Source organism: Schistocerca nitens, chromosome 3, assembly GCF_023898315.1.
Source record: "Schistocerca nitens isolate TAMUIC-IGC-003100 chromosome 3, iqSchNite1.1, whole genome shotgun sequence".
Classification (NCBI taxonomy): Eukaryota; Metazoa; Arthropoda; class Insecta; order Orthoptera; family Acrididae; genus Schistocerca; species Schistocerca nitens.
Window position 1 is genome coordinate 410,504,210 of NC_064616.1, and position 285,869 is coordinate 410,790,078.

Below are 285,869 nucleotides of genomic sequence, written 5' to 3' on the forward strand. Positions count from 1 at the left end.
AATATCAACGTGGTAAGCTGCAGTTCTATCCAACATCACAAGTGTTACTTCACGAGTGCATTGTAACTTGCCACTGGATTCATGAGGTTTATCCCTACTTGCGCTCATTTTAGAATCATTTTTAGAAACATATATGCCTTCTGATATTACATAAACTCTTGGGGGAAAAAATAATTCAAATATTTCGTAAATCACGCAGGAAAGGGATGCAAAAGAAACACTACTCTTACGACGTATCTGAAGTTCTCCTTTCTCACCACTTGGAGAGCTAGTGTCGGTCCAGCTGTCAAACGGTAACAACTTTTACAGCAGTGAGTGTCGCGACTGTTATGTTAGACTGTGACTTTAGGCTGGGTTTAAACATGTAATTGAAGTCACACCACAGCAAGTGGTATGGTGGCAGTGGTGCCATGTGCTCCTTGTTGCACATGGTCCTATCAAAATTCTAGTGGTACCGTTTTTAATATGGTGTCAACTGAGATTTATCAGATGAGCTTGCACATCGGCGACCAGATTTTTACCTGGTACTGTATTCAAGGTGGTACCATCTGAAATTTACATGTGTGTGTCAATGTTGTTGCTCAGATGGTGGCTCAAGACATCATAGAAATATTGCCAAAAAAAATGTTTTCAAACATACTGGATGTGGAAGTGGATTACACATAGATATCATTTGGGGGTCTCAAATAAGCTAACACAAGAGTTATCAATGAAGGATAAAGTGTCATTTGTAAAAAATTTGGATGAATAAATATGGTTTCAATTTCCTTTTAACCTTCATTTCCTTGTACATGTAGATGACAGATACATAAATGAGCAAAGCTGTTATATTTTCATTTATTTATTTAATTATGTCTGTGAACCATTCTGTACAATGTTATTGGACAAGTTTACATGATTTTTGAAAAATCACAAGTTTCAAAAATACATAACTACATGCATACATCAGTATCATCAAAAATAGCATCTACATCTACATGAATACTCTGGAAATCACATTTTAGTGCCTGGCACAGGATTCATCGAACCACCTCCACAATTCTCTATTATTCCAATCTTGTACAGAGTGTGGAAAGAATGAACATGTATATCTTTCTGTACTAGCTCTGATTTCCCTCATTTTATCGTGGTGATCGTTCCACCCTCTGTAGGTCGGTGTCAAGAAAATATTTTCGCATTCGGAGGAGAAAGTTGGTGATTGGAATTTCGTGAGAATATTCTGTCGCAACGAAAAACGACTTTCTTTTAATGTTTTACAGCCAAATCCTGTATCATTTCTGTGGAACTCTCTAACATATTTCGCGATAATACAAAACGTGCTGCCTTTCTTTGACCTTTTTCGATGTACTCTGTCAGTCCTACCTGGGTAAGGATCCCACACCATGCAGCAGTATTCTAAAAGAGGATGGACAAGCCTAGTGTATGCAGTCTCCTTAGTAGGTCTGTTAGATTTTCTAAGTGTCCTCCCAATGAAACGCAGCATATGGTTAGCCTTCCCCACAACATTTTCTACGTGTTCTTTCCACTTTAAGTTGTTCATAATTGTAATACCTAGATATTTAGTTGGTTTTGCGGCTTTTAGATTAGACTGATTTATCGTGTAACCGAAGATTAACGACTTCCTCTTCGCACTCATGTGGATGACCTCACACTTTTCGTTATTTAGGGTCAACTGCCACTTTTCGCACCATTCAGATATTTTTTTTAAATCGTTTTGCAGTTTGTTTTGATCTTCTGATGACTTTATTAGTCGATAAACAACGGCGTCATCTGCAAACAACCGAAGACGACAGCTCAGATTGTCTCCCAAATCGTTTATATAGATAAGGAACAGCAAAGGACCTATAACACTACCTTGGGGTACGCCTGAAATCACTTATGTTTTACTCGATGACTTACCATCAATTACTACGAACTGTGACCTCTCTGACAGGGAATCGCAAATCCAGTCACATAACTGAGACGATATTCCATAAGCAGGCAATTTTACTACGAGCCGCTTGTGTGGTACGGTGTCAAAAGCCTTCCGGAAATCTAGGAATATGGAATCGATCTGAAATCCCTTGTCAATAGAACTCAGCACTTCATGTGAATAAAGAGCTAGTTGTGTTTCACAGGAACGATGTTTTCTAAACCCATGTTGACTGTGTGTCAATAGACCGTTTCCTTAGAGGTAAATCATTATGTACAAGCATATATATATATATATATATATATATATATATATATATATATATATACACTCCTGGAAATTGAAATAAGAACACCGTGAATTCATTGTCCCAGGAAGGGGAAACTTTATTGACACATTCCTGGGGTCAGATACATCACATGATCACACTGACAGAACCACAGGCACATAGACACAGGCAACAGAGCATGCACAATGTCGGCACTAGTACAGTGTATATCCACCTTTCGCAGCAATGCAGGCTGCTATTCTCCCATGGAGACGATCGTAGAGATGCTGGATGTAGTCCTGTGGAACGGCTTGCCATGCCATTTCCACCTGGCGCCTCAGTTGGACCAGCGTTCGTGCTGGACGTGCAGACCGCGTGAGATGACGCTTCATCCAGTCCCAAACATGCTCAATGGGGGACAGATCCGGAGATCTTGCTGGCCAGGGTAGTTGACTTACACCTTCTAGAGCACGTTGGGTGGCACGGGATACATGCGGACGTGCATTGTCCTGTTGACACAGCAAGTTCCCTTGCCGGTCTAGGAATGGTAGAACGATGGGTTTGATGACGGTTTGGATGTTCCGTGCACTATTCAGTGTCCCCTCGACGATCACCAGTGGTGTACGGCCAGTGTAGGAGATCGCTCCCCACACCATGATGCCGGGTGTTGGCCCTGTGTGCCTCGGTCGTATGCAGTCCTGATTGTGGCACTCACCTGCACGGCGCCAAACACGCATACGACCATCATTGGCACCAAGGCAGAAGCGACTCTCATCGCTGAAGACGACACGTCTCCATTCGTCCCTCCATTCACGCCTGTCGCGACACCACTGGAGGCGGGCTGCACGATGTTGGGGCGTGAGCGGAAGACGGCCTAACGGTGTGTGGGACCGTAGCCCAGCTTCATGGAGACGGTTGCGAATGGTCCTCGCCGATACCCCAGGAGCAACAGTGTCCCTAATTTGCTGGGAAGTGGCGGTGCGGTCCCCTACGGCACTGTGTAGGATCCTACGGTCTTGGCGTGCATCCGTGCGTCGCTGCGGTCCGGTCCCAGGTCGACGGGCACGTGCACCTTCTGCCGACCACTGGCGACAACATCGATGTACTGTGGAGACCTCACGCCCCACGTGTTGAGCAATTCGGCGGTACGTCCACCCGGCCTCCCGCATTGCCACTATACGCCCTCACTCAAAGTCCGTCAACTGCACATACGGTTCACGTCCACGCTGTCGCGGCATGCTACCAGTGTTAAAGACTGCGATGGAGCTCCGTATGCCACGGCAAACTGGCTGACACTGACGGCGGCGGTGCACAAATGCTGCGCAGCTAGCGCCATTCGACGGCCAACACCGCGGTTCCTGGTGTGTCCGCTGTGCCGTGCGTGTGATCATTGCTTGTACAGCCCTCTCGCAGTGTCCGGAGCAAGTATGGTGGGTCTGACACACCGGTGTCAATGTGTTCTTTTTTCCATTTCCAGGAGTGTATATATATATATATATACAGGGTGTTTCAAAAATGACCGGTATATTTGAAACGGCAATAAAAACTAAACGGGCAGCGATAGAAATACTCCGTTTGTTGCAATATGCTTGGGACAACAGTACAATTTCAGGCGGACAAACTTTCGAAATTACAGTAGTTACAATTTTCAACAACAGATGGCGCTGCAAGTGATGTGAAAGATATAGAAGACAACGCAGTCTGTGGGTGCGCCATTCTGTACGTCGTCTTTCTGCTGTAAGCGTGTGCTGTTCACAACGTGCAAGTGTGCTGTAGACAACATGGTTTATTCCTTAGAACAGAGGGTTTTTCTGGTGTTGGAATTCCACCGCCTAGAACACAGTGTTGTTGCAACAAGACGAAGTTTTCAACGGAGGTTTAATGTAACCATAGGACCGAAAAGCGATACAATAACTGATCTGTTTGAAAAATTTCAACGGACTGGGAACGTGACGGATGAACGTTCTGGAACGGTAGGGCGACCGCGTACAGCAACCACAGAGGGCAACGCGCAGCTAGTGCAGCAGGTGATCCAACAGCGGCCTCGGGTTTCCGTTCGCCGTGTTGCAGCTGCGGTCCAAATGACGCCAACATCCACGTATCGTCTCATGCGCCAGAGTTTACACCTCTATGCATACAAAATTCAAACGCGGCAACCCCTCAGTGCCGCTACCATTGCTGCACGAGAGACATTCGCTAACGATATAGTGCACAGGATTGATGACGGCGATATGCATGTGGGCAGCATTTGGTTTACTGACGAAGCTTATTTTTACCTGGACAGCTTCGTCAATAAACAGAACTGGCGAATATGGGGAACCGAAAAGCCCCATGTTGCAGTCCCATCATCCCTGCATCCTCAAAAAGTACTGGTCTGGGCCGCCATTTCTTCCAAAGGAATCATTGGCCCATTTTTCAGATCCAAAACGATTACTGCATCATGCTATCTGGACATTCTTCGTGAATTTGTGGCGGTACAAACTGCCTTAGACGACACTGCGAACACCTCGTGGTTTATGCAAGATGGTGCCCGGCCACATCGCACGGCCGACGTCTTTAATTTCCTGAATGAATATTTCGATGATCGTGTGATTGCTTTGGGCTATCCGAAACATACAGGAGGCGGCGTGGTTTGGCCTCCCTATTCGCCAGACATGAACCCCTGTGACTTCTTTCTGTGGGGACACTTGAAAGACCAGGTGTACCGCCAGAATCCAGAAACAATTGAACAGCTGAAGCAGTACATCTCATCTGCATGTGAAGCCATTCCGCCAGACACGTTGTCAAAGGTTTCGGGTAATTTCATTCAGAGACTACGCCATATTATTGCTACGCATGGTGGATATGTGGAAAATATCGTACTATAGAGTTTCCCAGACCGCAGCGCCATCTGTTGTTGAAAATTGTAACTACTGTAATTTCGAAAGTTTGTCTGCCTGAAAATGTACTGTTGTCCCAAGCATATTGCAACAAACGGTGTATTTCTATCGCTGCTCGTTTAGTTTTTATTGCCATTTCAAATATACCGGTCATTTTTGAAACACCCTGTATATATACATATATATATATATATATATATATATATATATATATATATATATATATACAAAATTAATAGAGATTAAAATTAGTTTTTGCATGTTTTCAAAGTTACATATGAGACGTTACATTGGTTTTTTGCTTCGAGGAATTATTTAACACAGCATGGACAAGTTTAAATCAAGTGATATTTTAGTGTATTTTTGAAAATAGACCTGTTTTCAATTATCTTTATATAATTTGGTAAACTTTTGTAAATAAGACATCCTGCCTTTACAGGCTCTTTGTCAGTTAATTCGAAATGGCTCCCTTTAGTATGATAATCATTTTTATTTCTTGTTTTATACTTATGCATATCTCTGTTTAACATTGCAACATGGTTATTTTTTACACAAATAATTGTTTCATTCATGTATAGTAACTCTACTGTTAATACATCTAGTTCCCTGTATTTATTTCTGCAGGGATATCTAGGAGATAAATTTGTTATTCACCTTACAGCCTTCTTTTGTCACTTTACTACTGTTTGTATGTGTACATATGCAGAATTTCCCCAGGCCAGGATACAATATGAAACTTGCGAATGGACTATCCTATAGTACATTGTTTCCAGTGTTTGCATGTTTATTGACGTTAACAAATCGTTCAAATGGTTCTGAGCACTTGGGGACTTAACATCTGAGGTCATCAGTCCCCTAGAACTTAGAACTACTTAAACCTAACTAACCTAAGGACATTACACACAACCATGCACGAGGCAGGATTCGAACATGTGACTACTGCGGTCTCGCACTGCGGTCTCGCGGTTCCAGTCTGAATCGCCTAGAACTGCTCGGTCACAACGGCTGGCTATTAACGTTAACATTTTTCTCGTAATAAATACACTTAAAGTTCGACAAATATTATTTACATGCTTCTCCTATGTCAAGTACCTATCCACTGTCACACCCAGGAATTTATAAGTTTCTGTCTCTTTTAGATCCAAGTGGTTTTATTTGTGTCTGTAAAAACATTATTTCCTCTGAAACAGTTGTTTCCATTTTCCATATTTAGAGTAGCTTGCTTCTATAAGTTATCTGTTGAAACACTACTTATAACAAATAAAGTGTCATCTGCAGACATGACTGCATTTCCACCTACTATTTTGGGCATATCATTCACATGTAAAATAAAAAGTAGTGGGCCTAGCACTGGTCCTTGATACACTTCATATTTAACGAACTCAAAACCTGGGTAGACAGTTGTAATAGTATAGTTGACATTTTGTTTTATATCTACCCTCTGTTCTCTATTTTCAATGAATGATGTCGTGATATCAACTGCTTTCTGCTTTATATCATAACACTTATAACACTTAAACTTTTTTAATAATGTATTGTGGCACTCACAGTCAAAAGCTTTTGAAAGGCTGAGAAACCTATCACAAACGTTCATATATTTATACAGTGCCTTAGTTAGACATTCTACAAATTCAGCTATTGCTGTATTTGTGGATCGACCCCTTTCTATACCAATGCTGAGCATCATTCAAAGTATTGCATTTTTCTATAAAATTTACTATTCTGTCTTTAATTATACATTCTATTATTTTAGATCAGACAGGTGTAATAATTATTGCTTGGTAATTACCTGGATCTTCCTTGCTGCCTCCTTTGAGAACAGAGCTCACTTACTCTATTTTAAACACATTGGAAATTCCTTCTTCCATGGCTAAGTTTACGAGAGAGCCTTACAGAGCCTTTACCATCTACTGCAGGCAGCATTTATTAAGTCTAGTACATATAGCATCTAGTCCCTCAATATTTTTCGTATTTAATCGATGTACTGTTTTTACTAATTCCAGTTCATTTATTGGCAGAAGGAACAAACTTTTTATCTCATTAGCAGTTCATAGTTTGGATTTTGTCCACTACCACAGCATAATGGCGGTTTAAAAGATTACTAACTTCTTTAGGGTCCCTGATTTCTTTTCCATTTTTCTTTGTAGTTATGTTCCCACTGTTTTTCATACCTACGTCTTTATGTGCGACCATATTATCTTTGTGACGTTATTAGAAGTTTTTATTTTGCTTATGTAGTAATTAGATCAGGTGTCTTTATCAATTTCTTATATGTTCTTTTCTTGTCCATAAAGTATCACACTGTGCTTGCATTGGAGTCATCTAAGATTTTCATACATAGTTTTTAGCTCTTCCCTCTTTTTTTTACATTTGGTGTGACCCAATTTCTACTGCACTTAACATTTGTATTACTACATACCAATGGACATGCAAGATCTATGCAGTAGGATAATGTTTTGGAGAATCATTCCCATTCCTTATGTACGTTTGCTGTTTGGTATATATACCTTCAGTCATTACAGTGCATTAATCTTTGTAGCATCCATATATTTGCTTGCTTTGTTTATCACATTTTTTTAAAGATATTTTCTGACATTGCTATCTCATCGCCAAGGGGTCACGTGTTCGATTCCTGGCTACGTCGTAGATTTTATTCACTCAGGGACTGGCTGTTGTGTTGTCCTCATTATCATTTCATCATCATCAGTGTAAGGCAATGGGAGACCACCGCTGGAATCATTTCCCAAGACGCTCATGCAGTGGACCTCCCTGACGAGGCTTCCCCCATGCAAGACCTGCCGTAAGGCAGAACACAAAGCTTTTTTTGTCTCACCTGATATCACTATTAATACCTCAGGGTGTTCAGCAAATGCTGTGTTTGTGACCTGTACTTTTGTCTGTATTGAGGTATATTAGTAATTACATGATCTATTAATGTCTCTGTGTCTTTACTGCACCTTGTGGAGCTATTTAGTACTAGACTTAGATCGTAAGTATTGATTAAATTACTGTTGTGTAAATGTCGTGTGACTAGGGCCTCCCGTCAGGTAGACCATTCGCCGGGTGCAAGTCTTTCAATTTGACGCCGTTTCGGCGACTTGCGCGTCGATGGGGATGAAATGGTGATGATTAGGACAACACAACACCCAGTCCCCATACGGGGAAAATCTCCAACCCAGCCGGAAATCGAACCCGGGCCCTTAGGATTGACAGTCTGTTGCGATGACCACTCAGTTACTGGGGACAGATTAAATTACTGAAACTCCTTGAATAACAGCTTTATTTCAGTTTGTTAATATTTAGATCACTTGCAACTATTATGTTTACGAATTGCCTAACAGCCTTGTCTCACAGAACTTCTTGCTCTTTTAGAAAACCATATATATATATATATATATATATATATATATATATATATATATATATATATATCCCTAATATGAAACGCTTTTCCACCTTTGAATGTTGTACTGATACTGATTCAAATAGCATTTCTGTACAGTTGTCCACTGTCCATGGTATGCAATCCCTCCCTGCGTTGTAACATATACTGCAACTCCTACACCTTCATGTTGATATCTACAGAAGTACTACCCTTTTCATAGCCCTATCACAGCACTCTATGTTGCAAACAAAAATTTCATTTTCTTTTAACCGATGCTCTGCGACAATAAGTGTATATGGTGATTCTGTTGCTACTGGGACTTCAATCTCATCTTATTCACTTTATACATGCTGCACATTTTGATGTAAAATTCTTATAGTAGAAAAATTTATATTCGTTTCTAAATTTTTACTTCATATTTTTCCCAGCTGCAGGTACATCCAAACTACTTCCCAGAACACTATTCTGATGGTCATTTATCCTGTGTGGGAGCAGGGAGACAATTTGTTTCGTCATGTTGCTTGTAGAGCGGTTGGTTGTCTGCACATTTGTTGAAAGTAGCCCTACTATACTGCAAATTTTCCTGCTCTGGAGTAGAAAAAAATTGGTTCATTCTTGGAGGTCCTTTTGGCCTTAAGTGCACATTAAATTACAAATTACCCAAGGTATCAGCAACTGGGGAATTCATCATCACCATAGTATATCTACGGGTTCCGAAAAGATTTTCAAGATTTTATGGGAGATGCTGGAAACAAATTAAAGTGCCCAGAAAGTACATCTGAAAGTGAAGTCAGGCTCATACATGCAACAGATGCGACGCCACACCTTGTGGCTTACTGTGGTGGCACTTTCAGCTACCATCCACACAGTATGACACAAATTCTATGTAGTTGGACAACTTTCAACATGGCATCAACTGAAAATATACGAGTGGGTTTTAATGTTATAGTACAGGTTATGCCATTGGAGCTGTGACAAGAGTTAAATACAAGAAAGACGAAGCCAAACGCTATACCCGAAAATGTTGCATGAGTAAATCAGGAGCCACAAACACATGTACAAAAGAAATAACACTCAGAGACGAAAATGCTGTCTGGTATGGCAAACTAAACAACAGCTGGAATTAAAATATCATCTGCAGACATGCCAGTCTTCCAAGAATCTTAATATAGTTCTTAATGTAGGCACACCTAACAACTAATTTTCAGTTTAACAGTCATATCACACTCCTGGACTATTTCCCACACATAATTCACAATTTATATAGTGCTGGTCTCACAAATCGCGAATTTTACACGACTTGCTTTTTTGTAACATCTTAAGTTTATTTATTTATTCATCATAACATGTTTCAGGATTATGGCATAGGCCTACATCACTGGTTTGCAAACATATACACATACATACATACATACATACATACTCTCTCTCTCTCTCTCTCTCTCTCTCTCATACACACACACACACACACACACACACACACACACATACAGCTACAGAAAATTAAACACACAGGTTGTTCTTGTAATTTCAGAATCTGCGTAAGCATACCTGCCGACAACTGTTTTGACATTTTTCGGTAATAAAATGAAAACACACTGAAATCGAATGGAGCACAGCACTATTTACTCCATGATAACTGTGGCAGATTAGATTAGAGTGGATTAGATTAGTACTTGTTCCATAGATCATGAATACGAGACTTCATAATGATGTGGAACATGTCAGGTTAATAAAAGGTGCCTATACAAGATATTACATTACACAAAATATTACATGACACTTAATATTTTTAATTTTTTTGTGGGGTTGGGGAAATTAACCACTCACTATATCCAAAAATTCATCTAATGAGTAGATGGAGTTGCCATTAAGAAATTCTTTTAATTTCCTTTTAAATGCTATATGGCTATCTGTCAGACTTTTGATGCTATTACCTAAGTGACCAAAGATTTTTGTGGCAGCATAATTTACCCCCTTCTGAGCCAAAGTTAGATTCAACCTTGAGTAGTGAAGATCACAATTTCTCATATTGTTGTAGCTATGTACACTGATATTACTTTTGAATTCGTTTGGATTGCTAATAACAAATTTCATAAGTGAATATATATATATATATATATATATATATATATATATATATATATATATATATATATATATATATTGTGAGGCTACAGTGAAGATCTCTAACTCTCTAAATAAGTGTCTGCAGGAAGATCTTGAATGAGCTCCAGCAATTATTCTGATTACACGCTTTTGTGCAATGAACACTCTTTTACTCAATGATGAGTTACCCCAGAATATGATGTCATACGAAAGCAGAGAGTGAAAATAAGCGTGGTAAGCTAATTTACTCAGATGTATATCTCCAAAATTTGGAATGACCCTAACAGCATAAGTAGCTGAACTCAAACGTTTCAGCAGATCTTCAGTGTGTTTTTGCCAGTTCAGCCCCTCATCAAGGCATACACCTAGAAATTTTGAATATTCTACCTTAGCTACCGATTTCTGATCAAAGTCTATGTTTATTAATGGAGTCATTCCATTTGCTGTGTGGAACTGTGAGTACTGTGTTTTGTCAAAGTTTAATGAGAGCCCATTCGCAGAGAACCACTTAATGATTTTCTGGAAAACATCGTTTACAATTTCATCAGTTAATTCTTGTCTGTTGGGTGTTATAGCTATACTAGAATCACCGCCAAAAAGTACCAGCTTTGCATCATCGTAAATATAGAATGGCAAGTCATTAATATATGCTAAGAACAGCAGAGGACCAAAGACAGAACCTTGCAGCACCCCATTCTTGATTGTTCCCCAGTTTGAGAAATCATCAGTTTTTTGCATATTATGTGAACTGCTTATTTCAACTTTCTGCACTCTTCCAGTTAGGTATGATTTAAACCATTTGAGCACTGTCCCATTCATACCACAATACTTGAGCTTATCTAGAAGTACTCCATGATTTACACAATCAAACGCCTTTGAGAGATCACAGAAAATCCCAACAGGTGAGTTCTGGTTACTCAGAGCATTTAATATTACATTAGTGAAAGTATATATAGCATTTTCCGTTGAAAAACCTTTCTGGAAACCAAACTGACATTTTGTTAAAACTTTATTTTTACAAAGGTGTGAAACTACTCTACAATACATTAGTTTTTCAAGAATTTTGGATAAGGCAGTCAGAAGAGAGATTGGGCGGCAGTTGTTGACATCAGACGTATCCCCTTTTTTATACAGTGGTTTAACAATGGCATACTTCAGTCTATCTGGGAAAATACCCTGCTTCAGAGAGCTATTACATATGTGGCTAAGAATCCCACTTACCTCTTGGGAACAAACTTTTATTATCCTGCTGGAAATGCCATTAATTCCATGTGAGCTTTTATTCTTGAGAGAGTTTATTATCTTCCTAATTTCAGAAGGAGAGGTGGGTGGAATTTCAATTGTATCAAATGGTGTGGCTAAGGCCTCTTACATTAACTGCCTTGCTTCTTCTAATGAACATTTAGATCCTATTTTCTCTACAACATTTAAAAAAGGATTATTCAAAATGTTGTTTGCCAAGTTTTCATTCGCTTTGAGGTAATGCCATCGTCCTGTACTGTTGGTTGCTCTGTTTCTCTTGTAATAATATTCCAAATTGTTTTGATTTTGTTATCAGAGGTATTAATCTCAGACATGATGCACATGCTTCTGGACTTTTTAATAACCTTTCTTAATGTAGCACAGCAGTGTTTATAATATTTGGCAGTTTCTGGGTCATTACTCTTTCCTGTTGTTAGATACAGTTCCCTTTTGTGCTTACAAGACCTTTTTATTCTTTTAGTAAGCCACGGTTTTTGCATGGTTTCTTATGATTAGATTTAACTACATTCTTGGGGAAACAGTTTTCAAATTCTCTTACAAGTGTATCATGAAATAAGTTATTTTTTAAATTAGCATCGGATTCGTTGTACACCTCATCCCAGTCTAACTGATGAAGATTTTCTCTGAAATTTCTAATTGTTGAGTCATTAATTGAACATACAACTTTGGAGGGTAGTTTTGAATTACTGAATGGAGCTATGTCATATACTGTAACTAGCTGAGCACCATGATCAGAAAGGCCACTTTCAGCAGGACAAGAATTTGTGTTTTTAAACTTATCTTGGTCTATAAAAGTGTTATCTATCAATGTGCTGCTGCCCTTTACTACCTGAGTAGGAAAATTAATGACAGATGTCAAACTGAAAGAACAAAGCAAAACTTCCAGGTCATTGTTCCTATTACCCTCCTTCAGTGAATCAACATTGAAGTCCCCACAAATAATAGTTTGCTTTCCCCTATCTGACAGATAGCACAACATGGCATAAAGTTTTCCAGGAATAAATGAAAGTTTCCTGAAAGAGACCTATATACTGTTACAATTATAAGAGAGCCCTCCTTCAGTGTAAGTAGACAGGCACATGCTTCTATATGTTGCTCTAGACTAAACTTTTTTGTATCTAAGCTTTTTACACAGTGATAACTTTTGACATATATGGCAACTCCTCCTCTCACCTTATTCTCTCTCCTCATATGTGCAGCTAGTTTATAACCACTGATATTTACCTTTTCCATATGAGACACATTGTGATGCTCAGACACTCATAGTATATCTATTACATTATAAGATTCAATGTCATCCAAACAAACCAGGATCTCATCTAATTTACTCTTCAATCCCGGAATATTTTGGTGAAAAATGGTAACATTATTTTTTACTTTGTGAGAATCTACTTTTTTCTTTAATCCACCAATATTTTGGTTAAATATGGCAAAATTATTATTTGCTTCCCTGTTGTGAGAATGCTCGTGTTTCGAAATGGAGCCACCTGGAAGCAGTGGTGGATGGAAAGTGGCGTAAGAAAGTTGAATTAAGTTGAACTTTTTGTGGCATGAAAAAAGTTGAGTCTCTTAACTTGTGTCAGTGGCTTCCCTGTGTACTAAAATATCAAAGTGTTGTCTCTCCATTTCAATACCCGATGTGGGCCACAATATAGTGGTTGCATTGCTAATCTCATCGTATCATCATGTAACATGATGTGCTGACAGTCTACCAAAGCGTTGTGAACGAAAATTAGTATTATGCTGTGAGATTTGAGCGACAGTATTCGTAGTCTCTGGATTAGCGCTGGTAGCTCCATAAATGTTGGTAGTTGTACTGGGGAGACGCAATCGGCTTGTAGACAGCTTTCCATACAAAATCTCTACCAAAGAGGCATGGAGATCTTCTTTGAATGTGGAATGCACAACTGAAAGAATCCTGGGTAAGGCCTTTGCCCACTGAACCCCACGAAACGTAAGTGCTGCTTTGAATGTTCAGTGCCAGCGTTCCACCAAACCATTACTCTATCAATGGTAGCTTGTGGAAGCCCTGGACGCCGCAAATGTTACATAGTTCAGAGGATAATGTGGACTCAAATTCATGGCCTTGGTTGGCAGTGATAAATGCTGGGCAACCAAAACACAGGATCAACAGTTGTACAAATGCTCTCTCGCCGGTGTTTCCGCCATGATGTCTAGCAAGGATGTTGCTGCAACCCAGCCTGTGATGCGATTGATTGCAGATAGAATATACTGGAAACCTTTTGACTATGGTAGGGAGATGACCAAGTCAAAGTTGACAAGATGTACATATCCTTAGGGTATTTCATTTCGCCCACATTTTGGATGTGTATGTCGACCAGTCTTGCAACACTGGCAAGCCATGTAGTTTTGCATGCATGGCTTGTAGTCTCGCTTCCTGGTTTTGACCGCCTACGCAAACTATCGATATTATGATTCCTCATATTGAGTGGGACTAGTGGGTGGAGGCAATGTTTTTACACATCACACCAGACTTGTGTTAAGGATCAAGGGATAGTGTGCTGCTCAAACTTCAAACCAGTCGTGGTATCTGGTAGGAGATTGCAGATTTATGTATCCCGATTTTGAATCTTGGCGAAATCGTCACACTTGATGCCAACTTATAGCGCATTTATTCAAAATAGGTAATCAGCCACGGCATTACCTGTGCCCCTGAGATGCTGAAAGTCAGCAGTAAGTTGTGCAACATAATTAAGGAGGTGGAAAGTGTGGTGAACAGAATGTTGGTGGATTACGTATGGAATCTTTCAGTGGTGAGTGGTCCATGTAAGTAGTGAGTAGTCTACCCTTGATGTCATCCTTGAAGTGCAACACTACCTTAACACAGCTAGCAGTTGTCTATCATAAACTGACCACTTACGTTGAGACTCAGTTATCTTCTGTGAGAAGAAGCATAATCGTTGTTATTCACCTGCCACTATCTGTTAAAGCAGAACTCTGACTGCAGTGTCACTCATGTCAGATTAATTGAAAGGAAGCTTTAGTGGTTGGCTAAGCTAACGTTGTAGCATGTTATAAGCTAAGCTTAATTTGATCGAATCCTTGTCGCATTTCAGGGGTCCAAGTGAGAGCTTACTTGCTGCATGTGTTTTTGCTAGCCAAAACATGTCAGTATGCCTGTATGGATGCCGTTTTATGCAAGAGACATCTGTAGAAATTAATTTAATCATGCTAATAAATCGCCATATCTGTTGACAATTCCTTGACTGTGTAAGCTGATGGATAAGTTCTGTGCATTGTGTCACTGGTCAGATCCAATTTCGAGTAACAGAGTGTCCCAGAAACGTTACTTGGAATTGTAGAAGTTGGCACTTGTTGTCATATATCACTACACTGGTGATAAAAGTGAGGAAGATGTACTTTGTGTCCTTGCAGAGATGCCAAAATACTAAAATGTCTTTCAGGTCTGCATAACAGAAAGAAAATTTAAAGAGAATGTTTTCAGCGAAGTGTTGTCGCCTTTGGGCTGCGTTTTTCAAATTGTAAGGGATGAACGAAAATTCATAGAGCCTAAACGCTGTTTTTATCACTGTTGTTGATATGTTCATAGTAGCTATGAGAATTTGCAGGTAAGTTTTTTTACAATCTTCAATACTAAACACAGAAGCAAATGTTAAGGGTCAGTAAAGTCTTGTGTATTTAATGTCTGGTAACTATCAGCTACTGTGTGAGTGTTGAGGACCCAAAAATCATACAGAATCTATATGTTCAATCTTTCTTGGGAACTAAGTGTATGGGCGAACCCAGTGAGCTCTGTGACTGATTGACTTCGCCAAAAGCTTGGAGCAATTCGTCGATCGCAGTTTTAACACCCCATACTTTGTGACAGACTGGCAGACATGGTGTAGTATTAATTTTCTCCACAGTGTCCAGGTAAAGCCTTTCTCTTTAAGTACCACACATGTTGTCTCAGGTACATGGGAGAGGGGGGAAGACATGTCAGAGATGCATGCACACTGTTCACTGTTAGAAAACTTCACCATACTGACCTGTATTTGTGACAAGTCATGAGCTGAAGTATATGCCAACAGTACATCTGTGTCATTCACTGGTGTCATGGCAAGTACTGTCTCGTTCGCATTGGGTATTTAGATACAGTGATGCTGTTCCCAGTTTCAGAGCTGCAGGTGAGAATGCACAGCATACAGTTCACCTCCCAATGAAAGTATTTTGGTGTGCAGTTCACCTAAACTTAATCTATTTCGCTTCTTCCTAATTTGCAATCTACTTTAGTATTTCATATTCTAAAGCGTGATGGTCATTAAGTGGTTGAGGATGGGTGTTATGTGTAGAGACTGAGAGAAGTACTCTCATAATAGTCTCCTCTGGAACTACCTATGGATGTGGTGGTGTGCTGTCCATGATACATAGTACCAACTTTCTACTGCTAGATTGCTTGAGAATACCTCGTGTTAGACCTGGGGAGAGATTAAATCGGCGGAGAAAACCGCACCCAAGATCTGTTCTTGAACATCAGTGACCAGAAACTGCTATTGAAATTTTGTCATGTAGACCAAGGCCCACAGTGCACATGACAGCTCCAAAGAGTTTGAGTGTATCATGTGCTGTGCTTAGTTGGACTGTAGGTGTCATATACTCCATTGTTGGTGTCTCTCTGGAAATGCTCCCCACTACTGAGCCAGTTTTGACCAGGAAATATTGATTTGTTGAGTCGTCTAACACATACAGTTGTCACTCATAAATGGGGCAAAACCAATTTGGCTGACATGTTGTAGTTGTGGCGATACTTAAGTGAGAGCAGTAATGCGAAGCATCTGTTGCAGACCATGTCTTGTGTTTGTGTTCTTGTATGACATAGAGTAGTTGCCCAAGCGAGCGTGAAAGCAACATAACTGCAGTGATGTCGACTCGCCTATGTGAGGATTGCTATTGTCAGTCATGGGCAATGCTGCCACAGCTGGCCAAAGGTCAGCGCCCTCATGGTGGGGGCTAGAGATGTCTCTCTTGTAAGTCTACATAATCGCTCAGGTCGAGTTGGCTGCTCATGGCTGTGGGCAGCATGTCCCACGAGGAATGTACTGGTGGTGGCCATTGTTATCTGTCATATGCGAGTATTGCCATTGCTGTAGGATCGCAAAGTCTGTCAACCAGGACCAATCTGAATCTCATCATTTCATTTTCGTTCAAGATCATGTATCAGAGGAGGAAGTTTGAAGAGCCAAAGCGCCTGTAACGTGATGTCCGGCATAAGAGCAGAGTTGATTGATGTAGGGAGAGGTCTCCAAAACTCAGATTGTGTCCTGTTGTACGGTACTGTAAATTACTTATGACAGCTATAGTGTCTTGCTTGATCAGTAGAATGATGCTGCCTTCACAGCATCAAATTCATCATAGGTTGAAGGTGCTTGTATGACATCACTGCTGAAATGGGTATGCTCCCCGATGTTGCTTAATACAGCCATGAATTTAGAAGTATCATTGAATATGCTGCGACTGCATAGTATGAAGTTGATGATTGTGAACCATGTTGCTGGGTGTTCCGATTCGAAGGACAGTAATTTATGGTGAAAACTCAGTTGTATAGACGCTGCACAGAAATTTTCTCGTTGATGTGGAGAAGCATGTGGTCTGAAAGTGATGGCTGATTAGATCCGTGGGACCACACGCAATGTGGATGGCAACCCAAGAATCTTTGGTACAGCCCATCTGACTTTGTTGTGCCTGACACGGATGGACTGGTAAAACCACATGAAGTGATGCTGTCTAGACCTGATGTAGTTGACAGAATATTGTCCTGTTGGTGTGAGGAAAGATTGAACTCATCAGCGAAATTCCCAAGGAGGTCGAAAGTAGTTACATATTGTTCGTCCGCACATTGTTCATTGTAGTCGATGGTGTAACATGTTAGAACGTCAATTTAATGTTTCATGCGTAATGTATGCCATTATGGGTGGCAATTAACATTGTGAGAGTCACTGTGAGATTCACCGTTATATCCAAGTGTCCAAGTAAATGTGATCACCATGGGACAGCACCATTATCGAAGCAAACACAATACAATGAAGTACACTTATTACCTTAAAACATTTGCTGCTGTTTGTTACAGGACGCCAGTGTGGGAATTCCAGGTGGGAATGCTGGCAGGAAGAAGCAGAATGCCGGTAAATACAATTAACACACACTTTACTACTAAACATGGACATACAAAGAAATGTGTGTGCATGATGCAGTTCTTAACAACGAACTGAGCGAGTCACAGATATTCTCCCTGTCGGAGGCTAAAACTGCTGCCAAAGACTCTTGTTTTCTAATACACTGAAGCGCCAAAGAAACTAATATAGGCATGCGTATTCAAATGCGGAGAAATGTAAACAGACAGAATATGGCGCTGCGGTCGGCAACGCCTATAAAAGAAAATAAGTGTCTGGCGCAGTTGTTAGATCGGTAACTGCTGCAACACTAGCAGGTTATCATGATTTAAGTGCATTTGAACGTGGTGTTACAGTCAGTGCGTAAGCGATGGAACGCAGCATCTCCGAGGTAGCGATGAAGTGGGGATTTTCCCACATGAGCATTTCACGAGTGTACTGTGAATATCAAGAGTCTGATAAAACGTCAAATCTCAGAAATTGCTGCTGTCGGAAAAAATCCTGCGAGAACGGGACCAATGACGATTGAAGAGAATCGTTCAATCTGACAGAAGTGCAACCCTTCCGCAAATTGATGCAGATTTCAAAGCTGAGCCGTCAACAAGTGCCAGCATGCGAACAATTCAACGAAACATTATCGATATGGGCTTTCAGAGCTGAAGGCCCATCGTGTACATTTGATGACTGCATGACACAAAGCTTTATGCCTCGCCTGCGCTCATCAACACCGATATTGGACTGTTGATGACTGGAAACATGTTCCTTGATCAGACCACTCTCGTTTCAAATTGTGTCAAGCAGATGGACGTGTACAGGTATAGAGAAAATCTCATGAATCCATGGACTCTGAATATCAGCAGGGGACTGTTAAACTTGTTGAAAGCTCTGTAATGGTGTAGGGCATGTCCAGTTGGAGTGATATGGTACCCCTGATATGTCTGGATACGACTCTGACAGCTGACACGTATGGAAGGGTCTTGGCTGATCACAGGAATCCATTCATGTCCCTTGCGCATTCTGACCGACTTAAGCAATTCCAGCCAGACCATGCGGCACCCCACACATCCAGAATTGCTAAAGAGTGGCTCCAGGAACACTCTTCTGAGTTTAAACACTTACGTTGGCCACCAGATTCCGCAGACATGAACATTATCGAGAATATCTGGGATGCCTTACAATGTACTGTTGAGAAGCGATCTCCACACCTCATACTCTTACGGATGTATGGACAGCACTGCAGGATTCATGGTGTCAATTCCCTCCAGCAGTACTTTAGACAATAGTCGAGTCCTTGCCACGTTGTGTTGTGGCATTTCTGTGTGCTCGTGGGGACTCTACACGATATTAGGCAGATGCACTAGATTCTGTGGCTCTACAGTGTATTATACATCAGTAGTGATATCCCCACACACTTGAACTCACAGTTCATGAAGGAAAGGTGTCTGTGGGTGGGAATGATAGGAAACAGATTTCCAATTAGGGGACTAAATTTGTGCTTCAGGGTCTCCCAGCCAGTTACACTGTACTATTTGTTATCCCTAAAGAAGCTATACCTGTAAAACTGAGTGAAGTAAATACAATTACCCTTTTTTTAGCAAGTATAGATGAGAGGTTAGTACATTTGCATAGACGTTTATAGTACATTGTCAGAAGTGTCGAATTCACAGCAGCAAATAGTCTCAAAACCACCGCCAATTAGCTAGTACAATGTGAATGTGTGAGATTGATAGATAGTACCACATACTGTTGCATTATTTCAGTGAATGGAAAACTTCATTCAAAAACCTTTACCTGCACATAACTGACATACTTCTTTTCAATTTCCATTACCTGCACAACATATACTTGGGGAGTAAAATGATGGTGCACGATTATACAATTAAAACAATACAGGGACTACTTCCTCTAGTGGAAATTCAAAGAGATATGAGAATGAGATCTCATAATAAAACACACATTGTGCAAAAGTAGGAACAACTGAAGGTAAAAAGCAATATAAAAAGAGCACTTAACAGAGCAAGTGTAGTGGAACCCCTATTAGATTAGAGATTCCAAACTATCATGGATTATGTTTGAAATAATGTAAATTATACATGATTATCTGGTATTTTGATTTATAGCTGACATTGTCAATGTTTCTAGAGCGCTGTATTTCATTTTGTCATATGAATAATGTGTGAATATGTTATTTAAAGTTCTATAGCTGAAGAGTGTAAATGGAAAACGTTGTGTCACATGTGTTCTTAGTATTATTTTGTTCTCAGTGCTCTGCTGCATTTCTGTAGTATTGTTCCAAGAGTCAAACATTCATTACTAGATGGCGCTTGGACTTTGTGCTAAACAGCGGTTACAGATGAGTTCAAACTTCCATGCATCAAGGTCTCTTCCATTTAACCTTGGATCGTTTGAAGAGATAACACACATAAGTGGGTAAGTTGAGTGCACTGGGACATATTTCACTGAGCAAACTCAATCCACCCACAAAAAATAAATTTAAAAATTAAATTAATAAAAATAAACATTAAATGATAAAAATAAATATAAAAATTTACTGACATAATAATTCCTGACTGTGAAGTTCATTATCATTATTTCTAAGTATCTTCATTCCATTATATCTTAGCTTAACACTACCTTCTTAAAAAAATTGAAAAATGCAACCAGTAATTAATATATTATATCTGTTTGCTAATATAATTTTAAATTTACTATCGAGTTCCATACAAATTTTCTCCCCATATCCCGTCTTTAAATACTCACAGCCCATAATGTAATACAATTCATTTACTTTTAGCTCATTAATATTTTTAAACAAATTAGAATGGCTTGCATTATTAAGCTTTTCATCATAGCTTCCAATTATATAGGGTAAAATTACAATAAGATTAAAAGGTTTCACTCAAAAGTCTATGCTGAGAATTATATGTTAAATTTTTCTTGCCATACATGACTATGAAGGCAATTAATTCTTTGTGAATTTTGTTATTAAAAGAGGCAACTAATTTGATTGTAGTTTCCTGTGTGGCTAACACATTCATTCTTCTAGATATATTTATGAGATGTATAAGATAATTTTCAATAAAGCTGAAGGGATTTACATTAACATAACAATTCAATTGAACCACTCTCTTACAATCCAGCAAAGTATCATATGCTTTCAGAAAATTTTTTGTGGATCTAGATTCCACATTTCATCCATTCTTTATACAGATATTCCCGAATTTAATATGATCAAATAAAGAAGAATCAATTAGCTGAATATTTTTTCTATTATTTTGAAACACAACAAAAATAAAATAAGGGATATCAAATTCTGAGGAATTATAATAATTGATAATATCTAGTTCAATGTTTCTTGTTCCATCTAATCTGGCAATTTCGCCTGTGTGAGATTCAGAGGAAGAAATTGGAATTTTTGGGTTTTTATTTGTGTTTGATCTTCTAGCACCAGTGAATATGTTGCCTTCTTTTGGAGAAATATCTTTTATTTTAGCTCCAATATCGTTTTTATTAGCCCATGTAAGAATAACATGTCCAGTACTTTGACTCCAAGCAAAAATTACTGTTAAATATCCTTCCCACATCACTTCTTTGTAATCTCTGAAAAATCCTCCAAACAAATCTTGTGGAAAAAGTACTTCATTATTCTTACTGTTTAGCTTTCCACTATGAAGGAATTGACATTACGTGGTTAACTCATGAGTTACTGTCGAAGTCGGTCACTGTGATATCTGAGGAAATGAATGGATGTTCCATTCTAAATAAATTATTCTTTCCTTTCTTTATGGTGATGCTCTCAAAGAAAATTGCCACTTAGTTATCAATTTATTTTTTATTGGATTTTCTGTCATATGTTGGATAACCTGTACCATCAGTTCCAATAATTCTAAACCTCATGTATGACTGAGTATGATTAGGATTAACCCAACGGCTCCAATATTTACATTAATCTATGTGTTCCTGTTGGGGTGATTTGGAATTTTTTAGTCTTATCATTCATATATTGGTAAAGTTTTTTCTAAAAAGCAACTGTTACATAAGCATTATTAGTCTGTCAAATTGTCATTTTCATTGGTTATAGTTGTTTCTAAGTCTTGAATAGGATCAAAAATCGAAATATATACAGGATAACATGGTTTATAACTTATTGGTAAACCAAATTTTACTTTAGGCTTGAATGATGCAATTGTATTAGTTTCACTGTGAAAGTGATCATTATGCTTTAAGAACATTCCATCAGCTAGATTAATATTCATATTTATTAATTCAGATGGAATAATTTTAGGGATATTATTAGCAACAGTATTTCATTAGGTTCAAGAATCAGGTTACTAAATCCTAATATACTGTCAATACTATCTTTTATGACCATGTATAATTTTAAATTACTTTAGAACACAATTCTAATTAAAATTTCATCTGCTGTAATATGAATATTTGGATTTTTCGAATTAATAAACTTTTCTAAGATTTCAAAGCTGTTCTGACCTACACAAAACTCTATTGTTTCTCCATTAATTAAAGTTTATTATTTTTCGATGTAATATTTGGGGTTACAAAAGTGAATGAAAACCAACCTGTGCAAGATTAATAATGGTGGCTTTTATAGGTATAGTCTACGTTTTTTTGAGGACAGAACACTTACCACTCAATTGTAATAATCTACTCATTTATCAATAAATTTTTATGTTATTAAATAAAACCTGACAGGGAATGAAAAATTAGAATTCAAGAGAAGAAACCAAAAAATAAACATAGTAAGATTTTACAAAATTCTATTCGATGTCTAATAATAGGAACAAGTCGCTGTCAAGAAACTTGCAATAATTAGTGACAACTATTTTCTAGGTCGAGAATGGTTTAACTGGAAAACAATTAATCATTTGTACATTTGTTCTAAAGGTGTGTATCAGGTGAAATATCGAGAATTTATAAAAAGATGTGACAAAATAGAAGATAAGCATAAAGAAAAAATGGCTACTTTTATTGAAAATACTGATGAAATTATACCGGTAGACAAATGTAAATGTAATTCTGTTCTTGTTTTTGATGACTTCATACTTGAAAAGCAAGATATACTCAGCGAATATGTTACTAGAGGAAGATACAAAGGAATATTCAAAAATATTAAAACAATTAGTCAGAGATAATCTAAATTTTTAAAATATTTTCAGATGGGATTATATAAATTTAAATCACATCTATCATGAGTTTGTTTGTGGAGATTTAAAGTCTGACTATGTGTAGCAAATGTTGGAAAGATCAGTTCAGATCTTTTTATTGTAGACATTTCTTTGATAGATGTATAATCAGATGGGTTTTCTTTTAAAATTTTTAGATCTATTGAACAATGTCATAAACGTTAGACATAACGTAAACTTTAAAAAAACACAAAATGCTTAATGTCAAAAAGGTTTATTTAAAGTTTTTTTCATCTCTAATAAATGTTTGCGAAATACACACAGAAGTTGTTAAAAAAGCTAGACAAAATATAAAAGTAAAGAAACAATTAAAAGAGGAATTTAAAAAATGGAAAAACCAATCAAGAACGGAATATGAAAAATTTTAAAAACAAGATCAATCAGTGATTTATGCTATTGAACAAGTAAAACAAGGAATCGACAGTTACTTGCTAATGTTTCAAAAGCAAGTTGAGAAACAAATGGTTCATTATGCTCACCACCATTTAGAAGAATTTAATGATATTTATCAACACGAAAGTCTACAGCATGACTATACTTTAACCGAATCAGAAGTACAAGATTTATTAACGAAGTAATAAGAAGAGAGAAAAATTAATGGTGCTGTAAAGGGGAGTGATGCTGGAAAAATAAATATAAGTGAAAGAATCCTAGAATATATCAAGTGTGGTAAAGATGCAGTTTTTGGATTAAGACCTGCTGCCACATTTAAATTTGTTTGTAAATTGCCAGTTGACTTCATGGGGGATAAATTAGGAATTGGTGATAGGACATGTTAAGGTACAGTGACTGGTGAATCCTTTAGCTAGGAAACAGATTACTGTGAAAGATAAGGGTAAAAATTTCAATGCTGTCCATTTATCTAATTATGCAGGTATACTATACCATTTGGGAGCATTATATTCTGAAAAGAATCCAAAGAAAATAAAATCTAGTAGAGGTATTAAATATAATGGTTTGATAAAGGAAATTGTTGGGGTCTATTTTCCGAAATTAACGACAGATTTAAACTCAAGTATAAATGAGACAACAGATGATTGTTTAATTAAAAATATTCAGAAAAACCAATGAATATGTTTGGATGAATGATGTCCATCAATTAATTCACAGATTAGCAGTAATTCATAGATAATATTTAGCTGGAGATAAAAATTATCACAATGAAAAAGTGGTTATCATGCAAATGGTGACAAATAAATTTAGTTATTTCATCACCAACAGTACAAAAGGAATTACGCATTTGATCTAAATTCTGATTAATGTTCCACACTCATTTTGGAAAAGCGGTAAGTATAGTAAGGGTTTAGTCAATTGGGTTTTAAATAATTAACCAATCCCAAAGATGAATCAACCAGGATATTTGTACAGTGGACCTTTTACTCATCTAGAAGAAAGACTGGCATGTGGTGATAAAATGATGATTCCACTAGATGAAGGGTGTAAAAAATATGACATTACTTACAGAGATAGCAAAGATTCAGAAAAAAAGACTCGAAGTACATAAAGAAATTCAGTTAACTGCAAAAGAAAGAGTGCACATTTCTGATGCTTCTTTAGGAGAAAAATTGCTGCAACTGCGGTAAGAGAAATAATGTATGAATGAGAAAATTAGGAATTGGATTAGGCATGGATGACAATGGTTGGCGAGTGTAAAAGTATTAATCCTTATAATTTTTTATCTATATAAATGTATAATTTTAGTATTGTTTACACTTTGCTACCTAGTGGCAAAATTAAGACCAAATCAATAAAATTCAAGCTAATAATGTTAAACTACACAGTGTTGATCAGTTTTTAATTGATGTACAAAAAAAAAGATTGAGGGAAAAACTTGCCATAGTTTATTCATAGCTTTAGGTGTACCTGTTGTGATAAAAACTGTCGAAAATCTAACAAAAAGAGAGAAGGTAAAGGACTAACACAACACGAAGGTGGATTTCTTCCGATAGTATTGATTGCATTACCATATCTAACAACTATTGCTTCACTTGCTGGTGGTTCAGCACCATCCCAAATGAAAAAATAAACAAGAGAAAATCCGAGGCAGCATTGGAAGAACAGAAAAGACATAATCAAGCAATGGAGAAAAAAGGAAAAGGAATAAAAAATACCAAAAAATATTTAGGAAATACAATAAACTGTTATCAGATTTTGATATAGAGAAACTTGATGATCAATCAAAAATTAAGTACTTTCGTGGAGTATATATGATTGATGAATTATCAGGACTTAATCTACAGAATATGAATGTCCAATAGTAAATTTAGATACATCTGACATATTGGTACTCACTGGATTTGTTATTATAAGAAAATGATAAAAAATTGTATTTCATTTATTTTGTGGAAATATTCCGAAAGAATTGGTTAAAGTGTGAGTTAAACTATAGTATAATGGACAACGAATTCAGAATTTTAATGAAGTAATATGGGCCCATTTGTGTCAATTTGTGTTGAAATTGCTGTCAGATAAATACAAGTCTAATGATATTTTCACTTTAATAAATAGACATTTTTGGAAATAAATCGCAACCTAAATGCTGCTTCGATAGCTGCCAGATAAATAAACAAAATAATGAAGAATTAGCATCAATTAAAGGAATTAATGTAGAATCAAAAATAGGAAATTTAATTAAACAGTTTTATAGAGAATTATGTGCCATTTTTAAATTAACTGAAGTATATATTGGTTTTGAAGGTAGAAGAATAGTAGATGTAAAAGATCCAATAAGTGATTATGATGAAGTTACCAAACAGTACTTAGAAATGGAAATATCAGATCTTGTTGCAAAAGCTGAATATGCATGTATTTTAACACAATTCTATAGTTATGTAAATACAGAAGAACTAAAGGCCTTGTTTCAACAAACGAATATAGTAAGTTTCCCACAGATTTAAAGGAAAGAAATGGTATTTTTGGCAGTATCATGGAACATCATAATAAAAAAATAAATTACATGAAAACAAGTCGTCATCAAGCATTAAATAAGATAGGATCACTAGAAAGGAAACTTAAGGCACTAGATTCACAAATTGATAATAGTTTAGGCATGAGCATTGATAAAGGTCTAGAAGTACTGATATCTATGGGATGAACCCATTAAAATTAAAAATTTAAAATTTTTTAATCTTGGTTGGTTTGGGGGATTAAAGGGACCAGACTGCTACGGTCATCGGTCCCGTTTTTAATCTATATAAATGGATGAACATATCTACTGTTTGAAGTGTAATAAATTTACTGAAACACATACTACACACAGATTAACAACTGAGTATGGAAGACAGAATCGAAGGTCTTTGTAAAGTATACAAAAGTAAAAAGTTTCAATTCGTAAAAAAAATATAGGTGAAGTAGTGAGTGATTTGCTCACTTGTTCTAATATTCGTGAAGAAATTATTAATGAATTACATAAACCAATGATAAAATATTTAAGAGAAAAAATGTAATTTCTTTTGGAATAAATGATTTTTGGCAAGCTGATTTAGTCGAAATGGAATCTGTAAAGTCAAAAGGAATTTCAAAAATAAACAAGGGATGTAAATATTTATTAACTGTTATAGAGGTTTTTGCCAAATTTTCTTGGGATACTCCAGTTACAGATAAAACAAGTAAAAATATCGTTGATTCTTCAGAAAAAATATTTGAGTTAATTTGAGTTAAGATGAAGTCTCAAGACTGCACTCACCAAGAAAACCTAAAAACCTTTCAAACAGATAACTGTAAAGAGTTGTAAAACAAAGAATTTAAAGAACTAATCAAAAATATAATATTAAGCATTATTCAACTTTTACAGAATTAAAAGCATCCGTTGCTGAAAGATTTAACAGAACACTCAAAGAAAAGACGTGGAAGAAATTTTCTCTTCAAGGATATTATAAATGGGATGATTTAGTTTCGAAATTAGTTTATGAATACAGTAATACAACAATTCAACAATAAAAATGAAATCATTAAAAGTTACTGAAAAAATTATAAAACTTCAACTGTTGTGTCTAATGATAATCGAACTCACAGTCTGCTTTAGCTGACTCAAAATTGAAAAATGGAGAGAAAGTTAGAATCATTAAACTAAAAGGACTTTTTGAAAAGGCGTATAGATCCAACTGGTAAACAGAATTTTTCGAAACTGAATCTGTTATTCCTCCCAGTATAATCACATACAAATTTGAATATACTGAAGGATATTTTTGGTGAACAAGAACTGCAAAAAATGTCCTGATATATATCTTGTTGAAAAAGTATTGAGAAAGAGAGGAGATGATGTGTATGTTAAGTGGTTGGATTTTGATATTTCACATAATAGTTCAGTAGAAACAGAAAAAATTAACTTTCAAAAATTTTTCTAAATAAATGGCTGCACTAAGAATTAAAAGACTTGCACATTCACTGTTTCTAGCTAGATGTTATCCTTTACATAGATAAATCAATGAAAGTGTGAATTATTTGTACAATGTCAATGGAGACGAAACTTGAATTGTATGTGAACACTTTCAAAAACAGTTTATCGGCACTTAAATTCAGCAATCGATTTTTCCTGGTGAATTTTAGTAGACGGCTTTGAAACTGATGAAGATTTACACACATCAAAAAAAAATTTTCAATCACCCCAGTTCCCAGAACTCATGAAGATAGACGTTTACTGTGGATATGATATCACAGACACAGTCCCTTTGACTGTTAGAGATGTCACTAAATCCGCCCAAAGATGTAAAAAACCACGCATGAGCAGTGCCAATTAGATGCAGGGGGTCCGACAGCCTATCAGTTCCAGTCATTCCATCATGAAGGAGGTATATGGCTCGTGTTGTCTGTAGTTCAACCACGCTTAGGCGGTCAATACCGCGGTTTGATCGCGTTTGCATTTTTAGTTTGTGCCAGGAAGGGCTCTCAACAAGGGAAGTGCCCTGGCGCCTCAGAGTGAACCAAAGTGATGTTGTTCAGACATACAAGATACAGAGAGAGAGGAACTGTCGATGACATGCCTCGCTCAGGCCGCGCAAGGGCTACTACTGCAGTGGATGACTGCTACCTATGGATTATGGCTCAGAGGAACTCTGACAGCAACGCCACCATGTTAAATAATGCTTTTCGTGCAGCTACAAGACGTCGTGTTACGACTCAAACTGTGCACAATAGGCTGCATGATGCGCAACTTCACTCCCGACGTCCATGGCGAGGTCCATCTTTGCAACCATGACACAATGCAACGCGGTACAGATGGGCCCAACAACATACAGAATGGACCGCTCAGGATTGGCACCATGTTCTCTTCACCAATGAATGTCGAATATGCCTTCAACGAGACAATCGTAGGAGACGTGTTTGGAGGCAACCCTGTCAGGATGAACACTTTAGACACACTGTCCAGCGAGTGCCGCAAAGTGGAAGTTCCCTATTGTTTTGGTAAGGCATGATGTGGGGCCGACATACGCCGCTGGTGGTCGTGTGGTGGTCGTGGAAGGAGTCGTAACGACTGTGCAATACGTGAATGCCGTCCTCCAATTGATAGTGCAACCATATTGGCAGCATATTGCTGAGGCATTCGTCTTAATGGACGACATTTCGAGGCCCCATCTTGCACATCTTGTGAATGACTTCCTTCAGGATAACAACATTGCTCGACTAGATTGGGCAGCATTTTCTCCAGACATGAATCCTATCGAACATGCCTGGGATAGATTGAAAAGCGCTGTTTATGGACGACATGAACCATCAACCACTCTGAGGGATGTACGCCGAATCGCCGTTGAGGTGTGGGACAATCTGGACCAACAGTGGCTTGGTTACTTTGTGGATAATATGCCATGATGAATACAGGCAGACGTTAATGCAAGAGGACATGCTACTGGGTATTAGAGGTACCAGTTTGTACAACAATTTGGACCACCAGCTCTGAAGGTCTCGCTGTATGGTGGTACAACATGCAGTGTGTGGTTTTCATGAGAAATAAAAAGGCCGGAAATGATGTTTATGTTGATCTCTATTCCAATTTTCTGTACAGGTTCCAGAACTCTTTGAACTGAGGTGATGCAAAATTTTTTGTATGTTATATCATTAATAAATTCTTCTTGTGTACAGTCATCCAAAATATTAAAATAATTGTGTTGACAAGCAATTCTTAAAGTTTCTTTCATTCTTTGGTATAAATTAATTGAATTAGGTACATAATTCAGTCTTAACACATTTTCACAATTTTGATGTCTATTTTGAATAGTGTGCAAATTATTTTTGTAAATTTTTCCTTTGTGTTCTAATGACATAGTAAGTATAACCACATTCAATTATAGAATAATTTTAAAAAAATTGGTCTTAAGTTATGGTCTTCAGTTAGAGGAACAACATTAAATAACACGACATTTGTTTCTCTGTTTCTTCTGTTTCTCACATCTAATGCCATATTAGCTGTTTCTTCCAAATTTTATATTGGTTTTTTCACCCAGTCTACTTATTTCTTGTAAATAATTTATTTGATTTCTTTTCCAATCTTATATTCACCATGTTAACGAATTATTGGTAAAACTTAATGTGTAACCCATTTTCTGAATGCTTTTGCTTCTTGCTTTGCCATTTAAAAATTAAAGAATATAAACCAGTTCCATTGAGAAATATTGATGATTCTTCATTACCTCTTAGTGCCAAGAGGGCTTTGGGGTTTAAATTTTCAAATAATCTTCTTTATCAACATGTTGTCTAATCACATAGTCAGTGTCTTTATACTCTAATATTTCAGCAACACCATTAGCTTCAAACCAAGGACTATTATTTTCATCAATAATCACAAATGTTTGCTTACCATTATATGCAAGCTTATTATTGGCAAGACCTATGATTGACTCCATTTATATAGAATAAAAATATATTACATATATTCGAATTCTATAGTGGGCACGCTCATAAATATTTGTTTCTGCTCATTTTTTCATCAACAGTATCATTCTTATGTGATCTGAAGCTTTCCCAGCGAATGTGCTGTATCCAAGGTTCTCGGGTGTCCAGCCGGATCCGATTGGCGAATAACCGTTCCGCCATCATCAGGTGGTGCTGATGGAATGATCTGTCTGCGATGTGTCTGTGGTATTTATATCTGCGGGGTCCCAAGTCGAAATCCGGCGCGGCCGGCCGGCGGGGCGCTGCGTGGTGGGAGGTGTGGGGTAGCTGCAGCCACGTCCGATGGTAGGCGCAGTTCATCTCCGTCCGCCGTAGCTGAAGGATCTCGCGTCCGTTCGCGCCGTAGCTCCTTGATGGTGTTTAATAATGGTTTCCAGGCCTTGCTAAGTTGAAACCCGGTGTCCCTGTTGATGAGGTTATTTGTTACTCGAATTTCTGTGGCCTCCTTGTAGATATTGTCCCAGTAGCACTTGTGGCCGTCAGGATTTTTGTCTTTTCGAAATTCGCTGTGTGTCCGGTTTCAATGCAGTGTTCTGCTGGGGGCGAATGGCTGGGTTGGCGTAAGCAGGTGTGACGTTCGTGTTCCTTGCATCGGTCCTGGACCATGCGAACTGTTTGGCCAATGTAGGATTTGCCACAGCAGCATGGGATTTTGTATACGCCCACTTTCTTAAGCCCTACGTCATCTTTTGCTGTTCCTAGTAGGTCACGAATCTTTGCTGGTGGTCGGAAGACTGTGTCAATCTTGTGTCGCCTTAACAGTCTCGCTATTTTTTATGACACGTTGCCAGCAAACGGCAGAAAGGCCAGAGCCTGTTCTTCATCTCGGTTCTTGCTGCACTTCTGTTGTCGGAAGGCCCTTTGGATTTGGCGGTTCCCATGCCCATTCTTGCGGAACATGGACTCCAGATGTTTGAGTTCGGTTGGCAAGTTCTGTTCATCAGAGATCGAGTGTGCTCTATGTACCAAGGTGTTGAGCATTCCATTAAGCTGCGCCGGATGGTGGCAGCTGGAGGCATGTAGATACAGGTCAGTATGTGTAGGCTTCTGGTACACACTGTGACCCAGTGAGCCGTCAGACCTACCTTCCACTAGGACATCAAGAAAGAGTAGTTTTCCATCTTTCTCAGTCTCCATGGTGAACCCAATGTTACTGTGCACCGAATTCAGATGTTGTAGAAAAATCTGTAGCTGTTCCTGTCCATGTGGCCAGATGACGAACGTGTCGGCCACGTAGCGAAAGAAGCATACAGGTTTCAGTTCGGCAGCTTCCAGCGCTTCCTCTTCGAAACTCTCCATGAACAGGTTGGCCACCACTGGGGAGAGCGGGCTCCCCATGGCTACTCCGTCGGTCTGCTCATAGTATTGACCATTGAAGACAAAGTACATAGATGTTAACACATGCCTGAACAGTTGTGTCAGTTCAGGCCAGAATTTCTCACTGATTAAGTGGAGAGAATCTTCCAGCGGGACACGTGTGAATAATGAGACGACATCGAAGCTGATTATGCTGTCTGATTCTTGTACTGTCATCTCCTTCAGGCAGCCAATGAAGTCCGTCGAGTTCCCGATATGGTGCGCACATTTCCCCACATAAGGTCTTAGCACGGCCGCTAAGTGCTGTGCCAAAAGATACGTTGGTGCACCTATGTTGCTGACTATGGGTCGCATCCCTTCTTTGTGCATTTTTGGGATACCATATATCCTCGGAGCTACCGCTGAAACTATAAATAGACGTAATTTTGTACAAGGACCTCTTAGTAGTTTTCCAAAAACATTTGATTTTGAAATAATTGAAGGTAAGCTAATTCCCACATTTGTTCAATACACAGGAAAATGAAAATTACATACGAGCAATTCCAGATACTCTATATTATTGTGTTAATGCTATGATGCCGAAAGATAGAAAAATGTTTGCCAAATGGCATAGCTTCAGAGTTAAATATGAAGAAAGAAATTAATGAGTACTTTAATTCTGATGTAGATACTTTGAGAAGAGGTTGTTTGGAATTAAGAAAATACTTTCTAGAGATATTGATCCATTCAGTAATTTAACAATTGCTGGTATTTGTATGAATATTTATAGCTTTAAATATTTACCTTAAATACAATCACTGTATTGGATAAAGAAAAAAGTGTAGAATCCATAGCTTGGTTAAACAGTTTAAAATATAGTAAGATATCATGCTCTTAATGGTGGAGAATTAAAAACAGCTGTAGCAAAAGTTGATGGATTTCATAAAGAAACTAATACTGTTTTTTAATATCACGGTTGTTTTTGGCATAATTGTAAAAAATGTTTTAAAAGTGAGAGCACTGACAATAAAAATAAAGAAACAATGAATGACCTTTATCAAAAGACTTTAAAAAGAAGTGCTAAAATACGAAATGAAGGATATAATTTAGTGGAGATGTGGGAATGTGATTGATCTCCTCAGAGTATAAGAAGTCTAAAAAATTGAAAAAGTTACCATAAGTTTTCAAACCATTGAATCCAAGAGATGAAATTTATGATGGCCAAACAAATGCGATAAAATTAAGAGTTATAGCTGACAGTTTTAGCACAAAAATCAAATATATCGACGTTTGTTGTCTTTATCCTATTATGTAATTTTATGACTTCTATCCCGAACATCTTCTGAGGGAAATATGTAGATGTAAAGTAGTGTCACTTAAAGGATTGTATCATCCTTTTTTTCCTGTAAGAATAAACGAAAAACGCTTGTTTGCTTTGTGTGTCAAATGTACTCAAGAAAAAAAAATATATGCAGTCTCTGTGATGAGGAAAGAGGTTTTATTGAAACTTGGATGCTGGTGAAGTGAAGAAAGCTGTAGAGGGACGACATAAAATTTTAGATATCTATGAAATATGGGGTTTTGAAACAAAAACAACATGTTGTTTAAAAATTATACCGAAGATTTTATGAAAACAAAATTAGAAACCAGCCTAAATGATTTTGAAACTGATGAAAAGTATATCAAATAGTTAAAGAGAAATTAGATATTGACTTAGATTCTGATAGAATCTTTGAAAATGAGATGTTACAAAGATATGTCTTAATTCATTATGGGGGAAATTGGGGCAAAATCAAAATATGATTCAAGCAGAATATGTAACAGATTTACAGCGATTTTCTGAGGTACTAGTGGATGATTGATTGTATAATATAGATATCAATTTTATTAATGACAATATGGTTCATCTACATCTACATCTACATTTATACTCCGCAAGCCACCCAGATATTTTACAGAAGTAACTGCTACCAGTGTTTGATCTGCTATCATATAATCATACAATAAAGGATCCTTCTTTCTATGTATTCGCAATACATTACATTTGTCTATGTTAAGGGTCAGTTGCCACTCCATGCACCAAGTGCCTATCCGCTGCAGATCTTCCTGCATTTCGCTGCAATTTTCTAATGCTGCAACTTCTCGGTATACTACAGCATCATCCACGAAAAGCCGCATGGAACTTCCGACACTATCTACTAGGGGGTTTATATATATTGTGAAATTTGTTCAGATGAAGCTGAATTTCAAGGATTATTATATGGGAAATAATACAGCTACAAATATTTTTACAGCTGCATTCACTACATCAAATGCAAGGCTTACATTATATGATATGTTAGATAAGTTAGGAGAATCTGTTACACGTTTTGATACATATAGTATAGTATATATTGATAATTGTGAAAATACTATGGAAACAGATTCTCTGTTAGGCGAATGGACTGATGAATTAGGAAATAACTGGATTACAGATTGGGCTTCAACTGGCCCAAAACATTATTGTTAAGAGAAAAACCATAAACATACAGGGATGAAAATAAAGGGAATCACTTTAAATTATAAGAATATTCAAAAGCTGAATGACAAAAATATGATATGGTTAATCAACAGTTAAGTGAAAGAAAACATAAAATTAGAATACAATCTGATTGCTATAGTTATTGGTAGTAAAAATCTAGTCAACAAACAGGTTAGGAAAGAATTCTCACTTCAGTATGATAAAAGAGTAGTTCTAGAAAATTATGATATGTTGCCTTATGGATATTAAAATTACTTTTTCTATCTCTTGTAATATATACATAAAATCTATACCACATTTCTTATACAAATAATATATATTTATTAGTTGATTTTTATTGTATTCTCTATCTTCCATATCACTATTTATTAAGAGAGAAACTTTTAAAAATAATGAATAGGCCCTAATCTAATTTAGTAATATTTTTGCTAATTTATTTATTAGCAAATTAAATGCACTGTTTGTTTTACAGTCATAAAAAAGAGAGAATCTTAATTTTCTATTTCTTTCCATATTTCTATATCAGTTTCATCATAACTATAAAATATTCTTTTATATCCTTCATCTCCATAAATTTACTTTAATTCATTAATACTATCAGTATGGTCCTGACTTCTGAAATGTTCTATAATTAAAGATGATTTAAAGTATTCTTTGCAAATATTACATTCAATTTGTTTATCTCTTGATTTATTGTTTCTATCAACAAAAATGTGACATTTAAATTCATCCCACACGTTAGTCATATTTACATAGTGAAACCTTCCCGTCTCCTCTATATCTCCTTTGTTACTCGACCTTCCCTTCTACAATAACCTATGAAACTTTCCCTTAGGATTTCTATCTCTTGCTTAATAATAACAAATGAAATCTTCCCCTTGAAATTAATTCTCTTTTTCAATCTTCGCATACAAATTTAAATGCTGCTTATTAAAAGTGATTTGCTGATTATTTCAATGAAACATAGAATGTATCGTCATCGTGGCCCTCAGTTGTTACCTGCAATAACCCAAAACTGTTCATTACCTTTTCTACTGTTACTGGATCGCCATCTGACTGCTACATCGAACTGCGACATGAATATACTTACTCTGCTTTACTATACTCTATTAGCTGTTGGTGGGCTGTCATAATAAGTGGATGTATTTATTACCAAAACTGATGTTATTCTTTAATAGCAAAGCTGATGTTATTCTTTAATTAATTTAACTAAAGTTACGTAATTCATAGTTAAACTTTTTCTTGACAACAATAAAATTTTGCAAAGTTTTACGTTGATGGTTTTTGGGATGGATTATAATCAGTAATGCAATATTGCTGGCAAAAATTAATTATGATCTGATGAAATGATTTTTTAAACGTTCAAATGCGATTAACTTTTTACAATAATCTTACAACTAGCTTTGCACAAACATACCTTCAGTAGTCTGACTTTCTCAAAAAAAGTAATTCAATAATATTAGTTCCTCTTATGATGATAGTTAGCTGATGTCTCTGTACATCTGTTTATAATCTCTTGTAAATCATAGCTGGTGGCTGACAGGCACACTGCTTCTCTCAAAATCTCGCTTCAGACCTGCTACCGACTCACTTGACTTCTCGCTTACTACTGACTTCCTACGAACGCTAAAGTGCGGTCTCCCCTGCCGACAATGCTTTCTGGTGCAGATAATCCCCGCTACCATTACAAAATGTATCAATGCGTGGTCTTTCTCGCTCTTTTCTTAAAATGTATCCATACGCGGTCTCTCCCGCCCATTTCAAATTATATCAATGTGTGGTCTCTCTTGCAACAATACTTTGGTGCAGACATTACCTGCTACAATTATTTCCAACATGACAAATATTAAATATTCCTACTTAATCCTATTAATAAAATATAATCATCTTTCATACATTTTTGTTAGACAATAGACAGTAGAAATATACATGTCTTACAATAGATTAAAAATTTAATGAGGTTTTCAATTTTTTGAAGATGGTAATTATTAGGTAAGATATAAAGGAGTTCATTATGAGAGTAAATTTTTATACTTATTTTTATTTATTTAATCTTTATATTCATTGTCCGTGGGTGCATTGAGTTTTATCACTGAAGTATGTCCTAGTGCGCTCATCCTACCCACTTACTACTTATTGAGAAATGAAGAAAGATATGCAAGGCCTTTGTGCTGCAATATTTACACAAAATCATTGATTCAGTTGAAGCCATGAACCCAGTCCGTGTAAATGCTGCGTGTACAACTGACTCCTTTGATTTTAAAGAAGTAGCTGAATCATTGTTATCAATGCAGAAATGTAAGATCCCAAGGGCAGTGTGGGGCAGTCTCTCATACACATTCATCTCAGATAGCTGTATAAAAAAACTTGCACTCAAACAGAATAACGAAGAAATGTCAACGAAAACACCATGGAACATGTATGGGATGCCATTCTTCATCTGGAAGATCACTCATCTTTATCAGTTGCAAAACAGAAAGATCTGTTGACGATGTCGCCATTTCTTCCTCAATAGCACAGGGTGCTTTGCAGTAAACTTTGCAGCATCTGATTCATGAATTAAATTGTGTAATGTACAGAAATCAGTACTGAAAGTTTCTTTATCTTGAAATTAATTTTGTTATTCTCTTGCATAATGAGAAATGGTTTTCGTTGACTAGAATTCTACTAACTAAACTGATAGATTTCTGTAGTCATATAATCAAAAATATGTAATAAATTGGTGAAGAAGGGAGCGAACTATGAGTGGTCAGTACAGCAGGAAGTAGCCTTCCAGTAATTAAAAGACAAAATAGGAAACCCACCGATTTTACAGTATCCTGATTTCTAGAAGCAAATCATAATAACCACAGATGCGAGCAAGGAAGCGACTGGTACCCATCTGAGTCAAGAAGAACTAGGACATATTTACCAGTAGCCTTCGCATCTGGGACATTGAACCATACCAAGGTAGAACATAGTACGTTCATGTAAGAACTTCTAGCCATAGCGTGGGCAGAAAAGCACTAACGACCTTATTGTGTGTGGTGATCACCAGCCGTTGAAAAGGCAGGTGCATGTAAGCGATCCTTCATCAAAATTAACAAAATTCAGAATCAAACTGGCAGAATACGACTTAAAACATGGTAGCGAATTATAAAATTATTTATTTGTAATTTGTCTCAATAATATTTGCAGTAATGAGGTAGGCAGCATAATTCTGTGGTAACAGAAAACTTCCTCAATTTTTGGGATACCAGTAAGCTATGTACAAAAAGAAGATGTATTGATTTTTATTATCCAGATAAATGTGAGATTAGACATTTAGAACCTGTTGCATCTCCACTCGTCAGTTGTTCATTTCAAAGCAAAATCACCATGTAGCATTGTTGGCCGGGAGGCCCCATCTGAGGAAGTTCAGCCACCTAAAGCAAGTCTTATTTCAGTCGACGCCACAATGGGCGACTCGCATGCTAGTGATGAGGATGAAATGATAATGATGACAACACAACACCCAGTCCACTAGCGGAGAAAATCTCCAATCCAGCTGGGAATCGAACCTGGGCCTGCTGCATGGGAGGCAAGCACATTACCACTCAGGTAAGCAGGCGGACCTCATCGCCATCAATATGCGTTTGCTTATTGTTTACATTGTACTTTCACTGCATTGGTAATGAACCAGAGGTGCTGTTGAGATTGTTTGAAATAATGCTTACGACACTTATAAGTTTATCACATATTCCAAGGGCTACTGACGCTAATGTGTGTTAAATTGGTTGTTAGTATTACATAAGTACAGAAGACTAACTTCAAAATTTTTCTTGAGTGTAACTTCGGATCATACAACTTGCACGTTTACAAATTACCGTCACCTAGGTTAATGGCTCAGAGTTCAGCCTACAGTGAACATATTAATGTGGAATAACGTATTCTACATGCATGAATGCTCTCCTCAATGGAAGTATTTAGGAGCACAATATATGACTTAATTAATTAATTAGAACTGAGATAACTTCTGTCTGTAAAACTAGATTTTTATAAACCATCAAATGTTACTCTGATTCTTAGGCATCCACTTTAGCTCTTATAAATTCCACAACACAACACCTCTTCTTTTGTAATCGAGCTTCTTTTGCTTTGCATAACTGCAGTCACTCAGTCACATCTGTTAATGTACGGTATCTCTATTCTGTCTATTTCTGAATTAAATTGAGCACTTAGATTTCCAAGCACAATATTCACTTGCTCATTCTTGATTTACCATACGGTTTTTCTAATTGTCTTGACATAATAAATTTTCGTAACTTTATGGGACCATATCACAAATATCTAAAAATTCCAGTGTCAAGAGATGAAAAGAAGAATATAGCTACAAGAAAGGTACCTGTGGAGAAACATTGGCTAGCAAGAAATTTGTCAACTGATCAATGAAAGTAGGATGTACAAAAACGTTCAGCGAAAATCACGACTACAACAAAATAAGTCACTTCAGAATAAAATACACTATGTGATCAAAAGTATCCAGATCCCCCAAAAACATATGTTTTTCATATTAGGTGCATTGTGCTGCCACCTAATGCCAGGTGCTCCATATCAGCATTCTCAGTTGTCATTAGACATCATGAGAGAGCAGAATGGGACGCTCTGCGAAACTCAGGGACTTCAAACGTCGTCAGGTGATTGGGTGTCACTTGTGTCATACGTCCATATGCGAGAATTCCACACTCCCAAACAATCCTAGGTCCATTGTTTCCGATGTGAGAGTGAAGTGGAAACATGAAGGGACACGTACAGCACAAAACTGTGCAAGCCGACTTCGTCTGTTGACTGACAAAGACAACCGAAAGTTGAAGAGGGTCGTAATGTGTAATAGGCAGACATCTATCCAGACCATCACACTGCGTCAGGATCCACTGCAAGTACTATCACAGTTAGGCAGGAGGTGAGAAAACTTGGATTTCATGGTCGAGCGACTGCTCATAAGCCACACATCACGCCGGTCAATGTCAAACGACACCTCTCTTGGAGTAATTAGCATAAACACTGGACGATTGAACAGTGGAAAAACGTTGTATGGAGTGACGAATCACGGTACACAATGTGACGATCCGATTGCAGGGTGTGGTTGTGGCGAATGCCAGGTGAACGTCATCTGCCAGCGTGTGTAGAGCCAACAGTAAAATTCGGAGGCGGTTTTGTTATAGTGTTATCGTGTTTTTCATTGAGGGGGCTTGCACCCCTTGTTGTTTTGTGTGGCACTATCACAGCACAGGCCTACATTGATGTTTTAAGCACCTTCTTGCTTCGCACTGTTGAAGAGCAATTTGGGGATGGCGATTGCATCTTTCAATGCGATCGAGCACCAGATCATAATGCATGGCCTGTGGCGGACTGGTTTGCTGGCTTTCAAATTACTATGCACCCTCCGACTCAGAGTTGAAATATTAAAATTTTTGGCTGGTTTCATTGTCTAGGGGCTGGGATACGTAGTTCCGCATTAGAGGCCAATTATTGCTGAGTCTACAGTATATGATAAGAATACACTCATTAATCGAATGGTTGAAGGTTTCTATCACTTCGCAATTGCGAATTATGAAAGTAACATATAAATTTATAAACAAAAGATTGCAATTAAGTAAATTCTGCAGGTACTATCTTAATGACTTTAAATGATGTGTACGATAGTAGAAGTACTTGTGAGAATGTGGTATATTTCTGCAAAACACTTATTGGTTTCGATGGTCCAGCAATTAAATAAAATATGAGTTAAATAACAGGGAAACAATAGATTCCTACTACACATAATTAGATATGAACGACAACATAGTTCGCTAGATATTCACTTCTAAATGCACACTACGTCTCCACTATAGAAGCCACGGAAATCTCACAAATGCACAAGTCGGCACTCTATAGTTTTTCTATCTGCCGTGACCAACCGCAAACAGCTCCACACTCCAAGTCTCTCCTGCAACCGTGCGTCCGTCGCGTCCCGCACCGTACTCCCCTCAACTCTTGATCCAAACTCCTTTCCATCCAGTCTCCCCATTCACGAGCGCTGTGATTGGCTAGAGCGCTCGCGCCATATCTTCATGCCAACGCACCCACACAAAAGTAATGAAACATATTCGAAGTACTGGATTTACATTGAAACAACTTGAAATTATATAAATATTCCTACAGCTGGACCATAAACACGCTCTAACACACATTATTATATACATAAACAAATTAAATGAACATATATCAAAGGAATAGCAACGAAAGGTAGGCCAGTAGCCTAATGTCTCTGTGCTTTCTAACGCACAGTAAAGTTTTAACCAATTTCTTCATTAATAGTATATATCGGATATAAACAAAGACATAGATGAATAAATATATCTATAAGCAACTGCTACCGTTTTTTCGTGTGACTGTGGAGTACTTATGGCCAGACGCGATAGATAGTAATCAGCCACTTTGACCTCCAATAACTCATGTACTATTCAAGTTACATGCCTGTAATTTATACCAATTTAGGTTTACACTAATAGCTTTCTAAAGACACATCGATCGACGAAATCGGATAAAGCGTTTAAATTTTGGAAATTCGTTGCAGGGTGTTACTTGTATAATTTACCATCAGATACTAAACTTTAAACTAATAAAGATATTGAAAATCTGATTACACCATCAGAATCATTGTGCAAATAATAGTAATGTATATGTTTCCTTTTGAGATATCATGATTCATCTGGCTACTATTAATTTCTATGCGAACTGCGAAATGTTTGCCATTATGGTTTCACTAAGTCCGCCATCTTTGGCACTCCCGGCATAGACATCTCCTTCATCGACACAAAGCACCATCCTCATCACAGCGGAATTCCCAGCCACGCAGCTGGAGCATGCACTGGGACTACCCCTCTCATTCGGCTAGCGTTCGGCACCACATGTTTGCTGCTGGGTCGCGGCTTTGACATCCTGTGCCGCCACTCCAACTCTGAACATATAGTATTTCCAGGGTGCCACAACTGGCCCATTACCTCACAGGTTACACGACAATAACATTCCTGTAAAGGACTGGCCTGCACAGAGTCCTGACCTGAAGCTCGTGCCAGGCCTCACTGACCGACATTGATACCTCTACTCAGTGTAGCACTCCGTAAAGAATGGACTGCCATTTCCCAAGAAACCTTCCTGCATCTGATTGAATGCATGCCTGCAAGAACATAAGCTGTCATCAAGGCTATTGAATTCCAGTATTACCGATGGAGGGCGCCACGAACTTGTAAGTCATTTTCCACCAGGTGTCCGTATACTTTTGATGACATAGTGTGGGCAGGAAATGCAGGGAAACCTAGATGATGTGGCTGCAGGAAAAATATGAAAAAATTGAAGAAGAAATGGTCATTGGAAGGAATGATTCAGCCTACAGAAAAGTCAAAATAACCATTGGTGAAATTAAAAAGCGAAGGTGTCAACATTTAAAGTACAATGGGAATTCCCATGTGAAACGCTGATGAAGAAATGGTTTTGTGGAAAGAGTGCACTGAACGCCTCTATGAGGAATAAGACTTGTCTAATGATGTCATAGTAGCAGAAATGGGAGCTGGTTTGGAAAACGTGGGGGATCTATTATTAGGGTCAGAGCTTTGAAAGACTTATGATCAAATAAGGCTGAAAGGATAGATATCATTCCTGTGGATTTCTGAAATCATTGGGTAAGTGGTAACTAAACAACTGTTCCAGTTGGTGTATAGAATGTGTGAGACTGAAGACATACTATCAGGCTTTTGGACAAAATACCATTCACACAAACCCAAAAATAGCGAAAGCAGAAAAGGGCTACAGCTATCGCATTATCAGCTGAGAAGAGCATGCATCCAACTAGCTGACAAATATAATATACAGAAGAATGGGAAAGGAAATTTAGGGTCTGTTCTGTGACGATTAGTTTAGCTCTCAGAAAGGCGTAGGCATCTGGTGGAAAGCTCTGACATTGCAGTTGATAATGGAGTAAGACTTAAGAAAAAGCAAGACATCTTTATAGCATTTGTTGAACTAGAAAAAGCAATTGGCAGTTTCAAATGCTACAAGATGTTCGAAAATCTGCAAAAAATAGGAGTAAGATGAAGGGAGATCAGGTAACACACACAGTCTTTTCTTCTTCTTCCATTTGCACTACATCCCTGGGTGGAACTTGGCATTCTCAATAATTTTCTGTCATTCCTCTCTGGAATTCACCGTGGACCTCCAGTTATGGCAACCGACTTGGGCAGCATCCTCTCTAACCTCGTCGCTGCACCTCAACCTATGTCATCCTATTGCTCATCCTCCTCCAGGTTAACCGCAGCAGGCTTTCCTTTTCGGATCTGTCTCATCAACTCACATTACATGTCCAGCCCATCTAAGTCTACACAACTTTATGAACTTGATCACATCATCCTCTTTATAGCAGTCATAATGTTCGTCATTCCTTCGACTTCTCCAGCTCCCATTTTCATATACAGGTCCAAAACGCCCTCCTCAATATACTTCATTCATATTATCTCAGTTTGTTTTCACCCTGCTTTGTAATTGTCCATGTTTCTGAGCCATAAGTAAGTACTGGGGGTATCAGCGTTTTGCAAAGTCAGCACTTAGACCCTCGTGGTAGAAGCTTGGATTTAAAATGTCGCAACATTACAAAGCAGCACATGGTCCAGTCGCATTAATATAACTGCCTGTCAGAAGCGTGGATATTACACCACAGAATTCCAGGATAGTGTCAATGAGGTTCTAGAAGACACTGACAAGGATTTGGAACAATGGCGACTCGAGTACTGTGAAATAGAATTTCGTCCATTGCTGGATCATCATCATCATCATTATCACAGTCATCATCATCATCATCATCATCATCAGCCAGTTTGGTCACTCAGTGCTGTGGCCTCTTGGAGTTGGCGCATAATGTAGGATCCCTGTAGTTCTTCTATTTCTGGGATCTTGAACTTTCTGTTGCCAGTTCACTCCAGATGTCTTCTTTAAGTCTCTGTCCAATCTGTCTGGAGGTTTTCCTCTTAGTTTTTCTTTCTTGTTAAACTGGGTTACAATCTAGTACCTGTCTAGACCACCAGCCATCTATGCTTTGCCGACATGACCAGGCCACTGCCATTTCAAGGTATTCACTCTTTCCTTTATGTCACTGACGTTTGTTATCTGTCGGATATCAGATGCTTTCTTTCTGTCTTTCTCTGTGTACCCCAACATTCATGTTTCAATTCCTCTTTGGACTACTGTTCGTTTTCTGACAACTCATTTAATGTCCATATCTCACAATCATTAGTGGCAGTATGCATTCGTCAAAGACTGTCTTCTTCAGCTTGACCGACATCTTGGACTTCAAAACCGAGGAGTATCTACCATAAGCTTGCCAGTCTGATTTAATACGAAGAAATTTTTCTGGTTTTAGATCATCTTTCATATTTAGTAGCTGACTCAGATAGACATATTCTGTGATTCTTTGATGTTGCATACTTCCAACACATATACTGCCCTCGTGTGTCCATTTATTCATCATGAAATTGGTTCTATTATAATTCATTTTTAGGCCAGCTTCAGAGCAGACTTACGCAAGTTCACTAACCAGTTTTTGAAGTTCTTCTGTACTATCTGCAAATAGAACAAAATCATGAGCGATCCTCAAGTTGTTTAATCTCTTTCCTGGAATTTCGATTCCCTTTGTTTTTCGTCTCTTTTTCGAGGATTTCTGGAAGTACAGAACCTCCTTTTTCTACTGAAAAATCATTGGTTTCTTCAAGTAAATTTACAAACGCTGTTGACGTTTCGTATATGTTGTATAAAACTGTAATATAGATCTTTTCTATTCCTTGCTGTTAGAGTCTCAAACACAGCTGGGTGACTGATTGAATCGAATGCCTTTTCGAAATTCATGAAGGGAAGACAAAAAGGTAGATGGTGCTCATTTGTTCTACTAACAGTTTTGGTGTAGAGTGAGGATATGATCGGTTGTACTGAACCCAAGGTGGAAGCTAGCTTGCTCAATGGATTGGGCCAGATTAAGTGTAGTGCTCTATCTCGTAGTCAAAATTCTAGTAAAAAATTTGTACACTAGGGACAGGAGGCTGAGAGTTCTTTATATCTTTTGTTCTTCCTTTCTTGGGTACTATGATTACTATGTTTGACTTCCGAGGGAAGTATTTCTGGTATTTGAGAAACCGAGGCATCCAGTCATCTAGCATTAAGATATCAGTATGAACTTTATTGTGCAGGTTATTATAAAAATTTTCAATATATTCCAACATTTCTCTCTTATCTGTACGTCGCCCTTGGACTGTGTCTAACGCTATTAGCTGATTCATTCAGTGATAAGCTTCTGCTTGGCTGGCTTTAAACTAGACTCATGTTCGAGACTGGCTTTTAGCATATCATATAAATGAAATAAACTGTAATGCCACTGAATTTTTTTCTACACGGCAGATAGCGGGCGAACAGTATATTGGAACTTGTGTAGTGGGTACATACCAAATTGACAACATGCACCGACTTTTGCGTATATGTCTGCGCAGGAAGATCGTTATGAGTTTACGAATCGAGAGAGTCTGATGTCTTTGATAGTAAATGCCTTGCAACTAAGCTAACAACAATTTTGGCGGTAACTTGGATGTAGACGACGTCTTGCATACATATTTATGTACACATAGTAGAAAAAATGGAATGGCAGTACCTAAAAAACGCGGCAGTAAGCTCTTACATTAGATAAATATTTTATTTAAATCATCAGCATTCCAAATAGGGCAGCTTTTTTCGTTCATCGTAGTGACCTGAAGTGCTAGTTGGAAGAATTGTATTCATTTATTTTTATGATTTAGTATATTATGTATGTTGTGTGTATTGTTTCATGCCATATTACCTATGTAAGGTGCGACAATCCTATATCATTTTATGATACTGAGACACAAGGATGCTAAATAAATAAAAAATACCTGGCTCTGAATAAGAGGAGTGGTGAGCAGATTTGGCTATATCCGATAGTGAACATTATCTGTACGAGTTTTTATTTATCTTAATTATAGAGTATCGTTTCATTATGTTTTGGAAACAATTGCTTTTGTTTCTCTGTTGCTTCTGAAAGCGCAGTTCGAGAAATATGTGTAACAAAATAAATCACTGAATAGGCGATAGAAAATAAGAATTTTGGATGTATTACTTGTTAGCGTTGGAGCAATTTAACGTATGAGCGAAATCTTTCCGTATTATCAATGAAATTAAATTTTATGTAATTCAGTTGTAGTAAACGAGCATAGCGCGTCGTGCGTTTAACGTTATTGTTGTTCACTTGTTAACCTGTCAGAATTTCAGATTGTGATATGCCTACGTAAAGTTAAATTTAGGGGGGTCAAGGGAAGCGTCTCATACCACCGATCTGCTAACCACGGATCTGCTTTGACCCGTAAAGTAAATGCGTTGTTTGACGTCATTGTGGCGCGGTGTGTTTGAAACTGGTCGTATTTGTAGGTGGTGTGGTGTTGGGGTGGATGTTCGTGACTTTGGGGCACAAGGCTACAAGTCGTAAATGATACAATTTACATTTTTCAGACATGTCTGGCTCCATTTAAAAATTTACGTACGTAGCACAAAATAGCGTAATAACGTCAGTAATCTTTGAAATATAAGTTTGACTATATCGGAAGTGGTGACTCGAACATGGCACACAGTTCTGATTAGTAAAAGTTGCAATAAAATGCCAGAGGTGTTACGTTCATTGTATTGACAGTTTTTACTTTGCTGCTGAATTGATTGAAGTGGCTGCACATTGCTGATTATGTGAACGTGAACATCACTGACCACACGGCTGACAGAACGTACCTGTAGGACTGGAATTGTGTTTATATTGTCTTAGATGTACATACAAAGTCTTCAAGGAACTTAAGATACCGGTTTATAATGTCACATAAATAAATTTCTAGAATTTTCTCATACTATGGTATTGTTTTCTGCATAATTAACATTATAATTATTTAGTGTGATGATAATTTTTTTCTTTTGTCATTTGGCAAGGCTTTGAAAAAAAATAGAAAATTATATTTTGCAATCCATTACATATACACACTGAAAGGGCAACATCACTGCATTACAAGATATAAGATTATATGACAACACTGCTTCTTGTTGGGAGTTACAAGGTTCTTTTAATCAAAGTGTTTAGGCATCAAATCATTCACTCAGATAAAAGTAAGTTGCTTCTGCTAATGATATAAAACATGTAATTAGGTACGTAGCTCTTGCCACTCCTCCACCATTTGCAGACTTCATTGTTGACACATAATATATGTTTTATGATATACACCCAAATTCTATTGTGTGCACGCCTTTTTGGTATTTACCTTGCAGTTTGTTATTGACAACAAAAATGTGTTAAATATTTAAGTGGATGTAGGACCCATGCTAAGCCATATACGAAATTATTACCACAATTTTTTTTACTACTCGGCACCACGTTTTTTCCTTCCAACCTAACCTAGACCTTGAGCTATATCACAAGGAAGTTTGGGTCTAACATTCCGTTGATATCGAGGTTATTGGAGATGGAGAAAAAGCTCTGATTCTCTTGAAGATGGAGAAGGAAATCGGTGTGCCCTTTCTAAGGAAACATCCCGGCATTTACCTGGAGCAAATTAGGAAAATCACAGTAAACTTAAATCTGGCTGGCCGGATGTGATTTTGAACTGCTGTCCTCCCGAATGAGAGTCCAGTGTGCTAACCACTGCACTGCCTCACTTGGTGGCTATGCTACAGGTCATTTTGTCACTACAGGCAACGTTTTGAAGAGGAGGAGGATGTGGTGTGGGGAGGTGTGGGCAACATTATCACACACTAATACAAAATCTTGTTGGTGTAAATATCCATTTAGTTGACGCGTTACACTTAAAAGTGTTACTATAACTGAACACAATAAGGTGTGATGAACATCGGTGAATAAATTGCTGTTGCACACTCGTAAGTGCTGTGACAATCGTGTGACAGAATGATGTAGCTAAAAGTCAGACTTTTGTTTCTACATTTAATTCTTGAGAACAATTGTCAAAATAGTTAAATATGGGGGAAAATACTGTTTCTTAGTGGGTTTAGTTTCCCGAGCACTTTTTCTGGGTCAACTGAAGCTACACGTAGTGGATCTTGGCTTCGTCCTGTGCTGTAAGGATTATGTGGCATGTTACACCATACATATGCAAATGAGAAGAGAACAGAACACTGACAGTATTATTTTTGGGATGCACATTATGGTGACAGACTGATCTGTAGTGTAGCCCATTGTATAGATCAGGTTGAAAGGTGACAGTTTGGTTTGCGCGTTGGTGAAGCTAACAAAAGTGAGAACTAAATCTTAGTTGTGTTGATATGCTGATCTGCAGTGCAGTCTGAGACCAAGATTAGATTGAAAGGTGGCAGTTTGGATCAGAGTCAGTGAAACAGTGTTGAAGACTTCAGTTAATCCCTTTTTCTAATGTTCTACAGTATAGAGTGTACTAACAACCTATTACATTTTTCAGTTGTCAGTGATGCTTCATTGTTTGAAGATGACGCTACATTTCCTAAATGTATCATAGAAAGCACATGAAAGATTGGACACTAACCTCTCAATAGTGTCAGACAATTTTGGCATTCTTTTAGAATTGAGCTGAGTGAAGTGGTGCAGTGGTTAGCACACTGGACTCACATTTGGGAGGCCGATGGTTAGAACCTGCATGTGGCCATTTGGATTTAGGTTTTCTGTGATTTCCCTAAATCGCTTCAGGCAAATGCCGGGATGGTTCCTTTGAAAGGGTACAGCCGATTTCCTTCCCGATCCTTCCCTAATCCAAGCTTATGCTCTGTCTCTAATGACCTCATTTTCGACAGGACGCTAAACACTGATCTCCTCCTCCTCCTCCTCCTCCTCCTCCTCCTCCTCCTCCTCCTCCTTTCAGAATTGAACTTCCGAGCAGCTCTACAGTTAACATATTTGTCATTTTATGTATTCATCAGTTTCTGTCTGACTGAAGATTGTGGTGCACAGTGTAGTGCTCAGGAACTACATGCAAACACCTCTCCCATGGCAAGCCAACTTCTGGTGATGAAACTTCTGGGAATTGTTTGACTGGCAATAGTTTACCTTGAGGGTCTAGATTAAATTGAAAGGTTTGCTGTACTTTATTCTGTTCTTACAGCAATTTTTAATTCAAATACTCTAATCCGTTTTATACAGAATAAATAATTTTCAGTGCTACTGAAACACAAGTAACATTTACGACAGTTGACAACAGAACAGTGTGGCTAACACTTTACATATACTTTTTAGCCATGTTTACATATACAAGAACAAAAAATTGCTCAGACTGGACCAGTAAATTACACAGAATTACAAAATTCGGGTCGACAGAAGCGTCCGATCCCACGCGTCGGCTTTGACCCGTGACGTAAGGGTGTTGTCGTGTGTGACGTCATGACAGCGCGGAGTTTGGTTTGAGTGTGGCTGTCTCCAGTTCTGTTTTATCTTATTTTATTTACTTTTCTGATCTGTTCGTTCTATCTCGTAAGATTTTTTTTTTTTTTAAATTTAAAAACACTTATTACTTATTTTAATTATCTGTTTCCTCCAATTTGTGTTTTAGTTTATTATATTTATCTTTCTGATCTGTTCGTTCTATCCCGTGAGACTTTTTTTTTTTTTTAAAAGACAAAAAACACTAATCAGTTACTGAAGCATCTTTATCTTCTATGGGTTGCAGAGGTTACGACCCCTGGGGAGGTGGGTGGGTATTCATGCATGGCTGTCTTCACTTACACGTTGTAGCTACGCAAGGCATCTAAATTTGTTTACTTTTAGTTTGCCCCCCACCCAAAACACCCCATTTCCCGCGCTTGTCCCGTTAGTGTCATTAGGCTTCTTGTGGAAAGTGTGTGTGTGTGTGTTTTTGTTTCCGCCATATTTGTGACGTCATGGGTCAAAGCAGACGGGCGGGATCGGACGCTTCCGTATTTCCCAAAATTCCTGTTACATTTTGAACACACCATATATAACCTGATCCAAGTTCCATTGCGTCATTTTTATTGTTTCACATGTTTATGTTCAACTGAGGAATGCAACTGAACTTATTTAGCTGATGCGTTTGCTTTCTTCTTCTTCTTTTTCTCCCGCCAAAATCACATCCATTCTTCAGTTGACATTTCTCTGGTCCCACTTCTGAGTGTGTGTTTCTTGACAAATGTCTTGGATGCAGATCTGTTATGTTACATGTCATATGTGATGCCAGTTATTTTGGATGCAAATCTGTTGTGTTACATGTCATTTGTGATGCCAGTTATTTGACGAACTTTTTCAGTTTCAAGCAGCCAGTAGTTCTTAACTGTCACTGAGATGCCAAGATAGAAATATTTTGGTCAGCCTGTCATCATCCATTCAAAGGATGTGGCTATAGAACTTAAATTGTTCCTTCCTGAAAGTGTTGGAGACTGCCACAGTTTGTTGTCATAAAGATATCTTTCTCACCTCATATCCAGATATGCAGACTGAGGCATAAATTTTCCATGCAGTTGTTCTTTCGTGCATTTCTGTGTCTTGAGTTACTGAACTGCCTCTAATAATCAAGGTTTCCAATGTGTTTAATGCTTGTGGTCTGATTACTGTGTTGTTGCACCTTACAAGGGATGTGTACACCCACCCACAGATCACCAAGTCAATCTTTGTCTAGATATGTTGGGCAGTGTCTTTAATATGTCTGTCGATCATGTCACTTAGTTCTTTTCAGTTCTGAGTGCACAGTGAGCACAGAAAGGTGTATAGAATGATAGTGCCTCCCACCAAGTGAGACGTGCATGCTGTCATTATATTTCTTCATGCTGAGACATTCCTGTTTTCGTGCAGCTCATATGGTGTAACAGTCATGCATGACGGGAATATGTGACAATGGTGCATGACTTTGCAGTAGAATGTACAAACATTCATCATGAGGCCTGTCAGGGAAGGAAGTGAGTGTCAACCGATGAACTCCTTCAGCGAGGGGATGAGGCAATTCCAGAAAATCATCTGTGAAGAGCAATTCAGAACAAGTGAAGAGGAATGTTGTCATCAGGCATTGTTCTTTTTTTTTTCCTGGCAATGCTCAGCTGCACATTGCAGCTTCAACAAAGATGCTCCTGCAGCGTTTTCGATGGGAGGTGTTTGATAACCCACCATACACCCCAGAGTAGGATTCGTCCAATTTTCATCTGTTTGCTCACATGAACTGCTTGCTATGAGGACAACATTTTGGCACATATATAGAGCTACAGACCAGAACAGAGAATCAGTGACTCGATCGAGAAATAGCTGGAAGGTGTAGTTAAATGTTGCAAATAAAGTATTTTTTATTTTCTCTGTGGTTTCCATTTCACACCATTTAAACCTTAAAAGAAGTAGCTCTTGTAAAATAGTGCAAACTAACAGGACTTTCACAGAAATATAGGAATTTGGGACATGAATGTTCTTGTTATTAACAACTTAAAACATATTAAAAACTTGAAAATATCTTAGTGCTGCAGGAAAACAGTGGTTATGGTCAGTGATATAAGTGTAAGTATAGAACACACAGCGTGTATAAAAAAAGTGCCCTTCTGCATTCATTGGCTGCATCAACTCACAACTTAGCTATCAACTTCCAATTTAACTGAGAATTCAGGCTATGATACAGTTCAGTCTGTCACCACACCCTTGCACAAAAAATTTCTATACATGCATAGCATCATTCTTCTCAGTGGATTACCATCTCTGCCTGACCTACAGTGATGGACAAAGATACGTAAACACCACAAATACAATATATTACCATGCCTATTACAGTGTAGGAAAACCATTGACATTCAAAACTGCTTTCCATCATCTGAGAATGGATAAATACAGATCCTTTATGGGTTTCAAGGGACTCTTACACCATTCTCCTGCAAAATAGTGGCAAGTTCAAGTAACGATGGAGGTAGATGGTGATAACACACCCTTCTCTACAAAGTAGACCACAAAGGCTCAATAATTTGAGAGTTGGAGACGGTGGTGGCCAGGGGAGAAGCAACAATTCATCCTCATGCTTGCAAAACCAGTCTTGGATGATGTGAGCTGTTTGAACAGGGGTCATGTCGTTTTGGAGAACAAACATTGTAGAATGTGATGAACCTGATCTGCTAAAATGTTCACATAATCCTTTGCAGTAACCTGTATTCATAGGGCCCATGAAATATTGCAGTATGGCTATGGCAGCCAAAATCGTCACCATACTCCCCTCCCACCAATAACAATCTTTCACTCTTGGGATGTAAACTTGGCCAGAAGTTGGTAACAGTGTGAAATGAGTCGCATCAGTACAGGGTCATCATAGTAATTAATGGATTTGATATGGTTGATTCAAAGGGTGGCGGGTGCCTTTCCTGTCACAACATTGTTACTCCCTGGGATGGAGTGTGTGTACCCCAACTGTCTATTCATGTAACAGCATGTGAAAGTTTTCCGAATTTGTGAAATCATCTAACTGCAGTGGCACTTTGGTACTAGCCCCGTTTTCACATATCGTCTAAAAACCTCATCCAGGAGGACTGGTACATCAATCCTTGTCAATCCGCCAGGCCCGTTCGATCCAGAGTTAGCACATTACCCTGTCCCAGAAGCGGCGCTTTAACACACATGGCTATCTGAGCAAATGTTAACTCTTATTTGCACTGGTTTTGCAGTATCAATAGGAAGCAGTTGTCCCCTATTCATAGAGTTGACCAAATGACATTCTACATCTACATGACTACTCTGCAATTCACATTCAAGTGCTTGGCAGAGGGTTCATCGAACCACAATCATACTATCTCTCTACCATTCCATTCCCGAACAGCGTGTGGGAAAAACGAACACCTAAACCTTTCTGTTCGAGCTCTGATTTCTCTTATTTTATTTTGATGATCATTCCTACCTATGTAGGTTGGGCTCAACAAAATATTTTCGCATTCGGAAGAGAAAGTTGGTGACTGAAATTTTGTAAATAGATCTCGCCGCGACGAAAAACGTCTTTGCTGTAATGACTTCCATCCCAATTCGCGTATCATATCTGCCACACTCTCTCCCCTACTACGTGATAATACAAAACGAGCTGCCCTTTTTTGCAACCTTTCAATGTCCTCCGTCAATCCCACCTTGTAAGGATCCCACACCGTGCAGCAATATTCTAACAGAGGACTAACGAGTGTAGTGTAAGCTGTCTCTTTAGTGGACTTGTTGCATCTTCTAAGTGTCCTGCCAATGAAACGCAACCTTTGGCTCGCCTTCCCCAGAATATTATCTATGTGGTCTTTCCAACTGAAGTTTTTCGTAATTTTAACACCCAGGTACTTAGTTGAATTGACAGCCTTGAGAATTGTACTATTTATCGAGTAATCAAATTCCAACAGATTTCTTTTGGAACTCATGTGGATCACCTCACACTTTTTGTTATTTAGCGTCAACTGCCACCTGCCACACCATACAGCAATCTTTTCTAAATCTCTTTGCAACTGATACTGGTCTTCGGATGACCTTACTAGACGGTAAATTACAGCATCATCTGCGAACAACCTAAGAGAACTGCTCAGGTCATTTATATAGATCAGGAACAGCAGAGGTCCCAGGACGCTTCCCTCGGGAACACCTGATATCACTTCAGTTTAACTCGATGATTTGCCGTCTATTACTACGAACTGCGACCTTCCTGACAGGAAATCATGAATCCAGTCGCACAACTGAGACAATACCCCATAGGCCCGCAGCTTTATTAGAAGTCGCTTGTGAGGAACGGTGTCAAAAGCTTTCCGGAAACCTAGAAATACGGAATCAACTTGAGGTCCCCTGTCGATAGCGGCCATTACTTCGTGCAAATAAAGAGCTAGCTGTGTTGCACAAGAACGATGTTTTCTGAAACCATGCTGATTACAATTCCTATTCTGTATAGTTCGGGTTTTATGATCTCAGCACCGTGTTTTCCTGTTATGAGTATTTGCATCGCTGATGAGTGGTTTTATAATTCCAGCTCTCATTGCAGTTCCCTGCTTATGGAGCTCCCTTCATGTTGTTTTACTGCTGACAGGATTTATGAGTGCAACATTCAGTTCTGCTGTGACTTTTGCAGCTGTCACCTTGTTATTTTTTGGCAGAATCATCTTCAATTGTTGTCCATTATTATCACACAGCACACACGTTCGTCTGTGGTTTGACTTAGTGGATGACAAATTTCTTGGTTACTGAAGTACCCACCTTATGAGTATCAACAATTCATGTATGTTTAAATGCACTTAGCTCCAGCATCATGATCTGACAACTGTACAGAAGAGTGTTCTGACCATAACTGACACTGGCATTGTATTGAAGACATTCCACATATGTCATTCATGGTGAAATATGAGTGTGCCAGAAAGTAATGCCTACAGATTTTTTATGTGAAAACCCTTAAAAGTTTTTTTATATAAAACAAACTTTTTATTGATATTGAGAACAGAATAAAAAATGTGAAGGCTTTACTTTTTACCATGCTCTTGTACAACAGTTCAACCGCCAGGCTTGGCTAACATGTACATTTATGTTCAAGAATGCATTTCTTGCAGTGTTACCATATTTTTGTACAGCCACTGTAGTATAGTTAACAACATGATGAATACCACCATTCACAAATAATGAGCAGCATATTACAAAAAAAAACATGCAACATCTACAACTGGGACATACAAACGAAAACATACTGGCCACAGCTACACTATGTAATCAAAAGTATCCGGACACCCCAAAAACATAAGTTTTTCATATTAGGTGCATTGTGCTGCCACCTAATGCCAGGTACTCCATATCAGCGACCTGAGTAGTCATTAGAAATCATGAGAGAGCAGAATGGGGCGCTCCCCAGAGCTCAGGGACTTAGAACATGGTCAGGTGATTCGGTGTCACTTGTGTCATGCGTCTGTATGTGAGATTTCCACACTCCTAAACACCCCTAGGTCAACTGTTTCCAATGTGATAGTGAAGTGGAAACGTGAAGGGTACAGGCCGACCTCATCTGTTGACTGACAGAGACCGCCAACATTCTGAGGGAAGAAGATGGACCAGTATCCACCTGACAGGGGATTGAAACCAGCCACATGTAGCATTAATAACAATTCGACAGGTTTACCAGTTTATGGATGAGTCAGTATTTCTATACAGTACACTACTTTATGGAACATTGACGGGATCCATCAAAGGCGGAAATAGTAGAATGAGACCCCACATTCTGAGTATGCTACTGTGTGATGGGTAACTGATACCCACTATTAATGTGGCCTTTAATTCCACATGAAAAAAGTTGGCTGATCAATGTGGGCAGCGGGAGAGAGAGTGCCAGGCAAGCGAATAAATGACACTGATTGAAGTTCTGTTTCGATGGAGAACTCTGAAAATTCTTGGAAACTGAACTGTGAGAGAGAAAGAACGTTTGGAAATGCGCGAAATCTTGCTGCCCCGTTTGTATGCGCCTAGCCTGTTGTGCTGAGGAGAAGCACGGTGGTGCAGCATAGCATGTTTACATGAGTGGTCTGACGACACATTAGATTTCCTGTGCTTATGGGAAGTGTTTACTGCCATACCTGTGGTGACGGCAGACATTGCCGACTGAGCATCCCACTGGTTGTCTGTTCCCTGTGTAAATTCGAAAGCCTAGGCTTTTTTAAATACCTTGTAAAGGGAAGTATCTATAAGCCATAAAGCCTGTGCATGCACTTGCTTATTGGGTTAATCTTGGAGGAATCATTCAGTCAGCATAAGATGTGTGACATTTTCTTCTGAGCACACAAAAGCAGAACTAAGGCCCCAGAGGTCAGTGATAGTCTTTACAGGATTCTGACTGCTGTTTACAGTACCTGTAAAATTCCTGTCTAGCATACACTACATGGAATTGACACCCACAATGATCTGACAAAGGTTACTAAGCTCAGCAAAAGATAATCAATCGGGAGTTTTCATGTGTGTGTGTGTGTGTGTGTGTGTGGGGGGGGGGGGGGGGCAACTAATGGTGAAACCCCAACACACTATGTGAAGACCATGAAAAAAAAAATGGTCATTTTCAATCTGAATTGGTTAACTTAACCAGTGAAGTGATAGTTGAGATGCTGTAATTATATTTCCCAGTCATCAACGCTATCCAGAAATGAAGGATGCAGTGTCTCTGGTGAGGGCAACCTTGTTACTTGCTGGTGTAGTAAGGTCAACTGCTGTTGCTGTTGGTAGGTGTTTCATAAATTCCAGGTCCATATTGCCTAATATATCAATGCACTGCTGTTGAGATCTGCAGTTATTAGCACAATTTATTGGGTGAAATTCCCTGATATGGTGGAGACACACAGTTAATACAATCACATGTAAGTTCAGAACTACGTAAATAGAAAGTAACAGGCCATGCATAATCCGGAGTCAAAGCCAATATAGTCTGCTGACCGTAACCAGTCAAGTGAAAGTTTCATCAAGTGAGCACACGAGAGAATGAGTTCTCAGAGCTCTGGGGCACGGTTATAGCTGGTTGGAGGTCGCAGGGCTCCACTGGATGATGCAGTGTGCGCTCCAGTGCGGCTTCTTCCCATAGCATCGCTTGTGGTGACAGCTTGCATTTTGCGGTGCCACTGGTGGTGAGGGTTGCAAATAAAGGTTGATATGCAACAGCTCTGATTGCTCCATGTTGCTGTGGGAACCAGTTAAAACATTTATGCTATGAGGCAGACAGCTAGGACACTACTAACCAGACCCTCTGAAGTTTCTACTGGGATTTCATACTTATGACTTCACATAACCCCATAGGAATGAAACCCAATGATCTTGTTGTCTGTGACACAGAATCCTCCATTATAATCAAACAATGAGAGCATCATAAACTTCTTGTCAGATTAAAATTGTGTGCCAGACTGGGACTCGAACCCTGAACCTGGAACCTTTGCCTTTCACGGCAAACCTCTGAGGGTGGGTTGTGAGTTGTGCTTCGGTATCTCAGTCGGTCGAGTACTTAATGTGAAAGACAAAGGTCCCACATTTGAGACCCAGCCCAACACGCCAGTTTAATCTGTCTCGAGTTTCAAATAAGCTGCACCACAGCGTTAAATGCATGTTGGCAAGTTCCTGTAATGAGTAATGCACTTAGCTTGTCAATCAGTCATGAACTGTGAATACTGTTAAACTTCACTATATACATATCAAAAACTTATTTTTCCTCCCTTTCCTGAAGTATCGTGACCAACATTGCTGTAGCAGGCACATGTTTGTTATGACACATACATTTTTAAATTGTGCCTCACATTCAGTGCTCATTGAAGACCTTGTAACGTCTGAAATATTAATTTCCAACCATTGTTTCTTTATTTCAAAGTATTTGTGTTTAAGGTGCTATACCATGCATAACATTTTGAATCTACAGGTTCTACTATGGACCCATCATGTTAAGAATACTTAACATATGGTGGCAAAAACATGCCCACAACATTGCAGTACAAGCATGTAACAAGTTCACTTGTTATTTAGATCAAAAACTGAGTGGGAACTCCATTGCTTTCTATTGACATGACCAGCTATCTGTTCATATCAAACTGTTCACTCTGTATTGTACTGGAAAGTCTTAGATGGAATACAGATGGAAGGAAAGACGATAACCATTCATCCTTTAGCATATGCATTGAGTGGTAGACAGGGAGTTGAATGTATGTGGCAGCAATTCTTGTGAAATAATGGGCCTTCTTGATTCAACTATTGACATTGTGAAAGAGGGGGTAGTGGCTCACCTGATATACAGTTATCTTTAACTCTTTTTTATAGTCCATTCACAGTGTTCCCATTTGTACTGTGTTCTTAAATGATTCCCATTGGTCAGCATGGGAGCATATATATTAGGTGTTTTCTGTAGACCCTTATTTGTATCAATGTCCAATATAGGCTGTGCCTGACTACCACAGAAATATATTATACTGTCAGTAGTACCATTAGCAACTAGCAATGTTCCTTAACAGTGAGATGTGGGTGTGACATGCCTTCTTGCATGTGGATACTTTCACAGTCTTCTATCAGCTGATATTAATAATGATTGAGTGATCGCGTGGTCATTGCCATTTTGAAAGTATGTTTCTAGCTGCTGTGTCATATCAATCAGAACTGTGTCAGAATCACTTTATCACTAGCCGTCCTCATTTTCATACAATATCTGTTCACTTTGCAGTGACACACATACTCATGTGCAAAAGTTGAATCAGAAGCTTGTATCTAATATCCTGTTGTCCATGTGAAAATGAATTGAAAAACTTACATAATACAAAATGATATCTTTTGGTTATTTTATATAAAATGTATGGGAACTGCACACCTCTCTCTCTCTCTCTCTCTCTCTCTCTCTCTCTCTCTCTCTCTCTCTCTCTCTCTCTCTCCCCCCCCCCCCCCTCCCAACCCTAATGCCATTTCCATTATTAGTAAATGCTATCATTAAGTGCTACAGTCATTAAATATACCCGTTTCTTTGTTCCAGCATGAAAACTTTGAGAGAAATGAGGAAGTAACTATAGTTCTGGGCAATGAAACTTGTGATGTTGATTCTGCAGTGTGCTCACTAGTGTATGCATATATAAGACAGGGCCTTAGCGCTGTGTTGCAAGAAACCAAACACTATATACCTGTGCTTAATATAAATGAAGAAGATAAAGTACTCAAAGCTGAAGTATTCTATTTTCTTGAAAAATGTGGTGTACCAGCTGACTGCTTGCAATTTAGGTAAGTACTAAATATTTAAAAAAATGGCACAGTTGTGTCTTTTTGTGTGATCTCTTTGTATTATCTCTTTGTATTATCTCTTTGTATTATCTCTTTGTATTATCTCTTTGTATTAGCTACCTTCCACGGCCTATTTTTCTGGCCACATTATGATGGGTCTTTTAAAAGAGCATGTTTCATGGAGTGTCATGCCTTGTGGTACTGATATGTTGTTAATATGACGTATCTCAGCTATGCATTATTGGGAAAAATCTAAATATTTCACCTAAACACACCTGAAGTTATCTTCTGAAACATGTAGTGTGGGGAAAATTCAGTTCACTGGCAAAGGTCAAACATTTTGTTAATACATATTTAACGTATGTTGTCAAAAATGTACATACAGTGTTGTAATACAAGAAGATAACAAGTTCTGTGATGGAGAAGTATTTTTTTATGTTTTGGAATTAAAGTAAACGCGCGATTATCCGCAGTAATTGGGGACCTAAAGACCATGGATAATCAAATTCAACAGATAATGCGCAGTTAAAGTACACCATAATATGTTAAGGTTGTTTGAAAATAAAAATTAATTACATTATCATAATTAAATTCGTTAATGTTTATAATGATTTCTACTTTAATCATTATAGTATATGTGAAAATTCGGTACTTACAATGAATACTGTACAATCCTATTTCACATTGCCTTACACTACTTTGAAACAAAATATAGTCCAGGTCTTGCAGTGTTGAAGCAGCACATTGTTTACTACACTCTTGTAGTAATGTGAGATTACCGTTCACTCACAACAACTCCTGGGTTAAAGGAAAATTTTCAGCAGCAAAATAGTGGGAGAAATAGGCGAGGATAATCTGCAAAGTGTATAATCCACCCACGGATAATTGAGGGTTTACTGTAATAGGTGTTCAATTGCATAGTCAGTATTTTTGTTTTATATTCTAGTACCCTGCAATAATGGCAAGTCATGCTTGGAAAACAGAGTGAAGATGATACTGTTAATGTTTGCGGCCGTTTCTCCTCAGCTGTTACTTCAATTATGCTTTATCATATAGATAAGAAAAATTCCATGTTTTGGAAATAAATATTTTATTTAATAGGAAGGTCAGCTTTGGCTGTAATATTGATAAAACATCAATATTATGGCCAACGCTGACCTCCCTTTTAGTGTAACATATATGGTCGTTGTGCACACAGCACTCCATGGAGTCGCCAATCAATGTTTTATTTGTGTCCCAATGCACATATCCATTGTACACTGCACAAGCTGACCGACAACTAACCGACCAACTAACCGACCGGTGACTGACCGACCTAGTCAAGCTAGTAGTTGAAATGCTGTTTCTTGTGACTCAGTATAGCTGAATATCGAGATGACTACTTCAGCAAGAATGTAAGTAATTGCATTCCGATCTTATCCATGTTAATCTGTTCCTCCTATTGCAGTTGTATTCCTGTTGACAAAAGTGGGAAGAAAAGTGGTGATGCTTATACTTGTGACTACGTTTGTTACATCTAGTGTGTGGTAATTAGCATACATCAGAAGTAATAAGGGGCATCATCATTATCATCATCATCATCATTATCATCATCATCATCATCATCTATTTGCCCCATTAAATGATTTGCCCACTCTAAGTACTGAGCTCAGGTATGTCTGTAACTTCTTCCTTAATGAGCAACAGTCTTGGGCAAATTTCAGCCACTTAACTCTAACAATCTTCCACAGGTCTGGGTCCATTGGTGATCATTTCTTCTGGCAACATGGCTGGCCCATTGCCATTTCTCCCCCATTGCCATTTCTTAATGGCTGTTCTCTTCAGTATGTCTTTGACATCAGTAACTGAGCTGATGCCATTTTTTGGGTCAATCCCAACATAGAGCTTTTCATGCTTCACTGTGCAGTTATCATTTTCATCCTGTATATTCACAAAGTGTCCAGCTCTCACAGCTGGGAGTCAACAAGGAGAGAGCACATTGAACAAAAACTATCAGTTTTACTGCCATATTTGACCTTAAAGGTAAATGAATGTCACCTAAATGCTTGACAGAGCAGCTTCTTGTATACACAGATTCCTGATCTTATGTCTGTGAGCATATTTACAAGCTGTCCAAGGTAAATGTATTCTGTGGCAGTCTCCACTTATGAAACTATATTTCATATTTACTCCTGCTCTTTTTTAAATGGAGAGACATGCTTTTTCACTGGATCCTATATACACACACTTTGTCTTTTATGTTATATTTTACTCAGCATGTAATGTGCATTGTACAAAATATTATTTACACCTTTAGCACAGTGTATCAATATGAAATTTTATGGTACTTCCTGTTGCGGGTGTCGATGGTCGAACCCGGGACTCCAGATGGCAGAGCTGAAGCCGGGGCCCGTCGTGCCGTTTCTTCTCAGGAGGCTGAGCAAGTTCAATAGCGTCAAGGGGCAGTGCAGAGTGATATAGTGGTATTCGGAAGCATTGCTTTATTCACATAGTTTACAGTACTTCGATGGGTGCAGCGTAGTGTCAGCGTGTTGCCCGCAGCACTTTTCCTCGAGTCCAGCCGGCTCAGCAACTCTTGGTATGCTGACGCCGCTGCTCCGTCATCAAGGCCGCTCAGCTGGGAGTCTGCCACGTTCTGCCTGGTCGCTGCCCGCCGAGGCGTCGCGTCTTGCATCACATAGCTGCCCACGATTCCGGAGACTATTACAATCCCTGGTCCCCAGTGCCCTCCACCCCGTTTAGCCTGCTCTGTCCGTTCGTGGGTCGAAGGTGGTTGTACTGGTCACCCGGTCACCCGTGGCCTTCGGGCTGCTGCTGCTCCCAGGACAGGTCTGGACTCGAACCTGTGGCCTCGTGGATGCTGTGCTGCAACTTGCCGCTAGTGGTGCTTGCCGGATGGCAACATATGCCGCCGTCTCTGGTGCCGCTGCAGCGCTGCTGCCCCCCCCCCCCCCCCCTCCCCCCGCAGTGTATGCCTCACCCGGACTCTGGTACGCCAGGAGGGAAGAGAACTTGGCCTGTCCTGGACCCGCTGCAGACTGCTGTCACTGCCCTCCTTTAGGCAGATCATGCTGTCTCCCAGTACCCGGCTGCCATTCCGTCCTGCGCCGGTGTTGTGTCCCTGGAGGCTGACCCTCGAATCATGAAACGACGCGACGCAGTCATGTTTCGATTCATGAGGGTCAGCAACTGATAAAAAAAATGGGGCCCCGCGGGGTCCCAAGGTCGCCATGGTGGCGGTCCCTGTCCCGCTGAGATAATTTGTCCTTTTAGGACAATTATCTGAGCAAGCACCCACGCCAGCAAAAGGTTGGCACGTGTGAAAGTTGTCTTTTTGGAGTGACAGACATGTGAGTATTGATAACTGAAATTGCTTAGCAACCAATCCAGTATATAAGGGGCATGAAATTGTTGTCTTCACATTATGTCCTCTGAATCCACTGCGAGAACTTCTGTTGTTTCTGACGAGCTGCCAGAAATAGTAAGTACATTTCTATTATAATGGACACTTTGTACAAACTTGCACGAATTGCCGTTTGTGGAAGACTCCAAAATGCCTTGGATGTTTATCAATTGGAGTTACCACAAACTATACGGGAAGATATTTTATTGGAATTTCGTTTTTCAAAATTTAATTTCATGTTAAATTCGTATAGACTGCCAGAATGTTATATATTTGATAAAAGTGAAAATGTTCCCATGATTTCTGAAATAGTAAATGGTGCAGTAGAAGCTTGTGCAAAAATAAGAGCGGGAATTCCAGTTCCGTGGGAAACACTTGGTTTGATTACAATGTCTTTTTTTGATATTAGTACATTCTGGCAAAGTAGATTCAAAATTAAAGTATTTTTTTTTACGAAGTTACTTACAAGCATTTCGTATATACTATTTGTGAGAATTGTTTATACAAATTATCCGATTCATGGCGAAACCCGCTACTGCAACAACTTCTCATTGGAATGAGAATTAATATGGTAACCAAGACACCATCATTTTCATATGGTGTAACTTGTCCGCCACATATTAAACAATATAGTCATTGGTGCATGTTTTGTGCAAATAGTCCATTGTTCAGAAGTGTACGTTGTGGTGGCTCGTTAAGCAGTGTATCGGATTCAGAGGAAGACGATGCTGATTTGGCTGATATGTTTCTTGCAGAATTGTAATGGAGAATCTCTTGGAAGCCGTCCAGACAATCTTCACTCTTTTGGAAGCAGAAATACCAACACCGTCCTTGAAGGCAATGATATACTTAATGACGAGATTGAATTGCAAGCTGGCACAGGGAGATGGACTCTTAGGCGAATACATCTTTACCATTTTGAACTATTTGACGCAATTCGAAAGTTCTTCATTAGTCTCGTCCTTTGGTTTCCAGAGCTTATCCGATTATCTGAGATCTCTGAAAGATGGTATTACACTGACGTTATTGTCCTCAGAGGAGAGAACGAAGTTGATGAATTCTGTAGACGAATTAATATCATTGCACAAACCTACCCTGGCCAGATTATCATGTGGAAACATGATGGGGACCACATCCACCTCATACACGACTGTATCTACTCATCAAGACGATGCCGTTGTAGGTTTCGAACTGACGGATTTATTGCCAGTCGAATTAAGAAAACAAGAAGACGCACTAGAGCAATCGCAGCCATGTCAGACATCGACTGGCTCAATGTTCTTTTATATCTCTACTTGCAAAAACGGCCAAGTAGGGGACAAGTTTGGCTTAGAGGACCCGATAAGCGATTGCCTGGTGAGCTTGAAATTGTACAATGGAGCAGTTTCGTCGAGCAATCCCTCACAGTATTGGAGGGGCAAGACACTGGAAATGTTAATCAATGTGGAAGCGAACTTGCCAGTGATGCAGCATGTAAATGGGCTCATAGCAAGCGCCAGCCAATCGTTACAGGGAAAGGGTGCAATGCTGAAAAAACAGCGAAAAAGGTACTATCCCTTTTATTAAGTTATAATTGTATCCCTCCGGAAAATATAGTCAATGTAATACCATCTGCTCATCCATATTTTATTAATTTGATTGATCCTAAATTCAAACGATTTTTTGGTATGGGCTTAGAATTGTATAAAAAAAACAATAAATGAATTGGATTTACATGGTATAGAAAATTTATTGTGTTCTGGTTCTGAAGATAATATTTTTTATTCTCATTCAACAAATGTTTGGGAATATTATTATACTCTTCAAGATTCTCTTTTTTGGCTAAATAAAATTTTATTATTTCAATGTGAAGATGATACTGACGAGGCTACGAAATTTTTAACAAATCTTGTATCTTGGATGGATTAATAAGAAAGGATTGTATCAATGGCAAGAATTTGAAGGTAAAAATATATATGTGCCAAATAAAAAGTTAAACACATTATGTATTATTGGTCCACCAAATAGTGGCAAAAATTGGTTTTTTGATTGTATAATTTCACTTGGTTTAAATGTTGGCCACATTGGACATTGTAATAATAAAACAAATCAGTTTGCATTGCAAGATGCTGTTAATAGACGTGTCATTGTTGGTAATGAAATTTCTTTAGAGGAGGGTGCAATTGAGGATTTCAAAAAAGTGTGTGAAGGAATTGCATGTAACATCAGAGTGAAGTACAAAGGAGACGCTATATTAAGACGTACTCCATTACTGTTAATTTCAAATTCACAACCAGTTATTTGTTCTCACCCAGATTTTAAAGATATTCGTGTACGTACAATTAGGTGGAGAAAATTTGATGAATTAAAAAATGCTTGTAAAAAGCCGTATCCTTTAGCTTTCTTTCAGTTACTTCAAGTGTATAATATTGATTATTAAATAAAAGACAAGAATTTGTACAATGTATATTTTATTGTCAATTATTACAACAAATAAAAATAAAGTGTAATTGTTACATTTCAAATTACAATTGTTTAATTTCATATTGACCCTTATAAACAGATGATTCCTCATTCCTTTTTACATTAGACATATAAATCATATCTGATACTTGAACATTTGATACAGTTGCTCTAGGGTAATGTGTCTCTAGACCATCTGCATAAACTGAACATTCTGCAATAACTTCAAACAACATTTGAGTATCAGTATATTTTGTAACATCACTATTTAAACTGCTTGTGCTTAAAGCATATGTAGGATTAATGCCTACATGAAGGCTCGGTTGAACATTTGTATCATGAAGTCTAATATTATACCCCGGAGAAGCAATATCAGCTTTTTCTATTAAATTATTATATCCCGATGCTTCTGCATTTGTGACTGGACTAACAGCTCCGACTAATTGTTATTCCATTCTTGCTGGTTCAAAGGGGGTTAAAGAAAAACTATCACATGACATAAAAGGATTATAGTGCTTATCAGCATTAATATTATACCTTTGAATTACATTTTGAGCAGTACTTGTAATAGGAAAAATATCAACATTGGCTACTTTTGGAATTTTGAGGAAACCCAATGTTGGTGTATAAGTATAGTCAACAATAACACTTCCTGTTCGTGCATCGGCATCTACTTCAGAAACACAAGACTGTACACATTTCCAACCCCAATTATGTAAACCCTTATCTTTTGAGCTAGAAACACACGCATAATAATATTTCAAATTAATGGGTTGTCCAAATTGATGTGCAGGCACTTTAGTAAGAAAGTCTGCTTCATCATTTCTATAACCATACCATGACTTCCAAATGGAATCAAACTGCCGTTTATGATCTATGGCAGTTGTTTCCATAGGTGCATTTGCAGTAAATGCTGTAGGCTTTACATTAATACCCGGTATTTTCAAATTAATCCCCACACTTGTAATCATATTCTTATTTTGATTTAATGTTGCAAGTTCGGTATCACTTGAATTAGTCGGAAAAGCAATTCTAGGATTTCGTGCAATTACTTTTACAGAACAATGAACAATTCTACTACCATCAGGTAATAAATCGAATTCAGAAGGTGTCATATACAAAAATGGCCTATCAATGGGAATTTCTGCCAAAGGAGTAACCATGCATACTACCTTTTCATGTTCAATCACTTTATATGCTAAACCATATGTGAAAAATCTATGTACTTTGCGATATCTTGTAATATTACCGGTATCTAATATAGAAGGAGCAGGTAACGGATCAACACGAGTATTAGGAGAATCACCCAGTACGTTAGCAGATGGTGCTCCAGTCCCTGGTAACGTTTTTTTTTCTTCTTAGATCCACCAGATTGAGCTGCTGCAGCCTGACGTTTACCTGAATCTACCTGCATTGGCGAACTCATACCTTCGTCACTATCAGAATAAGGTACTAAACGTTGTGGTTCAAAATGTTGTTGTGTTTCTTCTGGTCCTTGTTCGTCTTCGTCTTCTTCGCTGTCTGATACCTCGTGGTCTACGTGATGTTCGTTTACAGAACTTGTTCCAGTGGCTGAACCAGATGTTGATGGGCGGTCGTGATCTATAGGCAAACCACAGCGAGCACGAGACATTAGCCATTGTTCATAGGCATAGCGTTTCTGGCCTTCATGCATGAACTCCCAATTAGACCGTTCCCACGGTGGAATATCATAATTCTGAAGGCAAGAAACGTTAAAATTAAACAATGAAAACCAAAAATATATGATACACAACAAAAGTTATATTTACATACCTGTTTTTTCGGCATTTGGTTGTTTCGGATACAAAGTTTTTCCAATACGTTGTTCAACAGCTGTCTTCAATTTCAAGCCGTATTTTCCCACGAATGAATGCCAATTTCGTGTATGACTCTAGTCAATAACGAAATCAATTATAGCTTTTGCATCCAACTGTTGAACTCGTTGTCTAAACTCTTCTTCTGTAAATGGTCGTTCTCTTGCTTCCTTTAACAGATTATCGTATCCTACGTCGTGCTCTTTAGCAATGGCATCTGCACCACTGCGCGGTGCGTCTATATTTATAGGATGTCCCGGTCCTACGTAATCACTGCCAGGTAAAGTATATCCTTTGTTCTGTACACGTTCAACTACTTTTTTAACGCCGTAAGCAGCACCTGCGGCTGCAGCAGTTGTCACGCCAGCCGCTATCGCTATCTGCCCTGAACTTGTAACACCAGCTGTGCTAATTGCGGCCCCGTCCGTGACACTTTCAGATAACAAGGGCACTGTTTCGCTAGCAGTTGCTATATCTGCACTCTGGTGACCTCGGCCACGATTTCGTGGTCTATTTGGGCGGCGCCGTCGCACTCCAAGATTACTTTCTTCTGGCCTTGTTTCAGGCACCCGTTCAAATTCAACTGTTTCGCCACTCGTATCCAAATCGTCGAATGCTGGATTATCTCCATACCGTATACGAGTAGCAGCATCCTCTCTTTGAACTGTTCGAATATCATTACTGCTACGAGAACGATTAACATTTGTTAATGGAATTCTTTCTGCCATTTCAATGTCTTCCTCAGGTCCCGGATATAAAACACCTCCGTCGTATTGTATAGAGCCATGGTTGCCCGTGCTTAAATACTGATTTACCCAAGACATTTTGCTGACTACACTAAATAAATTATTACCACCTTTTATATACATTACGTTATCAAACAGCACGTGTCGGGCAACCTTTTGCTGGCGTGGGTGCTTGCTCAGATAATTGTCCTAAAAGGACAAATTATCTCAGCGGGACAGGGACCGCCGCCATCGCGACCTTGGGACCCTGCGGGGCCCCATTTTTTTTTTTTTTTTCAGTTGCTGACCCTCGAATCATGAAACGACACGACACAGTCATGTTTCGATTCATTTCGATTCATACAGCCCGAACAAGTACGTAGAAACAAAGTACAGGTTTACACAGAATATTTACAACATCTTTGCCAGACTGGCCCCTAAAAGCGTAGACCAGCACGGGTCTGAACCGACTCTCGACTGACCTGGCACACATCCTCTCAAGCTAAAAGTGCCTGACTATTTATCCTCCTCCTCCCCTCACTTCTGACGTAGTGTCAGAGAGAGACAGAAACTATGGCAGGAGTAAATTCCTGTACATCAGCCACTTACACATCACCACTCCCGGCTCTGGCCTACTGCCTCGCCTCATAAATCACAATAACTTAAAGCAATGCTGCAGTTCACTGCCTATTACCACACAGTGCCGGCAGCCCCAGACCTTATTGCCCAATGGCGCCTTTACTGAATTTTAACAATATTCCCCTTTCCTACAACTAAGACTAATACTAGTGCAGCATTACTGCTGTAACAAATTATGTTCATGTTATCTTGGTTATAGAACCTTTAACTGATTACATCCTTGTTATGTTGCACCACCATATTGATAGTGGCTTACCGGGGTGCTAGTTTAGTTTTTTACTGCGTTTCATGGATCATGTTCACATCAACTCACCAAGATGTGAAACATATCAGTTGTTTCACAAATACGATACATTTACCCTGTGAAAATATGGATACATGCTGTCCATTTATATAACTATTTTTGTTATTACTCTTAATTTACAACAAAATTTGATAAATGCAACCCAAATACATACATACAGCTTAGCTCAGAAATTTATCTACAATAGGTTTTTCCAGTTCGTGTGCTAGCTGGGGAGTAGCCGGATACTCATAGGCACAGATGGGCTAATAGTTGACGCTCTGGCAGAAGGCTGTTGGGCCATAGCTTGCGTAACATTTCTGCACCAGCTGAAGCCTGCATGCTGTGTTGGCCAAATGGTTTATGTTTACTCAGAAAGTGTGCAATAGGATCTCTTAGTGGGTAGCCTATGCCAGCTGCACCTGCCGATGACCGAGCTGAGGGGTGGCTCGTGGTGCCTGTGCCCTATGGGGCAACTTTGAGACAACTTGATCCATGGAATAGGAGTTGTGAAGTAATAAGGATTTAAATTTGTTCTTAAAACTTTCATTATCTGCCAGCATTTTTAATTCTCGAGAGAGGTGATAAAATATTTTTTTGGCTGCATTCTTTGCAAACGGAGTAAGATTTGCTGTAAGTTTTTTCCTGGCTCACATGATGGTTGCCAAGTAAGCTCTGTTGTCTGCTAGGCTGCTATCTTGCTAGGAACTCTGCATGTTTTCTATGATAGACCCAATGCTATTTTGCTCGTAAAATGCTTTGAGTGCTGCCTGCCGTGGGCAATTGTGAGATGTTACCACTTCTGACACCACGCCTTGAAACCCTGACCAGGATGCTTTCGTCACTATTCACTTTCATCCTGTTGTCTTTCATTGTGTACACATTGTATACAAAACAATGGCACCACAGTGGACCGAGGAAGCAACTGATGCTTTGATATGTTTGTACAGGAAGGAACTGTGTCTATACGTAGTAAATAGAACAAAATAATATAATAAACACTATTGCACAGAACCACTCACAAGGACTGCAAATTGTGTGTGCCTTATTCTTCCAAACGCTACAAGCAAGGATTGCTACACAAAAATGCATGGTTTGTGGTGTCAGTACAGTGTTGAACACACGAAAGTGAGGTCATCAAAGATGAGTGCCAGTGGGCTGAACGATGTAAGAACAAAATCATATATTTTCTAATATGTTATTTTTCAAAATTATAGCACAGCCTTGTGATAATGTTGCACTTAATAGTACTGTGATGCATATATAGAAAATAGGTAATATTATAGTGGATTTTCACTTCTGATTATTTTTGAAAATACATAATCTTCAGAGACCAATGGATTGAAATGTAGTTTCCCCACCAGAATTTTATTGTAGTGAATATGAACTTACAATTTTGTAGATGTACAAACTAGCTCTGATACTATGATAAATTACTGATCTTGGCAGTCCATTTTCTACCAGTGCCTAGGTGGACAGTCCTTAGCAGTGAACAATGATGAAAGTAAATAGGTAAGTTACCCAACTATTTACTTAAGGCAAAAACTGAATTTTATAGGCCTTATACTCTGTGCATGTCCAATTAAAATTCTGTGACAAAAAGTTTGAATTAAATTTTAGAAATTGTCATAAAAGCTACCCCTGATTGGGGAACTACTGCTTACATTCTTTACAAAACTTCAGTATACTTAGCTGTTTTATTGCGATGTTAAGCATTTCATTCAGTTATAGTACTGCAATAAATTTCAGTATGTTCTGCAATTTGCACGCAAGCAGTGAGTCTTTGCATTCACAAAGTAGAAAAATGCAGCAGTCTCCACAACACTTTGTGGAGGAGTGCTGTAGACTGGATTTACATATACTGAATCCAGTGTGCATTGTTAAACAAATTGCAGAACCAGCAACAGTACTACTACCACCACCACCTCCACCTCCACCTCCTACCCAGCAGACTCCTGAGTAGAAGGAGAAACAGGAAGAGGTTTTGTGATAGTTACATGGCTGTAGTGAGACTGATTGCACAAAAAATATATTTGAAACAGGCTCACCAACTAGCTGCTGCCAAATCTGTCATTGACAACCACGTGGATTTCATTGGCTCGATAGCCAGAGAAATAACTGAAACAATAAGATTTCAATTAATGATTGCCATGGTTGAAAAGACAAAAGACATGAGGATAACTTATAAATATATCATTTGACTTTCCTGTTTTCAATATTGAAGTAGTTCAACAAACTATGCATTTTTGTGTAGCGGTCATTAGTGAATAGTGTTTTATTTGTCTCATAACATACAGTTTCTAGCCGGCCGGAGTGGCCGTGCAGTTCTAGACGCTACAGTCTGGAACCAAGCGACCGCTACGGTCGCAGGTTCGAATCCTATCTCAGGCATGGATGTGTGTGATGTCCTTAGGTTAGTTAGGTTTAATTAGTTCTAAGTTCTAGGCGACTGATGACCTCAGAAGTTAAGTCGCATAGTGCTCAGATCCATTTGAACCATACAATTTCTAATCATATGATTAGTGTACAGGAGACATGTAAAAAAAATGGATAACACAACTTAGCTCTAATTGATACAAATAATTTTAACATTAATATAAACTTTTATTTTTCTTTTCTCCCTTTTGTGAAGGACAGCTACATTTACACACAAGACTATATGTAAATTTATCCTGCTCAAATGTTCAGTTCATTCTTCATGAACTCCTCAACAGTGTAGTAGCAGCGTTTGACAAGTAGATCATAAAGCTTTGTTTTCAGTGTCTCTAGGTTCATACTCAGAACATTCTTTCCTTTTAGCTTGTTATGAATTTTCATTGCCATATACTGAGGAGACTGCACATGTAGGTTTAAGCAATGAGTGGGAAGCATAAAATTGTCTTTGTTTATCGTGTTATACATGTGATTGGAACAGTTTTTCTCAAATAACTCTAAATTGCTATGTAGAAAGATGATAATATCATAGATGTATAAGGAGGGAACTGTTAATAACTGTTGTTTTTCAAATAGTGGGCGACATGATGTCCATGGATGGGTAGTAGACATGTTCCTTATTATTCTTTTCTGTAACTTTAGTATGCGCAATATATTGCTTGAATTTACCCCAAAAATAATACCATACCTTACAACTGATTGATAGTAGCTGTGGTATGCATTTTTCCTTGTATTCATGTCTGTTGCACCAGCTAATATTGGCATAGCAAATGCAAAGCTACATAATTTGTTTAACAGGTAGTCAACATGTTTATTCAAATGGTTCAAATGGCTCTGAGCACTATGGGACTTAACAGCTATGGTCATCAGTCCCCTAGAACTTAGAACTACTTAAACCTAACTAACCTAAGGACATCACACAACACCCAGTCATCACGAGGCAGAGAAAATCCCTGACCCCGCCGGGAATCGAACCCGGGCGCCGGAAGCGAGAACGCTACCGCACGACCGCGAGCTGCGGACCATGTTTATTCCAATTTAAATTTTTATCTAGGTTTAACCCTAAAAACTCCACAGAATCCACTTCTTCTATATCCTGATTTTTATGAGTTATTTTAATTTATTGGGGCTTTGAGTGTTTTGTTCTGAATTGGACCATGTGGGTTTTGGGGATGTTCAATCTTAATCCATTCAGTTGTAACCATGTTTCTAGTTTGTTCATTGTGTTTGTTATGTAGAGAGGGATGTTTTCTGGCTCCTGGTTTTCAATTAATACAGATGTGTCATCTGCAAATAAAATCGATGGAGCATTTATATTGTTCGGTAAATCATTAACATTGAACAAAAACAAAATAGGTCCTAGAATCAAGCCTTGAGGGACGCCTTGGGCTACTGTTTTCCATTTTGAATAGTAATTTGCTGCATTTGATGAGACAATAACTCTTTGTTTCCTATTTGATAAGTATGAAGTAAGCCAATTTAGAACATTACCCTTGATCCCATACTTGTCAAGCTTATAGATGAGCAGTGCATGATTTACAGAGTCAAAGGCTTTTGTGAGATCACAAAACATTCTTGCAACTTTGCTTGTCTAATGATGCACTGATCTTGTCAATAAACTTGTTAATTGCATCAATAGTACTTTTGCCACGCTGGAAACCAAATTGGTTTTCCGTAATAATATCATATTTCTCCATAAAATTTCGAAACTGCATAGCAGCAGCATTTTCAAAGATTTTTGATAGGACTGGAAGGAGGGAGATGGAACGATAATTCCCCATATCTTCTCTTGACCCTTTATTGAGCAACGGTTTTACTTCTGCATACTTCAGCACCTCTGGGAAGCTTCCTTGTTCAAAGGATTGGTTTATTATTTTAGATAGTGGGTATCCTATTATTTTACACACAAATTTAAGGAATTTTGCTGGTATTCCATCCCAACCTGCAGAATTTTTGTTTTTTAGTTTTGATATAATTTTTTCTACCTCTATTGTTGAAACTGTTTTGAATTTTGTGAGGCATTCAGAATTATGATTTAGTCCAAAGGGACATACATTGTTCTCATAATCTGCAACATTAACCTCTGGTTTCACTACATTAATGAAGAACTCATTGAGAAGCATTCTGAAATTTGAGCTTGTGGTGTGTGGACCCATGAGGCACACTGCATTTGCAATCCTCATGAATAGTTCTGCATGAAAGTGATTGTTATAATAATTCGTGATTTCTTAATGAACAGATATGGCTACTCTGTATATTCTCATATCAAAGCATCAAAATGTAATTTACAATAAATGAAATTTCCAATAGTTTCCTCATTATATACGACTTTTTGTACTCCTTTCTTAAATAGTGTAACCAAAATGCAGTCATTGCATGATAGTTTATATATAATTAATCCATATCATATCAGGTGTCTGTTGTGGAAAAGTGCACATTTTACAAGATGCAGTAATGCAGCAACTATTTTATATTCCATACTGTGCACTAATTGAGTATTTGGTGGTTTAAGGGTCTACAGGTTCTGGAAATGTGTATAAATTATGTTTGTGGTTGTTCAGTGGTATTCAAGATAAATTTATGTTGTACCACATCATATTGCATGTACATGGACAGAGGCTAAAGGTCAGGACAGTGTGGATATTAAATAAGTTTTCATCTTTTGTTTTCTGTGTATATTTCTATGTAGAAGTGTGACACATTTCTTCCACAGAAAGGGGACAGAAGAAACAATGCTTTGGCTGTGTTGTTTGTGCTCTGTATTGGGAAGTCAATAGTACTCAACAGATTTCAGTGGTAATTGATGTGATAGGCAGATCTGTGTTTATAGATTGTGTTTATAGATTCCCAAGAGATTACGAAAATTTGTTAAGACTCAACCTTCTTGAGTGGGTGTTGCCTCTGGTTAAAATTTTGTAGTGGCATTACATTGTACATATAATATACTGGTATGTATGATGTGTTGACTGGAATACTCTCTTTCAAATTCTGAAGGTGACAGGGGTCAAATACAGGAAGTGAAAGGCTATTTACAATTTGTACAGAAACCAGGTGGCTGTTACAAGAGTCGAGGGGCATGAAAGGGAAGCAGTGGTTGGGAAGGGAGTGAGACAGGGTTGTAGCCTATCCCCGATGTTATCCAATCTATATATTGAGCAAGCAGTAAAGGAAACACAAGAAAAATTTGGAGTGGGAATTAAAATCCATGGAGAAGAAATAAAATCTTTGAGATTTGCCAATGACATTGTAATTCTGTCAGAGACAGCAAAGGACCTGGAAGAGCAGTTGAATGGAATGGACTATGTCTTGAAAGGAGGATATAAGATGAACATCAACAAAAGCAAAACACGGATAATGGAATGTAGTTGAATTAAATCAGGTGATGCTTAGGGAATCAGGTTAGGAAATGAGACACTTAAAGTAGGAGATGAATTTTGCTAGTTGGGGAGCAAAATAACTGATGATGGTTGAAGTAGAGAGGGTATAAAATGTAGATTGGCAAGGAAAGTGCTTGTGAAGAAGAGAAATTTGTTAACATCAAGTTTAGGTATAAGTGTCAGGAAGTCTTCTGAAAGTATTTGTATGGAGTGTAGCCATGTATGGAAGTGAAACATGGCCAATAAATAGTTTAGACAAGAAGAGAACAGAAGCTTTCGAAATGTGGTGTGACAGAAGAATGCTGAAGATTAGATGGGTAGATCATATGACTAATGAGGAGGTAATGAATAGAATTAGAGTAAACAGGAATTTGTGGCACAACTTGACTAGAAGAAGGGATCGGTTGGTAGGACATGTTCTGAGGCATCAAGGGATCACCAATTTAGTATTGGAGGGCAGCATGTAGGGTAAAAATCATTGAGGGGGACCAAGAGATGAATACACTAAACAGATTCAGCAGGATGTAGGGTGCAGTAGGTACTTGGAAATGAAGAAGTTTGCATAGGATAGAGTGGCATGGAGAGCTACATCAAACCAGTCTCTGGACTGAAGACCACAACAACGACATGTATGATGTAGCAAATTCAGCTCGTAATCACTTAAAAATTTTCACATTAAGTGAGAGACTGCAGTACTTCATTTCATTTACATGGGTGGCATCTTAAATCCTGTTTTAGTAGACATGTAAAATTTTAACAAATAACCAGTACTAATTAAACAACGTTAGGCTTCAGGTAATTCAATGTTGCTATTCTGTCTGACTGACTAGTTGACAGTATGGCAGTATAAAAATACAGGTTACTGTTGGGAATGCAGCAGGACAGCATAGGTTATCTTCAATCACAAAGATTCCCAACAATTAGTTATAAAATGATATTTATTGAAGGTGAAGAAATACTCATCTTAAATGACACTGATTCTTGTGAAATGTCCAGTGCAATTACACATTTGAAATTATTACAAGTCCTCTAAAATATTAAAATCCTGTCACTGTGCCTCTGAGTGATGCCTACGTAGAGTTCAGAGCTGGACTAAGATGCCTACGGAGCCAAAGTCTCGAAGATGTTGGATGAACACTGCAGCTTGTAGATTCTGTGGTAACTGGAGGTTGTACATGACTTGGGGCACTAAACACAACTGTCTGCCATAGCATGGTGCAGTATCCTTTGTTGTCACCACAGTTATTTCTTATAAGAAAGTAGAAATAGTATTCAGTCGATCCTGTAGGTAGCAGTACACTGACAACATTGTAAAATAACACCAGGAAATATTGTTAAAGTAAAATAAAGAACTACAAGCTATGAAAGGAAACTTCACTGCCAGCAACTCACCTAACAGCCTAGAATTGGGTCATGATAGTTATTAACACCAATTTTTTTTAAAGATAATTAAATGCAAGAGTCTGTCGGGCGCAACAGCACCGAAATCCAGTCTCTCAAAAAGTCCCTGGCCGCACAAGAGAAAAAAGCCGCCGACCTAGAAGCTAAACTGTCTGCGGCCACCGATGAACTCGAGCAGTATCAGCGAAGGAACAGCTTGCGCTTGTTCGGGGTAGCTGAAAACGATCGCGAAAACACCGACGACCTGGTCATTAGCCTCGTGCGTGAAAAACTTGGCGTGCGAATCGACGTGACCGATATTGACAGAAGCCACCGTGTTGGGCGCAGGGTACCAGGTGTCATGAAACCCAGGCCCATAATAATTAAATTTGTGTCATATCGGAAAAGAGCTGAAGTGTTTGCTCAGAAAAGAAAACTCGCCAAGAGTGGGGTTACCCTGAGGGAAGATCTGACGCGCGAAAGACTAAAAATTTTGAACACTGCGATCACACAGTTCGGCCTTCAAAATGTATGGACCCAGGATGGCAGGATCGTAGTCAAGATGGAAGGAGGGAGGAAAACGGTGACGAACATGTCCGAACTGAAAGACTGAGCGAAATCTCGCGAGACACAAAGTCTCATATTGTACTCTGTCTAATATAAGTTAATTAGTATTCTTTCTTTTCATTTTTTTACGTAAATATTGCTTCGTTAATTCTATAAGTACCATAAGTACTCTATTTAAAATCAGTCAATTGTTTCACATAGATATTGCTTCTTTATTTGTGTATCATAAGTCCTCATGTATATTCATATTGTCAGTCAAACGGGAATTAACATTCACCATTAACAGGAATCTCCTTAAAACCGCCTTTCTATATCTGTTATTTTCATCCTCGTCGCTACCACTACTACTACTATTATCTTTTTCGTAAGCACCACTGCCACTTTCCATCTTTCTTTTCGCTCCCCTCTCCGATACCTCCAGCTTGTCTTTCACCTTTAGCCCACAGACGCTTGAGTCAGTCACGACCTTGGACACACCTGTAAATATGTCTTCCCCCGCGAAATCCAGCTTTTGTCCCTCTTCCGGCCAGCAGGTAGACGGAGCGCGCTCGGTCCTACAGGCGGCCACAATGGGACGGACCGGTTCCGGCGGCGGGCTCTTTGTGGCCCACGCGAACGCTCAGTCGCTAACGGCTCACTTCGACGAGTTCTGTAACCTGTTCTGCCAATCGCTGTTCCATATTATCCTCGTCTCTGAAACTTGGTTGAAACCAAACATCTCTTCCGACGCTATCCGAATCACTGGTTACACTCTCCTAAGGGCAGATCGTGAAACACGACGCGGGGGTGGTGTGGGTGCCTATGTTCGCTCTGATCTGAGACCTACTATACTATGCACATCGGATGCAAAGTGCGAAGGAGAAGCAGAGTTCTTGTTTTTCGAAATAAATACATCAAATCAGAAACTGCTAATTGGAGTAATCTATAAACCTCCAAACGTCGGTGCTATGTCCTCCTTTCAGTCTGCCCTGTCCTCGCTCGTGACACTGTATGAACACACAATCATTATGGGCGACACAAACATCGACTTACAGTTAAAATCTCCCTCTGCAGAAAAACTAAGGAGACTGTTCCACTCCAATGATATGAGTTTAACACCGCTGGACCCAACTCATCACACGCCACATAGCCATACACTCATAGATATAATGGCAACAAAGCGACCAGATAAAATAATTCGCGCCAATCAGACATCCGCTCCAGGACTCTCTGCTCATGACGTGATATTCTTAAATTACTCAGTGCATACTACCAAAGAAAAATCTCACCTGGTAACCTACAGAAACCTAAAAAATGTTAACCATGACGCTCTTCAAAAGGATTGCTCAGACATCCCTTGGTATGATATAAGCAATGAACCGACTTTAGACGGAAAAATTCGGGAATTATGTCGCAAAATCATTGCACTGTATGATAAACATGCTCCTCAACGCACTGTCAAGGTAAAGAGAGCTCCCGCTCCGTGGCTCACCACTGCATTACGCCAGTTAATGAATAAACGTGATGCTGCACATAGGGCCTTCAAGCGTAACCCAACTCCCGAAGCGTACGAAGCTTATAGGAAACTCCGAAATAGAACCAAGCAGAGCGTGAGGAATGCCAAAATCAGACATGCCCGCTCTGTCGTATGCGGCATATCAAAGCCTGCTGCACTGTGGAAAAAGCTGCGCAGTTTCGGTATAGGGAAGCGAAGATCTGACGCTGTTTATCAAGCGTCTGCAGAAGAATTAAACGATTTCTTCTCAACAGCTGTAAATTGCCACGCAGCGACAAATTACCAGCCCCAAGATATCAATCTCTCGAGAGACAAGTTTTTCCTAAAACATGTCACTACCGGCACAGTACACAAGGCAATTACGAGAATCTCTTCCGAGGCAGTAGGAAATGATGGAGTGAGCATTGGCATGATCAAGAACGTCGTAGACACTATTACTCCAGTTATCACAGACATCTTCAACCTGTCTCTTGTCAGTAGTACATATCCTACTGAGTGGAAGCAAAGTTTAGTTCAACCTATACCCAAGACTGACAACCCTAAGTCGCCAGGTGACTACAGGCCGATCAGCATACTACCTGCAATATCTAAAGCCCTAGAATACATCGTCCATGAACAGCTGACGGATTACCTCAAAACTCATAACATCCATGACAAATATCAGTCAGGCTTTCGAAAGCACCATAGTACAGCAACTGCACTAATCAAAGTAATTGATGACATTAAACATGCTATGGACAGACGTGAAGCTACCATCCTAACACTGCTTGACTTTAGCAAGGCTTTTGATACAGTTGACTTTGATATATTACTAATTAAAATGAAGCAGCTGAATTTCTCAAACAGCGCAATACACTGGTTCGACAGCTACCTCAAAAACAGAAGTCAACAAGTCATTTGTGGGTCGGAAAAGTCATCATGGAAAAACGTGCGCTCTGGAGTTCCCCAAGGCTCCGTCCTTGGTCCATTACTCTTCTCACTGTACATTAATGATATTTCTTCAGTGATTCACTCCTGCAACTACCATCTATATGCCGACGACATCCAACTGTACATAAGTGCAAGCCCCAAGAACATTGCTGACGCAGTAGCGAGTATGAACGCGGATCTTTGCTCAGTTTCTCGATGGGCACAGAACCTAGGTCTGAAACTTAACCCCAAGAAATCCCAGGTCATACTTATATCTCATCCAAAGTTAATCAGTCGGCACTTTCACGAAACAGTCCCTCAAATACACCTCAATGGTACCCAACTACCATACCAAAAAACAGTAAAAGACCTTGGAATAATCTTGGATGAACACCTAAACTGGGAAGAACAAACAGTTACAGCTTGCCGGAAATCGCTCTCCTCCCTACATGCAATTCAGAAATTTAGAAAAATATTTCCAACCCATGTTAAACAAAAATTAGTCCAAACACTAGTCTTGCCTAATCTTTACTACTGTGATGTAGTTCAACACGGCACAAATAGTGAAAATTCGAGACGCCTCGAGCTAGTGATGAACGCTTGCGTTAGATACGTATGCAATGTACGGTTGTATGATCATATCAGTCCTTCATACTCCCAGCTAGGTTGGATACGCCCACATAAGGCACGCGATCTCCACACGATGTGCTTACTTCATCGATTTCTTAGCCACTGGTGCCCCCAATACTTATCTTCTCACATTAAACACCTATCATCATTCCACAACCGCAATACCAGATCGGATACGTCTAGCATCTTGGCTGTACCTTTACATAACACAAAATCTTTCTCCATGTCATTCTCCATCTCAGCCATACGACTATGGAACGCGCTCCCCTGTGATCTGCGTCTTATCCGGAACCACTCAACATTCAAGAGTGAACTCAAGACTTACATATTAGGGACGGTATAGCCACCATTGATGGGCCCCTCTCATCTCTTTCTTCCTCCTCTCCATCATAGCTTCGAATTTTACCATTCTATTTCTCTTCCTCTAACCTATCTACCTCTTCTATATCTCTTTCACCCCATTCTATCGTCTTATGTCTCTGCTTGATGAGAATAACTCACAAGCTGCAAGAATATAACGAGAAAATTCCCAACCAGCAATAGGACTGACATTCATAAAAGAAAAATATGTTTACTTTCATATACATAGTCATTATTATTATTATTATTATTATTATTACTATTATTATTATTCTTGATTGTTATAATTAATTTTTGATTGTTATAATTATCATTGTACTACGTTTATAATCTCTATTTTTTCTTAACATTAATACTGTATAACATGTAATATGTCCTTAATGTTCTGTAGAAACTGAAATTTGTTGAATCTGAGTATGCCTGGTTAGGTGTAAGAGAGGGCCTGAAGGCCCTAATCTTGCCAGGTAAAATAAATGCATAAATAAATAAATAAATAAATAAATAAATAAATAAATGCAGGAAGTTATCAAAGAAACCTTGGTTCACAACAGGTATCAGAATCTTCACAAAGGAAAAGTGATGCGTACAAAATAGTCAGACCAAGAACTGATCCAGAAAAACTTTACTGTTTAATATGGAATATTTTTAACATCTCGGCTGCCACAAATCCACCATTGGCCACATGGCAGTCAGTGTGTTGACAAAGAGAATTGGAAAGAAAGTGAAGATATTATTCAGTTTAGAGAGAATGAGAATATTGTAAAAAAACAATCCATGTGTGACACACATTTTTAATAATTGCCTTTTAAGAATAGTGTAGAAAATTGGCACAAATACCATATTTACCCAAGTATATGACAACCTTGAATATAAGACGACCCCCTTTTCTTAAGAGACTCTTTCAGAAAAACTATTTTTAATGTATTTGTGACTGATCAAAACTACAAACTGTGTTAATGACAAACTATCTGTGTAAAAAGTTAACATTCTTAACTTATGCCATTTATTGATTGTCTATATTTTGTTAATACAAGGAGAAATAAAATAAACAAAAAGAAATGGTAACATTAATTTTTATCTTTGCTACCTTTTTGCTTACTTACCTGTCATCTCTGGTATCATTTTTAATACTCCTCAGCATAATAGTGTAGCTGCAAAATTTATATCTTCGTTGTCACAAATATTTGGCTGTTTCTTCCGAATACAATATATTGCAAATTTTGAGGTTGTTGTTACAGTGGGACCTGAGGACACATCTGCTTTATCTCTACATCTACATCTACATCCATACTCCGCAAGCCACCTGACGGTGTGTGGCGGAGGGTACCCCGAGTACCTCTATCGGTTCTCCCTTCTATTCCAGTCTCGTATTGTTTGTGGAAAGAAGGATTGTCGATATGCTTCTATGTGGGCTGTAATCTCTCTGATTTTATCCTCATGGTCTCTTCGCGAGATATACATAGGAGGGAGCAATATACTGCTTGACTCTTCGGTGAAGGTATGTTCTCGAAACTTTAACAAAAGCCCATACCAAGCTACTGAGTGTCTCTCCTGCAGAGTCTTCCACTGGAGTTTATCTATCATCTCCGTAACACTTTCGAGATTACTAAATGATCCTGTAACGAAGCGCGCTGCTCTCTGTTGGATCTTCTCTATCTCTTCTATCAACCCTATCTGGTACGGATCCCACACTGCTGAGCAGTATTCAAGCAGTGGGCGAACAAGCGTACTGTAACCTACTTCCTTTGTTTTCGGATTGCATTTCCTTAGGATTCTTCCAATGAATCTCAGTCTGGCATCTGCTTTACCCATGATCAACTTTATATGATCATTCCATTTTAAATCACTCCTAATGCATACTCCCAGATAATTTATGGAATTAACTGCTTCCAGTTGCTGACCTGCTATTTTGTAGCTAAATGATAGGTGATCTATCTTTCTATGTATTTGCAGCACATTACACTTGTCTACATTGAGATTCAATTGCCATTCCCTGCACCATGCGTCAATTCGCTGCAGAGCCTCCTGCATTTCAGTACAATTTTCCATTGTTACAACGTCTCGATACACCACAGCATCATCTGCAAAAAGCCTCAGTGAACTTCTGATGTCATCCACCAGGTCATTTATGTATATTGTGAATAGCAACAGTCCTATGACACTCCCCTGCGGCACACCTGAAATCACTCTTACTTCGGAAGACTTCTCTCCATTGAGAATGACATGCTGCGTTCTGTTATCTAGGAACTCCTCAATCCAATCACACAATTGGTCTGATAGTCCATATGCTCTTACTTTGTTCATTAAACGACTGTGGGGAACTGTATCAAACGCCTTGCGGAAGTCAAGAAACATGGCATCTACCTGTGAACCCGTGTCTATGGCCCTCTGAGTCTCATGGACAAATAGCGCGAGCTGGGTTTCACATGACCGTCTTTTTCGAAACCCATGCTGATGCCTACAGAGTAGATTTCTAGTCTCCAGAAAAGTCATTATACTCTAACATAATATGTGTTCCAAAATTCTACAACTGAGTGACGTTAGAGATATAGGTCTATAGTTCTGCACATCTGTTCGACGTCCCTTCTTGAAAACGGTGATGACCTGTGCCCTTTTCCAATTCTTTGGAACGCTACGCTCTTCTAGAGACCTGCGGTACACCGCTGCAAGAAGGGGGGCAAGTTCCTTCGCGTACTCTGTGTAAAATCGAACTGGTATCCCATCAGGTCCAGCGGCCTTTCCTCTTTTGTGCGATTTTAATTGTTTCTCTATCCCTCTGTCGTCTATTTCGATATTTACCATTTTGTCATCTGTGCGACAATCTAGAGAAGGAACTACAGTGCAGTCTTCCTCTGTGAAACAGCTTTGGAAAAAGACATTTAGTATTTCGACCTTTAGTCTGTCATCCTCTGTTTCAGTACCATTTTGGTCACAGAGTGTCTGGACATTTTGTTTTGATCCACCTACCGCTTTGACATAAGACCAAAATTTCTTAGGATTTTCTGCCAAGTCAGTACACAGAACTTTACTTTTGAATTCATTGAACACCTCTCGCATAGCCCTCCTCACACTACATTTCGCTTCACGTAATTTTTGTTTGTCTGCAAGGCTTTGGCTATGTTTATGTTTGCTGTGAAGTTCCCTTTGCTTCCGCAGCAGTTTTCTAACTCGGTTGTTGTACCACGGTGGCTCTTTTCCATCTCTTACGATCTGGCTTGGCACATACTCATCTAACGCATATTGTACGATGGTTTTGAACTTTGTCAACTGATCCTCAACACTATCTGTACTTGAGACAAAACTTTTGTGTTGAGCCGTCAGGTACTCTGTAATCTGCTTCTTGTCACTTTTGCTAAACAGAAAAATCTTCCTACCTTTTTCAATATTTCTATTTACGGCTGAAATCATCGATGCCGTAACCGCTTTATGATCGCTGATTCCCTGTTCTGCGTTAACTGTTTCAACTAGTTCGGGTCTGTTTGTCACCAGAAGGTCTAATATGTTATCGCCACAAGTCGGTTCCCTGTTTAACTGGTCAAGGTAGTTTTCAGATAAAGCACTTAAAAAAATTTCACTGGATTCTTTGTCCCTGCCACCCGTTATGAACATTGAGTCTCCCAGTCTATATCCGGGAAATTAAAATCTCCACCCAGAACTATAACATGGTGGGGAAATCTGCTCGAAATATTTTCCAAATTATCCTTCAGGTGCTCAGCCACAACAGCTGCTGAGCCAGGGGGCCTATAGAGACATCCAATTACCATGTCTGATCCTGCTTTAACCGTGACCTTCACCCAAATCATTTCACATTTCGGATCTCCGTCAATTTCCTTCAATACTATTGCACTTCTTATCGCTATAAACACGCCTCCCCCTTCACTGTCCAGCCTCTCTCTGCGGTATCAGAATACATAGCGTATTTCACTTTTATACTGATGTGAGTATGTCAGATCTCTCATTGGCTGTGTACAACCAGCTGTTGACAGACACCGTTTCATTCCCACCACGCCTTATGGTGAGCAATGACAGCATTGTGGCATGAAACTTGTAAGTATGCTATGGCCCCGTCTGGACTTTAACTGTCTTCAGCTGAAATGTATACTATTGTTGAGTATTTGTCCAATTTTAGTCATTTTAATTCTGACCACATATTGATTCAGGAAAACTGCATTTTAAACGTGGTAGATGTTCATAAAAACCAAATCACACAGCATGGATTACCATGGTTGGCAGCATGATGAAATCTGTTTCCCACTCACCACTCCCCTCCCTGCACTCGTCCTAGTTCTCAGCCAAGCATGTATCACTGTTCCATTTCCAACACATTCGTAGTGCTGGGCTTGAGCAACTGTGAAACACAGACTGCAATATCTTCTAGGATTCATTTCATATGTAACAACTGCAACTAATATAAATAAAAATGTAAATGTCCATTAGTTCAAAATTTTAAATCTCCCAAATTTCAACAACTGTTTTAGAATTTTGACAAAGCATTGCATTCAAATACGTGTTAGTTTTTATATACCTACTGGACCACCATCTTATATAAATACATATTTAATATAGGAAGGGGAAACATTGCCAAAAAATCTTGAAAAGTACTTGCCTGTTGTATGAGGATCATTCAATAAGTAATGCCCCACATTTTTTAAAAAAGGCATTGATATACACAGACAAAGTTCCTTGTTGGTACTTCACATTTGATGTTTGTTCTTTGTGCAAGTGAAGTTTCGAACCGTTCTGTGAGATGGCAGAGCCATAGTGCAGCGTCAAAATGGCGTCTACATGTAACTCACATTATAAGCAGCGTGCTGTTATTGAATTCTTGTGTGCAGAAAAAGAAACCATGGTGAACATCCATAAATGTTTGTGTGCGGTGTATGGTGATGCTGCAGGTGATACGAGTACAGTTGGGCAATGGATAAAGGAAGTTACAGCCTCAGGAAATGCAGAAACAGAGCTCCATGTTCAGCTATGCTCCGGACGTCCTGTCCCAGCCACTGCTCCAGACATGCTGAATCATGCGGATGCCATTGTTCATGCTGACTGCCACATCACAACTCGACAATTGCCTCTACAGTTGTCAGTCGGCTTTGGAAGTGTATCTGCAATTATCGAGACTCTTGGATATTCTAAAAGGTGCTCACGATGGGTTCCACGAATGCTCACAGCAGACCACAAGATTCAAAGAAAGGCCATTTCATCTGAATTGTTGGTGCTTAAAGATTCTCTTTGGGGAACACACTTTGAAGATGATGAGAGTGTCAGTCATGCAGTGAAAACATGGCTATACCTACAGGACAACAGCCTTAACCTGCAGGGAATGGATGCTCTTCCACAAAGTTTGTTTATGGTCGTAGAACGTGATGGAGACTACATAGAAAAATAGGACATGGACAAGACATGTCGACGAATATTGTCACCAAATTCTGACTCTTAACAATAAATATATTCTGAGAAAAAGAATACGGGGCATTACTTATTGAACGAGTTGTTTGTGCCAAAATGTTGTCTTTGTAGCCAGAGAGGTTCATGTGAGCAGTGATGAACATTGGAGGGAGCCAATTATGGGCTGTATTGTGGGTGATCAAACACTTCCCATTGTATACGCTGCAGGAGCATCTTCATTAATGCAGAATGTGGCTGAGAATTGTCTTGGAAGGAAGAAGCACATGGCGGTTATGTTATGTGGGCAGCATAGCTTCAGACAGTCTCTCACCAGATCCACATACTTTGCAGGAGAAACTATTGTTTTAGGCATATTTACGTGATCACTTTGTGCTCTGAACTGAAAAGAGCAATGTGAAGCAATCGGCATGCACACTAAAGACACTGTGTAAAGCTACATTGCATTTTCACTGTGGTTTCCATTCTGCGCCAAATCGGACCTTACTTTCTGAATACCCCTCGTAGTATACATAAAGGGGAAACATTACCAAAAATATTGAAAATTTCTTGACCAATTTACTTGATATTTTTACATGATAGTCAAATGAACATTCAGATGGACATAGGCTATATATTTTTTTAAACAACAAGTAACATGTCTTCTGTTAAACCAACTAAGAGGAAGAAAACGCTTCGCTTTGCTCTGCCGTGAATATGTGGCGGTTTTCTTTCCTTTCTCACACTGTTTCATCTACCACAGTAGAACATTTAAACTATTAGCATAATTGTTTCTACCATACATGTTCTTTCTCATTATATATATTTTTAAACAAAAATTGTATACACAACAGTGTGCTGTTTTGTTTTCTTCCTCGCAGGCAGTTTTCACAGAAAACAGAAAAATTGTATTTTTGGCTTATCAACTTATGTTCACAATGCTACTACAGAATCCAAATATTTAATAGCAACAAAGAAGGCTCAATATCAGAGAAGGAATGGAGGAAAGAGACAGAGAAAGAGTGAGGGGAGAGGGGACAGGACAGAGAATGGAGGGGTGATGGACAGGAGGAGGAGGGAAGACTAGGAGGAGGAGGAGATTATGTCATATATCCCATTCCCATACATAGTTAGTAATTGCAACGCATTTTGGGTTTGCTAGTACATAAATTAAAAGAGCAGTCACGATTCAGTTCAATTTTCAAACTTTCACTCATCCTGTGATCTAATGACGTCTGTTTGTACTATCTCCACAATGATTTTTGCTGCTGTAATTTATTCTCGTGATAACAGTTACAGTCAGTTTAATGTGCTCAAATTCATTTGTTAGACATTTAATTCTGTATTAATTTTATTTCTTGCTTCACCTGAATGTCACCATCTTCTAAAGTATATTAAAAGCTAGTAACATTTTTACCATGTTTTTTGCTTTGTCAACAGTGCCCGAATTTTTCATTTGCAACCCACTTGGTAAATCATTACAGTCTCTCATAACCAAATAAAATATTGAGTTGGGTTCAGACTCGAGTAATGGTTTTTTAAGCTAACTTTTTTCCTGTGAATGTTACCTTTACTTAGAAAGAAGCATACATGTTTGTATGCGGTATCCATGCATGTATGAGAACTCTTTATTTCAAACCTGTTCAGATACAAGAGTTTGTAAGACAACAGAATTTAACACTGTTTCCTCCTGTGTATCACAAAATTGTCAACATTTAAGCAGAGCAATAGATTGTTGTAGTAGTTACTTCACAGTTTCTTGCATATCCCTTTCACATGTGACACACGTGTCAAATGTTTTGCTATTGTTCTAGCAAGGCAAATATTGTATTGAGCAGAATGAGATTTTCACTTTGCAGCGGAGTGTGCGCTGATATGAAACTTCCTGGCAGATTAAAACTGTGTGCCCGACCGAGACTCGAACTCGGGACCTTTGCCTTTCGCGGGCAAGTGCTCTACCAACTGAGCTACCGAAGCACGACTCACGCCCGGTACTCACAGCTTTACTTCTGCCAGTACCTCGTCTCCTACCTTCCAAACTTTACAGAAGCTCTCCTGCAAACCTTGCAGAACTAGCACTCCTGAAAGAAAGGATATTGCGGAGACATGGCTTAGCCACAGCCTGGGGGATGTTTCCAGAGCAGGAGAGCTTCTGTAAAGTTTGGAAGGTAGGAGACGAGGTACTGGCAGAAGTAAAGCTGTGAGTACCGGGCGTGAGTCGTGCTTCGGTAGCTCAGTTGGTAGAGCACTTGCCCGCGAAAGGCAAAGGTCCCGAGTTCGAGTCACGGTTGGGCACACAGTTTTAATCTGCCAGGAACTTTCATTGTATTGAGCACTTTGGTGTATCGAGAAGTCTCTAGCCTGTTCAAATGCGAGTATCTTTTGCCCAGCCCTACCCTTCTACATTCTTCAAAATAAATCTGCACATGACCTTCATCTGTAAATGTATGGCGACCCCTACATTTATCTATTAAGTAATGTGAAAATGTTGACCCCAGCAGCAATAGTTTAATCTACGAATGTACGATGACCTCATATTTTTTGAATGATGAATTTCGGAAAAAAAGTCCTATAATTGGGTAAATATATTAGTTCAAAAGAGAAAGTAAACAGTACACTGTGGAAACAGGACAGAGGACATGTAGTGAAAGGCCCTCTAATATTATATAGATATTGCATAAAAGCTTCACTCTCTAATATGCCATGTTCTTGGTTACTTCTGTGAAGCATTATTAAATCAGGGTATTTTACCAGAAAAAGTAAAATACGCCATTGTTAAGCCTCTGTATAAGATGAGTGACTACACAACTAACAATAACAACCATCCAGTGCCACTTTTTACATAATTTTCCAAAATTTGTGAGAAGGTAGTGTTGTTCAGGGATGACACCCACAAGTGTAGGAGTGGGATATTTATCCAATCATAGTTTGGGTTCCAAAAGGGCCACTGCTGAGATAGATAATATATACATTTACCAAGCACAAAAAATCCCTAAGTGATAAAATGATACTAGTTGGAATCTTCTGTGACTTATTGGCCTGTCATAATACTTCATTAGAGAAGTTAGGTTTTTATGGAATATGTAGTTCAGCACATGCATGGTTAATTTTGTGTTTGTTTGTTTGGGAAATGAAACACCGGAGGGCAGTAAGGTAATCTAGGCTGTTCGAGTGATACACAGAGGTACACCACATCATCAGCATCATTACAATGGGAATCCAACATGAGAGGAGAGGGTAAATATCAAAAAGTAAAATTTACAAAATGTTACACACACATATATAAGAAACAGTACTGGACTAGTCAGGAGTGGCATGTTGCCTGTGACCTTTTCAATGGAATCACCCTAGTATTCATTGTACCAACAAGTGGGAACCACAGAAAACCCAAGTAGGTATGACTTGGTATTTACTTCATAAACAGACAGTAAATAACATAACTAGAGGCTACAGTTAGCTCAGTACATTTACAAGAAGTGAGAAAATCAGTATTTTAACATGAACACTTCGTTTATACACTTCTTAGATGGACTCCAACTAACAGTACTTTCTTCATAACTCTTAACACCTGTTCTTGAGTGTGATTCCCATCATATAATTGGTGTACTTGTAGATTCATCTGGAAAAGAGAGAACTAACAGCAGAAACATTCTTGTACACGCACACACACAGAGAGAGAGAGAGAGAGAGAGGGGGGGGGGGGGTTCGGGGGGAGTGAAATGTACATCTCATTCGGAAATTAGGAGACAAATGAAGCTGCCAGATTAATTCCAATCAATGTGGCAAAGGACTGAAACAAAATGAAAGAATGAATGAATTAGAAAATGCTTCAGAAACATACTAAACCACTATCTGTTACCTTCCTGAACACACCTTGTCTGCCAAGGAACTCTACATTTTGGGGAATATACAATTGATTGCTTCTCACAAGAAGAAAATTATGTTGCAAGGAACATACTTTTATAATGAGCTCAGCTTTGGAAAACAGTTAGTGAGATGTTCTGCAGCAAAATTCTGAATTTGTTTGACAATATGCCAGATGCATGTTCTTGAGTGCTCTTCAAATTCTGGAGTTATTTTTTCAGGTGTCATCTCCCATGCACGATATGGTTCCAATACATTCTCTTTTAATGCCAAAGCATTTTCTGCCACAAGCATTTAGGGACACATTGTTCACTACCTGGGAGTGGAGACGTTTTTGGCAAATTTAGTGAGCTACCCATAGCTTCTTGGAAGAGAAACTATCTGGATATTGTACCATCATACATTCTGCTATTTCTGCCAATGTTCATAAACAAAAATTTATAACTATCATCTACTAATGCTAAAAGAACAATGCTGTCATTGTCTTTGTAGTTTCTGAATGATGAACACTCAGAATGCATGGGCCTGAACTTGACATGTTTCTCATCAAGTCCTCCAATGCGATTTTGGAATTGCCAGAGTCTGTGGAACACATCTTTAAATATTTTCCATTCAGTGGGATCATGTGGACACAATATCACATTTTATTCCACTGTTGTACCATAACAATTAGAAACTCTAAGCAAAAACGTATTAGCAGTTATCTTGGACTTACGTTTATAGCCAAATCTTCTATCACACTTGTTACATCCATCAAAGTCTGTAGTGTCATCCATGAAAATGTACTGTTTGCTATTTGTGTAGAATGAACTAGATCTTTGTGTTTCTCATTGCTCAAAAAGCAGTATGACAGCAGGCTTAGAGATGCTTATTAAACATGTCTCAGAATTACACTCTAATAGAACTAAATTAGATGATAAGTGAAAATTAAGTTTGTATTTTGAATATGTGTGTTACCAATAATGCACTTACCTTCTTGAGAATCATAATTGCCTGACATGTCACTATATCTTTCTTTTGAATTAGAGGCAAAACCATAAGAAGCAATTCTTCAACTATTGGGAAATCCGTTTCTATAACATTTGCGAAGGATGAAGGACCTTCTACCCTATTAAGATGAAATCATGTGTAACACTCATTATTGGTATACTTTTAATGTCAAATTGTAATAAAACCATGATACTTTACAAATTGAAATAAGGTTTAAGCAAATTAACCCCAATTCTCTATGAAGCATAGAGAGCCCACCTGCTCCTATATTTCTCCTTGTAATCCAAGTTTCTGTCCTTTCTTTCTTCTTTCTTTGCTCATTATCATGGGCTTAACACCAAAACAGCTAATAACTCTAGTTTGCACTGAGTATGTGCACTTGAAGTGGAAATGTTTGTTCTGTACACCAGCAGCAAATCATGATACAATTTGCAGCAGACCTTACACTGTGTGAGAGGTTTAGCATCGGAGGTAACTGTCACCCCTGTCTGCTAACTGGCAGCCAAGTGCACCATCTAGCAAACTTATGGTGAATCTTAAATCCCAGTGAGATGGGCTTAAGGTTGAGTTGTTCATAGTGCAGGCTATTTCTGTTGTTGATGTTATATTTATGAATGCCGATACCATTTTCAAATAATGCTTGATTATTCGCAACATACAAGCTGTTGCTAGTAGGCTTGGTTTTTGAAACATTTGCCTACTGGAAGTTTGTTGATAGACACCTGATATAATCCATTTTCTAATTTTTCCATCACCAAAGTCAGAAATTAGAGAAAACAATGCTGTGTGTGCCAGCACTGTCATGTACGCTTAGTGTATCAGCAGTGTCACTTGCCCTCACTGAGTGTGCCAGCAGTGTCACCTGCCTCCGCCGAGTGTGCCAGCAGTGTCGCGTGCCTCCGCCGAGTTTGCCAGCAGTGTCGCGCGCCTCAGCTGTGAGTGCTAGGACCACGTTGAGGGCAGTAACACTGTCGCTCGCACGAGTATTGTTGCCCATGCCGAGCATGTCAATACTGTCACCTGTACCGTGTACTAAAACGTGTTTACTGGGTCAAGCACACCAAAATTGACGATTGTGCTAAAAATGTCACCTGTGCTGGGTGTGCTGCGCAGTCATCCGAGCCATTGCAGTCACCCATGCCAAGTGCACCACTGCAGTCATGTGCACTGCACTCGCCAACAGACTCGTTCGCACCGAGCACGCCAACAGACTCGCCCGCACCGAGCATGCCAACGGAGTCGCCCACGCCGAGCACGCCAACGGAGTCGCCCACACCGAGCACGCCAACGGAGTCGCCCGCGCAGAGCATGCCAACGGAGTCGCCCGCGCCGATCACGCCAACGGAGTCGCCCGCGCCGAGCACGCCAATGGAGTCGCCCGCGCCGAGCACGCCAACGGAGTCACCCGCGCCGAGCACGCCAACGCTGTCGCCCTCGCCAACAACGTTACCCCATGCCAAGTGCAACAAAGCTGTCACCAATGCCAACGCTGTTACCAGTGCCAACGCTGTCACCAGTGCCAACGCTGTCACCAGTGCCAATGCTGTCACCAGTGCCAATGCCGTCTCCAGTGCCAACGCTGTCGGCTGCGCCATCACTGTCGCTTGTGCTGAGCGTGCCAGCACTATTGCCCGCACCAAGTACGCCAGCACTGTCACCCAAGCCGAGTGCGTCAACGCTGTCACCCGTGCCACATGCGTCAATGTTGTCACCTGTTCCAGGTGCATCACCACTGTTGCCTGCTCCAAGCACGCCAACAGTGTCGCACGCGCCGAGTGCACCAACAGTATCATGCATGCCGAGTGCACGAATACTACCCACAGATTGTTGAATTGCAGAATGTTCTTCTTTCTGCTGCTCCTCCTCAGTCTTCTCTCTTTCTCATTCTGCTTCTTCTACTTTTTTGCAGTGACCAGTGCTGACTCTTTGTTGACGAGCATACAAACAGTATATGGGAAGATTCCCAAGAAATGTAATCCGCCACTCTTGGACTTCATGCCATGCCATTTGGATGCTGGCAGTAACCAAGATGAGTGCTTCAGCTCATACTGAATCCACAAAGCCACATCGTGTGCAGCTCCTTACGTAAATCTAATCGTTTGTATTGGTGTGTACGTAATATGTGACATTAAATTCATGTCAGTTGCATTTGCCCTTCTTGGTGCTGTGATTTTCACATATATAAGTGTATCTTTCTTCAGATGTGGGGCAACGGCCTTGCCGCAGTGGCTACACCGGTTCCCGTGAGATCACCGAAGTTAAGCGCTGTCGGGCGTGGCCGGCGCTTGGATGGGTCACCATCCCGCCGCCATGTGCTGTTGCCATTTTTCGGGGTGCACTCAGCCTCGTGATGCCAATTGAGGAGCTACTCGACCGATTAGTAGCGGCTTCGGTCAAAGAATACCGTCCTAATGGTCGGGAGTGCGGTGTGCTGACCACACGCCCCTCCTTATCCGCATCCTCCTTGGAAGATGACACGGCGGCCGGACGGTCCCGGAAGGGCCACTTGTGGCCTAAAGACGGAGCTTTTTTTTTTTTTTTTTCTTCAGATGTGATGGCTGTAAATTATTAATTTGTATTTTCTGTTCTGAATTGTCCATGGAAATATGTGTTGGTACTTGTTATGAAAGATCTCACAGATGATTAATCGTTTTACTTGTAAATGGTGTAGGATGGAGAAAACCAGTGTGTTACATGGTACATTAGAAGTTTGATCCAAATAAGATTAATTATTTTAAATAGTTTGTTGCAGAACTTTTTCTGGATTTAATTGATTACCGACTTCACTTTTATTTTTATGTGTGTTTTCGTTCATGTTTACAAAGGGTGGTCAGAAACAGTACGAAAAGCTTGTAAGGGTGTTGCAAGGTAGGTCGTTCTGAGAAGTAATTGTTAAAGTAAAAGTTCTATACCTTGCACCATTTCTGAGTGAGTTAGCATTGAAGTTTGGGAATCAGGCTGTTGCATGCATAAATTCAAGTGGCTCGCCAGATACAATTGTATCAGTTGTCCTCGTAGTGCGGATGATTGCATGTGAGACTACCGTTCCACGTCCAATTTTTGTTTCACTCTCTTGTTCACTTTTAGGAAACCAAACAAAGAACACATTTGGTGACACCATCTGTGGCGAGCTGTTTAAGTTTGCATGTGCAATGGCCTGATTGGCTAATTTCAGTGCTATTTAACTCAGAAATGGCACCGTTTTTCTTAACTATTATTTCCCAGTACAACCTACACTGCAACATTTACAAGTTTTTCAGACTGTTTTTGACCATCCTGTACAATGATTTTGTTTCATACATATATTCTTTGCATTATTTTCTGTGAAGAAAATCTTAAGTGTCATGATATTTACGAAACTTTATTATAAAAATAATTTTCCTGCATATTGTTATGAGTTGTCTGATAGTTGGTAGTTTTAATTAAATATTTTCCTTCAATAATGTTGATTTTTCATTTATCAATCATAGTTGTATGTACTTAATTACTTGTCAGTTTGTGTTTGTTCATGTGTGGCATCCAACAATGATTTTATTACCAGAGGTCAAGGTATTTTTGTTCAATCTTTTCACCTCCACTTATCCTCTCGCGTTGCTTGTGATTTTATGTTTGTATTCATTTTTCTGTGGTAATTTGTAATTTATGCTATCATGATGATGTATTTGAAAATACTCTTCTTCAGAGTGAACTAACAGAAAGGTCTGACCTCATGTTAAAACCATAGTTAAAATTTTAATTAATTAATTAATTAATTTTATTTAGTAGCAGAGAAACTTGCTGTTGCCCAGGTATTTATTTATTGCTGTGTGTGCATACGTCGAATTCTCTCATCAGTGAAGCTACACTTTTTTTGTCATTGCTTACAGTGTTTTGCAATGCAAAGCACTAGATTGGTAATTATTTTATGCATAACATGTCAACATTTATGCCTTGCTCCTGCCGCTCTGGACTCCGATCATGTAAGATTTTAAAGGTCAAACAGACATTCCTGCACTGAAAGTTGTTTTCAATCCAACACTCAGTTTGCAGTCAGCTTTGCTGATATGAGCTCTCCAAAACAATTACATTGTTTTCCCTAAGATAACTAAATACTGTGATCATAAATTATGGATCATGATAAATTATCCTTCATGTCACCCAAACAAAACATTATCATCAAATATTGAGAGACCAACTAAAAACTACATAAAAAGTAAAATGTCAAGCTCTATAGGATCTTGCCCAAAAGAAAAAAATTAAGCTTTCGAGTTAACAGATAAATTCCTAAATTAATTAGGTTCATTTCCTGTCAAGTCTTTCATTTCAACCACTAATTAAGAGATTAATGAATATGCTGCCTTTGCACAGTCAAAATACAGCTCTTTAAAATTTTCTCCGTGGGTAGGCCAGACCTCCTAATATTCTCAAGATGACATGTTTCTGATAAACAGGCAGAAATCAAATTTGCCTTTAACAAATTAACAATGACAAATACTACAAACAAAATAAATATACTAATTTCATCACAATTACAAAAATTTTAATCTAACATCTGGATGAAGCCAATTAAGTATAAAAATAATTTTTTCTTAAGAAATGAGGTATCTCAGGAAACAATTAACTCATTAATAATTGTGATACATTAACTATAAATTTATCGTCAGTCTACCTAAGTTGAGAAAGTAAATAAATACTAAAATTTTGATAAACTGTGAAACAAAAGGAACAATAAACCAAATTCACTTAAATAAATTTAACCTAATATTTCATAACCCACCTCCATTACAATTAAACTATAATATGCAAAATCAGTTCTGCAAAATATACTCAGACAAAAAATTGAATAAAATTATTTCTGTTAAATAATATCCTGATTTGCACTGAAAAAATTTTCAGTTTTTACAACATACACACTTAATCTAGTATGACATAAAAAATAACTATCCATAGAAAAAAACATATGTAAGTTAAATAAGGAAAAATTACCCAAATAGCTAAAGAAGTTATTAAAGCAAAACAGGAGAAAAATAATAAAGCAAATAATTTGACATAACTGGAATATGCAGCCCCCTTACAAGCAGATTTAATTGCTTCAAAATAACGTTGAGGAATACCAACAAGACCCACCTCATTAGGATATTTTTGAATTCTAACATATCCTAAAATCTTTTCATTGTAATAAAGTTTAAAAAAAGGCTACATTAATTAAAACACAAATAACTAGAAGATGCAAATTCAAAATAAAAATGAATAAATCATGAAGTATGAATGTGACTTGTAGATGATAAACTTTCTTGTCATTTGTTTCAGTGGTTTGCAAGGCAGAGTACTAGATCACTTATTATTTTATGCATAGTATTATTTCTAAATATGTAAGGAATGCACACAATAAATACAAGAGGTGTAACATCTCAACATTTATATGCCTTCAATCTATTGAAACAAACACTAAAATATTTTGATACAGTATTCCAAACATGTACATTTTGTGCATCATTATCATGCAAATAGGTCAACATTTGACACTGTTATATATTGTGGACTGACCTCAACTAGGCCAGAGTTAGAAATACACTGTCCTAATATCCGTATATTTCGACAAATGTTCCACATAAAAATTAGAATTTTTAAACTTGCAATAGAAAACCTGAAAGTTTACTAGTGACTGCAATGTAAAAAAGAATGTACAAATCATTTTTGTGATTTGTCAGTAATAATTTCCTCTGCCAATGATCTGCAAAATGCCACAGCTGAAGTACATTTGTTGTACTAAGTGCAATCTGAATTGCCTGTACTTCTTGGTCAGTGTGAATTTAAACTGTGGCTGTACTGTAAGTGATACAAGATTTTTATGACATGACCAAGAATCTAGAAGGCAGAGTGCTTTGCACAAACTGGAAGAAAATTGTCAAGTATTAAAAGGTAACATTTTCCTTTTCCATTTTTACAGATTTTGATGAATCTGCCACAACATGTTTCTGCACAGAACATAGACTTCTGAACACATGGTCCAATTTTTATGGCTGATTCTTAAAGCAAACCATATCAAATAGTTAAAAATATACCACCAGACTTATCATAGAGTATGAATGTATGCAGCAGGGTTCCCAAGCTTTTTTCTGAACATAATCAGGATTTTTTTATGAGGACTAGATAAAACACACACAGGCATACAAATCAGAATACAGTGTAAGAAAGCACTGCACTTTCCCTTATTGATAATTCTGCTTGCTATTCAACCTCCTTAGTAGGATTTTCCCTTCTTCCCCATGAAGAAAACGCTGAAACTGTAGGCACATAAATGAGTAAATCATCTTCACCATTAATTCAGCTTCTAATGTAGCCATTGACAAACGATTTTTCTTTCTGGAGCAGCATTGGAATGAAGTATAGAAAATACAAATCAGACAGCTTTGAATGGGTTTTCACTGTTTTCATAATGATGAAAGAATTTCACCCACTCCTCAGAATTCATCTTAAAAAAGTTCTCCCCTCTTCTTTGAGAAAGGTGTTTAATTGCACGTATCATTCGAACATCAAATCCTCTTCTATATGAAGTTCTGATCGAGAAATTGCTTCTATGACTTCTGAAAGTGAACACCGTGTCCCTGTTAATGAAAATGGTTTGAAACCTTTGTAAACACTCTCTTCAAAGTTAAATCGTTTGACAAGACAGTGTGTACCATGCTGCAAGTAATCAGCCACTTCTCTTCTGAATGTTTTGACATGATCATCATTTGCAGACTTCAAGATGACTGAGGGTGTGACAGAGCCAAAAATGATCTACCTTTCTTTGTTTCAGAGAAGTTACAAAGTGGGTCATAGAGTCAAATTTGTTTGTCATACGTGCGTCATCAGATTGAAGTTTTGCATTTAATGATGCAAAATAACCACCGATGTTCATTATAAATCCCAGATATGCCAAAAATAATGTGAGGCCTGAGTTTCTCCTGGCATATACAATGTTCAAATAACTTATGGGAAATGCAGCATTGTGACATCGTCGACAACTGCTGATTTCAACAGGAGCACACCCTACCATTTTCAAGGCAAAACTTCAGCAAGTAAGTGTTTTGCAAGGGAATTTAAAACCTCTGTTCTCAGAGAAACTCTGGAAAGATAACACACACACACTGTAAACACTAGTGGCATCACAAACCAAAGATGTCAAACTGTAAGAAAATGAAACACTTGCAGCCGTCCTTAGGATGTCATTTATTGTGTATCGGCCATTTTTGGCATTTCAGTTCACCATCTTCAGGCATTAGTTGATGTTGAAGGGTTTATACAGTTGATGGTTGGAGAGACGACATTACAGTTGTATGTAGTCTGCATAAACCGGTTACATTGGCCACTGGTGCATCGTATATATGGATCATGATAACCCCTTCAGCATCAACTAAGGCCTGAAGATGGCACATTGAAGTGCCGAAACCGGTAGCTACACAATAAATGGCACCTTAAGGACAGCTGTGTGTGTTTCATTTTCTTACAATAGTGAATGGCCGTAGTCCTCCAGACCTCCACCCACAAGGATGGACATACAAGAAGATGACTGATGTCAGAAGTTGTCAATAGTAAAATTAATTATGAACAGGTGAGGTAGCATAAACTCTGTCCCTCTGTTTTTTGACAAGGGATAGAGAGGACGATTTCATGCAGAATTTAAACAAAACTACCATCTCTATTTATAAGGTTATTTGCGAGTTCAATTTCAACAGCTTACTTAATAACAATGTCCCAATAAAACTTCCTGGCAGATTAAAACTGTGTGCCCGACCGAGACTCGAACTCGGGACCTTTGCCTTTCGCGGGCAAGTGCTCTACCAACTGAGCTACCGAAGCACGACTCACGCCCGGTACTCACAGCTTTACTTCTGGCAGTACCTCGTCTCCTACAATAGGTACTGGCAGAAGTAAAGCTGTGAGTACCGGGCGTGAGTCGTGCTTCGGTAGCTCAGTTGGTAGAGCACTTGCCCACGAAAGGCAAAGGTCCCGAGTTCGAGTCTCGGTCGGGCACACAGTTTTAATCTGCCAGGAAGTTTCATATCAGCGCACACTCCGCTGCAGAGTGAAAATCTCATTCTAATGTCCCAATAGTTGGACATGCATGCAAGAATCTCCATGTCGTTATATGCCATGGGATGGCCAGTGCCAAGACAAGGTTCTGCAATGACAGATTTCCTTGGCTGTTGTATGCATGTGTGCTGCTTAAGATCAGTGCACTGGCCCTCCACAGTCCTGATAATGCGCTGATCTTAGATGGTGGTTGAAAAACGTACTTCACATATTTCCCCAAAATGTGACACATACTGTCTGACATGCTTCATGAAGGCAAGAAGACTATCAGGACTGATGTACAGAGCATAAGCAGCACACCTACTTACAACAGCCGAGGAAATCTGTCATTGCAGAACCTTATCTTGGCACTGGTCATCCCCTGAATATAACAAAATGGGGATTCTGGTATGCACATCCAACTACTGGGATATTGTTATTAAGGAAGCTGTTGAAATTAAATTGGCAAGTAACCTTGTAATTAGAAATGGTGGTCTTGTTTAAATTCTGTATAGAACCCTCCTCTCTCCCTTGTCAAAAAACAGAGGGACAGCGTTTATGTTAACGTATCTGTGTGTTATTAATTTCACTACTGATAACTTCAGACTTGGGTCATCTCTGGTTTGTAATGATGCGCACACACACACACACACACACACACACACAGAGAGAGAGAGAGAGGGAGAGGGAGAGAGAGAGAGAGAGAGAGAGAGAGAGAGAGTGTCTATCTCGCCAGATTTGCTCTGAGAACTGTGGTTTTAAATTCCCTTGCACAGCACTTACTTGCTGCAGTTTTTACTTGAAAATGACAGGGTGTGCGCCTGTTGAAATATCAGTGTCGATGAAGTCATCCTGCATGCCAAAAATAATTCATCTTCGAAAAAAAAAAAAAATCTCTGAGTACCTTTAGTGTATACTCTTGCGAGAGGAAGTAAGATTTGATTGATTTAAAGATTTTCACTATTCACTGTAGGGCCAGACTGAGAGATAGCCAGCTGTGCTACGTGGTTTAAAATCTCCTACCATTCAATGTCCAGCCAAGCAAAAAAATTCCGTTTTCACTGAGTCCTTTAGTAGATCAGTGGAATCCATTATATATCTTAATAACAGTGTGTTCTACATCAATTCAAAAGTGTAATTGCTGCGACAGTTACATGCCACTGCAGTCGAGTTTGGATTTACTCCGTGTAGCTCGACTTATAGACTTTTATTCTTTTCAAAATCATCATGGGCATTATCAGCGGAAAAACTGCTGACATTCTTCAGTGGTTAAGATGCTTTGGTAAGCTCAATTTTATTCCTGCTGCAACTGAGTCAGATGTACAGGCGTGTTCTTCACAAGAAAAATAACATACCACAAGTGCAAAGGTTTTATTGTGTTATTTGTTGAATGCATCCAAAGAAACAGAATAATAAACAGAATTGTCCAACTGCTTAATTTTTAGCTCTTTTTGAATATGGTTCCAGTACTGACGAAAGCATTTTCATTGCCTCCGTGTTTCCACTTGTATATTTCTCAGATATTTTTCAATTTAGAAACAAATGTGGAAGAAAACTGTTGCAGCAGCCCCAGAAACATAACCATGCCTATGTTGAACTGGGTGCAACACAAAGGATGTTTCTGCTGCTATTACTTTTTCTTTTTCTGGGCTTCTGGTTACCATGGGAGGTAGAAAGAGAACTTACCTTCATATGCATTTTCAAGGCTGACTAGTGAACAGAAGCTCTGTGTGTTGCAGTGTTTGCATGTTTTTTTACGTCATTTTCGCCTCCATGAGAAACACAGAAATATGAGGAGCACACAGTACAGTGAACATTATGATCATCTTAACCTCTTCAAAACCATAAGTAAACTTTTCACCCTGCACTAGGGAAGTAAGTTTTCAATTTTTGTTTCTTTTTCAGCACTGACACTTCTTTTATTTTGCTGTCTAATGTTGAATCTGTATTTGTAAAAATGGTTCACAAAGGAAACTGCACAACACTACTTAGTTGTTTTTGCAGAGAATGAATAAGCACTGTTATGATCATATTCTGAATTGCTACTCAAAAACATTGGCTGTTGAGTCCAGTTTGCAAACGTTGCTCGCTGACTAAAACTAAAAGCAGAATTTTAAGTTCCAGTAATGTTTACGAGATTGCATCTCAGTTTTAAATCCATGGTGAACAATTTAAAGTGGAGACCATAATATATGGAATATTGTCCATTTTTGTGTGATAGTGATTTTTTACCTTTCCTGAAAAGGTTTAATCAGGTGTTGGGTTTGCAACTGGAAATTCGGGACAATCCTGCCTAATGCAGGATACCGGGCAGCCCTTATATGCAGGGGGATGTACGTATATTGAACAATTCATTCTGTACCTGTTCACCCTTGCAGGACATTGTATTGGTGCACATTTATTTTTCAAAGTTAGTCCGATGTGCATTGTCTACATAAGATTCAGAAAAACCATTGATCACCTCGGTTTCAATAATTTATTTTTTGAATACTTTTCCCTATAAATATTTTATTTTCCTAGATACAGACTTATGTGATATCTTAAAGTGTGTTATCAGACCTGGAGAAGGTGGAAAATCTCTTGCATCTAGAGCCCAATCATGCAGGAAACATCAGTAACACTAAATGATTTTTGTATGGCTGTAGAAAAAATGTCACATATCTCAAATTTAACATTGCAACTTTGTTTTTCTGGGAACACTGTTCACATTTACACTGCCCAAAATGAAATCGTTTTGAAGAATACTGACATGTGAACATTTGTCACCTTTGTTTAACCAATATGCAGTCATTTTTTTCAACTGATAGGACATCATTAGTTTCTAACTTTTCTTTTGGCTATAACTGATTATTGGATGTAGCATATCACTTGCAGTTCCTTCAGGAATATAATTCCCTTCTGTTGCTTTTTTGTTGAAAGATTTGCACTAAGAGAGTTAAATTGTATTCTCACATAAGTGTTAATTATTTAAAATTTCACCCATTGTTTCACAGATCAGGTAATCTGTGCATGTATTTCCATTGACTGTTTCAGTTGGTAATTGTTGTAGCCCTCTGCAGTAAGCATCTAAACATTTTCGTAGTTCTCCATCCCCTGCAGTGGGAGATTCAAAATACAAAATATTTTTAAGCTTTATCTTTTGTGGAAAATGATGTATTACAGCAATTAAAAGAAACTTGCAAAAAGTGTTAGCTTCTGTTTATAACACAGCCTTGAATAATTTTCTTTTTAATTGTCCAGTAAGAATGCAGCATATTTTCATTCATGCTTGTCACGCTATCTGAGGTATCAGCTGCCTATCGTCATCTAAAGCTATCATCTGCATCTACCGATTTCTTACTTTTACTTACTCCACAAGGAGGGGGGTGGGAATTATCCCCAACCTCCGTATGCTGGTCCTTTCTGGTATGAATTGGTAGTTAAAAATTTGGGATGTTAGTTTTATATTATGTTAATTGCAAGAGACAAGAAAGTAGAACAGGTCTGGAAATGGCACATCAGACAGTTACCTTGTTTGATTAGTGTTACTGTAGAAATTCTTGCCTTTTTTCTTTTTTTCTTCTGAGTACTTAGCAAGTTGTTGTTTTCATTTGGTGAGTAATGATCTTGCCTCATATACATAAATTTTTCCATACTATTCACACAAAATTTCCTAGAACAATTTTCTCCTATCAGCCATGTAGTCCTATTGCAGAGCAAAAGAACACTGTGCAAGTACCATTTAATATTAATTATTAATTTTAAATAAAGTCTCTGGTGCGAATATCATGGCATCAGCTGTGTTAGTTATAGATATACTATGTATTAGCGAATTTTGAAAATTTTTGCATGACTGGGACTCAAACTAGGGTTTCCCACTTATTCCAAGCGGTCACCTTAACCATTTCATCTATCTGTGCATGCCTTTCAGACTGACCCAAACTTCCATATTTCACACTGCCTACATCCCTATACCATGTCCCCTACCTTCATCACAGCACAGCTTTACTGCGTATTCCAGCACCAGTGAAAACGAGACTATGAGGGATCGAGACCAATAAATTTTAATGTAGATGTATATAATGTGACATGTTGAAGTTTGGGTCAGTCTGGGAGATGTGCATGGATAGTGGAAGTGGTTAGGGCTATCGATCGCTCTAAGTGGGAAATCTGGATGCAAGTCATGGTGCGACACAAATTTTCACCTGTCATTGATAAGTAGTATATCCATATCTAACACAGCTGATACCAAGATATTTTCAGTCAGCGAATTTATTTAGAATTAATTTTGGATGGCCGCCAATCATCATTAATGTCTGATCAACCAGATATGCAAGTATATATTAGTTATACTTTAAACCAGAAGTTTTTGGCATCACACTATAAACGAGAAAAGTATCAAATTTAAGTATCAAGAAAGATCAAGAGGAAACTAATGAAAACAACCAGAAGTCCTCATTTTTATGAAAGCCTTAAATAGGATCCGGAAGACAAATGTGACAAGTTGTTGTTGTTGTTGTGGTCTTCAGTCCTGAGACTGGTTTGATGCAGCTCTCCATGCTACTCTATCCTGTGCAAGCTTCTTCATCTCCTAGTACCTACTGCAACCTACATCCTTCTGAATCTGCTTAGTGTATTGATCTCTTGGTCTCCCTCTACGATTTTTACCCTCCACGCTGCCCTCCAATGCTAAATTTGTGATCCCTTGATGCCTCAAAACATGTCCTACCAACCGATCCCTTCTTCTAGTCAAGTTGTGCCACAAACTTCTCTTCTCCCCAATCCTACTCAATACCTCCTCATTAGTTACGTGATCTACCCACCTTATCTTCAGCATTCTTCTGTAGCACCACATTTCGAAAGCTTCTATTCTCTTCTTGTCCAAACTGGTTATCGTCCATGTTTCACTTCCATACATGGCTACACTCAATACAAATACTTTCAGAAACGACTTCCTGACACTTAAATCTATACTAGATGTTAACAAATTTCTCTTCTTCAGAAACGATTTCCTTGCCATTGCCAGTCTACATTTTATATCCTCTCTACTTCGACCATCATCAGTTATTTTACTCCCTAAATAGCAAAACTCCTTTACTACTTTAAGTGTCTCATTTCCTAATCTAATCCCCTCAGCATCACCCGATTTAATTTGACTACATTCCATTATCTTCGTTTTGCTTTTGTTGATGTTCATCTTGTATCCTCCTTTCAAGACACTGTCCATTCCATTCAACTGCTCTTCCAAGTCCTTTGCTGTCTCTGACAGAATTACAATGTCATCGGCGAACCTCAAACTTTTTACTTCTTCTCCATGAATTTTAATACCTACTCCGAATTTTTCTTTTGTTTCCTTTACTGCTTGCTCAATATACAGATTGAATAACATCGGGGAGAGGCTACAACCCTGTCTCACTCCTTTCCCAACCACTGCTTCCCTTTCATGCCCCTCGACTCTTACAACTGCCACTTGGTTTCTGTACAAATTGTAAATAGCCTTTCGCTCCCTGTATTTTACCCCTGCCACCTTCAGAATTTGAAAGTGAGTATTCCAGTTAACATTGTCAAAAGCTTTCTCTAAGTCTACAAATGCTAGAAACGTAGGTTTGCCTTTTCTTAATCTTTCTTCTAAGATAAGTCGTAAGGTTAGTATTGCCTCACGTGTTCCAACATTTCTACGGAATCCAAACTGATCTTCCCCGAGGTCCGCTTCTACCAGTTTTTCCATTCGTCTGTAAAGAATTCGCGTTAGTATTTTGCAGCTGTGACTTATTAAACTGATAGTTCGGTAATTTTCACATCTGTCAACACCTGCTTTCTTTGGGATTGGAATTATTATATTCTTCTTGAAGTCTGAGGGTATTTTGCCTGTCTCATACATCTTGCTCACCAGATGGTACAGTTTTGTCATGACTGGCTCTCCCAAGGCCATCAGTAGTTCTAATGGAATGTTGTCTACTCCCTGGGCCTTGTTTCGACTCAGGTCTTTCAGTGCTCTGTCAAACTCTTCACGCAGTATCTTATCTCCCATTTCATCTTCATCTACATCCTCTTCCATTTCCATAATATTGTCCTCAAGTACATCGCCCTTGTATAAACCCTCTATATACTCCTTCCACCTTTCTGCCTTCCCTTCTTTGCTTAGAACTGGGTTGCTATCTGAGCTCTTGATATTCATACAAGTGGTTCTCTTCTCTCCAAAGGTCTCTTTAATTTTCCTGTAGGCAGTATCTATCTTACCCCTAGTGAGACAAGCCTCTACATCCTTACATTTGTCCTCTAGCCATCCCTGCTTAGCCATTTTGCACTTCCTGTTGATCTCATTTTTGAGACGCTTGTATTCCTTTTTGCCTGCTTCATTTACTGCATTTTTATATTTTCTCCTTTCATCAATTAAATTCAATATTTCTTCTGTTACCCAAGGATTTCTATTAGCCCTCGTCTTTTTACCTACTTGATCCTCTGCTGCCTTCACTACTTCATCCCTCAGAGCTACCCATTCTTCTTCTACTGTATTTCTTTCCCCCATTCCTGTCAATTGTTCCCTTATGCTCTCTCTGAAACTCTCTACAACCTCTGGTTCTTTCAGTTTATCCAGGTCCCATCTCCTTAAATTCCCACCTTTTTGCAGTTTCTTCAGTTTCAATCTGCAGTTCATAACCAATAGATTGTGATCAGAATCCACATCTGCCCCTGGAAATGTCTTACAATTTAAAACCTGGTTCCTAAATCTCTGTCTTACCATTATATAATCTATCTGATACCTTTTAGTATCTCCAGGATTCTTCCAGGTATACAACCTTCTTTTATGATTCTTGAACCAAGTGTTAGCTATGATTAAGTTATGCTCTGTGCAAAATTCTACAAGGCGGCTTCCTCTTTCAGTTCTTCCCCCCAATCCATATTCACCTACTATGTTTCCTTCTCTCCCTTTTCCTACTGACGAATTCCAGTCACCCATGACTATTAATTTTTCGTCTCCCTTCACTACCTGAATAATTTCTTTTATCTCGTCATTCATTTCATCAATTTCTTCATCATCTGCAGAGCTAGTTGGCATATAAACTTGTACTACTGTAGTAGGCATGGGCTTTGTGTTTATCTTGGCCACAATAATGCGTTCACTATGCTGTTTGTAGTAGCTAACCCCACTCCTATTTTTTTATTCGTTATGAAACCTACTCCTGCATTACCCCTATTTGATTTTGTATTTATAACCCTGTAATCACCTGAGCAAAAGTCTTGTTCCTCCTGCCACCGAACTTCACTAATTCCCACTATATCTAACTTTAACCTATCCATTTCCCTTTTTAAATTTTCTAACCTACCTGCCCGATTAAGGGAGCTGACATTCCATGCTCCGATCCGTAGAATGCCAGTTTTCTTTCTCTTGATAACGACGTCCTCTTGAGTAGTCCCCGCCCGGAGATCCGAATGGGGGACTATTTTACCTCCGGAATATTTTACCCAAGAGGACGCCATCATCATTTAATCATACAGTAAAGCTGGATGTCCTCGGGAAAAATTACGGCTGTAGTTTCCCCTTGCTTTCAGCCGTTCGCAGTACCAGCACAGCAAGGCCGTTTTGGTTAATGTTACAAGGCCAGATCAGTCAATCATCCAGACTGTTGCCCCTGCAACTACTGAAAAGGCTGCTGCCCCTCTTCAGGAACCACATGTTTGTCTGGCCTCTCAACAGATACCCCTCTGTTGTGGTTGCACCTACGGTACGGCCATCTGTATCGCTGAGGCACGCAAGCCTCCCCACCAACGGCTAGGTCCATGGTTCATGGGGGAAGATGTGACAAGTAATAAATCCATATTTGTACTGCTTCTGGGCTTGTAGTTACAGGGTGACCCAAATGTCTTTTAACATTCCAAACTTCAATACATCACAGAAAAATGTAAGTAATGAGGCAAAAATTAACACACACATGCTCTAAATGACATGAGGTTTTATTGGGGGAAAAAAAAACCACAGAATGACCAACAGATGGCGCTTCATATGGTACAAAAGCAATAATTAGCATAACAATTCATGCTTAGCAAAGATGATGTTCTTTATAACAAATAACAAATATTCAACATGTAGGCCATCGGTCATCAACAGTACCTGAAGTCAAGGAACAATGTTGTGAATAGCACTGTGCAGCATATTGGTAGGTATAGTGAGAGATTTCAGTTGGATATTGTTTTTATCATCCCTAATGAAGTTGGATGAGTGCAGTAGACTTGGGGTATCAGGTAAACCCATAACTAATAATCAAACGGATTGAGGTCTGGGGTCCTTGGAAGCTAAGCGTGATGGATGTAGTGGCTCAGCGCGCAGTCCTCACCAAATTATGTGTGCAAGAGATCTTTCAAATATGTAGCAATATTGGGTGGAGCACCACCCTGCATAAAAGCTGTACCTTCCAGCAGGTGTTTCATCAGCCAGGATAGGGATGCTCTGACTTCCTCTCTAATTAAAGTTCATTTTATACACAATTCTTATGTGGTGTCACTGATGTGTTGCTGTCCAGCACTATCTGTTTTCAGTTTTTGCAATTTTTTTCTTTGGTTTCAATGAGACCCCACATCATTTCAGGCATGTGTGTCAATTTCTGCCTCTCTACCTAGATTATTCTATGAAGTAGTGCATTTGAAAATGTTGACGGACTTTTGGGTTACCCTAAAATTGAATGTTTGGTTGGAGCCTAATGGATTTACAACAAAAAATTGTGCATAATCTTTGCAGATGGTTGCTATATGACAAATTCTGGTGTTAAATGTTCGCATTCTGCTTCAGTAAGGGCAAATCTGTTCAACAGAATAACAAACAGACCAGGCAAACAGACTGACTTTAGCACAAAAGGTGGCTTAAAGATTCTTCCTAAAGGAAGATTTTCAAGTGAATTGTCAAATTAAATTAAAAGCAAAATACTTTTTGTTCTGCTTTGTGAGTATTATTGTCAAATGGATTTTTTTATATTAAAACAGTTGTATTACATGGATACCAGTGAGAATGATCTCTGATATATGGTAAGAAGTTGAGGATGTACATTTCATTTAAGTGTACTACAGTGAAATGACTTTACGTTACTGTATTTCAGTGCTATTTCTAATTATACAGTAACCTAAAACATTGAATTAAAATTCTGCCTTTGAAGATACCAATGGAGTAGGAGGACCAGCACAAAAAAAATTTCTGTAATACAATCATAAACTCTACTACAATGTCTAAATGACATTTAATGTGCTCTGGTAGGTTGTGTACCCGTGTATATGGTTCCTTTCTGTACTAATGTTAAACCTTTGACTTCTTTGTAGAGATTGTTTTTGGTCCTAGTGTTATGTTCACTGCGTTTCACAGCTAGAGAGATATGGCGAATGACAAAGGAGCATAACACTTTAGAGATGAGTGACATAGCTCCTATGTCCCATGGATTTACTCCAAAAAGATGAGCAATGTAGGGCCCACATGGACCTTTTGTCAGCTTTGTAAATGTATCCCATTTATTTTATGTCTGTCGTCTGTATAAGGGTAGTTTATGATGCTTGTAATACCATGGAAAAAATACAGTTGGCAGCACCTGTCACTCGTACTGGCGGGAAAGGAATGTTACCTACTTTGCAGCATTCCGATTCATCTTGTTACCAAGTGGAACACCTCATTAGGTCTCACGCAGAGTACAGGATCTTGATTGTTGTCTATGTTGTCAATTTCACACTTTGTATTTGTCTTCAAGATGGTCTTATTTAATGATGAGATAGAGTTTTTGTTGAACGATAGTGACTCATAGCTTGATGAACAAATTTCTAGTTTGGAAAGCAGTGATGGTAAGTTATTGGTTTGTCGTATTGTTTCTATAAGTTTATTCTACACCTGGAAGCTAATTTGTATGATTTATGCTGTAGAAGAAGACATTTGTAATGATGAAGTGTCAGGGAGACCTCAAGATGAAACTGCTGCTGCTGATAATATGTCAGAGATACCTCTTTCTCAACCTATCAATCTGCTTCCTTCAGATGGTCAGTGGACGGATTATGGCATTACTGCTTCACAGCTTCTAGTTTTTGGAGAATCGTGTGGAATTCAAATTTAGATTGACCAGAACTCTTCTATGTTTGATTGTTTAGCCTACTTTTCTGATGAACTGCTGAAGATGGAAAAATGAGAGACAAACTGGTATGCTAGAACAACTACTGAAAAGCTAAATGCAACAGGGGACCTGAAGCAGCTCTTAGTTTGGCATAAGTGGAGTACAGTGAAACTCAGTGAACTGTATAAGTTTTTGGTGTAGTTTTACATGTGTGCCTTGTTAGAAAATGGAAATTGACCAACCATTCTTCTACGAATTCTGTTGTGCAGACTTCCCTTGTAGGAAAGTATTTACCAAGAGATTGTTTTCTGCCAATTCTGTGAATGTTATGTCTTGTAGATACTGCGACTTTTATTTCAGAAAATCGAAAAGGACACAATCCTATTCACAGGGTGAGACTGACCTTTGATATATTAATGACAAAAGGTGAAAGAATGTACAAACCAGGTGAAAATCTTACTATAGATGAAGTAATTTGCCCCTTTCATGGCAGACTTAGTTTCAAGGTCTACATGAAAAATAAACCTAACAAATATGGCATAAACTTTCAATGTCATGTGAAAGTGGATATATTTTGAAATATGAAATATATCCTGGTAGTCAGGCAAATGCCAATAACAGCATTTTTCATGTAGTAAACAGACTGTGTGAAAGTTTCTATGGAAAGGCCATACTCTATGCAAATGATCATTTTTACATTAGCCCTGATCTACTCGATCAATTATGGAAAGAAACTAAGGCACAGTGGGTACAGTAATGGAAAAGGACTACCTAAAGATCTGGTAGCCCAAAGACTTGAGAAAAAGTTAAGTTTCATTTTGCATAAGAGACCATTTGCTATTTGTCAAATGGAGATACACTAGGGATGTGTTTATTTTGACAACAAAACAAAATGACATTGTATCTAATGTGAGTGTCAGAACAAGCTTTGCAATTATAGAGAAAATGAAACCTGATTGTGTTTTGGAATGCAATAAAAACAAGGTAGATGTCGACCGCAGCGACTAGCTAATTAGCCACTACACTTTTGAGAGGAAACAAAAGGAAGAAATAATTTTTTTCCCGTCTTTTCATGATGATGGTCATAAATTTGTATGTTTAATATAAAAAGTCAAGGCCTACCAATAAACATCTTCTTGAGTTCATTACTGATCTGGCTGAGGTAATGGTGAACAAAGGTGGCCTTGTTGAATCAACTTCCACCAAAAAACAGTATACTTGTAAATAGACTCTTTGGAAGACATTTCCCTAAAGTAATTCCAGCTTCGCAAAAGTCAAAATGGCCTCAGAACAGATGTGAAGTTTGTGCTGAAAGAAGCAAGGCAAGATGTGGAAAAGTGGGAAGGAGAGATACAAGGTACTATTGTGAAGAGTGTTTGTTTTCCAGAATGCCTTGAAATTTTTCACACCAAAGCAAATGTAAATAAGTAATTTTCAATAAAGAAAACCACACTTTAAAACAGTTTTAATACCACCAAATTGTATTCTTACCCCATTCGGAAAATTAAAGAAAGAAATTGTTGTGAAAAGAACACATTTTTATTTCACTTTAAAAAAATTGTTATTGATATAAGTGTATGTTTCTTTGCAGCATTTCATAGAAGAAAAGTCTGTTTTTGAAGTGCAATAAACTGCTCTAAGTTCTGTACGGTAGAATCTGCTACACAACATTCAGAAAAAAACTGTGAAAATGTGCAGTATCAACCTGTTAAACAACACCCTAGTTACTCAGTCATCAAAGTGTTAATGAACACGTGTATGTAAAAAAGTTGTCAAATTACCTAGCTTTTGAAAATGTCTCTGTAGGATGTTCTTGAATTAACATCAGATATAATTCTCATAAAAAACTTCTGTATTCAGAAAATACTATCTCTGTTACTGATTTCTCAAGAAAATGATTCCATAACTCATTAGCAACTGGAAATATACAGAATAAGCTGGTTTCTTCATTTTTTAAATTACCTGTAGCAGTAATCATGCATGCCACTTACATAACTGAACCAGGCTACATTATTAATTATAAATAGTTGGGTTTGTTCAATTGAGGTTGCAATCTGTCTGTACTCCCAAAACGTTTGACACTTTCTACTTCTTACTGAGAAAGGTGGTGCAGTGGTTAGCACACTGGACTCATGTTCGAGGGGTAACAGTTCAAATCCCTGCCTGACCATCCAGATTTATGTTTCCTGAGATTACCTTAAATTGCCCAGGCAAATGTTGAGACGGTACCTTTGAAAAGGGCATGACCAATTTCCTTCCCCATCCTTTCATATTCCAAGCTTGTGCTCCATCTCTAATGACTTTTGTTGATGGAATGTTAAACTCTAAATTTTCTTTTTTCTTTTTCCTTTCTACTACTTGCATTTCATTGTTTGAGGACTTATTTTTATAGCTTGTGGAGTCCTATGAGAAGTTCTGAACTGTATGTATTGTGTCTTTGTAAATTTCTGCGACAATATATTTGCTTTATCCATTTGTAGATGTTTTTGAATGCTTCATTAACCAGCTTTTTAGTTAGAAGACTGCTACAGCTTTTTATTCATATACTTGTATCACCTGAAAAAACAAAAGTTAAACCACCGCTTCAGAGTTATTGACACACTTATAACAGAATGAAAGTACTTCACGAAGAATCCAAGAGAATGTAAACAGAATGAAAGTACTGTGGCTAGAACAAAAGAGCATGTAAATAACATCTTACAATAAACTCCACTGTTCTTTAACAGACCAAGAGAAATCATTATATCTCCCATGTGTGTTATAGAAAAGGCCATGTGATAATGTATTACACAATTTGTTATTGGGGCTGTCAGATACTTATGGAGCCCACACAAAGATAAAAATTACTATCTACAGATACCTTCAGTTATTTGCAGAACAAAAATATACGTATTGATGGAATCCTGAATTGACACAACACGAGAGTTCAGAGATGATTCCAAGGAGACTGTATCGATCTTAATGAGCAATGGTATAAAACTCAGCTAGTACAAATGCTGTAAATGATAATTTTTCTCTTTGTGGACAACTTAAAACTGTAGACTACTTCCAGAGATTGTGGAGCTGGGAATGACAGATGTTTGAACAGGTACAAAAAGATTTCTAGTACTGTACAGATCCCATTGCAGAGAAAAGTCTGATAACTGTTACTAATACATTTGCTGTCCAGTATTTTTAGATTTCTGAGGCATCAGGGGATCACCAATTTAGTATTGGAAGGCGATGTGGAGGGTAAAAATCATAGAGGGAGACCAAGAGATGAATACACTATACAGAGTCAGAAGGATGTAGGTTGCAGTAGGTACTGGGAGATGAAGAAGCTTGCACAGGATAGAGTAGAATGGAGAGCTGCATCAAACCAGTCTCTGGACTGAAGAAAACAACAACAACAACAACAACAACAACAACAACAACATATTGTTAGATTGTACCCTAATCTTGGGAAGTAGAATTTGCAGTTTCTCAAAAGAGCAACTCTGATAAAAAAAGGGCGTATCATTCCATATCCTAAATAGTAAGAATAATTTTGCAAATAAATAGTAATGGCAGTCATCAAACACCTTCTTTGTTTACATCTAATTCAATTACTTTGGAATTGCTTTGTGTGAAAGACCCAATCATCAAAATTACAAAATAAAGATCCAGTCGTATATTCATTCATGTAAACATCGCTTCCAGAACATCACTGTGTGGTGAAAATGGTTGGAAATTTAATGATAGGCTTTGAAACAACTAAATGGGAAATTTTATCATATGCTTCATGAACCCCATGTTGACAGATGATTGATTAAACATGTGAGACTATGATTGTGATTTACAGGCAGAATTTTTAAATTAGCAATGTTATGGAGCATCACTGATAGTCACTTATTACAAAACAACTTTATGTTGTGTCCGTTGTAAACAACTTTTACAACTATTACTTATTCTGACACAATCTTTAGATAGCCCTACTGTGGTTTTTAATCCATTTTGGGGACCTTGACTTCAGTGATAGTCCATTTCTCATCATGAGTTGCATGTTCAGATGTGCAAGTTTATTGGACACTACTTCTCAAGATGGATCAAGAGCCACAATGGCACAACCAGCAGAACTGGTAATAACTGTAAAAGTGTTTATTTTTAATTGTGACTGTTAATAAATTTATTTCAGTATGTGCAGTAACTCTACGATACATTTTGCCAATTCCAGATGTACCCAGCCTGAAACCAAAAAGTTGTGAATTTTCAAAATGAAACCGTATAAGGTGTCGAATGTCACCTGAAATACTAGACATCACCACTAATGGATGAATTTTATTTGTCTAAGCTGACTATCTTGATGCACACACATTGTGAACTCATCATACCAGTAAATTATGAAAAATGCATTGTAACAAGAAAACTGCATTATTATGAATCAGTGCTTAATGTTGAAAGTCACAAATTTCAAATCGTATAGTTCCTAAGTGTAAGGCAATTGAACTGGTTGATGATAAATCACAGTTGTTAAGAGAAACAAACACTGTTATTTACGCTTCCTTTATAAGTTGTAATGGTGTACATGACTCGAAGATGGTCCAAATAACTGAAACTAATTGTCAGTAAATAAATAAATAAATAAATATTACAGTAGCTATCGGTGGTTCTGAGATGCCATTCTGGAAGTACATAAAGATTTAGTTTGAACTGTATTTTGTTGGAATCCTCCCATATACCATTCCAGACACTGTAATTGTCCACAGCAATATTTCAAAATTTGCAGTGATGATCCTCAAAAAAGTCATAAGGCTTTAATTATCCAAAATTGACAGATTGTCTGTAAGTCCTTTCTCTACAACAGTGCAGACTTTCAAGTGTATACTGAAGTAGTTTCAAAGACACTTTATTTTAATCTTTGATAGTGTATGCCCAGCTGGGTCAGTCGCTAAATACTTATATACAGAACTACATATCTACACTCCTGGAAATGGAAAAAAGAACACATTGACACCGGTGTGTCAGACCCACCATACTTGCTCCGGACACTGCGAGAGGGCTGTACAAGCAATGATCACACGCATGGCACAGCGGACACACCAGGAACCGCGGTGTTGGCTGTCGAATGGCGCTAGCTGCGCAGCATTTGTGCACCGCCGCCGTCAGTGTCAGCCAGTTTGCCGTGGCATACGGAGCTCCATCGCAGTCTTTAACACTGGTAGCATGCCGCGACAGCGTGGACGTGAACCATATGTGCAGTTGACGGACTTTGAGCGAGGGCGTATAGTGGGCATGCAGGAGGCCGGGTGGACGTACCGCCGAATTGCTCAACACGTGGGGCGTGAGGTCTCCACAGTACATCGATGTTGTCGCCAGTGGTCGGCGGAAGGTGCACGTGCCCGTCGACCTGGGACCGGACCGCAGCGACGCACGGATGCACGCCAAGACCGTAGGATCCTACGCAGTGCCGTAGGGGACCGCACCGCCACTTCCCAGCAAATTAGGGACACTGTTGCTCCTGGGGTATCGGCGAGGACCATTCGCAACCGTCTCCATGAAGCTGGGCTACGGTCCCGCACACCGTTAGGCCGTCTTCCGCTCATGCCCCAACATCGTCCAGCCCGCCTCCAGTGGTGTCGCGACAGGCGTGAATGGAGGGACGAATGGAGACGTGTCGTCTTCAGCGATGAGAGTCGCTTCTGCCTTGGTGCCAATGATGGTCGTATGCGTGTTTGGCGCCGTGCAGGTGAGCGCCACAATCAGGACTGCATACGACCGAGGCACACAGGGCCAACACCCGGCATCATGGTGTGGGGAGCGATCTCCTACACTGGCCGTACACCACTGGTGATCGTCGAGGGGACACTGAATAGTGCACGGTACATCCAAACCGTCATCGAACCCATCGTTCTACCATTCCTAGACCGGCAAGGGAACTTGCTGTTCCAACAGGACAATGCACGTCCGCATGTATCCCGTGCCACCCAACGTGCTCTAGAAGGTGTAAGTCAACTACCCTGGCCAGCAAGATCTCCGGATCTGTCCCCCATTGAGCATGTTTGGGACTGGATGAAGCGTCGTCTCACCCGGTCTGCACGTCCAGCACGAACGCTGGTCCAACTGAGGCGCCAGGTGGAAATGGCATGGCAAGCCGTTCCACAGGACTACATCCAGCATCTCTACGATCGTCTCCATGGGAGAATAGCAGCCTGCATTGCTGCAAAAGGTGGATATACACTGTACTAGTGCCGCCATTGTGCATGCTCTGTTGCCTGTGTCTATGTGCCTGTGGTTCTGTCAGTGTGATCATGTGATGTATCTGACCCCAGGAATGTGTCAATAAAGTTTCCCCTTCCTGGGACAATAAATTCACGGTGTTCTTATTTCAATTTCCAGGAGTGTAGGTACAGCCAGTGCAGCAGGGAAGTGGCTAGATTAGTATCTTTCAAACGGAAAACAGCAAGTTGTACTGGATAGTTGAGATGGTGGCGGTGATGATGTTTGGTTTGTGGGGATGAGAATAATGAAATGATGGGGATAACACAAACACCCAGTCCCCTGGCAGAGAAAATCCCCAACCCAGCCAGGAATCCAACCCAGGACCCTGTGATCCAGCGGTAGCAATGCTAGCCACTAGTGTTGAGAAGCTGTTCAACATCATCAGAATTAGGTACCATTACATGTGTAGTGCCTCAGGGCTCATTTATGGTCCCTCTGTTTTTCATTATTTTTATTAATGAAATGACATTTTTGTAAAGAATATTTTAAATTAACTATTTTTGCTGATGATGCTACACTACTTACTGATTATTCATTTCACAGACTAGAGGTGTCAGCTAATGAGATTTTTAGTGATATTGTGAACTGGTTACTGTTTAATTATAGTAAAAAAATTATATTCAATTTCATACAATCTCTAAAGATGAAGAAATAGGAGAAAAGCTAGGTGACCAGCAAATAGCTATCGTGGATGGTTCAAAATACCTGGGCTTACATATTGATAGCAAATTAACCTGGTCAACTCACATCTTTGATCTGTGCAAAAGACTGAATTCTGCAGCTGATGCGTTATGCAGTGTTTGCTCTAATAGAAATATGAAAGCCATTGAATCTGCTTATTATGTTTTTTTTTCGTGCTGTTACGGCATATGGAATCAAATTTTGTGGAAATCAGCCAGTAGCTAGAAAAGTGCTGTATGAACAGAATACAGCCATAAGAATCATGTGTGGAGTCCACCCTAGAGTCACACACAGAAATCTTTTTGAGGCACTGAAATTCTCCCATCCACTGCACAATATGTATTCTACCTAATGTTTTTCATAAGGGAAAATAGCTCAATTTCAAACCTAATAGTGTATATCTTGGTCATGATATTAGAAGAAAAGAAGACATCCAGTATGAAACCTGAGCATGATACAGAAGGGCTGTACATTAGTAGAAAAGAAGACATTCCGTATGATACCTGAGCATGATACAGAAGGGCTGTAAGAGTTTTTAATGTCCTCCCTTCACAAATTAAGTATTTAGTAGATGATGAGGTCTTGTTAAAAAGCCACTTAAGGTCCTATTGCAAGTGTATGTTACACTACAGAAGAGTTCCTGAACCATAATGTATAGCAGCCATGTACCTGTAACTTTCAGATACATTCCCAGATCCTTATTTGTGATCCGGTCTATTTATTGTTGGAAACATTACTTTTCTATAATAAATTTTCTTTAATATTTATTTGTGTGCAAAATTTATTTTTCCCTAATAGAATCTAAGCTGCAGATACTTTAATATGAAACTCATTAGTACTATTTATATAATCCCATAGCATGTAACCACAACGAACTTTTAAAACTGACATGTTTCGTGTGCTGTGATATATTTACAACAAGGATCAACAGTACATGAAATAAGTAATGGTCTCTTTGTTCCTTGAAATTGAAATTGCCATAATAGTCAGAAGGTGAAATAACAATAATGGCTACTGTAAGTGCTATTTAAAGTGAAATCCGAAAATTTTTGTAGCAGAATATCATTTTATGTTAGCTTTATGACAGTCCCTTTTCATACATTGGGAACATCACTTGAAATGGAAGTTTGGTGCTGAATATACTCATGCTGACAGACTGACAGAACAAAAATCATTAGATTCCTAGAATGAAGACTTTGCTTTTGATATTTTTTCAGTGAAGGAAACCATACTACTCTTCCTGTGAGCAAGGTGCATCCATAAAGTAACTTTCCCAGTTGTCCCATAGCTAGTAAACCATATGTTGCTTGAAGCAACTGTGTGTACATGATAAGAGTAATGATGCGTATAGTGTATGCTGATGGAACTGCCAAACACCTCACAGGCTTGTATTCCAGCTCCTGCTATGTGTAAAGTGTGGTCATTAATAAAGTTTTTAATACAAGAGAATCGGTAATTGTAAAAACAACACATGTCCACTTTTTGGCAAAAATTAGATATATGCAGAGAAGCCTTCAGGATACTTAGATGCAACATCTATGCAAAAATCACACTTGTCCTACACATAGTAATGCTTTTACAGGCATACAGTTTTTCGTGTTCTATGCAGTGACAACATGAGTCCAGGACTTATGTTGTTATTGCAAGAAATGGCAGATGGCTGCACCAAACAAACGTACTCTGATCTTGTTTCATGTAGTGAATAGAACGCGTGCCAGATGGCAGCACATCTGACGCCTGTGATCTTGTTACCTGTGTGCATTGTTGTAGCAGCTGCGTATAGATTGTCGTTTAGTTTTGTTTATAGAACACGTTTCTTTGGATTATCTATGCACAATGTCGAAGAAGAGAGGTGCGCAACCGGAACTATATAAAAGAAATGTCATAAAAGCTACCAGAACGAAGGGAATTGGTTACGTGAATCATGGTAGAAGAGAAATTAATGCTGTAAAAATAGGACCTGACTGTGGTTAAGTTCAAAGGCTATGTGAATTAATCTCTTGTCTGTGTATTTTTTACTTCTTTGAGGTTCCCATCTGTTCTAAGTTTTATGATACGTAAATGTCATATGGATAATTTATCAATAAAAAATAATTGATTTTTTTGCAACTCTTTTATATTTATATAATCCCATAGCATGTAACCACATCGAACTTTTAAAACTGACATGTTTCGTGTGCTGTGATATATTTACAACAAGGATCAACAGTACATGAAATAAGTAATGGTCTCTTTGTTCCTTGAAATTGCAACTCTTTTATATTTCCTGACATTGGTATTTGTGTATTAATATGTTTCAGATGTAAGAAACTGTGTTTCAAGAGGATCTCTGAACATGAACAGATAGATATATTCACTAAATTTCACGATTTTCAGAGTAAGAACACACAAGATGGTTACCTTGCAGGGCTGATCGAAAAAGAAGATGTGGTACACAGAAGACCCGGGAAAAGTGATGGCCAGCCTAAGCCAAGAGCACTAAATTGTCGATATCACGTGGTAACTGGAGATGCTGGGAGGGTCGAAGTGTGCAAAAAGGCATTTTTTAGCCTTTTTGGCACTACAAATGAACGTGTGCGACGAATTTGTAACTGTGTGAAAAATAATGTTCCCCCATGTGACAGTAGAGGATGTAGTGCTTCAACCAGTGCAACACCACAGGAAGTCCTATCGATAATTGAGGAGCATATTGAAACATTCCCTACGAAAATCTCCCATTATTCAAAGAAAGAAATGTATTACTTAAATCCTGAATTATCTGTAAAAAGTATGTACGAACTGTTCATGAAGTTATATCCTCATACCAAAGTGTCATATGGAATTTATTTAAGGGTTTTCAATAAGCATTTTAACTTAGGCTTTGGGCGGCCGGAAATCGATGCTTGCTGCTCTTGTGAGTCACTTTCAGTGAAGATTAAGAGTCCATCATTGAACGATACTGCAAAGTGTGTGGCTGTAGAGGCACTCATAGTACATAAAAGAAGAAGCAAAAAATTATATTTAAAGATGGATGCTGTTAAGGAGAAGTGTGCAGAAAATGAACATGTGGTAGCATTGTGTTTCGATTATATGCAAAATCTGCAGTTGCCTAAGCTCCCAGTACAGGAAGCTTTTTATTTACGGCAAATTAACGTTAATGCATTCTGTATTACAGACCTAAAAAGCAACAAATCCAAGGTATATCTGTACCACGAAGGTACTGCCCACAAAAGAGCCAACGAAATATGCTTGTTTTTGGTTGATTACATCAACACAGAGATACATGATAGTGTTACTGAATTACACCAGTTCTCGGATGGGTGCCCTGTGCAAAATAAGAACAACACAGTGGTTAGGGTAATGAACTGCCTTGTAAGTTCAGGCAGATTCAAAGATGTATTCCAGCATTTTCCTGTGGGTGGCCATTGATTTTTACCATGTGATCGTACATTTGCTTCCATAAAGCGGGTGATAAGAAGAAAAGCCAGACTATATTCTTTGTATGAGTATGTTCAATATATGGTGACATCATCCAAAAAACACAATATTAATGTAAAGCTTGTTACCACGGAAGAGATTTTGGGTTACAAGATATGGTGGCCCAAATTTTATAAGTGATCCTGTTTGTCTGACAACAGTTATGGGACGAATGTGGCCAAAAGCAGTAAAGTGAAATTCACAGTGTCTTCATTTATGAGCTTCCATCACAGTAGAATGTTTCCAGGTAAAGTTGACTGTTACTATCATATTGATGGTATTGTAAAACACCGCTTTTCATTGCGACATTCATTACAGACAGAACGAAAGTTGCCTGCAGAAATTGCATATAATAACAAATTTTCAATCAATGTCAAAAACTGAAAGATGTGGGACAATTAATGCAATATATTCCAGATGAGCACACAGCCTTTTATCTGGATTTGACTGAGTGGCCTTCTGTGGACACTCCTGAAGATGATTCATAATACATTTTTGGTGTAAAATAACCTGTATAGTGTAGTGTTAATCCTTCATTGTGCTGTTAGGTGAAATAAGAAATTTAATTCCTAATGTCACGATTTACATTGTCATATCTTTAGTCTTTCCATACAGGGTGTGCATAGATTAACAATATTTTTCAATTTCTCTGTAAAACAATATTAGACAATGTACAAGTACTATTGCATATTAAATTTATAGAATAAAGTAATTTTTGATAACATAAACAAATGTTGATGTTAAAACGTCAGTCCAAAATGTTCATCCTGCAATAACAACATAAGTCCGTACAATTAAAAAAATCGTTCATGCAAAGTTATTACATTTAAAGTACTTTGTTTTATTGTTACAGCTTACCTAACATACACAGTCAATATTAAAATTAATAGATTTATCCAACTGCCCATTATTTAGCCTGTAAACAGTTTTTTGCTTCTCCTGAAAAATTTACTTTTTTGGACTAATGTTGTTTTTACAATTACTGATTCAAGAGAACAAAGCGCTGATTGAAATTCGTCAGGTGTATGGGCCTAATCTCATGTGCAAGTGGATGGCATGTTGCTGGTGCAGAGACTTTGCAGCAGGTTGACAAAATTTTCATGACCATCATTACAGGTGACCATGAAGCTTGTGCATCAAACCATTATGGAGAATCATCACTTCACAACCACAGAACTCTTCAGTCTGTTCCCATGGATGCAGAACTCCTTGTGGCATGAAATTATCATGGGACACATCTTGTTCTTGTAATCGTGTGCTAGGTGGATGCCAAAGCAACTGTCTCCAGAACACAAAGCAAAGCACATGGGGGCAGCTTTGACTTTCTGCAGCAATTTTGTGATGACAGTGATGAGTTTCTGGACATGATTATCACAGGTGATGAGACATGGGTTGCACACAGTACCCCAGAAAAAAGCAGTAGTTAGTTCATTGGTGTCACAGTGGTTTTATTTCAAAAGAAAATTCAAGAAGACTGTGTCAGCAGGGAAAAATGCTGTCTTCAGTGTTCTGGGACAGACGGGGAGTTCTCATCGAATTCTTGACCAAAGATGAAATGGTGGACACTGAGCATTACTGTGAAACAATGTGGCAATTAAGAGAGGCTGTTCAGAACAAGCAGTGCAGGATGCTTAGTGTTGGTGTTGTCTTGCTGCATGGTAACACTTGGCCACACATGGCTTGATGGATAACAGAGAGCCTGCGAATGTTTGGCAGTTAGGTGTCTGAGCATCCACACTACAGTCCGGACCTAGCTCCAAGTGGTTTCCATCTGTTCCGGGGCCTCAAGAAATTCCTGTCTGATCAGAGTCAGTGTGTCCAGACCGACAGGGAGTTGGAGATGGGTGTCACAATGGGGCTCCAGTCCCAGGCAGGCAGGCTCCTGAGAAACAGGGATGCAGAAGTTGGTCCCACTATATGCCCCACCCAGTCTCTTTCTACTTCAACAATAACTTAGACTGTAAATGTTAAAAAATAGTAAAATTTACTTTTATACCACAATAGATAATTGTGTTGATGTGAAGAACCTCAAACCAGTAAAGTCTTAGAAAATCATCTATTTTATAAATCCACACAATCATTCCCTAATTCAACATTAGGAAATGCATGTGAAAACTAAGTACCAGTTCTTGTATATAAAATAAATGACTTATTAACAAAAAGCAGTTGGGTTTTGGAAAAAAAAAATACCTTGTACAGTAAGGATATATCTTTGTTCACATCAAATGACCCCTCTATGAGCTAATGGCGTCATTACACCACTACAATAAGCAGTTCTTTAAGGGGAACAAAACATGTTGACATTTTGGAAACCGAGAGTCTGAAGTGTAAATGTAATTCAGCAGCGATCAAACATTCTGTTGAAGTCTGGAGTTATGAGTACAATTTATTGGGCAAAATACACAGACAAACTGTAGAGGCACAAAGTTAATACAAGCACTTGCAAGTTCTGCATAACACAAATATAATGCAGCCAGCCTGAAACAGAGTCCATACAGTGTCCAGAATCAAAGCTTAAGTTGTCACAAATAATGGCTGGCTAGCTGAATGTTCCATATGAGCAATCATAGGAGAGAATGCTCACTGAGACCTGTGGGAGGACAGTTATAAACAGTTGGTGGTCATGGGATCCCACCGAGTTACCCAACTTGTGCTGCGGGTTGGTGTCTTCTTCTGAGAGTGCCACTTGCAGTGACTGCTTGCAAATTGTGACACCACTTGTGGTGAGGACTGGAGGTAGAGGCTGATACTCGACAGCCGTGATAGCTCAATGTCACTGTTGGAGCCGGTTACATCACATTTGTCACTTCGACAAAGTACTAATTGTTTCAGTTTTATCTCACTGATACCTTCCAACTCTGTTTGCAGCAGTAATAGCTCCACTGTAATTATTTAGTGATTGAACAGTTCCTGTCTAGGCTCGCCGCACATTTCTCTCTCTCTCTCTCTCTCTCTCTCTCTCTCTCTCTCTCTCTCACACACTCTCTCTCTCTCTCTCTCTCTCTCTCTCTCTCTCTCTCTCTCTCTTCCTGTGCTTTCTGACTGAATAGTTAATGTATGTAAATAGCATCTCTTACTATGTGTGAATCAGCAGGTAAGCTGAAAATGGCCTATTTTATTAGGTCAGTGCATAAGTTTGTGGCAGCTTTCTATAAGTTTAATAAACACAACAGATACCAATAACAGAGAATTTAGTCCTCAATAATATATTCTTGTTCTCTATTTACAACTGTCTGCCGATGATGAGGTAACTTTTAGATTCTGCAAATGTAGAAATCACATAGTTTTGAGGCAAAGAACTCATTGAGCCATGGTCAGAGCTCGTTTTTGGCTTGAAACGAAGTTCTTTGAAGGCTCTTTGACAAGGAATGGAAATGGTGAAAATCTGACGGTGCAAGGTTAGATGAATAAGATGGGTGTGGGAAGAGTTTCCAACCCAACTCTCCTGTAAAGCATTTTTTTTTCTTTTTCTTTTCACTTCGACAGAATGCAGGAGGGCATTATCGTGAAGTAGCATCACTTTATGCAGTCTTGCTGGTTGTCGTTCTTTTATTGCACCTGTAAGATGTCTCAGATGTTAATAAATGTCAGCAGTGATGGTTACACTTTGGGGAAGCAGTTTGTAGTATACCACACCATTGCTGTTGAACCAGATGCATAACATGCTTTTTGGGGATACACACAGGCCTTTGTACGGGGAGTTGCTGCTTGTTTTTAGAGTCAACCATTACATTCTTTTTCTTGTGTTTGTATACAGACAGAATTTCACGTCGCCAGTAGTGATACAGGATAGGGACGGTCAGTGTTGTTCACGAGCCGATTGATGACGAGCAAGAGAGATACATATATGACCACTCACTGATGTTTGTCATTTTGGCTTAGAGCATGCGGTACCCGTGCACCCAGTTTTTAACCTTTCCCATTGCATGCAAATGTCACATGATGGTGGAATGATCACAGTTCACATTTGCCAGTTCTTGAGTGCACTGACATGTATAATTGTGGATTAGTGTATTTAAATGATCGTTATGAAAACCTGAAGGTCTTCCTGAACATGGAGAGTCACTAATGTCAAAATTATCCTCCTTAAAATGAAAAAAAACATTTCTTGCCATGCTCTGTCCGGTGGCATTATCCCCATACAAGGCACAAGTGTTTCTGTCTACCTTCGCTGCTGTCATTCCTCCAACAGAAAACAGAAGAATATGTCAGATATGTTCATAATTCTCCACTTATCTCTTCATTTTCTAGCAGTCACAGCTCCACTCACACTCTCCAACTGACAATATGTAATCTCAAGTAGGAACAGTGAACCACAAATAAATAAATGTAATCAATAAATCACCCCGTAGCAACTGGAATACTAACACACAAATAAAAAATGCTACAAACTTATGAACCAATGTAATAGTTTGTGACAATAAAAGAATACTGCCTAAATGCAATGTCAAATAGCTATTACTCAGTTCTTAAGCACTGTTGAATGGGGGTTGCAATGAATATATTACACAGTACTGAGTCATGTTTACCAAAAAGTATGCAACTGGTTTATATCTATTTCAATAATAAATGTACAATGCATGCCGTTACATTTTTGGTGTTGGAAGCAACTTTGTTTTACAAGTGGTTAAGATGCTTGGATTGTGCTGTTTTAATCAGGTTCTTTGTCTCCAGTGGCAATTTATTAATTCCTGACCACTAACTTCATTTCAGGTTCATCTGTTATTTATCCATCAAAACCACTATGCCAGTAGAAATATTCTTCGTGCCATTTATTCATTACACACACCACTCAACAATGCATATGCACCAACACATCCAAAATATGTGAGTCGAGATATGCATGGTACCAATTGCCACCAGTGAAAAGATGAATAATACGCATTTGTTTAAACATATTGTCCACAAAGCAATGATTATTTCTTACAAAATAATGGAACGAAAATACACTCCTGGAAATTGAAATAAGAACACCGTGAATTCATTGTCCCAGGAAGGGGAAACTTTATTGACACATTCCTGGGGTCAGATACATCACATGATCACACTGACAGAACCACAGGCACATAGACACAGGCAACAGAGCATGCACAATGGCGGCACTAGTACAGTGTATATCCACCTTTTGCAGCAATGCAGGCTGCTATTCTCCCATGGAGACGATCGTAGAGATGCTGGATGTAGTCCTGTGGAACGGCTTGCCATGCCATTTCCACCTGGCGCCTCAGTTGGACCAGCGTTCGTGCTGGACGTGCAGACCGCTTGAGACGACGCTTCATCCAGTCCCAAACATGCTCAATGGGGGACAGATCCGGAGATCTTGCTGGCCAGGGTAGTTGACTTACACCTTCTAGAGCACGTTGGGTGGCACGGGATACATGCGGACGTGCATTGTCCTATTGGAACAGCAAGTTCCCTTGCCGGTCTAGGAATGGTAGAACGATGGGTTCGATGACGGTTTGGATGTACCGTGCACTATTCAGTGTCCCCTCGACGATCACCAGTGGTGTACGGCCAGTGTTGGAGATCGCTCCCCACACCATGATGCCGGGTGTTGGCCCTGTGTGCCTCGGTCGTATGCAGTCCTGATTGTGGCGCTCACCTGCACGGCGCCAAACACGCATACGACCATCATTGGCACCAAGGCAGAAGCGACTCTCATCGCTGAAGACGACACGTCTCCATTCGTCCCTCCATTCACGCCTGTCGCGACACCACTGGAGGCGGGCTGCACGATGTTGGGGCGTGAGCGGAAGATGGCCTAACGGTGTGCGGGACCGTAGCCCAGCTTCATGGAGATGGTTGCGAATGGTCCTCGCCGATACCCCAGGAGCAACAGTGTCCCTAATTTGCTGGGAAGTGGCGGTGCGGTCCCCTACGGCACTGCGTAGGATCCTACGGTCTTGGCGTGCATCCGTGCGTCGCTGCGGTCCGGTCCCAGGTCGACGGGCACGTGCACCTTCCGCCGACCACTGGCGACAACATCGATGTACTGTGGAGACCTCACGCCCCACGTGTTGAGCAATTCGGCGGTACGTCCACCCGGCCTCCCGCATGCCCACTATATGCCCTCGCTCAAAGTCCGTCAACTGCACGTACGGTTCACGTCCACGCTGTCGCGGCATGCTACCAGTGTTAAAGACTGCGATGGAGCTCCGTATGCCACGGCAAACTGGCTGACACTGACGGCGGCGGTGCACAAATGCTGCGCAGCTAGCGCCATTCGACGGCCAACACCGCGGTTCCTGGTGTGTCCGCTGTGCCGTGCGTGTGATCATTGCTTGTACAGCCCTCTCGCAGTGTCCGGAGCAAGTATGGTGGGTCTGACACACCGGTGTCAATGTGTTCTTTTTTCCATTTCCAGGAGTGTACTTTCACCTCTGAATATCATTGAGATACCTCGCCTTTATAAAATACAAGTAGATCAATCTATCACAGTTTACCACAGTTTCAGTACTACTCTAACTCCCAGCCACTACAATTCTCATTCAGGTATTTGATATCCCATTATGTCATATGTGCCGGTAATTTATTATGTGTTCCTCCATATGGCAAAACATTTAATGAATTGATTAATCTATGTCATTTATATCGAGAAACAAATGTTTGTACTACAAATCTAAACAAACTTCTCATCCCCTCACACCCTACAACAGGAACAGAGTTATTACACAGTCAAACATCAAAGGGATAGAAGAGAATTTAAAAAAAAAAATACATATAGAAATTATGAAACATAGAAGTACAACATTATTCTTACAAGCACCCTAAAATGTCTCATTAGCACATCAGTTTTTTTTTCAATTTTAGATTAACTTCAAGTTTTTTTATTTTATTTTGTAAATACAAAGAACAAGTAGAACCTCTACCGGCTATCCATACTATTAATACCATATGCCTAATTGGGTATGGACACCATTTAAACTTTTTCATAATGTTTTAAGTACAAATAATATCCTTTACACAGTAATGGAAAACATTAATCAAAATTTACCAAAAAAATGCAATAGTCAGTTCTAAACTAATACACAATACCAGTATTTTTCAAAGAAAATTTTATGACCTTAACTTTGGATTATCTTCTGCTACCAAAAATTAAAAGAAATTATGTCTTTAACTCATCTTTAACTCAACAGGCACATACTGCTTTATTGTTCAAGAGAAGGTACAATGCACTTACAAGTTGATTGCAATAAAAATAATTCTACTGTTTACAATAGTATCACAATAGAACACATCTGCTCGTTCAACTCATCTTTGTGTTCTAAGAACTAAATTATTTACATTTTCCTGTGTCCCACTTCATATTTTCATGTTTTACAGCCCTCAGAGGATGTCCTGTGTCACTGAAGCTTGAAATGCATAATTTAATAACTTACAATGTGTCTTCCACTTCTCAGTGGTAAGAAGTAGATCACTTACATATACAATTACTTTAGTGCTCAGTTCTGCCCCCTGTATATCTAAAGCTCATATGAACACTGAGACTGAAACATTCAACCCAAAGGGTACTCCTTTGTACTGGTTTCATTTGCCTTGAAAAAGAAAACCTGTGTATTTAACATACTCCTTAGCGAATGGAGCCTCTCAGTAACTCATAGTTGAATCAAGGCTGGCTATATATTTAACATGATGAAATCTGAGTAGTTTGTCTATATTTTCATGTCTATCAGTTTGCTCTTTGACTATGCTGTTCAACATCTGAGCATCTATGACCCCCTCGCTCCGTCATCTTTCTTCTTCACTGTTATGAGAGTGTTTTTGTAATGACTCTCATTCCTTACTGTAACATCCCATTGTTTCATCCCTTGAAGTTCCATTGTTACTGCCTCTCTACAGGCAATTGGTATTGGGTAGGGTGTGATGAAAAATGTTTCATGTGGCTTGCCTGCCAATTTGCATTCAAAATTCAAAACCCTTCCAGGTTTTTCTAAAAATACCGTACTCTTCTGTTTGTCTACAACACTTGCGTCAACTGATGTTGTTGCTGCTCTGCTACCGCTTGTACTTACTTTGTTCTATTTAAGACCCCAATCATACCCTATTGTAGATTATTTGACATTACTTCTCCACCAAGAATGACTGTTCTCAGGTGACTTACTAAAGGCTCTTCTTGAAGCAAAAGTTCTTGAAATTTTACTATTATACTTGTCTCTTCAATCTTCAGTTTTAAAGAACATCCTTCAAAATTTATTTTTTGTTCATATTCAACTAGCCAGTCCAAATCAAGGACAATTTCCATGCACAGGCTAGGGATCATCAGCAACCAGTGTTCCAGTGGTATTCCTTCCAAAGTAAACTGTGCTGTCACTCGCTTCGTAATGGGCTTACTCAGTGTCCTAATAGTTCCAACTATCTTCAAGCCTGACACTAGTACTTGAGCCATACCCTCAATATCCTTCAACAGTTCAATTGAATGTTCGTGAATTGCACTGATCTCAGACAAATGATCTATTAAAGCTTTTAATTTTATCCTGCACATGTCCACCCATCTAATGGTTGCCCTACAGTCTCATTTTCTTCACCATCCTTCTTCTGCAGTAAATGCTCTTCTATATCTTCTTGGGTAACCATTCACCTTCCCAACCTTGTACAAGTGAATCTTCAGCCCTTTTCTCATAGCATTCAGTTCTTTTATTTCTACTTTACAGCATTCTACTTCTATCCCTGTTTATCTCATCCTTCCTTGTACAAACCATGAAAACACAAACTTCCTCTTCTCATCTTCAGAATTATTTTTTTAGGGACTGAATAGTTCTGCAACACCCAAGCTCTCATCTGCGACTTCATTACCTATCCACCCTTCAGCCACAACCTGTTGCATCATAGACTCATCCCAAACATATAATTTAGGCTCTCCTTCAGAACTTTCATCACTACTTTCTTCATCGTTATCAATGTTGTTGTTACTACTATCTCCCCTACTCCCTTCATTATCTACTATATTCTCGTTTTCTTCTTCTCTACTCCAGTGGAATATGATTGAATTTTAAACAGACTGACCTGCTTGTACTTGGTGGCTATCAGCACCATGGAAAAGGTGACTTTAGTTGTGTCAGGGTGAAAGGTGGTGTAGCAATGTTCATCACTGACGCATTCCACTTCTCACCTGTGCCTGTAACCACAATGCTACAAGTGGTTGCTGTTCAGATAGTGGCCCATATTGCTGTCACAATGTGATCTGTGTACCTACTGCCCCATGAGCCCATTGCCAGTGATGTCCTAACACATCATCTTGATGTCCATTGCCGCTTTTAGGGGACTTTAATGGACATTGTGTGCTGTGGTGTTCCTCTATTATTGGATAGTATATAAAACCTCTTGCTCACAGGTAAGTGTTCCATCAAATTGTCTATCAAATCAGTGTTATCCAATGATTGCTCTGAATACTTCAACCCTTTAGTCAAATGTTCACAATATTCTTTCATAGATTTAACAGTGCCTTTGTAAATGTCCTCTTTACATCCTTATACTTCTGATGACTACTTTTCAAGGAACCCTTTTGTAAATTTGTGAAAATTTTCGTAACTTTCTGGTAAGTCTCAACCCCACTTAAAACTATCTGCCTTTAATGAAGCCCTTCATAGGAAAAGCTTATCTTTTTCTGACCATTCTACCATTCTTTGCCCACGTATAAATGCCACAGGTATAAACTCCCCTTACGATCAAAGACTAGGTTGGAAAGATAAGTTTCTCGTACAGCTACAACTTTTGGCTTCATTACTGTACCATTTCCTTCTGCTTTCCTCTCTAAACTATCCACATGTCCCAGCACTTCTAAAGTGGCATCCCCAACTAAAGATTTGTACCAGTTAGTTCAGTAAAAGAATTTAAATTAATTCAGTTATACTACTTACTGACCACACCCTGTAGTGTTGCCATCTGATGGCTTATTCACCTAATACTTCGATGTGTACAGTGAATCAGTTTGCACCTATATGTCACCAACTATTGTAGACCAGAAACTTTGTATCCATGTTTGACAAGTTCAGTTTCGTTTTATCTAAAAATATGTTTTAGATATTTGGTGGGTTCTAACTCTCTTTTTTACAATGTGCATTTCTTGTGTATTATCAATGTTTTTTACTGAGTGCTTACATCTTTCGATTGTGTGAAGTACAATATTATGTTATTGTACGAACATATTTTTGCTGATACCCATCCATGTATTTCTCCAGCACACCCTCTGAGAATGGAATAAGGACGAAATATGTAAGGCAATATAAAATTAATAAACATAGTGGTCAAGACTAATATCTGGTTTTGAGTGCATTAAAAAGTGGCTGCGACATCTCACAAAGCATTTATGCATCTTGTTGCTGATAATACAATGAAAATACTTTTATCTCGGAGTATCGTTTAGATAACTCAACCTTACAAAATGCGAGTACATCCATCTAGCAGACTTTTACTATAGTTGTAGTACTTCTCTAGACCATGGGTTGCCACTCTGCATTTGCCCACCTTAGTGCAAAATATTAGTTGAATAAACATCTCACAGGTGGACCTTGCAAGATTCCCAGGCATTAAAATTGTCATTCAAGTGTTTGGTATCCCATTATGTCACAACACAGTATGACAAATGTCTGAATTGTGGTGGTGAATATGCTGAAAAATTGCTCAATACTTCTTGTATCTGTTTTATTAAATCTTTCAGTTCAGTTGTGTTTTGAGTTTCGTTCACAATCCCAGGGAAGCTTACTTTATGGATACACCTTGCATAATTGCCAATATACCTGATTGTGGAATTGGAAAGCAACTAAAATAGTAAATAAAGCCAGGCATTGGAAAGACCAGGATGGTACAACATAATGTGGAAAGGCTTGACTGCTAGTCACCACATAACACAAGTACAACTCTCTCTCTCTCTCTCTCCCCCCCCCCCCCCATATATATATATATATATATATATATATATATATATATATATATATATATATATATATATATATTTTCCCATGTGGAATGTTTCCCTCTATATATATATATATATATATATATATATATATATATATATATATATATATATATATATAGGGAAACATTCCACATGGGAAAAAATATATCTAAAAACAAAGATGATGTGACTTACCAAACGAAAGCGCTGGCACGTCGATAGACACACAAACATACACACAAAATTCTAGCTTTCTCAACCAACGGTTGCCTCGTCAGGAAAGGGGGGGCCTCTTTCCTGACGAGGCAACCGTTGGTTGCGAAAGCTAGAATTTTGTGTGTATGTTTGTGTTTGTTTGTGTGTCTATCGACGTGCCAGCGCTTTCGTTTGGTAAGTCACATCATCTTTGTTTTTATATATATATATATATATATATATATATATATATATATATATATATATATATATGACTTACCGAAAGAGAAAGTGCTGGCAGGTCGATAGACACACAAACAAACACAAACATACGCACGAAATTCAAGCTTTCGCAACAAACGGTTGCTTCATCAGGAAAGAGGGAAGGAGAGGGAAACACGAAAGGATGTGGGTTTTAAGGGAGAGGGTAAGGAGTCATTCCAATCCCAGGAGCAGAAAGACTTACCTTAGGGGGAAAAAAGGACAGGTATACACTCACACACACACATATCCATCCGCACATACACAGATACAAGCAGACATTTCATATATATATATATATATATATATATATATATATATATATATATATATATATATATATATATGGTCTTTAAATAAATATATAAAATATGGTCTTTAAATATGTCTGCTTGTGTCTGTATATGTGTGGATGGATATGTGTGTGTGTGCGCGAGTGTATACCCATCCTTTTTTCCCCCTAAGGTAAGTCTGCCAGCAGTTTCATTTGGAAAGTCACATCATCTTTGTATATATATATATATATATATATATATATATATATATATATATATATATATATACAAGCAGACATGCTTGTGTCTGTATATGTGTGGATGGATATATGTGTGTGTGTGCGAGTGTATACACGTCCTTTTTCCCCCTAAGGTAAGTCTTTCCGCTCCCGGGACTGGAATGACTCCTTACCCTCTCCCTTAAAACCCACATCCTTTCGTCTTTCCCTCTCCTTCCCTCTTTCCTGATGAGGCAACAGTTTGTTGCGAAAGCTTGAATTTTGTGTGTATGTTTGTGTTTGTGTGTCTGTCAACCTGCCGGCACCTATATATATCTGTGTGTGTGTTTAATGAAGTATCATAATAGATTATTAAGTCAACACAAATTCACCTACAATCTTGATCAATTTAGAAATTTATCATTCTCTAGGTCTTCTGACTTCCTCACACTTGCTAGTGGTACAAAGAAACAAATGCATTCTGGATTTATGACAAAACCATAACAAAAAACATTGTAACACAGTGAAGTTTGCTGCTCTTTATATTGCTGATGTACTAAATGAGTAACAAGCTTATTTTTTCTCCGTGTCTGAATTCACAATGAAGAAATGCAACCTCAAACTGTCAGACACCATTCCCTCTCATGCTGCTATGGCACTTGCCAAATGTGTCACTGGGCTTCAGTGGTGAAGTGCCATATTTCAGATCCAAAGGTCTCAGATTTCATCCCCTGTCAATTCTAGAATTGTAGCATACAATCTCCAGTAGGTTGGTCCATGCTAATTAAAACACTATGACGTTCAAACCAGCCTTCAGGTTGATGCCAGCTTCTGGTATTTGCCAAGTGTTCACAGTTGTCTTTCATTTGAACTTGACTGTGCCAATAATTTCCAAGGACTTACTACAGTGAAGTTGATGGCAGTTCCAAAGTTTTGTTAAGCTCAGCTTAATCTCTCTGTATGAAGGCATGCCAAAAAGTACTACCTCCGAATTCTTATGTGAAAACAAATGTTATTAACAATGTCCACTATTTCCAGCCCTCTGCCACTAGCATGGTAGTGTGTAAGGTAACCATCTCAGCGCATGAGAAATATATAATTGAGTTGTTTGTACATACACGGAGCACCTCATTCAGTGTGACAATGCTAGACCACATACAAGTGAAGAGATATGTGTAACAATCCAGTGCCTTGAGTTCACTGTCATCATTCATCCTTCATACAGTCCCGACTTGGCCCCATCCTATTTTTGTCTGTTTCCAAAATTTAAGGAAGCACTGCAAGCAGAGGTAAGGTTGTGGCTCCATCAAGAAAGTCAAACACTCATTAGTGATTGTATCAACATATTGGTCTCTTGTTCGAGAAATGTGTTTTTCACTTGGGTGACTGTTGTGAAACAAATATGTAGATGTGAAGAATAAAGATGTAGAATGTGAACAGTGTTTGTTTTATTTAAAAAGCTTTAAGAGTTTTCTCACTTTTCAGCATGCCCTCATATTAAAGGGCTAGTTAAAAATTAACTAGACTGTTATCAATGAGTAACTGAAAAAATGTCTTTAAGTTCAAGGACAATGCCTCTTCCAGTAAAAGAAGATCTAAATGACAAGCTCTGTCTGTATGGTGATCTCAAGGCTATGATGTGGATGCAATCTGTTGTTGACATCTTCCCTGTTCCATGGATCAAAGAACTCTTATCAAAGCTGACTCTCTCTCTCTCTCTCTCTCTCTCTCTCTCTGAAGTGTATCTGCAATTGAAATTAGTCACATTAACAATGATTGATGATTATCAATACAACCTTTTGCTTTTGGCCGTACAGGTAGTTTCCATTTACTGTGGCCAGTGCCACAACTATATTTCTGTGCTGCATTGAGCCACTTATGCAAGTCATTCTGGCATTAGTAAACTACTGGAATGGCAATTTTGTTGCTAGTTCAGCATAACAGGAAAACTTAAAAACAACTGTACATCTTGGTCCAAATTGTTATGTGAAGTTCGTTGCAAGTGCAACAACAGTTTCACCACTCTTTATCAACTTGTCTATCAATGCTAACAGTGTCTGGACTTACAAACTTTACCAGACTGCATACAAACAAACAACACTTACACTAGTATGCAGCGATTATATTCTAGCCAGTGAAATACAAACAGCAAACACAAACACTTATTTGAAAGCAGCTGAAAGAATCAAAATGGAAGGCCCTTTGTTGTGAACCATTCTCTGTTACTCCTTTCAACCCCTACCCTTTACACTTTATATCTCTTGGCCAGGGGTTCTAAGTGACTTATCCTTTTGTCTATTGGTTATAGCACTTTCTTACACCTTTGACATTGCTCCTAATGAAAGGACTCATTGTTTATGAAACCTCACAATACACAAACTTACACAGTATTTGGTAAGTAAATGCTATTTATCTTCCTCCATACAACTTATAGCCTTCATTACTTGACTTTCACATTGATACAAAAGCCAATTAATATATATTTCTTAATTTACCATTTAACTGACACAAGCAGTGCATTTTTGTAACGCCTACTCAATCACTAATTGCATTAGGAACATCATAGGTATTTCATGTACCCATCTACCAAAATTATTTTGAGTATAAACAAACATTCTGTTCACCATGTCATGATTTTGATTACCTGTTAAAAAAAACGTTCTTAATTAACTTGAATGTCTGTCTACTTTTGTATCTTGTGGATTGAAAGTTACTTGTGCCTTTGTTCTTCTGTGAGTGAAATTTTCGTTTCATTGCAGGGATACAATAGACCTCAAACATATCAAGTCATCTTCACATTTGGAAGTCATATTAGTTGACCAGCATACTTTATCAGAGAGGGATCTATGGCTGAAGTCACATGTGGCAGAAGTTATTGACCATAGACCTTTAGACCCAGACTGGGATTGGAAGAATACTTCGAAAACAGTTGAATCTGTTGCATCCTGTGCAACTTTGATAGCAGAGAAAGTTATAAATCAAGATGCACTTCCAGTTCCTCGCAGTATGCTCATACTGTTATATGGTAATAATTCTTGTTTTCACTTAAGCAAGTACTCCTATGCAATCAGTTAAATTGTACATGCTCCATAGTTTAAATTTTATTAGATTTTGATTGTTTAGAGAGTAGAGACATTGGTAAGACATGGAATTTGAAGGAGGAATTCCTTGAGGATTTTTGTACTAATGAGAGATTTCTAAGTATTATTTTAGGAGCTGATTATAAATCAAATAATAAATAATCGTGCAGTAAAAAAGAAAGTTTACATTGGTGGTATTTCGAGTTACACTGTATAAAGAAGAAAAAAAGCATAGATTTATTACTTGGCTTTGTAAGTCATAAAGTGGGCCTCTGCAGCAATGACAACTAGTTTAAATGTGACCTGTATATTTGTATTTAGTACTAAAAAAGTTGATAGCAAGCCAATAGCTGTGAAAAATGTGTTGAATTCTGTTCAAGTTAGTATAAGCCATGCCAGGGTTATAAGAGAAAGTCAAAAGAAAAAAAAAAAAAATTGTAATGCGTTAACATGACTCGATATTAAACTTTGGTATTAAAGAGTGCACTTCAGTTGTAACAACTGAATTTAGTACTTCTGCATATATCAAGATCATAACATTTTATGTGCTGTTAGGGAGGTGGCTCACACAAAAGTGACCCATCTCTGATCAACTGTTCTGTATACTGTAGCAGACGATTCTTTTTTACTGTCAGCTCAGTAGTGCTGTTTCATTGCTTAGCGACCACAGGAAGCTGGCCAGTGATGCACAGCATTTGAGCAGGTAACAAGAGCCAAGCTGCAAAACAAACATGCATATGTGTTTGGTATAAGAGCGAGTCTCTTGCCTGTAATCAGTACTACAGTTTTGCTTTGTCTTACACAGTTTATTTTATTTCTGGTGTTTTTAGTGTTTATTCACATCTACTTGATTTTAAACCATGTCCAGTATGGTGCAAGCCCAATGCCTAAAATGAAAGAGAGGGAAAAAAGTGTGCTGTTCAACCAAACCCACAATTTTGTGTTCTCATTGTGAGGGAGTAATTTGAGACAAAGAAGATGGAACCTCATTTCCTGTTGCTCAGGTTGTAAAGACGACCACAGAGCTTTGAAAATAAACAAAAACACGGTCATAATGATAGGGAAAGAACTCTACAGTATAGATTGTGATCAGAGTGACACAAGGCTGCAGACACCAGAAAAAAATCTGCTAAGGAAGAAGCACACTTTTGGGAAAATCCTGTTCTTTGTGTAGCTTTTGAAAGCTGATCTCTTTAAAATCAGCACATTTACATTGCATACAGTGATCAAAGATATGGCCTGCAGCTATTCACTTATTAATGGACATAAAATATTAATTTCAAGGACATATGTTGTTGCATGGTGGTTGTAGGTTGCTGTGGGGGATCGTGGTATGATATTCAAAAGTTTTCTGTGGCTAGATGAAACCTAGGTTAATGCTAGCAAAGCTCAGACAGTACAGAAAAAACTTTTAAAATCAGATTATGATGGCAATGTGAATTGAGGTTTTCCATTGCTGTACGTGCAACACACTCTGTAATTTAAGACAAGAGCACAGCCCACGAGGCCAAAGCTCACTCAAATTGATAAAATTAGTGGGTGTGGGGTAATGAATATCATTTTTAGGCTACTGGAACTTCTTGGGAGTGCTAAACATTGGTCACATGTCAAAATTGATTGCAGATTTGGGGAATCTGTGATTTCAAATTTGGTTGATGGGAAACACTGTAAGTCTGCACTGTGTGCTGTGTGAAGTAAGAACTTTGGCTGAACTGCTCAACTTCTATATTACAAGTCTCTGTTTGCTACCCAGTATTATACAGTTCATCAGAATGAAAATCTGATGAACTGGATGTGAGCTTTACTGTAAGGTACCATTAGTCTCATGAGCAAAGCAAGTCATTAATTTTCAAAATTTTGTATGTTTTAGAATATCATTGTAATCTGTTGTTGATTTGTCAGGTTCCTTTTGATTTTTCCATTCAGTCTGTTTGAATATACCCACACAAATTTTCCGAAGTAAATTATCACCTGAAGTCATTAATACAGCAACATACACTGAAGAGCCAAAGAAACTGGCACACCCGCCCAACATTGTGTAGGGCCCCCACGAGCATGCAGAAGTGCCCCAACATGACATGGCACGGACTCGACTAATGTCTGAAGTAGTGCTGGAGGGAACTGATACCGTGAATCCTACAGTGCTGTCCATAAATCCGTAAGAGTACGAGTGGGTGGAGATCTCTTCTGAACAGCACATTGCAAGGGATCCAAGATATGCTCAATAATGTTCATGTCTGGGCAGTTTGGTGGCCAGCAGAAGTGTTTAAACTCAGAACAGTGTTCCTGGAGCCACTCCGTAGCAATTCTGGATGTGTAGGGTGTCACATTGTCCTACTGGAATTGCCCAATTCCATTGGAATGCACAATGGACATGAATGGATGCAGGTGGTCAGACAGCTTGTACAGTCCCCTGCTAACATGCAGGGTCCATGGATCATGAGGTTGTCTCCATATCGATACACGTACATCCGCTTGATACAATTTGAAATGAGACTTGTCCGGCCAGGCAACATGTTTCCAGTCATCAACACTCCAGTGTCGGTGTTGATGGGCCCATGTGAGGCGTAAAGCTTTGTGTTGTGTAGTCATCAAGGGTATACGAATGGGCCTTTGGCTCCGAAAATCCATATCGATGATGTTTCATTGAATGGTTTGCATGTTGGCACTTGTTGATGGCCCAGCATTGAAAGTTTCAACAATTTGTGGAAGGGTTGCAATTCTGTCACATTGAACAATTATCTTCAGTTTTCATTGGTCCATGAGCTTGCAGAATCTTTTTATGGCTGCAGTGATGTAGGTGATTTTGATGTTTTACCAGATTCCTGATACTCACAGTACACTCATGAAATGATCATATGGGAAAATCCCCACTGCATCGCTACCTCAAAGTTGCTGTGTCCCATCACTCATGAGCTGACTATAACACCATGTTCAAACTCACTTAAATGTTGATAACCTGCCATTGTCACAGCAGTAACCTATCTAACAACTGTGCAAGTCACTTATTGTCTTATATGTCCATTGACAAACACAGCACCATATTCTGCATGTTTACATATCTCTGTATTTGAATATGCTTGCCTATACCAGTTTCTTTGGCACTTCGGTGGAAATATGTAATGACATTAAAAAGGAGATGAGCACAATATTATTTTGATAGAGCACTGACAACATTGTAAATATTATTAACTGTGTATTTCATTTAATTTGCATTTTTAACAATTTTATTTAATCATTCAACTTTTCACTACATTCCTAAACATATGAGAGTATTTACACCTGAGATAATTTTTAAAGGAACGTTTTACCATCATCACTGTTCATTTACTACCAAAAACTGTGTGTTTACAGAAATATTTATCACATTTTCAAATTACTGTTATGCCATTTATACTTTTACTGTTTTCTTCATATCTTTGCTTACTAGTTGTTAAGCACATTCACGAAAATTGCCTATTACAAAGACAGTGACTCAAACTTAATTCCTAACAATAAATGAAAAGGAAATTAACAACACTCTTCGTATGCCATGATTGCAGTATAGAAACTTCTATTGTTCCAGGATGACTGGTTTCAACATTCTTATGCTGCCCTCATCTAACCTAAGGGGAGAACATAATGTTAGTGGGAAATTTCATATATTATATGAAATACAAAATTTCACTTACCTTATGGATCTTGTTATAAAAGTGCCATGTTACATTACATTAATTCACAGCACAAAAGACACTTCACACACACACACACACACACACACACACACACACACACACACATCTTGATAAAAACACATAGTTAATAAAATGAATACAGTTGATAACATCCTTGTACCATCCATGCACATCAGCGTTGGACATGACTCTCTCAGGCTTACTGCACTGTGCTGCAGGTGAAGTGTTAACATACAGCCAGCATGTCAGCTACAAAGTTACCTACCTTATTGTTGGATGCCATGAGTAATACACATTAAATGATCACATGCTGTGGCCATCCAACAGTGAGATAGATAACTTTGTAGTGGATATGCTGCCTCTATGTTAACACACTGCTCGTAGCTCAGTACCGTGTGGCAAGCTTGGGAGAGTCATCTCCAACGCTGATCTTCATGAATGATATGAGAATGTGATTAACTTTATGTGTTTATCAACTGTGTGTTTCTTCAAGATATGTATATGTGTTGCGTATCTTTTTGTGCTTTGACATAATGTAATGTAATATGGCACTTTTTTACAAGTTGCATAAGGTATGTAAGATTTTATATTTTATATAATAGGTGAAATTAATTGTAATCTCCACCCACTCTTTATCTTCATGTTCTCCTCTTAGATCAGATGACAGTGTTAAGACTGGTCATCATCAAAAAATAAAAGTTTCTATACTGCAGTCATGGCCTATGAAGTGTGTTCCATTTGTGCCTTACAAAATAAAATAGAAGCAGAGTATTGTGTATATTCTACAGGATTAGTTTATGTAGTTAACCAGTTTTTTGTCTACTAGGCCATCATCACACGTTAACTGATTATTGTCATCAAAAAACTTCCAATATTTGCAAACAATGTTGGAAAACATGTTACTCATCTAGACCGAGGCACAAACGCATAGTAAATGTAATCTTTGACAGGGCAGTGGTAATGCAATGAAAAAGGTGAAAATTGAACAATAAATAAAATATAAAGAGAATGAACCACTGAAATCATTAACACTAAACTCAAAAAACAGCACCTATGTCACAATTTACATTCAAGTAACCGTCCTAAGGAAGTAAAATTGGTGCTTTACAAGAATACTAATGAATAGCTTGTAAACAGGTATTACATATGTAAAGTGACGCAGAGACAGTCTAAAAGATAGAATTGACAATTATAACAACAGAAAAACATATATATCAAATAATTGAGCTTTTATTATGGCAGTATACCGAGCGAGGTGGCGCAGTGGTTAGACACTGGACTCGCATTCGGGAGGACGACGGTTCAATCCCGCGTCCGGCCATCATGATTTAGGTTTTCCGTGATTTCCCTAAATCGCTTGAGGCAAATGCCGGGATGGTTCCTTTCAAAAGGGCACGGCCGACTTCCTTCCCCATCCTTCCCTCATCTGATGAGACCGATGACCTCGCTGTCTGGTCTCTTTCCCCCAACAAACCAACCAACCAACCTATTATGGCAGTATATATACTCACCAGTATAGATACTCATCTAACTGACATTATTAATACTTCTTTCAGGACAGGGGAGTTCCCATCAAAACTAAAACTCTCCATAATAAAGCCACTCCACAAAAAGGATAGTACAGCTGACATAAATAATTATAGGCCAGTGTCATTATTGTCAGGTTTCTCTAAAGTAATTGAAAGAGTAATGTATGAAAGGCTAGCTGACTTCCTGAATAAAAATAAAATACTGACAGATGCTCAAAATGGGTTTAGAAAGAACAGATCCACAGAGACGGCAGTCTTCCAGTTCATGAAAATGGTTCTAAATGCCTTGGACAAGAACGAATTAAGCTGTGGAATATTCTTAGATTTATCTAAAGCATTTGATTTAACCAGCCATGACTTATTGCTTATGAAACTAGAATGTTATGGGGTTCATGGACTTTCCTTTAAATGGTTCACGTCTTATCTCTCTGATAGACAACAGAAAGTACAAATATGTCATGAAGGCAAGCAGAGTGTCTCTAGGACAATAAATGAGACAGGAAAATGGTTTAGTGATAATGCTTTGATCATAAATAAGGATAAAATGGTATTTATGAATTTCAGTAATATTAAAAGTAAAGCTAGAAGGAGAGTAAAGGCTGGGTTAGGGAACTATGGTATTGCACAAGCTCCATACACAAAATTCCTTGGTATATGGGTGGATGAGCACTTGAGATGGGAAAAGCATCTAGAAGTTTTGAGTAAAAAATAAAGTAAATGCTGCTATGTGCTTAGAATGCTTCGGGAATGCTGCAACACTGAATCATTGTTGTGTGCCTATTATGCTTACATGAACAGTTTGCTTAGATATGGTGTGATCTTCTGGTGAAATACAGGTACGGCAAAACAAGCTTTCAAACTTCAAAAAAGAGCTATTAGAATAATGAAAGGGGTTCCCTGCAAAATGTCATGCAGGGAAATATTTAAAGAATTTAAAATAATGACTCTTCATAGCTTATACATCTATGAATGTGCATGCTTTCTGAAAACTCGCCAGGAATTTTCAACATTAAATAATCAGGTTCATAACCATGAAACAAGAAACAGGGATGATTTTCACAGAGACACCCACAAAGCACTCTACCAAAAATGTGTAAACCACCAGCCCAAAATACTTTTAGTGCATTGCCTTCTACAATAAAGAAAATTAAAGAATTTCATAAATTCAAGGTAGATCTTAAACAATTTTACTAACACATAGTTTTTATAGCATTGAAGAATATCTGAATATGGAAAAGTAATATTATTTATATATACTGATATAAAATATTTGTATTGATTATCCAAGTTTTTGAAACAAATTAAAGATAAGAAACTATCTTGTAATTGACTACATCCATACAATTTATATTGATAACGGATGAATAAAGAGATTGATTGATTGATTGATTGATCAGTTTGCAACATGTGGCCCGCTCAGTGGTGGTTTACGTAAGCACTATTGCCAGATGCTACGCATTTAGTTCCTTGTCTGCCTTTGTTCAACAACCATGCATGTCTCACCCTTACAGTTTCAATGGACATTAGTTGTAATTACTGGATGTGGCTTCAGCTGGTTAGCTCATAATTCATGTAACATGTTTTAATTAATGTAACCAAGTAAGTAATGGTTTCACATTCCATTTTGAATTTTAATTATTTTACTGCATAATTGGCAGGTACAAATTATTGTTTGTCTTGTCATAATTTTTTAGGTAACGCCATGTACTTATGAAGAAGACACTCATAATAATATCAAAATGTGGCTCAAGTTTAAATAAATAAACTTCTGGCAACTGTTTGGCTGTTTACTTTATTAATTAAAACACCAGAATATATGGAATACATAGCAATCACAGTAAAATTAAAATAAGTAAATACAGGCTAAGAAAGGAATAGCATGGAACAAATGATGTGGGAAGTAAAGGAAAAAAAAGACTAAGTGAAGTTTAGAAGAGGGGAAATACTGAGCATGAGGGCATGCCGAAAGGTAATTCCTCTGATTTTTTTATATGAAAATTCTTAAAGTTTTTTGAATAAAACAAACCATATTCTACATCTGTATTCATCATGCCTACATATTTATTTCTCAGCATAGTCACTCTGGCAACAAACACATTTCTCCCAACAAGAGACCAGTTTGTTGATGCACTTGAGTGCCATAACTTTTGGCTTTATTGATGGAGCCACAACTTCACCTCTGCTTGCACTCTTTAAGTTTAGGAAACAGATGAAAATCCGATGCGGCCAAATCAGAACTGTGTGGAGGATGATCAGGTACAGTGAACTCAAGGTGTTGGATTGTAGCAGATGTCACAGTGCTCGTTTATGGTCTGGCATTGTCATACTGAAGGAGAGGATGCTTCATATGTGGACAATCTCTTTGAATTCATGCTTTCAGATTTCTGAGGGTCTTACCGTACCTTGCAGAGTTTGTGATGGTGCTCTTAGGCATTAATTCCAGATGCTCTACACCTTGAACATCCAAGAACAATGTGAGTGTGACTTTGCCTACTGATGGCATGATCTTGAATTTTTTTGCCATCAGTGATCCCTTGTTACGGAACTCCATTGATGCTCTTTTGTTTTCAGGTTCAAAATAGTGAACCGGGCTTTTATCACCTGTCACAGTCATGTTCAGAAACCCATAACTCTCGTGCTCAAAATACAAAATAAATTGTTGACAAATGTCCAATCTCTGCAGTTTGAAATTTGATTACAGCATGTTCTTTCTGAAGCATCGACATACTTATGATGCACACTGCCATGTTACATGCTACAGTTCAGAGCCCTCTAGCAGCAGAGGGTTGCAACTTGTGTCAGCAAAGCAGGAAAACTGACTGAGTAATTTGCATGACATGTAATACCTTAACCAATATTGAGAACAGAGTAAAAAATTCGGAGGCATTACTTTTCAGCACACCCTCATAATATTAAACCAGGGCTTTGTTGTGATAGATATTTGTTGATTTCAGGGCTTCCAACAGGTTGAGTTTTTGGCCTTTGTTTGCTAAGTGAAGGACATGGGACTGTGGCTGGTAGCAGCTGCTCTCACTCATTACATGCTCAGCAAATGTGGAGTCATAATTCTGCAATCTGCAGCTGTCTTCATCTTCATCCAGCCTAATTTCTGTGCTTTTGTTTGACCAGTATAAAACTTATCATAATCAGGACAAGTAATTTGTATTTCATTTTTATTTTATTGTGATTGCCTATGTACTCCATTTATTCATTGTTAAAGTTGTTGGTTGTATCTCTTACTCTGTTTCTTTATCAGTTCCTATATGTAATGCTTCTTCAAGCTATTCTTTAGTAGTCTTGTCAAGTGCTAAATTTTATTTTATTAGAACTGGTAATTTAAAGTAAATTGTTATATATGAACTATTTTGTGGGTTTAGTGTTTATGTTTTCCCTGTTCGATCCCTTTATGTTTTATTTATTGTTCAACTTTTAACTTTTTAATTGCATTACCACTGCACTATCGAAGATGACTTTTACTATATGTTTGTGTCTTGGTCTAGATGAGTAACATCTTTCCAAGATATTTACAAATATTGCAACATATTTTATGGTAATAATCAGTTAAAATCTAATGATGGTTGTGTAAGCTGAAAACCAGTTAATTAAGTAGATTAATCCTGTAGTACATACACAATATTGTGATTTTCATTTATTATTATTTTGTTCTACAAAGAAGTGATGGCAGAATCAATAAACATTATGTCATAACCACCTCTTTCATATACAAGCATATAATTATAACTGGTGACACTAACATAAATTTTCCGTGTACTAGTTCTTCCAGTGTGAAATTTAAACAGATGCTTTCTTCTTCAAATGTGTCAGTATTTCAGCTGGATCCTGCTCCTCATACAAACAGTTGTCATCCTGTCATAGATATATTGGCAATGAAATCCTCAAACAGAATAATGAGTATAACTCAAAAATCTGCATCTGGCATGTCCCCCTATGACATAATTTTCATGACATACTCACTAGAATGTTCCAGAAAGAAACCACAACTGACTGCATAACAAGACTTCAAATGCATTAATTTATCTGAACTTGCAGCTGAAACACAAGCAATATTTGGGGAATGTCTTCTATTCCCTTCATGGACATAAACAAAAAGCTACATGGATTTATTAAAAAAATGTTCTCAGCTGTATGACAAATATGCTCCCCTAAAGACTGTAAAAGTAAGAAGGAAACCTGTCCTTTGGATAACTGAAGAACTAAAACAGCTCATAAATTCCAGCAGTGCTACACATCGGGCATACAAACTGTGCCCCACTCTTGAAAATCATATTGTGTACAAGCAGAAGAGGAACAGAGTCAGTCAAACTGCGAGAAATGCAAAAATCAGGCATGCCCATACATTAGCCGACAACAGAACTAGATCAGCTGTCCTATGGGAAAACCTGCTTGTTCGTGGTACAGGCAAAGTAAAAGCTGCAGCAGATCCCATTGTCCCAGCTGAAGAACTAAACCAATGCTTCACATTACCTACAACCACAGCTGAACTACAAATGAAACAGACTCATTGAATACTTCATAGGCATAAACAAATGTAGCTATGAAACATCTAAAGCATGTTCCTTAAGAAAAGTTATCACGCATATCAGATCAGCATCTACTGGGCACGATGGCATCGCAGTCCAAATGACGAAGCTTGTTATTGACCCACTACTGCCCACTATAACAGATATCTTCAACCACTCTTTCACTTTATAGTGCATTCTCTGTGGCCTGGAATGGAGTAGTTAAGCCACTACCATGAAGGACTTTGTGACAGCACCCTCTGATTACTAATTTATTTGCAGTCTTTGTGCACTGTCCATTGCCTTAGAATATGTAGTCCACAATCAGCTAACAAACTACCAGACTACAAACAACTTAGTTGACAGATACCAATCAGGTTTCTGTAACCATTACAGCACAACATCTGGTTTAATAAAGGTTACAGATGACCTGAAATCTCATGTTTTTCTTCAACTTCAGCAAAGCCTTTGACACTTTCAACTTTGACATTTTTACTTGCCAAACTTACCAGCCTAAATTTCTTGCCAAGTGCAATGTAGTGGTCTCACTCACACCTGACAGAACGCCATGTCCATGACAGTGGAGGCAGGTAGCATCAGGTGCCCCACCCCCCCCCCCCCCCCCCAGTGTTTGGTATTAGTTCATATACTCTTTTCATTGCATGTGGGTGATGTGTTATCAGTTTTATCCTGCTGCAAATACCACATGATCTGCAGTTGTATAGTGCAAAACCAATGAACCTGAAGACAGCTATCGAGAATCTCAGTACTGAGCTGTGTGCACTATCAAAATGGATGCAGGATATAGGGTTAAAGCTCAACCCATCCAAAACCCAAGGAGTACTGGTTGGTCATTATAGGCTTATTGTTCTGAAATCCTGGGAATCCCTACCATCTTTAACCTTAAATGGGACAAATATAAACTTCTTTCCTTCTGCAAAGAGTCTAGGAGTACTAATAGATGAAAATCAAAATTGGACTGAGCACATAACCGCAAAATGTAAGAAGGCATCAGCATCTCTCCATGCTCTACAAAAATATGAAAAGCTCTTCTGTCTTGACCTGCAAAAGAAACTTGTACAAACTCTTATAGTTCCAATTATTGATTACAGCAATGTTATTCTGTAAAGCTTTTCTCAGGAAAGCTCATGGTGCTTGGAACTGGTTGTGAATGCCTGTGTTCATAATATCTGTGATGTTTGACTCTTTGATCATTTTCCACAATCATATACACAGCTATTCTTGCTATGTGCAGGCAAGTGCAGAGATTTCCATACTTTCTGTCTTCTCTATTGTCTTGTCAATGTAGTCTCTCCCTTATATCCGTCCTTGACCATAAAAATCTTCTCTGAACAACACGGCAGAAACACCTGTTCCCCATCAGAGCAAAATCCTTTCTGCCCACTCCATCATTCAGCCACAGCCTCGAAGTCCTTCTCAGTAGCAGGAACGCAGCTCTGGAATAAACTCCCACATTATATTAGAGAACTGAAAACTTCTCCAGCTTCAAAAGATAGTTAATGACATCTACTAGAGTAACAATAATGATTAACATTGCCCTATACGCTCTCATTACCCTTGTTCATCCTGCTTTCCAACCATATCTTCCTCATTTCCCAGTATTATTAGCTGGTGCAGTCTCCTTAAAGTTCCTTTCCCCAGAACTCATTATATCAGAAAACATCTAATCTATAGTGTTAAAAAGTTGCTGTATGTGTGAAACCATGGTCCGAAGTAAGAGAGGTTAAATAAAGATCAGGTTAAATAAATAAATAAATAAAATCTCCACACCACTTAGTACTCAATATTCTTTACTACTCATTTCATCATTACCTCATAAAACTCATCATTACCACATTATAATTATTTCTTAAATCTCACCATTTTTCCAGTAAATGCTCTTTCATTACTTCAGTCTTACATTATTAAACATAATATTACCTGCTTTGCCCTTATTAACAAAACTTATCTTAAAGAATAAAACTTCACAGTTACAAATATTATTAACTGATTCTGACAATCATTAATCTACTTTGCATAATAGACAATATCAAATTAATCATAATATTACTCTTTCTAATTATGAGAGGTGTTCAGTAAGTAATGTAACACATTTTTTTTCTCAGTCAATTCTGATTGAAAAAAATGTGGAATTTGTTGTGGGCCATTGTGGACTATTCCTGCTTCAGTCCCTATAGTTTCAAGAAGTTCCAGTAGGTGATGACACTATACATAGACTTCAAAATGGCTTCTATAATGGAGGCATGTTCCAAGCAGATAGATATCTTTGAGTTTCTTTTGGCAGAAAACCAGAACATTGCAGATATTCATGGATGCTTGCAGAATGTCTATGAAGACCTGGCACTGAACAAAAGCACAGTGAGTTGTTGGGCAAGGTGTCCATTGTCATCACAACAAGGTTGCGCAAACCTGTCCAATCTCCTGCATGCTGGCCAGCTGCCCACTCTCAGGAAATTGAAGAAACAACTTCACCATGTTCGTCGTCACAGTAATGCAAACAAACTTTTCCTTCTCCATGACAACACAAAGCCTCAGACACAATTGTGTGAACCTGACAGGAGCTCACAAAACTTTATTGGACTGTTCTTCCTCATCTACACTATAGCCCGGATCTTACACCTTTTGATGTCCATCTGTTTGGCCCAATGCAGGATGCACTCCGTGGGAAGCAGTATGTTGGTAATGGAGGGTTTATTGATTCAACAAGACATTGCCTCTGATTTCAGCCAGTAGAGTGGTACCAGGTAAGGTGGCATAAGGCTGTTGCTTGAATGTAAATTACATTGAAAAACAGGGTTTTATTGTCAAAAGAGTTGGGAATAATATGGTGTATTGGAATCTTGAATAAAACGAACCTGGTGTCAGAAAAAAGTTTTGTATTATTTATTGAATGCCCGCTGTAATATAAGCAAAAATCTTTAAAAACATTCCCAGAACACTTGCACAACTTGCTCAGAACTCAGTATTTGAAATCTGCCAGGTCATGCAATTCTCCTTAAATAATGGGCCAGTAATTTCTGGCATGGAGCTGGTGCTTAGTTGCATCCCGTTTGTATTCCACTGGATTCAGATTAGGCAAATTTGGTAACAGAGACATCAATTAATTCACTCTCTTGCTTCTGGAACCACTGTAGCACAGTTCTGGCCTTGAGACACAAACAGTTATCTGAGAGGACATAAAGCACTGCAATGAAGTTCATGTCACAGCATTTTTCTTTTTTCATGTGCGCGCGCGCGCGTGTGTGTGTGTGTGTGTGTGTGTGTGTGTGTTGTGTGTGTGTGTGTGTGTGTGTGTGTGTGTGTGTGTGTGTAACGTTTTCCCAGTTAATCCAAATTAACTTGACTGAAATTCCAATAGCTTCCATATTTTGAATTTCACATTTGCAAAGTCCAAAATTCAATTACATCTTAAATGCTGACACTGATAATTGATTCAGGATAGTAGAAGAAAATTAGTTTCCCTTACATTTACAGACTGGAGTGTGGAAAACGGAGAGCAACCCATGAAGTTAAGAATATGTTCTCCCAGCTGGAAAAGTAATATTCGTCATATAATGTATTCACTGAAGAACAGTGAATGCTTAACTTCTATTATTATTATTTTATTATTATTATTATTACTCAGTAATGTCTCCACTCTCCTTGCAAGTGAAATTTTTTCCAATCACTGAACTAGATTTCTTTTTATTGCTATTGTACCTGTCCATTCTTAAACATTTCACATAGAATATTTCTCATTTCAGATCAATGGTATTTCTTAGAACCTGTAACTTATTAGATTTTGAGTATTGTATGGTATTGTATTGTACTGAACTGGGAAACAAGAAGCGACGGAGAGGCTTTGTCCCCCCCTGTAGCCCTCAGTGGTACACAACCCCACAACAGGCTACAGCAGTCCACTGACCCCACCATAGCCCCACACCAAGCAACCCAGGGTTATTGTGCGGTTTGGTGCCTTTGAACCTCAAAATGATTTATGTGGTTCACCGCAAGGGTATTAGGCTGTCAACAGTGGCTTATTGTGTGGGTTCAGTTGCTAGCCTGTGTGCAGAGGCTGGTGAGTATCCACTATCTATTCGACATCTTCTCCTCATGATACACCAAGGATATATGGCTTTGTCCATTCCTAAATCACCAGCATTCAGCTATGTTGTGCAACTGCCCCTAGAATGACTCCTCATGATACACCAAGGCTACTTTTGTCCATTCCTAAATCACTAGCATTCAGCTATGTTGTGCAACTGCCCCTAGAATGACTCGCTGTTCAGCCACCATCCATGGGCATTGAGGCCATTTGTGACCATTTGAGGGAGAGCCTTGAGTTATTACAGGTTGTGGGCATTAAGGCCCAAAGCTAGGGCTGGAGTAGGGCATTCCCTTGGCTACTAAAGACACCCAGATTACTTTTCTGATTGACTATTTACAGGAAGAGCTGTACCCCAGATTACATTTTTAAAATTAAATTTAATGAGATTTTACGTAGCTAACCAGATTTTATCACTTCTTACGTGGACAGGTCTAAGCAGGGAGAGTTTATTGGCTTCTCTCTCATGTTCTGCAACATTGTCCTCAGAATAGTGCTCCAGGAGCTATTTTCAATTTATTATGTCGAATTGTTTGCTATCCTGAGGACAGTGGAGCAGATGACAAAATGTTACGGCAGGAAATTCCTCATCTGCTCAAATTATCAAACCAGCTTCTCACTATTGATCAGATGTAAGCAGCAGATCAGATGGTGCAAGAAGTGCAGGATGCTCTCCTTGTTTTGCAAAGGCAGGAAAAGGAAATAATTTTCTCTCGGGTTCCAGGGCACATTTGGGGAAACTGATCTCACTGATGTGGCTGCCCAGAAGGTTTGCTCCCTTCTGTTTCCAGCTCACTGCTTAGGCCCCCTGCAGGCTGTCACATCACTTGTGACCAAGAATACCATGTGTTGATGAGAGGCTCATTGGCTGGAAGTGAGGAATAATAAACTACATTTTATAAAATCTTCAGAATGGCTATGGCTTACCTCCTTCCAACCATGACAAGCTGAAGAAGTAGTCTTTATTTGGCTGTGAGTGGAACATGGCCCATTGACACATGGCTTTCTCTTACATCATGAGGAGCCCCCATTGTTCACAGATGTGACATGTAGCTGTCAGTAAAACATATTTTAATTGTATGTGTTTTATATGAGGCGTGATTTGAAAGTTTTAAGAATGGGCTTGTAATTGTACAATGGTGGTGCTTACATGCTACTGTGATGCATCTCCTTCAAAATAGTCCCCTTCTGACTGAACATACCAACTCCAATGGTGATTCCACTTTTGGAAACATTCCTGGAAATTTTTTTCCTGAAGTGCGTTAAGGACGTTCTCCGCATTTGCCTGGATGTCTTCAATCGAGTCAAAACTGCTTCCCTTTCAGTGAAAATTTCAGTTTCGGAAACAGGTAGGAATCCACAGGACCAAATCAGGGGAATATGGTGGTTGTGGAAGCACAGGAATGTTGAGTTTGATCAAAAATTCAATGATGGAAAAGGCACGTTGATTCGGAGCATTGTCATGGTGTAGCACCCAACTCCTGTCTTTCCACAATCCAGGCCTTTTCTTCCACACCTTTTCACGCAACCTCTCAAGGACACATTTGTAGTATTCCTGGTTAATTGTCTGTCCGCCAGTGGTAAATTCATGATGCACAATACTGGTAGAATCGAAAAAAGTCACCAACATTGTCTTCACCTTCGACTGACTTTGTAGTGCTTTATTTGGTTGTGGTGAACCTGGAGTATTCCACTGCAAAGACTGCACTTCGGTTTCAGGATCATATCCATATACCCATGATTTGTCACCTGTAATTACCCTGTTTAACAAATCTGGGCCATTTTTAGTCCAATTAATCAGTTCTTGGCACACTTCGAGTCGGTATTGTCTCTGGTCACTTGACAACACTTGGAATGAATTTTGTGGACACTCGATGCATGTTCAGATCTTCAGTTAAAATTGGCTGAACTGCATAGAAACTGAAATTAAATTCATCAGCCATCTCCCTAATTGTAAATCTACAATCAGAGCACACTAAGTCGTGAATTTTCACAATATTTTCATTTGTTTTTGAGGTAGAAGGACAGTCGGACCGTGGTTCATCTTCAAATGATTTGTGGCCATTTTTAAATCTGTTGAACCAGACAAAAACATTTGACTGGTTCATACAGTTGTCTCCAAAAGCTGTTTGTAATAGTTTGTAAGTCTCAGAAGCTTATTTCCCGGTTTTAAAACAAAATTTCACACAATCTCGTTGCCCCGTTTTTACATCCATATTCATGTTGACAGAATCCGGCAACAAGCCCTAACAGACCTGCACTCGACCAGCTGCCACAATGAACTGAATAAAGGAAACACAGTTTCCTGTCATAGGGCGTTCAAGGACAAGGCAATGTCTCACTCCCCACCCTCGTGTACCCGCCAGCCAAACTAGTAAGCTGTAGCGGATCCATTCTTGAAACTTTCCAATCACAGCTCGTAAGATGGCCCAAGGGCAGATCTGGGTCTCCCACAGAAGATGCCACCTATTTTAACTGATAATGAGACTAGTGTGGTTCACATTTGGAGCTTTTGGGTGATGTCAGGAATTCTTCCAAAAATGTTGGGTGTGGGATTTTAATGTCACAGAGTGACTTGATCACTCATTATTTCTAAACATTTGTCCAGTCAGTCATCTGTCCCCTTTGTAACCACATTTGTTCTGATATTTTATCCGTGATTTTATCTAGTTATTTTGCTGTGTTTTGTCAGAATTTTATTGAGGACTTTTCTGATGCTCACTTTATCAGGATTTCCTCTCAATTCTTGTTCGAGATGGCAACTTGGTTTTCTGATTTTTTGTTAGTTTTTAACAGATTTTTGCTATTCTCATCTGTATATCATTCATGCAAGTGCACTGATGATGTTGCTGTTTAGCACCCTCACCCCCAAATTATCACCACCACCACCACCACCACCACCACCATCATCTGAAAAATGAAGAACAAGCAGGCAATTCCCCATTGTACCACACTTCATCACAAAAAGCAACTACGGGGTGTTTCACAAAGTTATATCAACACTTCCACAGCTTGCTTTATGAATCACTGGTTGTGTGGTGTGCTGGCATGGCTGGGAGTGTTTATTTTCCACAAAGTGTGTTACCACTACATGGAATACAGATATGAATTACTAATAATCCCAATGTAAGAAATGGATATGGACAGACCCAATGTAAATCTCTGTGCACTGTTATACAGCACTACATGGGAAATCGATTCTTAGTCACCCTCTACCGTAGCTATAGTATTATTCCAAGAAAGGCAACTTCCCTCACCATGAGTGCTGCTTGCTTTTCTGTTTGCAGACAGACTTCCCAAGCATTTCTTGTCCAGTTCTCTCATGCAAGTAGACAAGATAACTAGAATGAGCTAGTGTTTTCAGATCACTGAAGTTAAGTACTGTCGGGCTTGACTTTGATGGGTAACCATCTTAGTATGCCGAGTGCTGTTAGCAAATGGGATGCATTCAACCCTTGTGAGCTCAATTAAGGAGCTACCTGATTGAGAAGTAGTGACACCTGTCATGAAAACTGACAATGACTGGGAGAGTGGTGTGCTATTAACCACATGTCCGTCCGTATATGCATCTGGTGATGCCTAAGGGCTTGGATGACATGGGAGCTGGTCAGTACTGTTGGGCCTTCAAGGCCTGTTTGGGCAGTGCTTGTTCTTTTTTCATTTTTATTTTTTTGTGAACAAGTGTTTATATAGTGGTGTTATATTCAGGTTATTAAACGAGTATTTATTTTGCAGCTTATAAATGAGCTGTTATGTAAAGAAAAATTCATTTGTCTACCACACTGAAGAGTGTTGTGACAGTGCCATGACATTTACAGTGCCGCCACGACAGTACGCGCAAACGGCGATAGAGGCGCTCCGCAACTCGGCTGAGCGCGGGAGTGCCACCTAGCTACGAATGGTGCCGGCCGCACGTCACGGCACGGCAGTCGAATAAGAGATACTGAGTTGTTATCATGTAACCAGCTGTTGTTTCTAAGTGAGTGTGTTTGAATATCCACGCAATTATTGGTGATTAAAGGTTATAACAAAGAGCGTGCCCCAAGTGTAACATGCTGTCAGTATGTATTTGACAGTGTTCATTTCATTGTCTCATTTATCAATGGCTGGAATATTTTTCTCTGGTTGATAGTACGAAATGTATCACCCCTGCCTCAACTCATCTAACATCTGAAGAGGCCCAGAGGCTTGAATTGACTCCCACTGTGACAGAAGTAGGTCACCTAGGTGCTATGGAACTAAGACATTTCAACACAAATCAAGTATTACATTACAGCAGATTACTGTTCTACACTTGAATATGATGAGGCCTGTTTCATCAGAAATACCAATACTCATCATTCAGGATATACTGTGAATGTGTGGTAAGCGGCTCCATTCAGCACAACCCAGTCTAAAAGTGTCAGAAATTCCAGAGTGGAAGAGTTTATGTAGTCTACCAGTAATACAGTTAATGGTGCAAGAAGTGCAGTAACTTTCTGGTCATTCATTAATTCACCACCAAGTGACTACAACATGGTTACACAGCTCTGCAAAATGTTTTGGATGACAGACAGTATCAAGATTCTACATTTACCAGTCCAATCCCATTCCCGCCAACACTACATAGGTCACTGACAACATCATACTTGCAAATTAAGCACTTCTCAGCCATTGTTTATAGGAGCAAGTTTAACTTAAAAGCTCACTTAACAGCTGCAAGTAAGTACTCACTTCATAAACTGAAAATAATTCTACTATATAAACATGGGCTCAGTAAGTTATTTGTCTACTTACATTAGGGAACTGGACTGGAAATGTTGGGGAGGTATAGTCTGTCTGTAAATTGAAAAGTGAGCAGTGCTTGTGGTGGAGGAAGTCTACTTTCCCAGAAGAACACTGCAGGATGTAACAGTGCAGAACGGCCTGCAGAGATGCTTTTCTTGTGTTTGTGTTATTAGCAACTCATATTTGCATTCCATGTATTGTTAACACACTTCAAAAAAAAATAAAATAAATAAATAAATAAATACCACCATCAGGAGTGTCTCCTCATTATATCACCAATAATTCATAGGGTGTGCTGTGTAAAGGTTGGTATAACTTTGTGAAATACGAGGTGCGACAATAAAGTAATGAGACTGATGTGAAAAAAAATGTTGTTTACTGTTTTAGTCCAGTTTAGTGTTGTCTCCTTCAAAGTTGTTCTCGTCTGATTGTACACCCTTCTTCCAGCGCTTCTGCCATTGATGGTAACATTTCTGGAACTCATCTTCTGTAATATCCTCCAAGACCCTCGTCGCAGCTTTTTGGTCATCTTCTGTTGTTTGGAAATGCTGTCCCTTGACCGCTGTTTTGATTCTTGGAAATAGAAAAAAGTCACACAGAGCAATATCTGGTGAATAAGGTGGCTGTGGTAGTACTGAAATTTGTTTTGAGGTTAAAAATTGCTGTAGTGACAGAGCAGTATGGGATGACACATTATTGTGATGCAGAATCCAATTATCAGCAATGTTGGCATGGACACGAAGAACTCTTTTACAAAGTCTTTCTAAAATTTCTTTGTAGTAATATTGGTTAACTGTTTGTCCAGGAGACACCCACTCTTTATGAACAATTCCTTTGGAATCAAAGAAGCACATAAGCATGCATTTCACTTTTGACTTTGACATGCGAGCTTTTTTTGGTCTGGGTGATCCCTTTGAGCACCATTGCAAGCTTTGGCATTTTGTCTCTGGATCTTACTGAAAAAACCAACTTTCATCACCAGTGATAATACGGCTCAACAAGTCTGGATTGAATTCTGTTTGCTGTAACAGATCGGCTGCCACATTTTTCTGTGTTTCTTGCTGTTCTGGTGTGAGATTTTTGGGGACCATTATTCCACAAGTCTTTCTCATACCAAGATCTTCAGTTATTATTAGACGAACCATTTCTTGATTGATGTTCAGTTCTTCTGCAATCATTTTCATGGATAATCTTCGATCAGATTGTACGAGTTCAGGCATCCTGGCCAAGTTGACATCTGTCCGTGAGGTTGATGGTCATTCACTGCGGCCTTCATCTTCAATATTCGTTCTGCCTTCACTAAACATTTCATGCCAATGAAAAACTTGTGCTCTTGACATAAACTCCTCTCCAAAAGGCTTCTGAAGCTTACCGTAACTTGTTGTAGCGTTTTCATCTAATTTAATGCAAAAAGAAATGGCATACCATTGCACAATATTATGCAGTTCCATTTCCATGACGAGAGACACAAACACGTGTTAACTTATTACAGCACGACTCACGACTGAGCAGTTGCATCGATGTGCCACTTGGACTAGAAGCAGCTTATAGACCAAGGTCAAGGATATTGTGCTTATGCAAGCCTGCAGGGTTGCCACATCTTGCAAAGAAAATCAGTCTCATTACTTTATTGTCACACCTCATACACTGTGGTTGTTTTTTGTGAAATAGTGTGGTAGAGAGAATGGGGAATTACCTGCTCGCTCTTCATATTGCAGACCTATGAAGGAGGGAAATGCACCACAAAAATCAGTGGCCTACCTTCTCTCATGCTTCTGACCTCTACCTGGCTTTCAACCCAGTTACACCCTCAGAATACAATTTATCCCTTAATATAGCTCTACTGCACTTAGATGTGGTAAGCAAATTCAATATTTGTTCTTAACGCACTGCATTTAACTAAAACATCAGTTTTATATTTACAAAGCACTATTTTTAATACTATGCAGTATTTCCATCCCCTGCATTGCAGAAACTATTAGTCCTAGAGAAAAAATGAATAGGATGCTTTTTGTAGGAATTTTTGTACAGGGAAAATTTTTACTAGATGCAGCAGTTTTTGAGATATTCAAGAAAAAACATAAAAAAGTGACATTTAAATGCCCTCCTACACCCGAACCCAAACCAACACCAACACCCACACCCACACCCAAACCCAAACCACCACCCACACCTCCACCCACACTCACACGCTGACCCTACTGGTCAGGATTTTTAGTATGTTGTTCATGATACTGCCCCCCACTGCTGTACAAAAATTTGCGGCTTCACAATTTTTTTCCCTTGGCTGACATTTTTTGGTCTTCATTGATGTAAATGTGGTTCATGGTGTGGGTTCCTGTTGTCATGTCCTAGTTCATGAACCATGGGCAATGTATGAGTGGACAAGTAAGTGGTCCTGACAGTCGGGATACCAGTTACTTTGGAATAAGGCCGGGCATCTCGGACATATTCTGAGTCGTGGTCACCTTTGTGCTCAGACCCCAAAGACTACCAAATCCACCAGTTAGTCCCTCAACTGTTTGGGGTAAAACTCAATGGGACCCGGGGCAAGTAAGGCTAGCAACCTGCTTCCCTGGTACTTTAAATATGTTGCTGGCAACAGTCAGAGCAAAATGCCTTGGACCTTTGGAGGTGACAGAGTCCAACCTCTAATTGACAAACCAGGGACTCCTAAGATACAGCTTGGCAAACGAATGGTAACGAGATGGGGAGCTATTAATATCAATGGGGGCTACTCTGGGAAGAAGGTAGAGCTGGCAGAGGCTGCAAGTGAGATGGGGTTGGACGTTTTAGCTGTTAGTGACATTCGGGTAAGGGGTGAGAAAGAAGAGGAAGTGGGAGAATACAAGGTCTACCTGTCAGGAGTCGAAGCAGGAATAGCACAATGGGGTATAGGACTTTACATCAGGAAAGAACTGGAACCCAGGGTATTTACAATAAGGTATGTGAACGAATGACTAATGTGGATAGATTTGACAGTGTCTAGCAAGAAAATTAGGATTGTGGCAGTATATTCGCATTGTGAATGGGCAGATCAAGATAAGATGGATAGTTTTTATGACGCACTCAGTGACATAGTTGTTAGAGTAAAGGGCGAGGACAGTGTTCTGCTCATGGGTGATTTTAATGCCAGGATTGGAAATCGAACAGAAGGGTATGAAAAGGCTATGGGTAAATTTGGAGAGGATATGGAGGCCAACAGGAATGGGAAACAACTCTTGGATTTCTGCGCCAGTATGGGCTTAGTAATCACAAACTCCTTTTTTAAACATCAGAACATTCACCAGTATACTTGGAAAGGCAGGGGAACAAGATCTGTCATTGACTGTATAATAACAGATCAGGAATTCAGGAAGGCTGTGAGGGACACACGTGTATTCAGGGGATTCTTTGATGACACTGACCACTATTTAATCTGCTGTGAAATTGGTATAGTGAGGCCGAAAGTACAGGAGGTCAGGTCCATATGTAGGAGGATAAGAGTGGAGAAACTTCAGGATAAGGAAATCAGACAAAAGTACATAACAGTGATCTCAGAAAGGTACCAGTTAGTTGAATGTAGTCAGTGTAAAGGTAGGATGAAGCAAACAGCTTGGTGGAATGACACAGTCAAGGCAGCCTGTAAAAGAAAAAAGAAGACGTATCAAAAATGGCTACATACTAGAACTCAGGTAGACAGAGAAAGTTATGTTGAAGAAAGAAACAAAGCCAAACAGATAATTGCAGCATCCAAGAAGAAATCCTTGGAAGACTGGAAACAGGTTGGAGACTTTGGGTCAAGCTGCTGGAAAACCATTCTGGAGTGTAATTAGCAGTCTTCTAAAGGGAGGTAAGAAGGAAATGACAAGTATTTTGGACAGGTCAGGAAAACTGCTGGTGAATCCTGTTGATGCCTTGGGCAGATGGAGGGAATATTTTGAAGAGTTGCTCAATGTAGGTGAAAATACGATCAGTAATGTTTCAGATTTCGATGTACAATGGGATAGGAATGATGATCGAAATAGGATCACATTTGAGGAAGTGGAGAAAATGGTCAATAGATTGCAGTGCAATAAAGCGGCTGGGGTGGATGAAATTAAGTCGGAACTCATCAAATACAGTGGTATGTCAGGTCTTAAATGGCTGCACAGGATAATTGAAATGGCGTGGGAGTCAGGACAAGTTCCATCAGACTGGACAAAAGCAGTAATCACATAATCTTTAAACATGGAAACAGAAAAGATTGTAACAACTACAGAGGTATCTCTTTAATCAGTGTTGTGGGTAAAATCTTCTCAGGTATTGTTGAAAGGAAAGTGCGAGTATTAGTTGAGGACAAATTGGATGAAAATCAGTGTGGGTTTAGGCCTATTAGAGGTTGTCAGGACCAGATCTTTAGCTTACGGCAAGTAAAGGAGAAGTGTTATGAGTGGAACAGGGAATTGTATCTATGCTTTATAGATCTAGAAAAGGCATATGACCGGGTTCCTAGGAGGAAGTTATTGTCTGTTCTATGAGATTATGGAATAGGAGGCAAACTTTTGCAAGCAATTAAAGTTCTTTACATAGATAGTCAGGCAGCAGTAAGAGTTGACGGTAAATTGAGTTCATGGTTCAGAGGAGTTTCAGGGGTAAGACATAGGTGCAACCTGTCTCCACTGTTGTTCATATTATTTATGGATCATATGTTGAAAACAATAGACTGGCTGGGTGAGATTAAGATATGTGAACACAAAATAAGCAATCTCGCATATGCGGATGACTTAGTTGTAATGGCAGATTCGATTGAAAGTTTGCAAAGTAATATTTCAGAGCTAGATCGGAAATGAAAGGACTATGGTATCAAGATTAGCATCTCCAAAACGAAAGTAATTTCAGTGGGAAAGAGATATAAATGGATTGAGTGCCAAATAGGAGGAACAAAGTTAGAACAGATGGACGGTTTCAAGTACTTAGGATGCATATTCTCACAGGATGGCAACATAGTGAAAGAACTGGAAGCGAGGTGTAGCAAAGCTAATGCAGTGAGCACTCAGCTATGATCTACTCTCTTCTGCAAGAAGGAAGTCAGTACCAAGACTAAGTTATCTGTGCACCGTTCAATCTTTCGACCAACTTTGTTGTATGGGAGCGAAAGCTGGGTCGATTCAGGTTACCTTATCGATAAGGTTGAGGTTACAGATATGAAAGTAGCTAGGATGACTGCAGGTACTAGTAGATGGGAACAATGGCAGGAGGGTGTCCACAATGAGGAAATCAAAGAAAAACTGGGAATGAACTCTATAGATGTAGCAGTCAGGGCGAACAGGCTTAGATGGTGGGGTCATGTTACACGCATGGGAGAAGCAAGGTTACCCAAGAGACTCATGGGTTCAGCAGTAGAGGGTAGGAGGAGGCAGGGTAGACCAAGGAGAATGTACCTGGATTCGGTTAAGAATGATTTTGAAGTAATAGGCTTAACATCAGAAGAGGCACCAATGTTAGCACTGAATAGGGGATCATGGAGGAATTTTATAAGGGGGACTATGCTCCAGACTGAACGCTGAAAGGCATTATCAGTCTTAAATGATGATGATGATGATGACGATGATAATGGTGGTGATGATTGATGTAAATTGCATCCATCACTGTTGAAAAACAAGGATCTGCAAGTTTGCGATTCACATAGTCATGTGGACAATACAATGCTAATTTTACAGTAATTGTGATTTATGAAGCAGAGGCCACAAACATCTTTGCAGCAGGAAGAAAATTTGGTATAAGAGAAGCAAATGTTCATAGGTGGCTTCATATTACAGATAGATTAAATAATGACAAATGTTCATGGAGCTTGTATTTATCACAGATCTCTCAGCCATCACAAAGTCCCAAGTGACTGGAAAAAAGTGCAGGTGACTCCTGTTTATAAGAAGGGGAAAAGAACAGACCCACAAAATTACAGACCAATATCCCTCACATTAGTTTACTGCAGAATCCTTGAACATATTTGCACTTCAAATGTAATAAATTTTCTTGAGACTGAGAAGCTTATGCGCCCAAATTGGCATGGTTTTAGAAAACATTGCATGTGCGAAACTCAGCCTTCCCTTTTCTTGTGGGATACACTGTGAACTATGGATGAAGGGCAGCTGGTGGATTTCATATTCCTAGATTTCCAGAAAGCATTTGACATGGTGCCCAACTGCAGACAGTGGATGGAGATATGAGCATATGAAATAAGTTTCCAGATATGTGAGTGGCCCAAAAACTTCTTATGTAATGGAACACAGTACGCTATCCTTGATGGTGACTGTTAATAAGAGACAAAGGTATCACTAGGAGTGCCCCAGGGAAATATGATAGGACTGCTATTATTTTCTGTATACATAAATGATTTGGTGGATATGGTAGGCAACAATCTGTGGTTGTTTGCTGATGATGCTGTGGTGTACAGTAGGGTGTGGAAGTTGAGTGGCTGGGAGGATATGAAATTTCTAGTTGTTGTGATGAACGACAGCTAGCTATAAATGTAGAAAAATGTAAGTTAATGCAGATGAGTAGGAAATACATACCTACAATGTTTGGATACAGCATTAGTAGTGTCCTGCTTGACACAGTCACATTGTTTAAATATCTGGAAGTAACATTGCAAAGTAATATGAAATGGAATTAGCATGTGAAGATAGTGGTAGTGAATGTAAATGGTCGACTTCAGTTTATTGGGATAATTTTAGGAAAGGAGACCACATATAGGACACTAGTGCAACCCATTCTTGAGTACTGCTCAGGTGTTTGGGATTCATACGAGGTTGTATTATAGGAAGACATCAAAGCAATTCAAACGTGTGCTACTAGATTTGTCACCAGCAGGTTCAAGCAACGTGCAAGTGTTACAGAGATGTTCTTTTTGAGTAGCATTATTGAGAAAATGTAGAGAACTGGCATTTGAAGGTGACTGCAGAATGATTCTACTGTCACCAACATGTTTCATGTAAGGACCAGTTTGTGGTACTGGTATGGTTGTTTGGACCATTTGGTCTGGATATTTAATGATTACTTCCTGTTTTTAATGTTTGTGAGTATGATGGTTGTTCCATTTATTATTTCACTCTTTTACTACTTTGTGTGTGCTTTTGCATTGCTCAGTTGTAACTTTGTTGCAATTGATGTTATGCCACCCAAGGAATGGCTTCAACTGCCACCTTTGTTTTTGTTTTAAATGTATGGTTTTGAGTCTGGTTCATTAGTGACTGGGAGCGGTTCAGTGTTGAGCGTCTGTGTACAAAGTGCCTTTTGGAAACACAATTTGGTTAGAATGGTGTGCCACTATCACAGTGTAGTTTAGGTGTGCAGAGTTTTGATATATTAATTATGCATTTTGTGTAATATTACTTTATGTGGATTATGATTGGGTATGGGATGGATGGCACCACCTTTTTCTATGTTAGTGAGGACATGAAACGATGTGCTTGGTGCTTTTAATGTTTGTGTAAGTTATTGTCTGGTTTCCTCTTCTTAAGGACTCATTGGACTTCATTGTCTTGTTCTTGTATGTTAATATGTATGTGCCTCTTGGTTTATGCCATTGGATTTCCATATGGACATTTCTAAGTTCATGATTCTGTATGTGAATATTACACATATGTAGCTATTGGTTTTACTGATTGGCTTCTACTAGGTTATTTTATAGGCCATTGTTACATAGAATTAGAGGATTTGCCATGTGAGATATTCTCCAGCAATTGTTCACAATATTTGTTGTATATGCTACTTTTAATTCTGTGGGTACACATTGATGGTGGATGTTACTAATGTTGGCAACATTGTTTTGTCCAGTACATTTCATGGAATTAGAAATGTTGCTGACTTGTTTCTTTGGAGAAATTACATATTTATGGGCTTTTACTTACACAAATTACACATTTGCTATGTCAATGTGCTCTTGGACCTTAGAGATATAACTGAGTTGCTGTGTAGTAATAACAATGGAACATGTGTTTGTACTTTCTGTGACTTCAACATAATTTGTAGACTACATTTTAGACCATGACTTACATTGTTTAAGTACTGGGGTTCATTAGAGTATATTTGATATTGTTTTGGTGTGTTTGCATTATCCAGTGAATGTTTGTTCATTAGTTTTTTTGTTGCATTTGTTTACTCAAATCAGGAAATAACTAGTAGTGGTACAGGGTACCTTCTGCCACATATCGTATGGTGGCCTGTGGAGTATGTATGTAGATGTAGATGAACTGAAGCAGGGAATGTTTCATGAATTAGAATAGCTGGTGATTCAGTATGGGCAAAATAAATACAATGAAGGCTTTTTGATTACTCAAGAAATTGTCCAAATAAAGACCCTGAAGATAAAGAGGAGTTTTCCAACTCCATGTGTTGTGGAATTCAAAACAAGCACTGGCTGGTGCATGAGGATGATATAGAAGGTGACACAGAACAACAGTAGCTCAACAACCTCCCAAGATGTTTGATGAAAATCTATTTGTGTAGCAGAGTCATAAAATCAGTCAACCTAAGAAAATGGCATGACTGTTTGCTAGGCCATATAAGAAATGCTGTTTATCTTGATATGCTGTAAAATGTTATTGTCAGTGTGAAGAGTGTTTCTATGATAAGTTCTAGCAATGAAAAGGTCAGAATAATAATAATGCTGGATGCACTAGCAGGTGGAAGGAAGCTGCCCCCATATGTGATTCTTCATAGGAAAACCATACCATAAGAGAAACCGCCTGCAGGACTTATCTATAAATATCAATAAAAGGTGTGGTTGACTAATGACTCTATGTTAGATTAGTTGAAGGTTGTTTGGAACAGAATTCCTGACTTTTTGCTTAACAAAAGGAAAATGTTGGTGCAAGATTTTTTTTTTTTTTTTTTTGGGGGGGGGGGGGCGATATCTCACCCAGGAAATTAAAGATTTGATTTCAGAGAACAATACTTGGATCTCACAACTTCATTTAATGGAAGTTGTTGTGAATCTACCCTTTAAGGCTCGGGTCTGACAGCTTTACAGTGAGTTTCTTCTTCAAGGAGACCATGTCCTCACTCCATGAGGAATGTTAAAGAAACCCTCAATATCCATGCTGGGCCAGTGTCTCCTTATTTCCGAGGCTGAATCCCAAGTGAATGTGTAATGAGTGGAATAAAAAAGTGCTGCATATCAAATGCCATGGACAGCTCAGAAAATGGCATTGTATGGGAAGAGTGCCAGGAAGGAAGAAATGGCAGTAGACTTGTAAATGAAGCTGATGATACCAGTGGTGATGTTTATAAATAGTGGTACCATAGACTGCTGATGTAAATAGTAAACAAAAAAGGGAGTGAAGATAAAAATTATTGCAAAGCATTTATTTATATGAAATGTATTCACAGATTGTGAATATGATATTAAATCAGCTGTGTGGTTAACTATAGAAACATGGAAATTAATATCAGACTGGGACTTGAACCCAGGTTTCCTGCTTATTGTGAGCAGTCGCCTTAACCACATCAGCTTTCTGTGCATGACTCCAGGACCGACCAAACTTCAGTATGTCATACTGACCATGTCCCATAGTCTGTATAGTTTGATGAAAATGTCCTTCAGACATGTCTGAATGACATTTACATCAAACTATGCAGACACGGCACTAACTGCATTTCTTTTTTTTTATTTTATTTCTCCTTGTATTTCCAAAATATGGACCGTCAATAAATGGCATAAGTTTAGGCGTAATGTTAATTTGTTTAGGTAGGTACATAACATCAGTAAAATAGTTTGTAATTGTTATTAGTAGGAATATGTTTAAGATTTCTCAAGGAGTCTCTTAATAAGGTCTTGTAGTTGGGTAAATATGGTATGTTTTTTATCATTTGGAAAGCATATGATACCATCCGTAGGCACAATATTCTCAAAAAATTATGTCTAAAATGAGAAGTCAAGTGCAGTACTTCTTATTTGTCAATGATTTTTCAAATTTTTATAACTCCTACAGTACTCCAACAGCAAGTTATCAATAGCAAATCACAGTAAGGGGGTTGAACTAATGAGTTAAACATATGTGTTTCAGAATTTTGATAAACAAATACCAGTGCTTATTTAGGGTTGCAGTCAACTTCTGCTCTGGTAACTGAAGATACCAAGTATTACTATAGAGTTAATGGTGTACAGGTTGACAGTACCTTTGGATGTGTTATCAACTCAATTTTATGACATTTCAAATGTTCTCTACCATCTCATTGGAATATTACCAGTTTCTCTAATCATGGAGACTCCTAATGGCAGCTCTATTATTTTCCCTTGTTGTGTCCTCACACTTGATTTATCAAGCACATTTATTGTGGTCAGTTCAGAGTTACATTTTATTTTAGGGGCACAATACAATTGAACTGTGAAATTCTTCATCTGCCCAGAATCCCTGAGTAACTTTCAAGTGGTACAGCTCATGTATTGAGAAAATAAACACGCACAGACTATTCAGGACAATCTCCTCTGTCTACTAATGGTGGTGGAGGGTTTCCCATTCTGCTGGTTGCCGTAGTGCACAGGAATTCTGAGCAAAGGCTTAGCAAATGTGGAAACCAAGAAAGCACATACTGAAGTTCCACTGGGCAGTTTTGCAGTCTACCTACATGCTATCACTTCACCACTGAGGTACAGATTCCTCTGTCAGTGGGAATAATAGTAGCTGGAAGTGATGGACAATAAGCTGCAGTTAAGTCAGCTTTTCAGCGGTGAATGGGACATGGTTTTCTGTTTTGACAAGAGAATCTTCCAGTGTGTGACTCTTGTGGCTTACATATTACAGTACACAGTGTTTTAACTGATTGTAGTTGAGGCTAATGGTTGATTTACTAGCTAAAATGCTGTCTATTTCAACAGACGAAGAGAAATAATAATAATAATAGTAATTTTATTGTCATTCGGCCATTACAGCAGTGGGCAACGTCAGGCATATAATACAATATAACTGTTAATTCAAAGAAAACAAGAGGCATGTCATTAATACTACAAAATTATAATACATTTGAAACAATCATTTATGTCATAGAATGGGTGAACAACTATTCATTTTTACAGTTTTTATTTGAATGATTGTTCAGTTGTTCTTGTACATATTGTGGAATCTTATTAAATAATTTGTGCTCCACCAGTTCATAGCTGTTAAGTGACTTTGACAGTCTGGTAAGGAGTATAAATACATCTGCTCCTTCTCGTGTTGTAGAAATGTATATTTTCTCTACGTTTTGCTTCCAGTAGCTTCTTTTTTGTGTGGAGTAAAACATAGTAAATATATAGGTTTATTACAGTCATTATTTTTTGTTCACAGAACAATAGTTTGAAGTGTGCTGTATATGGAGAACCAGTAATTATCGTAATGATTTTCTTTTTTAGTATCAGGATGTCACACACTGAACTTGAGTTCCCCTATAAAATAATACCATGTGTTCGGATGCTTTGGAAAAAATGCAAAATACAACATTCAGACATAATTTTGAGGTACACAGTCCACAAGTCACTGTAGCAAATACATCACTCTAGACAGTTTACTACATGTTGACCCCATTATAATTTTTCATCTATATATACCCCTAAAAACTTAACACAACTAGGATCATCTGATGGCGGGTTGTCTTTTAGACTAAAAACCATCTTCTACATTTTGTTATCATTCAGTAGGAAGCCATTTTCTTTAAACCAATAGGATGCTTGAGCCATTGTCTGTGCAACACAAGCTTTGAGACTACTGAAATCATTACTACAATGAAGGAAAGTTGTATCATCTGAATATAGTACTGTCATGGACTTGATGAATGATGGCAGATCATTAATCATTATTAGGAACATAAAAGTCCCCAGTACAGATCCCTGTGGTCCACCTGTTTTGACTAATTCATTACTGGACATTTCTTTACCTACACAAACAGCTTGCTTGCAATCCTGTAGGTATGATTTTAATAGTTGAAGGCTTTTACCTCCAGTGCCATAGTACTCCATTTTTTCTAGGAGTATTTTTTGCTCTACACAGTCAAAAGCCTTACTTAGATCACAGAAGGTGACCCGAACAAATTATTTATCTTCAAACACTTGATGGATGTGTTTGACTACTGAGTCTATAGCATCAACAGTTGACAAGTTTTTCCTAAAAGCATACTGTGATTCGCAAATTAGTCCTGCATTAAATTGTGTCAAAAATGCTTTGAAAAACCTTTCTGATATTAGTTTTGCTGACAGATCTGTTCACAGACTATAATTTGTGTCACCATACCATTGGCCAAACAAGTCTCTGTTAGTAAGGGACTTACAAAACCTGTCTATTTTATCATTTGCGACCAATCTAGTGGTTACCATTTTTTGGACAGACTTATCAATGTTACTATTATCAGATAAATATTGGTATGTTACACATTCAAACACTTTAGAGAGAGCTGGGACTATGGAAATTGGTCTGTAACTTGAAGGTGAGTCAGTATCTCCTTTTTTGTATATTGGGTCTACCCCAGACACTTTTAGCTCATCAGGAAAATATCCCTCAGATATACACTTATTTATGCAGTATGTTAAAGGATACACAATACAATCTATTACTTTTTTTTAGAATGTTACAGGAAACGTCATATATGTCTACACTCTCAGATGATTTTAGATGTTTAACTATTTTTAGGACGAGACTAGGTGGGACCTCAGAGAAGCTAAACATACTTTTATTTACTAGTGGTTAACAGACATTTTCTGAAAGAACCTCAGAAGAGCTAATGACAGGTTTGGTGATAGCAATTCCTACTTCTTATACTGATTTAATAAAGAAATCATTGAATTTCTGAGGGCATATACTGTTTTTTTTTATTTCTTTCATCTTCAGTAACACTGTTTATTAGTTTTCATGCATCTTTGCACTTATTTGTGGAATTCACAATACAGATGAAGTTCTGTGTTCTTTTGGTTTCCATAATGGCCTTTTGTACTTATTCCTACTTTGAACATGTGGCATGGATGGTCTTCAGATTTTTATGTATACCGTGCAACAACATAACTTGATTTTTGAGATTTGTTAGTTGTGCAACATACCATGGGTTTTGTTTGTTTATGCCCTTGCCTTTGGAGCCTTTGTTGATTATTTTGCATTTCTTTATCAGAATGCAGTCATTAAATTGTGTCAAAAATGCTTTGAAAAACCTTTCTGATATTAGTTTTGCTGACAGATCTGTACATAGACTATAATTTGTGTCACCATACCATTGGCCAAACAAGTCTCTGTTAGTAAGGGACTTACAAAGCCTGTCTATTTTATCATTTGCGACCGATCTAGTGATTACCATTTTTGGGACAGACTTATCAATGTTACTCTTATCTGCTCAGAACCTACTTATGTAATTTAATGATACAGAATGATCATCTGAGAATGGGAATACTGCCACATCACATGAATCTTCTGTAGTATTGAAACTGACAAAGATATTGTCAAGACATGCTTCATCTCTTGTGGGTCTTCATCTCTTGTGGATCTATTATTGATAAAGTGCAGATTGTACTGTCTTACAAGATTTTTGAGCTCAGTGACACTATGTTTGGCTGTTATTACATCAAAATCTGCATTCAAATCTCCACCTATTACAATGTCATAATGTAACCATTTTGTCTGTCTAAATACATCTAACACCATGTCCAGTTTTTTTCTAAAAATACACTAATGTTACCATTAGGTGGTCTGTATAAGGCTATTATCACTAACTTAAAATTGTCACTAACTATGTCAGTGGCTTAAAAATTCTGTTCATCTCACAAATAGTCTAGATCCAACATATTAAGAAAGTGGCTGAGTGACTCGTTAGTATACAATGCCACCCCACCCCTTTTATGCACTTTTCTACAGTAACCATTTGCTATTTTATGGTATGTATGATATGGTATGTATTTGAAGACTGGGAAATGTTCTATCAGCTGCCCAATTATTAAGGAAGATATCTCAACATGTTATCAGGTGTTTCACTTATCGTTTTTGGTATGTGAATCACCACAAATTTCTAAGTTTTTATTTTATCCTTGTCCCAGTAATTCTAACAGTTGCATATGCAGTATAAATGTAGACATAGAAACCTGTTGAAACCAAATCTCTGAAAAAAAACTGAATGTTAAGAACTACCACTCAAGATGATTCAAATGTGAAATTATGGTTTGTTGTCTTGGATTTTAACATGGGTATTTCCTTCATATTTGGACAATCATATAATTTATTTGTATAAAGTGTTTCTTCTCTTCAAATGAACACTTAGTTTTTCCTCTGAGTATGTCATATGCAACTTTTTGAAAAGAGTTTTGTTATTCATGTGCATCATATTTTTGGCACCAGTGTAATTAGCAGTTAAGCCATCATTATGGCAGTGAATATACGAGGTGGAATCCAAAATTATCGGGACTGGTGCTGCCATCTGGAAAGTAGGAGTAGTAGATCTTTGCACAGCTAGGTGGCGAGATCTGCATATCTGATGAGTCAGTAGGGAGGACGTGATGCATGTCCACAGTGATTTCCGCAATACTCTGTGTTTGGTGTGTAGCGATTTTACGATGGATCCGCAAACAGAACAGCGCGTGTGTATCAAATTCTGTGCGAATCTCAGGAAAAGTGCTATGGAGACCCTATGATTCAACAAGTGTTTGGGGGGCAGAGCATGAGCCATACGCGTGTGTTTGAGTGGCATGCTTGGTTCAGGGCTGGCCGTACAGATGTCGAAGATGATGCTCACACTGGAAGGCCCATTAGCCGCACAACGCAAGATATCGCAAACTTCAACAATTGGTTCGTGCGTATTGATGTTGAACCATTGAAGACCTTGCAGATGAAGTGGTTATTGGTTATGGGACATGCCAACAAATGTTGACTCTGATGAATTGGGCATGCATTGTGTTGCCACAAAATTTGTGCCAAGGATCTTGACTGCCGATCAGAAGGCACAGCGTGTTGAAGTGTGCACGGACCTTCATCAGACCGCATATGATGTTCCAACCTTCTTGTCACGGGTTATCACCAGCGATGATAGCTGGATTTATGGTTATGACCCAGAGACAAAGCCACAATTGTCCCACTGGAAGAGCCCGAGCTCTCCAATACCCAAAAAAGCGAGACAGGTGAAGACCAAATTGAAGAGCATGATCATCATTTTCTTTGATACCAAGGGAATTGTGCACAAAGAATTCATCCCACCCAACCAAACAGTGAATTATGCATACCACTGTGATGTTTTGTGATGGCTCTGTGAAAACGTGTGGCGACAATGGCCCGAAGTTTGGCGTCAAGCGAACTGGCTGCTGCATCACGATAACGCACCCTGTCACACGTCCTTGCTCACCAGGACCTTTTTGGCAAAAAACAACATGGCAGTTGTACCCCACCCACCATACTCACCAGACTTGGCACATTGCGACTTCGTGCTATTCCCAAAACTGAAACTCAAGTTGAAAGGCCATCAGTTCGACACTCTAGAGAGGATTCAAGAAGTATCACTGGTGGTGATAAACACCCTCAAAGAACAGGACTTCCATAAAACATCTGACCAGTGGCAGAAGTGCTGGGACCAGTGTGTACGTGTGGACAGGAACTACTTCGAGGGTGATGGTGACCTTTAGTCCAAAGGTAAGGTTTTCAACAGATGGGAGCACCAGTCCCAAAAATTTTGGATAGCACCTTGTATACCTGTTATGAGTAAAACTAAAAGGACTAAACATTTAACATTTTCTGTTACTTCTCAATTATTTTCAGGTGCAATACTTTTAGACACATGGTGTTTTGCAGAAAATCCCAAATTATATACTGAGAAGGATAAAATAATTGTGGAGGAGCTATACAGAAAAATCAACAACCCAACTTTTGTGGGTCTTTTGAAGGATGAAGAGTTAATTGATGGTGACCATTTATTTGAAGACCTTTTGTCTGTTCGTTGCAATTTAACACAATTGACAGTACCGCAGATACTGAAGAAAGACTTAAAAATTTCATGTGGAATACCAATTCCTGTGCTTCCTGTTCTAGTTCAGGTTAGTCTCCTGTAACTTACACAATACTGAATTTTACTTTAAATATGGTAGAACCATGAAATGTAATTTCTGCTTGTGTATGACACTTAATTTGTCATTTTAATAAAATTTGTGGTCTACAGCCTTCTGCCAGACATCACATCTTGTCTACCTTAATAAATGTAACTGGCTGAAGGTGACCCACTTAATGGGACATGTGTAATATGGCAACTGTTCATGTAAATAATCAGCTAATATGACATTTAGAAGTGTTCAGAGATGTGACAATCATATATCAGACTGGTCTACTGGAATATGATAGTCTAGTGAGTGGGGGTAGCGTTGTAGGCTCTACTATTATATTAAAGCTGCTAAGATACCACTGCTACAGTATCCTGATAGACAGAAAGTAGTCAGTATTTGAAAGAAATTGGACTGAAGTGAACACATGTCATGTGTTTAAAAAAAGAAGTCTGGTATGGAGAGATTTTTGTGCACCCTCACACTTCCTGCACAGTGTTTATGTAAAGCAAAATACTATGGATTGCAAAGATCTAAAAAGTTCTTCTAAGATGTATGTAAGTACTGTAGACTGTAGAATGGTAAGGACCAAACTAAAACAAACAGAAAGAAATGGTACATAATTGGATATATGGCCAAAGTAAGAAATAAGCTCAAATAACGTAATAGTCAAGACAGGTACAGAACAAGGATAATCTGTAGCATTTTTTATGTGATCAAGTAAAACTGTTCTCAGCATGAAGATTTGTTTGAATACCACTCTGGTCTATGAGGCATAGTCCTGTTGGAGGTGGGATGCCTTTGCCTTGCTTTCATCTGTGAACCGATTTACTTCGCTAGTCACCACAGTGCAAGTTCATACTTTTGTCATACTCAAACAATTTCCAGAAGTGAAAGAATGGTTGAGTGACACAAAAATAGTCCCACATCTGACTGACGATTGAACCTCAAATTCTTGGATTTGTAATGACTCACTTAGTCACACAGGTTTTAGTTACAACATGAAAACTAAAAATCAAATAAGTGATACTGAAGGTTTCTCAGGTGGAACAGCAATAATTTCATTAAAAGTACATAGAAGAAACTAATATGAAATAACAGAACAATGGGTGCTGTTGGCAAATGGGGTGCACTCAGCCCTTGTGAGGCAAACAGAGGAGCTACTTGATTGAGAAGTAGCAGATCCGGTCTCGGAAACTGACATATGACCGAGAGAGCGATGTGCTGACCACATGCCTCTCCATATCCGTATCCAGTGATGCCTGTTGGCTGACGATGACACAGCTGGTCGGTACGGTTGGGCCTTCATAGCCTGTTTGGCAGGAGATTAGTTTTTTTTTTTTTTTTTTTTTTTTTTTTTTTTTTTTTTTTTTTTTTTTTTTTTTAAGAAGCCCATACAAATATAAAGGATTATGTATGGTCTGGAAAAATATGTTAATTGTGTTTGCATTGTAACTATTTGTATGTTGTACTCTTTCAGAGTCACATCATCAACAGACAGGTTCCCGTGGGAAGGGGGTTCATGATGTTCCCCAACTCTGAAACATTTGGTCGAAGTGCTTCTATTTTTACATACATCAGTTACCAAATTTCTCAGCTCACTTCTGGAGAATAAAGTGGCGTGCTACTCATGTCTGCTTCCAGTGACAAGTCTGATACTGTTCCAGAGACCACAGGTAGGACTGGCAAACGACAGGAAGTTGTGTAAGGATGTAGGGGAAATTGGCCACTGTCCTTAAAGAGCTGGAAGCTGTATTGGCCACAGTGGACAGGCTTCAGGCTGCTGCCCAGCACTGTGCTGGTTTTGTGGCACCTGAGATGAATGCTTTGGCTTGGCTAAAGACTATAGTGTCACCTGGCATCCCTGATGTTGCAGCACCTTTTGATTTGCACATCCTGGCTGGTTAATACTTACTTTACAGTGACTGGTGAATAGTGGAAAGGTCATGAGTATCTCAGCAGAAGGCAAAAGAGGATACTGGCTACACGGTTGTCACCCTATGCATTCAAAACAGTTTTGACAGTTTTGAGGTATTGGCCACTGCTAAAAGTACCTATGAACTAATATAGGAGACCTTGTTTTGTGGGACAGAGGCTAATCTTCCAGAAAGGTCCAAAGAGGATGGGATTGGTTATCATTGGGAACTTCATTGTTAGACAGGTTGTGGAGTCCCATAGGAAATAGCAGGCACATCAGGAAAGAAGGCCAGTGCATTCTCTGTTTTCTTGCTGGGGGTCACATCAAAGAAGTGGATGTGTCTTTGGTGGCAGTGATTGAGGACATAGGATGCATCCATCTGAAAACTTTGGCTCATGTTGGCACAAACGATGCCTGCCATCTCAGTTGAGAGGTCTTCCATGATTCCTACAGATGGAGACAACTAGCCTTGCTCGTGGGGTGGAAGCAGAGCTAGCATTTTGCAGCATCGTTCCCAGAACCAATCATGGGTCTCTGGTTTGGAGCCAAGTGGAAGGCCTAAACCAGGGGCTTAGACAGTTCAGTGAGGATCTTGGATGGAAATTTCTTGACATCTGCTATTGGGTGGGGAATTATAGAGCCCCTCCCACCTTAATATGTCAGGCATGTACTGCATGCAGAAAGCTACTAGTAGGGTAATGGACTACGTGTTGCATGAACTTGTCAGATTTTTAGACAGAGAAATCTCTCAAAGGCCCAGTAAGATACGTTATGATTTCAGACGAGGAAGAACACTGTCCTCATTTATTAAAGAGAATAGCATTTATCATGGCAGATTGGAGAACATAAATGTTAATTTAGTATCGATTAACTGTAGAATTGTCTGTGCCAAGATCCCATAATTAGTCTTACTTATAATAGTAATAATGCCAACAAACTACTGGGGACAGATACCTGGCCGAAACCGGATGTTAATAACAATGAAATTCTAAATTGAGATTGGACTGTATATTGCAAAGATAAGCTGAACACCAGTGGTGGAGCCATGTTTATAGCCGACTGAAATGTATACTGCAAATATATGTTGAATTCTGGTGGCGCAGGCATGTTTATAGTCATGAAAAATATGATAATATCTAGTGAGATTAGTACTGATTCAGAATGATAAATAATTTGGCAGAAGATAGGTATTAAAGGTGGGTCAAACATGGTCATCAGATACTTTTATAGACCCCCCTCAGTAGCAGTAGTGGCGGAACATTTGAGGGGAAATGTGGATAATATTTCATGTAAATTTTGTGGTCATGTATAGTTTTAGGTGGAGATTTGAACTTACCAGCTATAGACTGGCAGACTCAGATGATTAGGGCAAGTTGTAAGGACAAGGAATCATGTGACACTGTTCTATGTGCTTTATCTGAAAATTACCTTGAGCATTTAATTAGAGAACCAATTCATAAAGGGAACATTGTCGATCTGCTGGTACATCTACATCTACATCTACATGACTACTCTGCAATTCACATTTAAGTGCTTGGCAGAGGGTTCGTCAAACCACAATCATACTATCTCTCTACCATTCCACTCCCGAACAGCGCGCAGGAAAAACGAACACCTAAACCCTTCTGTTCGAGCTCTGATTTCTCTTATTTTATTTTGATGATCATTCCTACCTATGTAGGTTTGGCTCAACAAAATATTTTCGCATTCGGAAGAGAAAGTTGGTGACTGAAATTTCGTAAATAGATCTCGCTGTGGTGAAACACGTCTTTGCTTTAATGACTTCCATCCCAACTCGCGTATCATATCTGCCACACTCTCTCCCATATTACGTGATAATACAAAACGAGCTGCCCTTTTTTTGCACCCTTTCGATGTCCTCTGTCAATCCCACCTGGTAAGGATCTCTCACCGCGCAGCAATATTCTAACAGAGGACGAACAAGTGTAGTGTAAGCTGTCTCTTTAGTGGACTTGTTGCATCTTCTAAGTGTCCTGCCAATGAAACGCAACCTTTGGCTCGCCTTCCCCAGAATATTATCTATGTGGTCTTTCCAACTGAAGTTTTTCGTAATTTTAACACCCAGGTACTTAGTTGAATTGACAGCCTTGAGAATTGTACTATTTATCGAGTAATCGAATTCCAACGGATTTCTTTTGGAACTCATGTGGATCACCTCACACTTTTCGTTATTTAGCGTACAGCAATCTTTTCTAAATCGCTTTGCAACTGATACTGGTCTTCGGATGACCTTACTAGATGGTAAATTACAGCATCATCTGTGAACAACCTAAGAGAACTGCTCAGATTGTCACCCAGGTCATTTATATAGATCAGGAACAGCAGAGGTCCCAGGACGCTTCCCTGGGGAACACCTGATATCACTTCAGTTTTACTCGATGATTTGCCGTCTATTACTACGAACTGCAACCTTCCTGACAGGAAATCATGAATCCAGTTGCACAACTGAGACGATACCCCCATAGGCCCGCAGCTTGATTAGAAGTCGCTTATGAGGAACGGTGTCAAAAGCTTTCCGAAAATCTAGAAATACGGAATCAACTTGAGATCCCCTGTCGATAGCGGCCATTACTTCGTGCGAATAAAGAGCTAGCTGCGTTGCACAAGAACGATGTTTTCTGAAACCATGCTGATTACGTATCAATAGATCATTCCCTTCGAGGTGATTCATAATGTTTGAATACAGTATATGCTCCAAAACCCTACTGCAAACCGACGTCAATGATACAGGTCTGTAGTTAGATGGATTACTCCTACTACCCTTCTTAAACACTGGTGCGACCTGTGCAATTTTCCAATCTGTAGGTACAGATCTATCGGTGAGCGAGCGGTTGTATATGAGTGCTAATTAGGGAGCTATTGTATCATCGTAATCTGAAAGGAACCTAATCGGTATACAATCTGGACCTGAAGACTTGCCCGTATCGACCGTTTGAGTTGCTTCGCAACCCCTAAGGTATTTACTTCTAAGAAACTCATGCTAGCAGCTGTTCGTATTTCAAATTCTGGAATATTCCATTCATCTTCCCTGGTGAAGGAATTTCAGAAAACTGCATTCAATAACTCCGCTTTAGCGGCATAGTCGTCGGTAACAGTACCATCAGCACTGCGCAGCGAAGGTATTGACTGCGTCTTGCCGCTTGTGTACTTTACATACGACCAGAATTTCTTCGGATTTTCTACCAAATTTCGAGACAATGTTTCGTTGTGGAACCTATTAAAGGCATCTCACATTGAAGTCTGTGCCAAATTTCGCGCGTCTGTAAATTTTAGCCAATCTTCGGGATTTCGCGTTCTTCTGAACTTCGCATGCTTTTTCCGTTGCCTCTGCAACAGAGTTCGGACCTGTTTTGTGTACCACGGGGGATCAGTTCCACCTCTTACCAATTTATGAGGTATGAATCTCTCAATTGCTGTTGCTACTATATCTTGGAATTTGAGCCACATCTCATCTACATTTGCATAGTCAGTTCGGGAGGAATGGAGATTGTCTCTTAGGAAGGCTTCTAGTGAAACTTTATCCACTTTTTTAAATAAAATTATTTTGCGTTTGTTTCTGGTGGATTTGGAAGAAACGGTATTGAGCCTAGCTACAACGACCTTGTGATCACTAATCTCTGTATCAGTCATGATGCTCTCTATCAGCTCTGGATTGTTTGTGGCTAAGAGGTCAAGTGTGTTTTCGCAACCATTTACAATTCGCGTGGGTTCGTGGACTAACTGCTCGAAATAATTTTCGGAGACCCGAACTTTTCAATTAAGTTAGGGAATCTGTGATCATAAGGCTGTTGCAGTATCACTGAATATGGCTGAAAATAGGAATACAAAGCAAGGTAGGAAGATCTTCCTGTTTAGGTAGAGTTACAAGAAACAAGTTTCAGGTAACCTGACAGATCAACATGAAAATTTCATCTCCTGCACTGACGAAGTTGAACATTAATGGACAAAGTTGAAGAGCATTGTACTATATGGTTTTGGCAGGTATGTGCTGAGCAAAGTTGTGAGGAATGGGAAAGACCCACTGCAGTTTTACCGCCATCTTAAAAAGCTGCTACAAAAGCAAAGAGAGCTTCACTGCAAATTTAAATTCAGGCAAAGCCTCACAGACAAACAAAAACTAAAGGAAGCCAAAATTAATGTAAGGAGAGCAAGGTGTGAAGTGTTTAACAAATTTGAGAGTAAAATTCTAGTGACTTGAAAGAAAATCCTAAGATGTTTTGGTCTTACATTAAATCATTAAACAGATTGAAGCCATCTTTCCAGACACTCTATGACTCTGATGGCACTAAAATGGAAGATGACACAGAAAAGGCTGAAATACTAAACATCTTTTCTCAAAACTGTTTCACAGAGGGAAGTCTAACTTTAGGTCCTCCTTTAGATTGTTATACAAGTTACAGAATGGCATATGGAAATAAATGACCATGAGGTAGAAAAGCAACAGAAATCACTCAACAGAGGAAAGGCCACTATACCTGATGGAATACCAATGTGATTCTAAATGCAGTATGCAAAAGACCTTGCCCCTCGTATAGAAGCAATGTACTGAAGGTCCCTGTAGGATTAAATCATTCCTAATGACTGGAAAAAAGCATAGGTCATTCCTGTTTTCAGGAAAGGTCATTGTACAAATGTACAAAACTATGCACCTATATCTTTGATGTAGGATTATGGAATGTTTTATGCTCACGTATTATGATATTTTTGGAGACAGAAAATCTTCTTTGTAGAAATCAACAATTGTGTGAAACCTGTCTTGCTCTGTTTGTCCATGAGACCCAGAAACCAATAGATACAGGTGCCTAAGTAAAGGGTTTGTGTTCTTTGACTTCCGGGATACATACAGTACAGTTCCGCACTGCCAATTAACTAACAAAATATGAGATACGGGACATCACACACACACACACACACACACACACACACACACACACACACACACACACACACACACACAAATCCAGTAGAAAATGTCGGAAGTTCCATGGTGCTTTTTGCGAATGATAGTGTTGTACACAGAGAACTCACAACATCAGAAAATTATAGTGACATTCAGAAAGACATGCAGGGGATCGACACTTGGTACAGGGAGTGGCAGTTGACCCAAAACTTGAACAAGTGTAATGTATTGCGTATACAGAAACATAAAAACCAATTATTTTATGATTACACAATTGCAGAACAGTCACTGGATGCAGTTAAGTACATAAAACATCTAGGAGCATGCGTGCAGGGTGATTTGAAGTAGAACTACCACAGAAAATTAATTGTGTGTAAGACAGATGACAGACAGATTCATTGGAAGAATGATCATACAATGTAAGCTTTCACAGTCGGTATTGTCTTCACTTAAAACTTCCAGGCTGATAGCCTGTGGTTGAAGTATAAAACTCTCCCCTGACATTTCGTCTTCTACTGCTGGAGACATCCTCGGAGGTACAGCTGTACCTCCGAGGATGTCTCCCGCAGTCGGAGACGAATCGTCAGGGGAGAGTTTTATACTTCGACCACGACCTATCAGCCCGGAAGTTTTAAGTGAACACATTGGAAGAATCCTCATAAAATGTCCATCAACAAAGGAAGTAGCTTACAAAATCCTTGTCTGACCAATATTTGAACATTGCTCGTCAGTCTGAGATTTGCACCAGATAGAACTGGTAGAGGAAATAGAGAAGATTGAAAGAATAGCAGCAGCTTTCATTATATGTTTATTTATTAAGTGTGAAAGCATTATGGAGATGCTCAACCAGTTGCAGTGGTAGTTAGTTAGTTTGTTGGTTGCATGTTCCATTGATCAAGCACACAGTATGGTAGCCGTTATGATGTGGAACGTGTCAAGTGCACAAGAAATGCACATATGAAACTATGAAACAAGATTTTTTTAGTGTGTGTGTGTATATATCAGTACAGTGTTAAAGATTAATATTTTTATTATTTACCCCATTCCCTTAAATGGCACAACGTGCATATATTATATTTATAGATTTATTTATTCCTATTCAAGAATTCATCTATGGTATAGAAGGAGTTGTCAAGGAGATATGATTTCAATTTCTTTTTGAAGCTATTACTGCTGTCTGTCAGACATTTTATTTCATGAGGTAATTTCTCAAAAAATTTTATAGCAGCATATTTTACCCCTTTCTGTGCCAAAGATGGGTTGATTAAAGGATAGTGTATGTCTTTCTTTTTTCTGGTATTATAATCATGAATGTCACTGTTGTTTTTAAACTGGTCCATGTTGTTGATAACAAATTTCATTAGTGAGCAAATGTACTGTGAGGCTGTTGTAAGAATTCCCAATCTTTTAAAAAGGTGCTTACAAGATGTGTGACTATGAAACCCACACTTTATTCTAACCGCTTTCTTTTGAGCAATGAATACTTTTTGTCTAAGTGTTGAGTTACCCCAAAATATCATTCCGTATGACATCAGAGAGTGAAAGTATGTTTCTATATAGTCACTGCAAGAGGGCATTCTGCATAACGCTATGGTTCACTGTTAAAATTGTGAGAGCATACATTCCTAGAAGAGTCAACTAATATATTGCTGCCTCTTACATATCTCTCGTGAAAAGACTATGAAGATAAAATTAGAGAGGTTAGATTAGAGATCCACGGACCATTTGCAACTGGAACAGGAAAAGTGGAAAGTGACAATGGTACACAAATTGCCCTCCACCACACATAATAAGGTGGCTTGTGAAGTACAGATGTATGTAAAAAGTACAATAATATCTAGTGAGCTTAGTACAGATTCTGAATGCAAAATAATTTTGGTGAAGATAAATAATAAAGCTGGCTAAAACATGGTTGTTAGAAGCTTTTATAGACCCCCTGCCTCAAGGGCAGTAGTGATGGAACATTCAAGCAGAATCTTGGAGAATAATTCATGCAAATTTTGCAGTCATGTTATAGTTTTAGATGGAGATTTCGACTCACCCGCTTTACACTGGGAGACTCGAGTGATATATCAGTGAGGGCAGTAGGGACAGGGAATTATGCGAAATTGTTCTAAATTATTTTGAGCAGCTAATCAAAAAAGGCATGAATTAGATCTCCTGGTAACCAGCAGGTCCAAATTTTTTGACTCATCTGGCATAGAGCAAGGAATCAGTGATATAAGGCTGTTACAGCATCATTTAGAACAGCTGCAAATAGGAATATATAAATGGTAAGTTGGTGTTTCTGCTTAACAAGAACGATACAAAAAGCAGATCTTAAATTACCTGAGTGGTCAACATGAAAATTTCATCTCCAGGACTGACAGTGTTTAGCATCAATCGACAAAGTTCAAGAATATTATACAATACATTGCAGACAGTATAATTCTCTGTGTAAAATTTTCAGATCTACTTAAATATACCAAGTTCAGAGATACAAGGATTTGACTTCACTTCCATTTCAAACATTTATCTACATTTTCATTGAAATTGAAACTTTTACAGCTGGGGTCACATTATCCACATACTTAAATGTGAATATATAACAACAAAGAGATATACTCAAAGCATTCATTTTGTTTCCCAACATATTAATAAAAACCAAAATTACATCTATTTTGATAACTATTGTACTGAGCGTGACAGAAATTGAAATACTGCTGGACAAGGACTGCACTCAAACTGAAAAAAATTACATGCATTGTGAGCTTCTGCTAATTGTACAGAAGCTTTTACAACAAATACAATTTCTAGTCTCTAGGGACCTGAAAAATTCACACTTTGCGATAAATGCGAATTGCATCCAGATGAACCACTTCATCAAAGTTAGTTTGAAATACGTTCATCTTCTGCATATAAACATCAAAAATTTAACTAAGTTTCAGTTTCTGGTATTGCACATCAGTTGCAAAACCGAATTTGGAAAGATAAAGTGCATAAGAACATGTTTGCAAAATACAGGGTGCATGAAGGCCATAACATATCAGTGAGCTAGATGCTCCCATGGTACGCCAATTGAGGACTCGAATGGTCTGTATAAGATACATGCCATGAAATATTGCATCATAGGACTGTACTGTGTGACTTAGCATCTTAGAACAAAGAAACATGTAAGTATTTCTGTTAGCTAAAGTTCAGAAGATGGTATAATGTGGACATTTTAATGTGACTGTTTTAGGCACTGGGTGTTTCAAACATGGTTACATCAAATATCAGTCGAGGTCAGGCCACAACTTCCTTGATTATGACACTGCTTGCCTAAGGAAGCAATTGCAAAATAGCCATTACTGAATGCTTTGTGGTGTGCATTTCTTGTTGTCATATTTTCTTATTTAAAAAAAAGTGAAGTGCTTAATCCTGGACCATCACAAAGTTTGATTATGACTCAAACAACACCAGAAAGGATTGGTGGTCCCTGCGTCCCTACCGAGCAATGTGGCACGATGATTAGCACACTGGACTCACATTTGGGAGTACAACAGTTCAGATCCATGTTTGGCCATCCAGATTTAGGTTTTCTGTCATTTCCCTAAATTGCTCCATGCAAATGCCAGGATGGTTCCTTTGAAAAGGCATGACCCATTTTCTTCCCTATCCTTGTAACATTCCAAGTTTATACTCCATCTCTAATGACCTTGATGTTTTTGTTAAAGCGTAGTCATACTTCCTTTTTCCTGTGACCATATGTCAGTTCAGATTTCACAGAAACACACAACATGCATGTAGGCTAGTGGCCCTGCAAGAGGGAGGCAGAGCTTGTTTCACTGCACTGCCACCCTTCTAGCAGTCAAAATTCTATATGTTAATATGTTAGTGGCCGACTCCTGTTTACTGTGTCCACATTCTGGACTATAAGGACTGGAAAATGAAATCAGTCAACTTATTTTGACCACACTGAAAGTCTTCTCTTAATGTGGAAATAGAGATATTTTCGGTTCTACTTTTACACTAAGTACCTTGTTAATTCTATCTGTAGCATTGCCAAGTATGAATCGCATGCCTGTGAATGTCCATGAAAGACCAAAATCAATATTCTGCAGATTTTGTAATTATCAAATCAGTTGGAAAAAGAAAAATAATGTGGAGGAATAGTTTAAACCAGAGAAGCCATCTGTTCAAAGGTGGTAAAATGCTTCTGGTTCTCTAAGGAACAATCATTTGTTGAAAACTTAAGTAGAGCCGACATAACAAACAACCAAAAAACATTCTGTAAAAAAACAGTTAAAGTTTTTGCAAAAGCAAATATTCCAGTTAAAAAGCTCCCTGATCACCACTTAAAATAGTCAGTTTCAAAGTAATAAGGCTTCATGTTCAGGTACATAGCATGACAACCTTTTAAATTTATATGTTTGATCATAAAAAAAAAAGTAAAATTAGATTTCAATTTTGCCAAAAACAGATGATGCATATTTTTCTAACTTTTTTTATGAAAACAGATCACCTGTTATTTCTTAATAATGGTTATACTTGATTTTTCAATTGGAAGGTTCTTACTTAAAGTATTTCTTTGGTAACAGGATTTCAGCATTTGTGTATAAAGTGTGTTCTTTTACACATACACTGTCCAGTCACATTAATGTGACCACCTGTCAAAAGCCTGGATAACCACCTTTTGCAGCACGGACTTCTTTGAGACTTACAGAAAGAGTGTCAGTGATGTTCTGGAAGTTACTGACAGGGATGTGAAGCTATGCTAACTCAGGTCCCATGGCAAGCTGAACTAGGTTTCTTGGCTGAGGATCCATGGCACGAATAGGCTGACTGAAGTGGTCCCACAGATTTTTGATTGGGTTTAAATCCATGGCATTTAGTGGTTGGGGGAGTACAGTATACTCATCCTAGTGCTCTCTGAATCACTGATGCACACTGTGAGCTGTATGTCATGTCACATTGTCCTGCTGGTATATGCCATTGTCCTGAGGAAAAATAAAGTGCATGTGGGGATGGACATGGTCCCCAAGGATAGATACATACTTGTGTTCATCAACTGCACCTTTCAGAATGATGAGATCAGCCAGTAAATCTCATGAAAAAATTCCCCGGACCATAATGCTCCCTCCTCTATCCTGGATCCTTCCAATGATTGTTGCAGGGTGTTTGCTTTCAGATGTTTCATGCTGTACACGCCAGTAGCCATCTGCTGATATAGAAAAAAGTGTGTTTCATCTGAAAAGGCCACATGTTGCCACTCGGTGGCATTCCAATTGCTGTATTGGCATGCAAATTCCAGCCTTCGTCATGATGAACAGCAGTCAGCTTAGCTGCATGAACCAGTGGTCTTCCAGTTGCTGTATTGGCGTGCAAATTCCAGCCTTTGTCACTGATGAACAGCAGTCAGCATAGCTGCATGAACCAGGCACCTCCTGCGGAGGCCCATATGCAGCAGCAATCATTGGGCAGACACTGTTGGTAGCCCCTTGGTTCATCTGGGTGGTGACTTTCTCAACGGTTGCACATCTGTTCACTCATAAACATCCCTGCAGCCATTGTTCACCACAGTCATGTATGGCCCGTGGTGCACCACAGCTGCTTCGGTGCCAGTTTTGGATAGTGCCATTCTGCCATGCATGGTATACTTGAACCATGGTGGCATGCAAACAGTTTACAAACTTAGCCATTTCGGAAATGCTTTCACCTTTGTCTCGAAATCCAGTGATCATGGCTTTTTATACAAAATATATCAACATGAACTTCCCCCATGAACCATGGACCTTGCCGTTGGTGGGGAGGCTTGCGTGCCTCAGCGATACAGATGGCCGTACCGTAGGTGCAACCACAACGGAGGGGTATCTGTTGAGAGGCCAGACAAACGTGTGGTTCCTGAAGAGCCTTTTCAGTAGTTGCAGGGGCAACAGTCTGGATGATTGATCTGGCCTTGCAACACTAACCAAAACGGCCTTGCTGTGCTGGTACTGTGAACAGCTGAAAGCAAGGGGAAACTACAGCTGTAATTTTTTCCGAGGGCATGCAGCTTTACTGTATGGTTAAATGATGATGGTGTCCTCTTGGGTAAAATATTCCGGAGGTAAAATAGTCCACCATTCAGATCTCCAGGCGGGGACTACTCAAGAGGAGGTCGTTATCAGGAGAAAGAAAACTGGCATTCTACGGATCGGAGCGTGGAATGTCAGATCCCATAATCGGGCAGGTAGGTTAGAAAATTTAAAAAGGGAAATGGATAGTTTAAAGTTAGATATAGTGGGAATTAGTGAAGTTTGGTGGCAGGAGGAACAAGACTTTTGGTCAGGTGATTACAGATTTATAAATACAAAATCAAATAGGGGTAATGCAGGAGTAGGTTTAATAATGAATAAAAAAATAGGAGTGCGGGTTAGCTACTACAAACAGCATAGTGAACGCATTATTGTGGCCAAGATAGACACAAAGCCCATGCCTACTACAGTAGTACAAGTTTATATGCCAACTAGCTCTGCAGATGATGAAGAAACTGATGAAATGTATGACGAGATAAAAGAAATTATTCAGGTAGTCAAGGGAGACGAAAATTTAATAGTCATGGGTGACTGGAATTCGTCAGTAGGAAAAGGGAGAGAAGGAAACATAGTAGGTGAATATGGATTGGGGGGAAGAAATGAAAGAGGAAGCTGCCTTGTAGAATTTTGCACAGAGCATAACTTAATCATAGCTAACACTTGGTTCAAGAATCATAAAAGAAGGTTGTATACCTGGAAGAATCCTGGAGATACTAAAAGGTATCAGATAGATTATATAATGGTAAGACAGATTTAGGAACCAGGTTTTAAATTGTAAGACATTTCCAGGGGTAGATGTGGATTCTGACCACAATCTATTGGTTATGAACTGCAGATTGAAACTGAAGAAACTGCAAAAAGGTGGGAATTTAAGGAGATGGTACCTGGATAAACTGAAAGAACCAGAGGTTGTAGAGAGTTTCAGAGAGAGCATAAGGGAACAATTGACAGGAATGGGGGAAAGACATACAGTAGAAGAAGAATGGGTAGCTCTGGGGGATGAAGTAGTGAAGGCAGCAGAGGATCAAGTAGGTAAAAAGACGAGGGCTAATAGAAATCCTTGGGTAACAGAAGAAATATTGAATTTAATTGATGAAAGGAGAAAATATAAAAATGCAGTAAATGAAGCAGGCAAAAAGGAATACAAACGTCTCAAAAATGAGATCGACAGGAAGTGCAAAATGGCTAAGCAGGGATGGCTAGAGGACAAATGTAAGGATGTAGAGGCTGATCTCACTAGGGGTAAGATAGATACTGCCTACAGGAAAATTAGAGAGACCTTTGGAGAGAAGAGAACCACTTGTATGAATATCAAGAGCTCAGATGGCAACCCAGTTCTAAGCAAAGAAGGGAAGGCAGAAAGGTGGAAGGAGTATATAGAGGGTTTATACAAGGGCGATGTACTTGAGGACAATATTATGGAAATGGAAGAGGATGTAGATGAAGATGAAATGGGAGATAAGATACTGCGTGAAGAGTTTGACAGAGCACTGAAAGACCTGAGTCGAAACAAGGCCTCGGGAGTAGACAACATTCCATTAGAACTACTGATGGCCTTGGGAGAGCCAGTCATGACAAAACTCTACCATCTGGTGAGCAATATGTATGAGACAGGCGAAATACCCACAGACTTCAAGAAGAGTATAATAATTCCAATCCCAAAGAAAGCAGGTGTTGACAGATGTGAAAATTACCGAACTATCAGTTTAATAAGTCACAGCTGCTAAATACTAACGCGAATTCTTTACAGACGAATGGAAAAACTGGTAGAAGCGGACCTCGGGGAAGATCAGTTTGGATTCCGTAGAAATGTTGGAACACGTGAGGCAATACTAACCTTACGACTTATCTTAGAAGAAAGATTAAGAAAAGGCAAACCTACGTTTCTAGCATTTGTAGACTTAGAGAAGGCTTTTGACAACATTAACTGGAATACTCTCTTTCAAATTCTGAAGGTGGCAGGGTTAAAATACAAGGAGCGAAAGGCTATTTACAATTTTTACAGAAACCAGATGGCAGTTATAAGAGTCGAGGAGCATGAAAGGGAAGCAGTGGTTGGGAAAGGAGTGAGACAGGGTTGTAGCCTCTCCCCGATGTTATTCAATCTGTATATTGAGCAAGCAGTGAAGGAAACAAAAGAAAAATTCAGAGTAGGTATTAAAATTCATGGAGAAGAAGTAAAAACTTTGAGGTTCGCCGATGACATTGTAATTCTGTCAGAGACAGCAAAGGACTTGGAAGAGCAGTTGAACGGAATGGACAGTGTCTTGAAAGGAGGATATAAGGTGAACATCAACAAAAGCAAAATGAGGATAATGGAATGTAGTCAAATTAAATCGGGTGATGCTGAGGGGATTAGATTAGGAAATGAGACACTTAAAGTAGTAAAGGAGTTTTGCTATTTAGGGAGTAAAATAACTGATGATGGTCGAAGTAGAGAGGATATAAAATGTAGACTGGCAATGGCAAGGAAATTGTTTCTGAAGAAGAGAAATTTGTTAACATCGAGTATAGATTTAAGTGTCAGGAAGTCGTTTCTGAAAGTATTTGTATGGAGTGTAGCCATGTATGGAAGTGAAACATGGACGATAAATAGTTTGGACAAGAAGAGAATAGAAGCTTTCGAAATGTGGTGCTACAGAAGGATGCTGAAGATAAGGTGGGTAGATCACGTAACTAATGAGGAGGTATTGAATAGAATTGGGGAGAAGAGAAGTTTGTGGCACAACTTGACTAGAAGAAGGGATCGGTTGGTAGGACATGTTTTGAGGCATCAAGGGATCACAAATTTAGCATTGGAGGGCAGCGTGGAGGGTAAAAATCGTAGTGGGAGACCAAGAGATCAATACACTAAGCAGATTCAGAAGGATGTAGGTTGCAGTAGGTACTGGGAGATGAAGAAGCTTGCACAGGATAGAGTAGCATGGAGAGCTGCATCAAATCAGTCTCCGGACTGAAGACCACAACAACAACAACATCAACATGAAGATAAGTGTGAAAAAATATAAGGGACAGGCAAAAGCAAACGAGACTGATAGAAGACAGTATGGTGAGTGCCGTCATGGAAAAATGTATGCAGTTGCCTATGGAATAATAATTGTACCTAGGTGTGCACCTCTTCATCCAAAGCAAATTGACAGCAATTAATGTCTTTCTTTAAGACTCCAGAAATATGTAAATAATATGGGAGAGTCAGGGACTGTATGGAGGATGTGCAAGTGCTTCCCTGCAAAACTTGTGCAGCGTACTCCAAGCAACCCTAGAAACTTGTGGATGGGCATTATCCTGCAACAGGATGATGCCATCCGTCAGTGTTCTTAGGTGTTTGGACCTGATGGTGTGCTTCAATTTTTGCAAAGTGGCCACGGCACACTGTGCATTAATTATAATGCAATGTTTGTCACACAGTGTTGGATTTTTTTCAGTTGGAATGAATCCATGTGCTTCCATTGTGGTCCTGACACTAGCTTTGTGGCTGAAAATGAAAACACTGTGTTTCATCTCCCATGACAGTAAGGGACAGGAAACGATATTCCTCATTGTGATACCACTCCAGGTACTGCAGCGAAGGCTACATTCTGTTCAACTTCTGTTCTTCCATCAGGCTATGGGGAAATCACTGCACATAGATTTTCCAGCACTTCATTCAGTTGCTCTGTCATGCTGGCATATGTGCCACCATGACTGATCCCAACATGAGCCAAATGTCTTCCAGCATATGCTGTTGGTCATTTCTGAAGGCAATATCCATTGCAACAATAACAGGAGGGTTAATAACACAACAAGACTGTCCTGGCTGACTGCTGTACTTCAATGACACCTGTCCTTCCCCGAATGTTTATTTAATATAAACACACACACACATGTGGCATATTGTGTTTGCCATACAAAGAAGACATTTGGGTATAAATTCCAATTCCTGACACTCCCTCCACAGTCAAAAACTGCACTACACCTCGCTCTTCCTCTTTCCAAATCTCCATAGTGAAGTCGGATGCACACACAACTCATTGAACTCATGTTGAGCATGTCCAACAGACAAATGGCATAGCAGTGAACATTTATGCTGTTCCTTCGTGATTCCCAGTAGAAGGAATTTCTGTACATACACCTATCCTGTGTTATCAATCTGTACTACATGCTCTCTTGTTTTCATTTTCATTTAGGAGACAAACGAAGTAGCCCTCTTCGATTGTTTGTGGATGATGCAGTCATTTACTTCATAGTAAAGTCATAAGAAGATTAAAACCAATTGGAAAATTATTTGGGCAAGATATCTGTGTGTTGCAAAAAGTGGCATTTGATTCTAAATAATGAAAAGTATGAGCTCATCCACACGAGTAATAAAAGGAGTCCATTAAATTTTGGATACACAATAAATCACACAAATCTAAAGGCTGTCACTTCAACTAAATATCTATGGATTGCATTTATGAAAGACATAAATTTGAATGATCACGTAGATAATGTTGTGAGGAAGACAAACCAAAGAGAGTGTTTTATTGGGAAAATGATGCAACGGATGTGCTGAAGAGACTGCCTACACTACACTTGTCTGTCCTGTTCTGGAGTTCTGCTGCACAGAATGGGATCCTGTTTTTCAAATGAAAAATGTAATTCAGGCAATGATACATACAAAAAAGAGATTGATATTAAAGCTAAACAACTTATTTACTGTTCATTTGTAAATTTGTGTGAGAGAACACAAAAATTATTTTTCAAGTCTACAAATATATCCACATTGTAGTAGTATTAACTGGTTGAACATTTTAATGTTGAATTTCATTTATTTTCGTTCTATGTCTAACTTATTACAAAAATTGCTATGTACAGGCATATTTAATCAAAGAATCATAGTCAATGTACTAAGTTTGTATCTTTGAAGTATGTTTTCATTTTACCTACATTTCTTTACTGACAGTATTATTTTTCACAGCTGAGTTTCTCCTCTAACCTACATAGTTAATATGACGTACAAAATAAAGGCTAAAAAAATCAACTAAACATGAAAGTCAAAGTGTTATTGCAAAGTTTTGGACAAAGCCCTTGACATGGAACATTGCTTTCTATCTCTCGATCTCTACAGATAAGTGGAAAACAGTGACGGAAGAAGACATCATTCAGAAAGTAAAATCTCAAAAAAACAGTGATACTGAATAGCAACAAAACAATGTGCGCATATCGAATGTAACAAATTATGGAAGAAAACCATCTAACAAAAATATGGTGCAAAAAAATATAACTAAACAAAAAGGGGTGTGCACAAACAGTTATAGTGTGTTAGTGAAAAATAACGGCCAAAAGCATGCAAACAAATCCAACTTGCCTCACAATAATCTCAAAGTGTCACACTCTCAAAGAAAACATGAACCTAACATGATATGCAAGAACAGATTCAGTGTGCTAGCAGAAACAACAAACGGACTAAGTGATGCAAATATTCAACCAAAAGTTTCAAAACCAAAACAACAAACAACAGTCAGTGTGTAAAACAAGATGCTGGCATTATTTATCTGTTTGCTGATAGTCATAGAAAAGGACTGACAGAAATTATGAATGAAAAAATAATAAATCAAAGTGTTGTTGGATTCGTGAAACCAGGTGCTCCACTAAGAGAAGTTACTCAATACATCGACACATGCATCAAGCAAGGAAGTTGTAACTCTTGCATTATTATAGTTGGAGCAAATGATGTCTACAAAAACGAGGCAAAGTTTGCCTTGAGATCTTCGAGGGAAGCATTGGAAAAGGTTACAGACATGAAAGTGTTTGTAACAAGCATACGTATGAGACATGACCTCATGAAAACATCGTGTGTGAATGCGGAAATTGAAGCAACTAACCGAAAGATCAAAAAAATTTGTAAGTTTCTCAGCAATGCAAAATATATTAACACAGACAGCCAAATAAGGGAAGACTTCACTACCCATGGAATGCATACAAACATGAAAGGCAAAGAAGCACTATGCGCTGTAATACTGAAACAATTGAATCAAAATCAGCCTGGCTTAATGCGACCTACAATTATAGCAGCAGCAACGGAATCGTTAGCTTCAGCTGAAGAACCAGATACTCCAATGATTCGAGACAAAGGTGAAGAAATAAGAAGAGGACCTCCAACAAGTTTAGCTATAGTGCCCCAAGTTAGAACTTCAAAAATCACATGTGAAACGCCAACTCACTACGCATCAACCCACACCAATCATAAAAGGAAAGAACCACAACATTTTTTATGGTGAATGGTTCCTTAGAAATGTTACATCAATCGTGTAAAACATCGCTCTGGAAAGAAAACTTAAACAGTAAAAGTGAAGGGAGCTATTCAAGGGAAGATGTGTTGGAAACTATAAGTAAGTGTAAATCTTCATTCCTAATGCACTGGAACATAAACGGCCTAAATGCAACATATCCTCACGATAAAACCACAAAAATTGACAAGCTGCAAATTATTCTTTCACAAGGAAGAAATATCAAAGTCTTTTGCCTAAACGAACACTGGGTCACGAAAGATTCAATCACAGTTTTAAATAAGTTAGAAAACTTTAGGATAGCTAGTGGTTTCTGTAGGCAAAACAGTACTCGTGGAGGCTCCTGTATATTGATCAACAATTCGTTGGAATATAAAGAAAGAGACAATTTTAAATTTCTAAATGAAGAGCATGTATTTGAAAGTTGTTGTGTATAGCTAGAACAACAGAATATCATCATCATCTCTATATACAGAAATCCAGGTAGTGATGTAAATACATTATTCTTAGATAAATCCAGTGTTTCCTATATAAACTCACTAAAGAAAATAGGAAAAAATTGTAATTGCTGCTGATTTTAACATAGATACAGCAAGCAAAACAAGCATGTCAACTAAGTTCATTGATGTAATTTAAGAATATGGCTTTAGACTAAATTTCACTGACTTCACCAGAGTAAATGAGTGAACAGCAATATGCATAGACAATATTTTAACAAATTATACGGTTGAGGACACTGCCAAATTCTCTTTAAACCTATATATCTCAGATCACTCTGCTCTGCTTATAGAAGTTAAAAAAAAGATGGGGGGGGGGGGGAGGCGAGGCTTCATGGAAAGACAGTTCATTGAAGAAAACATAAACTTGTTCTGTTATAGATTAAATGAGTTAGATTGGTCATTACAACAAGAAAACTCATGTTCAGAAAATTGTGATAAGTTTTTAAACAGCTTTTTACATGTCTTCAGTGAAACATTTCCTCCCATAGCCTGTCCAAGAGGGGCAACAAATAAACTAAAGTGGATTACCACTGGCATAAAACTATCTAATAATAGAAAGAGAGAGCTACATGCTGAGCTGAAATCAAATAAGAGTCCTGAGTTCATAAATGAGGTTAAAAAAAAGGCTATTTAAGAAGGTTGCAAAAGCAGTAAAGGAAATGGCAAACACTAAATTCATTGATAAACACACAAATAAATCCAAGGCAGTATGGACAGTAGTCAAATCTGAACTTGGAATCAAACGTAGCAACCAGGAAATCTATAAAATAAAGGTACAAGAGAAAAAGTGTACATCCTGCTCAGATATCAAGAAAAATTTAATAAATCCTTCATTAATGTAGCAAAATCTGATGTTGATGTAGTCTCCTATCAAGGTAATGTACATTTGTTTGGCTGAAGTCAGAGCAAGAAAGAGAGCCTGATAAAAGTTAACAAAGTAACAGTAAATGATGTAGAAAAAATTATACTAAACCTAAACAACAAAAATTCGTGGGATGGGATGAAATACCTGCCAAAGTCATTAAAACAGCTAAAAATATAATAGCACATCCACTATACAAAATAATTAATCAATCACTTGAAGGATACTTTCCAGAATTTCTAAAATATGCAAAAGTCAAACCAGTATTTAAGAAAGACTCCAAAGATGATGTGGGAAATTACCGTCCAATTTCCCTTCTTCCTGTGTTTTGTAAGATATTTTAAATAACCGTTGCTATTCAAATTCAAAATTTCTGCTACAAATACAATGTAATCTCAAAAAAATCAATTTGGATTCCAGAAAGGCAATTCATGCAATCAATGAATTTGTGACTAAAGTTAGTTCCACTTTGGACAAGTCACAAAAAGCTGCAGGAATCTTCTGTGACTTATCCAAAGCATTCAACTGTGTGAATCACTCCTTACTATTTTATAAAATGAAAAAAAATGGAATTATGGGTAGCACCTTACAGTGGTGTAAGTCATATCTAATGGAGAGAAAGCAAATGGTTGTCATAACATCAAGAACAGGAAAATACTCTTCGAAGTGGAGAATCATCTCACAGGGAGTACTACAAGGCTCAGTTCTGGGCCCAACCCTCTTTCTTTTTTATGTAAATGACTTACCGATAAATATAAATTATCATTCAGTTTTATTTGCTGATGACACATCAGTACTGGTAGAAAATAAAAACACAGAAGAAATTCCTGAAAATGTCATAGAAACTCTAGAAAACCTAGATGTTTGGTTCCCTCTAAATGGCCTAAAGCTAAATATTTCAAAAACACAGCTGATGCAATTTAAGACAAAACAATCTCAAATAAATGATATTCACATTATGCACAGAAGCCAGGAGCTAAATGAAGCTGAGCATGTTAAATTCTTAGGAATGCAATTAGACAGAATCCTATCATGGTCCTCACACACAGATTATCTAAAAAATAAACTAAACAGCTTGGTGTTTGCTACGACAATCTTAGCCAGTGTCACTAGTATAGACACAAAAAAGTAGTATACCATAGTTACTTTGAGTCAGTAGTGAGATACAGTATTGTCTTCTGTGGGAATGCTAGCAACATGACAAAAATATTAACTTTGCAGAAAAAAATTATCAGAAACATATGCTGTGCAAAGCCAAGATAATCTTGTTGGCCATTATTAAGCATTCCCTCATTGTATCTGTATGAAATAATTCTTTTCACAAGTAATAACCCTAAACTGTTTTTGTCAAATAATTTCCAGCATAGTTATGAAACTAGAAACAAAGAACGCTTCATGCTGCCTACACACAGGCCTAATCGTTTTGCACAGACTCCACAATGTATGGGAATGAAAGTATACAATAAACTGAAAGACACAAATTTTAGAAAGGTCCAAACGAGGCAGTAAAGAGAGAATTGTATAGCACCCTGGTGCAGAAATGTTATTACTCTGTTGATGAATTTGTTACGCTTCATGCTGCCTACACACAGGCCTAATCGTTTTGCACAGACTCCACAATGTATGGGAATGAAAGTATACAACGCTTCATGCTGCCTACACACAGGCCTAATCGTTTTGCACAGACTCCACAATGTATGGGAATGAAAGTATACAATAAACTGAAAGACACAAATTTTAGAAAGGTCCAAACGAGGCAGTAAAGAGAGAATTGTATAGCACCCTGGTGCAGAAATGTTATTACTCTGTTGATGAATTTTTTAGTGATCTGACCATCTGAGCAGGATAAAAACAATAATAATAAATAATATTCAGATTTTATATTGTATTCCATGTATAATTTATCATAGTTATAAGCTGACGAGTCTCCTGTACATAAAATCAATGATTTAACTTGTACATTATGAGACAATAAAATTCCGATTCTGATTCTTATCCATAATTTTGGTATGCATCTTGCTATTAGCAAATAATGACGTTATGTAATATTGCTAAACCTGTTCTCCACAAAATATGTTTGCTAAAATTTGAAAATACAATGACAACTAATTTACATTTCTTGTTACTAATGGTACACAAAGTTTAACTTAATCCCACAGCTGTTTCAAATCCTCATGATGAAATATATTCTTGCATAGTAATGTTTCACTAAAATTATGAGCTTTTCATAAAATTATTTTGTAACAGTAAAACTTTTAGCATTGCATGAGACACTGCAGCTGTCCTCCCCCCCCCCCTCCCCCCCTTTCCTCCTGCTCCTTCAAAAACAATTCCTGACTTCATTTCAGTTCATTTTTTACTGCAAAATTCTTTTCAATAGCCTAGCTTTGTTTCAAGAAACACTTAGGTGGTACTTCATAGTATTCAGAAATATTATTTTATTACCACATTTTTCACATTCAGTTGTTGTACTATTTCTGTTATCGCAAGTTATGTTCTGTTACAGACACTGTCAGATGTAAACCCCCAGTGAATACATTAGAAAACTTCATCATCTTGCTTGACACAGATATAGACTACATGACACAACTGAAGATGACACATCCCAATTCAACATAATACTCAAAGTCAACTGGAACATTGACCATGGTGTGTCTATACTCAAACTATAGTAATGCAGTACATTTTCAGCACTTTTAACTCCCCCCAAATATTATCATCATTAATCAAGTTTATTCACAGAATTACTCATGTATAACATAGCTCTCATCTATGACAGTTTTCAAAAATTACACACATGGTTTGAAAAATATCTCCTCTCTCTAAACATTACCCATTGCAGTATGTAATTGGGAGAATGGACAAATATTACGAAGGTACGAAATTTCAGCTTAAAGTCCTCCACTCACAACAAAATTCTTATCAGTGCTTCAGTCTTTTTTATAATTATTATATTCAAATGCAGATTGCAAATGTAGAATATCACAATAGTGAACCAAACAAGTCTCACTACCCAGCTTTCCTTTATTATAGATACGAAGTACAACACAGTAATTTCCTAAGCATATCAAATATTTATGTAGATATACCGACAGCACAGAAACCCAAGGTTCATCTTGTGTCATTGCTTTTCAAATTATTTGCAACTGAGAGACAGTATGATGCAAACCCTGTTCCAAAACACCATTATATTTCTCAAATTAACGAAAGTATTCATTAGACAGCATAATAATTTCCCATAAACAATCAGCAATCAACCACATTTCATTTGGAGCAAAACTTTTACACAGTAAGTTATTTTTTTGAAAGAGGTAATAAATGCTAACTAATTTCTTAATTACTGATCACCTAAGCTTGATTATAGTGCATGTTTCTTTCAGGTATGAACAAGTGAAAGTACAATGTGATGTCTATTACCTTCTTGTAACACTGAACAGACTTTCGTGAAACAATTAAAATTGTAACAATATAATTCTAAAAATTACTTGTAAAATGTATGCCGAATTGTCCAATATCATATGTGCAAATTGAACACTATTATGATTACTTGGATCACTAAAATACAGTACAATACAATACAATACACAAACTTCTCTTATCCCGAAGAGTACATAAACATAATGCACCATCAAATTACATTTTATGCTAAATATTTGCAGTTTGTCACAGTAATTGGCAAATTCCATTTTCAAAATCACATAACAGATTCCAAAAAGAGTTAAAATTTTACCCACATAAATTTCTTTGAACTAAGCAGGATAAGAGTGTAGCACCTCTCATATCACTTCATGAAAAAATTATTTCCATTGAAATAGTGAAATTATTTTTGTAACCATAATTAGAAAATCAGCAATCTATAAACAATATTTAATAAAAATTAAAAATCAGTCTTGATTGCATAAACACAGTTATTTAAAAATAGTCATTGGTTTCAGTTAGTTATAGAAGACCATGATCAAACCATAATCTGCAATAAGAGTAAATTTAGAGACTTAGAGGGATGCCTACACAAGAATTGCAATGTAAATCTAAAAGTAACAACAGTAATTAATTGTTGATAGATACCATTATACAGAAACAATAAAAGATATATTCCCTTTCAAAACACAAGAAGAATTCTTCACTACACAAGCATCATTAGATTTTCCATTAGAGCAGTGTAAAACACTTCGAAAGTAACCTTGTTGATAAAAAAATTTCTTAGATAGATCCAATAGAACACAAATTTCATTTAAAAAACATAAAAATTTCAATTCTCTGGCAAAACAGTAAATATCCTTTTCATTAACACACTGTAAGACTACACCTAAGTTTTCTGTATTTGTGCAGTCACTACCTAAGGAAGAGAGGTTAACATCACAGAAGAAGATAACTTGAAAGGTTTACAGATAAGTCAGAGAAGCAGTTTAGAAAAGGAGAATGAAAATTTGGAAAAAATGCTTCATATCTCAGGTCCTATGATCACCAGTTACATACCATGAATAGAGTTCATGATCCCCTGGGTGCACAAAAACTATGGTGCACCTGAATCATGGCTGTTTTCAGTGTCACTTTTAACATGCATTTGTTTAAATGTTCTTGTTTCGATGTGATTTTGTACATATGCCTACACTGAAAAATGGGAAAATCGTATAGAGAAGACTTTTAACTTTATGCATCTCTTAATATAACTGTACTCTAGACAACTACTTTTTAGATTGGCATTCCATGTACTCAAAATAATGTGACTTCCCCATGACAACATTGCTAGTTTTCTTAATCTTTTAGGAAAACAGACATTTCCAAAATGGCATACATTTGAATCAAAATTTTGATTAACTGTTTGAATCAAAGTAATGAATTTTACAATATCTTTGTTGGCAAAATCCTTTATGCGCACATTAGCCAGCAATTGACACTTGATTAAATACCCTTTCTTTACTACAGTTTTTTTGACATTTTATTACCTATACAGAACATTCAATACTACTTTTATTAATATTCTCACAAATTAGTGGTACAACATTGGTAAAATTTAGAATTCTGTTCATGACATCTGAAACATTATCTTTACATAGACTTTCAGCTATTGCCAACCCTTCAACATTGAACATAATGCTTGTGATTTCATCCAACCAAAGTTCAACTTGTTAATTGATTCCTCAGTCACTTCTTACTGAAATGATATAATAGTAAATGAAACGCATTATATTGCTTATGTCCTCCAGGATTAGAAGATAAGTACCATAGCACCTTTAATATAGTAAAACTTCAGCTTTTATGATGGAAACATTTTCAGCTTCCATTAAATCATTATTTTTAGTCAAAGTTTCAATACATTTATCTAGTCTGTTCATTATTCTATTCATCTGAGTGTTAAATTGCTTATGCCCTGCTTCAACTGTGGATTTCAGTTGGTTAAGTACCTCTTTTGTTTTCAGGATCTGAATACTTTTGTTTAAGAGGTCAGTTTTTAATTCAATGATCAAAGTATCAATTCTACCATCCAGATCATTACTTAGCTCATTTTTTAACTTTTCATGTAAGAAAAGAAAATGTACAGATTCAAGTTCAGGACTATTCACATGATGACAATACACAAATATATCATGAAGTACAAATTTTCATAATAAAGTTGAATAACTAGCTGAAATTTATGGGAAAATGAAATAAAAGTGAAAATAAAGTTGTCACGCAAGTAAACATATAAATAAATGAAGCAGCAAATGCACACAACATGAAAGTGGAATACATGACTGTGGTATCAAATATGCCAGCTGATCTGGTAGTACAGTATATATTACCCCAGTCTGCCATGTTACAATATGTATGTGCAGAGCAACATTGTGGGAGATGTGAAGGACCTGCTGTGGTTTGACAACCATGTTAGAATGCTGCTGTGAAGGCAAAGAGAGCTTCACTGCATATTTACATAGGCCAAAGCCTCACAGACAAGCAAAAAGTAAAGGAATCCAGATTAGTGTAAAGAGAGCCATATGTGATGTGTTCAGTGAATTCGAAAGTAAAATTCTGTTTACCAGCCTGACAGAAAATCCTAAGAAGTTGAACGGTTCTAACCAAATGATGCAGACACACTGTGACCCTAATGGCACTGAAACAGAGGATGACACAGAAACGGCTGAAATACTTAAGGTCTTTTTCCAAAACTGTATCACTGAGATAGATCGCTCTGTAGTTCCACCTTCAAATCATCATATGAATGACAAAATCAGTTATCAAAATAAGTGAGTGTGGGATAGAAAAGCAACTGGAATCCCTCAACAGAGAAAAGGCCATTAGACCTGATAGTATACCAGTATGATTCTAAATACAGTATGCAAAAGAACTTGCTCCTGTTCTTTCAACAGTGTACCATAAGTCTCTGGAGGAACAAAGCATTCATAATTATTGAAAAAAAAGAAAAAGAAAGAAGCACAGATCATTCCCATTTTCATGAAGGCTCATAGAAAAGATATACAAAATTTTAGGCTTGTATCTATAATGCTGGTCTTTTGTAGAATTTGGGGATATGCTTTGTGTGTCATGTATTACGACATTCCTGGAGACTAAAAATCTCATGTGTTGGAATCAACATGAGTTCTGTTAACAATGATCATCTACATCTACATCTACATTTATACTCCGCAAGCCACCCAACGGTGTGTGGCGGAGGGCACTTTACGTGCCACTGTCATTACCTCCCTTTTCTGTTCCAGTCGCATATGGTTCGCGGGAAGAACGACTGTCTGAAAGCCTCTGTGCACGCTCGAATCTCTCTAATTTTACATTCGTAATCTCCTTGGGAGGTATAAGTAGGGGGAAGCAATATATTTGATACCTCATCCAGAAACGCACCCTCTCGAAACCTGGCGAGCAAGCTACACCGCGTTGCAGGGCGCCTCTCTTGCAGAGTCTGCTACTTGAGTTTGCTAAACATCTCCGTAACGCTATCATGGTTACCAAATAACCCTGTGATGAAATGCGCCGCTCTTCTTTGGATCTTCTCTATCTCCTCTGTCAACCCGACCAAGTACGGATCCCACACTGATGAGCAATACTCAAGTATAGGTCGAACGAGTGTTTTGTAAGCCACCTCCTTTGTTGATGGACTACATTTTCTAAGGACTCTCCCAATGAATCTCAACCTGGTACCCACCTTACCAACAATTAATTTTATATGATTATTCCACTTCAAATCATTCCGCACGCATACTCCCAGATATTTTACAGAAGTAACTGCTACCAGTGTTTGTTCCGCTATCATATAATCATACAATAAAGGATCCTTCTTTCTATGTATTCGCAATACATTACATTTGTCTATGTTAAGGGTCAGTTGCCACTCCCTGCACCAAGTGCCTATCCGCTGCAGATCTTCCTACATTTCGCTACAATTTTCTAATGCTGCAAACTTCTCTGTATACTACAGCATCATCCGCAAAAAGCCGCATGGAACTTCCGACACTACCTACTAGGTCATTTATATATATTGTGAAAAGCAATGGTCCCATAACACTCCCCTGTGACATGCCAGAGGTTACTTTAACGTCTGTAGACGTCTCTTTTCATGTGAAACCCAGCTCACTCTGTTTGTCCATGAAATCTAGAAAGCAGTAGATACTGGTGCCCAGGTTGATGCCTTGTCTCTTGACTTCTACAAAGCATTTGATACAATTCTGCACTGACACCTAATGAACAAAACATGAGCATATGTTCTGTCATATCAGCCTTTTGGCTGGATTGAAGAGTTTCTAGCAAACAGAACACAAAGTGTGATTCTCAACTAAGAGAAATCCTCAGATGCAAAATTTACTTTGGGTTTACCACAAGCAAGCGTTATTGGACCATTTCTTTTCTCTGTGTACACAAATGGCAATGTGTATGACCAGAAGTTGCGTGATGCTTTTTGCAGCTGATGCTGTTGTATACAGTAAACTCACAGCACTAGAAATGTGTAATAAAATGCATGAAGATCTCCAGAGGATCAACACATGATGCAGGGATTAACAATTGATTCTCAGCTTGAACAAATGTAACTTACTGCACATAAATCGGGAGAATGACCTATAATTGTATGCCTACATGATTGCAGAACAATCACTGGAAGCAGACAAACTCATAAAATGTCTAGAAGTATGTTTATGGAGTGATTTAAAGTGTGAACCACCACATGAAACTAATTGTATGTAAGGTAGATAATAGACTGAGATTCATTGAAAGAATCCTCAGGAAATGTAGTCCACCCCCACGGAAGGTAGTTTACAAAATTCTCATTTGACCAATACTTGAATATTTTTCATTAATGTGGGATCTGTACTAGATAGGATTCATATAGTAAATAGAGAAGATCTGAAGAAAATCTGTGTTCTAGTACGTGCAAAAGCATCAGATAGATGCTTTGCCAACTCCAGTGGTAGACACTACAAGAGAGGCATTCTGTATCATGTTGTCATTTACTGTTAAATTTCTGAGAGAGTACATTTCTAGAAGAGTCAACCAATACATGGCTCCCTCCTATGTATATCTAACTAAAAGACAATTAAAGTGAAATTAGAGAGATTCAAGCTCAGATGGAGACTTACCGGCAATCGTTGTTCCTGTGAACCATTCTCGACTGGAAAAGGAATATGAGGAAGTAACAGTGGTATACAAAACATCCTCCACCACACACCATAAGTTGCTTTGCAGAATATAAATATAGATGTAATGCTATGGAGGGAAACATAATCTTTTAAAATATAATATCTACCATTATACAAGATGAATATTTGGAGTGATGGTAAGAAATACCATTGGGCTCAAGGGCAACACCAAGTGCTCTAAATGGTTATACTGAACAGTTCAGTTGTGGATCAAATGTGTGACTTTGGTGATGTGGACTATGTCAAGAATTTCAAAGTCAGTATGTTCAGTTAAAAAGTTTAACTATCAAACACTCCTTCAGTCACAACAGTGATTACCATATCAGATCGGTTGTAGCTTTCCTGTAATGCATTTTTGTTCATTTACATCAGCATTAGAGTTACAAGTAGTGCTAGGAATTCTCTCAGATAATCGTTTGTTCCTGGATCTGCAGCTTTACTGAATATGTTGTCTAGTAAACATATCTAGAACTTCATCTGCAGGTACCTTGTTCATAATGCTTGACTGGCTAGCCAGCACTATGAACTTAGAAATTGGATAGAAACTATTTGAAATCCTGCTCCTCAGGTGTCTTCAAATCCATTTTGATTCAATATCAAGAATGTAGAGGCTGCTATTGCAATACAAGTCCTTTTCTCCAAATATTGATTTTTGAAATACAACAATGTTTCAGTACTCATGTTGATCACATCACAACTCAGTCTGTGACATTCTCATTGAGCATTGTTGTATTGGAATGGGGGTTGAAGGGGTGGGGGGATTCTTAAATAAACCTTGCAGTGCCATGTGAGGGTAAAGTTTTATTTTGGTGGTTTGTCACTGCCTTCCTTGGAACTATTAAGAAATGGTGAGTGTGTGTTTGTAGTAGATGGACTAACATAATGAATGCTAGTTCAGTGCTTCCATGATATTGTGTTTTTATTGTGGATGGATGTGATATTAAAAATGGAGAGAATGAAACCCAGTACCAGTATACGACTTAGTCATCTCAAATAGTGCCAAGGGGGACTGCTCAGCTTAACATCCCCCATCTTGTAGACACATCACAAACAAGATAACATGAACTCACTCCTGGCGATACTACAGAATGGTTTAGAGTTTAATATAGGACACTGATACACAGTGTAGTCATTTAAGACTTGATGCTACTTACTTTCCTTCTTTTGCCCACCAAGTGCTGGCATTGAAAATGAATTTCACCATCAGGATCAGAAAGTTAAATCTTGATCAAATACTCCATTCTACTCTGTATTAACAATCATGGCTTTAGGGAGCAATGTTGGTTAATTTTCACTTATTTCTTATGATTACTTCATTATACAGGGTGCCTCAGGAGGAAATGGTCAATATTTAGGGATATGAGAGGAATGATCACTCTAAGCAAAAAAGTCAAGTAAATCTGGCTCTAAAATGCGTATCGTAAGAGCTGTGAATACTCATTTTTCTTCACTACTGTGAAACATATCTCTTCTACTGACCAGGGGCTTATAGCTCTTAAGGTATGCATTTTGGAGTGCATGTTTACTTGAAAATTTTTTCTTGTTTAGGTCCATACTACCTCCTCCCAAAATGTGGAAAGCAAAGAGCTAGCAGTAGAAGAGATTTGTTTCACATTATCAAAGATGAATTAGTGCTCATAGCTCTTAAGGTATGCTGTTTAGAGCCAATGTTTGCTGGACTTTTTTGCTTTGAATTGTTCTTCCTGTCACATCCTTGAATATTGACAATTCCTCTTGGGACACACTGTATCTTTATAGTTCCACATTATAAGGCTCCATTCTTCCAGAGTTAGTTTTAGCCCTATATTCTCACAATTAATATTAATAAGAGACCTCCAAAACTGTAGTGACATACCTTTATCATGTCATGACTGGTGTCTTTTGAAGGAAAATGATCAGGTTACCTGCAGCTGACCAAAATATAAACTATGCTTACAGCTACAGTAACTTTTACATCCACATCTACATCAGGGCCTGCTCCAAAGATTTTGTTGCTCTGTGCAAAAATTTTAATCCCCTGTCCACTGCACTATCTTGTATTTTCAGACATATTCAACCTTTTTCAATGTCATTTATCCATGACATCTTATTTTCACATATCACCTCTACTTGTATGTCTTTTTGATGTGAGTGCATCTTGAAAAACCAGAGCCAGGTATTGGACACCAGTCAGCAAAACAAAAGTGAAACGTTTACAGTGTATTACATTTTGAGTTATAACGTTAAATTAATTGTCAAACAAAGTTAAGTTATGTCACTCACAGAGAACATAACTAAAATCTGTTCAGTTTTTGTCATTCCCTGTCTAGAGAGGAGCATGTAGTGCACTGAATATTGCATTGTCGGCTGTATCATCGAGGTGGAAGGTCATAGGACAGTGAGTGACTTACAGATGCATGCTTTATTTACCAGAAAAAGAAAACAGTGGATAACTTGCCAGTGCCTATTTAGTGTGTACACAGTACTTAAAGGATAAATGGCTTTGACTGGATATCGAGAAGGTGTGCTTTCTGACATGTCACAACCAGTTTTGAAAGCACTTTTATTTATTGTTGTGAATGGTAACAGCTAAATCCTAAATAAAGTTGTTGAAATTCAAGCAGTGTGAAATATGACAATACTGGAGAAACAGTTCGTGCAATGCAGTTTTGTTGCTTCAGTTCCAGAATAAGGTTTGACAGTTTTTTTCCATTTGATCTTAACATTACTACCTATTGACAACAGTTTCAACATTGAGAAGGAAAAGAGAACGAGGGAAAACTTTAAAAAAGTTACATACAAAGCAGAAAAAAATTAATTTAGAGGTGTGTGGCAAGAAGATGATGATCGTAAATGGTGTTAATGACAAATTAAAAGGAGAGGGAGTTGTGGGGGAATGATACCATACACCTTTCCACATGTAAATGCTACTTAATCACAATTTCTGGATTCAAAAGTCTATGGTATGTGACTCACAGTGCTTGTTTTACTTATTCCTCATTTGTTTATTACGAAGTGTTATTGTCAGTGATACTGCTATAGGTTAAAGGCTGCTGTGTAGGAACTTTCAGGCCATTATATGGTGACATTTTTCTTAGTTTCCTTATTATAAAGTTTGTCGCTTCTGTAGGGGCTCCCAAGCTGACACTGATACTTTTCAAGTGTTGTGCAGGCAAATGGTAGAAACTGAGTTCGCAACACTGCTAGTTTTGCTATTTTGAAAGATGCATCCAAGATGACCAACTCCAATACTTCATTTGTCATCTGTCTGACAGTACTGAAGACAATTTCCAGTAATACCATAGCTTTTATTAATATTTGTAATTCTAACTTATTCACACACTTGTTCATTTATACAAAACTTTCATTGCCATGTTAATTTAATCCTGTTGGAAGTATATTAAAATTTAAGATTTTGCTGCCCCCAAAAAACTCTGCCGTGAATTGTGGCATAGTTGTTCCCCTCCCCTCCCGTGATCCATACATGCTCTGCAAGAAGGTACTGTGTGCCACTACTGTTCATTTCCTTTCCTGCTCTACTCGCAGAGAGAGTGAGGGGAAAACCACTGTCTATATGCCTCCATATGCGCCCTAATTTCTCTTATCTTTGTGGTCCTTACGTGAAATGTGCAATTGTGGCCGCACAATCACCCTGCAGTCAGCTTCAAATGCCAGTTCTCTAAATTTTCTCAAAAGGCTTTCTTGAAAAGACAGTTGCCTTCCCTCGAGGGATTCTAATTTAAATTCTTGAAGCATCTCTGTAATATTTGCATGTTGATTGAACGTACTGGTAAAAAATCTAGCAGCCCACCCCTTAATTTCTTCAACCACTTTCTTCAATCCAAGCATCTGGGGATCCCAAACAAACAAGCAGTTCTCAAGAATGGGTTACACTAGTTTTTTATATGTGATCATCTCCTTAACAGACAAACTACACTTTTTTAAAATTCTCTCAATAAACCTAAGTTGATGTTTTGTCCTCCATGTTTGGGCAGTCACTGTGGTGTAGTCCTTACATGCTCATTACATTCCAGTTTTTTTTTGCAACATTATGCCTAGATATCTAATTGACATGACTGCATCAGGCAGGGCACAACTAATGCTGCACTCAAGCATTATGAGATTGTTTTTCCCAATCATTTGCATTAACTTACATTTTTTTACATGTAGAGCTACCTGTCATTCATCACACCAGCTAGAAATTTTGTTTAAGTCATCTTGTATTTCCCTACAGTCACTCAACAGCAACACCTTCCTGTACATCACAACATCATCAGGAAACTGCTGCACGTTGCAGCTCACCCTGTTTGTCAGATCATTTATGTATACAGAGAATAGTAACAATCCTACCATACTTCCCTGGGGTACTTTTGACTTTACCCATGTCTCTGAAGAACACTCATCATTGAGGACAATGTACTGGTTCTATTACTTAAGAAGTCTTCAAGACACTTGCATGTCTGAGAACCTATTCCGTATGCTTATACCTACATTAACAGTCTGCAGTTGTGCACAGTGTCAAACGCTTTTTGGAAATCTGTGCATATGGAATATGCCTGTTGAACTTCATCCATGGTTTGCAGGACATCATGTGAGAAAAGGGCAAGCTGAGTTTTGCACAAGCAATGCTTTCTAAAACGTTGCTGATTTGTAGACAGACTCTTTTCTATCTCAAGGACATTTACTACATTGAAGCTGGTAATATATTCAAGAATTCTGCAGCAAATCAGTGTCAAGGATAATGGTATGTAATTTTGTTTGTCTGTTCTATTACCATTCTTATATGTGGGAGGCTTGACCGTTTTTCCTGTAGCTTGGATCTTTGTGCTGGGTGAGAGATTCACAAGAAACGCGAGCTAAGGAGCTAAGTAAGGGCCAATGCTGTAGAGTACTCTTTGTAAAGCTGAATTGGGATGCCATCCAAACATAGTGACTTATTTGCTTTCAGCTCTTTCAATTGCTTGTGTGCACCAGGAATGCCTATTACCATGTCTTTCATATGGGAGTCTGTACAATGGTCAAATGACAGTATGTTTGTATGATCGTCCTGTGTGAACAATTTCTTAAACTCAAATTTAAAACGTTGTCAATTGCTGTAATGGCCTAAAGACAATAAAATCTTTATTATTATTATTATTATTATTATTATTTCTTTACTTTCTCAGACGTTAAGTCTGGTTGAGAATGGAAAGTGACACAGACCTTGATCAAGCGTCACTTCCTATTAACTGTACGGTATGTGTTATATTGCATTTAGGAACTTTCGGGTAATTGAACATGTATCAATAATTACGGATTTCTGTAGTTGTATATATGTGTTTGGATGTAGCTGTATTGCATTGATGTACTGGTGGATATTGTGTGGTATGACTCCTGTAGTTGATACTATAATTGGTATGATGTCAACTTTATCCTGATGCCACATGTCTTTGACTTCCTCAGCCAGTTGGATGTATTTTTCAATTTTTTCTCCTGTTTTCTTTTGTATATTTGTTGTATTGGGTATGGATATTTCGATTAGTTGTGTTAATTTCTTCTTTTTATTGGTGAGTATGATGTCAGGTTTGTTATGTGGCGTTGTTTTATCTGTTATAATGGTTCTGTTCCAGTATAATTTGTATTCATCATTCTCCAGTACATTTTGTGGTGCATACTTGTATGTCGGAACTTGTTGTTTTAAAAGTTTATGTTGTAAGGCAAGCTGTTGATATATTATTTTTGCTACATTGTCATGTCTTCTGGAGTATTCTGTATTTGCTAGTATTGTACATCCGCTTGTGATGTGATCTACTGTTTCTATTTGTTGTTTACAAAGTCTGCATTTATCTGTTGTGGTATTGGGATCTTTAATAATATGCTTGCTGTAATACCTGGTGTTTATTGTTTGATCCTGTATTGCAATCATGAATCCTTCTGTCTCACTGTATATATTGCCTTTTCTTAGCCATGTGTTGGATGCGTCTTGATCGATGTGTGGCTGTGTTAGATGATACGGGTGCTTGCCATGAAGTGTTTTCTTTTTCCAATTTACTTTCTTCGTATCTGTTGATGTTATGTGGTCTAAAGGGTTGTAGAGGTGGTTATGAAATTGTAGTGGTGTAGCCGATGTATTTATATGAGTGATTGCTTTGTGTATTTTGCTAGTTTCTGCTCGTTCTATAAAGAATTTTCTTAAATTGTCTACCTGTCCGTAATGTAGGTTTTTTATATCGATAAATCCCCTTCCTCCTTCCTTTCTGCTTAATGTGAATCTTTCTGTTGCTGAATGTATGTGATGTATTCTATATTTATGGCATTGTGATCGTGTAAGTGTATTGAGTGCTTATAGGTCTGTGTTACTCCATTTCACTACTCCAAATGAGTAGGTCAATATTGGTATGGCATAAGTATTTATAGCTTTGGTCTTGTTTCTTGCTGTCAATTCTGTTTTCAGTATTTTTGTTAGTCTTTGTCTATATTTTTCTTTTAGTTCTTCTTTAATATTTGTATTATCTATTCCTATTTTTTGTCTGTATCCTAGATATTTATAGGCATCCGTTTTTTCCATCGCTTCTATGCAGTCGCTGTGGTTATCCAATATGTAATCTTCTTGTTTAGTGTGTTTTCCCTTGACTATGCTATGTTTCTTACATTTGTCTGTTCCAAAAGCCATACTTATATCATTGCTGAATACTTCTGTTATCTTTAGTAATTGGTTGAGTTGTTGATTTGTTGCTGCCAGTAGTTTTAGATCATCCATGTATAGCAAATGTGTGATTTTGTGTGGGTATGTTCCAGTAATATTGTATCCATAATTTGTATTATTTAGCATGTTGGATAGTGGGTTCAGAGCAAGGCAGAACCAGAAAGGACTTAATGAGTCTCCTTGGTATATTCCACGCTTAATCTGTATTGGCTGTGATGTGATATTATTTGAATTTGTTTGGATATTAAGTGTGGTTTTCCAATTTTTCATTACTATGTTTAGGAACTGTATCAATTTAGGATCTACTTTGTATATTTCCAATATTTGTAGTAACCATGAGTGGGGTACACTATCAAAAGCTTTTCGGTAATCAATGTATGCGTAGTGTAGCGACCTTTGTTTAGTTTTAGCTTGATATGTCACCTCTGCATCTATTATCAGTTGTTCTTTACATCCTCGTGCTCCTTTGCAACAGCCTTTTTGTTCTTCATTTATAATTTTGTTCTGTGTTGTATGTGCCATTAATTTCTGTTTAATGATTGAAGTTAATATTTTGTATATTGTTGGTAGGCATGTTATGGGGCGATATTTAGCTGGGTTCGCTGTGTCTGCTTGATCTTTAGGTTTCAGATAAGTTATTCCATGTGTAAGTGTATCAGGGAATGTGTATGGGTCTGCAATGTAACTGTTAAATAATTTAGTTAGATGTGAATGTGTTGAGGTGAACTTCTTTAACCAGAAATTTGCTATTTTATCATTTCCAGCGGCTTTCCAATTGTGAGTAGAATTAATTGCTTGGGTGACTTCATGTTGCAAAATTATCACTTCAGGCATTTGTGGTATCATCTTGTATGTGTCTGTTTCTGCTTGTATCCACCGTGCATGCCTGTTATGTTGTACCAGGTTAGACCATATGCTGCTCCAGAAGTGTTCCATGTCTGTTATGTTTGGTGGATTGTTTATTTTAATTATTATTATTATTATTGCCATACCAGACAGCTCAATGGATGTTTGGGCAGAAGCCTTTGATCCATGTAGCAGTTTTATATAGGACCAGAATTTTCTTGAATTTTCGGCAAAATATTTTGCTAAGGTATGATGGCAGTAGTTGTTATATGCCTCATGCATCACTCTTTTTAGATATCCACGAATCTCTACTAATTTCTGCCTGTCATCATTTGCACATTCTCTTTTGAACTGAGGGTGCAACAGTCTTCACTTCCTCACCATTCTCTGAATTTTGTTATTAAGCCATTGTGGATCTTTTTCATCCTTAATCCACTTACTCAACACATACTTCTCCAGACCATGATTTACAATTTGTTTAAACTTTGCCCATAATTCCTCTGTGTCCATCATACTGGAATTAAATGATGTCCATTCATTGTCTAAGTTGGATACTAACAATTGATTATATGATCCTTCTAGCAAAAATACTCTCCTAACCTTATCGATTGATTTATTAACTTTAATAACCATTTTTTCTATGGTGATATCATGATATCTGTCTCTATACTGACACTACTGATAACACACACGTAGAAATGACATGCAGTTCACACTGCCAACAGACTTTGTTGCACATCTCCACAAAGTTGTGCCAATATCATTACTTAAGAAGTCTAGTATCTTGCATAACAATAAAGGCCAATTCTGGGACATGATGATTGTTTAAGCACTGTGTTAACCATGTGGCAGAAGCACAATGGGCTGTAAGTGCAGGCAGCTTGGCATGCTGTGTACACTAGACTGTCCAGTTGGACAAGTTTGTGGCAGACTCAAATCTCTCACAGCAAATATGTCTTCCTCTCTCATGAACACAGTGTGTGCAGTATATAGCTAACTCTGCCCTTTGATCTCCAGTTGTCTGTCTCTAGTTTGAAAATGAAAACTCTTTATTCAATGACAACTCAAAAAGTGACTGCAACTGCATAAACCAAGTACAAAAGAGGAACATGAGGCACAGCTTCACATAGTTTGCTGCTTTAGCTTTGGGTGCAATGCATCATAACCTGTAGTGGCCAACTGCCAATATATATAATATGTGATCAAAAGTATCCAAACACCCCCAAAAACATACATTTTTGATATTAGGTGCATTGCGCTGCCACCTACTGCCAGGTGATCTCAGTAGTCATTAGACATTGTGAGAGAGCAGGGTGGCGAGCTCCAAGGAACTCATAGACTTCCAACATAGTCAGGTGATTGGGTGTCACTTGTGTCATGCATTTGTACAGGAGATTTCCACATTCCTAAGCATCCCTGCGTCCAGTGTTTCTGATGTGATAGTGAAGTGGAAATGTGAAGGGTCATCTACAGCACAAAAGTGTGCAGGCCGACCTTGTCTGTTGCCTGACAGAGAGTGCCGACAGTTGAAGAGGGTCGTAATGTGTAACAGGCAAACATCTATCCAGACCATCACAAAGGAATTCCAAACTGCATCAGGATCCACTGTGGGTACTATGACAAATAGGTGGGAGGTGAGGCCGGCCGGTGTGGCCGTGCGGTTCTAGGCGCTTCAGTCTGGAACCGCGTGACCGCTACGGTCGCAGGTTCGAATCCTGCCTCGGATATGGATGTGTGTGATGTCCTTAGGTAAGTTAGGTTTAAGTAGTTCTAAGTTCTAGGGGACTGATGACCATAGATGTTAAGTCCCATAGTGCTCAGAGCCATTTAAACCACTTGGGAGGTGAGAAAACTTGGATTTCATGGTCGAGCGGCTGCTCATAAGCCACACATCACGCCGGTAAATGCCAAATGACACCTCGCCTGGTGTAAGGAGTGTAAACATTGGACGATTGAACAGTGGAAAAATATTGTGTAGAGTGATGAATCATGGTACACAATGTGGCAATCTGATGGCAGGGTGTGGGTATGGCGAATTCCAGGTGAACATCATCTGACAGAGTGTGTAGTGCCAACAGTAAAATTCTGAGGTATTGGTGTTAGGGTCTTGCACTCCTTGTTGTTTTGTGTGGCACTATCACAGCACGGGCCTACATTGATGTTTTAAGCACCTTCATGCTTCTCACTGTTGAAGGGCAATTCAGGGATGGCGATTGCATCTTTCAACACAATTGCGCACCTGTTCATAATGAACGGTCTGTGGAGAAGTGGTTACATGACAATAATATCTCTATAATGGCCTGGCCTGCACAGAGTCCTGACCTGAATCCTATAGAATGCCTGTGGGATGTTTTGGAACGCCCACTTCAGTCCAGGCCTCTCTGACCGACATTGATACCTCTCCTCAGTGCAGCACTCCATGAAGAATGGGCTGCAATTCCACAAGAAACCTTCCAGCACCTGATTGAACGTATGCCTGTGAGAGTGGAAGCTGTCATCAAGGCTAGGGGTGGACCAACACCATATTGAATTTCAGCATTATCGATGGAGGGTGCCACAAACTTGTAAGTCATTTTCAGCCAGGTGTCCAGATATTTTTCATCACATAATGTGTGGAAAGAAATGTGGCTCTCCTTCCACAATTAAAACAGTTCTGATATGTTAGCTACATTTTGTATGCAGTAATGTATGACTAAACATAAATTGGCCATTGACTACATTGTTTGCTGTAACTTCTATGACACATGTGTGGTAAGTTACTTAATTTTGAATTACCACAATAACTGTGAGCAATAACAAAAAGAAAGCCAGTTTATTATCAAGCTGCAATGTGAGAGTTTAAGACACAAGGGAAACATTTTTTAGTGAAGAGATCCCAAAAATCCAGAGACAGTGCTTTTTTTTATTCAAAAAGTTAAAGATTTACTGAGAAATTAACAACAGGGGCAGGTACAGCTTTTCATGTTTTTCACAAATAAATTTTTTTAGAGACGCAGCAGATGACTCAATGTTTGGCTCTCCACATTCTGTTCTGGAAGCTGCCCAGGATTGCAGGATTCTGCGTCTCACCACAGTATGTCTCCCATTGCAGGAACATTCTGTTTGTGTGGCCCCAGGCTTAAGGCACTGTTCTAGTACAGCACTGCTGGTAGTGTGTGTGCAGTATCTACTCTGATTCAAATATAAGTGAACCACTTCATTGACTTAGAGCTTATCTTACCATCACACATTTGCCACCAGAGTCATCAAATAATTGGTCTACATAGCTTAACTTTCCATTTCTTTGTTTATTGATACTAATGCTCTTCATTGTGTATAATATGAATACAAAATTTTAAGTATGTTATTTGTGTTTTTATACTTATTACATTTTATTTTACTACAGGAATTTTTGAAATTACATGCTATTGAGGAACTGCAGAAGTTCACAAGCAATTTTGCATATAAAGGCATTATCTTAATAGGAGTAACATTTTCAAATGGCAGATATGCACAAGACATAGCAGTATTCTCAACAGACAAATATTTCTTGGACTTGGTATGTAATTTTGAAAACCTTTCTTTCTATGTTTATCTAATTATTGGAGATGTCCTCATTCCATTTCCTTCCTCTGAAAATGGGAAACTTCTAAGGAGATAAATATACTTATGTTGTGTTCCATAGAAAGCAAGTAAATGTTTTGAAGCACTGTACTACTAACAAGTCAGCTACATGGTAAAATGTTTCAACACACATGGTGCAGATGCATTACAAAATATATATTCAGATGATATCGAATGCTTGAATCTGCAATGAAGAATAGTCTATCTAATGAATATATTCTAAATTGTAAATGTTGAAATCACACCATCATTCAGTATATGAGGTGCTAAAGGAGCTAAGATATATAACAGGGTGTTCCTTCTGTGGGTGAACTCTGATTAACATTACATTGATAATTTCTTGTCTTTTTTTATTTAAAACAAATAACATATTGCTGAGCAAAGGTGTGTAATAGTAATTACGCACGATGATAAATATTTTTAAAAAGTCATAAATATTATTATACATTGCCTGAAAAAGAAAGTGAAGCACTTATAATTGAAAGAGGAAACAAAATAATATTTCACAGGTTGAGAGGGTATGTTATGTTATTCCAGTGATTATAATACTGAGTCCAATTTACAAAGAAGTTGGCAGTATGAGTCACTTATCAGTGTGATGTTGTAACCCTCTGGCTTGGATTCATGCATTGATTTGGCTAGATACTAGCACTGGGATGGAGTTTACGTCTGAGCTGGTCTAACACAGATACTATCAGGGACAGAGCTGGGGATCTTTCTGGCCACAGGAGTTTTTCAGCATCATGCAGACAGTTCATAGAGGCACATGCCATGTGTGGATGAGCATTGTTGTGTTGAAAAATGGCACCATGATACTGTTGCATGGGACATTACACATGAGGATGCAGGATGTCCATGGCTATCCATTGTGCCATCAGAGTTTCCTCAGTCACTACCCACTGATAACCTCACTGTTGAGCATGTGGTAGCACCAACCAACCAACCAACATATCAGTCACTGCCAGCCATGACCTGAAGTCATACCCAATGGCTGTCCTCACCGTGGTGCCAAGAGTAACAGTGAAGTGCCTCCCCAAAACACTGGAAGAATGTGACCTCTTCCCAGGTCACTTCCATACTCACTGATGTTGATCATTTGGTGTAGTGCAAAACAGTGATTAATCACTGAATGCAATGTGATGCCACTCGTCAGTAGTCTATGCTTCCCGGTCATAGCACCACTCCAAATGCAGCTGTTTGTGCTGACATGTTAATTGTGCAGGAGGCTCATAAGATGAAGTGTCACAGGAAGCTGTCCTTGGGAGTGTTTTTATTCCATGACAGTGCCCCAGCTCATTCTCCACAGGACACAGTTACACATGATACTTCTTTCGACTGTCCAATTTTGACTGCTGACCGCTTTCTGTAGTCTCTTGGCCTGGCCCCCAGTTACTTCTTTCTCTTTCCTCAGACCCAGGAACCATTGTGTGGCAGGCATTTCCAAACTGACTTATGAGGTGGAATGTTTACTGAAAAACTAAAATGCAGACTTTGACAACCAAGGTCTATGCCAAGTCATCTATAGTAGGGAAAAATGTTGTCAACTTGCTACTCTACTAGAATCAAGTCCAAATATGAAAGTAAAGTCGCCAGTGAATTACCGCACTTATCATTGAAAACATTTTCATTACAAGCACCATTGTACAGCCAGAACAGAACAGAAATGCCTCCTGAATGTAGGGTACTGCTGTTTATACGAACATTGAATATTCCAGAATATCAAGCATAAGAAATTTCAAGAACTTTCCAGAAATGATAGATACTAAATAACAAATAAGTGCTGCTTGTTGCGTTTGAAATGGTGACCTGTAGCACACCAGCCAGTAACACTAACATTTGTGCCACAGTGTGTGCAGGACAGCTCACAGCATTGCTCCCTCTCCTGGAGAAACAGTGACCAGCTGTTGTAGAAGTTCTCATTGGAGTTGAATGCGGCATCCTGGATCTAGATCTTGTCAACAGTCCTCTGTATGACTGCACTGGCAGATCCTCACATTCTGGTCATGTGCACTATGATAAGCAACAAAGGTAGCATCTGCCATCAGAGTTTTGCAGTCATCAATCGGATCTTCAGTTTTCTTGAACGAGAAGCCTCCATCATTGATTTGTGCTTCAGGACTGTATTAGGGCTTCATATGGAGGACGTGGATGATATGTGCTTTGGCTTCTTTATGAAGACTGATAATGACATCACATGAAACATTTGACAAACGATGACATATATGCTATGGCCCAAAGTAGCACTTTAGTAACTTTCCTAATAGTCCCACTTTCCACCCTGGTATAATTTGATTTGATTTGATTTATTTCGTGTTCCATAGGTCCAACTGTGTTGGATACACAAGGACGTGGAACGAGTCAGTTTTTTACAAATACAATCTGATAATCTTATAGCATATACAGAAATTTGAGTACATAATTATATAAAAATTTATACAGTAAATTCTTTGGGCAGCAATTCAGAAAAAGAAAATACATATTTTCTTAGAATCATTAAAACACTACAGAAAACAGATACGGAGCACACACAGATACAGAGCTCAGGTTAAATAAAATTCTTAGTGGCATTATGTCAACTTGTATTATATAACATTAAAATATTAAAATTTATTTAGCTAAAAATTCATCTAAATAAAAATCAACACCAAGCCTCCTGGGCCATATCTTGGTGGCCAGTGCTTGGCATTATAGTGCTCCTGATCTTTCTGCTGGATGGCCAGCTGTCTTGCTCCTTCAGTCCTGGTGATAAGGTGTTACATGTAGCCATCATGAGTGTGGTCTAGTTGAAATGGGAACAGTGTATCCATTGTCATTTTGGATTTGCGACTACTGAGCAGAAATAACTGTGTGAAGACAGTAGTGTCATGTTTTGCTTCATTGTGCTGTATGCGAAAGTCATGATGGGCAGTATTGTATTCCAGTATCTCTATTCGACTTCAGTGTACATTGAGAACATATCTGCCAATGTCTTATTAAAGTGTTTTGTCAGATGATTCATCTGTGGGTGGAAAGCAGTTGTCATCCTGTGGGTAATACCCCTACGTGAAATTATAAGGTTCAGTGAAATGAAAACAAGACAGATAGAAAAAAGTAAGTAAACTCTTTATTACTTCAAAATTTATCACCATAACTGTTAAGATATTCATCCCCTGTGAAACAAGATGGTCAATGTCTTTATGGAAAAGTGTTCGTGGTTGCCTATGGAACTATAATTGGATCAAGGTGTGCACCTCTTCATCTGAAGCAAATCAAAAACCATTAATGCCATTCTTCAGAGCTCCAAAAATATGGGAATCACATGGGGAGAAATTGATACTATTTGAAGGATGTGCATGGGCCCCCCAGCGAAACTTCTGTAGCATACTCGAAACAACCTTGGCAACATGTGGGTAGGGCAACATATTGCTAACGTTGTTTCAAGTACACTGCAGAAGTTTCACTGGGAAGCCCCTACCTGTACTCCATACAGTCCCAACCACTTCTCATGTGATTTCCATATCTTTGCAGCCCTGAAGAAAGACACTGGCAGTCAGCCCACATGTAGCCTAGGTTGTTTCAAATCTGTTGCAGAAGTTTTGGTGAGAAGCCCTTACACATCCCCCAGACAGTCCCGATTTCTCCCCATGTGATTGCCATACTTCTGGAGCTCTGAAGGAAGTCATTACTGGCTGTTGATTTGCTTCAGATGAATAGGTGCACACCTGGGTACAAGGTTCCATGGGCAACCACGAACATTTTTCCATGAAGGCACTGACCATCTTGTGTCACAGTGGGATAAATATATTAACAGTTATGGGGATTACTTTTGAAATACTAAACAGTTTATGTACCTTTTTCCATCTGTTTCATTTTCATTTGATGCCTCTTATAAATATCTACATCTACATCTACATCTACATCTACATACATACTCCGCAATCCACCATACGGTGCGTGGTGGAGGGTATCTCGTACCACAACTAGCATCTTCTCTCCCTGTTCCACTCCCAAACAGAACGAGGGAAAAATGGCTGCCTATATGCCTCTGTAAGAGCGCTAATCTCTCTTATCTTATCTTTGTGGTCTTTCCACAAAATGTAAGTTGGCGGCAGTAAAATTGTACTGCAGTCAGCCTCAAATGCTGGTTCTCTAAATTTCCTCAGTAGCGATTCACTTAAAGAACGCCTCCTTTCCTCTAGAGACTCCCACCCGAGTTCCTGAAGCATTTCCCTAAAACACGCATGATGATCAAACCTACCAGTAACAAATCTAGCAGCCCGCCTCTGAATTGCTTCTATGTACTCTCTCAATCCGACCTGATAGGGATCCCAAACGCTCGAGCAGTACTCAAGAATAGATCATATTAGTGTTTTATAAGCGGTCTCCTTTACAGGTGAACCACGTCTTCACAAAATTCTACCAATGAACCGAAGACAACTATCCGCCTTCCCCGCAACTGCCATTACATGCTTGTCCCACTTCATATCACTCTGCAATGTTACACCCAAATATTTAATCTACGTGACTGTGTCAAGTGCTACACTACTAATGGAGTATTCAGACATTACAGGATTCTTTTTCCTATTCATCTGCATTAATTTACATTTATCTATATTTAGAGTTAGCTGCCGTTCTTTACACCAGGCACAAATCCTGTCCAAGTCATCTTGTATCCTACTACAGTCACTCAATGATGACACCTTCCCGTACACCACAGCATCATCAGCAAACAGACGCACATTGCTATCCACCCTATCCAAAAGATCATTTATGTAGATAGAAAACAACAGCGGACCTACCACACTTCCCTGGGGCACTCCAGATGATACCCTCACCTCCGATGAACACTCACCATCGAGGACAACGTACTGGATTCTATTACTTAAGAAGTCTGTAAAACCGAACTGGAATCCCATCAGAACCTGGTGATTTATTTATTATCAACCCATTCAGCTGCTTCACAACCCCAGGGATGTCTATCACTATGTCCTTCATACGGGAATCTGTACGAGACTCAAACGGCGGTATGTTTGTACGAACCTCCTGCGTGAAAGATTTCTCAAATGCTAAATTTAAAATTTCAGCTTTCGTTTTGCTGTCTTCCATTGCCAGGCCAAACTGATCAGTGAGTGACTGGATGGAAGCCTTCGACCTGCTTATCGATTTTATGTAAGACCAGAATTTCCTTGGGTTTTCAGCAAGATCTTTTGCTAAGGTATGACGGTGGTAGTGGTTGAATGCTTCGCGCATCACTCTTTTTACAGCAGCACGTATCTCTACTAACTTTTGCCTGTCCTCATTCTCCCGATCTTTCTTGTACCACAAGTGCAACTGCCTTTACTTCCTGAGCATTCTCCGAATTGCGCTGTTAAGCCACGGTGGTTCTTTTCCGACCATAACCCACTTTTTCGGCACGTACTTGTCCAATGCGTGATTTACAATGTGTTTAAAATTTGCCCATAATTCTTCCACGTCCATCGTACCGGAAGAAAATCAAGTCGATTCATTTACTAAGTGGGATGCTAACAACTGCTTATCTGCTCTTTCCAGTAAGAATACTCTCCTAGCCTTCTTGACCGACTTTTTAACTTTCGTAACCATAGTCGTAATGACAACATCATGATCACTAATCCCTGTCTCAACACTGACACCGTCAATGAGGTCTGGTCTGTTCGTGGCTACCAGATCTAAAATATTTCCATTACGCGTTGGCTGTAGATTTCGCTGCTCAAGACAGTTTTCGGATAATGTGTTCAAAAGTAATTCACACGAAGGCTTGTCTGTACCACCTGTAATGAATCCATAGACATCCCAGTCTATACTAGGTAGGTTGAAGTCGCCTCTGACTAATATAGCATGATCCGGGTACTTCTGCGATACAGAATGTAGACTCCCTTTCAATGATTCTAGAACTGTCATGGTGGAACGTGGTGGCCGGTAATAACACCCCACAATTAACTTTATTTCCCCTAGCCCTGTTAAACGTGCCCAGATAACTTCACAATCACACTATACTTCAACCTCAGTAGACACAATATTTTTGTCAATTGCAATGAAGACACCACCTCCTAATGTGTCTAATCTGTCTTTCCGATACATGTTCCAACCCTCACTAAATATTTCAGAACTTCCTATCTCAGGGTTCAGCCAGGTCTCAGTCCTGAGAGTAATTTGCGCGCCACACGCTTCCTGGAGGGCAGTAAATTCAGGAACTTTATTCCAAACACTCTGAAAATTTACTACTAATATGTTGATAGCTGAAGTGTCTTTACACTGAGCGCGTCCTGATTTCCCTGCCTGCACATCGACTGGTGAGTGTTCATCAGGACACCTCGCACTACTGCCTAGCCTAAAAAAAACCCATGTGCATGCCACAAGTACTCTGCTACCCGAGTAGCTGCTTCCTTTGTGTAGTGCACTCCTGAACTATCTAGGGCCGTCCTACAATTCCCCTCCCAATAGCACAAGTCTAGATATCTGCAGCCATGACCTTCACAGAGTCGACAAAACCTCTGGTTGAGACCCTCCACTCGGCTCCAAACCAAAGGGCCCCGATCCACTCTGGGAACTATGCTGCAAATAGAGAGCTCTGCTTGCACCCTGCATGCTTCACCAAATCTACCAGCCGCCTGTACGAACTGAGGATCGCCTCAGAATCCAAGCAACAGGCATCATTGGTGCCGACATGAGCAACTACTTGCAGACGACTGCACCCTGTACGCTCGATAGCCGCAGGCAAGGCCGCCTCCACATCTTGGATGAGGCTCCCCGGCAGACAAACCGAGTGCACGTTGGATTTCTTTCCAGCCCTGTATGCTATTTCCCTAAGGGGCTCCATCACCTGCCTAATGTTCAAGCTCCCAATAACCAGCAAGCCTTTGCCTGCGCGGGCCCTGCTAAAGGAGCGACCACCTACCCACTGACTGACTGGTAATTGAGTTCAAACTGGTGATCTGTAGCATGCCCAATTACAACATTAACTGCTATGCCACACTGCATGTAGCACAACTCACAGTGATTTGTGACAATGAAGAGTGAATGTGTAGAGATGGGAAAGTAGAATCATATTCAGGTGAATGTGCAGGTACTCTGATTGTTCGAGAAGGATGTAACAGGTGCTGCTAGACATCACACTCCCACTACCTCTGTATGGAGAAATGATCCTTTACACAAAGATTGCTTTGTGATTTCTCCAAATTTAATGTTACATCATTCATTTTGGAGTGTATTCATTTGCACCATCAGATAGTTGTTTGTTAAACAACTATCGCCAACAGATCCTCATTATGGGAGCAGTTTTGCTGGACATTTATTATAAGAGTGTTGTTTGTGCATTATCATTATCAGCAGTTCCATATCCAGTTTAAGAAAACATCTTGTGTTTAGCTACATGTAATGCCTTTAGATTCTCAGAACCTGAACAAGTCAGTCCACCATTGAAAGTGTTGAGTGATCTGTATCACAAATTTTGAGCTTTTGTTGTACCCAGATTACATGGGTGCAACAACATTCAAAACTGAAATTTTTCAGCTCTTGGCAATGCATTGTTTGTCCTCCAACAAACCATTTTATACCATAGGAAACGATATGAAATCGCGATCGGACCACTTGAGGCACTAGGATTGTACACTGTAACATTTGGCCCATTCCTCTCATAATTAAGAAAGCCAGTGGGGCTGTGCATTTGTCTGATGGAGGAAGTTTTATGATCCTGTTGATGCTTGACAAAATGTTTATCCACAACTGCTACAGCAACTTACATTTCACAGCAGCCATTTGTAAGGGAGAGGTCAACAAAGTTTTCAGCACTCAGTGTACAGTGAACTCCAACAGACTCGTGTGATATCTGTAAAGAGTATATGTTAATTTGAGTCATACCAAGATGGCAAATGCTGTTTGGAATTTATGCATAAGCTCTCAGCATTGTATAACAAATGATGTAAGGAACTTCCTTTGTATACAGTGTAAAACTGAAATGTAAATTTCTGTTGTTCATTATTATTATTAGAAAACCCACTGTCAGGCTATTTTGGACTGTCGAAATAGTAATATTTGCATCCTCATTTTGCAGTACCTTAACGTCAGTGTATATTTAAATGAATTACATGTAAAAATTACCTTAGAGGGTAGGAAAAATTGGAATACTGCTGATATGAAATTCATTTTACACTGTATTTCTTTCTCATCATAACTCTACATTATTATCTAGGAATTATTGTTATTCATCATTATTGTTATTTGTATGCCAGATGACAGATACATTGGTTGCTTCAAGAGAACCTGACCTCCAGCTGAACGAAGTGACAGTCTACACTAACATGGAGTATATAAAAGTCTTCACACAACAGAATTTTAAGGCAACTAGGAAACAAATTCTGCCCATTGTGAGGGAATTTATGAGACATTTCCTAAGTCCTCCAACAGAAGGTTGAGTCTCATGCCTCCATTATAGACAGGGATGTGTGTTTTCATTTTGTTTTTCCATTTAAGAACAGATATGTTGATTTTCTTTTAGTATTGCTACTAATGCATGCCAAATTAGTAATATTGTAGAGAGACATTGAAAGTAAGAATTGTACTGTAATTTGTATCCCTATGTACCTTAAGTGTTTTTCTTTTTCAGTTTTCACATGTTAGTTGTATTGTGTTAATGTAATGTTACCTTGACTCTCGTCTCTCTATGAACAAGCCTTTTGGAAATATTTCATTGACTATAGCATAGTGCCTTAGTGATCCCTTAGTTTGCTATTATTACACAACATATATAACACAGGTACAGTAAATATTAACTATGACTGCATTACATTACATGAATTATTGACTAGAGGAGGTTCTAAGATGAGGAATGAAGTCAAAGATGGAAATTTCATTTCAGTGCAATACAAAAAATTACATAAGGTTACAAAATGTTATAATACTGCAGTGCTAATATCAATTATGTGATAACCAAATGCATTAGTTTTAAGAACTCCTGTGGGGACATTCTTCGATGGTTTAGAAATAATTGGCCGATATAATGTTTTTAACTTTCTCTTGAAGTTCACTGTAATACACACAATATATTTAATGTGCTGTGTTAGATTGTTAAATACATATGTCCCAATTTATGTGATATTATGTACTAATATTGTAACTTTGAAGACTTTGTAGAAAGTGTATTTGGTTGTAAGATTGTGAAAATACTTTTTACTATGCTTTTATGAGAGAAACACTGCATTACTGAGTATATGTATTGTTATTGTCTGATAGTGTTCAAAATACCAAGCTTTCTAAAGAGTTCTCTACAGGGCATCATGAGACTATTCACAGGTTCAGTTCTCATAGCATTTTTCCTTTTTCAGTAAATTTTACTTCTGTTAGTTGCAATCCCTCTCTCTCTCTCTCTCTCTCTCTCTCTCTCTCTCTCTCTCTCTCTCTCTCTACCTCCCTCCTATTCTCCCCCTCTCTCCACCTCCCTCTACCTCTACCATCCCCTTCCCCCTCCCCCTCCCTCCACAGGACAGTGTGCATACATGTATGCAGAATGATCCATCTTCTTTGTTTCATCACCTACATCTGTAATCATGCAGCTGAACTGCATTGAGTCTAGGGTGTGTTTTTTTTCCAATTCAGGTTGTAATTTGTTCGTAGTCCTAATAAGTGAATTCCATCTACTGCCTGTATTTTGTTGTTTGAGTAGATTACAACTAGGTGGTGCATTTTTGTGCATATATAGATCATGTTTTGTATTTTAATTGCATCTTTTTTTATTTAAGTATACAATGCATATTCCATCAAATTTGACCCACTCTCTGAGTAAATATAAAGCAAGGATTACGTACAAAAAGAAGATAACTACACAATACACTTGATATGGTCACATATTCACATTGTGAAAATAAGCAATCACATTCTTTTGTAAAACTGTTGCACATACTGTTATAAAACTGTTGCACATTATTTTTACTGCAGAAGATAGCTTTGTAACATAGGCATTGAAAATCAAAATTAAAGAGAACATGAAACTTATTATCTGATTCTTAGTGGCATACTGGAGAACACCATCCACCCAAGTGTTAACAGAACTGTGTGTGATTCACTGTGTACATATAAGTTACTTCTTTATGACTGATAAACAACCATCGATAAGATGAAACATACAGAAAGGAAGGTCATTGTTTCTATACAGCAACAACATACTCAAAATTCTTTGTTATTACTACACATCACATACCATATTTAATCATATATTTACCCACTGCCATGCCAGTCTTGCCTTTTGTCAGTACTCTCAGATTTCCTACATAAAGCTTTTCACAAATAATTATCTTATACTTATTGTTTTCTAACCCACTCATCTATCATTAACTTATCATTTCATCATCATCATGAATTATGTCACTCTTAGGAGTATAATCACAACAGGTTCTATCTATTCAGATCTCACTCTGGACAGATCAATAGACGGAGAGTTGTTTTGATTGATACATAGCATAGTATTGTATTGTATTGTATTTTTATTGATCCAGGCAATCATAGTATTGTAATGCTGTACATATGATATTGGATAGGTCAAGAGAGCTATTTACAGTAATTTTTACAAATTGATGTTTACATTATTTTGTAGCAAGGAAATTATCTATCTTCAACAAAACAGTTAATACAAATCAAAGAGATGTAAGATTTTACATACGATATTGGATAGGTCAAGGGAACATATTTGCAGGTAATATTTAATAAATTGATTTTACATCATTTTGCAATGAGGAAGTTAGCTATCTTTAACAAAACAGTAAATGCAAATGTTGTATGGTAAAATACAAACAGCCAATACAAATGTAATAGTAAAGTAGTCCAGTGTATTTCATAGACATGCACAGTATATAATTTTCAGACCTAATTGAACATTTATCATATTTTTTACATTTTTAACCCCTTTCAAAAAAATGATCAACTGCATAAAAGCAATGGTCCAAGAGATATTTTTTTAACTTATGTGTGAAGGCTCTTGGGTTCTTTGTTGCTTTGATTTCATTTGGTAAATTATTATACATTTTTATCCCAACATTTAAAACACTTTTTTGGTAGCAAGTAGTTCTGGACTGAATCATATGTAGGTCAGATTGCTGCCTTGTTGCATAGTTATGAATATCTCCATTGAATTTTAGTGTGCAGTCATTGTTTAACAGGTATGACTTGACAAATGAGACGATATTATAAATGTAAGCAGAGGGCAGTGTCATAATGCCATTTGTTTTGAAATGTTGTCTGCATGATTCATTATGTCTTAGATTACATATTATGCGTATTGCCATTTTTTGCATTTTGAAAATATATCTACCTCCAGGTGAGTTCCCCCAAAATATGATTCCATACTGTAATGTAGAATGGAAGTAAGCATAATATACATGTATGAGAACAGATTTTGTGACTGATTTTTTGAGTACCCTTAAAATGTAACACACAGTTGAGAGCTTTTTTGAGATATAATTTGTGTGTGTCTCCCACTTAAGATTTTCTGCAAGCCATATGCCAAGAAACTTGACGGAGTCCACACACATAAGCTCTTGGTTATTTAGAATCACATCAGGCATTTCTTGTTTTTGGGATGAGAGTCTGAAGTTGATGTAGGTTGTTTTCTGTATGTTTATAATCAGTTTGTTCTCGTTGAACCATTTGCTGAGTGACGACATAAGCGGTTTAATTTTTTGGTTGTGGTCCTCTGTATCAGTACCCGTTATTAGAATACTTGTGTCATCGGCAAATAGTGTGGTATGTCCTGTAGCAAGCTTTGTGCTTATATCATCAATGTATAGCAGAAACAGTATGGGTCCCAGGATTGAGCCTTGTGGCACACCATATCTAATAGGCATTGTGTCAGAGGAGTGGACAGTAGATTGATGGGTGGTTGTATTCTTTTTTTCAAAATTAATTTCAACTTTTTGAAATCTGTTTGACAGGTAAGATTCTAACCATTTGTTTGCAGTTCCTCTTATACCTTTATTTGCTAACTTCTTAAGGAGTATGGTATGGTCAATTACATCAAATGCTTTGGATAAATCTAAAAAGATACCAGTAGTGATTTCCTTATTATCCAGTGCTTTTAAGGTTTCGTTGAGATACTCATAAATAGCTGTGGTGGTTGTCTTTTGCTTTCTAAAACCATGCTGGTGTTTTGTCAATAAGGATAGTTTATTAGTAAAGTCTTCCAATCTGGTGTAAAATAATTTTTCAAATATTTTTGAGAATGAGCTGAGCTGTGCTATGGGCCGGTAATTGGCTACATCATTTTTAGAGCCCTTTTTGTGAAGTGGGGTAATTTTAGAAGTCTTTAGTCGGTCAGGGAAAACTCCATTTGTAAAGGATGCATTTATTATGTGGGTTAGGGGTTCTACAATGGATTCTCCACATTTCTTTACAATTATATCAGGAATATTGTCACTACCACTGGAGTACTTATTCTTTAGTCCTTTTATAACTGTAAGTACTTCAGGATTGGAGACTTTGTGAAGAAACATTGATGCCTGTATCGGTGCGGTTTCTATTAGTGTTTGGTGTTGAGCATTTGGTCTGTGGCAGTTGTTCTTTATCAGGTTTTCTGCTATCTTGCTAAAATAGTCATTAAAACCATTTACTATTTTTTGGGGATCTGATGTGACTTCATCATTTAGGTTTAGTTTTAATTTTTTGTTTATGACATGCTGCTTACTGTTTGTTTCATTTTTTACAACTGTCCACAAGCCTTTCATTTTATTGTTAGATTCCTTTATAAATTTATCATTGTATAATTTTTTTGCTTGTTGGATAACTTTCCTATAGATTGCAAAATAAGTCTTACAATATGACCTAAACTGATCATTGACGTCATGGTGTTTCATGTGATTTTTTAAGTCACGCTTTTTTTGGCTGGAAATCCTTATCCCTTTTGTTACCCATGAGTTTGTGTGTTTGTTTCCGATTTTCCTGGCTTTCAGTGGAAATGCAATATTGAAGTGGTGGAGAAATGTTTCATGGAAGGAATTAAATACGTAGTAGAAGATTAGTATACAGTGCGGAAAGCTGAAGAACAAAACAGTACTGCAGCAGCTTGGTGCCCTATGCACATCACTGCACACATACACTAAAGGCTAGTGAATTCCTTGAGGTGTGTTTTCTCACAGCTGATAGCTTCTCTACTAATATTTTTGCAGTTCACTTTTTTCTTCCCCTAATGGGTCCTTTATCAGACTTTTCATTTCCGCCAACAGCTTAGGCTTCAATATTTTTAACCAAGCATCCTCCAATGTTTTCTCCAATATTTTATCTAACTTCTCTGTGATTTCTTTTTGTGATTCTTTAACAGATACTACATTACCTGACATAATTTCAGATTTTGCCTGTGCCTCTTTTGGTGATTTTCTAACTTTTTCACCAATTTCTTCCATTTTAATTAATAGATATTGTAACATACTTTGTGCTCCCTTTTTTCATGTAGTTCTTTCTTTATACATGGTTCTGATTTAACTGAACTTTCTTTTACACTTTCTGTAACAGGTTTCATTTCTTTGTCTCCCACCTGTTCACTTCCTCAGGTCTGGAAAATAATGTTCTTCATGTTTGAATGTCATACTGCATAAAATTAATATATATATATGTTTATTCATTCACCGACAATGTACATTGAATGGATTTTGTCAAAGAACATAGTATAACAAAAAATGGGTAAGGGTATACAGTTTCCTACATAATACAATGGTTTATTGTACCCATCACAATATTTTTGGGCAATACGACTTTGTTTACTGTAATAACATAAAAGTATGAGCAGGATCTCTTACATGAAATACATTACAAGTAAATAATTGGTTTAACACTTTTGTTCGGGACCTTTTACATGAAATACATTACAAGTAAGTAATTGATTTAACACTTTTGCTCAGAAAAATTAACATTGAGTCTGTGGTAAGCATTTGATTTATGGTATTATTAACATACAGTAAATGAATGTAGTTACTTGCTACAGGGTTACTGCAGATATTCATTTATACTATAATAGCAGTTGGTCATTAAGAAATTAAATGTTGCTTCCTTGAATGTAGACACTGTTTTTATTTCTTTTAGCTGAGTTGAAAGTTTGTTGTACAAAATAGTACCTTGAATGTTGGTTTGTTTGTGTGTTAAACCCTTGTTTACCCTTTTTATGTGGATGTCATTGCATATTCTTGTATTGTAGAAATGAAGATCTGAGTTGGTTTTATAATTATCAATGTGCATTTTTATATTAACAACACTTTTTTATTTAGAGGCATGGCAAGGGTAGAATATTTAGGTGTTGAAATAACTGTTTGGAAGGTGTTACTGCTGGAAATTATTCTAACAGCTAGTTTTTGTAAGGTGAAAATTGTTTTCATGTTTGCGTTATTATGACCCCAGAGGGTTAGGCCATAGGTCATAGCAGAATGGATGCAAGCAAGTCCAATCTGTACACAGTGCTTTGATTTTTATTGTTTGCTGAGGTAATTTCTACTACCTATTTTCTATTGTGGAGATATGACTGAAACCATTTTAATGCAACTCCTCGTATACCTATAGCTTCTAGTTTGTCTAGCAGGATATCATGATCAACAGTATCGAATGCCTTCGATAAATTCAAGTTTATTCCTACTGTACTGTTATTTCTGTCAAGTCCTATTACAATGTTTTCGATGAACTGGGTAACTGCTGTATCTGTACTCATGCCTTTGCGAAAACCATGTTGGTTTACTGACAAGAGATTAAATTTTTTGAGGTAATTTGTAATTATATTTTTCATCACAGTCTCTATTATTTTTGAAAATACAGATAACAAAGTTATTTGTTATAGTTTCCCACTTCATATCTATTATCCTTTTTATACAATGGTTTTATTTTTGAAATTTTTAATCTTTGTGGGAATGCCCCTTCTGTTAATGATATGTTTATGATATGTGAGAGTTTTTCTGCTACGACACTAGCACATTTAATTATGACTGAACCTGGTACCTCATCAATTCTAGAGGACATTTTATTTTTTATTGTTGTTATTATCTTAAGAACTTATAATTTATTTGTGGGACATAGCAATATTGAATTACCACTTTGCTCTCTTTGAACTGTGGTACTACTATTTCTAGCAAAATTTTTACTCAGATTGACTGGAATTTTTATGAGATAGTCATTTATGTAATTTGCTAGAGTACCATTTCTGAGTAACACACCATGATCATCTTTTTATACAGTGTCATCTTGCTTTTTAACACTTCTGTTTGTTTCCTTTTTTTACTATATTCCATATTGCTTTTGACCTGTTTGCTGCCCCTATGATTACGTTGTCACTGTGCATTATTGTGGCTGTTTTAATTACCTTCTTATAAATTTTCATATATGTTTCAACATATTCTGCAAAGTGTTCATCTTGGTTGCCTTTTCTTCTTTGATTGAGAAATTTTGGCTTTTGACTGGATGCTCTAATAGCAGGTGTTATCCACTGGCTGCTGCTTCTTGGCATAACATTAATTCTTGTCAGTTTTTTTTGGAAAACACATCTCAAATATTATAAAATGCATTGAGTGATTCATCAGTTGGTGATTTTGAGTACACATCTTCCCAGGTTTCTTTTGCTAACGACGGAATAAAAGTATTAACCTTTTCTGGGAAGAAGTGCCTTTTATATTACCACTTGTATTTAACCACCTCAGGTACAGAAGAATTTATGCATGTTACTATTGTGTTGTGGTCTGAAAGACCTAAGTTTACGTTTTGTGCCTCAGTAACATCATTTTCTATATTTGTAAAGTTATTATCTAATAGGGACGAAGATGACTCTGTTATTCTAGTAGGGTCTGTGAAGAGTGGTTTCATGTGAAAGCTGTTTAGGATACTCAAAAGCTGTCTTTTTTCTTCATTTGCAATTAACAGGTTGATGTTAAAATCCCCATGTAGTTATAAGTTCACTTCACTGTTATACAAAATGTTTAGCACTGCTTCCAAATTGTTACAAAATATGTTTTTGTCACCTAGTGGTGACCTTTATATTGATATGACAGTTAGTTTTTTACGCTTCTCCTCAGATTTTAGATCTATGGCACATGATTAAAAATGTTTCTCGATATTTAGATGGTATGTTTCAGATCTAACTTTATACTGCAGCCTAGCCCTAGTGTGAATGCATATTCCACCATTTTTACAAACACTGTGGCAATAATGAGATGCTAATTCAAAATTTCTTATATGTATAAGACAGGTCACTGACCCTGCACCGATGTTCTGATAGACAAATACAAGAGATATGTATAAAGTTGTTTAAGGTGGCTTCTAATTCTAACACTTTATTCTTGAGACACTGAATGTTTTGACTCATTATCTTGAAAGTTTTGCAAGTATATGTTATTTTGTCAATACCTGGTGAAGTGCTACTTTGTTGCTGCTTTTTGATACTTATCTGCAACTTTTCAGCCTGATTTGTCACAATCTCTTCCTTTTCTTCATTTGGTGCCATAAAAAATTATCACTAAGTGAAGCAGCTGTACCTAGCCTTTGGCTCCTCATCAGGCAGTGTTGATTAGCTGCTACTGTTGTTGGAAGTTCAATGGTTGCTGCTATTGGTGCTGTCGGTGACATGGTTTCTTGAACAATGACTGTGTTTGCTTTTTTTACTGACACTGTTTCTGCTGGAGGTGGGCTGCTGATGTTGGTTTTTCCTCAGCTACTGATGGTCCTTCTGCTGTTGATGTAGGTTTAGTTGTTATTGCTGTTTCTTCTGTTGTTGTTGTTGTCATTGGTTTTGTTGACGTTGTCATTGTTGGTGGTGGTTGGGGGGGGGGGTATTTTGAAGGAGGAGACCAGACAGCGAGGTCATCGGTCTCATCGGATTAGTGAAGGACGGGGAAGGAAGTCGGATGTGCCCTTTCAAAAGAACCATCCCGGTATTTGCATGGAACAATTTAGGGAAATCACGGAAAACCTAAATCAGGATGGCCAGACGCAAGATTGAACCGTCGTCCTCCAGAATGCGAGTCCAGTGTGCTAACCACTGTGCCACCTCTCTCGGTGGTGGTGGTGGTGGTGGTGGTGGTGGTAGGGTTAGTACAGCTGCTGCTGTTGTCATTTGTGTCGTACTTGCTACAACTGGTTTTACTGATACTGCTATTTGCAGGTGCCTCTTGATTTTTTCCAGTAATTTCAGGATCACAATTTCCTTCCCTAGACTGCTCAAGTGAAGGCCATGTATTGTGTGAAACCTGCACCCAATGTCGCTAATATCAACAACATCAATGTTTTTGAACTGCTTGCATATATCAGAAAGAAGGTCGTATATAGCTCTGATCTTGTTTACACAAGACCAATGTGGCAAATCGTAGTGGTGGGGAATGGTCACAAAGAGAACGTTTATGTGTGCCATATGAATCAGTTGTTTCCTTAATTCTGAGAAAGCTGTGGGTGATTAGTTTCTGTATATATCGTTTGAGCCGCCAAACAGGGCTATAAAGTTGCCTGAAGATAACTCCATGATTTCTTTATAGTGGATAGCATTCATTATTTCTGAGAGGGATGCTCCTGGCTTGACAAAGCTCGTGGGTATCACAAGTACTGTCTCATTAACACATGAGGCGATTTTGCCTCCATGGCTATCGGCTATCATCAACCGATGACGAATTTTTTGCAGCGACATAGGTACATGTTGTCGTAGTTTGCGAGTCTTTAGGGGTGCAGAAACAGCTGGTTTAGGTATCTGAATGTTTACAGCAGCATTTTCTGATGCAGAGTCGTCACTTACTGTACTTTGGACGTCATATCAGTTTTTTAAAGGAATTGGTGAATTTGGTAACTCTCTGCTGTTACCACTATCACATTTCCACTCTGATGTTTTGTTTTCGGCTGTTTTTGTGCCACGCCGTTAGAGGCGCTATGCCACTGATTGTGCGGCCTCTCGAGTCCTCCTTCGGGCATGGGTGTGTGTGTTGTTCGTAGCATAAGTTAGTTTAAGTACCGTAAAATGGGGCGACTTTGTGACTGGTGGGGTGACTTTGTGACAAGGGATCGAGTTTTCGTATTTTAAATCTCGCGCCGCGACCGCTCGTCTCAGGAAAGAGCTGAACTACGCATTTCGTTTGTCAGACATGCCACGCCACGTAGCGGCAGCAGGGTGAAGCTTCTGCACACACATAGTTCCTTCCGACGCCGTTGCTTAGAAACGCTGTTATTTACGTTTTCGTAAAACGAGGGAAACTTTATATTGTGAAAACGTTTATGTTAAGGGCGCAACTAAAACAGGTATGTACATTTGTTTGTTAATATGTTGGGCAAATTATTGTAGAATATCGATTAAATCAAGCCATGTTTGTTGAACATATGAGACAAAAACTGAAATGCACGCACTTTGTGTGGCGACTTTGTGACACCCCAACTTGTCACAAAGTCACCCCACCATGGTTTTAGGTTATATTTTATCACGTTTTTTTGTCTTTCAAGCACTGAAAAGAAGATGAGGTCTTATAAAAGGAAGTTGGGTGCAAGAGCCTATAGAAATTACTCTCCAGAGACGTTAGATAAAGCCGTTAAATTGGTTTTAACAAAGAAAATGACCCTGCGAGTAGCATCTGAAAGGTTAGTGGCAGTTCTTTAATTTTTCATACACTGTCACACAGGAAGTAAACGTTTTATTGGATACTGTAAGGCTAAAATAGACGTTTAGATGACCATCTGTTTGGCGTTTTTAAGCAAATTCTTCTGCTTGAATAGGGAGCAAAATACAGCTATGTACACCAGGAAGTTACCTACATTCCTTTATTTTGTTACAAACTTTACTGTCATAAAACGGGTTTTTACACCAATTTGCAACTTCTGGCATTTGTAAAGGAAGCATTTATGCAAATTTTAAACCTACCTTCGTAAAATTCTGATATTTTTGGAATTTTTTCTATTAAACATCTTTTAAAAGGTATGGTATTTTTTTCTGAATTATACCATACTGGTATATATATTTTATACGTTCTTTTTCTCTGCTTTTAGGTTCAATATTCATCGAAACACATTGTGGAACAAAACCAAAGAGATAAAACGTTCGACCACCTCAAACTCAGAGACAGTCAAACCTAAAAGACAGCATGGGGGTCAACCTATTTTTACAAAAGAAGAAGAGGATACATTCGTTGCTCATTCCATTGCAATGGCATCTTATGGTTTCCCAATGACATTACTTGATTTGCGCTGTGTCATCAAATCATATCTAGATCGAACCGGAAGAAAAGTTCCCGTGTTTGGAAATGGAAACTTTCCTGGGAGAGAGTGGGCCATGTCATTTATGAAGCGGCATAAGTATGTTCTCTCCGAACGTGTCGCCAAAAATATCACATATGCAAGAGCTGCGACTGATACTGAAGTGATTGACTCATATTTTGAGCATTTAGAGAAGGAGTTAGAGGGTATTCCGCCAGAAAAAATTTGGAATTACGACGAAACGAACGTCCAGGACGATCCGGGAAGCAAAAAAGTGTTGGTCAGAAGAGGAGCAAAATATCCAGAGCGGATACAAAATTGTTCCAAAGCGTGTACTTCGATTATGGTCTGTGGGAACGCCGAGGGACAGTTGGCTCCACTATACGTAAATTACAAGGCCGAGAACATGTGGTCGACCTGGACCGAAAATGGACCTGAAGGAGCCCGCTACAATCGTACTAAATCTGGATGGTTTGATCACCAAGTGTTTGAGGACTGGTTCATCAATCTTATGCTCCCCATACTGAAACAACAAGATGGCCAAAAAGTTCTTATTGGCGATAATTTGAGTTCGCATATTAACCTAGAGGTTATTCGACTCTGCGAAAAGTATGGGATAAAATTTATCGCACTCCCACCAAATGCGACACATCTACTGCAACCGCTAGATGTTGCCATATTCAGAGTTCTAAAACTGATTTGGCGTGAAATTTTGTCAGATTGGAAGCAATCGACATCTGGTAGCCGGTGCACATCAGTTCCAAAAGATGAACTGCCTGGTCTGTTAAAGAAAATGATGGACAAGCTGCAGGAGAACATCTTAAAAATCTCCAGTCAGGATTTAGGAAGACTGGGATTTTTCCGCTTAACAAAATGGAAGTCCTTCAAAGACTCCCGAAGGCCGTCTTGGAAGAGAGCCTACAGTCCTTATCAGGAGTGGTTGGTGAGATCTTCATAGAAGAACTGCAGAAGAAGAGAGAAGAGGTTACAGGATGCCGGGCCCCCAAGAGAAGGAGAAGGCTCACTGTTCCAGCAGGCATAAGTATCTCCAGTGCCGAAATCGAAGCCAGTAGGGCGGAACAGCCGAAAGGGAAGAACACAAAAGCCAGCACTTCCTCCAGACCCAGCGGATCCAAGGAAAAGGCTGTACTGGCAGGTGAGATGTCTGAAGAAAGCTCTTCAGATGAAGACAACAGCAGAGAGAGGAACTGGACGGATGAAGATCCCAGTGACCCCGACGTGCTGGATGAATCTTTCAGCTGTTTGGAGGATTCAGAACCTGAAATGTCTCCCACAAAAGTGATTCCAAATGATAAAGACGTCTTGGGAATCGACAGCATGGCTCCTGAAAAAAACGTTTTCAAAGTGGATGATTTTGTAGTGGTGAACTTTGAAGGGAAACTTTTTCCAGGAAGGGTGACTGAAGAAAAACAAGAGGGCTACATTGTCAGCGTTATGGAGAGGACCAAGTTGTTCTGGAAGTGGCCTACTAAAGAAGATGCTACTCCAAAGAAGAAGTTTTGTACACTATCGACCCCCCAAGACCGGTAGAAAAGCGAGGGTTCTTTGAGGTGAAAAATCTAGATTAGGGAGCTCCTTTTTCATCACTTGTAAAAATGATGTAGCTCTACCAAAGCATCAAACAGATGTACATTGATTAAATATACTTTTTGATTGGTCAAAATTGTGACATTATTTTTTTCCCATACTTTGTAACCCAAAAACAATGTTGTCACAAAGTCACCCCACAGACAGAGTTTTCCCTTTATATAGTCGTTCATAAAAAAGATACAAATTTTTTGAAGACATAATCTTGTAAAGGAAGGTTGTAGCTATCTTATGATGCCATCCGTTTCAGTTTATGTGAAAAATTGATCAGTGTACGAGTGAAAACATGCAAAACTTGTCACAAAGTCACCCCATTTTATGGTAGTGTGTATGTCGATGACCTCAGCAGTTTGGTCCCATGGGAATTCACACTCATTTGAACATGTTTTTGTTTTTTCCAACGGACTGAGGTTTTCGTTCCGTAAACTGAGCTCTCTTCCGCATACAACGCATATGACGCCACTTTTGCCACCTCTCGTAGTTTTTACACACACTATATATAACTTGTTTTAGTTTTGGTACAAGTTCTTGTATCTGAGTGAAATTTATCATAGGATTTACTTGCATTCTGTTGCGTGCCTTTGTTACTGTCGTGTTTGAAAACCTTTATCTCCTCCAATAACACTGAGATAATTTGGTGTGAACAGTCTTTTCCATTAAGTTAGTGAACCAAATCATCTGTAAGACATTTTGAGCAGAACCATATCTTACGTTTTGGATCTGTATTTACACATTTATAATGGAACACAGTTTTACATACCATGCACATTACACATTTAACTGCACGTTTCTCACAGATTCAGGGGTCATTATTTCACTTGATTCGTTGTATGACGATGTGGATGCTCCATGTACGAAGTTTTCTTCATACCGCCTTCCTGCTTCATTGTTCTTTTGATGATGTAGCACGAAAAACATAAATACTCAAGATATACAGCAATACTATTACACATTGTACACTTTTCCTCGTTCTTTTTGTACTTTTGTTCCGACCTAGTATTCTGCCAATCTACACTCGGCACCATATCAGAGTCCACTCACTAAATTCAAATCCACAGACTGCAAGATTTCAAAAAGACAGAATTGAAAACAAAAAATTCCCAAATCTCTGATCCCTTCATTACCTTAGAAACTTGGTTTCAGCTAAATGGGTTGAATCTAAACATATCTAAGACTCACGTGATACAGTTCAAAACCAGACAGTCAAAATGTGAGCAGATTAAGATTGTACACAACAACCAAGATATAGAAGAAGTTGACTCAGTCAAATTCGTAGGTTTAAATGTTGATAAAAATTTGAGCTGGCAGGCACACATTGAATAGGCTATCTGCCAGAGAAACTGAGAAAATGGTTGAAATGGCGCTGAGCACTATGGGACATCTGAGGTCATCAGTACCGTAGGACTTAGTACTACTTAAACTTACCTAACCTAAGGACATCACACACATCCATGCCCGAGGCAGGATTCGAACCTGCAACCGTAGCGGTTGCGCGGTTCCAGACTGAAGCGCCTAGAACCGCTCGGCCACACTGGCCGGCGAAACTGAGCAGCTTTGCATTTGCAATGCAAATATTATCAACTACAGCTGACATGGGCACACAAAAAGTATCATATACAAGCTACTTTGAATCCATTATTAGGTATGGTATTGTTTGTTGGGGTAACTCGACAAACATAGTGTGGATACTAAAAGTATAGAAAAAAAATCGTTCGAAATACGTGCACTGCAAATCACAAAGAACGATGTTGACCATTATTTAGAAATCTTAAAATATTAACTTTGCCATCCTTATACATATATCAATTTATAATATTTTTGTACACCAGACATGAATTATTTGTGGGAAACCATTTTGTCCATTTATGTACGTCATGAGATGAATAAAACCCAATTCCCAATACTGTCCTGTCACTACGTGGCACCATATGTAACGAAACATGACCCCCCTCCCCCAATATTACTCTTACCAGAAATGACTGTGTTCGTATAATGGAAGTGGAGGAAACATAATACATTTCTTATGACATATACTCATGAGCTCGTTTACATAACTAAAACCACAAAAATTAAACTGTTCTCAGAATTAACTGAATATTACACCCACTCAGAGTGAACCAATTACTGATATTCACAAGACAAGGAAGCAGGGAACTAGGGATACTAACTACTGCTTCCCAATATATTTATTCCTTAATGAAATTTGTCATTAAAAATATATCACTTTTTCAAACCAACAGCTCAATTCATGGAATCAATAATAGAAATAAGAATAATCTTCACAAGGATTTAAAGTCACTTAGTCTGGTACAAAAAGGTGTGCATTATTCAGGAACACACATTTTCAATAACTTGCCAGCAGCCATAAAAAGCTTAACAACCAATGAAATTCAGTTTAAGAGAAGCCTAAAGGATTTATTGGTGGCCAACTCCTTCTACTCCATTGATGAACTTCTTAGTAAAACCAACTGATTTGTATATAAGTACAACATAACTTCTGCACAATTTCAGTGCAGTAATGTGTTCATTGAAAATTTGTGTGTGTGTGTGTGTGTGTGTGTGTGTGTGTGTGTGTAAGTATAATCTAACTTCTGCACCATTTCAGTGCAGTAATGTCTTCATTGTAAATAAGTATTACAGTAGTTGTATTACATGTTTATTACCTTATAAATAAATAAAAAACTTTTTTATTTTAAATTCAGTGCATTAGTATTTGTAAAATGACTCTTAGTGTTCATTAAAAAATGACGATCATTCCACTTGGGACCTGTGGAATGGTACATTAGCTTATTTGTTTTAGTTGTAAATATTTGTCATGTATTGTTGTTTTTCTGACATGTTCCACATCCTGGAGGACCTCCTCACTACGGATCAATTGGAATCAAAGTAAATCTAATCTAATCTAAACAGTGCTTATGGAATACTATAGTATGATGAGTATTTATATTTAAACAAATGCTGTGCAATACCCATCTATCAGATTCAAAGTTTCCACGCAGTCTAAATACACTATGAATGAAAGTGCACCTACTCTTTTCTGGTTGGTAGCAGCCTACTGACTTCATGGCAGACACTGTACAACACGCATAGTTCTTTATCACATTGCAATAAACAGCACAAACTTTGTTGTATAATTTGGTTAAACATGCAAAATGCATCAGTAATGCTCACAAATGCCGGAATTACACATTTATGTGTAGCAAAAGATGATGGAAATGAAAACAGGATAATTATGTATCATTGCTGATTAATTCTTAGTAAATGAAATGCTACAAGAATAAAAACATTGTCAATAGATAGTGTTTAGAAAGTAGAATATTTGCTACAGAAAGTCATCTAATAAAGAACATTAATTTTGGTTTAAGATTTTGAGGTACCGGTAACTGTATTATTTAAAATGCTTGGGAGTTGATTTATGTCATTTATATACGAATAATCACAAGTAGCAAACGTAACTTCAGCACAAATGATAATTTTGTTACAAAAATCTTTCGGACATTTGTCCGCGACAGGAAACCTACCTAACATTTACAAAGTCTGGTGAATACTTACTTAGCTGATGTCACTGGTGCGTTGTCATCCCACACTGCCAGCCCATAGATCACAAATGTAATTCATGTAATAATTGCTGCTATAATTGTCCTCTTGAAAATCACCACTTTTGTGATGTAGATGCAGCAGGAAAGTGCGATATTTACATTATCCTCTTGGTTGAAGTATCAGCACTCAGTGATATAGACCATCCATGCTTCACCCAGCCGATGTGATGTTTACCGATTTCACTGCACTTATTAAGGAAATTCTCGACATTATAGATTACAAATTAGTTTAAGGCAAAAAGCATTTCATATATCACGGTCCACAATGTGTCTCAAATACAGTTTACTCATTAAACACATTGCTTCACAGTCTAGCATCATAGTGTTCTCATTATTATTTCATGATATGTTAGTCTACAGCAAGCAGTTAATTTTGCTACCAGTCTGCAACGTTCATCGAAAGCATTCAACGTGGTATAGTTGTCTCTTCACTGTCCCAGTCGATAACTTTCAACTTATCAGTTTATGACACCATGGGTTATAATGGAATCACTATAATCCAAATGGTCATTAAGATCACAAATCACACTGCGTAACAAAAATCATCCACTTGGCAAATAGCATAGTGCACTATCCACAGTCTGTACTTTTCAAGTTTGCTCTGTGAGATGACGCTCCATGACGTGAGAGTACTATAAAATATTTGTATTTTAAATTTTATTTTATATTCGCTGTTCATAATTTGCTTAGAAACTGTTTGTGTTATGCACACCAAAAACCTTCCAGTCTGCAGCCACGAGACTCCACTGGTTCAAAAATGGTTCAAATGGCTCTGAGCACTATGGGACTTAACTTCTGAGGTCATCAGTCCCCTAGACTTAGAACTACTTAAACCTAACTAACCTAAGGACATCACACACATCCATGCCCAAGGCAGGATTCGAACCTGTGACTGTAGCGGTCGTGCGGTTCCAGACTGTAGTGCCTAGAACCGCTCGGCCACTCCGGCTGGCCGAGACTCCACTGACTGCACATCATATTGTCAAGTTTATTCCTCAAGATGTTGGTTCACAAAGTGAAACGATGTAATATGTTTAGTTTTGTCCACGGTATGTACCAAAACAATATGCTGAATGCCAAAACAAGAGTCTTAAAAGGGTGGCCACGAACACATTGCTCTCACACTCACATGTGACACAACAACCAGTCTCTTGCTTCTTCTTTCCAAAACCCTTTATTTCTGTTTCATCTATCAATCTTATGAAACATCTTTTACAGCTTAATCACCCTCCCATAGCAATATGCAAATACAGTACTCAAATTCTGAAGTGAAATTACACTTTTATTTTATGTTCATAGAAATAATTTAAATTGCATGTTAATAAATATCTAAGTACAGAACATCAGAAAAAAGGAAAAATTACAATTTCACAAACAGCAACTACAGAACTTACATAGGAACTAAATTACAAAACAGTTATAAGTTTCTCCCAAGTACAAAGGAAATGTGAGGAAAAGAAGGCAATAACATTACATTGTATTATAACAATGTACCTACATGCAAAAAACCTGCCATAGGTCAGAATGCACTGAAGACCTATCTAAATAGTATTGTATTGATATGGGAAGTCATTTTCAAGCACCTTGTTAAACGCAATACAATAATGCTATTTAACTTTACATATTTCATACTACTTTTGAATTACAGTTAAAATTTATTGATTGACATGTTAATTAACTGCTAATTTTACTGCAAAATTAATCTTACATGTTCATGTCTAAATTGCAGCTTTCCAGTTGATTATGCAAATTTTGTACTATTAATATGTGTTCAGTATTTGAACTGTGTAATGGATCACTGAGATATTTTGGTCATTCGTAGGTGAGGACAGTAGCAATCAGTTGAAATGAAGTAGGCACATCTAAGCCCTGCATATAGCTCTATTGTTCAGCCCATTCGATATGCTACATCTCCCAACATTACATCCTCCTCTTTCCATTTTAATGACAGGTTAAGCTGGTAGTTTATCTGCTGCCATTAGCTGTCGCATCACACCTCTCATTCTCTCCACTTATTCTAATCCACTGTTCTACTGCAAAGCTGCTGCATCAACAGGACAACCAGCTTTGCATTCCCCATTCACCAAATGGGATTCTGTGTTCACTCCCTCCACATCTTCCACCCCACTGCTCAATTACGAATTGTACTTGCAGAACCCCAGGATTGTGTTAACTGTTTACCAAAAATGATTCCGTGACCATTACCACCACTTGCTCCACTCCCACTGCTCAACAGAAAGGTAGAAGAATCTACAGAACAACCAGAATTGTATTCCCCATGCACCAAACAAGGTGGAGCAGTCACCCCCTCCATCTGCTCCATTCCAGTGCTTGACTGAGAGGCCACTGTATCAACGGAACAACCAGATTTGTGTTCCTGGTCCATTCTTTTGTGTGACTGGGAGGGAGCTATACCTGTAGAACAACAGATTTGTATTCTTCATCTACTAAACAGGAGTTTGTGCTTGCTCCTGCCACCTGCTGCATTACACTGCTCAGCTGAAGTGCAGTTTGTTCTACAAACAACCAGAGTTGTCTTCCATATCAATTATACAAGTCGATCATGCGTTGACTGTATCTGCAAAACAACAAATCTATTTTCTTTAACCACAAAATAGGGTTTTACCGTCATTCCCTAATTCAGTTCAATTCCTCTGCTGGACTGAGGGATGTCTATATCTGCAGAACCAATAAACTTGCATTCGCTCTCCACCAAACAGAGTTTAGTAATTGTTCCCTATACCTATTCCATTCCACTGTTCAACTACAATTTGGCTGTATCTGCAGGACAACCTGATTTACACTCTCCGCCCATCCCACTGATCGACAGAGAGAACCATATCTGCATAACAACATGTTGGTTTTCCCTGTCCACCATACAGTGTTCTGTTGTCATTACTTTTCTCTGCACCATTCCTCTGCTTGTCCGAGAGGGGGCTGTATCTCCAGAACAACTGCATTTGCCTTACCTGCATATTCCAATGCTCAGGTGGGGGAGGGGCTGTCGTCCTCATCATTTCATCCCCATCCGGCGCGCAGGTCACCCAATGTGGCGTCGAATGTACTAAGACCTGCACCAAGGCGGCCGGACCTGCCCCGCAAGGGGCCTCCCGGCCAATGACGCCAAACGCTCATTTCCATTTTTTCCCTATCATATACACTGATGAACCAAAACTTTATCACCATCTGCGTAATGGTTTGTTGGTACACATCTGGAAAGCCGTACCACAGCGATTCTGCATAGGATGGATTTGACAAGTTGGGGTTGGGTTGTTTCGGAGTGGAGACCAGACAGCGAGGTCATTAGTGTCATCGGATTAGGCAAGTAAGTCGGCCGTGCACTTTCAAAGGAACCATCCCGGCATTTGCTTGGAGCGATTTAGGGAAATCACGGAAAACCTAAATCAGGATAGCCGGACGCAGGATTGAACCGTCGTCCTCCCGAATGCGAGTCCAGTGTGCTAGCCACTGCATTTGACAAGTCCTTTGTCGCTGTCTGGAGGTATATCACCACAGATGTCGATGCTCATGTCATGCAGTTCTGTAAATTGTTGGCCAGTAGTTAGCTGGCACAGAACTAGCACCTGATAGCGTCCCAGATGTATCCCGTCAGGTTGAGATTAGGTGAATTTGGTGGCACAGACATCAATCTGAGTTCTCTGTCACCTGGATGAGAGCATATCCGAACATGTCTATCGACACAGTGTAACAAGAAATGTGATTCAATTGACCAGTTAAAGATTTTTATTGATCCATGATCCTATATCAGTTCTCTTGCCCCCTGCAACCGTGATTAATGATTTTGTTTGGTTATCATGAGAAAAGGTAGCAATAGTCTGTTGCGGAGCCCCATGTTCAACACTGTGCACAGAAAGGTGTGCTCCAAAACCGTATCGCTGCCTATCCTGCTTAACAGAGTGGGCAAACCTCCACATTCTGTGTTGAGAAGTGGAAACCAGCACCTCGTCACAGACTCATGGTTTCACTGTCCTTAAGCCTCTGTCCATAGAGGCTCACAACAGTAGCACGCAAACAGCCGACCAGCTTCGTCGTTTCTGAAATGCTCGTTCCCAGGTGCCAGTGTAGCGATTTGTCCATAGTCAGTTATGTTAGTGGATTTTCCCATCTGTAGAGGGCGCCCGCATGGGGAGTGAGGGGGAGGGGCACTGAGAGCAGTTGCTCCTGGTTACAATTCAGTTAGTTTATGAAAATGAAAAGGAACCTGTAAGCACAGGGGCCCGATATTTATGACCTGCAAAATTATCGTTAGAATGACCTGAAAACATAAATAAAATGGCTTAAAAATGTAATAAAACGTGTATAGTGACATAAAATGAACTAGAATACGACAATGAAAAATTTTATAGGAGGTTGTAACTGAAATTACAAAAAGGACAATTAATTTTAATTCACCATGTTTTCCATTAACAGACGCCATTCTCTGAAGACGTACAAAAATTGTATAATCATATCGGAGCTGAGGTTCCGGAAAGTGACGGCACGTCTGCCGTCAGACAACAGGTTCTTGTAGTCTGAAAATCTTTCATCATTTCCTAGAACAAATGATGCATGTTCTTTGATATTTTCCTTTAGTTTCAAAATCGAATCCAAAAAATCGACAGAGGAATATTGATATTTCGCAAATGCATATTACGTTTGGTGCAATACTGATACAAAACATTGATATTTTGTTTTCGGAACACATGCCTGGTATAAGTTAACGGCAGTAGACCTAAGTGACACGAAAATGGCAATAAGCAAATGAACCTTCAATTTATTTTTAACATGTAGGAACTCATCTTCAGGCAACACTTGCGTTTTTCCTACAGGCATGTGAATTATTCGTTCTTGACGGCTCTGAAAGAACGAATTCTTCTATCATAAATGGACGTTAAACACCCTACAACATGAAGTAAAATCTTGAAAACGACGTCATCCTTGAAAAATTAAACATAGTACAGTATCTATACGACGAAAAATGTAAAATTAAATTTACGTTTGTGTAGCCAGACTATTCTGAATTTCGGTACCTACAAACAATGCGAAGCACACAAGGAAAAAAGAGATTACATGTCAACTAACTTCAGGTGTTTCTGATTCATGCATCCCTACATGTTATAAAAGAGGATGAACGTATGCATGTATGTATATCTTTTCCATATCTCCTCCTAAACCAATGGACCGATTTCAACCAATCTTCGTGCACGTGTCACTTACTGTTTGGAAAGAATTGCTGTGGGGGTAAGACTATCTACGTACCAAAGGGTGAGAATGAGAGCACTTGCGTCGTGCAACAAACTTTACACATAATTTAAACCTTTATGAGCCGCGCAGTCTTGGGCACCTTGCCACAGTTCGCGTAGTTGCCCCCGACGGAAGATCGAGTCTTCCATCGGGCATGGGTGTGCGTTGTCCTGAGCGGAAGTTAGATGAAATTAGAATAAGTAGTGTGTAAGCCTAGGGAGCGATGACCTCAGCAGTTTGGCCCCGTAGGAAATTACCACAATTCCAACACCAAAGCTTTGTGAAAGTTTTTTTCACTGACAACCTCCACAACATTTTCGCTGTTCGTGCAGTAAAACTGCCGCGTGAAGTATGACGTTTTAATTTATTACTTCTTTACCAGTAACTGTATTCGCGCCACATTATGCAGACGATATTCATATGCACCACTGAATGTACCAGCAAAATTATGTCATTATACGACACATAGTTCAGGAGAGATGATCTCATAAAGACCGAGATGCGCGGAAAACTGCCGCAGTACGCGCGACGTTTTAGTTTATTACTTATTTACTGCCAAATCTATCCACAACACATTTCGCAGACAGTAGCCACATATACCATTCGATGTACCTGCAAAATTATATCGTTCCACGACGCATAGTTAAGGAGATACGACGTCTTAAACATTGACGTGCGTGAAAATGAAACTGCAGGGCAATATTCGCTAGATACATGGGTGAAATATGTGTACAAATACGTGCTAAATATGTTAAATATATGTTTAATACACATACGGAAAAAATAACAACACCAAAAAGTGATTAATATTGAGTAGTGAAATTTCGAGGACACATTTGTCTAGGTAACATATTTAAGTGATTAACATTGCAAGGTCACAAGTAAATGTAAGCGCGAGATAAGCCATTGCAGATGTGAAATGTGGTACAATAACAACAGGTGTAACCAGCAGAATGTCGAGTACAGGCATGCAAACATGCATGCACTATGTTGTACATGAGCCGGATGTCACTTTGTGGGATGGAGTTCCACGCCTGTTGCACTTGGTTGTTCAATATCCGAAAACTGTCTTGAGCAGCTAAATCGACAGCCAACGCGTAATGGAAATATGTTAGATCTGGTAGCCACGAACAGACCGGACCTTATCGACGGTGTCAGTGTTGAGACAGGGATTAGTGATCATGATGTTGTCATTACGACTATGGTTACGAAAGTTAAAAAGTCGGTCAAGAAGGCTAGGAGAGTATTCTTACTAGAAAGAGCAGATAGGCAGTTGTTAGCATCCCACTTAGTAAATGAATCGACTTGATTTACTTCCGGTACGATGGACGTGGAAGAATTATGGGCAAATTTTAAACACATTGTAAATCACGCATTGGACAAGTATGTGCTGAAAAAATGGGTTACGGACGGAAAAGACCCACCGTGGTTTAACAGCGCAATTCGGAGAAGGCTCAGGAAGCAAAGGCAGTTGCACTCGCGGTACAAGAAAGAGGACAAGAATGAGGACAGGTAAAAGTAGAGATTCGTGCTGCTGTAAAAAGGGCGATGCGCGAAGCATTCAACCACTACCACCGTCATACCGTAGCAAAAGATCTTGCTGAAAACCCAAGGAAATTCCGGTCTTACATAAAATTGGTAAGCGGGTCGAAGGCTTCCATCCAGTCACTCACTGATCAATCTGGCCTGGCTACGGAAGACAGCAAAACGAAAGCTGAAATTTTAAATTTAGCATTTGAGAAATCTTTCACGCAGGAGGTTCGTACAAACATACCGCCGTTTGAATCTCCTACAGATTCTCGTATGGAGGACATAGTGATAGACATCCCTGGGGTTGTGAAGCAGCTGAATAGGTTGAAAATAAATAAATCGCCAGGTCCTGATGGGATTCCAATTCGGTTTTACAGATAGTACTCTACTGCATTGGCTCCTTACTTAGCTTGCATTTATCGCGAATCTCTTGCGCAACGTAAAGTCCCGAGCGACTAGAAAAAAGCGCAGGTGACGCCTGTATATAAGAAGGGTAGGAGGACGGATCCTCAAAATTACAGACCAATATCCTTAAAATCGGTTAGCTGCAGGATTCTCGAACATATTCTCAATTCGAATATAATGAATGTCCTTGAGACAGAGAAGTTGCTGTCCATGCATCAGCACGGCTTTAGAACGTATCGCTCCTGCGAAACGCAACTCGCCCTTTTTTCACATGATATCTTGCGAACCATGGATGAAGGGTATCAGACAGATGCCATATTCTTTGACTTCGGAAAACGTTTGACTCGGTGCCCCACTGCAGACTCCTAACTAAGGTACGAGCATATGCGATTGGTTCCCAAGTATGTGAGTGGCTCGAAGACTTCTTAAGTAATAGAACCCAGTACGTTGTCCTCGATGGTGAGTGTTCATCGGAGGTGAGGGTATCATCTGGAGTGCCCCAGGGAAGTGTGGTAGGTCCGCTGTTGTTTTCTATCTACATAAAAGATCTTTTGGATAGGGTGGATGGCAATGTGCGTCTGTTTGCTGATGATGCTGTGGTGTACGGGAAGGTGTCGTCGTTGAGTGACTGTAGGAGGATACAAGATGACTTGGACAGGATTTGTGATTGGTGTAAAGAATGGCAGCTAAGTCTAAATATAGATAAATGTAAATTAATGCAGATGAATAGGAAAAAGAATCCTGTAACGTTTGAATACTCCATTAGTAGTGTAGCACTTGACACAGTCACGTCGATTAAATATTTGGGCGTAATATTGCAGAGCGATATGAAGTGGGACAAGCATGTAATGGCGGTTGTGGGGAAGGCGGATAGTCGCCTTCGGTTCATTGGTAGAATTTTGGGAAGATGTGGTTCATCTGTAAAGGAGACCGCTTATAAAACACTAATACGACCTATTCTTGAGTACTGCTCGAGCGTTTGAGATCCCTATCAGGTGGATTGAGGGAGGACATAGAAGCAATTCAGAGGCGGGCTGCTAGATTTGTTACTGGTAGGTTTGATCATCACGTGAGTGTTACAGAAATGGTTCAGGAACTCGGGTGGGAGTCTTTAGAGGAAAGGAGGCGCTCTTTTCGTGAATCGCTACTGAGGAAGTTTAGAGAACCAGCATTTGAGGCTGATTGCAGTTCAATTTTACTGCCGCCAACTTACATTTTGTGGAAAGACCACAAAGATAAGATAAGAGAGATTAGCGCTCTTACAGAGGCATATAGGCGGTCATTTTTCCCTCGTTCTGTTTGGGAGTGGAACAGGGAGAGAAGATGCTATTTGTGGTACGAGGTACCCTCCGCCACGCACCATATGGTGGATTGCGGAGTATGTATGTAGAAGTAGAAATACAGGATCGGTTAATGCTGGTTGTGGATGACGCTGGAGTTTTCATCCGATGATGTCTCATATGGGTTCGATTGGAGACAGATCTGGGGATAGAGCACGCCAAGACAACATGTGGACACTCTGTAGAGCATGTTGGGTTGCAACAGCGATATGTGAGCCAGCGTTATCCTGTTGGAAAACATCCCCGGGAATGCTGTTCATGAATGACAGCACAAAAGGTCGAATCACGAGATTTACATACAAGTTTGCAGTCATGGTGTGTGGGATAACTCAAGAATGCTCGTGCTGTCATACTAAATCGGACCCCAGGCCATAATTCCAGTGTATCTAGCGTGCAGAGAGGTTAGCTGTGAGCCCTCAACTGGCCTCCTCCTAACCAAAACACGGCATCACTGGCACCGTGGCAGAACCAGGTTTCATCAGAAAATACATCAGTCCTCCACTCTGCCCTCCAATGAGCTCTCGCTTGGCGCCACTGAAGCCACAACCTGACGGCTAATTTGTATGTCCGTCTGGTGATTCAATCTGTTTTGCTGCCATTCATGAACAGCATTCCAGGGGATGTTTTCAAACAGGATATCGCTCGCTTACATATCACTGTTGTAACCCAACATGGTCAACAGAGTGTCGACATGTTCCCTTGGCCTGCTCGATAAGCAGATCGGTATCCAGTTGAGCACGTATGGGACATTGTCGGACAACTCCAGTGTCCTCTACATACAGCACTAATAGTCACTGTATTGACCGACTGAATGCATCAGGCATGGAACTCCATCCCACAAACTGATATCAAGCACCCGTACGACCCAATGCATGCACGTTTGCATCTTAGGTTTCAAAACTGAAGAGTATCTTCCATAAGCTTGTCAGCCTTGTCATATTACACCAGTGGTGCGTGTGTTTTCATTAACAATGTATAAAATATTCTATCAAGAACTGACGGAACAGTCAATCAATGCAGTTGCGTATTAGGATTGTCTTGGTTTTATTCGAACCTCTTGGTAATTTTCTACTGTGCAGACCATTTGAAAATTTTTTATCAAATGCATTATAGATACCTCATCCATCAACTTTAAAATATCAACTGAGAGCAGTTCCTTTTTTCGTCTTCCCTAGAGCATGTTTGACTTCTGAGAGGAGTGTATCTTGGATTGACTATGTAGACCTTTTCCAGTGTATTAACAGATCACATTGTTGTCGGGCCTTCAGCCATATGTTACTGTCATCTGCGAATACAGGGTGCCGCACGAAATGTGTCACCATTTTGTTTTTGAGTATAAACTTTATTGTTAATACAATCTGAAAGGAACATATACTACAATGAAGAGCCGTCCATGGAGATTTGCTCTAACTCAGCACATGCTCAATATGTCCACCATTTCGTTTCCTAACTCCCTTCAAACGAACACTGAAGTTAGTGATTACCCTGCGGCACATATCTTCCATAATTTCACTGCAAGCTTGAAGAATAAGTCTTCTGAGCTCCATTAAATGACGTGGACGTTTCGGGAAAATTTTTTTCCTTTAGGTACCCCCAAAGAAAAAAGTCACATGGATTGAGGTCTGGACTATTGGGGGGCCAATTTTGTCCGTCATTGAAGCGACCTGGAAACCTGAGTGAAATGCTCGTGTAAAAACTCCAACACAGTGTTTGCAGTATGTGGCCTTGCTCCATCTCGCAGGAACCACTGCGTGTTGAAGGGCAAGGCAGTAGCAAGAAGCTGTGGAGTGAAGCTATTGCAAAGCATGCTCAAATAACGCTCGCCGTTCACAGTTTCTTCAAAGAAAAAGGGTCCAATAAGTCCGTGACTGGAAATTGCTGCCCACGCTGTAATCCTCGGAGCATAATGTTGTCGTTCATGAAGCACTTCTGGGTTTTCAGTGGCCCAAAAGCGTACGTTTTGTTTGTTAACCACACCATATGGAGGTCACTTTTAAGAATGCGTTGAACGGAGCGTCTGGTTATTCCCAGTTGCACTGCTGCCTTTCTACACGATTTCCCGGGACTTCTCTGTGCAGCATCTCGTACCGCTTCAGTATTCTCCGGCGAACAAACAGGCTTAGGCCGAGGTCGCTTCGCTTCCAATACTGTTCCTTCCTGTACAAATTTATCGTACAACCTGTGGATGGTCTTCTTGCAAGGGACCCATCGTGTGTTAAACTGTCGTCGAAAACGCCTATGAGTCATGAAAATGTAACACAATTGCCGATCGTTGCTGTGTCGTCAGTCTTCCTTTGTCAGCCATTGCCGCTTACTAGTGTCCTAGCGGCAGTATCGTGAATTACACGTCATTTCCTAACTTACTTGTTTTTCCAAGCTCTGCTGGTACTGCTGTAGAGATCCCAGCGGGATATTTAATGTGCGTCGTAAATTGTGAAAGAAACAGTTGGTAACACATTTCGTGTGCCACCCTGTAGCCCTAGTGCTGTGCAAATGGAGCAGTGGATAGCGTTCTGGGTAAGCATGCGGGAGATCGAGTGTTCGATTCCGCCTCGTGGATTGTTTGTTTTCATTTGCTAAAAGTAGTCTGCGTGGTACGGTATCTGGCGTCTTAATCGTCATATAGCGATTGCAGTTGGTCTTCTAAAAATATTTGCAGTTACGTATTACGAACACAGAAATGGAAATACAATCGTTTGCATCGGTCAACTTTTAAAGAAACCTTTTACATTTCATGGACGCGAATTGTTTCCTCCCCCCTCCCCCAACGGTCCCATCGATTAATACCAATTATTATTCTTGCCACGTTCAGGTCCATTAAAATTCGTTAGAGCCTTACGTCACCAGTAGGGCTAGCAACATGCTTAGCAAATAACTGCGATGGGAACTGAGAGAGGGTACACAGAAAACAGGTTTGAAATCTTGTAGAGGCAGTGGCGCGAAACAGTTCGCGTCCACGATGTGCAAAAGGCTTTAAAAGCTAACCATAGAAAACGATTGTACTTCCATTTCTGTGTTCATAGTACGTAACTGCAGGTGTTTTGCAGAAAACTCACTGTAATCGCTGTATGATGCGTAAGGCGCTAGATACTGTACCACGCAGATTACTTTTAGCAAATAAAAACAAATATGCCTCAACCCAGAATCGAACCCGCGACCTCCCGCATGACAACCCAAAACACTAGTTGCTGCACCAACTGCACAGCTTTGCTCTATTTGCTGCCACATGTAGTTACCGTACATGTGATTACAGTGTTGCCAGATTACCCATCTTTAACATCCATTTACTGCCCTAAAAATGCGCAGTACGAAATCTTGTGAGAGACATTTTTGTGTTGCCAGTATGTGAGGAATCGCCCTGCGAAGTCCGCGTGCACGAATTTGTCTTCACCCTGTGTAATCACATCCACACGCACACCCCTTGCTGGCCAGATAATGTGGTGAGAACTGTTTTGTGGTTCCAGTTCGAAGTGGCAGTCTCCGAGATAAATGAGACCACACAAGAACTAGTAAACGATCTGGACCACCCATGACAGTCTCGTCTATACAGGGTGTAACTAACTTCCCTTAACAGACTCTGAGGACAGGTGCCTTACACCAAAAAAGAAAATGTCTAGTAAACATGGACCCTAAAATGCTTACCTTAAAAACTGAGAGCACTTCTTCATCTTCGATACTTTGAGACACATCTCGTGTTTTGGTATCTTCTGCTTTTCATATTCTGGGAGGTGGTACTACTGACCAAAACAAGAAAAAAAATGCCCAAGAAATATCGCCTTTAATATGCATACCTTAAGAGCTGTGTGCACTTGTTCAGTAGAAGAGATGTATTTTACTGTAGCGAGGATGAGCAAGTGCTCATAGCTCTTAAAATTGCGAGACAAAACGAATAAAATTCCTGAACTTTCTGTTGCTGTCATCGCCATTTTCATTAGGTGAGAAAATACCCGTTGCCAGGATTGGCTGTCGTCCTTTTTATGAACGAGGCCTTTGTAACCTCCAACACCCTCTCATGCATACCTGACAACAGTGCCAGTGACAACGACTGGAAAGCCAATAAGATTTTTTCATAGTTCTATCAAAAAATGTAGGGATGCTGCAACCTACCTTCTAAGAAAACCTGCTACGAGAGTAACAATTTCTCTGCAGTCTCTGTGCTGTATGGACTAGGTCAACTGAACTAGAGGAACAGAGGGAAGTTACGAACTATTCAGTCGCTTCCATCCACAGATTATCTGCTTCTATTCGATTGCTTTCTGCAGCTTGGTTTTACATGAGAACGGGCAGGTGACTTTTAATACAAAAGCGAGTGAACTAATCTATGAAAGATGCAGGTTTGCTTTAGAACACGAAATTTTTTAGTATGCATCCCGTGTATGTGTGTGTGTCTGTCTGTGTGTGTGTGTGTGTGTGTGTGTGTGGTGTGTGTGTGTGTGTGTGTGTGTGTGTGTGTGTGTGTGTGCGTGAAAAGTTCAGACACTATATAAAAATCTAACTTAGCTAGTCACAGCAGGTCACCTGTTGCTCAACCGACTCATACGACCCCTCTCATGTGGGAACAAACTAGCTTATTCCTCTACACCTGAGTTTACACTGTGCTATTGCACTAGATGCATTTGGTCGTTCCACGAAGAGTTAAGGTATGTGCTGGCGCAAATTCACGTATGTGTCTGATTAGTGCACACGGGCCACCGTGAGCAGGCGCAAGTCTCACCACCCCAGACGGGGACAGACGTGCTACAGCTGCGCGTCTGTACCTGGTTCTCTCCCTTTCGTACTTTGTTTTATTGCATCTCATTGTTAATATTCGGCTTTTTAGCAAGCATTAAAATTTTCCTTTACGTTACCACTTTGGCCGAGTGGTCTAACGAGATAAACGTGGAATTTGAAGAATATTATCGCGTATTTTCTTTTTCTGGCCAGTTAATTCAGCGAATTATAAATACAAAGTGAAATGAGATGACTGTTTACAGTTTCTCAGCAACCTGGAAACAACAAAAGCAAACCCAAACAAGATAAAATGTCTTCGTTCGTGCATCCGACGAATACATGTTGAAAAAGAGGAGTCATTCTGTGGTTCTTGAAGCCGTCCTGGTTCCTTTACGAGCCGCTTGATTCATAAATGGTTTGTGTTCAGGGAAGCAAAATACTTACTGTTGTGAATGAATAGTTGTTGTAAAATATTGTCGCTGAGTAGCACCGTGGTGTAGTGGTTATGATACTAAACTGTTGCGTGGAGGGCCGTGAGTTCAAAACGCACCTGGACTGTACAATTCTAGTTTCTATATTCGGTTCGAGTACATTCTAGAAGTATCTACAAATGTTAAGAATAATTGTACTGGAATGTTCTGTGGTTGTATATATACTGTATGTGTTCTGGCCGAAGGTAGTTCTCTCCGCGCTGTTGTATGTGCAAGTGCTGAATAAACCTTCGTTAAGTGAAGTTAGTGTTCGTCATTCATTTAATTACACCTTCTTCTACGTGACATTATTCTGGTGGAGGCGCTGGGTATTGGAACTTGTAATAGCGCACATTATCGACGACACAGTGGCTCGCAAAAGGCCACGACAGAGCCGCCGTTTACGTGGCGAGAAACCCTAGTCCGATCACTGTTCAACAGATCGCAATCTATCGGAGACAGAAGAAGAAGAGGAGGTCACGATGACAGCTACTGTGCGCCACCACATAAGACATCCTTCCGGGTTCTCTGGTGACGATGGCCAAGATCCAAACAAGTGGCTGAAGGTATATGAGCGTATAGTCAAATTTAACAAATGGGATGACAAAGTGTCTGTGGCTAACGTACTTTTCTACTTGGAGGGCACTGTCAAGCAATTGTATGAGAACAAGAAGGAGAAGTTCACAAGCTGGGAAGTATTCCAGGCGGAACTGCGCAAGTATTTCGGCGACACACAACGACAGAATTGCAAGGCTGAAGATAAATTAAAGTGTAGGGCACAGCAGTGTGAAATAGTGGATCCTAGAATGAAGGAGGAAGATAAGGTTGCACATCTCATGAAGGGTGTTGATGAGGACATGTATCAAGCCCTAGTCCTGAAGGAGGTTTCGACAGCAGACGACTTCATAAAATGGTACCAGTATATCTAGACAATGCATCAAAAAAGAATTACGCGCAAGAAGTTTGAACGGCTTCCAAACGTCGTATCGGTGTCTGTGATGGAGGAAGCAACTGATTTCACAAGTGTTCTTCGTCAGATAGTGAGAGAGGAAGCTCAGAAGGCACTTGGATTGTGTGGCGAGCAAAAAGAAACGAGACACTTCAAGAGATCATAAGGGAGGAAGTGGAACGGACATTGAACCCAATCTCTCGTACTTCATTTCCCTTTAAAACGGTGAAAAAGTCGAGACGCAGGAGGAGTTACGTTCCTACAATGCCGCATGAGCAACCTGTTTGGACACCAAGGAAGACTGACGTCTGGAGGACCCAGGATAACCAACCAGTATGTTGCCCTGTGGACGACCGAGACATGCGGTGCGCTGTTGTCGAGAAAGGCGGCCGATATTTGATGACGCCCGCGCCAAAAGGCAGCAGACCGATCTTAGCCGACCCCAACTCCGCGACTACCAAAATGAACAAGAAGATGTGGGTGCAGGACGACGTAGGTCACCATTGCTGCAAGCTAGCGGGTGGAGAGGACGCTCCCCAACACGCCGATCAAGGTATCCATCGCCGTTTAGAAGCTCCAGCCGATCACCTATCCGCCGCAACCAGGAAAACTAAAGGGTGCGACCTTCCTTGGAGGTGAGGCCGCCGAAGAGAAAAATCTTCCGCCATCGATCACTACAAAAATGATAGGAAACTACGTCGATATCCTCATGGATGGCCAACCAGCCCAAGCTCTTGTGGACTCTGGAGCATCATATTCAGTCATTTCGGAGAAGTATCGTCGCCAGTTGCAGAAATCCGTATATGTCGACAGCAAAACATTTCTGGTGAAGGTGGCTAATGGGAAATATGTAAAACCTACAGGAAGATGTGTCATTTGTGTGGGTATAAGTGGCCATACACAGCCCTTAGAATTCATCGTCTTACAAGAGCGTAGTCATGACGTCATTCTCAGATGGGCCTCTTTGAAAGCTTCTCAGGCAATTGTAGATTGTTGTCGCTCGAAGATTATGCCAGACAAGATGAGATACTGTGGACAGGAAGATGCACATCCTAGTGTGTTGAGACTATGTGTGCTGGATGAAGTGATCATTCCTGCAGTCAGCGCTAGAAAGGTAACTGTCACGTGTCATGCCATGCATCCACCCATGGATCTTGTAGTGGAATGTAAGAGAAGCATACCAATGAAGAGTAACTTGGTCATCTCAGCCTCTATCGTCTCGTTTAAGAATGGATTCGGTGAACTGTGGATAGTTAACTGTCGCTGAGAACCGCAGATCCCTCCAAGACGCATGTGCATAGCAAACACTGAGCCGTTAATTGAAGAACAGCTGAGCGTCATACAAACCTCCCATGCCGAGTCTGTGGGCGAAATTAGCGCTACCACTATGAGACAAATCACCAGATCTCACTAAGGAACAACAGAAGAACCTACTTGCCATTCTCCAAGAGTTCTCTGAATGCTTCAATCCACAGGTGAAGAGCAAATTAGATAAATCGATGGTGAAGCACCGGATTAGCACTGGAGACCATCAACCAATAAGCCAGAGAGCATACCGTGTGTCAGCAATAGAACGTCGAATAATTCGCGACGAGGTAGAGAAAATGATGAAGAATGACATCATTTAGCCTTCGCAGAGCCCGTGGTCGTCAACAGTGGTCCTCGTCAGGAAGAAGGATGGCAGTTGGCGCTTTTTTGTTGATTACAGGAGGCCTAATAAGATAACTAAAAAGGACGTTTACCCTCTTCCAGGAATTAACGATACACTAGATTGTCTGAAGAGGGCTAAGTTTTTTTTAACCATGGACATGTACTCAGGATACTGGCAAATCGAAGTAAATGAGGCTGACGGTGAGAAAACTGCATTCATCACCCCTGAGGGCCTATATGAGTTTAAGATAATGCTGTTTGGTTTGTGTAATGCACCAGCAACTTTTGAACGGATGATGGATAATATTCTGAGTCACCTGAAGTGGACGATGTGTCTTTGTTATTTAGATGACATTATAGTGTTCTCAGAGACATTTGATGAACATATAAAAAGACTGAGGACCATTCTTAATTGTCTCCAACAAGACGGACTGAAACTTAATCCAAGAAAGTTGGGGTTCAAATGGCTCTGAGCACTATGGGACTCAACATCTTAGGTCATAAGTCCCCTAGAACTTAGAACTACTTAAACCTAACTAACCTAAGGACATCACATACACCCATGCCCGAGGCAGGATTCGAACCTGCGACCGTAGCAGTCCTGCGGTTCCGGACTGCAGCGCCAGAACCGCTAGACCTCCAAGAAAGTGTCTCTTTGGAGCATAAGAAATCAAAATACTTGGGCACGTTGTGTCAAACGAAGGTGTGCGGCCAGACCCAGAAAAGGTGAGATCTATAACGGAATTTCCTATTCCTAAAAGTAGTAGAGATGTGAGAAACTTCCTTAGATTATTTTCTCATTACCGTCATTTTACCAAAGACTTTTGTATCAAAGCCAGGCCACTCCAAGAGTTGTTAAAAGTAAATGCTGAATTTATCTGGGCTGGTGCTCAACAAGATTCTTTCGATGTGCTGCGAAAAGCTCTGACGACTGACCCTGTACTTGGTCTGTATGATGAGAGAGCACCTACAGAACTACACAGAGATACCAGCGGGTATGTGATCGGTGCTGTTCTTGTGCAAATTTCAGATGGAAAAGGGAAGGTTGTAGCCTATGCTTCTAGGACAGATACAAAAGCCGAAAGAAACTACTCAGCTACAGAAAGAGAATGTCTTGCTGTGATCTTCGACAGTATCTCTATGGAAGGCCATTCACAGTTGTTACAGACCATCATTCACTTTGTTGGTTGACAGGTCTTAAGGATCCAACAGGACGACTCGCCAGGTGGGTACTACGTCTTCAAGAATACGACATACCGTAGTGTAGAAAAGTGGAAGAAAACACCAAGATGCCGACTGTCTCTCAAGAAACCCTTTGCAAGACCATCAAGACTGTGATGAAGATAGTGACTGTCTCGCTGCACTCCAGGATCTCTCTGCTGAGCAAAAGAAGGACGTCAAGATATCTCAACTTATGCTTACCTTAAGTCGGTCAGAGGATGTGAAAGGGCAATTTAAGGTACTTAATGGATTACTTTACAAGAAAAACTTTGATCCGTTTGGAAAGAGGTGGCTACCAGTGATTCCTAAACACATACGCTTAGATGTTCTACGGAAATTCCATGAGACACCTGAGGCCGGACATTTAGGATTTATTAAGACATACGATAGAATCTGCAAGAGATTTTTCTGGCCTGGTTTCTTTAGGAGTGTCCGTCACTATGTGTCGCACTGTCGAGAGTGCCAGAGGAGAAAGGCAGTTCCTCAGAAACAACCTGGCCGACTCATACCAATTCCACCATCGAAAACGCCTTTCCAGCGTGTTGGGATTGACTTCCTCGGACGATTTCCAACGTCTGCTAGTGGCAATAGAGTATTGTTTGCACTGATTATCTGACACGCTATGCCATTACAAAAGCCGTGAAAACAGCCGAAGCATCCGAGGAAGCCAAATTCATCGTGGAAGACATTGTATTAAAACATGATACCCCACGGTCGTTAATTGCGGATCGAGGGAAAGTTTTTCAATCGAATCTTGTGACAGTGATAAACCGTTGGTGCAACATTACTCATCACATGACGACTGCCTGCCATCCGCAAACCGACGGGCTTACTGAACACCGTAATAAGACCTTGGCCGACATGCTATCAATGTTCGCCAATGTTGAGTAGAGCAATTTGGATGAGGTGCTACCTTTCGTGACGTTTGCCTACAACACCGCCAAACAAGACACCACAGGATTTACGCCATTTTTCCTGGTGCATGGGCGTGAGGCGACTATGACGATGGACGCTGTGTTTCCGTTACATCCTGATGAAGTGGACGACGACTACATCGGCCAGGTGTTAACCAGAGCTGAGGAAGCTTGGCAGTAGCTCGAATCCGCATGCTGCAGGCTCAAGAAAACGATCGCCGAAGGTATGATGCGAGCCACCGCCCTGTTGTCTACCAGCCTGGTGACCTCGTCTGGATCTTCACTCCTGTTCGGAAGGTTGGTCTCTCTGAGAAGCTACTCAGGCGCTACTTTGGACCTCATAAGGTTGTAAGACAGTTGTATGATGCTACTTATGAAGTTGAAGATTTCGACCCCGACACAAGACAATGAAAGATCAGAGAAATGTCCACGTCCTTTGAATGAGGCCCTATAAGGATCCTGCAACCCAGGGTAAATTCGAAGCTCCAGCGACAGGCAACAAGCGGAAAGGTGACGAGGAGTGCAGCAGCAAAAGAAGTTCGAAGATTACCGCCAGGGCGAGAATCAGTCATCAGGAGTCGGAGGGAAGACTTGTTCCCGGACTAGGAGGATGTAACACTGAGACGCTGTTCCCTTAAGGAGGGAGCAATGTTGCATAAGAAGCTGAGTAGCACCGTGGTGTTGTGGTTATGGTACTAAACTGTTGCATGGAGGGTCGTGAGATCAAAACTCACTTGGACTGTACAATTCTAATTTCTATATTCGGTTCGAGTACATTCTAGAAGTAGCCACAAATGTCAAGAATCATTGTACTGGAATGTTCTTTGGAGGCCGAGTGGTTCTAGGCGCTTCAGTCCAGAACCGCGTGACTGCTACGGTCGCAGGTTCGAATCCTGCCTCGGGCATGGATTTGTGTGATGTCCTTAGATCAGTTCTAGGGGACTGATGTCCTCAGATGTTAAGTCCCATAGTGCTCAGAGTCATCTGAGCCATTTTTTGGAATGTTCCGTAGCTGTATATATAGTGTATGTGTTCTGGCCAGAGGCAGTTCGTTCCTTACTCTTGTATGTGCAAGTGCTGAATAAACCTTCGTTAAGTGAAGTTAGTGTTCGTCATTCATCTAATTACACCTCCTTCTACGTGACATTATTATACATCATTTGTTTACAGTTCACAGTTGAGATATGTATGTTGTGTATTACATTATGTCTAAAGTTTTAGTTATAGCTTAATTATCAAAAGAGTGGATGTATGCATTAGTTTACATACCTTACATGAAGCTATTGGGTATTTATGTTGGTAGCTAGTCTGCTTCACAATCTACAGTTTTCATAGCAAGCACGGACATAAGAAGAACTGCAACACCATAAGATGATTACGTCTGGTGGTCACCAGCCAGTCCCTGTATGTTGCAGATCCAATTACTTCAGAAACGGCTCCCCTCTATGCTTTGCAAATTTCAACTCCCAACTTATCCGGCTTAGCCAACGAATCGAATTCATTTCAGCAACAAGTGAATTGTCCATATGTTTCAGACTCTTTCTAATGCTTCAGTCTACGAGCTCTCCAACTGAAGCAAAGTATGCAATTCATAACATAAACTGGAATACTTTACAAGCATGTATATCTGTTCCTTTTTGTTTTTAATATAAAGTTGTCTCGTATTTAGAATTCATCGTTACGATTATAGGTTTTGCGAGATAAATAAAATACACATATTTTGTTCTTGACCAGTTATTCGGAAATATTAAGAATCTAGCACGTGTTTTGTCCTCACAGTAAGCCATAGAAGTAATGTTAGTGGTCATTAGCTTTCATTTAGCAGGCATGTTAATGCTGCAGTTTCACTGGCGCAGATTGCAAGCACACCAGGTTGGCTCTGATAAATGAACCCACAGCCAACTGCACGAGTGCGTGTAACCTGCGTTTACACCTTTATCACTTGAGTGGTGTGCTGTGCATGTTTCTCTCTAGGTGTGAGTGGAATCGTTCGTATGCATATGTCAAGAAAGAGACATGCATCTACACGCGTGGCTTTACTTGTGTGTGGGGCAAGCACAGACGACTAGGTGCAATGCCCGCAGGTGTAAAGGCATCCTACAAGCTCCATGGCTCTGCATCGATCCATACCTCGCCTTGGGTTTACCACTCTGATCTCTGATACCCGAGTGTGGCTCTTCGGAACCCTCCGCCCCCCATTGCCAACACCCCGTAAGATTTCCGGCTAAAATCAACTATGCTGTGCCAGTTCATCTGTTTTTCCACTCAGGGTGCAGCTCGACACGGTTCTGACCAATTTGTCAAATTCCATCGCTTGTCTGTGATGGCCTAGATCAGGACCTGCCATAGCATGCCAAACTTCATGCATGCTGGAACTGGCCCCAAGGCTCTCAGCCTGTGTTGGCTTTGCTCGGTCCTTCTCGGAGTACCCGCTACAGCGCGTAATTTCATTTAGTATTGCGGTGAGACATTTTTCAGTCTGCTCAGCACTCTTCATTTCGGCAGAATCGGGCTGTCAGCGCTGTTTACCTTTCGCTACTTGATTGTAGTATGAAAGACCTTCACAGGTGCCGTGGGTGTTTGCACAAAAAGAGACAGTGTAGCGATCTTTCGTCAGAAGCCTTTAAAAATGAATGGAAATAATGGAAGAGAGGAAGGAGAATTCTCAATATACAGGGTTATTCTAAATGATGGACCAATTTTCAAAACTTCGTATTTATTCAAGTACAAATCCAAAATGAACGTGCTTTATACCAATGAAAAGAGGAAGTTCCAAAATTCTTTTTCATAATGTTTAATATCAATTTAATAAATTTAATAATTTCTAATTAATTAGTTTTAATAATTATTTAAGAAATAGAAATGTGGTAAATGTTCAATGTGGCCTGGCTGCATGGCAAACATCGACATGGTAGCCAAATTCGTCCCACACACGCGAAAGCGTATCTGCTGTTACTGAGTGCATGGCAGCAGTGATCAGGTTCCACAGATCGTTCAGAGTAGTTGGTAGAGGCGGGACATAGACAGCTTCCTTCACATAACCCCACAAGAAACAGTCGCAGAGTGTGAGATCAGGAGATCTCAGTGGCCAGAACTGCAGAGGCAAGTCCTCAAATCCGCTGCGACCGATCCAGTGCTGAGGAAGGGAGTCATTCAAAAAGCCTCGTACATCATGGAGCAAATGGGGCAGAGTTCCATCCTGTTGGAAAATGAACTCCTGGGAGTCTTCCATAACTTGAGGGAACAGCCATTGTTCCGACATGTCGAGGTACGTAATTCCCGTTACAGTTATTTCTGCAAAGAATAATGGTCCATAAACCTTTGTGCAGGATACGGCACAGAACATGTTGATCTTCAGTGAGTCTTGTAGATGTACATAGGATTTGGGAAAGGGGGAGGCAGTTGTTACATGTGCCTCGTGACGACAGGGTGCAGGAGATCGAGCGGTCAGGATTAGAGAGTGGCCATCCAGGGCTGCGTTAAATAACAAAACAGGAAATTAGTTACAATAAAGAGGATGTATTTCAATGCACAGTGTACAAGGGGCGCGCCTGGGGTCGGAAGTTACCAGGTTTAGGCCAGTCTAGGAGGTCGAACAATTAATTGAAATGGGCAATGGAAGGGGAAGCGGTTCATGTTAACTTACGTTGGTGGTCGGGCGTGAAAAGCAGAGCCAGAGGCTCTGCCTTACGAGAAGACGTCTGTTCTGCTGGAGGCCTGGATTACAAGATAGAGAAGCAAGTGTGTTCTGCACCGCAGGACGGTCCGGCGTCCACACACGTGATCGGTATCCCGCACACGCTATTGGATAAAATCAATGGCGTGAATTCGCTAGCAGTTTCAACAGAGGGCTCAGGGCGTCTCCTGTCAGCAGCTTTAACTGGACCGTACTGCCGCGGTTTTGAAAGACAAGCGACTTGTGTCGCTTAGACATGGCGTGCATTACTCTGGGAGAAAACTTGTAAAGATTCCACTGGGCCTTTGAAATGAATTTCTGAAACCAATTCCCTAAAATATTCCTTGACTGGCTGCCGTCCTGTACAGTCTCTTTCGTTTCGCAATGATGAATGTGGATTTTCCAAACCCCATACGCGAAAATTGTGTCTATTGACTTTTCCACGAAGGTGGAACGTACCTTCATCACTAAAAATTACACGCTGTAGAAATGCATCATCCTCCGTCTCTGCTAGCACGTAACTACAAAATGCGAGATGCTTCTCGTTGTCATTGGGGTTGAGAACCTGCATAAGTTGTAATCGGTAGGACTGGTACAGCAAACGCCATCTCAGAACTTTCCATACAGTTGGCTAGGGCATTCAAAGTTCTCGACTGACTATTGGTAGATTTCCTGGGACTGCACACAAAACTTTCTTGAATCGGTCAGACATCATCCTCTGACACACACTGTCAGCCTGTGCTTTTTCCTTCGCACACACTCCGCTTAAACCAACGGCCAATGCTTTTCCGAGTTGGTGGTTGAATACCAAATTTGGTACGAAATGCCCACTGCACTACAATTTGCCACTCACTTTTCGCGAACTCAAGAACGCAGAAAACCTTGTGCTCCACAGTCACCATCTCACTCACAGCTGACAGTGAAACGGATTGACGGCCGTATTGCCGAGTGAACTCTACCGACCGCTTCTGAAACCATCACCGCCCGCCCGCCACAACGCGTCCCTAGGCACGTCATATTATATGCCCCCCAAAAACGTTTCAATAATAACTACTACCCGGTCACTTCACAATCGCCGTTTTGGGTGGGAGTGCTGTGAGCTGTTTCAGTACTCTGTTATTCGTTGTTCCGAAGGACGCGTCAGCGGTCTAGTCGCGCTCAATCAAAATACAATATGGTTCCCGAACTGTACTTGGTGTACGGCAGCGGATAAAACAAACTTAAAACTACATGGTGTTCCCTCCTTACCCTCTCCCAAGGTGGCTTCCGCCAGCTCCCCCTCACTGATGATGCCTTTCTCCCCTCCATCTACCCCTCCTACCAACTTTGATCCTCCCGCCCTCCTCCTGTGCTTGCTCCTCTGGGCACCCTCCCTCCCTTCTCTCCCTTTTCCCTCCCTCCTCCCTTTCTCCCCCCTCCTCCCCCGGGCTTCCCCTCCCCTGTCCCTCTCCTCCTGCCCCCGTCTCCTCAGCCATTGGCATCCTTTTTCTCCCCTCTCCCCCACCTCACCCCTGTTCCTCTCTTGGCATGTCCCCGGACTCGCACACGCTAAGTGGACATTCGCGCGCCGGAGATCACCGCCATCAGTGTTTCGGGTGTGCCGTCATGTTTAGTGTTCAGTGTTCACCGTCACACTCCATCGTTCACCAGTGCCATCGTCTTCTTCAGTGTTTGTGCGTCGTATCAACAGTTTGCAGTGTGGATTATCGTCGAGTGTGAACGGCTCCGTGTTTGTCTTTATGTGTCTACTGTTTTATTGCCCACAGTTCTGTAACTTATGTGTCTTCTCAGTGTTTCTTCTCTTTGTGTATCCTCTGGCTGAAGAGCGGCGTAGAATGCTGCTGACAGCCTGCCTGTTGTACAGGTTTAAAATAACAATAAAGAAAAAAAAAAAGAAACATACATGGTGTTAACACATTCTTCTTTCGAAAGACAACAGAAACGAACAGAAGGAAAAATAACTTTTCTTTTATGGCCTAAAAATTCAGCAGAGCGTGTAGGAGACAACGGATTTTTGTTACACATTCACTTTCAGTATGTTCTTTTACACGAAATTGTTGAAAACGAAAATAAAAAACTTGTGTTACGATTTAAAAATTGAAGCCAGCGTGTCATACATTAGAAAATTAATACATACTTTTACAGAGATGCGTTCAAAATTAAAATGTCGATTTATGATCTAATAACTTGAGTGTAGAAGATAAAAAATACGCGTTTGGTATTAATACGTGAATCTATAGGAAAGCGTACGAAATGAAAATGAAATAGAGATTTCGGTGCACGAACTAATAACTAAATACAGACGAACAAACACAGAACTGGATTTGCTATTACATAATTTTACAAATGGTTCAAATGGCTCTGAGCACTATGCGACTTAACTTCTGAGGTCATCAGTCACCTAGAACTTAGAACTAATTAAACCTAAGGACATCACACACATCCATGCGCGAGGCAGGATTCGAACCTGCGACCGTAGCGGTCGCTCGGCTCCAGACTGCAGCGCCTAGAACATGTAAAGCATTAGGGTTTGTGTAGCTATATGCTGCATAATAAGTGCACACAATACGTTTAATCCATGTAAGGAGTGAACCATAGCTCGTTCTAACGGTATTAGCAAAGCATTTACGTATTTATCGACAGAACTGAATTACGTTATTTATTAACACTTTTTCATCTGAGCGCACTCTCCAATAACGCATATTTCCGCGATAACTATACATTTCAACAGACACCAAGAATACGCATCAGTTGGAATATACTACAGTATCAGTATGACTTGACTGCACAGCGCTGAGCGTCCTGGGTCATTCCGGTATTGCTTAATATTGTCAGGCGCCTTCGGTCACGTTTGCATGTAAACGAGGTTTAGTTCCGCGTTCTGCCATCGGCAATTGTAAAATAAACAGGTAATACGTAGTTTTTAAATCCAATGAATGTGCCCTAAATTATAATAAAAATCACGTTGTAATCTTAAATTTTTAAAACTAATATGAATAAATAAACAAACTCACCGGTCAGCAAAGTTTGCGTCTGGCTTTGACGGCAGAAAACTTGTTGATCATATCTTCATTGCTCAGACGGTTATCAGTTACTAGGTCGGCTTCGTTGTGAAGAATGGGCAAGGCGTTCAAGCTCTCTTCAGACAACATTGAACGTAGGTAAGATTTTAGTCTTTTAAGAGCCGAAAACGAGCGTTCTGCTGAACAATTTGTACAGGGTGTTTCAAAAATGACCGGTATATTTGAAACGGCAATAAAAACTAAACGAGCAGCGATAGAAATACACCGTTTGTTGCAATATGCTTGGGACAACAGTACATTTTCAGGCAGACAAACTTTCGAAATTACAGTAGTTTCAATTTTCAACAACAGATGGCGCTGCGGTCTGGGAAACTCTATAGTACGATATTTTCCACATATCCACCATGCGTAGCAATAATATGGCGTAGTCTCTGAATGAAATTACCCGAAACCTTTGACAACGTGTCTGGCGGAATGGCTTCACATGCAGATGAGATGTACTGCTTCAGCTGTTCAATTGTTTCTGGATTCTGGCGGTACACCTGGTCTTTCAAGTGTCCCCACAGAAAGAAGTCACAGGGGTTCATGTCTGGCGAATAGGGAGGCCAATCCACGCCGCCTCCTGTATGTTTCGGATAGCCCAAAGCAATCACACGATCATCGAAATATTCATTCAGGAAATTAAAGACGTCGGCCGTGCGATGTGGCCGGGCACCATCTTGCATAAACCACGAGGTGTTCGCAGTGTCGTCTAAGGCAGTTTGTACCGCCACAAATTCACGAAGAATGTCCAGATAGCGTGATGCAGTAATCGTTTCGGATCTGAAAAATGGGCCAATGATTCCTTTGGAAGAAATGGCGGCCCAGACCAGTACTTTTTGAGGATGCAGGGACGATGGGACTGCAACATGGGGCTTTTCGGTTCCCCATACGCGCCAGTTCCGTTTATTGACAAAGCCGTCCAGGTAAAAATAAGCTTCGTCAGTAAACCAAATGCTGCCCACATGCATATCGCCATCATCAATCCTGTGCGCTATATCGTTAGCGAATGTCTCTCGTGCAGCAATGGTAGCGGCGCTGAGGGGTTGCCGCGTTTGAATTTTGTATGGATAGAGGTGTAAACTCTGGCGCATGAGACGATACGTGGACGTTGGCGTCATTTGGTCCGCAGCTGCAACACGGCGAATGGAAACCCGAGGCCACTGTTGGATCACCTGCTGCACTAGCTGCGCGTTGCCCTCTGTGGTTGCCGTACGCGGTCGCCCTACCTTTCCAGCATGTTCATCCGTCACGTTCCCAGTCCGTTGAAATTTTTCAAACAGATCCTTTATTGTATCGCTTTTCGGTCCTTTGGTTACATTAAACCTCCGTTGAAAACTTCGTCTTGTTGCAACAACACTGTGTTCTAGGCGGTGGAATTCCAACACCAGAAAAATCCTCTGTTCTAAGGAATAAACCATGTTGTCTACAGCACACTTGCACGTTGTGAACAGCACACGCTTACAGCAGAAAGACGACGTACAGAATGGCGCACCCACAGACTGCGTTGTCTTCTATATCTTTCACATCACTTGCAGCGCCATCTGTTGTTGAAAATTGTAACTACTGTAATTTCGAAAGTTTGTCCGCCTGAAAATGTACTGTTGTCCCAAGCATATTGCAACAAACGGTGTATTTCTATTGCTGCTCGTTTAGTTTTTATTGCCGTTTCAAATATACCGGTCATTTTTGAAACACCCTGTAAGTGCCATACATAGAAATATTCCAAGAGCAATGTCAACATTCGGAAGCACGGACTGTAGCCTCTCTTTTAGTAAAAATTTCCTCATTTCGGCTGATATATCACTAATCTCAGAAGATTTCAAAAGTTCCACGAAATGTAAACATTCACTAGGGGAGGCTCTTAATCTGTGTCATATTGCGCATGGAGTTTTGCTGCATATTCAGCAATATCGTCAGGTGAACTGTTCTTAAGGTCACTGCTAACTGTGAAGGAGTCCAACAGTGTTCTATAGCTTTCCTTCCTCCTCACTAATTCAGCGGACAAGTTGTCGAGTACTGGGAGAACTCTAAATTTTTCGCTTCCAGTCCGCTTCTTCGTCATCATGAAGTTTCCGTTTTCGTTATCTTTTATAGGTGCATTCATAGTCTATATCAGTCACAATCTCCATGGATTTACTTTCCAAACTGTCATCATGAATACTGTTTTTAGTCTGCTGAGTTGATTCAATAAACCTGAAGCCTCATTTCGCACAAGTTGTTTTTCAAACGTATTATTGGCAGTATGGATGAGGGCATTGATAACGCCCTCCCAGAACTTACACAGGCTTCCTGTCTTACTGACCAACGTATTTTTGATAAACTTTTTACCGTTTTGCTTCCTGGTTTCATGAAAGAAAGAAGTTTATCCCACAGTTGTGTACAAGCAGAGAAAAAATTATGAAGGTTTTGCACTACATTGAAAAATGAACATGCTTCCCGACAACAGATTGCTGCACTAGTGCCAACTAAATTCAAAGCATCTCCTGCACAACGCACATAATGCCCTCTCGGATTTCGTTCTTTAATACGTGCCTGCAAACCAGTGTAGGTTCCTGACTTATTGCTTGTGTTGCCATATGACTGGCCTCTACAGCCAATAATGTCAATGGAATCTGTAGACAGAACTTTTAGTACGGCCTCACCTAAGGTTTCGGACTTGTGTCCCTGGTTTGGTAAAAACAGAAGGAAACCTTCAATAGGTTCACCATTCTCGTTCACATATCTTAATATGAAAGATAATTGATCAATATGTGAAATGTCAGCAGTAGAATCTACTATTATAGAGAAATATTTGGCCTGTTTTATCTCACTTATGATAATTCCTTTTATTCGTTCAGAAGGAAACACTATTATTTCATCACAGATTGTTGAAGAAAGATAACTTGTATGTCCCTGCCCTGGATTCCATATCGTTCAATGTGCTCTGCGAGAAAAGGATCAGACTCGGCTATAAGTTCAAGAGACATCATAAATTAACCATTATATAATGAATAGAATCTTTCAACGTGTCCACGTAGGGGAAGTCCACGAGTTGTTAGCTTCTTCACTACTGCAAACACCGTTTTCAACACACTGTGCCACTACATTTTTTCTGTTTCAAGATATGACTCGAAATGGTTATCTATTGTTTCAAGTGACTTTTTTCTTGTTAAGAGTGATAACTCAGAATTTTTGTGTTCAAGTGAATTCTCATGATGAGATAAAGTATTAGAAATATTTTTCCGATCTGCAATACCATTAGCAGCAATCGCAGCCTTACCTCCGAACAATTTACATGGTGCACAAAAAAACAGCACCGATGCTACAGGAGTATACTAGAAAATCACGAAAAGTTGATTCACCATATAAAACTTTACAGTAGAATACACTTCTGTTCAAATATCTGGTTTTTAGCCTATTGATCTCCTTGAATTAGAAAAATCGTTTTGATTAATGCCACGTTGTAAGAGAATGTCGATTGTTGATTTACTGACACACCATTCTGCAGGATCATCACTAACGAGGTTATTTCTTTTTGTAATGTCTGATTCGACACTTAGTTTTTCGTGAAACTCGAAAATCAGGAACAATTTGCTTTTCGTCATTTTTAACTTTTGTCTGTATTTACTTCTTTTACAACAGCTGCAGTGCCAGAAATATCATCCATACTACTTGAAGTCGAACCAGCAACATTTTTGTGAAAAATTTATCTACTCTGTCAAGCTTTTTTATAACATTGGCTTCTCGTTCTCGCCTTTCCTTCGATAATTTCTGAAATGCCGCCCCAATTAGTTTTGCACGTTTGCTTTTTTCACTGTTATTCATGTTACGGCACTTACAAAATTGTCAAAAAAAGGAAAGAAGCAAATTGTACTACACTGCACATGAGCACAAAGCTTTCTACTTTAAACACGGCACACAAGCACAAAGAATTTTCCTTTAAACACGGAGCGATGAACTGACCAAGTCGGATTACGCGACGTAACTGTGGTATGAAAGAACGACAATGCAGAATAATTTAATTTCATTGTTGCCGTCTCTCTGTTGTCAGTGAACAGTGGAAGAACACCTGCTGGCTGGAATTTGTCTCGTAAAGAAAATTTGACACTTCCTTTTTTGGCTTCTGTTTCCCGCGTCGCCGGAATTTTATCTGGGACGCAAATATGTTGTCAATATTCTTGACAATGTCTTTCTAATTTAAAAAGCAAATAATTTCTGCAATTTCTTGCAGTGAGGTGTGCTGGATCGACTCTTCTACCACTTATTCTTATAACATTTTAGCGGGTTCTGTGGGCAGAGAAGACAGACTACAAAGTTTAAATGGTCCTGTTGGCAGCTGATGTGGTGTGTTGTCATTTGTGTGAACACTGTTGTCATGTCTACATGTAAATGCACCTTTTGTTCCAACATAAAATAAAAATAACCTTTCCTCGAAGAAAAAAAGCTTAGTTAAGAAGTTTAATATAAAATTGGCAATGCCATGTGCTATTCGATTGCACAGAGTGGGAACTTTGATATCGTGCAGGCTGCAGAACAAGAAATGAGACAAACGAAAGTTGCGGTTTCTTCTTCTTTTTTCGCCAAAAAAAGTAACTAAGTAAATAAAAAGATAAATTTTTAAACTGTTGTGAAGTGTATTTCACACATTATTAGATATTCTGCTTATGTTCTTTTCGTATAAACATGTGTTTAAAAATGTAAAACATTCCCAGTGTCAACATGTTTTGTTAAATGGGTGTCATTAAATCATAGCTCAGATAGTGAAGAACACAGAGCTTTCACCTCAATTACAGTAATGGAGGACTGACTTGATACTTCCCTGCAATTTCTACAAGAAATTTAAGTAGTGTCGGGTTATACATACTGACACTCACACATGTTACAGTATTTAAGAAACTGTTGATTAGTTTATCACAGCTTTAAAAGGTCCTGGTATTTTCACGGGGAAAATATGGTAGGGTTAAGTAGAAGCTGACTACAGTAGTGGGACAAGGGTGACACGGCCCCACATTCCATTGTTGCCAGATGTATCCAAGCTGGCGGCAATGACGACATCCAAGATGGCGTCGTGTAGACTTGGCAACAGTGCATGACATCATTCAAGATGGCTGACTTTGGTGGGAAGATAGTTCAATTGGGCTACCTCCATTAACCCCCTCCCCTTCACCCAGAAAAAAGGCGGGAAGTTCTAATTCCAAAAGGATAATGTCCCACATCCCGTTTATCTCTACTAAGCAAAGAAAATCGCGGGAAGATAGCTCACTTGGAGTACCTCCACTAACCTAAGTCACCCGACCGCCACCTCCTCCTAAGGATTCGTGGGAAAAGGACTTGGGCATAATTCTTTATTTAAACAATTTCATGCAGGTGTGTTCACCACGAGGTCCAGGCTCCAACTGACTTAGTACACAGCGCCACCACCAGAGGGTGCTCTCATCTGTGATGTAATCTGAGATGGCGACTCCCAGTGCGTCCACCACGGGGTCTAGAGTCTACTTCATATTTTTGCCACCAGAGAGTGCCACCGTGATGTCAGATCATGACAGTACAGTTATTCAAGATGGCTGCACCCACTGTCCACCACCACGAGGTCCAGAGTCTACTTCATCTCGCTGCCACCAGCAAGCGCCACCTGGACATCAGAACATGATGCGTGTACCGTTATTCAAGATGGCTGCACCCGGTGTATCCACCACGCTGCGACATTTGGTGATGACTCAACATCATCAGCTTTCTCTCTCGCACCGCTGACGTCACAGCCTGGGCCTTATACTCATGCCGGACAATCTTCTGGAAATATTCTCTGAGATTATGATCATGCTACTCTTCAAGCATAAAATATGTACTTCTTTTCTTCATGTAGTCAATATAGCTCAATTGGTTAAGTGATGGAACTATACTAACTACACACAAAAATACTATTATTACCCTCCCAGGTGTATATTCTACATATAGGTCAACGACATGACCATGCATGACTCATTTAGTATAGTGGTGGGCTGGTTGAAGCACCCTTGCCACAAGGACTTTGTTGTTGGTGACTGATCATGTGAAGATTCAAGTGAAGAGCTGAAGAAGAAGAACAAGAAGAGCGGAATTCTCCTTCCCGATAATATACGAGTAATTATTGTAGGTCCATCCAGCAAGACTAATGTCCTCATGACTCTGCTAACGCATGTAAATGGTGTCTGATTCGAACATGTCTGTGTATTCTCAAAAACGCTCTTTCAACCCAAGTATCAGCTATTGCAAGAGATATTGTAAGGTGTAGATGGTGTTACATACACAACATTCAGTGAAAGCGGTGATATCCCCCCACGTGAAAAAGCAAAACCAAACACCGTCTTCATATTTCACCATGTTGTCATGGAAAACCAAGACCAAATTCGAAAATATTTCTGTTTCAGGCGTCATACGGGTGCTGATGTATTTAAGTCAAACATATTCAAGAATCCCCAAACAGCTTGTTAGGGATAACGCAAATCTCATTATAGACTTCAAGCAAGACAATCTCAATTTAAAGTACATTTACCAAGCACATATGGGAATGGACATGTCATTCATTTTGTAAACATATGTGCAGATTGCTGGAACCATTCACAGTATGAATTTCTCTTTATTGATAAAACAAGATAATTTAATGATGGAGGGTATAGGCGAAACTTTCAGGAGTTTTTGCATACATAGCACGATAAGAGAGGTTAGTACATCAGTCTATGCCACACCATGGACAAATTCGCGTTTATGTCCACCTCTCAACCCGAGAGGGTGGGTGTACACAGACAGAACATTCGCTTCTACTTGGATGCGAAAATTTAGGCTATGGCGCATAAAGTTGCAGGTATGCGCAGAGAGCTAGAGACGTATTACCAGACTCTTCTGAGAATGGTGAATGCATTAAATGAGCTAGTTAATCAAGTCAGTAAGAAACTTAACTGAAAAGCTTGATGCTATTCAAGGGAAAATAGATGTAGATTTCCTTGTTGTTGAGAAGGGCGATGAGGATCATAGTAAGAGGAGGAAGAAAATGACTGGATATATAAAGCCTCACGCTGTGAAGATGTCTGATTAGTATACACTGAGATGTCAACGAAGCAGAAAATGATTCAAGCGCAGAAAGCAGTTGGTAAGAAATTACGGTTGCTAAGGTTGTGGCATATGGTTTGATAGCAAACGCTAAGAGAGACCTTTAAACTGCTTACTGAATCTCTCCGACAACTCTCAGCAGAAACAAAAACACACGATAATGATGGTGTTGCCATCGATGAATTCATTATCCGTCACGTCCCTGGTCAGATAGATAGAACATTTGGCGTTAACAGGGGAAGATCGTACATGTTGGGTGCGCATCCCATAACTGTAACTGAAGACAAAATACAGATTGGTGATAGGCAGTTTGACAGAACACCCGGCTTAATGAATCTTATTTTTCTAAGACCTACCAAAAAAACCATAAATTATTCAGTTAATGATAAGGACATGTACTGTGAAATACTTTATGTGACTGATGTACACAAGATCACGAAAAGCCTCAACAACAGGAAATATAAAACCACTATAAAACTAATACTTGAAGACGAAAACATCAACGGCGGCAGCAGCGGTGATGGTATTGACATTAGGCTTAAAGCAGTGAACAATCGAGTCCCGCAGTATATATACTATGACGACCCCAACGAACTAGTAGATCGACTATGGTTGCTCATGGTATCAGCTGCTGCAGGTAATACAGCTCAGTCAAATGAGGTTGTTTCGATAATCTCTGAGCTTCGAGAGAGAGGTATCATCGAATAAGTATGGAGACGGTAGTTCGAGAACTGCACAAGCCAGCATGAAAAACATACCCTTGCAGGCACGTTATGATTAAAGGGCTGGATGACTTGTGGCAAGCCGATCTTGTAGATATGCGGCAATATTCACATGAGAATAATGGATTCTAATACATTTTAATGGTTATTGACACATACTCGAAATATGTATGGGCATTACCGGTCAAAACAAAAACGGGTCCAAATGTCGCTGATGCTTTTGAATGTTTGCTACAGACAGGAACGAATCGATGCCCAGACAATCTCCAAACCGATCATGGCGGGGAGTTCTACAATAGGTATTTCAAGACAGTGATGCAGCAGTATGGAATACATCACTACTGAACATTCACTCTCCTGAAGACGAGTATCGTGGAGCGCTTGAACAGAACAATAAAAGGCCGAATGTGGATGCATTTTAACCTTCGCGGCTCATACAAATGGACAGATGTCTTCCCAGAAATAATTGCTCAATATAACAGAACCAAACATAGCACAATAAAAATGTGGCCAATCGATGTTCGTGATAATGGACTAATGGATACTGTATACTTTCACGTTAAGATGCTGGATCCACGGAAACAGAAATTTAATGTAGGTTATTTGGTGTGTATCTCAAAACACAAGACCACATTTGAGAAATCATACCTACTGAACTGGTCAACTGAGATATTTACAGTTGCAAAAGTGCAGCGAACGAATTCTACAACTTATATATTGAAGGACAGTAAAGGTGTAGAAATTGCAGAACCCTTCTACACCGAGGAGATCCAGTTAAGCTCAGAACCAGATGTTTTTCTCGTGGACAGAGTCATAAGACGATGGGGAAATAAGGCACTAGTCAAATGGCTTGGTTTTCCTCCTAAAAAAAAAATAAAAAAAAGTTGGATTGATGCCAGCAATTTGCAGTGTAATGAGTGTGCATTGCCCGCAACCACCACAGTAGCGTAACATGTGCGATCAAAGACACATTAGAGGAGGGGGTGGTGTTCTAGACAAGCTACCTGTGGAATTACACATCCCTGGCTATAACTACTGCGGGCCTGGGACAAAGCTTCAGGAACGTTTGGCGCGAGGTGATAAGGGAGTGAATCTGCTTCACAAAGCGTGTATGGAACATGACATTGCATACGCAGCAAATAAAGATCTATCAAGTCGTCACATTGCAGATAGGATTTTAGCTGACAAGGCTAAGGTGATACGGAAAAGAAGAGATATTGGTATAGGTCAACGCATTGTAGCATTTGCTGTTGACAAAAACATCTGTGGAAAAATCAAGTTGGGTTTAGGAGTGATGAATTTCAAGCGAGTTATGAACGCTGCACGTTGTGCACTAAACAAGAAGAAGAAGAAGAACAACGACAAGGGTTGTTTGAAGAATTGCATCCTGACAGCGATTTATGCAGCTAAAAACGCAATGAAGCACAAAGATTCCCGAACAAGAAGAACAAGTGGATCGGTTAAAACACCTCGTGTTCTACCAATACCTAAGACATCTGGTGATTCTATTCCTTTTCTCATCCCGGCCCTCTCCGCACTCTCAGCTGTAGGGTCCCTCGCCGGTGGTGTCACAGCAATTGCTCGAATGGTCAATAATGTGCAAACCTCCCAAGTGCAGTTAGAAGAGGCAAGACGACATAACCGCATGATGGAAGCCGCAGCCATTGGTAAATGACTATACTTGAAACCGTACAGGAAGGGCCTTGATCTATTCATAAATAAAAAAAAGCCCGTTAGCTGTCCTACCAGATCGACAACTAACAAATACACACCGTCTTAAGATTTTTAGACATAAATTCAAGATACCAAGATTCCATGGTGTTTTTATGCCCCACACATTACCGAAGTCTATGTGGAAAACTGGTGAATGTGGTATTGTGAATTTAGATGTTGCTGGAGGTCCCGGCACCCACTGGGTGGCATACATTATGAAAGACGCTGGGACAGTGTACTATTTCGGCTCACTTGGCAACCTGCAGCCACCCGAGGAATTAAAGCAATACTTCACTCACAGAAGACATGTACTCTACAATTATCGACGCTATCAGGGCTTTAATACGCACCTCTGCGGACATCTATGCATCATGTTTCTCTTGACATTCAGAAAGAAGAAGAAGCATGCTATATAAGAAGTATGTTTAAACATTCATTCATCAGTTGAGGTTCAGATGCAATGTCGTACACTTTGACGTTGAAAGGACGGTCATCTATACTGTGAGCAAATTACTTCCCGCCAACTGATTTGAGTGCTGGTCAATGGAGTGTTGCATTGATTGGACTGGAGACGTGCAAAAGCAACCCGAATATCACCGAGAGTAACAATAAACTGCATCTCGATATTAATGGTAAAAAAGATATTTTGGAAATAGAATCTGGTGCATACGATATTGACGATTTAAACGACGTCTTAAAACAGCCCGGAAAAGGTATTGAACTATGTGCAAATATCAATACACTTAAATCTGAAATAAGAACTGTAAATGCATCGATTGACTTTAACCAGAAAGGTTCAATAGGACGCCTGCTTGGATTCACAAAAGGACAGATTTTGAAGAAGGATCCAACTAAATTTTACAAGTCGAATCAGACAGTAGACATACTCACTGGCAGTACAATACGTGTCGAGTGTAACATTGCAATGAACTCCTATCTGAACGATACTCTAATTCACACCATTTACGGATTCTTCCCTTCAGTTGCAATGGGGTATAAAATTGTTGAGACCCCGGCCAATGCAATATAACTTCCAGTGACAGCTCAAACATTGGACTATTTGGAGCTGCATGTTGTGGATCAGAATAATCAACTTGTTGACTTTCGCGGTGAGAAAATCATTGTACGATTACATCTAAGACAAGATGGGCGTTTGGTATAAAACAAGTCCACGCAATCCACAGCACGCCACTTCGCTACCGAACAGCAAAGTGATAACACCTGCGAACTATGAGTTTCTTAAATCAGTTGGACTCAAACCACGCAATGACGTCATCACACAATATAACCAGTCCAGTAGAGTATGATGAGATAATTATACGTCAGGAATACTTCTCTCAATAAACCTTATACCTCAACCACATTGAACAAGAATGATGAAATCAGACTTGTCATACAGCATCAAGACGCAGCCATGCTTCCGTGCATGAGTTTCATATATCTCAAGAGGTTATTCAAGAAAACTGAAGGCAGCGAGACAGTGGGATCCAAGCTGACATGCAACACATTGGCATTCCTCTTCCAAGAGATTCGCTATGAACTGAACGGTTATGAGATCGATCGTACATGCAATGTTGATCGTACGTGCAACATACGTCTCGGCATCACGAGTAGATCTGCATAGCTTAGAAAATGCAGGATGGTTCTTAGACGAGCCAGTAGATAGAGCAGCTCAAGAGTAAAAGCTATTTACTGCATGCATACCTCTAAAAATGCTTATGGGGTAGTTTGAGGATATCAGACAGACTATTATGAGCGCTAAACAGGAACTCATTCTGGTGCGGAGTGCGACGGACAATAACTCATACATTCAAGGAGCTCAAGAAGAGAATATGATCACACTCAACAAGATAATATGGAAAATGCCTCACATCAGTGTATCCGACGATGAGCGTTTGAAGCTTTTAAAAGTCCTGAATTCAGGTACATTTCTCTCACTGACATTCCGCTCATGGAAGATATTCGAGTACCCAGTGTTACGGACCGTGAGAAGACACACGTGGGCTATTAAGACCTCCAGCCATCTAGAGAGACCCAGATTCATCATACTTGCGTTTCAGACTGATAGAAGAGCAAATACAGCAAATGATTCCACTGTTTTCGATAACTGCAAGTTACCTAATGCCAAAGTCTACCTTAATTCAGAATTCTATCCATATGACAATCTACATCTGCAATGGAATCAAAATGTATACAGCCTGGCGTATGACATATATGCAATGTTTTGTCCTTCTTACTATGAAATTGCTGAAGGGGAGGGAGGGTGGTGTCTTCTAAGTCCGCGTAAGTTCAAAGAGCTTTCACTGATCATTGCAATAGATTGCTCTAAACACAATGAGATACTTAAGTCTGGGCCTATAGACATGCGAATTGAATTTGAATCGTCCACAAATTTCCCAGAACACACCGCTGCACATGCTTTACTTCTACATGACCGAGTAATCAACTACTGTCCGCTCACAGGTGTTGTGCAGCGAGCTGTATAAATGAATAGGTACTGCCCTGTGCATTGATCATTTGACGATGGCGTCTCAGCAAGTGAAGGTCATTGTAGACGTTCAGGGATTCTATGATAGAGAGAGTAGGCAGTTCATATTTAAAGATGTTGCTTTTGTAGCCTACAAACAACTCACAGGAATAATTCAAACCTTCTCTGCAAATATTGGATCACCAAGACTGTTCAAGCAAGTGATGTGCTGAAAAAACATGGAACAGTGCAAAGTGGTTAACTAATTTTTATCATGGAATTCACTGGGATGATCCTGGCACACCCTATAAAGGTATGGTGACTGCACTTACACTACTGCCCATTAAAATTGCTACACCAAGAAGAAATTCAGATGATAAACGGGTATTCATTGGACAAATATATTATACTAAAACTGACATATGATTACATTTTCACGCAATTTTGGTGCTTAGATCCTGAGAAATCAGTACCCAGAACAACCACCTCTGGCCGTAATAACGGTCTTGACATGCCTGGGCATTGAGTCAAACAGAGCTTGGATGGCGTGTACAGGTACAGCTGCCGATGCAGCTTCAAAACGATACCACAGTTCATCGAGAGTAGTGACTGGTGTACTGTGACGAGCCAGTTGCTCGGCCACCATTGACCAGACGTTTTCAATTGGTGAGAGATTTGGAGAATGTGCTGGCCAGGGCAGCAGTCGAACATTTTCTGTATCCAGAAAGGCCCGTACAGGACCTGCAACATGCAGTAGTGCATTATCCTGCTGAAATGTAGGGTTTCGCAGGGATCGAATGAAGGGTAGAGCCACGGTTCGTAACACATCTGAAATGTAACGTCCACTGTTCAAAGCGCCGTCAATGCGAACAAGAGGTGACCGAGACGTGTAACCAATGGCACCCTATACCATCACGTCGGGTGATACGCCAGTATGGCGATGACGAATACATGCTTCTAATGTACCTTCACTGCGATGTCGCCAAACACGGATGCGACTCTCATGATACTGTAAACGGAACCTGGATTCATCCGGAAAAATGACGTTTTGCCATTCGTGCACCCAGGTTCATCGTTGAGTACACCATCGGAGGCACTCCTGTCCGTGGTGCAGCGTCAAGAGTAACCGCAGCCATGGTCTCCGAGCTGATAGTCCATGCTGCTGCAAACGTCGTCGGTTTGTTCGTGCAGATGGTTGTTGTCTTGCAAACGTCCCCATCTGTTGACTCAAGGATCGAGACGTGGCTACACGATCCGTTACAGCCATGCGGATAAGACGCCTGTCATCTCGACTGCTAGTGATACGAGGCTGTTGGTATCCAGCACGGTGTTCCGTATTACCCTTCTGAACCCATCGATTCCATATTCTGCAAACAGTCATTGGAACTCGACCAATGCAAGCAGCAATGTCGCGATACGATAAATCGCAATCACGATAGGCTACAATCCGACATTTATCAAAATCGGAAACGTGATGGTACGCATTTCTCCTCCTTACACGAGGCATCACAACAACGTTTCACCAGACGACGCCGGTCAACTGCTGTTTGTGTATGAGAAATCGGTTGGAAACTTTCTTCATGTCAGCACGTTGTAGGTGTCACCACCGGCGCCAACCTTGTTTGAATGCTCTGAAAAGCTGATCATTTACATATCACAGCATTTTCTTCCTGTCGCCTAAATTCCGCGTCTGTAGCACGTCATCTTCGTGGTGTAGCAATTTTAATGGCCAGTAGTGTAAATTATTCGATCACGTGGACACCATGCTTTACGTGAAGGGAAATGACAAAATCTCATGGATGCGTCGAATATTTTAATTTGCTTCTATTCAAGACCTTGAATGGTACGGATATCCATCTATCCATCGACTCAAGAACTTTTACCAAAAAAGTGCTTTTGTATCTGCATATGACAATGTAAAATTACTTTTTTAAGTTTCATTACAAATGAATAATAATAATTTATAACATTGACTGTTTTTCTTTCTTTGTTTCTATGACACCCAACGGCCGTAGAATGTAAGTTCGTTAGTGGGAATTGTATACGAAGGGAATTCGATTGGAACTGTCTGAGCTACATACCTTGGCCTTTGACGTGCTGAGTAACGTTACCTGAGTCAGTAACAGACCAGCTTTCACCTCACCTGCGTGGAATGCACGACTGTTCGATAGTGATGTGTCAGATGCCGGCCTCACAGCTGCCGTGAAAGTGACAGCTGGCGTGAGGGCTGAAAGATAGTGGTGAGTCGCGCTGTGTGTTTGCGACCGCCAGACCAAGTCCAGCACTTGTCATTCAAAATACATGTGTTTTTAAAGCAGCAAGCCTTATAGGTCTGGGCAGTGCAATTTGGATGTATCCATGTTTTGTACACTCCTGGAAATTGAAATAAGAACACCGTGAATTCATTGTCCCAGGAAGGGGAAACTTTATTGACACATTCCTCGGGTCAGATACATCACATGATCACACTGACAGAATCACAGGCAAATAGACACAGGCAACAGAGCATGCACAATGTCGGCACTAGTACAGTGTATATCCACCTTTCGCAGCAATGCAGGCTACTATTCTCCCATGGAGACGATCGTAGAGATGCTGGATGTAGTCCTGTGGAACGGCTTGCCATGCCATTTCCACTTGGCGCCTCAGTTGGACCAGCATTCGTGCTGGACGTGCAGACCGCGTGAGACGACGCTTCATCCAGTCCCAAACATGCTCAATGGGGGACAGATCCGGAGATCTTGCTGGCCAGGGTAGTTGACTTACACCTTCTAGTGCACGTTGGGTGGCACGGGATACATGCGGACGTGCATTGTCCTGTTGGAACAGCACGTTCCCTTGCCGGTCTAGGAATGGTAGAACGATGGGTTCGATGACGGTTTGGATGTACCGTGCACTATTCAGTGTCCCCTCGACGATCACCAGTGGTGTACGGCCAGTGTAGGAGATCGCTCTCCACACCATGATGCCGGGTGTTGGCCCTGTGTGCCTCGGTCGTATGCAGTCCTGATTGTGGCGCTCACCTGCACGGCGCCAAACACGCATACGACCATCATTGGCACCAAGGCAGAAGCGACTCTCATCGCTGAAGACGACACGTCTCCATTCGTCCCTCCATTCACGCCTGTCGCGACACCACTGGAGGCGGGCTGCACGATGTTGGGGCGTGAGCGGAAGACGGCCTAACGGTGTGCGGGACCGTAGCCCAGCTTCATGGAGACGGTTGCGAATGGTCCTCGCCGATACCCCAGGAGCAACAGTGTCCCTAATTTGCTGGGAAGTGGCGGTGCGGTCCCCTACGGCACTGCGTAGGATCCTACGGTCTTGGCGTGCATCCGTGCGTCGCTGCGGTCCGGTCCCAGGTCGACGGGCACGTGCACCTTCCGCCGACCACTGGCGACAACATCGATGTACTGTGGAGACCTCACGCCCCACGTGTTGAGCAATTCGGCGGTACGTCCACCCGGCCTCCCGCATGCCCACTATATGCCCTCGCTCAAAGTCCGTCAACTGCACATACGGTTCACGTCCACGCTGTCGCGGCATGCTACCAGTGTTAAAGACTGCGATGGAGCTCCGTATGCCACGGCAAACTGGCTGACACTGACGGCGGCGGTGCGCAAATGCTGCGCAGCTAGCGCCATTCGACGGCCAACACCGCGGTTCCTGGTGTGTCCGCTGTGCCGTGCGTGTGATCATTGCTTGTACAGCCCTCTCGCAGTGTCCGGAGCAAGTATGGTGGGTCTGACACACCGGTGTCAATGTGTTCTTTTTTCCATTTCCAGGAGTGTATATATATATGCTCCAACACTCATTCTCGCACTCAGACATACATGGAAGCACGTAGACTGATACACACCACACAACACTCTCATCCATTATTTACACTATGATAAAAGGGTCATACTACTACTCTCCAGACACTCTCTCTATCTCTCTCCCTCCCTTCCTTCCTCCTTCTCTCTCTCTCTCTCTCTCTCTCTCTCTCTCTCTCTCTCTCTCCTTCTCCCCCTCTCTCACTCAATCAGAGTCCCCCATCCTTTCTCTCGCTACAAGTGAGTAGTGTCAGTATGGGTTAGTTTCAATCACGTCATCCAAATGACACTTTTATCGTCATGAGGCGACAGACCGATTTAAAGACTGTAGCGCAGTGTACACCTTGTGTACTATCGATCAAATACTGGTTTGCAGTACCATATGTGGTAGCTGCGGTGCAGCACCGCAAACACCCCCACGCAGGCATTGCAAATAGTCCTCGATAGATAGGACTCTTGATGCCATGCGACACACACCCTTAACCCGCCTCTGGGTTATACATATGCATACATACGTATGCCTCTGGTGGTGGACCTGTGTACTAAGTCAGTTGGAGTCCTGACCTCGTGGCGAACACACATGCATGAAATTTAAGTAAAGACTTATGCCCAAGTCCTTTTCCCATACATATACATATACATATACATATACATATACATATACATATACATATACATATACATATACATATGCATATACATATGCATACATACGTATGCCTCTGGTGGTGGACCTGTGTACTAAGTCAGTTGGAGTCCTGACCTCGTGGCGAACACACATGCATGAAATTTAAGTAAAGACTTATGCCCAAGTCCTTTTCCCATGAATCCATAGGAGGAGATGGCAGTCGGGTAACTTAGGTTAGTGGAGGTAGGCCAAGTGAGCTATCTTCCCGCGATTTTCTTTGCTTAGTAGAGATAAAAAGGGGTGTGGTGCATTATCCTGTTGGAATTTGAACTTCCCACCATTTTTTTTGGGAGGGGGTTAGGTTAGTGGAGGTATTCCAATTGACCTATCTTCCCGCTGAAATCAGCCATCTTGAATGACATCATGCCCTGTTGCCTAACATGTAAAAGATTAAAATGAGTACAGAGCAAAGAATGCCACCCCCCTTAAAGATGCCAACCCTAGGCCCGTGACTAGTGGGCCTATTTGTAAATCCACCACTGGCTGCCACCTGCGAAAGGCTTTGAAACTTCGTCTTTTCATTGGTGTAAAGCTTGCTCATTTTGGATTTGTACTTGAATGCATACGAATTTATGATAATGGGTCCATCATTTAGAAAAGCCCTGTATATTATGCAGTCGTATAAGCGACAGGTACTGCAAATTTTCTTTGAAACGACATTACAATACCACAAAGAAACAATTTAAAGACTGACAATGAAAGAGAAAAAAATTACAAAGATTGACGGATGGGATTCACTGTTCTGTGCATCAAGAAGCACTTTGTGCTAAATTTGCAAGGATTCAGCATGTGAATAAATCGGTGTTATAAATAATAAAATTTCACAACTCCACTGTCAGTTGCAACAGGTTTCGATTAACTCAATGAAGATTATTAGTAGAAAGTACGTTGGTTAAGTTACGGGGAATGCCTGGAACGATTTTTCGATTTAAAACTCGCTATTGCTGAATTTGTGAAGGAGATAGGTGAGCAGGAACAAAAATTAGAACATCCGAAATGGATTGGAGACACATTTTAAGTGGACTTGACTGCACTGTGTCCACAGTAAGACACTGCGAGGCGAGGAAAACTTCTTTCTGATTTGATGGGGATACATTTAAAAAGATGGACACTTTCTGACAAACACAGTCGATTTCTTTGAACTTACTGGCCTTAATAAAAGGCGAGGTTTGAAGAATTCATTGTGGCCTTGAAAGAATTACAAGGATAGATTGGTAAACGTTTCAATGACACTGCCAATCTTACATCTGATTTCGAGATGATTTCAAGATCGTTTGCCGTTTTAGTCGAAAGCGCCCCTGTGCTTGCGCAGATGTAACTAAACTTCAGGTTAGTTCCCGTTGTAGAGACAAATCCTTTTACGTTAAAATTGACCAGGAAATCTGATTGCCTTCCTCATGTAGAGTTTCCACCTCTCCATAATAAGGCTGCGAAAGTGCTGCAATATTTCGATCAATATACGTGTGTGAAAGACTTTTGTTCGATTATGAAACTAAAAAATTCTCGATAAAGTGGAAACCTGCATGCAAAAGCTAAAATTACCTGCGCCTGTCCGTATGCCGAGAGTTTATACCAGATAAAAATTGTATTATGTGTTCAGCGCGCCAAAAATAATTAATTAATAATGAAAATTTGTTTCGTTTGTGATCTTTGTTGTCGAGAAACGTGAAATATACTGTAAAACCAAATGGTATGCAGTGCGACTGCACTACGATTAAAATGCGGCGCGTTCAGTTTCTCTCGTCCCCCTCCTCATACTCAGACAGCATGGCATGGCCGTGGGGGAGTGCGCAGTGACGCAGCGTTTTTCTGGTAAGTTCCATGCATATGTTGCGTAACATGTTGCGTGCCATTTTGTCTATTGTTTCCAGTTACCTGTGATATCTGCAACATTTTTGTAGAGGTCTGGAGAGCAATCCTGTTTTTACAGTTAATCAACTCAGTTTTTCTATGCTGAATCCTTTTAATGGCTCACCTACATAGTTTCCAAAACATATATTCCCATACCGACTTTTATTCACAGTAGATGCGACCACATCATATGCATGCTTGAAATTTTTTCCAAGGTCAAAACATTTTGAGTGGAGCACGTTTGTTCTGTCGTTTCTTGTGACTTAGTCCACATGGTTCTGAAAGATGTTTCTGGAGTTCATTTCCTTCCATGACTTAATTTTAGTTACCTGAGAGCGATCTTCCAAATATGATTTAATCCACCGATTTGGCACACCTCTTACATCATAGTGTTTTAAGCTTCCTCAGGGGCACAGAATGATTTATCACCTCACAAGCTTTTGTTAGGTTCAAGAATAACCCTGAAATTTTTCTGTGGTTGTCCACTGCATTTAAGACATGGTTTATCAGGTTGAAAATGGCTGTTTCAGTTGATTGCTGTGGTCTGAAGCCACGTTGACATCCAGATATAGTATTATTCTTGTTGAAGAATGTAGTTGGTTGTGAAAGGAACACTTTTTCAATAATTTTCGAAAACTCTGACAGTAGTGACACAGGCCTATGGTTACCCATACATTGCTGATGACCTTCTTTATAGGCCTACAGAGGTTATTACTTTTGTCATTTTCAGTTGCTGTGGGAAGACACCACATGATAAGGATGAATTACATATGTCTAATAAAGAGAGACTATGTGTCTTGCTGTTATCACTCTAATGTAATCTGGAATATCATCGATACCAGTTTATAATTACTCTTCAGCGAATTAATGCTATTTAGGAGCTCTGTTGGGCCTCTTGTACTGAGGAAGATGGATATATTATTTATTTCAATAGATGAAAGTTCTTTCAGTGTTTCTTTGGTGGATTACCAAATGTTTCCTCCACTAATTTTCCAGCGACAGTTGCATAATAAGAATTGAAGCTGTTTGCAATCGCCATAGGGTCAGTGACATTCTTGCCATTGTGCGATATCACAATATTTTTGTGAGTTGTCTTCTTCCCTGTAAAGATCCTGCACAGCTTTCCACATGGACTTAGTTTTATTGGATGGCTTCATAATATATTTGCCTCTTTTATGACACATTTCAAAACTAGCTGGAACAGCGTGTACATAAAGTGTGGGAACGCTTTCAATTATTTATTGCACAAGAACTAAACATTGTACAAATGTCATACATATTTCATTTTGAAGAGAAACTCTGAAAGTTTTTTTTTCTTTTGTTTTTACAAACATTCGATATGCGAACTGGGAGTGACCTGGCAGATGTCAATACAGCAATAGAATTCTTGCCGTACATGTCCCAGCATGGCATCGTCGATTGTGGCAGTCACTTCCCTTATTCTCGCCCGGAGCTCTGTTACAGCACGTGGTAGAGGTGGTACATACACCAGATCTTTAATGTTTCCCCACAGAAAAAAGTCACACAGAGTGTGATCTGCTGATCAGGGAGACCATTTCATGAAACAGCTGCCCCCTTCTGTAGCATGGCCGATCCATCGATGAGGCAGCTCCATGTTCAGGTTTCCATGAACTTCACGATGAAAATGGGGTGGAGCCCCATCCTGCTGAAAGGTGAACGGAGAGTCCTATTGCATTTTAGGCATCAGCCATTGCTGCAACATGTCCAAGTAGGAATATCCAGTGACTGTGCTCTCGGCAAAGAAGAATGGCCCGTACAGTTCTCAATGTGAAAAGGCACAAAAAAATTTATTTACCTTTGCGGAATCACACTCAAATCCAATGCATTTGTGTGGATGCTTTGTACCCCAGTTTGACAATTATGCTTGTTCACTTTCCCATTAGTGTGAAAAGTGGCTTCATCGCTAAAAATTAAGCGATCAACAATGCACCCCCATCTTCATTCAGTTATTGCAACTGCGAACAAAACTCAAAATGCTTGTCTTTATTATTGTCACTGAGCTTCTGCACTAGCTCCAATTTGAATGGTTTAATAGGCAGCTTCTGCCGAAGGACTTTCCACACTGTCATTGGAGCCATTTCGAGTTCACGGGATGCACAAAGCACCGATTTCTTTGGACTCCTTATGAATGTCCGTTTTACGTGCTCCACATTCACTTCACTCACACTGGGACGTCCACTTCTCTTTGCCGGGCACAAGCAACCCCTGCGTAATGACTTTGTTGTGCCAGTGGTAAATGGCCTTACTTGTTGATGGCTTCTTACCGTACTTGGTTCTAAACATCCATTGAACAGTTGCAGCACACTTGTTTTTGTCGAACTCCAACACACAAAAACCTTGCTCTGCACCAGAACTCATCATGTTTGCGAATAGCGCTGACTATCAGCAAATTACCAAACTACACTGTGGCGGTATACATGAAAGAAAAAAAAAAAATACTTTCAGGGTTTCGCTTCAAAATGACATATGTATGATATCTGTACAATGTTTGCTTCTTGTGCAATAACTAATTGAAAGTGTTCCCGGATTTTATGTACACCCTTTATTTTTTGAAATAAGCAAGAAATTCTGGACTGCTGTCAGTTTTTGACTGCATAAAAAGTTCCTGCTTCCCTTTACAAGATATTCTAATGCCTGATGTAAACCAGTTTTTGAATCTATCTGTGCTTATGGACATCACTTTCCTTTGTGGGAAAACTATGTCAAAGTTATGCTTGAAAATGTTCAAAAAATTTTCCATCTTTTCATTGGTAATAGAGGTATCATACTTCTCTCCAAGTTTGTTTGCTGATTAGATGCTGGAAGTATTCAATATTTTTCGACTAAATCGTTTTATGGATAAGATTTTGTACACTGGTCAAAAGGTGATTTACAGGTATGGTCATATAAACAGTATCAAAGTTTTCTGATGTACAATTGACCATGTTTATACATACCTGATCAAGTAGAGTGCCACTAGTTTTTGTTGCATGTGTTGGAGAGCTAACATTCAGACAAAGATTGTAGGATTTTATGATATTTAAGAACTTTTCCCTGTGTGGTCTATGGCTCAGAAAGTCAATATTAAAATTTCCACACAGTACCACTGTTTTCCCAATTGTCTTGAGTTTGCCTAAGGCAAGGTCCAGTTTTTTGAAAAAAAACACTTATGTTGTTAACAGGAGATCTACACACACATAAAATAATAGTTTTTTCAGACATTAACTCAACAGGTGAGATTTCAAAGTCTCTTTCACAAGCTGTACTCTTATAATCTAAATTTTCTTTTACATATATAGAAGTTCCTCCATGTTTTGATTCCATTCTACAAAAGCAGTTTGCCAGATGAAAATGCAATATTTTTAAGTATTGAAGATACTCATTTCGTAACCAATGCTCACAAAAACAAAAAACTGAAACATCTCTCCATTCACTATTGAGGAGAATATTTATTTCATCAACTTTGTTTGTTAATGACTCTACATTCTGGTGAAAATCTTCATTGTGTTTTTGCAACTTAATTCTGCATCACATATTTTAATGATACAGTGTACTTTCCTAAAAAAATGCCTTTCGCCCTTTTTATAAGTCATCGCATCTTTCACATTCGTCCGAAGTACTCTGGATTGTTTCTATACTACGCCTGTTGTGACTCAAATTTGCTAAATGACAGATTTCTTCAACCAAAAATTGTTTCCCACTGTGATTTAAATGAAGGCCATGGCTGGTATGCATGGCTATATCTATTGTGCTTACATTTATTAAATTCATATACAGAAATTTTTTGCATGCTTCATCTGTCTCTTTGTTTACTATTCCTATTAATTTATTTACACATGACCGTGGAGGTAGGTCATATGTGTGTGGCTGATTTACAACAGCTACATTTGTGTTGCCTAATTTGGGTAGCACACTTTCAAGAACAATGATGAGTTCACTACCTTTATCTCCAGCAACATCATTTGCACCTGCACAGCTTGACAAAGGCCTGGACACTTGCGTTACTTTGTGTATCTGCCACCTTTTCTGCCATCTGATGTCCATGACTATTGGCAAAAATTAAGACTTTTCTTTCTTTTTTGCACACTTGGGGCCAGGCAACTGATTTTTTAATCACATTTCTTTGTTTACGATGCAACATGTGTGAAAAATTTAAAGTGCACTGTTGTTGTTGTTTGTAATTATTACCTGGACTCATATGTTTCTGAGTGATGTTATTTGTAGAACCACGATGTCATTACAGCCATTTGATGCACTTACTTTTATATTTCCAAGTTTTGTGCTGGTTTCCACTGTCATTCTTCCTCCGTTCATATCATTGGTACGCAATATTTCTTTGAGGTTGAGTCGATGCTCTGTTTGTTGAGTTTACAACCAAGGTTTTGCAGCTGTTTCTCCAGTAAGGCTACAGTCATTTTAAGTTAAATGATTTCAGTGTTTTTTGTAGTCACAATGAAACGAAAGTCAGCGCAATGTTTACATAAAGATGTCATTGAATTTACATTTGCCACTGTTTTTTCACTATATTTTGATCTTGTAATTGTGTGTTGGTTGAAGTGATGTGGTAAATTGTGAAACATTCCTGTTTGTGTTCTTTGACCCCCAGAATCTGATAACTGAAATAACTTGGTGCATTAACTAGGTGCTTGGGTAACTGCATTGTTTGCTTGCATTTCCTTTATGCTATTAAGGGACCTTGTTTATGTTTAAGAATATTTTTTTCATAGACTCATGTTCATGTCTATCTTCTTAGTACATATAGTGATACATAATATTGCTTCTGAAGAACAATTTCAAGTGTGTCTTTATTTAAGGTTTTCTTGTACTACATATGGTTTTTATACTGTATGGTCCAACACCAACTGAGCAGTCATGGTGTCATTAATAACCTTCATATACAACCATTATTTTGTATGATTTTGAAAAAAGTTTTGTAACGTGATTAAGTGTCATGTGTCGTTAAATGCTTTGCACCTTTCTTGTCTTACGTTAAGAGCAATTTGTTTACACTTGCATGGTAACTGTTGTCGACTTTGTCTAACACTTTGTGTAGCAGTATTCTTGTGTAATAATATTATAGTGTTGGTTTTATTCCAGTGAAAACCTTAATCAACTCTTTCCATTCTGTTAGATATATATGTTTCTAAAGCAGGTAATATTCTGCAGTGAGGAACTTTCCTTTTGCCTCCATGTAGTCGCTAACCATTGTTGCTACAAGATTATCATCACTGATATGTCTCTACATAAGGACTTGCAAACAACCATCAGGACTAATAACCTCTGATGTACATGAATGCCCAAACCTTTTTAGATATACTCCATATCACTCTTTCAGAGTTGTGTAGTGAGAAGGAACATTGGAAATGCAAATGTGTTAGTTTGTTTTAAAGTCCTTTGCAGATGCTTAACAGTTACTGGCAGTACTTTCATTTAACTGGGGACAAGAAATCTTTATTTTAAATGGCCATTTTATATATTAGTAAAAGATATCTCAGCAATTTTGTTAATGTAACAAGGTAGTCATACTGAAACTGAAAGCTAGAAAAGTATTTTGTGCAGATATCACAATTTTTTCTATGTAAACAAGGAAGTCAGTAAAAGAATTCAAATTTCACTGTGTCAGTCTGTATAACTGAAAATCATTAGTAGTGGAATACTTCCGCTTTTTCTAGACTAACAAAATGCTCACAAACATGAAATATAATATGAGTCTGCAGAATTTCATGATAAAGTATAAAAGTACTCATTAATGTATATTTAAGGTTGACTTATCATTATGCAAGGCATGTTAACAGTTCTGCTCTCATTTGTCCCTTTATCTCAATCAGAATATGCCATTTACCTAAACACTTCAAAATCTGTTTGTTGCGTAAATGAATAATTGTTCGCATCAACCATTTTGTATATACTGTAATACTGGCACTGATCAGTAAATTAAACAGACAGCATGTGATTGCATCTCATGTATTCTTAAACACAAGCAACACCAAACTATAGTAACAGTGAACGTAAACTGTTAATGAAAAACACCATCATAAACCATCAGAAGCTGATATTTAGTCAGTAATCATTGTTAGCCACTAGTTCTGGTCATGAGAGCATCTATGAGAAATATATCATCATTACAAATCCTTGCATAAGAAATTTCATGTTCACACACACACACACACACACACACACACACACACACACACACACACACAGTCATATGCACTTGCTTACTGTCACAATACAGGATATCCCACGTGTGCATCTAATTTGAGCCGCTGATAGATAATTGTAAACTGTCTACATTGAGATAAGGAACTAATGAAAGGAAATGAATACTTCATTCCTTATCGAATTAAAAAACTAACACTTTATACAAGGGTAATCCCAAAAGTAAGGTCTCCAATTTTTTTATAAGTACATAGACCTGTTTATTTCTACAATGGTTAACATCAGTTTACAGCTTCAACATTTAGCTATTTTTTGACATAATCACCATTTCTGTCGATGCATTTCCGTAGACGCTGTGGCAGTTTTTGTATGCCCATGTCATACCAGCTTGCCGCCATGCTGTTCAGAAAGTTATGGACCTCTTCTTTTACCTTGTCATCAGAGCTGAATCGCTTTCCGGCCAAATGTTGTTTTAACGTAGGGAATAGGTGATAGTCACTGGGCGCCAAGTCAAGACTATAGGGTGGGTGGGTGAGTATGTTCCACTGAAACTGTTGCAGGAGAGCAAGGGTTTGCCGAGCAATGTGTGGGCGAATGTTGTCATGGAGAATGTGTACGCCCTTGCTCAACATTCCCCTTCTCCGGTTCTGACTTGCCCGTTTGAGTTTTTTCAGTCTCACAGTACCTGTCAGTGTTAATTGTGGTCCCAGCAATTCAGCTCGGACGACAAGGTGAAAGAAGAGGTTCATAACTTTCTAAATAGCATCGCAGCAAGCTGGTATGACATGGGCATACAAAAACTGCCACAGCGTCTACAAAAATGCATTGACAGAAATGGTTATTATGTTAAAAAATAGCTAAATGTGCAAGCTGTAAACTGATGTAAACCATTGTAGATAAACAGGTCTATGTACTTATAAAAAAATAGGACACCTTACTTTTGGGATTACCCTCGTGCCAACACTTAAGCTTGCAACAACTGTTCAGAGTTATGACTGATTTCTAACTACAAGCATTATAACAGCACATAAAGTACACTTGTGATGTTTGCCTGCTTTATTTCCTTGTTGATAGTCCTCAGTGTTGACGTATTAGATTAGATTAGATTAGATTAATACAAGTTCCATTTTCAAGAATGGATCATGAATACGATATTTCGTAATGATGTGGAACGAGTCGAATTTTCCAATACATGACATAATTAGGTTAATTTAACAACATACTTAAGTTAATATAACAACTTTATTTTTTTGTGTTTTTTGTTTTTCTTTATTTTTTATTTTTATTTTTATTTTTTTAAATATTTTTTTCTTAATTCTATCTAAAAATTCCTCTATGGAGTAGAAGGAGTTGTCATTCAGAAATTCTTTTAATTTCTTCTTAAATACTTGTTGGTTATCTGTCAGACTTTTGATACTATTTGGTAAGTGACCAAAGACTTTAGTGCCAGTATAATTCACCCCTTTCTGTGCCAAAGTTAGATTTAATCTTGAATAGTGAAGATCATCCTTTCTCCTAGTATTGTAGTTATGCACACTGCTATTACTTTTGAATTGGGTTTGGTTGTTAATAACAAATTTCATAAGAGAGTATATATACTGAGAAGCTACTGTGAATATCCCTAGATCCTTAAATAAATGTCTGCAGGATGATCTTGGGTGGACTCCAGCTATTATTCTGATTACACGCTTTTGTGCAATAAATACTTTATTCCTCAGTGATGAATTACCCCAAAATATGATGCCATATGAAAGCAATGAGTGAAAATAGGCGTAGTAAGCTAATTTACTAAGATGTTTATCACCAAAATTTGCAATGACCCTTATTGCATAAGTAGCTGAACTCAAACGTTTCAGCAGATCATCAATGTGTTTCTTCCAATTTAATCTCTCATCAATGGACACACCTAAAAATTTGGAATATTCTACCTTAGCTATATGCTTCTGATTAAGGTCTATATTTATTAATGGCGTCATACCATTCACTGTACGGAACTGTATGTACTGTGTCTTATCAAAATTCAGTGAGAGTCCGTTTACAAGGAACCACTTAGTAATTTTCTGAAAGACAGTATTGACAATTTCATCAGTTAATTCTTGTTTGTCAGGTGTGATTACTATACTTGTATCATCAGCAAAGAGAACTAACTTTGCCTCTTCATGAATATAGAATGGCAAGTCATTAATATATAATAAGAACAACAAAGGACCCAAGACTGACCCTTGTGGAACCCCATTCTTGATAGTTCCCCAGTTTGAGGAATGTGCTGATCTTTGCATGTTATGAGAACTACTTATTTCAACTTTCTGCACTCTTTCAGTTAGGTACGAATTAAACCATTTGTGCACTGTCCCACTCATGCCACAATACTTGAGCTTGTCTAGCAGAATTTCATGATTTACACAATCAAAAGCCTTTGAGAGATCACAAAAAATCCCAATGGGTGGTGTTCGGTTATTCAGATCATTCAAAATTTGACTGGTGAAAGCATATATGGCATTTTCTGTTGAAAAACCTTTCTGGAAACCAAACTGAAATTTTGTTAGTACTTCATTTTTACAGATATGTGAAGCTACTCTTGAATACATTACTTTCTCAAAAATTTTGGATAAAGCTGTTAGAAGGGAGATTGGACGGTAATTGTTGACATCAGATCTATCCCCCTTTTTATGCAAAGGTATAACAATAGCATATTTCAGTCTATCAGGGAAAATGCCCTGTTCCAGAGAGCTATTACACAGGTGGCTGAGAATCTTACTTATCTGTTGAGAACAAGCTTTTAGTATTTTGCTGGAAATGCCATCAATTCCATGTGAGTTTTTGCTTTTAAGCAAGTTTATTATTTTCCTAATTTCAGAGGGAGAAGTGGGTGAGATTTCAATTGTATCAAATTGCATAGGTATGGCCTCTTCCATTAACAGCCTAGCATCTTCTAATGAACACCTGGATCCTACTATATCCACAACATTTAGAAAATGATTATTAAAAATATTTTCAACTTCTGACTTTTTGTTCGTAAAGTTTTCATTCATTTTGATGGTAATACTGTCTTCCTCTGCTCTTGGTTGACCTGTTTCTCGTTTAATAATATTCCAAATTGTTTTAATTTTATTATCAGAGTTGCTGATTTCAGACATGATACACATACTCCTGGATTTTTTAATAACTTTTCTTAATATAACACAGTAGTTTTTATAATGTTTGATAGTTTCTGGGTCACTACTCTTTCTTGCTGTCAGATACATTTCCCTTTTCCGGTTACAAGATATTTTTATATCCTTAGTAAGCCATGGTTTGTTACAAGGTTTTTTACGAGTATATTTAACTATTTTCTTGGGGAAGCAGTTTTCAAATGCATTTACAAAAATGTCATGAAATAAATTATATTTTAAATTGGCATCAGGTTCATTGTACACCTCATCCCAGTCTAACTGCTGTAGGCTTTCCCTGAAATTTGCAATTGTTAAATCGTTGACTGAACGTACTACTTTGGAGGACTGTTTAGTATTGCTGAATGGAGCTATGTCATATATTGTAACTAGCTGTGCACCATGATCAGAAAGACCATTCTCAACAGGCTGAGCATTTATCTGGTTAAACTTATAAGTTGTGATACTGGCTGAAAACTGGGAGGGTGGAAATTCAATACTGACTACTGTAAATGATGTAACTAACAGGTGCACAGTTGTGTTTCACAGTTCTTTATTTTCACTGTTCACAACACATCAATTTACACAATTAATATGGCCAATTCCCTATTGGTTAACTTTCGATAAGCCTCATTAATAATTTGCAGGCAAACATCAACAAACTGCTACAATAGTTTACTGTTGAACATCTGTGAGCAGTAAAACAACTAACCAAATGTTTCACAGCCTTTCAAATAAATTGAACAGACACTGTCATTGTTTTAACACACTACCTGTTGGTGTAACCCCTATTTCACAGTTAAGTGGATGCATTGATGTTGATCTAACCAATACGGGTTCCTTGTCTGAAACTCAGGCATGGACTGATTGACTCGGGACAAAAAATTGAGCCCTTATACATCATCACAATAATAGGCAATGAAACTACACATCGTTCGATGTTTAATTTACGGAAATTACAATTAAAACTTAACTCATTCATTTAATTGAATCCATCAAAAAGGAATTAGGCTGAGTTATTCATTTAAATGTTGAAATTAACAGATATAGTTACACAAATAATACTTTTGACAAAACTGGTAATTTCTTTGGAATTAATTAAGGGCTGGCTTTGCTAACATGTTTTCAAATAGAACCAAATAGATCCTTTAAGAATGCTATTAGTTGTTCCTCTAAATGTTTATAATTAGTACAGAATTCATATTTGTTTATAAGTCAACACTCGAATTTAAGTTACGAAACAATTACTGAATTCACCTTTTAACAAAAGTATTAACGAGGAATTGGTGAAATAAATTAGAAAATCACTTACATACACAAAAGTAAGCACAAAATTAGATCTGGTGGTATATTCTTTAAGACTGAGGGCCAACCTTTCTCTTTTATGGCAATACAGATTATAATCATGTACATTAACAGTAATTACACAAAAATTAAAAACATGAGTTTTAAGGAGTCAGATGACAAAACAAGCGGGGAAGTAAAAATTATCCCACCAAACTATCCTGAATATAACTGTACTGCCTCATTGTTGAAGCCTATAGTTATGAGCACTATTTATTAGATGAAATACACTGACACAGTAGAGGCATGCAGTTATTACAATCATGGGGTCCTGCCAGGTGATGCATTGTGTGCTCCAGCGGTGCGGTTTTTTCCCAGAGTACCTCTTGTGGTGACAGCTTCCAGACTGTGGCGCCACCAGTGGTGAGGGCTGCAAGTAAGCATCAGTCTCAGAGAGCTGTTTTAATTCCATGTCCCTGTCGGGAGTACGAGTCTACCACAACTAGCCACTCTTGAAAAATACCAGTGAAGTTGATATTGAGGTACTCCTGAGGGAGTGAGAGGGGGTCAGAGCGTAAACAATTTGGGTGGTGCAGATTGCTGCTGAACACACACAGTGCAACACTGGACAGCGGTCTCGATGTCCTTGTCGGTGGCTAGCCAGTATGCGTGACAGCTTGGCAGCTGCTTCATACGAGATATGCCCCAGTGACCTGTGTGTAGGATCACAAGTACTCTGGGGTGCAGAGCCAGAGAAATAATGACACTAGGCTGTTTGTGTTCTGTTCATTTGAGAACACCATTGTGGAGGAATAACCTGTTCTTAAGGTAAAGAACATTTGAACTAGATTATATGCTATTGCAGATACATGCTGAGG

General features: G+C 39.1%; 1 protein-coding gene across 2 annotated transcripts; it reads left to right on the forward strand.

Annotated features, from left to right (window-relative positions):
- Positions 1–44,449: 44,449 nt before the first annotated feature.
- On the forward strand, positions 44,450–215,508 carry LOC126248354 (exopolyphosphatase PRUNE1-like). 2 transcript variants are annotated; one of them, XM_049949269.1, is made up of 6 exons: positions 44,450–44,555; positions 57,364–57,605; positions 131,400–131,665; positions 166,032–166,306; positions 206,307–206,459; positions 214,753–215,508. In XM_049949269.1, the coding sequence occupies exons 1-6, from the start codon at positions 44,526–44,528 to the stop codon at positions 214,933–214,935; spliced, it is 1,149 nt and encodes a 382-aa protein (XP_049805226.1). In that variant the 5' UTR covers positions 44,450–44,525; the 3' UTR covers positions 214,936–215,508. The 2 variants fall into 2 exon arrangements, with proteins under 2 accessions (XP_049805226.1, XP_049805225.1); XM_049949268.1 differs by lacking the exon at positions 44,450–44,555 and adding an exon at positions 45,349–45,440.
- Positions 215,509–285,869: the final 70,361 nt, after the last annotated feature.

Bases quoted from the DNA above. Each gene is read 5' to 3' on its own strand.
- LOC126248354 (XM_049949268.1), top strand. From the start codon at position 45,390: ATGATACAATTTACATTTTTCAGACATGTCTGGCTCCATTTAAAAATT. The intron at 45,441-57,363 runs GTACGTAGCACA...TCTTTGTTCCAG, and splicing joins GGCTCCATTTAAAAATTTAC to CATGAAAACTTTGAGAGAAA. The intron at 206,460-214,752 runs GTATGTAATTTT...TTTGTATGCCAG, and splicing joins ACAAATATTTCTTGGACTTG to ATGACAGATACATTGGTTGC.